Below are 226996 nucleotides of genomic sequence, written 5' to 3' on the forward strand. Positions count from 1 at the left end.
GGAGATGCAGTTAATTTGTGTTTATGATAAACACTAGAGGCCTGATGCAGGAAATTCGTGCAAGGGGCTCAGCCCTTGCAGCCCTGCCCACTGGTCGTTCCAGAAGGTTGTTCTGCAGTCTGGTCTAATTAGCATATTAGCTCTTTATTATATAGGATAGTTGCTGTGCTCCAAGGTCCTCTCCATGTTATCCTTTACCCTATACCCTTCGTCATCTATTTACTTTCATATCCTAGTCCAGTGATGGCGAACCTTTTGAGCTCTGCATGTCAGCATTTTGAAAAACCCTAACTTAACTCTGGTGCTGTGTCACATATAGAAATTTTTTGATATTTGTAACCATAGTAAAAGATTTATATTTTTGATATTTATTTTATATATTTAAATGCCATTTAACAAAGAAAAATCAACCAAAAAAATGAGTACGCGTGTCATAGGTTCCACATCACTGTCCTATTCTTTGATATTTAACAAACTGATAACATTCCATAATCTCCTAATTTCTTGTGTCAACACTTCAAATACATATTGTTTGGTTTGATGATTATAATTGTAAGGTGTTTAAGAAATGGATGAAATGATAAATCGAGAATTTGTTTTGAAGTATTTTAGGTGGGATTGGGGTAGGTATTGAATAGCATTTTAGGTGAAACAAGTTATTTCCAAGTTGATAATTTGTTGAAGCTAGATGCGGCTTCATTATAATATCCCTACTTATATAAAGTTTTGAAATTTTTCATAATGTAGAAATGAAACAAAAATCCCTGTATATTTTGCCTGGATGGGTGTAATAGACTTTTTTAAAATATATTTTTACTGATTTCAGGGAGGAAGGGAGAGAAACATCAATGAGAGAATCATTGATTGGCTGCCTCCTGCATGCCCTCTACTGGGGATGGAGGCCACAACCCGGGTATGTACCCTTGACTGGAAAGGGACCTGGGACTCTTTGCAGGCTGACTCTCTATCCACTGAGCCATACTGGCTAGGGCTGTAATAGTCTTTTAACTGGTTACTTTTGTTCCTCCATGTTTTCAGCAGCAGCCAGAATGCCTTTTTTTTTTTAATCCTCACTCAAGGATAATTTTCCGTTAATTTTTAGAGTGAGCAGAAGAGAGGGAAAGACAGAAATATCTATGGCCCAGGCCGGGGAGGACCCTGCAACCGAGATATGTGCCCTTGACCAGAATCGTGCCCTTTGGCGAATGCTCCATCCACTGAGCCAGACTGGCTAGGGCCAGAATGCTTTTTTAAACTGAACCTACCCTTACTTTTACACTGACTGAACTGACCTTTCTATTCAGTATTGCCGCTCCTAAGGCTTCAAGTTATCTTTCCCTTTGGAAGTTGTCTTTGGACTCACTAATGACCTCAAATTTTACTAAAGCCCACCTTGACCACCCTCCTGTGCTCACTCCTCACCCCCAACCTAGCATACCCTTACTCTGTTTCAATGTAATATTTGTAGTTTACTTTGTCGTGTGTTAATTGTATGTTTTCTTGATGCTAAATTTAACCTTCACAGAGGGGTGGGTTTCTATAGGGATATTTTAAGTACCTGGAACAGTGTTTGGAACATAACTGTTTGCCAAGTGAATGGTACCCAGATTGCCAAGGAGGTTCAGTTTATAAAGATTTAAGACGGTAATAGCAGTGGAAATGTAAAGGAGATGTTTTGACAGGATTACAGAGCTGGATGTGAGGAAGAAATTTTCAAGTGGCAATATCACAGATATTAATATTGAGTGTCGGTATTGACCATAGTAGCAACTCTGAGAGTAAGTGTGATTTCTCCAAGAGTGAAGTGGATTGTCATGCAGGGTGAGACCTTCACTGGAGGTTGGTTGTATCCAAGGAGTGATCTCCATTTCGTTACTTGGGTGTGGTAAATGAAAGTTTAGTTCTCCCCAAGGAAGTCTTTCATATCCTCTGGGTCTTCTATGGATAAGCACTGTATTGCCCCAACTTTGAGGTGGAGGAGTACATATTTTATAATGAGAAGTTAATCTGGTTGGCACATAGCTTGAGAGGATGGGGGAGGCAGTGTTGGTACAACACCCAGTTAACATCAAACCCATTCATATTTCACAATTCTTACATTTGACCTAATTGTTAACAATTAATTTAAATTACATTGAAAATTAAGTCACAATAAACTGACCTCATTTTCCAGCTCTTTAAACCATAATTATGTTGTGATATTTCCATATACATATATCAAAGACTTGTTAGTGAAAGATGGTTATATTGCATATGCAACCATAAGTTAGATTTTTAAGATTTTCCCCCCCAACAAATCTCAAAAACTTACTCTAAAGATCTTACTCTGTCAAATGTTGTTAACCATTTCTAATTGACCCTTTATGATTTTTAAATGAGTTTAGCTAAACCTAAATAGTAAATATAATTGGTCATGAGCCACATTGAATACTTACCTACAGATAACTAAGATAAATTGTATTTTAATGCAATACTTTTTAAAATATATTTTTATTGATTTCAGTGTAGAAGGGAGGAGAGAGAAACATGAATGATGAGATAGTCATTGGCTGCCTCCTCCATGCCCCATGCTGTGTATTGAGCCTGCAACCGGGCATGTGCCCTGACCGGAATTAAACTGACCTGTTCATAGGTCGAACCCCAACCACTGAGCCATGCTGGCCAGGCTACCTAAGGATTCTTTTTTTTTTTTTAATTTTTAATTAAATCTTTATTGTTCAGATTATTACATTTGTTCCTCTTTTTTTCCCCCCCATAACTCCCCTCCTCCCAGTTCCCGCCCCACCCTCCGCCCTCACTCCCCACCCACTGTCCTCATCCATAGGTGCATGATTTTTGTCCAGTCTCTTCCCACATCTCCCACACCCCTTTCCCCCCCAAGAATAGTCAGTCCATTCCCTTTCTATGTCCCTGATTCTATTATAATCAACAGTTCATTCTGTTCATCAGATTATTTATTCACTTGATTCTTAGATTCACTTGTTGATAGATGCATATTTGTTGTTCATAATTTGTATCTTTACCTTTCTCTTCTTCTTCCTCTTCTTAAAGGATACCTTTCAGCATTTCATATAATCCTGGTTTGGTGGTGATGAACTCCTTTAGCTTTTCCTTATCTGTGAAGCTCTTTATCTGACCTTCAATTCTGAATGATAGCTTTGCTGGATAAAGTAATCTTGGTTGTAGGTTCTTGGTATTCATCACTTTGAATATTTCTTGCCACTCCCTTCTGGCCTGCAAAGTTTCTGTTGAGAAATCAGCTGACAGTCGTATGGGTATTCCCTTGTAGGTAACTGAGTTTCTTTCTCTTGCTGTTTTTAAGATTCTCTCTTTATCTTTTGCTCTTGGCATTTTAATGATGATGTGTCTTGGTGTGGTCCTCTTTGGATTCCTTTTGTTTGGGGTTCTCCGTGCTTCTTGGACCTGTAAGTCCATTTCTTTCACCAGGTGGGGGAAGTTTTCTGTCATTATTTCTTCAAATAGGTTTTCAATATCTTGCTCTCTCTCATCTTCTGGCACCCCTATAATTCTGATGTTGGTACGCTTGAAGCTGTCCCAGAGGCTCCTTACACTATCCTCGCATTTTTGGATTCTTTTTTCATTTTGCTTTTCCGGTTGGATGTTTTTTGCTTCCTCGCATTTCAAATCATTGACTTGATTCTTGCGCTCCTCTGGTCTGCTGTCGGGCGTCTGTATAATATTCGTTATTTCAGTCCGTGTGTGCTTAATTTCTAGTTGGTTCCCCAATATAAGATCGAGGGTCTTATTAGTTTTCGTGTAGATCTCATTAAGTTTATCGGCAGCTTCTAAACAGTTCTTGAGAGACCTTAAAAGTGTGGTTCTGAACTCTATATCTTCCTTTGACAATTTTGTCCTGTTTCTTTGTCTCCGCATTTTGTTATGCTTCCTTGGTGCACCCCCTAGTGGTCTTTGTTCGCAGTCTTATAGTTAAATCTTGATTGTTGTAGCTAATTCCAGGGAGGGTTTGACCTCCAGGCCAAGTGGCTATGAGAATCAGCTGTGTCAGCAGTGAGAGAACTTCTGTCCTCTAGGGAGGTGCTAATCTAGCCTTTGCCTGAGGCTATCCGGCAAATGCCTCTGTGCAGGGCTTGGGCAGGGCGGGTCGCACAGAATCAACAGGGTGGGCCGGAGAGAGCAGTTATGGCGGCTCTCAGTCCTGTCCCCAGGGGCTCTGCCTCTCTGAGTCCCAGCACCCTGCTGCAAAGCTCGGAGAGAAAGCTGCACTCGCTCTGACGGAAGCCAGACAGTCCCGCTTCTCCCGTTTGAGTCTGGGTCCCTAAAGACTCACCTGTATCTGGTGCTCAGAGTCTGCGACTCCCTCCCGATTGAAAACGCCAACCGCGCCCTCCGCCGCCAGCCCGCTCCGCGCACTCCGCACCTCAGAATTTGACTTCAGCACTGCGCCTCCTCTGAGTGTCCGTATGCGTTTCTCTTTCCTCCTAGTTGTAGGACTTCCACTCAGCCAGCGTTCCTGGGGTTCTGGGTGATGTCCGTTCCGTGTTTTAGTTTCACTTTTGAAGTAGTTGTTCAAAGCAGCAAACTCCGGCGTTAACCTATGCCGCCATCTTGGTTCTCCTACCTAAGGATTCTTAAATGGTGTTGAAATACTTCCCAAGTGGCAGAAAGGGAGGACTGTAAGCATTGGGTTTGGAATTTGCGTATTTGGAAGAGTTTATGGCAAGGCAACAAGTTTGAAAAAGGACAATACATTTTTAAGCTCTAAATGTAAAGACATTTGAAAAATAGTGAGTTTGATTAATGGAATTGTAAAACCATGAATACAAGATACAAAGTAGAGACCAAAAAAGCAAAACCTAAACTTAGCTCCATTGTTATTCTTATGACTTAAATATGCATTTTTCAAAACCTTGTGTGTTACTGGTTAAAAAGTTGGGTCAAGTTTCACCCTGGGTGATATGCTCAGTGGTTAGAGGGTTGGCCTGCACACTGAAGGGTCTCAGGATTAATGCCTGGGTTGCAGGTTCAATCCCCGGCTCCGGTGGGGTGGGGGCACATGTGGGAGGCAACCAGTGGATTTGTCTCTCACATCGATGTTTCTTCACCCCTCCTTCCCTTCCATTCCATAGAAAAATCAATGGAAAAAAGAAAAATTGATAAGAGATTCTTAACTGGTACTTCCTATAAGACTATTTACAGGAGCTCTGGGGTCAGAATGAATCTGTGGCACAAAATAAAAACCTGAGCCAAGTGATGAATTTAAATGCCTCTTTAAAAAAAAAAAAAGTTGACTATGTGTATACCTTCAGGCCCACTTAGTGCTCATAAGAAAATATCAAAAATCTAAAAACAGCCATGGTTGGAGGAGTGAGTGCACTGGGGGTAAGATGAATAGACAAAAAGCAATAGCCAAAATTTGCTATTTGAATTTGGCCAACCAAAGCAAACTGATTTCTCATTCCTTTTGCATTTACTTGATCAATTGTGTTACCTCTTTATAGTATCTTTGAAACTTATTTATTTCACTTAGAATCTCGTATATGTAATTTGGCTTCTGGTAGAGGTGGCCTTGGAAAACAATTACAATTGCCTTAGTTTAGATTATTTTCCTACCAGGCCTTTTTGAACTGAAGAGCTTTCCTTTGACTTAAGAAAATCTGAATTTCTGGAGAGGATGGCTAGTGACTAGCTGCTGTGGTTGTTTAAATGTTGATTAACCTAAAGAAAGAAAATGGGCATAATTGGGTTTACATGCAAGATTTATTCCTCCAACAATTAGAATACACTCAACAAATCATAAGAAAGAATTAAGAAAGTTAAAACTCCAAGTTTAGACTTAAGAATTCACTAAATCTCAGCTGCAGTGTAAAAAGTTGGAACTCATTCAGACTCCTCATTCTGAATTGCATCCAAAGTCATAGTTGCTAGGTCCAGATGTGGCTGCATTCTACACCTTGAGAGGCCCATGTATGCATGTGGTGTCTGAAGAGTGAAGCTCCTCAGGGGAGAGCTAGTCTTGGGAATGATATGGTCCTTGGTCTGATAACTTGATAAATACAACATTTCCTAAGTATGCTAGATACGATTTTGTCACCTCACAAAACTCATGTGAGGAAGAATGTCAGTTTGTCTAAAGAGAGTTGCTTGGGTGACTTCCTATCTTCACAGGCATTTGGGTCTTGCTGTCCTTAATCTTAGTATTCTGATCTTTACATGAGATGAGTTAATGGAGGTTAACATGTTATTTTTTAAAAAATCACTTAATAAAGGAGAGACCTCACAAAATTAGATGATAATTTGTATTTCTATTGAGGAAAACTAAGGGATGTGCTTGAGTATGCTGTAACTGGCTACAGACAGCACTCTACCCTATTGTGTTTTTTCTTTCCATTTGAGAACCACCCTGCCATAAAGGGCAAAGCACCTTGTTAGAAGTGACAGAATATATCACTGATCATCCAGTGTTGAGTTTTAAATCTCGGCTATGGAGTCTAACAAAACAAAGTTGCACTTTTTCAAAGTAATTTTTTTTATGACAAGTAGCTTGGTATTTATAAAAGAAGAATGATGGAAAACATCATTGAAGCAATGTATCAGATACTCTTCATAGCTTATTGTCTAGGTCAGTGATTTTTAACTGGTGTGCTGCAAGGATTTTTAAAACATGCAATACCTATTTAGGGGCACTGACCTCTTTTCCCTTAGATTGTCAAAAAAAATGACAACAGCTAACACAATAGCTATCCAGTGTGAATGAATTAGAATTACACTTTTTTTGTCAGATCAGCAAAAATAAATTTTTTGGTGTGCTACAGAATGTTAATAATTGGTTTATGTGTGCCATGAGATGAAAAAGGTTGATAATTGCTGGTCTAGGTAAAGCCTTTATCTTCATATCCAAGAACTGAATTCACTGACATGAAGAGACCTACAGGAAAATTCATCTGAAACACAGAAGTAAGATCGATTGTCATCATCTTGGCTACCACTAATATCTCAAATTTTCTTTGTTACAATATAGGTATATCTTCTGTAAGTTATGAGTACATGGAACTGGAGTGAATTTTTAAGATTTCTATCATGCAGGCAGAAGTAGGATCAGTTTAGCTAAGAACTTTATTGTGGCCTTTCTTTAATGGTATGTGTTGAAAGTCCTTTGCTTTCCAAAATTTTCTCCTCTTTCGCTTATGAAAAAAGGTGATTGATAAAAGTAGAACCAGGGTGGAGAAGAAGCAACAACCAAAGAATATCAGTGGCTTCTTCTGCACAAGAAACAAGCAGACAGCGCACTCTGTGTTTCTTTGAGTCTGACTGCATCTAGGACTATTGTTCTCAGAAGGGAAGCCACCGTTGCTGATCAGTTTGTTGTAAAACTGAATTGAGGATTTAGCTTTTAAGTCAGATGTGAAGAATCCAAATCTGGGTTTAAATTTTTCTTCAGTCAGTTTGAATGCATAATAGCCTTTGATTTTGACTTTATCAACCAGGTATGCTGAAAAAGAAAAATATCAGAAATGAACATTATTAACCATAAATGGATTATAACACACCTTTGAATAAGAATTTAGTTTTCATTGAAACAAGGTAAACCCATGCCCATAAAAAAGGGTGATTTTTCATTAAAGGTCTTTTTAAAAAATGGTTTTTTAGAGAGGAAGGGAGCGGGATAGAGAGAAACATTGATTAAAGAGGAGCATCATTGATTGGCTGCCTCCTGCACACCCCCTTCTGGGGATCAAGCTAGCAACCTGGGCCTGTGCCCTGACTGGAAATAGAACCAGTGACCTTTTGGTTCCTGGGTTGACCCTCAACCACTGAATCACATGGGCCATGCTAAAGGGATGTTATATTCTTTTTTTAAAAAATATATTTTATTGATTTTTTAGAGAGAGGAAGGGAGAAGGATAGTTAGGAACATCGATGAGAGAGAGACATCGATTCAGCTGCCTCCTGCACACTCCCCACTGGGGATGTGCCCACAACCAAGGTACATGCCCTTGACTGGAGTCGAACCTGGGACCCTTCAGTTTGCAGGCGGACGCTCTCTCCACTGAGCCAAACCAGTTAGGGCTGTTAAATTCTTTTGTAATTGATACAAAGGTGGTGAAAATACATAGTTAAGTTTAAAAAAGAAATTGGAAGTAAAACTTTGATTTATAAATGACACAAACACAGCTGGAGGGAAAAGCAAATTTGAGAGTTGATGCCAGGAAGGACTTATTGTCACTTGTTCATAGGGAAAAATCTTACCTATTTGGCCTGATTCCAAACCTCAAATGTGCCCTTAGTGTTGCCCTATAGCCACACTTGGTTTCCCCTAGTCACTCACTCTGTCTTTTTTTTTTTTTATGGTTTTATGGGGGAGTTATCTTATTGTTGCTAATTTCCACTTGAGGATATTTTTCCATTGAGTTTTAGAGTGGAAGGGAAGGGGAAAGATATATTGACTGGTTGCCTCACACACGTGCCCTGACTGGATTGCGCCTGCAACGTAGGTATGTGCCCTTGACTGGAATCAAACCTGGGATCCTCAGTCCTCAGGTCAACATTCTATCTGAGCCTAACTGGCTAGGGGTCCTCTGTCATTCTTGCTTTGAAGTAATGACCTTCCTACTTCACTGAAAAACTGAAGTGCTCAGGGAACTTCCTCAATCTTCCACAAATACCTACCTACCTGCTGGCATCTGCACACATATATTCTGCCTTCTTATTACTCTGATTGATTTGTCTGTGCTCTTGGAGGAGGCTGATTCCTCCACTTACAAACGAAGGTTATTTTCTCTTGCCTACTCAAGGACATTGCTCCATCTGTTCTCTCATGTATCTTCCCTTACTACTGGATCATCTATATATTCTATATATATAAAAAGCCAGTGACCGAATGACCAGTTGCTATGACGCCCACTGCGGCCAGCGAACTGGCCCGATCTTGGGTGGGGCCGGCTGGCCAACCTCCCAGGGCCCCTCCCCATGGCTGGCCCTACCCTCAATCAGCCCCCACCAGATGGGCCTCCACCACCCTGATCAGGGGCAGGGCTGGCCAGCCAACCACCCATGGCCTCTCCCCCAGGCTGCTGGCCCCCTATTGGCCCCCCCACTCGGGGGTAGGGCTGGCCGGCCCACAGCCCCTCCCCATGGCCAACCCCATCAGCCCCCACCACCCTAATTGGCCTGCGTCCCCACCCCCAGCCAGCTCCACCCCCCCATCAGTTACCCCCCCACACACACCAATTGGGGGTGGGGCCCACCAGCCAATTGCCTGCAGCCCTTCCCCCCAGCTGGCCCTGATCGGGGTGGGCTGGCTGGCCAACCTCCCGCCACCTCCTCCCCCTGAAAGTCCCAGCCCCAATTTGCTGATTGGGGCCAGGCTGGCTGGACCCCACTTGTGCATGAATTCATGCACTGGACTGCTAGTTTCCATATAAACAGGCTGTTGGTTATCTTTTACAGCAGTGGGTCCTAGTCAGTGATTTTTGCTGATTTCTCATTTCTGACTTCTGAATACTGAAGTGTCCTAGAACTCAGACCCCCCCTTTTCTATCCTTGCTCCCTTAGTGATTTCAATAAGCCCTATTTTTAAAAAATACCATCCATTTTTTTTCTTGGCTCCCAAATATGTATCTCAGCCCAGACCTCTCCTCTGAACCTGAGACTTACACCTATTAGCTTACTTGACATCTCTAATTGGATGTCTAAGACATCTCAAACTGTGCAACATCAAACAACTCATTTCCAAAAATGTGCCTACCAGTCTCCTCTAACCTAGTAAATGGCCACTTCATCCTTCCCCCGCCCCCCAATATATTTTTATTGATTTCAGAGAGGTAGGGAGAAGGAGGGAGAATCATTGATCGGCTGCCTCCTGCATGCCCCACACTGGGGATCGAGCCTGCAACAACCTGGGCGTGTGCCCTGACTGGGAATTGAACGGTGACCTCCTGGTTCATAGGTCGACACAACCCCTGAGCCATGCCGGCTGGGCTACTTCATTCTTTTAATTACTCAAGCCAAAACTTTGGAATCACTTTTTACTCTTTTCTCACATGCAATCCTGTTGACTTTACCTTAAAAATATACCCACTTTGCCCAGCCAGTGTGGCTCAGTGGTTGAATGTCAATCCATGAACCAGGAGGTCACAGTTCAGGGCGCATGCCTGGATTGTGGGCTCAATCCCCCCAGTAAGGGGTGTGCAGGAGGCATCCCAATCGATGATTCTCTCATCATTGATATTTCTGTCTCCCTTTCTCTCTCTGAAATCAATAAAAACATTAAAATATTTTTAAAAATATATATCCACTTATTACCATCTCCACCTTTTTTTTTGTTTATTGGCTAGTGTCTCAGGAATTTGACCATAACACTAATTTTCTCATGTATGCCCCAGAAAAATAATGCAACTTTTTCCTTAAAAAGAAAAAATTAGCCCTGACCGGTTTGGCTCAGTGGATAAAGCGTCTGGCCTGTGGACTCAAAGGTCCCAGGTTCGATTCCGGTCAAGGGCACGTACCTTGGTTGCAGGCACATCCCCAGTAGGAGGTGTGCAGGAGGCAGCTGAATTGATGTTTCTCTCTCATCGATGTTTCTAACTCTCTATCCCTCTCCTTTCCTCTCTGTAAAAAATCAATAAAATATATTTAAAAAAAAAAGAAAAAATTAAAATACCCAGTACTGTAAATAAAGTTTATTTTCTCTTATTCTGGATCTCCTGACTTTTTGCTTTCAAATGCAGTAACAATCCTAATATTGCTTTAGGCTAGAGGGTGAGGGTCTGCTTCCATATTTTGTACTAAATTAGGTCTAAAATTGGTAATGGGGATGGGGATATATTCCTTCATGGGCCAAGACTTAAGCCCTCAGGGCTGGGTACCCATTTCTCCTCTACATGAGCCGTTAAGATAATGTTAACAAGGAACACATTTATAATGTGATATTAAGAAAAAGTTGGGTACAAGATTGCATTACAGCATGAGCTCAGTTGTATTAAAAATGTCTAGCAAGCACAAGTCTAGGTGCTTGTTTTGGAGAATGGGATTTCAGGTGATTATTTAAAAAAAATACTTTTCTATACTTGCCAAATTTTCCATAATGAGTTAACACTGTCTCTAAGGGGCCTACTCTCCTCTTTTAGTTTTGGTAATCATCACCAGAGGATATTTATTTTTCCCATTGTTTTTCAGAGAGAGTGGGAGGGAAGGAAGAAGGAGAGAGACAAGGACTGGTTGCCTCTGGACTGATTGCCTCCCGCATGTGCCCAACAGGGAATAGAACCTGCGACCATTCCGTGCGTGGGGCTGCCCCTCTAACCATTGATCCCACCGGCCAGGGTTCCCCTCCTCCTTTGTTCCCAGTAGCTGGTGGCCCGCGAGCCTCACCTTTCCTGGCCTCCTGAATGTATTTCTCTAGGTAGTACTTTCGGAGCTCATCGTTTTCCAGAGCTGGGTCATCAATGCCATTGGCCGTGATGTAAACATCCAGGTCGCCATAGTTCCTCCGGATCCAGCTCAGCACCTTCCGCTGTCCCCAGGGCAGCACGGCCAGGCGGGACGGGGAGCTCAGGCAGGTGATGTCTTGCAGAAACTGGACGTCCCTGTCCGTGTCATAGTGGCTGCCGTTCTGGCGCGCGTGCATCACGAACCTGGTGGTGAAGTGGTTCAGGGCATAGAAGTCGGCAGTGCCCTTGACTAGCCGCCTCTCCTCCTCGGTGAACTGAGGCAGCGTGGAGCGCGAGAGCCCTTGCCTGTTCTTGAAGGCGATGTACTCCCTCATGGCCAACGGGTAGTCCCCGGTCTTGAAGAGGGGTTCGGCGAACCAGGCGATTTCGAACTGGAGGAAGCGCTCTGCCGCCTGCCGGTGCGACTCTGCGTAGGGGTTGGCGGGTTCCGCCCAATCCGAATGCAGAGACAGAGAGACCGACCCGCGCTGGGCCGGCCTGTACTGCAGGTCGTAGAGGTGCCAGGCCAGGGCGTGGGCGATCAGCAGGTTGTGGGCCGCCCTGTAGGTGTCGTTACCCGTGCGGTTGTAGATGTCACTCAGTCGGTTGGGCTCGTTGATGGTGATCCAGCGCTTCACCAGGTCCCCCAGCTCCTGGAAGCACAGCCCGGCGTAATCCCGGAAGGCCTTGGCCGTCGATGGGCTCAGCCACCCGCCGCTCTGCTGCAGCGGCGTGGGGAGGCCGAGCTGGGTGTGGGTCGGGTAGTACAAGGTGACCATTGGGGAGATGTTGAGCTTCAGGCCCTCACTGACCACACACCTGTAGTACCGCAGAGCTTGTCGGTTAACTGTGGACAGGTTGCCTGTAGGAAGGACTGAGGGCCAGTCCAGAGCAAACCGGTAGTAGGTGACCTTCATCCTTGCCAACATCTCAACCTGTCTTTTGATGCTGACAAAATCTGTGCATTGACCTGGCCGTGTTTTCAGCTTCACTCCTCCCACTTGGTGCAACAGTCTGTTGCCCGTCACATTCCACACATACAGGTGAGGATCGGTGAACTGTGGGGAGGAAGCCACCAGCTCTGGCTGTGAAAAACAAGCACATTCAGGTCAAGTACATCCAGGTGGACAGGCTGTCAGCATGCATCATCTGAGAGGGAGAAGGGCCTGCTCTTATGTTGCCTCTCACTGACAATAGAGAAGATACATGATGAGTATGTCCTTAACCTAGTATAATGACCCGTGTGTTCCAGCTGTTCTGGTGATGTCATGGAAAAGGCCTGATGGATGATCTTCTTTTCTAGCCCTTGGAATTTCCTAGGGAGACCAGAAGACCTCAGGAAGGAACCACACCCAGGAGGGCTTAGCTTGGAAAAATAAGCTGTTTTACAGAAAACCCTGAGAGGCTGTTTTCCAGTTAATTTGTCCTAGAAACCCAGGTCAGATGATGGGGTCTCATGTGATTTTATTCAAATGCATCAGGATATTGGCTTGGTACTCTCAGTTGACAAGAATCATGGAAGATGGACCCTTTAAACACTGCCACAAATTGAAGCAAAGTTAAAATTCCAGTGTAGAGGATTTCACTGAGGGCAGCACTTCGGGTTAGAGGAGGCTCGTTGATCCCAGCCAAAGTTCCTAAAAGAAGCCTGTGTGATGGGGTAGAGAATGACCCCTTGCATTTGCTGAATGCAAATCTCTAACACCCTCTTCGGTTTGAAAAGTCCAATGATATCATCACATGTGCATCATTATATTCTCCCCACCCACATGCCTGTGAGAACATAGCATTTACTCATCCACCAGGAGAATACTGAACACCCTCTTTATGCAAGGCACTTGGATACAAGCAGAAAGGACAGTAAAATACTCCCCAGAAACTCCCAAGTTGCCTCTTTGATCTGATGGTGTCTCGTTCCCTACTCCTCACCAGGAGATAGCCCTGGACTCTCTCTGAAACTCAGGCTTGGCAACCCTGTACAGTGACCGCTCAATCTCACTCACCTTACAGGTGTGCTGTGAGGAGTCAGTGACTCTGGGAAAGTGCTCTGTCAACTCTAAAGCACACTGTACAAACATAAACTAGACATGACTTGGGTTTAGTTTTCCCTGGTTGCAATAATTGCCTGCTAGCTAAATTATAACAGAAGAGGGCTTAAGAAAAAAACACTTCCAAATTCAAGATTAATAAGAAAAAGTAAAAGTTGGTTTTTTTAAAAAATGACTTGTTTTAACTTCTTGTTTTAAAGTACTTTTCTCCCCATGGCTGAATTTAAGTGCACCTGGAAAAAAATGATAATTAACCTTTGGTAAATATTTTCCCTCTAATTGTTTTCGCATGTGTCATTTTTCATAGTCTAATTATGAAACCATATCACTGCTCACTTGCCATCTGTCAACCAGTTATCTAGAACATTAAACTGAGAGAACATTGATCAGGTGAGCATGAAGTTAAATCTGTATATAATTATTTGAGTAAAATCCTTCTAGCCTAGATGGCCAGTTTCAGTGTCTTGAAACATCAGAGCATCCTGGTAATGATAGGGTGTTTACAAAGGGCAATCTTGCCATAAGGTAAGGCAATATTAAATGAAAATGTCTTACTTGTAAAAACCTCCAGAAAGCATTAGTCTTAGCAAGTGGTGTGTGACTAATCTGCTAACAGATCTAGTTAAAGATAATGCACCTTGCTCTCAACCCTAGCTCCCAGAGCTTGGTTCTAAATTATTCCCCACTAAAAGGATCCTGAGCTTTGGAGGAATATGGCTTTTTCCAGGCCTGGGGCAGGAGGAGAATGAGGTGATGCTGGTACATCTTGTGCCAGAAAAATAAGGAAGTGCTTAAGAATAGAAAAGGAAATCTCAAAATGACAGGAGCAGCTGAAAGGAGTCCCATTGGCCAAATTTGAGATAATTTGAGCATCAAAAGGAATAATGAAACAATGACAACAATGTCATTAAAAAACACACACACACACACATAATAAATGTAGATGGAATAATCTAATTAGAAATTTGCCATTTTGGCTCTGGCTAGGTAGCTCAGTTGGTTAGAGCATTGTCCCAATATGCCAAAGTTGTGGGTTCAATCTCAGGTCAGGGCACATACAAGAACCAACCAACAAATGTATAAATACGTGGAACAATAAATGTTTCTCAAAAAAAAAAAAAAATGTTTCTCTCTTTCTCTTCCTCTCTCTCTAAAAATCAATAAATAAAAACAAAAACAAACAAACAGGATAAATTCACCATTTTGCAATTTATAAAGTATAATTAAGACAAGATTCATGAATCAGTATGAAGACCATTGGGTGAAATGCTATTGGGGAATAGGATATTTATATGGTCTCAAAGTATCACCATCAGATTACTTTTTAATTACAAATGGAAAAGATACCTTTCAATGAAGAGATCTGGCAAATGCCACCTTAACTAAGAAATCTGGTGACAACTACTTCAACTAACTTCTTTAGTAATGAAACAAGCTGATGTCATGTACTTTCTGATGTGATACACATCGTCTATGTACTATTATGTCCAGAAATGGTTAACTGAGTCTAATAAAGAAACAATCAGAAATCCATGAGACATTATATAAGCAACTGGCCTGTACTCTTCAAAAAAGTCAATATTGGAGGCCCAGTGCACGAATTCGTGCACAGCTGGGTTCCGGCCGGCCCAGCCCCAATCAGGGCAGATGAGAGCTAGGCCTGTCGAGAGGAGGAGATGGTGGGAGGTTGGCTGGCTAGCCTGCTCCGATCAGGGCCGGGCTGGCTGGGGGAAGGGGCCGTAGGCAATTGGCTGGCGGGCTCCACCCCCGATTGGGGTTGGGGGACCGATTGGGGGGTGAGGCTGGCCAGGAGGAGGGGTGGTGGGCTGGCTGGCCCTGCCCCCGAATGGGATGGGGGTGCCAATCAGGGGCCAGTGGCCTGGGGGAGTGGCCTTGGGTGGTTGGCCAGCCAGCCCTGCCCCTGATCAGAGTGGGGGTCTGATCTGGGGTAGGGCCAGGTGGGGGAGGGGCTACAGGAGGTTGGCCAGCTGGCCCCACCCCCTATTGGGGTGGGGGGGGTGATCAGGGGTGGAGTGGGCTGAGGGGAGGGTCTGTGGGCCTATTGTGGTAGGGTAGGCTGATTGGGGGCGGGGCTGGCCAGGGGGAACGGAGGGGGAGTTTGGCCGCCGGCCCGCTCTTGATCAGGGTGGGAGAGTCCCATCAGGGGCCGGCCGGCAGTGGGGAGAGGCCATGAGGTTGGCTGGCCAGCCCCACCCCCTGATCGGCTAGTTCGTTGGCCACAGTGGGCATCATAGCGACCAGTCGTTATGGCCGTTATGGTCGCTGGCTTTTTATATAGATAGATAGGTTTCTCTCTCTGTTTCTTCTTGTGAGCAATCCCTTTAGCATTTCTTGTAATCCTGGCTTGGGGTGATGTACTCCTTTAGCCTTTTTTTTGTCTGGGAAGCTCTTTATTTGGCTGTCTATTTTGAATGATAGCCTTTCTGGATATAGTAATCTTTGCTTTCCATTACCTTGAGTACTTCATACCATTCCCTTCTGGCCTATAGAGTTTCTGATGAGAATCAGGTGTCAGCCTATGGGAACTCCTTTGTAGGTAACAGTTTTCTCTTGCTGCCTTTAAGATTCTCTCTTTGTCTTTAATTTTTGGCATTTAATTATGATGTGTCTGGGCATGGGTCTGTTTTGGTTCTTCTTGTGTGGGGTTCTCTGTGCCTCCTGACCTTGTGTGACTTTTTCCTCTACCAGGTTAGGGAAGTTTTCTACCATTATTTCTTCAAGCACCTCTCTATTCCTTTCTTCCTCTCTGCCTCTTCTCGAACACCTACTATTCTAATATTGTTATGTTTCACATTGTCCCACAGCTCCCTTAAGCTGTCCTCCTGTTTTTTAATTGTTTTCTAAAATAAAATAAAAAGAAAAGAAACAAAAAAGTCAATACTGTGAGGTTGGGGGATTGTTCTGAATTAAAAGAGGCTAAAGATACATGAAAGCCAATGTGTTATCCTTGTTTGTGATCAATTTTTTAAAAAATCTATAAAGGACATTTTTGGAACATTTAGGGAAATTTGAATATGGATTGTACATTAAATGATATTGAGTCAATACTAAAATACATAATATTATAATGAGAGAGAAAGTAAATGTGGCCACATGTTAACAATCAATTTGTCTTGATGAGGGGAATATGTGTGTTTATTGTACTAGTTTGAAATTTTGCAAAACAAAACGTTGGAGGAGGAAAGAATGCTAAGAGGTGGGGTGAGTGGGTATAAAGTGGGGATGTGTGAGGGTAGGCATAGTAATATATTTATTTTCATTTAGGGATATAAAGCTTTTTTAAATTAAAGTACAGTTGACACAATATTATGTTAGTTTCAGGTATACAACATAGTGATTTGATATTTACATACCTTACGAAGTGATCACCATGAAAAGTCTAGTAACCATTTGTCACCATACAAAGTTATTGTGACATTGTTTTTTTTGTTTTGTTTTGTTTTTTTGTTTTTTTTAAAATATATTTTATTGATGTTTTACAGAGAGGAAGGGAGGGAGATAGAGAGTTGGAAACATCGATGAGAGAGAAACATCGATCAGCTGCCTCCTGCACATCTCCCACTGGGGATGTGCCCGCAACCCAGGTACATGCCCTTGACCGGAATCGAACCTGGGACCTTTCAGTCCACAGGCCGACGCTCTATCCACTGAGCCAAACCGGTTTTGGCTATTGTGACATTGTTGACTGTATTCCCTATGCTGCACATTGTAGCCTTGTGACTTATTTATAACTAAGTTTGTACCTCTTAATCCCCTTCACCTTTTTGCCCATCCCTTCATCTCCCAACCCTCTGGCAATTATCAGTTTGTGCTCTCTATGGGTCTGTTTGGTTTTTGTTTGTTCATTTGTTTAGTCTTTTAGATTCCACATATAAATGAAATGATACAGTATTTGTCTTTCTCTGATTTACTTAATTTAGCATATTAATACCCTCTAGGTCAGGGGTGGGCAACCCCTGGCACACGTGCCAAACCTGGCACGCCAGTAACTTTTGCTGGCACGCGAAACCCTCTCTTATAATCTTCCACTTACAATTATTTTCTTAATATTGACTTTTTTATTTTTCAGATAAATTCAGTGTAGGTGCATCTTAGATAAATAATTTTACATAACAAGTTATCTTAAAGACCATAGACATGGATTGATGAGAGAGGGGAAGAGCAATTTCTATGCCTCTGCCTTAACTCTCCCTGCCTTCCTAGATCCAACCAATGTTTTGGTTTCATCCACATACGCTTGTGAATCTTTGTTCTCAGTGATGAATTTTGTTAAGTCTCGTAATAGGAGTCGCCTGACGGATGAAAAGTAGTAGCTCGTGCATCTCTCTGAAGGTCACGAAATATAAACCTGATGTAAAATCTCTGTCATCAGTGATGCAGCAGCAAAAGTCCCACTGATAATATCAAACGGAGTCATAAAGTTTTCTGTCGGACTATCAGTGTACATGTATACATTAAAAAATAAATATATTTTTCATCATCATATGCCGGGGTCCAACCCCAGCAGGTCCAGGGGTCCCCAAAGGTGTGGATGGAGTCGGCGAAGAAGGAATGACACAGGGACTTCTCCAGCCAGGTTTGGTCGCCATGTTCTAGTCAGGTTCTCTTGCCAATTTCTGTAGTCAGGTTCAGTCCAGGATCTATTGCCATGTTCTCTCCAGCGAAGTTCTTCTGTTTCCAGGCTCCCTGTAGGTTCTGTCTTCTGAATTCTGTCTCATGAGTTCTGTGTTCTAAGTTCTGAGTGTTTCTGTCTTGTTACAACTGTATTTATACCAGTTGATTCAATCCTATCAATCTCTATTACAAAGGTTAGGGCGTTTCTTATCTCCATTCCAGGGAGAAAAGATTATGTAGCTTAAGCATGATTGTTCATAGTTAAAGGGATTAATTACCCGCCTGGCACTTAGTTGAGGGGTTTTATTCCCTCCCTAACTTCAGGGGAAAATCCCTACCTGGGGATTCAACCTTTCTCGGAGAGGTGACTTTGGTTAAAACACAGCGCCAAGAAGGTGAGCAAACATATTAAGAACCGTATGCCATATATGCCAGGTCCCTTGAAACAGCAAGGATGGACCGGCTCCCAGCAATCATATACTATGTTTTTGTAGCTCGAATGAATTTTGTTATTTCTTCAAGGTTCTTCACATATGTACACCTTAAGAGATATCAAGTAGGCGTAACATGTTCTCAAAATTTAGGGTTGGCATGCAGAAGAATTTTGAGTCAGAGATTTTGCTGGTTTTGGCACACACTCACAAAAAGGTTGCCCACCCCTGCTCTAGGTCCATTCGTTTTGTCACAAATGGCACAATAATATTCTTAAAGTGATACTTTCATTTTGTCAGTTTTCCTATAGAGACATCTAGTTTTTGTCAGCACAGCATCTATTCATACATCCTCTGGCTGAAATGTCAGAAAGCATCCTAATTTTTCTTGGCAAATGATTCAACTTCACTCTTAGTTCAAATTCAAAGGGAGCTGACTTCTTGCTGGGTTGCGGGTGTGAGCATGAAACCCAGACCTAGTTGATTGCAGAATTACTTTCCCCTGACCTGAGTGATCAGCTCTTGAGACTAGGAATGGGGTCTTTAGAATGGGGCAGACATTCACATCACCACTCAATGTGAAACAGATGGAGGTCTTCAGATAGGGCAGGAGGAAATTGCAGGTTGGGTCATGTACAGGCAGGAACTCCTGTCTCTTTTGGATCTCTCTTTGCTAGGCCTGGAATTTTGAAAAATATAAACCCACTTGAAGTGGCAGGGAAGAGATGGCTGTCTGACTATGCTGTGTGCAGGAGGAGACAGGAACTGGGTAAGTAAGTGGCTCTGTAGGGTACACGAGCTGAAGGTGAGTCACTGTGTCTGTGTGGCTCTGTATGTTTCTCCTTTTATCACGTCTGGGCTTTTACTAAAGTCTTGTTTAAATATTGACAGGGTTTGAGATTCATAACCTGTGAACACTGCCTACTTATTACGGTTTGAGCCCTTTTGTCTGGTCCCATCTTTGTACATCTTGTTGTCTTTCTATATGCTTCTAGAATACAGGCAATAGTGTGGTACTGTGAGGTCTTATAGTGGTCAGGAGACAGATCTGGGGAACCTGGACAAATTGTGTAACTTCCCTAATCTTCAGCTTTCTTGCCTATAAAATTCGGGGTTTAAGATTAGCTAAAGACAACTTGCATACATTTAGGTAAATGCTTGGCACGTAATAAGGGCTTAAAAATAGTTGTTATTATTATTTTGGAGAAAGCACTCTGCCTCTGGGAGCTTGAGGGTGGCTTGTTACAGTTGTGCCACTATTTGTGTTACCTTGGGCAAGTCACTTAGGTATCAATTATTAATTGATATATCTCACTTTCCTCATTCATAAAATGAAGCATTTGGAACAGGGGTTCCCTAAGGTCTCACTTGGCTCTAAAAGTTGACCTTGCCCTAGCGGTTTGGCTCAGTGGATAGAGCGTCGGCCTGTGGACCAAAGGGTCCTGGGTTTGATTTCAGTCAAGGGCATTTACCTGGATTGCAGGCTCCTCCCCGGCCAGGGCCCTCATCAGGGCTCGTGCAGGAGGCAACCAATCTATGTGTTTCTCTCACATTGATGTTTCTCTCTCTTTTCCACTCTCTCTGAAAGATCAATGGAAAAATATCCTTGGGTGAGGATTAACAACAATAAAAGTTGACCTTTTTCATTCACTATGTATTGAGCCTGAGCTTCTCTAGTGAGGCATACATATAGCAGGCAGCAAAGCCTCAAACATGTCCACCCTCATGCGGAGAAAGTTTGCATTCTAGTGGGGAAGACGGGTGATAACTAAGAAGAATGTGTGAAGTGATTACCAGGGGCTGGGAGGTGGGGGAAGTGGGAAGATATTTGTCCAAGGGTACAAACTTCCAGTTATAAGATTAGCAAGTACAGCATGGTGGCTATGGTTCATAATACTGTGTTATATTCTTTTTTTAAAAAATATATTTTATTGATCTTTTACAGAGAGGAAAGGAGAGAGATAGAGAGTTAGAAACATCGATGAGAGAGAAACATCGATCAGCTGCCTCCTGCACATCTCCTACTGGGGATGTGCCCGCAACCCAGGTACATGCCCTTGACCGGAATCAAACCTGGGACCCTTCAGTCCGCAGGCCGACGCTCTATCCACTGAGCCAAACCGGTTTCGGCATGTGTTATGTTCTTGAAAGTTGCTAAGAGAGTATGATTTTTTTTAAAAGAAATGTTTTTATTGATTTTTAGAGAGAGGAAGGGAGAGGGATAGAGAAATAGAAACAATGAGAGAGCAACATCATCGATCAGCTGCCTCCTGCATGCCCCATACTGGGAATCGAGCCCGCAACCCAGGCATGTGCCCTGAGCGGGAATTGAACCAGTGACCTCTTGGTTTGTGGGTTGATGCTGAGCCATTGAGCCACACCGGCCCGGCAGGGAGTATATCTTAAGCACTCTTACCATGAAAAGAAGTGGGAATTTTGTGACGGTGTGGAGGTGGTAGTTAACGCCTCGGTGGTAATCATTTTGTGATATATAAATGTATCAAATCAACAAAAGCTGTATATCTTACACTTACACAACATTGTTATATCGCTTATATTTCAGTAAATATAACCTGGAGGAGAAAATGTGTAAAGTCCATATATGTTAGGGAGTGATGAGTGCTACATGGAAAATATAAAGAGGAAAGGGGTGAGAGGTGATAGTAATGGGGCTATGACTTTTGGGAGTGGAAGGAAGCCTTTTTGAGAACATGACATTTGAGTAAATATTTGCAGAAGGTGAGGAATGGGATGTGTGGGGAGGCCCCTCTGGGATATAGAGACCTCATAAGGCAAATTACCTAAATCTATCAAATAACAGGAATGACTTAAATAAAGGGCCACTGAGTAATTTGCTTTTGGCAAAACAAAAACCTATAAAATGTTTTCCCTATAACTTTGACACTGCTCACAAGTGCCTCTCACAAAAAGAACTCAGTTGTTTCTAGACTTGAGGGCATCCTCTCCGACTCCTTCACCAAGCTCCCCATCATGAGTCCCGGCACACGCAAGACTCTCAGGAAGCCTTCGTTCTTCTCTTCCTCATCCTTCCTCTTCCCCCAAGTCCCCTTCAGAACCTCCCAGTAACCGTGGCATTTGATATGGTCTGACGGCTCTCTCTTAGCTGCCACTGAGTAAGTGCAATAAAATTTTGAACACTATTGTCCCGCCTTAGAGTTAAGTAGCCACTTACCTTGAGGACAGACTCAGTGACGCCCCAGGAGAAATCGCAGGGAAACTCACCCCGCACGTCGGAGGTGGACTCTTTTAGAGGGAAACCATTTTCTCGTATGATCTGTTTATAGTAATGTGCTGAGGACTTGGGCTTTCTTTCCTTTTGTTTACTATTAAAATCCACATAAAATAATCCTCGACGTGTGGTGTAGCCATCCTGCCATTCAAAGCCATCCAGGAGAGACCAGGCAGTGTAACCAAACACGCGTATTTCATCAAACCTTATTGCTGCACAGAGAGAGAGAGAGAGAAAATCAGAGATGTTTGGAGGCCTAAACACACTCGTTCATGTTGATGGCTTCACCAACACCAGGCCAAGGGGACAGCGTGTTGTGAAACCAACCTTTTGCCCAATTTGTAGGCCCATTCGATCAAATAGAAAATTCATGTTTATCCTTGAAAAGCAGCGTCTATGTATTTATTTCCACCCAGGATGGTCCTCCCCCAGCAAGTGAACCACAGTCAAAGCATCCAACTGAACATTTTCCTGAGACTCGGTGTGCAGGTCTGTGTCAGAGGGCATGGTGGCTCCCAGAACTCCTTGGGACAAATGTCTGCTTAGGACCAAGAGCGTCTCATTTCAAGCTTGGGTTGGTTCCCATTTGTGGACAAACTATCTTCTATGAAACGGTCCTTCAGGGACTGAAAAACTAGCTTTGAGAATGAACATACGTGGATGTAACTATAAGGAGGGGAAAGCCGCGCAGTGATGTAAGAGAAGAAGCACTCACTGGGCGGAGGGGCAGGGAAGGGGGGTACTGTTGGGCAAGTTCCTTGACTTTAGTTTTCTCATTTGTAAACAGAAAAGATGGGAAAAGATGATCTCTCAGGGCCTTCCTAACTTTACAACGCTGATTCAACGACTTTTAGGAGTTGGGTAGACCTGAGATATGAAAATCAACAGACAGCAGCAATAAAAGCAACAAAGACTCAAAACCAATCAGGAAACTTTTTTTTTTTTTTTACTAAAAGCTTTCATTTCTCTCACAGGAATGCCTCACTTCTGCACTTTTGATTTTTGCTGTTGTTGTTAATCCTCACCCGAGCATATTTTTCCGTTGATTTTTTAGAGAGAGTGGACGGGAGGGGGAGAGACAGAGAGAGTGAGAAACATCAACGTGTCTCACATCGATTGGTTGTCACCCAGGGCCAGGGATCGAGCCTGCAACCGAGGTACGTGCCCTTGACCAGAATCGAACCCAGGACCCTTTAATCTGTGGGCCGATGCTCTATCCACTGAGCCAAACTGGCTAGGGTGCATTTTCTGGGTTTTATCATTGACACCCTTTTCCTAAAAGGTAGAAAATCCTGACCAAGAGATTTCTTTGAGATCACTGATGTTTGAAATAAATACATTTTAACAGGCCCTGGTTCTAACCCCGTTTGTATAGGGCACTGAGGAGAGGTGGAATAGTGACACCTGGGAAATGACACCCTTCTGCCCACGGGCATGGCGTTAGGCCCAGGCCCTCTGCTCCAGAGGCCCCCTGTACACATGCCTGTGGCTGGGCACGACTCTGTTCCATGCTGCTCCTTCCTGCAGGGTGGGCAGCAGGCTCTTGCTGTTCCTGAGGACGGTCCCTGAGCACTCTCTTCGGCAGAATCTGGGATTTTTCTCCAGACAGGTGGCTTTTAAAGAGAGCTACAGAATTTCAGAAGGATCTACCGAGAATTCCTTTATATTTGCGCGAAATGGAGCCCAGCTCTGACAGAGCCATCATGATTTGAGTTTGTGTTCTGCTCCATTATTTCAATCAGCCACCTGTAGATGTCACTACTTGAGTAATGGAAAAGGAATGAGGGGATAAGAAAGGGTCAGAGAAATACTCAGGATCAATAGAAATGACTCAGCTTTGAGATTCGTGGCTCATTCTGTGTCTTCGGACTTTTTCATCATTTGGACATGTAATAGAGTGAAAGCACAATTCCAAGAAAGCCGTCAGCATCTTAGAGTAAAGCTCTACTGTTAAAAAAAACTTTGGACGTATCTTTCTCAGCATTATGTCCTTTTTGATAGACTGAAACAGCATCTTGTTGCCAATTAATTATATATCTATAGTCTAAAATTATTTTGTTCTCAAGCTTTCACTAAAAAAGAACATGAGATAACATTAAAAAATTTTGTCGCCCAGCCAGCATGTCTCAGTGGTTGAGCATGGTTTGATTCCCTGTCAGGGCACATGCCTGGGTTGCGGGCTCAATCCCCAGTAGGGGGTGTGCAGGGGGCAGACGATCGATGATTCTCATCATTGATGTTTCTATCTCTCTCTCCCTTTCCCCTTCTTTCTGAAATCAATAAAAAATATTGTAAAATAATTCAACACTGGACAATAAAAAAGCTGCGATAACAATAATCATATAGTCAAAGGCAACTTTAAATCTATAGCATAAATATTCAAAAAAATCCTTTTAAGTTGAGCTAATGTGCAACCAACCTTGAAGAACCTGGTTGAGGAAATTCTTCATCATGTAGATGGCTGTGGTATCTTCTGTTTTCACATGACTGTCCGTGAACCAGCCATTCTCAGTAATCAAGATCCGGGGGTGGCCATATTCCAGCTTAATCCAGTTCAGCACTTCTCTCAAATTGAGTGACACATTTTGTCCCATTTTAGCCATGGTGCTCTGGGGCTTGAAATTGTTGGGCCCAAAGGAAAAGGCAAAGAAGTCAGCTGTGCCCCTCACCTCCTTCTTCTCCGCTTCTGAGAAAAGGGGCAGAAGGGAGAGCAGCTGCTTTTTCATCAGCTCTGGGTAGTCCCCGTCCCCGTGGATAGGGTTGGCAAACCACCCGAGCACAGAAACCACGGACTGTTGGCACTTGAGAACGTCCATCGTGTTTTCTGGTCTGCTTGGTTCAATCCAATGGGATCCCAGTGTGATCGATAACCACCCCTTCTGATGTGGGCGGAAATTTACGTTGTAGTTGTGCCAAACTTTTGAGTGAGCCTAAGAAGAAGAAAATACGATTAACTTATATTGTTCTTACAAGGGTTTGACTTGGTTGGTAGAAGGTCTTTCATGGATAAATGAATGCAGCACAGGGTGATGCAGAGGAAAGCTGCCAGGAAACCCTGATGGCCTCAAATGCGGTGCTCTGCCCACCTCCCCTTGCTTGCAACCCACGCCTCTCCTATAGGATTGCTGAGAGGCAGGCAGAGAGCCCTCGTCCAAACTCCATCTTACTTCTCTTCTCCCTGACCCCCCTCCTGGCCCTCCTGGGGCTGGTGCAGGTGAGATACTATGTGGATTAGAGGATTTCTTCCTTTAGATAAAAAGACGCAGAGCAGTGAGCTTTCATTGTCCCGCAGAATCTCCTTCTGGCCCTGACTTAGAAGTCCAGGATAATGTGGGATCCAGATTCTGTAAATGAATAATAACAGAGCCACCTCCGAGGCTTGTTGTGAGGCCTGAATGAATTAATGTGTGTACAGGGCCTCAGAACAGTGCCCGGCACAGAGTAACTTCTATAGAAGCCTTAGCTGTGATTCCTATCATTATAAAAGTGTGGCAGGCGCTGCATAAAGCAGGAAACCAGGGGACAGTGCGTGGGTCTTGAGGTCAGCACACTGGGGCTTGAAGTTCAGGTGTTTAATGTGTGGCCGTAGAGAAGTCATTTAACCTATCTGAAATCTGTTACTATCCTCATCTGTAAAATGAAGTTAGAAATAACAGTAATACCCTTTGTAAAGTTGTTGTTAGATGTAGAGCTAATGTGTGAATTAAATCTGTAGCACAGAATTAAGTCTGTAGCACTTAGGAGCTACTGCCTAAAGATGAATGTTATTGCCTTGGCTGGGTAGTTCAGTTGGTTAGAGCATCGTCTGATACGGCAAGGTTGCGGGTTCAATCCTCGGTAAGGGCACATACAAGAATCAACTAGTGAATGCATAAGTGGAACTGCAAATTGATGTTCCTCTCTCTCTCTCTCTTAAAAAAAAAGAAGAAAGGATGGATGTTATTATTATTAGTCTCCTGGAGTTTACGTTGCCAGTTGAGCTCTTATGACAGAGCCTCATGATCGGTTTCCAGTCTATTTAATAGGTACGAGTGTCACTCAGTGCCTGTCTAGCCTGCCCTGAGAGGCTGAAATAATTGGAACAGGAACTCGCCCTAGGAGCCAATCATCTTATTGGAAAAATAAGACTGAAAGGTGTGAAAGAGAAACACAAAATGGCATAAAATAAGGCCTTAAATGAAAAAATATTTAAAGCAAAAGGACAGGTTCATTAGAGCCATGAGCTCTATTAGAAGGAGGAGCAAACATTAAGGGCTCCAATTAAGGACCCCTGACCAGTCATAAAATTACCCTTTACCTGTGGCCATGTCTCTTTTCCCTCAGCATTTGACTTGCTTGCCTCTTCCCAGGTCTCCCAATTTCTCCTCTATTTGGCTGTTTCTAAAACCAGTGTGCGCACCCTTCCCTTTAACCCACAAAGTCTGCTTTCCTTTGTTCCTTGGCTTTTCTTTTGCTCGTCAGAGACGTTGTGTATTGGGTTGAATTATCCGAAAGGGCCTCTGTAAGTCAAGGACAATCAAATGTGCCCAGTGGTTCAAACCTAATAGACCCTGCGGACAGCAGCTGTGCTTCAGAAATCCTGTTAGGGTGGGGAAAGGTAGGCGAGGATTTCAAAGTTGGTGCCTTGTTGCTTGATGGAAGGAGTTCATTGAAATCATTCCCGGGGAAGATTTTCTTAGGTAGATGTCTCGAGGTATTACCTCTGTCTATCTGATCTTACTTGGTTTTCACTGCAACCATTCAGCACCCAAATGTCCCCAAGGATCTGTAAGAATGCTCTCTCGTCAGAGAAGTGTACACGCTGCCGCCTCCTCCCCTGCCTCCAGCCTGAGGTTCCAGCTTCTGGAAGGAACCACACGGGGACAGGGGACAGACACCACCTTAAGTGGTCTCAGCTGCTCTGTCTGGGCTGAAAAGCTTGGAATCCCAAAGTCTTGAGAACTGCATTTTTTTCTGATTTGAAACAAAAGCAGTCATGCATTGCTAGAATTCTTTGCTTGCTTCTAATCCGTCACTTCATGCCTTGATACTTGACCAGGGCAGTCATGCAGCTCCGATGTGTAAACTATAAAGCTCAGCACCCATGTAAGATCCTGAGCCAGAAACTCGCTGCCATGCAAATATGACGCCATCAGACACTGAAGGGAGAGTGAGATGGAGTCAGTAAGAAATTTACTAAATCAGCAATGAACCAGTCCTAATAGGAAAAAGAAAGGGAGGGAGGCGTTTCTTTATTTTTATTTTATTTTTATTTTTTTTGGCGTTTCTTTAAAATAGGTGTCTTATTGCATATTTTAGTGATTGTATGAAAGATAACCTAAGTTGTGATAAAATCTTGGTGGCCTCAGCATTTTAATGAGAAATAGAGCAGCTTAGAAGACAACGGATATGTACCTTTGCAACATCTTTCCAAACAAGTTTTCTGGATATATATATGTCTATATACACGTTTCGCCATGCCTCAAGGTGACCTTCGTGTTCCACAGCGTCTCTTTCACCTTTGCTGCTATTTGCATAGGCTATCAAGGTATCTAGGGTTATCTTTGCTCTGGGCTGAAGGCAGCCTCTCCATTCTTGTGTAGAGAATGTGGGGGAGGTTCTTTGGGCAGTGCTTATAGTTATAACTTGATCCTGTTTGCCAAGTAACAAGGTAAAAAGTATTGCTCAGAGGTAGTGAGTTTGACATAAATCTTGATGAAACAGAGATATCCACGTGTGTGCGCTGCTCTGATGCTCACAAAGGAGGGCTACTGGGAAGACTAAAATAGGGCTAGGAGGGCCGTGCAGCCTGGGCCCTGCCACCTTGCACAACAGTCTTTCTGAGCTTTCCCAAGGTTACCCTCTATCTGTACAAGGCCATCTACCTTTGGAATGATTGATTTAAGGGAGCTTCAACCTTTGTTCTTTAAATTCAGTAGCTTAAAGGGGAAGTCAGCAGCTTTTTTTCTGTTGTTGTTTGGGGTCAGCTATCAGGGCCTCATATCATTGAGAGGCAGCTGCTGGCCTAGCGTGGCAGTTCTCTTTGACGCCCCTGGAAATGCAGACTCAGATCAGTTCTGTGGGTGATAGGAAGTAAATAAGACACAACTCTAGAAGCCAAGATGAAGAAGGGGCTGGAGGTCGGGAGACATGGCGGGACACTGGTGGGAGGGAGTGCTGTGGAGGGCGTGGGTTGAAGACAGATGAGCACACCTAGCACATTACACGTGTCTGTAACTAAGTTACCGCCAATCAGTTGTCCAAGTTAAATTTCCAATTCGGTGCCTAATTTTAGTCACATTTTGGCTGAAATAGCTTCATGTGGATTTGTTTATATGTTAAAGCTATTTAACAAAGTATTAAGCAAAATCTATTAAAGAAAATTTACTTTAAACTCCACAATCACAGCAAACTGCTTTCCTGTTTCTGTGTTCCCTGCCAGCTTTTCCCAGTATACTTCCCAACTAAAATGACTGAACAAATTGCATGTTGTTTTTAGTCTTCATAACTATCGTAACAGTATAATAATTCACCAATTTTATAAAATACGATTTACTTAGTCATCTCTCTCTTTTGATAGAAATTAGCTTCTCCTCCCTCCCTCCCTCCCCCCTCCCTCCCCCCTTCCTTCCTTCCTTCCTTCCTTCCTTCCTTCCTTCCTTCCTTCCTTCCTTCCTTCCTTCCTTCCTTCCTCTCTTTCCCCTTTTCTATCATAAATAATGTTGTCATAACTAATGGTGGGCATATAGCTTTTAATTTGTTTGAATTATTTCCTTTTGTTAATCTCAGACTGACTACCTAACAAGTTTTAAAGTTGTTTTACATATCTCCAAATGGTTTTTCGGCCAGTTTGTCCTTTGGTGTGAGTGTTCTTTGACCACCTGCTTCGAAATATTGATTGCTCTTTTTTAGGGATAAATGGCCATGAAGAATGATATAAAGATGCATCTCACCTACATGGCACTCTAGGCGACAGGGCCTGGGCCTTGAAAGCAGGACACCCAGCCTCCAGTACTGGCACAGCGACTAATGAGCTTTATGATCTTGGATAACGCATTTCCCATTCAGCAGCCTCAGTTCCCTTCTCCATTATACTGAGCCAAAAATAAACACTAGAGAATTGTGGTGAAGATGGAATGAGGTAATATATGTGAAGATCCTGTGCAAACTACACAAATGTAAATTTGAAGTATTTTGAAAGAGCAAGCTGAAAATTAACTTGCTGTGGAAAACAACAGTGGGAGTCTGTGTGGGATGAAGAGTGTTAATAGAAATGATTCCTTCTTCCTTCCCTCCTCCCTCCCTTCCTTCCTTCCCCTTTTCCTGTCATAAATAATGTTGTAATAACTCTCCTTTACCCCTTGAGTTTCATGGCTAACCTGTTTGTCCTTATTTTTTTTATTTTTGAAGTTGACCGAGTTTTATTCATTGTCCATTGGGACTGAAATTAATTTCAGGTTGATTCATTTTTTCATCTATTCAGCACTTCTTTATATTTGTTTTCTACTGATTACAATTGCTGTTCCAGATTTTTTTAATCTTCAGTGATTCATTCTGCATTCTACAAATATTTATTAGGTGTTTAAGGTGTGTGAACTTTACAGAAGTTCATTGCTAAAAAATTATGACTATTATCTCCTTAAATATATCACTGTCATTTCTTTAATTTTTTTGACAATCTTGAAACTCTCTTAGAAATATCTTACCGCCGAAACCGGTTTGGCTCAGTGGATAGAGCGTCGGCCTGCGGACTGAAGGGTCCCGGGTTCGATTCCGGTCAGGGGCATGTACCTTGGTTGCGGGCACATCCCCAGTGGGAGGTGTGCAGGAGGCAGCTGATCGATGCTTCTCTCTCATCGATGTTTCTAACTCTCTATCTCTCTCTCCCTTCCTCTCTGTAAAAAATCAATAAAAAAAAAAAAAGAAATATCTTACCCTCATTGTTCTTAGGAGAGAATATTTAAATATTAAAAAAGTTACCACCTTTCATAAGGAAAATATTTACCCATCCTATTCATGTTTCCTATAGTTGAGATAACTCAGAAATAATCATATTAAGATTAATTTTAATGAATTTTCATTTTAATAAAATTCATTTTAATTAATTTTCCTCCCATTTTCTTTGTAATCATTATATTTGCAAAGTATTTTAACAAATCATTGATTGTTCTCAGTTTGTATAGTTTCAGGATTTTCCCCATTGGAATCATGTAAAAACTAAGCTCTAATATATTTGTTCCTTTAAAAAATGGTCCTATAGGTCATTTCAAAGAGAGCTTATGGGACCAAAACCAGGGGCTCTTAACTCTGTGACCTAAGATTGAAGACCTTTATAGTATGTAATAGACACTCAATAGTGTTATGTTTTCCTGAGGAGTATAAGATTTAAAAAACGGTCCTATTATTGTTATATAATTCTAATTTCCATTATAATATTACTGAATTAAATCAATGCCTGAGCCAGAGGCTAAACCTGGCAACACGAAGGGAAAAAAGCTCTAGAATAAAGTTCCTAATTAATTAAACGGAGCATCTGTGGTTTCCACAGACATTAGAAGGGAGTTTGGAAGAAATCAATATCAGTAAATTGGAGGTTTACTGGAGGCCAGGTTCCCTGCCCAGAGGTAACCTTCGCATGCCAATGTCAGCGTTCTGTTCTGACTAAATTAACAACGGTAGTCCTGTTAGTAACTTTTCTATGCAAAAGGACCATATCTCAGAGAATAACTAAAGCTAAGACAGCCTGGGTTGGGAACCTGAAGTTTTTCCTCAGGATTTAGGAATGAAGAGTTAAAGATAGTCAATACGAGTATAGCCTGGCTGGTGTGGTTCAGTTGGTTGAATATCATCCCAAGAACCAAGAAGTCACAGTTCGATTCCTGGTCAGGGCATGTGCCTGGGTTGTGGGCTCGATCCCCAGTGGGGGCTTGCAGAAAGCAGCTGATCGATATTTCTATTTCTCCCTCTCCCTTCCTCTCTCTGAAATCAATAAAAAATATTTTGAAAAATGGAATCAATATAACAGCCATTCTAGAAATCATAAATAATATAACTCTTACAATAACACAAATACCCCTAGCAGGTTTGGCTCAGTGGAGAGAGTTGTTGGCCTGCAGACCGAAGGGTCCCAGGTTCGATTCCACCCAAGGGCACATGCCCAGGTTGCAGGCTGGATCCCCAGTAGGGGGAGTGCAGGAGGCAGCCAATCAATGATTCCCTCTCATCATTGATGTTTCTATCTCTCTCTTCCCCTCTCCCATCCTCTCTGAAATTAATAAAAACATATTTTTAAAATAACAAAAATAAATGTGGAATCTAATGAACAAAATAAACTGATGAACAAAATAGATCCAGAAACATAGAGTCATGAACAGACTGATGAATTTCAGAGGAAAGGTGGGGGGAGAGAGATTAACTGGGGGGAATTTGTATGCATACTAGAGGCCCAGTGCATTAAATTCGTGCATGGGTAGGGTCCCTAGCGGCTGCTGGCTGCCAGCTGGGGCCTCCCATCCTCTGGCTGCCTACTGCTGCCACAGGCTGGGGCCTCCCTTTGCACCCGCCTTGGCCTGGCGCCGCCCGCTCACCTGCTCCACCATCCTGCCGCTGTCCTGCTCTTGTGGGGGCTCATTGGGGCTGGCAGCGTCTCCACTGCAGCCCACCGCCTGCGCCGCCCCCTGGTGGTCAGTGCACGTCTAACTCCTGGTCGGTGGAACTCCCACCCACAGGGACAATTTGCATATTAGCCTTTTATTATATAGGATATGCAGAGCCCATGGACGCAGACAGTAGTGTGGCAAAGGCTTGGGAGGGCAGGTCCAGGGAGGAGGAGGTCAGTGGGGGGAAAAACCACACAAAGCGGACATCTGTAATACTTTCAACAATAAAGATACATTTTTAAGAAATAACAAAACGAAGGCCCCATCTTGGGGTGTGCAAGAAAGGCAGATTCACCATGAGCCTCAGGAGCTGAAGCTTCAGGCCCCTGGCGTGCATGGGTCCTTGTAAAATGCTCTACGTGGGCTGTGATGAAGCACTGCTAGGTAAGGACATCTGATAAATTCCCTAAAGAGACTTCAGAAAAGAAGGAGTCAGAATCTCCGAGGCTACAACAATCTGATGTAAGATTTCTCTTATTCTAAACATTCACTTTTGTACCAACTTTTGTGTTTGTCATCTTTTATATATTTTTTTAGATAGGGCCTCCAGATTGTGTAAGTCTCAGGCCAGCGCCACACAGGTCCAAGCCTGGCCTATGAGCTTTTTGAGTGCAGGGACCCTATGTATTTTGTCATACAGTTGTGCATACACATCCCCAGGATAGAGCCTGGCATAAAATACTTGTCGAATGAATGCCCACTATGAGCCAGCTAGTATGTTGGTCACCTGACAGCTGCGAGGCAGATTTTATTTTTCTAATTTTAGAGAAGAAACTGAACTTCCCAGAGGCTGGGTAGTGGTGGAGCTAGGATTTGAACCCAGGTCTTCCCTGATCTCCTTACTAAACCATCCTGCTTTCTGTATGTGCCAGTTCTAAATTTTGAAGCTGTTGGGGAAAGAGCACTGGATATGAACCATAACATACTGTTTTAAAATTATGCTTTCTTTCCGCTGAACTTGGTTATTAAAAGAACTAAACTGTCTTGCATGCTGAGAAGAAAATGTCTATGTAGTAGTATGTCTGGAATTCAGGATCACCCAGAGAGGTTCTGGAAGACCTGCCAGCAAATTTGGGGTGTTCAGAAGACCACATAGTAGCCCAAGTGCCCAGCACAGCATGTAACATTTATGCGTATTTCCCTGTCCCAGTATTGGCATCGGATACTGTCCTCAGAGGCTAAATGAATCCCTATGCACCACTTCTACATTTCACTGTCTCAACTGAGGATGGTGATCTTTACACCACTGTCAATGTTAGACCGAGAGGGCAGGGATGCCGTGCTTGCATAGTGTTTAACACTGCATCACCTACAAACAAGTCATTAACAAATGGTCCTTAAAGATGAGTAACTTTCATGATCAGATAGAACAGAATAGTGATTAAATTACAAAACCCTAGAAAATTAATAATATAAATGGTAATAAGAACTAACATCTATGAGTGCCAAATGTGCCAAACATTGTTCTAAGTGCTTTCCATTTAATTCACATTTATCTCCTTTAATCCACACTTAAATTTCTTGAGGTAGGTACTATTATCATTCCCATTTTAGAGGAGAGTTTCATGAGTTGTCAAGCCCAAGCTGTAATGCTCCAAGTTCTGTGCTCATGCCTGCTAATTAGAGGTAGAGGAGGAACCTTATGGGTCATTTGGTCCAATAAAATTTTTAAAATATTTTAAATGAAGAAGCTGAAACTCAGAAATAAATGGCTTACCCAAAGTCCCAATTAGTGGCAAAGCTAGAATTAGAAGTAAGTACTTCAGCCTTGTAGTTCACTGTCATATCATCACGAAAATTAAATTATGTGTCTTTGAAACACACTTTTATACCTTATATTCAATGGTGATTGAACAGGCTGTGAAAATGCAAGGGGTGTACTAGTATAACAGCTATGGCCCCAAATCAAGGGCCAGTGGACCGAGAAAGCCACGTGTCAGTGTACGGGTGCCAGGAACACGCTCAGGAGAGGAGCAGTCTGGAGCAACACCTCGGTAATTAAATGGAGAATTCATCAGCATTACCTTCTGCTCTGTTCAACTTCTTTCCCTTACAGAAATTCTGTACATCATCAAAGGCAAGTTTAGGTAAATCATTTTTCTTTAAGTTCCTACAACCCACAGCTATTATTTTATCCTTCTTTACTCTTCATTCATTTACATTGATTATTTCCTTAAATTCAAGTCTACAAACACTTATTTAACAAATACAAGGCACTATGGTAGACATTTGGATAGAGATGAACAAAACAGTGCCGGTTTTATGACCTCTGACCTCTATTAGGAGAGACAAGTACAGAAATAAATAGAATAAAAACAGTGTAGTTTTATGTTTCAATTAATCAGAAACAATAACAAAAGCTTAATATGATTCAAATTTTATTAAAAATTTGACCAAATGTATGTGTTTATTTATACATAGAAAAATATTTGGACATTGAACAAGCTGCTAGCAGTTGTTACTTCCGGGTATGGAGTTAGGGAGTAAGACTTATAGAGGAGAATTCAATTTTTTTTTTGAGATTTCATTTTAACTTTATGTGTTATATATTGCTTGAACGTTTTGTGGTAAAAAGTATCATTTTTGTAATTTAAAAAGGCCAAGCCCAGCTGGCGTGGCTTAGTGGCTGAGCGTCGACCTATGAACCAGGAAGTCACAGTTTGATTCCCAGTCAGGGCACATGCCCGGGTTGTGGGCTTGCTCACCAGTGTGGGGCATACAGGAGGCAGCTGATCAATGATTCTCTCTCATCATTGATGTTTCTATCTCTCTTTTCCTCTCCCTTCCTCTCTGAAATCAATAAAAATATATTTAAAAAAATACAAAGGTCAAGAGCATTGGTTGAAACAAATAGTTTCTATCAGTGGATTTAATTGCTCTTTGCTTTCACTCTTCAGTTTCTCCAAGTTCCATAAATCTCAAAGGAAAAACCAGAAACTTAAAAAAAGTTGTTATTCTGGATTCCATTATATATTAAAGAATGTTTGTTTATTCTGTAACAATACATTGATATGTAAAGGTAAAAGGAGGAGACGTACAATGCATATGTGATTAACATGAAAGAAGCACTGATAACAGTAAAACCCCAGCCCTTTATTTAAGACTCAGTCACATAATCTCTGGTCAAGATATGATGCTATGAAGAGCGCACCAATGGACTCTCCCAGACACACTTCCAGGAAGCAGTACTAGGTCACCCAAGAACCACTTTGATTACTTAAGTGTGCACTCATTACTAGTTAGTGAAATGTTTTGATGTTTTCTCAGCATCCCTGCTACTTTTCAGCAACGAAATCATTGTTAAGGTTTAATAGTTTTGATTATACCTTTTCTTTTTTAACAAAGACTATTTTCTAATGTTGAGTTTTCTCAGTAAGCCTTTTTATATACAGTTAAATGACTTATTTTATTCTATAAACTAATGTAAAGTTTCCCTCAGTTCATAGACACATCGTATTTAGTACCGTTTCCATTACTTAACATTTTTTTCTGATCTCCAGTTGGGCCTAATTTTCCATGTATGAGAGTGTTCATATCAAATCAAGCTGTTTAAACATGATCCCAATGTTATTTTCTGGGCATTTATAATTACATTTATTTAAACGCTTGTTAATCATTCACTGAAGTATAACTTTTTCTACTTAATGATTAGAAAAAGTAAATATTGCTCTCTTGAAGGTTTTGGATACCAATTGTCATCTACAAATAGTTGTGTTTTTTTTTACATGGTTCTTGTATCTAATGGTGCTTTCTGATTATAGAAACTGTCTTTGGCAATTCTTATCTGTAAGCGGTTTTCATCTTTATTCAGATTTGGTTAGAAACATGTATAAGAATGCTAGTTTTAACTTGTTTGATCATTATTTTCTGTATTTTGTTGGAGATGTCTTAGGTCCTAATGGAGATGAGTGGGGATGACCATATAAATACTACGATCATTAGCTAATTAAATGAATAATTGTGTTAACATTTAATTAAACTTTAGATGGTATTGCCAAGGGCACACATATGTGATTTAACATCACTTTAATGGAGCATTAAAGTTTTTAAATATATATATCTATATATCTATATATCTATATATATATAGATATATATATATATATTTATTGATTTCAGAGAGGAAGAGAGAGGGAGAGAGAGATAGAAACATCAGTGATTAGAGAGAATCATCAACTGGCTGCCTCCTGCACACCCCACACTGGGGATTGAGCTCACAACCCGGGCTCAACAACTGAGCCGTGCCAGCCCAGTGAGCACTAAAGTTTTGAGCAAATAAAAATTAAAATCATGGGGACAATGAATCAGGGATAAATTGTTCAAATATTTTGCAGACAAATAAAACATGTACATAGATTGTTCTGGTCTTTCAATAGGCAAAGTCAAGTCAAATATCTGTTGAGTCAGTATCAACACTAGTGACTGCTATGGGTTTAAAGCTGAAAATTGTTATCTTTCATTGAACCTAGCTAGGTAGCTGATTCATGCCATTAAACCTGGCTAACTTGGATTCAGATGGCTAAGATTTGAATTTTGACTCTGATACTTACTATGGAGTAAAAAAACCCCACTTATCAGCTGTGTAGCCTCAGGCAAATTTCTCTGGGCTTCAGTTTCATCCTATACTAGAGGCCCAGTGCACGAAAGTTTGTGCATTGGTAGGGTCTCTAGCAGCTGTTGACCGGGGCCTCCCTCCCTTCCCCTGGCCAGCCCGCTCCCCATGGTGGAACTCCCGGAACTCGCAGTAAAGGGGACAATTTGCATACTATGCTTTTATTATCTACACTAATAAAAGACAAAGATGCTAATTGACCATACCTTTGCTACGCTCATCAGCCAATCAGAAGAGTATGCAAATTAACCCAACAAAGATGGCCATTAAATTTGCATACTGCAGGCAGATCCTGCTGTGCCGCCCTGCGGGGGCGGCAGTGCAATCCCCAGCTGCTACCCGCCCCAGCGCGGGATCCGGGCCTGCCATGTGCGGGGAGGGTTGGGGGGGGCAGGCAGCAGCGAGATCCCCAGCCACCGCCCACCCCAGCGTGGGATCCGGGCCTGCCATGTGCGGCCCAGGGCGGGAGGGGGCGGGTGCGGGCAGTAGCGAGATCCCCGGGCCTGCCGTGTGAGACTGGGGGAGACGGGGCAGGCACTGCGGGATCGGGCATGCCATCTGCCACCAGGAGAGCGGGCCTAAGCCAGCAGGTGGTTATCTCCCAAGGGGTCCCAGACTGTGAGAGGGCACAGGTTGGGCTGAGAGACCCTCCCCGCCCCCCCGCCAGTGCACAAATTTTTGTGCACCAGGCTTCTAGTATAGGATAATAAAAGCCTAATATGCAAATTACCCCTCAACTGGGAGTTCGACCAGGGGGTGGGGCCAGCCCGCCAACCACCTGTGGCCCCTCCCTCTGACTGGCCCTGCCCCTCATCATCCTTCCCCCGCTCCCCCATCAGGGACAGGCTGACCAACCTCCCATGTCCCCTCCCCCTGGCCAGCTCAGCCCAATTAGCCCCGATCGTGGCGGGCTGGCCGGACCCCAACCGTGCACAGATTTGTGCATCGGGCCTCTAGTCAACCACAAAATGGCTATAAGAATACTTACCTGGTAAGGTTGATGTGAGAATTAAACAATATATGAAAAGTACGTAGGGTAGTTTCTGAAACTACAGTAGGTATGCAATAAAATAGTCTTACTATAAAAATATTTATTAAGAATAGTAGTATAGAATGTCAAAACATTACCTGTAGTAATGTTTCAACCCTCCACTTAAGAATTAAGACCAATCTCTGTCCTTTTTTCTCCCCATTTCTGCATTCTTTTTTGGGGGGCGGGGTGGGAGGGCAAAGTGTGGAAAGTAGCAAATAACAAGTTTTGGTTTTTTTTTTTTTTTTTAAAATATATTTTATTGATATTTTACAGAGAGGAAGGGAGAGAGATAGAGAGTCAGAAACATCGATGAGAGAGAAACATCGATTAGCTGCCTCCTGCACATCTCCTACTGGAGATGTGCCCACAACCCAGGTACATGCCCTTGACCGGAATCGAACCTGGGACCTTTCAGTCCGCAAGCCGACGCTCTATCCACTGAGCCAAACCGGTTTCGGCTGGGGTTTTTTTTTTTAACCTTTTTTTCAGTCCTTCATTGACAAAAAGCTTGAGCTAGCTTTTAAAAAAAGGAGGTGGTGGGGCAGGCTGGAGGGAGTCGATGAGGGGGAAAAGGGCACATATATAATACTTTCAACAATAAAGAATTATGTATATATATATGTATATATTTCAGAGAGGAAAGGAGGGGGAGAGAGAGAGAGAGAGAGAGAGGGAGAGAGAGAGAGGGAGAGAGAGAGAGAGAAAAGAGAAATATCAATGATGAGAGAGAATCATTGACCGATTGCCTCCTGCATGGGATTGAGCCTGCAACCCAGGCATGTGCCCTGACCGGAAATAGAATTATGACATCCTGGTCCATAGGTCGACGCTCAACCACTGAACCATGCTGGCTGGGCTGGACTAGCTTTTTAGCTACAAGATTTAGCAGCCCAACTCTAACACAGGAATTTTTAAAAATTCCTTTATCTTATGGGAAAAAGTCATTTCAGATGATCTTTGAAGATTTTGGTTCTATCTAACTAAAACAAACTAAAAAAGGATTCTACTAGTATTTCCATGTCAAAATATTATACTTAGTCTTCAAGACATTGGTGGGGGGTTGGGCAGAAGAGGTTTAAAAATGACATTTAATCCATTTAAATGTGCCTGTGAAATATGCAGTCTTCTTGTTCAAGAAAGCAGTTGCAGCAGCCTCCTGGCAGAGAAAGCTTAGCTGTTAATCATGTGAATGGTGGCTTTTTCACAGCTGTTTTTGCAGTTTTCACACTAAATTTTGGTTAAGAATTTTGACAGAGCCTTCAAGAAGTGTATTATATAGAGGTGATTGTTTTATTTTAAAATATAACATTTTCTTTACTGTCTACTTTATTTTTTACTTTTAATTGTGGAAATTGTCACAGTATACAAAAATCAAAAGAATAACATAGTGAACCCCCATGAACACATCGCTCAGCTTTGAGAGTTGTCAGCATTCTGCACCTTGGTTCAAGGAGGGCTGTTAATGTAAAATTTTTCATAGAAACTGGCATACCTAATTGATTTGCATGTTCTGAAAAGACTGTATGTTTGTGCCAGAGTATGTGTTGAAGTATGTGTGTGTGTGTGTGTGTGTGTGTGTGTGTGTGTGTGTGTGTGTGTGTGTCTGAAATCAATTTCTCTTCAATTGCAATTTTAAATCCTTTCTGGGATAAGGTAGGTCTTATTTAATTATAAAATAATCAATTGAATTATTTCTTGAATATCTAACACATACCCCAGCCTGGTGTGAGCTTCACTGAAGGGATGATGGCAAGAAATGCTAAGATAGTTTCCCAAAGAAGTGAAAAAATAAGGAGAAGTAAATATCCCAGGCTGAGGAACAAGTTGGTAAGGCCTTGACCTAGATTAGTGTTTCCCAACATTTCTTGTCCTAAAAGCCTCTTTCCCAGTATTAAACAATCTCTTAAACCCCTGAGGAATTAAACATTATTTCATCATTTGTGTGTAGTATACGCAAACGTGTTGGCATATATTTACTTATATAATCTATTTTATTGCTAAAGATTATAAAGTTTACTTTAAATATTCAGAAAATAAATGAATATTTAAAATACTCATAATATACAAACATGAATGTTAGCATTTTCCCATCTTATGAACACTATTACATTATGTAAATTATTTTAATGACATAAGAAAAATTATTATCTGACACATTTTTTAAATGATCCTGTGTTTGGTTTTAGGACAGCATGTATACTAAAATGCAGAGTAAAATTTGCCCATTCTGTGGTGTTTTCCAAGTCTGGTACACCTACCTCTTTTGTATGGGAGATGACATTAGGTGTAACAAAAATGAAAATTTTTATTTTAAATGTTATATTATTTATTTTAAGGGTATTAGAAAATACTAGTGTCTCATTTATAGTAGGATATAAAGTTTCCTTTCAAAACAAACATTTTATAGGAAAATTTCTTTTTAATATATATTTTATTGATTTTTTAGAGAGAGGAAGGGAGAGGGATAGAGAGTTAGAAACATCGATGAGAGAGAAACATCGATCAGCTGCCTCCTGCACACCCTCCACCGGGGATGTGCCCGCAACCAAGGTACATGCCCTTGACCAGAATTGAACCTGGGACCCTTCAGTCCACAGGCCAACGCTCTATCCACTGAGCCAAACCGGTTAGGGCAATATAGGAAAATGTTTTAATAAATAAGACTACATGTGGTTCTTGGATACGCAAAGAAACAAAAAAGCCAGCAAAAAAGCCAACATGGAGTGATGTCCAAAAAACTACACCTTGTGAAACACAATGTTATAGCATCAAAAATGGATAAAAATTGTTTCTATAACATTTTGCTTAAATTCTTAAACTTTGCTTTTGAAAAAAGTACAAGCTTTAAAAAAGTAGGTTTAGTTTTGCTCATAAATAGCTACATATGTAAGAGCAATGATTTGGGCCAGCTCTTTCAAGTATTTCACAAATAATTAAAAGCCACTCTTAATTTCCAATATGTGAAAAGTCAAGCTAGATATAATCATCAACATTATTTTCTCATTTAATATTTCTGAAAGCTTTGTTTCTTCTCCTGAAACATCCTGATAATACTATAAATTAATTTTGAGTTTGTGTGTGCAACTTATAGATCTGGTGAAAATCTCCTTGAGGTGATTTTGTAATTTATCTTTTTCATGTCCCTCGTGCTGGTTATATTTCAATGTCCTTGCTCTTTATGCTTCATGCCTTTAACCACTTCGTCAGTTGTTTTTCAGGGACTGAAGGAAGAGGAATTTCGCTCTTCCCCCCAGGGTATATTTGGCAATGTCTGGAGACATTTCAGTTGTCACAACTCTGGACAACGGGGTACTACTGAAATCTAGTGGGTAGAGGCTGCTAAATATCCTACAGTGCACAAGATAACCCACCACAACAAAGCATTCTCTGGCTCAAAATGTGAATATTGCCGAAATTGAGAAATCCTGGCACTATATAGACAGAATATGGCTATGAAAGATAATAATTTAGAGCTGTGAAATGGTCAAGACTATCATGGAAGCTGGCAGTATTGAGTGGAGTAATCAAATGAATCAGCTACCATCTCATGAGCAAACTTACCTGCCCCAACCTCTATGCGTATTTTCTCAGAGGCTCTCAAATATTCCATTTTTAGTGGGAAAGAAATCTACAGATTTAAATTATATTATGCATGTATATTGATCTAAAAATAAAAACGGGCACAATTACTGCCTTTACTAATGTGAAACCTTGGGACTTTGCTGATCTGAGGAATGAGAGTATATAGGCCAAACAGGTTGAAATTTTAAAAACTGAACTTGGGAGAAAGAAATCTTTCCTCTACAAAGAAGAAAGATGCCAACCCTCAAGAAGAAATGGACACAAAAGACCGAGATAAAGGGCTTCTGAGAGTGTCCTGGTTACCGGCTCCATTCATTCCTGTGATTTGGTTACTGAGCCAGGAAGTTGCTCATTTTTGCTTAAGCCAACTTGAATTAAGCTTCTGTCACTTGCGACCAAAAGAGTCCACACTAATACACCACTGGATTAATACAGGTGATTTCAGGAATTAGCAATAATGCAATTAAATATTTATTTTATACTTGGGATTGGGTCTTTGATTACAAGTTTAAGAGAAATTCCTAAACCACTCATTCAATGTACCTAGCATGTATCTAATATTCTGTGTAAGGTGCTGGAAATATGAAGACAAAAAAGTAGCATCTTCTTTCAAAGAACTCTCAGTCTAGTTGGGGAAACAAAAAAGCACCATATGGTATGAATTCAATGCACATCTTACTATGTGAGCCTTCAGGAGGGGCACTGACTCTAAAGGATCAAGAATAACGTAGAGGTGGTAACTGCCTAAATTGAGTCTTGAAGGACATTATCAGCAAAGCTGGGAGTAAGGAAAGCATTTTAGTTGCACAGAGCATTAATGAAGGCTGAGCAGAGGGCAATAGTAAGGTAAAATCCAGACACTTTAGTAATGCATTACAGCCGAGTGTGGGGTTTGGCATTAGTGATGGGGGTGGGAGAATGGCCAGGAAGGAGCCTGGAATGGAGGCCGGGTTTGTGTCTTGAAGATCCTGATGAAAAGTTGGGACTTTATCCCAGAAGTTTTGGGACATCACTGATGGATTTTATGCAGGGGAGCGACATGATGCATTTTTAAGAAGTATCTGCTCTGTAAAATGGGGGTAATGACAGACACCTTGCAATATTGTTGCAAAAAGTATAGATAATCTTTAAAGCTATGTTTGCTGTGCTTAAAGATGGACAAGCCAATCAAGGTGTGCTCTTTCCGTTCTGAACATTGTTACGGATTCAGAGTGAAGCATCCATTCGCTGGTGTGATTACCACAAACTTTTATCTGAGGCTTAGACTTGCTTTAAGCCAGGTAATGACCAGATCTGTCCAGCTCCGTCTCAGGACTGGCCAGACAATTCAGGTTTCCTCCAAACCAGGACATTTCAGACTGAGATGGAGTTTTCAAGATCATCCTGGAACTTAAAACACCCGGTAGCCACTATGTAATCTCAATAGCTGAGGATTGGGATATGGAGTGATAATCACCATCCATGAATTTAGGTTTATATTAGGCTTAAAAAAACACTCAATAAATGTTCTTGGACTAAAAACTAATCCTAAAGAATGCTTCTTTTGGGTCACAAGGTGGCATAATAAGGAAGAAACGCTCCATTGCAACATAAAATATCCAATTAATCTTTGCTATGTTAAAAGAAAGGCAGAGAGGGGACAAGTGGGAAAAACAAGTTCACCTCAGGCTACCAAACCACTGCCAGCTTTCTCTCTAGTGCTATAAGTCACTGGGTTATGCAGTATATTTCACTTTTTTTTGAAAATTAAAATTATTGGGGTGACATTGATAGATAGGACTATATAGATTTCAAGTGTAACTCGCTATGAAATACATGATCTGCATTGTGTGCCCACCACCCAAGAGACCCCTTAGAAATTTTAAAGAGGTGGAAGAAATTACTTGGAAAACACAATAATTTAAAAATGTAATACCTCAGTTTAAAACAATAAAATCTCTACCAGAGTGCTAATTTTGTGGAAAAGACAGAGTTTATCTCAAATTAGAGGAAAATGAAAATTATCTGAAAATATAGCATTTTACATACTAAGTTTGGAAGCAATATCCATTTGTTAGTTACATCTTTTTTCCTGTGTATTTTTAATCAGATAGCCAATTTTAAGGCTTTAAATTAGCCACTTAAACATATTTTTAATGCAATTTCTAATTGTTAACATTTTCCCAGGTAACTGAAAACTTTTCAACAATTTAAAATTTTTAAAATAAGACATTAAATAACCATATATGTACATGCAATTGTATAGAAAAATTTTAACAGACTATATTAGAAACTATTAACAGCAGTTTTTTCAAGGTTGGAGTTGTCAGATGGAGAAGGAGAGAGGAATTTAACTTTTTCACTTTATATCCTTTGGTACAATCTGATATTTCTCAATTTACACCAGCATGTATTGTTTTAATAATTAAAAGAACTAGATAAAATAAATATTTTTTTCTAGCTTAAATATGTATATTCTTCATAGTTGACAGCTCCAAGTTTTCTCCCCTTTAATGTCTTTTTCCCAAATCACAGAATACCCATGCATTAATATGTTATACATACAACTCTATTCAAAGATATGTAAATGACCTTGAAATTATAATGCAATCTGTTTACTGCAAGGGCAGATGTGACTGAATCATAGTACAATAATCCAGAAAGTTCATGAATTTTTGTATGTGCAAATTAAGACACAGAGTGATTTTATGTTCCTATACATTTTTTCTATTTCTATATATTTAACATTTGATTATTAGAAATCAGATTACTTCTCCTATCATATGATGAAACCCCACTAATAGTTTTTTTCATTTTCAAAATGTAACAGTTATTCAGAGTAATTTATTTTTCCCAAGCAAACTAGTTGACTTAAAAAGATAAACCTGATTTTAAATATTAGCCTCAATGTGAGGCAAAATCTCTTGAAATTTTTCAAAAGATTGTTCCTTTAAAAATATCCTTAATAAAGACATTTAGTGTTTAATTATATTGTCATTTACAAAGCCCATGTTTTCAACAGGTGCATTTTACTCTGTAACCTTGGGCAAGCTATTTAATCTCACTAAGCTTCAGTTTTCTCATCTTTAAAATGGGGATAATAATAAGACATAGTTCATAAGGTTATCATGATGATTAAGTGAAATAATGCAAGTAAAATGCTTAAAGTAGTCTTTAAACATCAATGAATATTAATTTATTTTGCTTAGAGTTTCACTATTATTTAACATTTCCCAGCATAAAGTCTAGCTTTTGAACTATACAGCTTTCAAACACTTAGTAGAGCACATTCTTCCAGTTTTGATATTACTCACTTAATTTTAACTCCTAGAACAATTAATCTTTCCTGCTATGTAACAAATGAAACCAACTGTGAATTACATTTATTTCAATTCCTGCATTTAATATGTATCAGTTAGCTAACACTTATTTAGCTTACTATAGCTAAGTACCAGTAAGAATAGCGATAGTAACAACAAGTACATATTTGAAATGGTCATGCCTTAGAATAATTCTGAAATGGTTGCATATTGTCAGAAAAGGCTTTCCAACAATTACATTTATAAGGTACTGGTTTTCCACAGAATGAAAGGAAACTCATATTCTCATGCTCTAATGTATAATTGTAGATTTAAAAATAGTTAATTTTTAAAAGTGCACTTTTAAGGAAAATAATTGGATTAATACAGTAATAATAGCTTAGATAAATAAAATATACACTACTTTAAACATGAAATTTGAGGGTAGACCTTGAGGGTTAGAATAAAATTAGTTGAGTTGATTGCAATAAAGAGACTTATTTAAACAGACGATACATTTCTTAGGGTTTCTTTTGAACTCCTGCTCATTTTCGGAAGCTATAATATGAAGCCAGCGGTACAGTACCTTGATCAGGTTGTGTCCCACAGCATAGACAGCTGCTAAATTTCCTTTCTCTCCAGGGGCATGCATACCTGTCCCATACCCATGCCAAGCAACTAGATATGGGTTGTGAATTGTAATCCAGTATTTGACACGGTCCCCAAACGTCTGGAAACAGTATGTGGCATAGTCATCGAAGATATCTATTAGAACTTCATTTTTCCACCCCCCGTATTTTTCTTGCAGTGCCAAAGGCAAGTCCCAGTGGTATAAAGTTACTATAGGTTCAATGTTTCTAAGTACTAGAGCGTCCAGAAGACTGTTATAGTACTGGAGACCTTTTGCATTGGCAACTGCTGCTATTCCATCGGGGAAGAGCCTTGGCCAGGAAATTGAAAACTGATAAAAAGAAACGCCTATAAAATCCAGAGCCGATATGTCCTTTTCCAGAAAAATGTAACTGTCACTGGAACTATTCACACTGCTGACATTTTTAAGGTGCGTCTGGGTGAAATGGTCCCAGATAGAGGGACCTCTTCCATCTGCCTTCCAACTCCCTTCCACTTGAAATGCTCCAGTCCCAACGCCCCAGAAAAAGTTTTTAGGAAAAGTGTCATAGAGAAACAGCTGACTTTCATTTACCGGGCTGTAATTAGGATTTTTAGACCATACAGCTCTTCCGTCTCCGGAGAATCCAGTAACAGCTCGGAGGAGAAGAAATGTTGACAGGATGACAGATCTCTGCAGTCCCCCGGTGGACATTGTTTCCCTATAGCGTACGTTGCTTTCATCAGTCCTGAAGCAAATCCATTCATTCCCTGGAGATTCTGCCGCACAGCCTGGCTTCACTCGCCACTAACTGCGCGACTGTCTTATCAACGCTTCAGTAAAAGCTTGTGATTGTAAAGCTCTGTCAATGATTAGCTTGAAGTGTGAGGCTTGGGATGGGCCATGGAGAGCAACGTAGTCTGAGGGAGGTGGCCCTATTACAGCCACCGACACATTTCATCCTCTTATTATGGGAAAAGTTAGATGAAAATGCATCAGTGGCAATAGTCCGAATGTGTAACTAAAACATATGTAAACAATGAATAAAAATGCCATATTTTCTCTTTAGCCTTTTCTCTGTAGCCTACTGACTCAAATCTTTCCTGAATGTTTTGACCATGATTGCCTACAGTACATGCCTTTTTTATTTTTATAATTTTTGAGTGGTCATTTATTATTTCACATTTCAGGAAAAACAATCTTATATGCAAATAATAGCATTTTTACATGCCAATAATAAAGAGTTAGAAAACATAAGATATTACACTTTCACAAAAATTATAATACATCTAAGAATATTCTTAAATGTTACCCAATTTAAGAAAATTATAAAACTGTATTGCTAAATTTGAAAGAAGATGAAAAACTATATAGCACTTTTTTGGTGGAAACACTGAATACTTTCCAATTTAATTTATAAACTTAATACACTTTTAACCCAAATCCTCTAATACCAGATTTTAGTTACACAAAATTATTGTGAAAGTTCCTTTGAAGAATAAATAGGCACTAATTACAAAAAAAAAATCTGAAAAAGAAAATAGTGAAAGCATAGACTACTTTCAGATATGAAAACACTAAAAAAAGCACAAATTAAACAGCATGATTCTGGGATAAGAATAAATAGAAAGAAATATTGTACAGAACCTATACCCTCCAAATAACCTTGAAAATGTTTAATGTTTTAAATACTTGAAATATCACACACCAATGAGAGGCAGAGTGGTTAATAGTTTGGCATCTGGAGTTAGACCGCCTAAGTTTAAGTATAGCTGTGTGACTAGAAAAAGTTATTTAATTTTCTGCACCTCAGTTTCTCTTATATAAGAAAATACATTTAATAGTATCTACTGCATGGATTAATGTGAGGACTAAATATATGTAAAGCACTTACAACAGAGATGAACACAGAGTAAGTGCTCAATAAATGTTACTATTGTAATTTTTATGTGAAAACTGGGACTGAACCCTCAACCTAGGTATGCCCTCACCAGGAATCTAACCGGCCACCTTTTGGTGTATAGGATGACACGCTCCAACCAACTGAGCCACACCAGCCAGGGCCATAGCAAACACCTTTTAATAAGTTGTACACATTTTAATTACTCACACCCCTGTGCCTTGGTACATGTGCTCTCCGCATAGGATGTGTTCTACTGCATGTGAGGGTGTAAGTGATTACATTGAAAAGTTTTATTTTTGTGATAAGTTTGCAGCTTATACTTACAGCAAATCATTAGGCTGTACACCTTACATTAGTACAATGTTCCAAAATTATCAAAATTACCAAACATTATAAAAAGTACAAAATTACCAAAAGTAAACATTAGTGATGAAAACCAATGCTGATGATGCTCATGTCTACCTGTTTTTCAAAACTTCACAACTTCCTCTGGAAAGCCTTTCTGACTCCTGGTTTGAGTTTATTTATTTAAATTTTTAAAATGTGTTTACAGTTTATTAATCCTCTCGTGAAAAATCTGCACAATCACTGCAGATAAGGTCACTGCAGAATCTTTACTCCTCTGTTGTCCAATCTCCAACATTTTGCAGCATCAAACTTGGCCTTAGCAGCCCCCTGACTTTCTTCATCCTGCTCTTGTGACCCTTTCACTGCTTTCTTGAGGTCTGTTTCTTCTCATACAGGCCATGTCTTGCAAGTCTATGTGTGGGTTCATTGTGTGTGTGTGTGTGTGTGTGTGTGTGTGTGTGTGTGTAATCCAAGGAATTGTAAATCATGCTAAAGCCACCACCACAATGGGCTCTGAATCCAAATATAGAGATGATATCTGGTGTGGTCTTGTACATTTTGGCTAGTTTTTCCCCAAATTTCTGTCTTAGGGACTGTTTGCTTTCTCGGGGTGAAGGACGTCAATGACTGTTTGTTTCTGTTGAAGTAGTAGGTTGGTCATAAACTTCCTGGGCCAGACAGTTACTGTGTTGTTCATGGTGGTGGTTGGTCCACAGGCAGCCAGGAAGGAAAAGAGCCAGTTTGATTTGATTTAGATGGATCTCCTCTGTGTTCCCATGGCAGCTCATGCTTTCTCTACTGGGACAGTCATCACACAATAAATCAATAAATTACACAGTAAATTTATCTGTATCCTCTGTTCCACTGTTCTCTCTATCTTTCTTTAAAAAATAGCAATCATGACCAGTTAGTTGAATATTTAATACTAAAAATTTGTGCACTCGGGGGGGAGGGGGGGTTCCTCAGCCCGGCCTGTGCCCTCTCGCAGTCTGGGACCCCTTGGGAGATAACGACCTGCTGGCTTAGGCCTGCTCCCGGGTGGCAGAGGGCAGGCCCAATCCCTAGGTGCAGCCCCTGGTCGGGCTCAGAGCAGGGCCGATTGGGGAGTTGGGGCGCTGCCCCCTGTCATGCACAGAGCAGGGCGGATTGGGAGGTTGCGATGCCACCCTCAGTCATGCTCAGGGTAGGGCCGATTGGAGGGTTGGGGCACCGCCCCCTGTCACACTCAAGGCAGGGTTGATGGGGAGGTTGTGGTGCCACCCCCTGTCACGCACAGAGCAGGGCCCATCAGGGGGTTGGGGAGCTCCCCCCTGTCACGCACAGAGCAGGGCTGATAGGGGAGTTGGCGCACCGCCCTCTATCACCCACAGAGCAGGGCCGATCAGGGGGTTGGGGCGCCGCCACTCTCACACTCAGGGCAGGGCCGATGGGGAGGTTATGGCTCTACCCTGTCACACACAGAGCAGGGCCCGTGGGGTGAGGGGGTTTGGGCGCTGCCCCCTGTCACACTGATCCTGGTGCCGGGAGGCCTCTCAGCTCTGCTGATCCCAGTGCTGGGAGGCATATTACCCTTTAACTATATAGAATAGAGGCCTGGTGCATGGGTGGGGGCTGGCTGGTTTGCCCTGAAGGGTGTCCTGGATCAGGGTGGGGGTCCCCACCGGGGTGCCTGGCCAGTCTGGGTGAGGGGCTGAGGGCTGTTTTCAGGCTGGCGGGTGACTGAAGCTCCCAACTGCTCCTTTTTTCTTTCTTTCTTTTTTTTTTTTTATTCTGAGCCAGCTTTAGCTCTGAGGCTCCAGCTGTTAGGCCTCCGCTGCTGAAAGAAGGTATCTGGTTTGTTTCGGTTCTATTATCGAAACTCTGTATCAACTCCAGCTCTGAGATCCCAGCCGGCTGAAAGCTGGTTTCTGGGTTTTTTTTTTAGCTTCTATATTTGTTACAATGTTTGAAACTGCAGGCTCAGAGGCCGGCAAGGCAGGCGGGGAACGTTGGAGTCCTCCGTCACTGAAGCAAGCAAGCCTCATGTTAGTTTCAAGCTGCCTGGCTGCCGGGTAGCGGTCGTACGCCAATTACCATGTTTCTCTTTTATTAGATAGGATAGGGGGCCTAGTCATCACTAAAGTATATGATGAATTAATGAAGGTACCTATAGTATACTATGTATACCTCTATCACTACATTTATCACATAATCCTAGAATGGTTTGTCTCTTCCACCTGACTGTAAGACTATCTCTTATCTAAATTTTTTAATCATTGTTTATCATAGAAAATGCTTAATTATTGTCTATGGAGTAACTGGAGTTGGTACAATTAACTCACTATAAAATAAAAATGTTCCAGGTTTATTGATATGCTAGAGGTCTAGTGCACAAAATTTGTGCACAGGTAGGGTCCCTAGTGGCTCACTATACATTAACCCACTAAAAATTTAAAAGTTTTATGCACATAAATGTGCATATTAGGCTTTTATTATTATATATTTTAATATTTACTTTTATTTTCTTCCAGTTTGCTGTGGCTATATTATTTTTAATTTACCATCTTAACATTTCTGTGGCTATATATTTTTGAATTAGGTGTGTTTGTGTAAATTATTACATTTAAAAGTTTTATTTTAGTAATAATTTTGCAGTATATACATATATCAAATCATTGTGTTGTACACCTTAAATTAATACAATGTTATATGTCAATTATCCTATATAAAAAATGCCTAATATGCACATTTAGAGCTGGGTATGTGCCCTGACTGGGAATTGAACCGTGACCTCCTGGTTCCTAGGTTGACACTCAACCACTGAGCTATGCTGGCTGGCCCTATTTTTTTCTATTACAAACAATTCAGAAATTAACAGCCCTGAATTCATGACTGCATATGTAAGAGATACAAGAGATTGCTAAAACTGGAATTGCTGGGTTAGAGGGGGTGTGCATTTTCTGTTTATGGATATTTCCTGACTGCCCTTCAGAAAGGCAGTTGGTACTTTTAAGCTCTTGCCATTAGCAACTGAAAGCCAGTTTCCCCTACTCTCCTCAATACAGGGTATTTCCAGTCCTTTTACTTTTTGTCAATATGGTAAGGAAAAGATAGCATTTCATTTTTGCATTCATTCGGGCTTCTCTGATTATTGATCTTTTCATATTCTTATTGGTTCTTTCTATTTCCTCTCATGTGAGTTGCCTTTTCATCTACTTTGTTTTACTATTCTGTTTTTTTTTTTGGTCTTTTTCTAATGAATTAGAAGGAGCTCATTATATATAAAGCAGTAAATCCCTTTTGTGATATAAATGTAAATATTTTCTCTCAACAATCTGTCTTTTAACTTTTCAAAAAACAGTTTTATTGAGATATAATTTCCATGCCATACAATTCATCCACTAAAAGTATGCAATTCATCAGTTTTTAGTATATTCAGTGTATTTAGACCCGTGCAACCACTACCACAATCAATTTTAGAACAATATTTAATTTTGTTTTAATGTATTTACGTGTGCAAATGATTTGAATTTTTGTGCAACCAAATTTATTATTCATTTCCTTTAATGTTTCTGGCCTAGGAAAGCCATGCCCACTCTAAAATTATATTGATAGTCTCTTATTTCTTCTCTAGTACATTTATAGTTTTGCTTTACATGTTGTGATCTTTTTAAAATTAAAAAATTTTTAAGTTATTTACTCCCCCCAGTCTTCTTCCCCACTTTCAACTCTTACAACTGTTCTTCTAGAATTTGTACATCTCCATATTTCATTTTGTATAATCTTCAGGTAGTGGTATCTTTCAATTAATTAATTTCAGACTATCAATTTCTTGTTTTGGTAGATGAAGTTGTAGGTTTCTTCCTTTTTTAAAAATATATTTTATTGATTTTTTACAGAGAGGAAGGGAGAGGGATAGAGAGTTAGAAACATCGATGAGAAAGAAACATCGATCAGCTGTCTCCTGCACACCCCCCACTGGGGATGTGCCTGCAACCAAGGCCCATGCCCTTGACTGGAATCGAACCTGGGACCCTTTAGTCCACAGGCCGACGCCCTATCCACTGAACCAAACCGGTCAGGGCGAGTTTTAGGTTTCTTGGATCACCATTTCCTTTTGGTAAAAAAAATCCCAACACCTACTTTTTTGGTTAAATTGATATTTAGGGTTTATATTACTTTTACATAAATATTATTCATTGCTGAGTATTGTAGTATACTATGATTATGCTCTCTCTCTTTTTTTCTTATAGTTTAATTATTGCCCTTTTTTAAAAAAAAATTTTGCTCAGTTGTCCTTGTAGCTATTGCTAAGGCTTCCCACACCTGCCAATAGCTCTCTACAATTTTCCGTAAGACCATCTCTTTTATTATTAGCTTCAATCTTTCCTCTTGGAGGTAGCCCTGCTGGGGACCTTTGTTCCCCTCTATCTAGTGATGCTCTGACTATTTGCTGTCTTGGGACTCTGCCCTTTGCTACTGTCTTAGGAATTCCTTTCCCTCTCCCCTGCTTTGTATTGTTATTTGAATCTCATTCTTTCATTTTCCTTGGTTCACTCCCTCATTGTCATGGAGTGGATGCCCCAGCAGCTTGGTCCAGAGGCACAGTGATGACAGTTCTTGCTTTGCATGTCTCCTGAGCGACTGCTGCACCCAGACTGCTCTCCCGCTACCCCTGGTGCACAGCTGCCACCTGGGATGCCCCTCTTTTTTTCAGGTGCTCGGTCCCGTTTTCTGTACCCCACATCTGCCTCTTCTCTCTTCACTCCCTCATTTGGGTGGAGCATGTTTCCCAGTAGGGAATCAATTTTGGAGGCAGACTTAGGGGGGACTACATGTCTTTTTCTACCCACACGTTTGTTTGTTTGATTGAGTTTAGAATTCTAGGTTGGGGCTCGTTTTCATATAAGCTTTTGAAGGGAGACAGAGGTGATGATTCTGGTGTTGGGACAGCCTGATGGACCACCCCGGGCATCACTGGTATTTGTAGCAGCCAGAGTGACATTCCCTGGAATGTCTCCAATTTCATCAGTGAGGGAAGGGAGGCTGTGGCAGTGGCAGTGGTAGTGACAACAGCAGCAGCAGTTGCCGTTTCCAAGGGTAACCTTACACAGAAGCCTAGTGATGGCATCTGGCTTCATTTCTCCAGCTCCTGCCCCTCTAACATACTAAGTACCAAATTTTGTTAAAACAAAACAAAGCAAAATGCCCTCTTTTTGGTTGTTTCCTTCGACTCTCACTCATGGTGCTTGTACTTGGTCATCTTTGTTTTGTGGTGTGTGTGTGTGTGTGTGTGTGTGTGCATGTGTGTGTGTGTTAATCATCACCTGAGGATATTTTTTACATTGATTTTTAGAGAGAGTGGAAGGGATGGAGGGAGGGGAGAAAGAGAGAGAAACATTAATGTGAGAGAGACACATTGACCGGTTGCTTCCCGCATGCGCCCTGACCAAGTCCGGGGATCGAACCTGCAACCCAGTTATGTGCCCTTGACTGGATATTCTGAGATCCTTCGGAGTGGGGGCCGACACTCTAACCACTGAGCGGCCGGCCAGGGCGTGCTTGGTCATCTTTAATTGTGAGTGGAGACTTTGCAAGTGGTGAGAGGGTGAGCCATACAGATATCAGGGAAAAGAGCACTCCAGGTAGATAGTGTGTAGTGAGTAAAAGATCCTTGAAGTAGAAATATGTCCAGCACCTTTAAGAAATGATGAACTCCTTAGGGGCAGAGGCTGGACTTGGGGTGGTGAACACACAATACTCAGAATGATTTCTGTTTCCTACACTGAAGGCCAACAGACAGAATGTGTAAATGAGATGTTGTAGAATTGTGCACCTGACATTTGCATAGTTTTGTTAACCAGTGTCACCCAAATAAATTCAATAAAAAGGGGGGGAAAAAGAAGAAATAATGAAGCCAGTGTGGCCAGTGGAATGAGTGACAGCAGTAGGGAGTAAGTACAGAGAGGGAATGGGACCAGATGGTACAGGGGGATGGAGAGGAATCTGTCTTATACTCTTAGTGAGAAGAGGAGCACTGCAGAGTTTTTAGCAGAGTGACCTGATCTAATGCATTTGAAAGGAATCACTGTGGATGATGTGTGCAGAGTCTACTAGAAGGGTGACAAAGGCAGAATCAGGGTGATTCGTCAAGAGACAGTACCAAGTAGAGAGACGACGGTAGCTTGGACCTGCATGGTAGTGCTGGATGTGGTGAGATTTGTTGGGTTCTAGTTATATTTTGAAGAATGAGCTAACAACATTTCCTGAGGCTTGAGTGTGTGTGTGTGTGTGTGTGTGTGTGTGTGTGTGTGTGTGTGAGAGAGAGAGAGAGAGAGAGAGAGAGAGAGAGAGAGAGAGAGAGTGTCAAGGGTCAAGGATTACTTCAAAACTTTTGGCCTGAGCAAATGGAAGAATGGCAGTACTATTAGTTGGGATGCAGGTTTGTGAGGGAATATCAGGAATTTGGTTTTGGACATAATAACCTTGATATATCTATTAGATAGCCAATAACCTTGATATATCTATTAGATAGCCAAGTGGAGATGTGAAGTTGGAAAATGGACACGATTCTGAAGTTCATGGGGAAAATCAGCAGTTGATACAAATTTAAAAGTGTCAGTATTCAGCCAGTATACAAGGCTATGCGGCTGGGTGAGCTAGCTCACCAGGAAGTGAGCATAGAAATGAGCCCGCAGGCAGTCAAGTATTGAGAGGACAGGGAAATCAGCATCTGAGGAGTGGCTATAGAAGGAGGAAGAAAGCCAGGAGACTACTGATGTCCCCAAAACCAAGTGAGAAAGTACTTCATCAAGAAAACTCCTGCCCTAGCTGGTGTGGCTCAGTGGATAGAGCGACTGTCTGTGAACTGAAGGGTCTCAGGTTCTATTCCGGTCAAGGGCACATGCCCAGAATGCGGGCTCAATCCCCAGTGGGGGGTGTGCAAGAGGCAGCCAATCAATGATTCTCTCTCATCATTGATGTTTCTAGCTCTCTCCCTCTCCCTTCCTCTCTGAAATCAATAAAAATGTGTTAAAAAAAAAAGAAAAGAAAAAGAAAACTCCTCACGGAGAGATATTTTATTGAAATCACAGAGATTTAATTTACAGGTCATTAATAATTTATTAATTGTACCGTCTTAAAAATTTCATCTTTACAGCCATCTTATACATTATTTATACATAAATACAAATTTTCTGATTTCTTTGCTCAGGATTATTTCTTTCATTCCAAATCTAACAGACATTTTAGACATAAAATGTCCAGAAACAAATTCTTATTTCCTATTCCCAATCCTGTTTGTTGAATAGTACAACTATCCACCTTGGGGGTATCATTTTTTTTTTAATTAAAAAAAAGTTATACTTATAGAAAACTTACAAAAAGCAGTACAGTGTTCATGCATATCTTTCACTCAGTTTTGCTTCATGTTAACTTACATAATCACTTATAATGATCAAAATCAGAAAATAAACATGGCTATGATACTATTTACTAAAGTATGAACCAATCAAATTTTACCCATTTTCCTCCCAATGTCCTTTTTCTGTCCAGGATCCCACATTGCATCTAGTTACTGCATATTTTTAGTCCTCTCCAATCTATGACAGTTCCTCAATTGTTCCTTGTCTTTCATGACCTTGACACTGTTGATGAATCCTAGTCAGTAATTTTGTAGAATGTCTTTCAATTTTGGTTTGTCTAATATTGTCTCATGATCAGATTTAGACTATGGTGGAAGGAAGGGAAAGAGGTGGAATCTATATATATAAAAGGCTAATATGCAAAGTGTCCCCTCAGGAGTTCAACCGGCACCAAACCAGGTATAATATTTTAAAATGTGGAGTCTAACGCATTTGACCTTGTCTTTTTTTTTTTTTTTTAAATCCTCACCTGAGGATATTTTCCCATTGATTTTTAGAGAGAGTGGAAGGAAGGGGGAGAGATAGAGAGAAACATTGATGTGAGAAAGACACATTGATTAGTGCCTCATCCGTGCAGCCCGACTAGGGCTTTAGTCCATGGGCCAGGCCGACACTCTATCCACTGAGCCAAACCGGCTAGGGAGACCTTGTCTTAAAGCAAAGTTAGTTCTCTCTATAGCAGGTAGCAGCTTAAATGCATATGTTAAAAGTATTGTTTATATCCCTTTTGTGGCAATAAATCCTACTTCATCTGATAAGTTTTTTGCTGTATATTTTGTGGAAGATGTGAATTTATTGGAGTTCCTCTTTCATGTGTCTTCTATTCTGACTTGTGTTCATTTACAAGATTTTTTTCTTTAACCTCCAATATACCCTAGTCTGTATAAACAATGATTATATTCAATTTTATTTCAACTGCATATTGAGAAATATGACTGTGAAATTTCCATGGAAGTTAGATTTTTATTTTTACTGCTAACATTGTTAAAATATAAATGAGGGTTCTGGGCATACCTTATCATAGAATCTCAGATTCTCAAGAGTCTTAAAGGTCTATTATATCCAGGTATGTGGTCATTCTTCCTGTAACAGTCGTTCTCAAATAATAGCTGATGGCAATTTTCTTTATTCACCATGCCTCACATAGTTTCTATGAAACAACAATAACAACAAAATGATGGAATTACTTTGGTTTGTAGCTTTTGGGGAATGAAACATTATCCTAGTCATAAAACCTATCACTACGAAATGCTGTTGGCATTCCCATTGCTCTGTTTATACACATAGATACATTATATATAATAAAATACATTGAGATACATTATATATAATCAAATGTGTATATCAACAGTAAAGCTTTATGATTTTTAATAAATTTACTATTTTAAATGTCAATGTTTCTTCTAACCTAAGTGAAAATACTGATTTCCTTGGGAGAAACTTTCTATTATTTATACGTTATAAAAATCTTCAGGCAAATTTATATAAATTTAGATTACCCAAGCATAATCCCATTAAGAAGGTTAACTGGCTATCATCCAAGAATTAAAATAGATGACATAGTTAGTGCCTAATGTCCTAAATTAGAATATGTGCACTTTAATGGTAACAGATATGACTTAATGACTACGTTCATAAATGGATTACAAGGTCGACATCACCGGTCTGGCTCTGCAGTCATCGCAAACACAGCAGAGGACAAGCTGCCTAGCAGACTGTTTTCTATAAGGAAAATGTTCCAGTAAACCCTGACAAGGCAGGACAGGCTAATATTTATCCAGAGGGCCGAAAGTCACATTTGTTGTTGCACAGTGAAAATTCGATTGATTCCTATTGACTTATAAACGTCTATGTGAAAGACAATGCAACAATTGTGCTCCTGAAAAGGAGTTTAAAGTGACTCCAAGTGAACAGGTATTCCTATGGCACAGGTAAGTTAGATAACGCAGATAACCAGGGCGGAGGCATTGCCACTGAGGATTTATATGGACCTTTGCAGTTGTCTTTCACTGATACACAGTAGTTCCGTGAGATTATAAAGGATGACCAAATACAAATCATGCCCTTTTTAATGAATACACATCTGTCAGTCCATTCAGGAGGGCAGCGATTTAACTCTCTGTGTAAGATATGGAAAGAGAGGCAATAATATAATAAGAATAATCCCAACCATTCGCAAATTTAGAAACATACTCAGAGAGATGTTAATGTCAATATTCTAACTTTGGGAGTAAAGAGTTCTCCATGGAATGTAAACAGTTCTTCCACAGGGATCTGTCCCTAAGTGGGGCAGGAAAGAGACCCCTGATTTGCACAAAACTGGCTTTGTTGATAGAGTTTTCCCCGAAGCCTTTTCTTCATAGGACTAAGACAAGGCCAGTGAGCATCAGGTAGTCAGATCCAATGTAAACATATCCCTTAAAAATTGTCTTCTTCACTGAAACCGGTTTGGCTCAGTGGATAGAGTGTCGGCCTGCGGACTGAAAGGTCCCAGGTTCGATTCCAGTCAAGGGCATGTACCTGGGTTGCGGGCCCATCCCCAGTAGGAGATGTGCAGGAGGCAGCTGATCGATGTTTCTAACTCTCTGTCTCTCTCCCTTCCTCTCTGTAAAAAAAATCAATAAAATATATTAAAAAAATTGTCTTCTTCATGTTAGGTCTCAAATCCTTATTATAAGGACAAGAAAAAAATATTTTAGGAATTCAACAGGTGTCTTTAATTCTGGAACTTTCAGTGCTATATTATCTGTTACCAACTACACTCTACAAATGAATTGTTAGTCTTATTTATTCATCAGCTGGTTTGATATATGTTGATATTAAGAAGAGCTGAACTAATGACTAAGGAGAGTATGAAGAAAAGTTTTGATCAAAATACTTTTAATAAAACATGTATGGAATCTTTGTTAGCTAATCAACACTAATAAAAGAGAAAAATGGTAATTGGCGTACGACGATACCCTTTTCATTGGCTAATCAGGGCTATATGCAAATTAACTGCCAACTAAGATTGGCAGTTAACTGCCAACAAGATGGCGGTTAATTTGCATATGTAGGCACAATGCAGGGAGGCGAAAGGGAAAGCAGGAAGAAGCCCCCTGCCACTGACAGTGATCGGAAACCCAGGGGGGAGCTAAGAGCTGGGGGGCAGGGCAAAGGCGGCCCTGGGGCCGCCTTTGCCCTGCCCCCCAGCCATGATCAGAGAATCAGTTGCCTTTTCCGCCCTGGCCAGTGATAGCAGGAAGTAGGGGTGGAGCCAGCGATGGGAGCTGGACACGGTCGAAGCTGGCAGTCCTGGGAGCTAGGGGTCCCTTGCCTGGGCCTAAAGCGAAGCCCACGATCGCGGGGCCACTGCAGCTGCGGGTCCCCGCTGCCCGGGCCGGACGCCTAGGCCAGAGGCGTTAGGCCTGGGCAGGGGTGGAGCCTGCAACCGCGGGGAGCTGGGGGTCCCCTGCCCAGGCCTGACACCTCTGCCAGAGGCCTCAGGCCTGGTCAAGGGGCCGATCCGGTGATTGGTGGTCGGAGGGTGATGAGGGTCAACTCCTCTGGCCGAGGCATCAGGCCTGGGTGGGGGGCGGAGCTGGGGATTGGGGGGATATGATGGTCCCCTTGCCCAGGCCTGAAGCCTGGGTCAGAGGCGTCAGGCTTGGGCAGGGGGTGGAGCAAGCGATCAGAGGGAGATGGGGGTCCCCTGCCCAGGCATGATTCCTGGGCCAGAGGCCTCAGGCCTGGGCGGGGGCCAGAGCCAGTGATCGGGGGGAGATGGGGGTCCCCTGTCCAAGCTTGACACCTCTGGCGGAGGCGTCAGGCCTGGGCAAGGGGCTGATCAGGCGATCGGAGGGTGATGGGGGTCTACGCCTGAGGGCTCCCAGTATGTGAGAGGGGGCAGGCTGGGCTGAGGGACACTCCACCCCCCCCCCACACACACACCCAGTGCATGAATTTCGTGCACCAGGCCCCTAGTATTTTATATAATGAAGAACTGACTTTTCTATGCCTTTCTGAAAAACTATCTAAAAATCAGCAGCCCTGACATGGCCAGTGTGGTCAAATGATTGGAGCATCGTCCTGGGCACCAGAGGGTTTCAGGTTCAATTCTTGGTCAGGGCACATTCCCAGGTTACAGGTTCGATCCCCTTGTCAGGGCACCAATGTGTCTGTCTCTATCTATCTGTCTCTCTCCCTCTTTCTCTCTGCGCCTCTCTCTCTCTCTCTCCTCTCTCTCTCTCTCTCTCTCTCCCCCCCCCCCCCTCTCCTCTTTCTCTTAAAACAAACAAAACACGCACACACACACAACAAAAAACCCCAAACCACACTATATCCTTGGGTAAAGATTAAAAAATATCAGCAGCCTAGTTTGTTATGTCCTTTGTGTATCCCCAATTTCTTGGAATGCATTATTGCAGTCTTTCAACTAAGACCTAGAAATGGAAGTAGTTATGATGTATTATTTTATTCTCATCAAAGAAGGGCTATATAGAAATCGAAGGTGCATATAGAATGGTCTTTTGCCTGGAACAAATTCAAACTAGACATTATTAGAGAATAGTGACAAGTAAGGGTTAAAATCCAGATGCAGTTATTACGTAGAAACAAACTTAATAAGAAACTCACTCAAGAGATATATGCACCAGTCATATAATTGGCTTTCTTGCTTTTCTTTGAATATATTTAACTCATACCACATGAGGGCCTTTATACTTGCTGTCCCTTCTCAACATTCATGTCTCAATGTCCCCTTCTTAGATGTCTTTTGATCACTACTTCCCCATTCTTCTCCCCAGCTTTCCTCTATCTCACTATGTTGCTTCGTTTTCTTTTAAAAAATATTTTTTATTGATTTCAGAGAGGAAGGGAGAGGGAGAGAGAGATAAAAACAGCAATGATGAGAGAGAATCATTGATTGACTGCCTCCTTCAGGCATCCTACTGGGGACCAAGCTCACAACACAGGCATGTGCTCTGACCTGGAATACACTGTGACCTCCTGGTTCGTAGGTTGATGCTCAACCACTGAGCCACACTGGCTGGGCATGCTGCTTCATTTTCTTTACAGCACTCACACTTATCTAAAACTAAAAAAATTATTTTTCCTCAAAAATATAAACTTCAAGGAAGCCGGGACTATCTGTCTGATTTACTGTGGGTTCCCAGCATGCACACAAAAAAAGTGCTGACACAGCAGAAGCTCAATAAATATTTGTTGAATAGTACATGAGTAAAAATCACCACAGTAAAAAAAAAAAAAAAAAAAAAAGGCATCAGTGTTCTGTTCATGCTTATTTTTTTGAGCCCTTTAAAATGTTTCTATTATGGTTATCTTCACACCAACTACCTCAAAACTTAGTGCCTTAAAAGAACAATCATTTTATTATGCTCACACTACTGTCGGTCAGAGTATTTAGTCAGGCCTTGGTGAGGAGATCTTTCTGTTCTACACAGTGTTGGCTTGGGTCACAGTGGAATCCCACCAGCACCTGGGAAGATGGCTTCACTTTAAATTCTGGCACCTGATGGAGATGGCTGTGAACCTGGGCTCAGCTGGCCCCTTCTCTCGCTTTACATGGTAGCTCAGGCCGCTTGAGAGAGCAAGGTGGGAGTCGCTAGTCCTCTTAAAGCTGTCTGGACCTGGCATAGTGTTGTATTCACCGTTTATTTGGTCAGATCAGTCACAGGCCGGCCCAGGATCAGGTGAGAAGTATCAAAGCAGATGCAGTCATTTTTAATATTTCTGAGATAAAATATTTCCAAGCAGATGTTCCTAAAAAAAAAAAACCAAGACAATCCAACAAATTAAATTCAGTATCTTTCTGAAAGTTACAGGCTTCTGATTGAAATCCCACCTAGGGAAAACCAAGATGGCAGCATAGGTAAACACCGGAGTTAGCTGCCTCGAACAACCACTTCAAAAATACAACTAAAAGACGGAACGGACATCGCCCAGAACCACAGGAAGACTGGCTGAGGGGAAATTCTTCAACTAGAAGGAAAGAGAACAGCATACCAGACTCAGAGGAGGCGCAGTGCGGAAAATACAAAGGTGCGGAGGTATGCGCGGAGCGGGCTGGTGGCAGAGGGCGCGGTTGTCGTTTTCAATCGGGAGTGAGTCTCAGATTCTGAGCTCCAGTTCTGGGCGAGTCTCTAGGGACCCGGACTCAAACGGGAGAAGCGGGACTGTCTGGCATCGGTCGGAATGCGAGGGCAGCTTTCTCTCCGAGGTTTGCAGCGGTTGCTGGGACTCTGAGAGGCAGAGCCTCTGGGGATGGGACTGACAGCAGCCATAACTGCTCCCTCCACCGGCTCTGTTGATCCTGTGTGACCAGCTCTGCCCAAGCCCTGTGCAGAGCCATTTGCCAGATAGCCTCAGGCAAAGGCTAGATTAGCACCTCCCTAGAGGACAGAAGTTTTCCCACTGCAGACACTGCTGATTCTCATAGCCAGTTGGCCTGGAGGTCAAATCCCCCTAGCATTAACTACAACAATCAAGGCTTAACTACAACAAGACTGCGTACAAAGACCACTAGGGGGTGCACCAAGAAAGCATTAAAATGCGGAGACAAAGAAACAGGACAAAATTGTCAATGGAGGATATTGAGTTCAGAACCACACTTTTAAGGTCTCTCAAGAACTGTCTAGAAGCTACCGATAAAGTTATTGAGATCTACAAGAAATCTAATGAGACCCTCGATGTTATGATAAAGAACCAACTAGAAATTAAGCATACACTGACTGAAATAACGAATACTATACAGACACCCAACAGCAGACCAGAGGAGCGCAAGAATCAAGGCAAAGATTTGAAATGCGAAGAAGCAAAAAACACCCAACTGGAAAAGCAAAATGAAAAAAGAATCCGAAAATACGAAGATAGTGTAAGGAGTCTCTGGGACAGCTTCAAGCGTACCAACATCAGAATTATAGGGGTGCCAGAAGATAAGAAAGAGCAAGATATTGAAAACCTATTTCAAGAAATAATAACAGAAAACTTCCCCTACCTGGTGAAAGAAATAGACTTACAAGTCCAGGAAGCGCAGAGAACCCCAAACAAAAGGAATCCAAAGAGGACCACACCAAGACACATCATAATTAAAATGCCAAGAGCAAAAGACAAAGAGAGAATCTTAAGAGCAGCAAGAGAAAGAAACTCAGTTCCATACAAGGGAATACCCATACGACTGTCAGCTGATTTCTCAACAGAAACTTTGCAGGCCAGAAGGGAGTGGCAAGAAATATTCAAAGTGATGAATGCCAAGAACCTACAACCAAGATTACTTTATCCAGCAAAGCTATCATTCAGAACTGAAGGTCAGATAAAGAGCTTCACAGATAAGGAAAAGCTAAAGGAGTTCATCACCACCAAACCAGTATTATATGAAATGCTGAAAGGTATCCTTTAAGAAGAGGAAGAAGAAGAAAAAGGTAAAGATACTAATTATGAACAACAAATATGCATCTATCAACAAGTGAATCTAAGAATCAAGTGAATAAATAATCTGATGAACAGAATGAACTGTTGATTATAATAGAATCAGGGACATAGAAAGGGAATGGACTGACTATTCTTGGGGGGGAAAGGGATGTGGGAGATGTGGGAAGAGACTGGACAAAAATCGTGCACCTATGGATGAGGACAGTCGGGGGGTAAGGGCAGAGGGTGGGGTGGGAACTGGGTGGATGGGAGCTATGGGGGGAAAAAAAGAGGAACAAATGTAATAATCTGAACAATAAAGATTTAATAAAATAAAAAAAAACAAAAAAAATATCTTAAAAGCTAAAAAAAAAAAAAAAAGCCCACCTAAATTCAAAGGAGGCTTTAAAATGCTAATAAAGAAATAAGAAGTTAAAAGTGATACAATGGAAAAGATATGTATACTTTTTATACTATGCTGTACACCTAAAATTAATACAAAATAATATTGAACGTAAACTATAATTAAAAATAAAATAAAAACTTTTAATATACATCTTCTTTACTTATTTAAACACAATAAACACTGTAAATTGGTTTAGGTCCTCTGAACTTATAGGCAAAGATTCATATATGGACTCCAGGTAAAGGAACCAGCAAATGCAAAGTGGATAAATATTATTCTTGTGATTATGGTAGTGATAAAGGCATATGAAATTACTAGAGGCCCAGTGCACAAAATTAGTGCACTGGTAGGGTCCCTAGCGGCTGCCGCCTGGCAGCCAGGTCCTCCCTCCCTTCTCCTGGATGGTCTGCCCCCTGGTCAAACTCCTGGAAGAACTCCGGTCAAAGGGACAATTTGCATACTACACTTTTATTATATAGGATAGTTTTTATGTAATGTGGATAAATCTTGCTTTTGTAAATAGTATATGTGATTGCTATGATTAACAAAATCAATATAAGTAGTGAAATTACTAATGAGGGGCCCTAGCCAGTTTGGCTCAGTGGATAGAGCTTCGGCCTGTGGACTGAAGGGTCCCAGGTTCGATTCCGGTTAAGGGCACACGCCCATTGCCGGCTCGATCCCCAGTGGGGGGCATGCAGGAGGCAGAAGATCCGTGATACTCTCTCATCATTGAAGTTTCTATCTTTCTCTCTCCCTCTCCCTTCCTCTCTGAAATAAATAAAAATATATTTAAAAAATTACTAATGAGGGGACAAATAGGTTTATTACTTTTATTTGGAGCCCCACCAGTATTTTAGTTGCTAACACAAATGGGTAACTGCTATCCTTAAAGACTGAAAAATCCATACTATTATGCATGAAGGCATGAATTGTCAGTTTTTGCATACTTTTTTGGTAAATAACAATTTTTACTTTCTGTTATTAGAGCCACAATCTAATGATTTTATTAAGCTATATTTACATTGTGCCCTTGCTTGCTGGCTCCCTTTTATTTCAAGAGTGGGAAGTGCAACTTCCTCTCAGCCAGGCCTGGTTATTTAATTGGTGGGAGGATATTTCCACATATGGGTTCATATGCGGATTTATTATGGATTCATATAGGCAAAGATTTATGTGATGTGTCTTCTATGTACATTTTTCTGAGGAGAGGGTTCATAGTTTAAAAAAATATATTTTTATTGATTTCAGAGAGGAAGTGAGAGAGATAGAAACATCAATGGTGACAGAGAATTATTGATTGGCTGCCTCATGCTTGCCTCCTACTGGGGATCAGCCCGTAACCCGGGCATGTGCCCAGGCCAGGAATCGAACCATGACCTTTTGGTACATAGGCAGATGCTCAACCACTGAGCCACACTGGCCAGGCAGGTTCATAGTTTTTATTAATCTCTCAAAAAATCTAATGACTCCTCCCTTCCCCATTCAAGTATTTCTAAGCAAAATTCCAAAGTAGGTAAGTTCATTTTTAGAGTAATCTCCCTTCTTGTGTAATTAATAATGGTAATAATAGCGGACTTGCCCAGCCAGCATGGCTCAGTGGTTGAGCGTTGACCTATGAACCAAGAGATCATGGTTCGATTCCCAGTCAGGGCACATGACCAGGTCAGGGCACATGCTCTGGTTGTGGGCTCGATCCCCAGTGTGGGGCATGCAGGAAGCAGCCAATCAATGATTCTCGCTCATCATTGAGGTTTCTATCCCTCTCTCCCTCTCATTTCCTCTATGAAATCAATAAAAATATGTTAAAAAAAAAAGCTGACTTAAAAAATTATTGCCTGCTATGTGCCAGGAAGAGTTCTGTAACAAGCCTATGAAGTAGTACTATTACTCCTATTTTACAGATGAGGAAACTGAGGCACAGTAAATTGCCCATGGTCACCCAATAGAATGTGGTGGGGCTGGGAACCCTAGCACATTGGCTTCAAAGGGACCCATGCAAGGAGGCCCTGTTCATGAGTAATAGTTTACTCCTTTGCAAACTGGGGATAATAGTAGGCAGTGTCATCGAACCAAACTAGTGAACCAAACTAGGACAGTCCATAGTTGTAAGCCTAACACCGATTACAGTGGGCGCTTAATAAACACTAACTCTCCATGCTTAGCCATTGTTGAATTCCAGGGACCTCGCTATCTCTCATTGTAGAGACAGTGGTGTGATAAAGTGCAAGTCCTAACAGGGTGGGTGGGTTAGGACTTGAAAGTCTAGGACTGACGCTGGAGATACTGCTCTTCCCACTGAACTCCTGCAGTGGTTCTCAACCTTCCTAATGCCACGACCCTTTAATACAGTTCCTCATGTTGTGGTGACCCCCAATTTCACTGTTACAAATTGAACATAATTAAAGCATAGTGATTAATCACAAAAACAATATGTAATTATATATGTGTTCTCCCATGGTCTTAGGCGACCCCTGTGAAAGGAGTCGCGACCCACAGGTTGAGAACCACTGCCTTAGGGTCTTCCGTTTTCTCTTAAACTTGTATGCAAATGTCACATTCTATTCCACAATCCTGTCGCCTATCTATTAATATAAAACCTGTTTACTCCCAAAGCTTTGGGATCATTGTTTTTCCATGAAGATGCACCTTGGTTACGGTTATGACTGGGCTTCACCCCCCTCCCCCACCCCTGCTCTTTGGGGAACTTGGCAGGGCAGGTTTGGAGGCCTAGATGCCTAGTCTGGCTTAGTTTTGGAATAAAGCTGGACTCCTTAGCTTGGTTAGGTCTCATATTTTTCTTTTTTAAGAATATTTTAAAATTTATTTCAGAGAGGAGGGGAGAGGGAGAGAGAGAGACATCAATGATGAGAGAGAATCTTTGATCACCCGCACACGGGGGATCGGGGATCGAACCTGAATCCCGGCACATCGGGCATGAGCCCTGACCGGGAATCGAACCGTGATCTCCCGGCTCATTGGTGGACCCTCAGCTACTGAGCCACGCGGGCAGGACTAGGCCTCATATTTTTCATTTATATAATATGGAGTGGGTGGTGGTGGCTAGCTGACTTCACTAGTCCTTTCTTTTTATTTTATTTTATTGCTTAAAGTATTACAAAGAGTATTACATATGTCTCCTTCCCGCCCCCCCCCCCCCCCCAACTTGACATTCCCCCGTCCTTTCTTGCTCTAGAACTAGATAACCTAAAGATGATCCTTAGCCTGCTGGTTTTCAAACTAGGGGTCTCCACGTAATAGGTGAAAAAGACCAATCGATGGGCCAAACATGAAAAAAAACCCATCAGAGTAAATGCCGTTTGGTGAAAGCCTTGTTTAAAAACAGCGGCTTAGGTCTAACCTGTGAGAGTCCCTCCTAAACGGACTTCTCACTGCGGGTGGCGCAGCGGGAAGCCACGGCGGGCGGCGCGGCCCCGGCGGGAGGCGGGAGGGCCTGGGAGCCGCCCTCCCGGAAGCCGGGCTCGGAAGTCCCCAGCGAGCGCCCCCGCCAGAGCCCGAGGGCGCGACTCCGCGCGGGGTCCCGCCGCTCCTCGCGAGGCTGCGGCCCGCCCGCCCGCGCCGCCCGGCGTCCACGTCGCACTTCCCGCCGCGGCCCGCACCGCCGGGCGCCGCGCGCCTGTGACGTCATCGCCGGGCGCCGCGCCTCCGCCTCCCCGCCGCTGCGAGGGAGAAGTAGTTGGCGCGAATGGGTCCCGAGCTCCGGTAACGGATCCCCCAACCCGCCGGCCCGCCCGCCCGCGCTGTGTCCTGGGGCTGCGATGGTGAGCCCCCGGGGAGGCCGTGCGGCTTGGGGCGCGGGAGGCCGCTGGCTGGTGTGGACGGGGCCCTCGTGGGGCGGAGGGGCGGGGCGGGCGGGGGGACCGGGTGTGCGGCTCCGAGGGGAGCCAGGCACCGAGGGGACCACCCACCGGGCGTCGGTCGCCCCGCTTCGCTTGGCAGCCGGCGCGCCGGGCTTTTGGGGTGCGCGGCAGTGGCGCTCTTTCCCACTCTTGGGGGCAGGGTGGGAGAAAGAGTCTCGAAGGAGGTTTCGGGGTGCAGAACAGTGGTTTTCCTGCTCAGCACTGCCCCGGACCTGGGCTTAGGTCCTAGGTGAAGGGTTCAAAGCTTCTTTTTAAATTTATTTTTAAAATATATTTTATAGATTTTTTACAGAGAGGAAGGGAGAGGGATAGAGAGTTAGAAACATCGATCAGCTGACTCTTGCACACCCCCCACTGGGTGTATACCCGCAACCCAGGTACATGCCCTTGACCGGGTCGAACCCGGGACCCATCAGTCCGCAGGCCGACGCTCCATCCACTGCGCCAAACCGGTTAGGGCCGTTCAAAGCTTCTTTAGGTCTTAAGGGAAAGGAATGTAACAAACTTTTTCTTTCTTTTTTCTTATGAATAAGTTATCTCAGGCCTTCAACTTTGTTTTTAACAGTTTCAGGAGCTGCTCACGCAGGTGCTTGGAGACCTAGGGCCTGGGGAGGGTGTTTTGGTTTGTCTTGATGGGTGCACAGAAGTCAAAGGGTTAACACGACCCCCCCCCCCCCTCAGTAAAAACCAGATGTAATACATTTGACAGCTGTCATTGCTTATCACCTGATGTTAACATCTTCACAGCAACAACCCAGAAACTTCAGTGCAGGATTGTGCATAAAGCATTTAAATGAGGAGGGAGATAATTATGCAGCCGCCAAAACAGACATTCACGGTGCTAGGGCCATAGATACAGGCCTGTGTTTGAGATATTTTAACTTAAAGGACACTTTATGATGTTCATTACACCAGAATATACTGAATAATTAGACATAATTTTTCCAATCCTTCTTCAGTTTGTCACAATGCCAGCATTGTGGGGGGGGGGGAGTTTTTTTTATGCTAAATTGGGAAACCTTGTGTTTCTTTTCCAAGAGGGATAAAATAATGATTATAGCTACCTTGGAGTAAGTATCTTCTTCAGGTCAATATGTGATCTGTTTGTTTTACTACCTTTTCTCACTTAAACCTCACAGCAATCTAGTTTTACAGATGGTAAAGAAGGCTTTCAGAGTTTCAACCATTTGTCATACAACTAATACATTGTTTAATTAGAATTAGAACCCAGGGATTTCTGACCGCTAGTTTATACCGCCTCCAAAAAACGATCATACCTCAGGCACTACAGTGTTGTGGAAAGCTGATGAGATTCGGAGTCCTGAAGGTGAGAGTGAGGGGATGTTTTAGTGTTGTTGTGCCATTTGATCAGTTTGTGGTTTGGGGCTTAACTTTACACTCTTTAAGCCTCCATCTTCTTACCTATAAAAGGGGGAAATACAGCTGCCTTAAGTAATTGTCTTGAGGATTAAACAAGATTATATATATAAAGCTTCCATTTTGGTGCCTAGCATGTGGTAGGCAGTATACATTTACATTCTACTCATAATCTAATTTTCTCAGGAAGGACTTTTTAAAATTTTTTTTTTATTGATTTCAGAGAGGAAGAGAGAGAGAGAAATATCAGTGATGAGAGAGAATCATTTGTAGGCTGCCTCCTGCACGCCCCCTACTGGGGATCGAGCCCACAACTTGGGCATGTGCCCTTGACTGGAATTGAACTCAGGACCCTTCAGTCCACAGGCCAACAGTCTATCCACTGAGCCGAACCGGCAAGGGCAGGAAGGACTCTTTATGGAATGTTACATAGAGTTTAAGGGGCATCGTAGATGCCTCTGCTGTTGTCAGTTACCGTGAACAAAACTGGTATAGTCAGCTTTATTTGATCATTTTCACCTAGAGATACTTTACATTGCAGTTATTTTTTTTTCTTTAGAATTTCTTTTCACGGTGCAGATGAAAAACAAAGCCCTTGTAAGAAAAGAAGACATATTGGTCAGTTTTGCTCTTTGTTAATGGAAAACAGCAGTTAATAATGTTCAGTAAAGTAGATAAGAATTTTGGATTATATTGACACTTAATTTAGTCTTTCTGGTTGCAGGTTCAATTCCTGGTCAGGGTACATGCCCGGGTTGTAGGCTTGATCCCTGATAAGGGGCGTGCAGAAGGCAGCCTATCCATGTCTTGCTCTCACATCAGTGTTTCCCCCTCCCCTCTCCTTCCCTCTCCCCCTCCCTTCCTCTTTTTCTCAAACTCAATTTAAAAAAGTAATTTAGTTTTCCTGTCTCTAGCACAAAAAGTAGCAAAATCTTAGACATTTGTATACCAGTTCTAGTACAGTAGTCTTTAACATCTGTTTGGGTCATATGTCCCTTTGATAATTTGAATGGTATGCAAATATTCTGCCTACAGAAATGCATATTGGTACATATATATACTATTTTAGAGGGTTTACATATTTTCTGAAGCCTTTCCATATGCACCAGGTTAACATTTCTTGTCCTGGGACCTGCATTTTTTTCTCAAATATTTTTCTTTTTTTTTTAAAAAAAAAAATCTTTATTCAGATTATTACAGATGTTCCTCTCCCCCCCTTCCCCCCATAGCTCCCCTCCACCTGGTTCCCACCCCACCCCATGCCCTTACCCCCTGCCACTGTCCTCATCCATAGGTGTAAGATTTTTGTCCAATCTCTTCCCACACCCTTCACACCCTCTTCCCCCTGAGAATTGTCAGTCCACTCCCTTTCTATGCCCCTGCTTCTGTTATATTCACCAGTTTATTCTGTTCATCAGATTTTTTTTATTGACTTAATTTTTAGATTCACTTGTTGGTAGATATGTATTTGTTGACCCTTTGTTATTCATAATTTTTATCTTTACCTTTTTCTTCTTCCTCTTCTTAAAGAATACCCTTCAGCATTTCATATAATCCTGGTTTGGTGGTGATGAACTCCTTTAGCTTTTCCTTATCTGTGAAGCTCTTTATCTGACCTTCAATTCTGCATGATAACTTTGCTGGGTAGAGTAATCTTGGTTGTAGGTTCTTGCTATTCATCACTTTGAATATTTCTTGCCACTCCCTTCTGGCCTGCAAAGTTTCTGTTGAGAAATCAGCTGACAGTCGTATGGGTATTCCCTTGTAGGTAACTGACTTTCTCTTGCTGCTTTTAAGATTCTCTCTTTGTCTTTTGCTCTTGGCATTTTAATTATGATGTGTCTTGGTGTGGTCCTCTTTGGATTCCTCTTATTTGGGGTTCGCTTCCTGGACTTGTAAGTCTATTTCTTTCACCAGGTAGGGGAAGTTTTCTGTCATTATTTCTTCTAATAGGCTTTCAATATCTTGTTCTCTCTCATCTTCTGGCACCTCCATAATTTGGATGTTGGTACGCTTGAAGTTGTCCCAGAGGGCTCCTGACACTGTCTTCGTATTTTTGGATTCTTTTTTCTTTTTGCTTTTCTGGATGGGTGTTTTTGCTTCCTCGTATTTCAGATCCTTGACTTGATTCTTGGGATCCTCTAGTCTGCTGTTGGATCTCTGTATATTATTGTTTATTTCAGTCAGTGTATGCTTAATTTCTGACTGTTCCTTTTCCATTTTTTTGATATTCTCATTAAGATCCTTGAAGGTCTCACTAAGTTCCTCAGAGGTTTGTAGAAGATTCTTGAGTAACCTTATAACTGTGGTTTTGAACTCTATATCCAGTAGTTTGCTTTCCTCCTTTTCTTTCATTTGTGACCTGTTTCTTTGTGACTGCATTTTGGCTGCTTCCCTGTGTTAATAGAGTGGCTTTGTGTGGTAGGTGTCCTATAGGGCCCAGTGGCTCAGCCTCCCCAATCACCTGAGGTGGACACTCTTGGTGCACCCCTTTGTGGGCTGGGTGCACAGTCTTGTTGTAGTTAAGTCTTGACTGCTGTTGGTATCCCTGGGAGGAAATGACCTACAGGCCAATTGATTGCAAGGACCAGCTGTGTCTATAGTGGAAGAACTGCTGTGCTGGAGACACCCTTATGGGGCAGGACTTGTTTCAGTGCGGCTTTGGTGCTCACTGAGTCTGCCTCTTGAGAGTGTCACTTATGGATGTGAGGAGTTGAAATCTGGTATCTGACCACTGGGTACACTGGCTCCTGGCTCTCCAAGGACGTTACAAATTCAACCAATGTGTCAGATTTCGCCTCTTTGTTTGGGGTTTGGAACTTTTGGGGCTCTCTGACCCAGCTGCAGTTTGTTAGGTCAGGCTGCAAAAGGACAGGCGATTGCGCACAGCTTGGGTGGGTTGTAAATTGGGTAGGGCGGGGTCTCAGAAAATCACCAGGGCGGAGCAAACAGTGATGGCTGTCTATCAGCCATTTCCAGGTCTCCAGGTCTCCACATCCCGAGTCCCGCGCCCCCACAGTAACAATGATCCCTGCGAGCAGTTCTGCAAGAAAGCCACCCTCGCTTCCCGACCCGATGCCAAACAGTCCAGTTTCTCCCGTAGGAGTCTGGGTCCCTAGGGTCTCGCCAGAAACGAGTTCAGTGCAGTGAGTTCAGTGCAGTCAGGAGATACCGATTGAAAAAAATCGTGCACCCAGGTGCAGCCCGGTTCGCGCGCCTTCGTACCTCTGTTCTTGGTGCTTCCGCACCTCCTACCCAGCCTCAATGCTCTTTTTTCTTTTCTTCTAGTTGTAGAACTTCCACTCAGCCAGCTTTCCCGTGGTTCTGGATGATAGCCGTTTTGTCTTTTAGTTGTAGTTTTAATGTGGTTGTGGGGGTCGGCACGTACAGGTATATACCTTATGCCGCCATCTTGGTTGTCCTCTCAAATATTTTTCAATTAGAAGTTATCAATAAGAGAATAAAATGCTATATCTACAAACTGGAATACTATGCAGCCATTAAAAATGGAAAAACTTGCATGGCCAGTGTGGCTCAGTGCTTGAATGTAGACCCACGAACCAGGAGGTCATGGTTTGATTCCTGGTCAGGGCACAGGCCTGGCCTGGGTTGTAGGCACAATCCCCAGTGGGAGGCGTGCAGGAGGCAGCCAGTTGTTGATTCTCTGTCGTCATTGATGTTTCTAACTCTTTTTCCCTCTCCCTTCCTCTCTCTGAAATCAATAAGAACATATTAAAAAAAAAAAAAAAGGAAAAACGTTATGCCCTGCTGTGAAACAATTGCCAAGCTAATTCAGTGAAAAAAGTAAGGTTCAGGAAATATGTGAAGTATGCTACAACTTTATACAGTAAAAGAGAGAAAAGAATATATACATATTTGCTTGAAGATAAAATCTCTCAGGAAGAATACACAACTGATACATAACACTTGTTGCCTGCAAAGATGGGAAGTTTTTTTTTAAATTAAATATATATATATATATATTTTTTTTAAATATATTTTTTTACAGAGAGGAAGGGGGAGGAATAGAGAGTTAGAAACATTGATGAGAGAGAAACATCGATCAGCTGCCACCTGCACACCTCCTACTGGGGATGTGCCGGCAACCAAGGTACATGCCCTTGACTGGAATCGAACCTGGGACCTTTCAGTCCCAGGCCAACCCTCTATCCACTGTGCCAAACCAGTTTGGGCAAGATGGGAAGTTTGTGTCAAAGGAAAGGTGGGAGGGAGACTTTTTTATCCTTTTGAATTTTGAAACATATGAATGTAATGTCTATTTAAAGGAAATGAAGCAAAATTGAAAATAAAAAGAATATAGGCATAGCTAGTTTCTTTATGCTTTGCTATATTGCACTTTATAGATGTGGTGTTTTTTACAAATTGAAGGCAACATCCTCCACCAGCAAAAAGATTATGACTCGCTTTATTGTGATAATTTATTGTGGTGGTCTGGAACTGAACCCACAATATCTCTGAGGTATGCTTGTAAAATAAGAAGCCATGTAAACAATTTGGATTGCTATGAGGATTTAATTAATTGGTCAAAATGCAAATAAAACCTGAGAGATGCCATTTTTAAGAAGTCAATATATATAATTTTCATTGGCTGGTATAAGTATTTATTGAAAATATAAAAATAAGGTTTAATTAAATACACAGATTATGGGCTAGCCTTTTTGAAGAGTTGTCAGGTAAATAAAAATACATTGTAATTTGATCTGTTTCATCGCCCCACTCTAGGGGACCCCCTCACATCTTAGTTTATTATGTGAATGCTCCCCCTGGAGAAGTGCTGTGACCCTATTGTAATGTAGCTTTTGTCATATATACTGGTGCTTAGCCTGTAAGCTCCCTACCTGCCTCTGTGATCTCATCTCTCTGTTTTTTCTATATATTAAGCTGATTCTGTCTTGGTTTTTGTTCTTGCTGTTTTCTCCTTTGAATACTCTCCCCCTAGATCTTTACATATCTCTGCCTTTTTCATTCAAGTCTCAGTCATCACTTCCTTAGAGCTTTTGGTTTCATAGCTAAGAAACCATTGCCTAATCCAAGGTCATGAATATTTATGCCTATGTTTTCTTCTAAGAGTTTTATAGTTTTAGCTCTTTCTTTTAGGATTTTAATTAATTTTGAGTTAATTTTTATATATAGCATGAAGTAGTGGTCCATCCAAGTTTATTCTTTTGCATATCCATTTGCCCCAGCACCATTTGCACACTATTCTTTTCCCCTTGACTTATCTTGGCATCCTTTTAATGGTCAAAAATCAGTTGACCATTAAAGTGTGAGGGTTGTTTTTTTCTGGATTCTCAATTCTATTTCCTTGATCTGTATGTCTATCCTAATAGTAATACACTGTCTTTACTATTGTAGCTTTGTGATAAGTTTTGAAATTGGGAAATGTGAGTCTTCCAACTTTATTCCTTTTTTCAAGATTGTTTTGCCTCTTCTGGGTCCCTTGAATTTCAATATTAATTTTAGAATCAGCAGAGAACCCAGCTGGGATTTTGATACTAATTGTTTTGAATCTGTAAATCAATTTGGGGAGTATTGCCATCTTAACAATATTAAGTCTTGTGATCCATAAACATGGCATATCTTTCCATTTATTTAGATCTTTTTTAATTTGTTTAAACAATGTTTTATAGTTTTTAGAGTATATATTTTATACTTCTTTTGTTAAGTTTGTTTCTATGTTTTTTGTTCTTTTTAAAAAACATTTTAATTGATTTCAGAAAGGAAGAGAGAGAGAGAGAGACACACACACACACACCAGTGATGAGAGAATAATTGAAGAGCTGCCTTCTGCACTCCCCACACTGGGGATTGAGCCCACAATCAGGGCGTGTACCCTGACTGGGAATTGAACCATGACCTTCTGGTTCATAGGTTGATATTCAGCCACTGAGCCATGCCAGCCGGGCTGTATTTTGTTCTTTTTGATAATACTGTATATGGAATTGTTTTTATAATTTCACTTTTGAGTTGTTCATTGCAAGAGTTTAGAAATACAATTGACTTTTGTATGTTGATCTTATATCCTGCAATCTTATTGAATTTAGTAATTCTAATGGTTTTTAAAGTGGATTTCTTTATATATAAAATTATTTCATCTGCAAATAGAGATAATTTTACTTCTTGTCCAATCTAAGTGCTTTTTATTTTATTCTCTTTTTTTCTTGCCTAATTGCTTTTGCTAGAACTTCTACAGTGTTGGATAAAAGTGACAAAAGGCATGTCTTATTCCTAATGTGATGCGAAAGCATTCCAACAGCTTTTTGCTTTCAAAGTATAAGGCCTTAATATAATTTTAAATAATATAAAATTATTTCATAGTTTGTCTCTGCTTTGCTGCTAATGGTTATATCCAACAAGTATATTAGACAGATATAGTTTAGCATTTTGGTGGTTTTCAAGATAAAAAATTTTTGCATTTGGATAGATTTTATGAAATGTGTTGTTGCTAATCAGTTTCTGCTGTGGATTTGATATATTATGTAAAAATAATCAAACTTTTATAATTCTTTGTTCTCAAAATAGAAAAATAAAAACTGAAATACAATATTTTGGTAACTAGTTTTCAGAGCACTGCAGTACTTACTTTGTACAAAATCCTGTATTCTTCAAAGGTAAATGAAGACAGTGACACAATTTGCTTTATTTTTGCATTTTGGTAAGTATAATTTATTTATTGATTGAGCACATTAGCAGTCTAAAAAAGTAATTAGTTTGGTTATATGTCAGAATGAATATATATCTACATTTGTACTTTGGCCTTTTGAAATTAAAGATATTATGACAGCTTTCCTCAGTGTGGATTGAGGAGTACTTACTGCAAAATTTTTTATCTCTTACTACTGATAAATTTATAACCAATCAAGTTGGAAATGTATGGACAACAGACTTTTTTTTTAATCTTTTAAAAAAATTTAAATTCTTTATTGTTTAAAGTATTACATAAGTCTTCTGTTCCCCCCATTGACCTCTCCCCAGCCATTCCCACCCCCTAGCACATTCCCTCACCCCCCTACTGTCTGTGTCCATTGGTTATGCTTATATGCATGCATACAAGTCCTTTGGTTGATTTCTTAACCTCCTCTCCCCTGCCTTCCCTCATAAGTTGGATGGTCTGTTCGATGCTTTATGACTCTGGCTCTATTTTTGTTCATCAGTTTATGTTCTTCACTATATTCCACAAATGAGTGAGATCATGTGGTATTTATCTTTCTCTGACTGGCTTATTTCGCTTAGCATAATGCTCTCCAGGTCCATCCATGCTGTTCCAAATGGTAAGAGTTCATTCTTTTTTTTACAGCAGCATAGTATTCCATTGCATAGCTGTACCACTGCTGATGGGCACTTAGGCTCTTTCCAAATCTTAGCTATTATAAATTGGGCTGCTATGAACACAGGGGTGCATCTATCCTTTCTGATTTCTTGGGATATATTCCTAGAAATGGGATTACAGGGCCAAATGGGAGTTCCATTTTTAATTTTTGAGGAAACTCCATACTGGTTTCCACAGTGGCTGCACCAGTCTGCATTCCCACCAGCAGTGCACGAGGGTTCCTTTTTCTCCACATCCTCCCCAGCACTTGTCGTTTGTTGATTTGTTGATGATAGCCATTCTGACAGGTGTGAGATGGTATCTCATTGTCATTTTGATTTGCATCTCTCTGATGATTAGTGACTTTGAGGATCCTATATAATAAAGAGCTAATATGCTAATTAAACCGAACAGCAGAAGGACCTTCCAGACCAGTGGTTCTCAACCTTCCTAATGCCGCGACCCTTTAATACAGTTCCTCATGTGGTGACCCCCAACCATAAAATTATTTCCGTTACTACTTCATCACTGTAATTTTGCTACTGTTAGGAATCATAATGTAAATATCTTATATGCAGGATGTATTTTCATTGTTACAAATTGAACATAATTAAAGCATAGTGATTAATCACAAAAACAATATGTAATTATATATGTATTTTCTGATGGTCTTAGGCGACCCCTGTGAAAGGGTCGTTCGACCCCCAAAGGGGTCGTGACCCACAGGTTGAGAACCACTGTTCCAGACGAAGCTGGGCCAAGCTCCTTACACAAATTTCGTGCATTGGGCCTCTAGTGTTTTCACATGTCTCTTGACTTTCTGTATGTCCTCTTTTGAAAAGTGTCTATTTAGGTCCTTTGCCCATTTTTTGATTGGATTGTGTATCTTCCTTTTGTTAAGTTGTATGAGTTCCCTGTAAATGTTGGAGATTAAACCCTTATTGAAGATAACATTGGTAAATATGTTCTCCCATGCAGTGGGCTTTCTTATTGTTTTGTTGATGGTTTCTTTTGCTGTGCAGAAGCTTTTTATTTTGATGTAGTCCCATTTGTTTATTTTCTCTTTAGTTTCCATTGCCCTAGCACAGGGGTGGGCAACCCCTGGCACATGTGCCAAACATGGCACGCCAGTAACTTTTGCTGGCACGCAAAACCCTCTCTTATAATCTTCCATTTACAATTTTTTTCTTAATATCAACTTTTTTATTTTTCAGATAAATTCAGTGTAGGTGCATCTTAGATAAATAAGTAATTTTACATAACAAGTTATCTTAAAGACCATAGACATGGATTGACGAGAGAGGGGAAGAGCAATTTCTATGCCTCTGCCTTAACTCTCCCTGCCTTCCTAGATCCGACCAGTGTTTTGGTTTCATCCACATACGCTTGTGAATCTTTGTTCTCAGTGATGAATTTTGTTAAGTCTCGTAATAGGAGTAGCCTGATGGATGAAAGTAGTAGCTCGTGCATATCTCTGAAGGTCACGAAATATAAACCTGATGTAAAATCTCTGTCATCAGTGATGCAGCAGCAAAAGTCCCACTGATAATATCAAACGGAGTCATAAAGTTTTCTGTCGGACTATCAGTGTACATGTATACATTAAAAAATAAATATATTTTTCATCATCATATACTGTGTTTTTGTCGCTCGAATGAATTTTATTATTTCTTCAAGGTTCTTCACATACGTACACCTTAAGAGATATCAAGTAGGCGTAACATGTCCTCAAGAAATTAGGGTTCGCATGCAGAAGAATTTTGAGTCAGAGATTTTGCTGGTTTTGGCACGCACTCACAAAAAGGTTGCCCACCCCTGCCCTAGGAGCCATATCGGTGGAGAAATTGCTTCGACATGTCTGATATTTTGCTGCTTATGGATTTTTCTAAGATTTTTTTGGTTTCCTGTCTTACGTTTAAGTCCTTGGATAGCAGACTTTTGAAAAATAGTTTTTCTGAGTACTTGGAGAAGTCTGGTACTTTGTCTTGGCATATGTTTATTAAAATCGCACTTGGGCCACTTGATGGGCATTGTTTCTCTCTGACAGTGTTATAGAATTGTTAGTTACACCTTAGGGTAGGAAAATGCAAAAAGTCTTTTTGCTTACATTTAGGAGCAACTTAAATTTCAAAACTTTTACTAGAGAATGTACTGTTGGCATTCTTAATTTTCTCATCTGTAGATTGAGGTTAAAAAATTTCATAGGGTTGTTTTGTGAATTAAATAAGTTAATTTAAAAAATATTTTTATTGATTTCAGAGAGGAAGGGAGGAGAGATAGAAACATCAATGATGAGAGAGAATCATTGATTGGCTGCCTCCTGCATGACACCTACTGGGGATGGAGCCCACACCCTGGGCATAAGTCTTTGACCGAATTGAACCCGGGACCCTTCAGTTCAAAGGCCAATACTCTATCCACTAAGCCAGTGATGGCGAACCCTTTGAGCTCGGCGTGTAAGCATTTTGAAAAACCCTAACTTAACTCTGGTGCTGTGTCACATATAGAAATTTTTTGATATTTGCAACCATAGTAAAACAAAGACATTTTTGATATTTATTTTATATATTTAAATGCCATTTAACAAAGAAAAATCAACCAAAAAAATGAGTTCGTGTGTCACCTCTGACACGCGTGTCATAGGTTCGCCATCACTGCACTAAGCCAAACCAGCTAGGGCATAAGTTAATTTTTTTTTAAACATATGACTTAATTTTTTAAATATATTTTATTGATTTTTTTTTACAATCAATAGATATAGAGAGTTAGAAACATCGATGAGAGAGAAACATGAGAGAAACATTGACCAGCTGCCCTTGACCACAATCGAACCTGGGACCCTTTAGTCCGCAGGCCAATGCTCTATCCACTGAGCCAAACCGGTTAGGGCCATAAGTTAATTTTTTAAAGGCGCTTAAATCATTTATGTAAGGATTTGGTAAATAAATAAATACATACATACATACATACATACATACATAAATAAACAAATGAAGCCCTGAATCAGGGCAGGGGCAATGGAAATAGAAGGAAGAGGACAGCAGTATTTGGGACATAGGTTAGATAGGATTAGGCGGAGGGTCAGAGCGAGGAGGAAAAACTGCTTATTTTCCGTTTTGGATGAATGATTGTACTATGCATGAGGTTGGGAATAAGGGAAGAGAAACATGTCTTGGAGGAATATGAGCTTAGTTTGGATGTTAGGAGTTGGAGGGACCTTTGGGAATTTGGACAGAGATGTATCGAGTAGGAGTAGATGCTACATGATGGAGCTCAGAGGAGGTCCGGAATGCAGACCTCTATAAAAATGACTGGTATGGTTAGTGAAAAGACTGCCTACTTTGCCTCCTTGGCACACAGGTTGGCATATTTTTAATAGATAGGCAACCTGTTACTGACAACTTTCTATACTAGCATATAAGCTCGGCAAAGATAGGGGCCACTAGGATAGGCAATTGCTGTATAGTGCCTGGCACATGGCACATTTTCAGTAAATGAATAAGTACAAATAAACTTTGTAAGTCCCAAAAAAGAGAAATGAACTAGAATGTAAAACTCATTGGTATAAAAACACCTCTAACCCTTTCTGCATGACTTTATGTCTGAGCTGTTGAACATTTAATGACAATGAATAATTAGCCTAGAGAAATACAGTATTTACTCTATTAGGTTGTAGGTGTATTTTTGATGTGAACTTAATTTTAATGTTTAGTCCTGGCCTGTGTAGTTCAGTTGGTTCGCGGTTTCGATTTCTGGTCAGGGCACATACCCAGGTTGTGGGTTTGATCCCTGGTTGGGGCATGTATCGGAGGTAACTGTTTCATGTTTTTCTCCTTTTTCCTTCCTCTCTCTAAAAATCAATTAAAATAAATATCCTTGGGTGAGGATTGAAAAAAAAAAATCAACATTTATTTGAGTAGTTTAAATATAACTTTTTAAGATCCAGGAGTCAGTTGTAAAATTTGATGTCTTGATGAATAAAAACCGTAATCACAGTACATTATCCCTGATGAAAATTTCAAAATGTTGAAATAAACCATTAGATAGGGCATAAACAGTTTCAAATGCTTCAGTTATCCCAAGAAGGTTTGAAGAACTTATTTATTTTAAACCTAAATTAGATAAACATTTTCTGTTTAATTTTGCCAGTGTTTTATTTTTTTGATCAGGTACCTGAAAACTTTTTGTGATACAGTATTTCACTGAAAGAGTAGTTTAAGGCTCATGATGTAAATATTATAACTTCAGACTCTTACACACCTATCTTGACACACGTAAGAATGAAAATAGGTCTTTCGTTATCTTGGGACCTGCCTCTGAGGTATGCTGAATAGATGACAGAGCAAGCAGGGGAAGCAGTTTCTATGCACTGTCTCCCCCAGAATCACCCAGTCCCCATTTCCGGGCCGCTGCTGTGCTTTATTTGGTCTGTTCTTTATTTCCTATGTTCTGCCTCACTTTCTAAAGGCAGAAAGACCAAAAGCAGAAAATAGAATGAAAGCTCCATGAGAACAGAGATTTTTGCCTGTTTTGTTTATTCCAAGCACAAAGAATAGTTCTTGGCCCATAGAAGGTTCTCACTAAATATTTGGTGAATGAATAAATAAATGATTGAATGGAGGAAGTTGATGCAGGCACTTAAAATTATTTTTAGCTTGAAACTGTTATTGTTCAAAGATTATTCAAACTGCACTTCTTTTTTCACTCTCCGGTATCTTCCTTAGGTAAGTTCTTGAGGCCTGTGTTTGACTTTACTTATCATTAATAGTGATTATATAAAGAGATATTTGTGATTTTCTAAAAAAACCCAAAAACCTTCTTTGGCTAAAAACAAATTTTAAGAAGAGGAAGTAGCCTACTAAAAGTGAAAGTATTTTGGTTTTCATAGCCACAATATGGTAATATGACAAGAGTCCTTATTATAGGGATCAATTATAAGTCAACTTTAATAATTTACTTCAGAAATAATACACAATAGTGTTAGTTTAATACTTAAAATTTCTTAAAGCAATTGGTAAAATCACAGCAAAATTTAATCCTAATGAAAGATTCTTTTAATATACAATCTTTAAAAACAAATCTACCATGAGTTTTATTTTACATAATTAAGAATATCTCTGAGCCCAGGTGTGAAGGTCAGTGACCTCAGGAATAACTGCTCATGTGTTCATTGAATATTAATTAAGCGTTTAATCATCTGAGGTGCCGACCCTGTGCCTGAGATACAGTGGTGAGTAAGATAGACAAGCCTGCTTTATGGAACTTACAGCAGTGTATTTAAATTTAGATTTCGGTGACTATCAAAAGCCTCTTGTAATCATTTTAGGACCCAGGGCAAGTTCCTTGGTTCCATTTTTTAAAAAAATATATTTTTATTGATTTTAGAAAAGAAGGGAGAGGGGGAGAGAGAGAAACATCAATGATGAGAGAGAATCATTGATCCGCTGCCTCCTGCACATCCCCTACTAGGGATCAAGCCTGCAACCTAGGCATGTGCCCTTGACTGGAATCCAACCTGGGACCCTTCAGTCCGCAGGCCGACCCTCTATCCACTGAGCCAAACCAGCTAGGGCTCCTTTTTTTTTTAAATAAAAAAATTTTTTTTTTCTCTATTACAATTGGCATGCAATACTATATTGGTTTCAGGTGTGTAGCATAGTGGTTAGACATTTGTATAACTTAAATGGTTCCCCCAATAAGTCTAGTACTCACCTGAAACCATACAGTACAATATTACTGACTGTATTCCCTGTTCCCTATGCTGTACTTTACATCCCTATGACTATTTTGTATCTGCTGATTTGAACTTCTTAGTCCCCTCACCTTTTTCACGCAGCCCCCCAGTACCCCCTCCCACTTGGCAGGCATCAGTTTGTTCTCTATATCTGTGAGTTTGTTTGTTTTATTTGTTTCATTTAGCATAATCTTCTCTAGGTCCATCTGTGTTGTTGCAGTGGTAAAATTTCATTCTTTTTATAGCCAAGTAATATTTCATTTTATTTTTGTACCACATCTTTAGCCAGTTATCTATCTATGGACACTTTCATGCTTTCCATATCTTGCCTATTATAAATATAGCTGCAATGAATATAGGGGTGCATATATCTTTTTGAATTAGTGCTTTGGATTTCTTTGGATAAACACCCAGAAGTGGGATTGCCAGGTCATATGGTAGTTCTGTTTTATTTTTTGAGAAACCTCCATACTGATTTCTTGGTGATGTTTTTTTTGAGAAGCTATCCCTGAGGCACTCTGTGTCAGGTGCTTCTGGTGCTCTTAGTCTTGTGATTAGCTCTTAGGACTGTTCCATATTTAATTCTTTATATACTAATTTGTCTCCCAGGTAGCTCCATGAGTGCCATTTCCTGTTCCCATCTTAAGTCCCTGGCACAGTGCCTGTCTGTAAGCATACAGGATCAAATGTATCAGAAATAATCAGAAGGAAAGGCAATGTTCCTAATTGTAGGGGGATGGCTACTTTTGTATGGATCCTTAGAATTACAGGACAACTGTGAAGGGGCAGGCATGGTCAAGTGGAAAACTAAGAAAAAGATTTGGAATAGGAGGACCAGGTTTCATTCTGGAGGTTTTGGTGGGCCACCTTTAATTCCCATAGGGATCCACCGAGGCAGGTGGCAACAGAGGAAACAAAAGGGCAGAGAAATCAAGTAATTCATCAGTAATAAGTGGCAAAACACACGCCTGTGTGTGTTTGACTTACAGTTCCACTTACTCATCTACAAAATGGAGATGTATCATTATATTTGCCCTGTTTACTATGGATGATCATCAAAAGAGATAAATCCATGTCCAATAGCTGTAAGTAAAATCGTGAAAAACTTATTAGCTGTCTCTGCTAAAATTTGTTTTCACTTTATGTGATCTTTGCCTACATTTTTTGCATTCTTTGAACTGACCTGTTTGTTCAATTAAGAAGTAAGAAGAAAGAAGTTAATTATTAACTCTTTTGGTTTCACCAAATAAAAGTATCTTTATTTCTTTTACCATTTCTTTTAGAAATGGAATATTGAGAAAAAGGGTGTGCACATTTATAATTTTGATAATATTGCTGGATTGTCTTCTGAAAAGGCTGCACCAATTTTTACTTTTATCAGCATTTGTAGTGTGTGAGCATCTGTTTTCCCACATTCATGACAAGTTTGGGCATTATCAGTCTTTTAAAACTTAGAGAAAAATAATCCAGTTTTAACTTATCTGTTTATTATTTGTGAAGTTGAGCATCTTTTTATGTCTGTTGGATATTTACATTTCTTTTATACTAGTAATTTGCCTATTAGTAGCTTTTATTTTTTATTGGGTTATCTTTTGATTTGTAGGAACCCTTTTATTATATAGCAGTAGAGGCCTGGTGCATGAAATTCGTGCACAGGTAGGGTCCCTAGGTCTGGCCGGTGATCTGGGCTGATCGGGGCTTTCTGGCTGCTGGCCGGAGCCTCCCTTCGTTCCACGCCGCTCCTTGGTGGTCAGCAAACGTCATAGCAAGTGATCGAACTCCCGGTCTCCTGGTCAAACTCCTGAGAGGACACTTTGCATATTAGCCTTTTATATATATACTAGAGGCCGGTGCACAAAAATTTGTGCACTAGGGGGGGGTGGGGAGGGGGGTTCCCTCAGCCCGGCCTGTGCCCTCTTGCAGTCTGGGACCCCTCGGGAGATAACGACCTGCTGGCTTAGGCCTGCTCCCGGGTGGCAGAGGGCAGGCCCAATCCCTAGGTGCAGCCCCTGGTCGGGCTCAGAGCAGGGCTGATTGGGAAGTGGGGACGCCACCCCCTGTCATGCACAGAGCAGGGCGGATTGGGAGGTTGCGATACCACCCTCAGTCACGCTCAGGGTAGGGCCAATTGGGGGGTTGGGGCACCGCCCCCTGTCACACTCAAGGCAGGGTCGATGGGGAGGTTGCGGCGCCACCCCTGTAACGCACAGAGCAGGGCCAATCGGGGTTGGGGCACTGCCCCCTGTCACAGAGCAGGGCCCATCAGGGGGGTTGGGGCTCCGTACCCTGTCATGCACAGAGCAGGGTCGATCGGGGTTGGGGAGCTCTCCCCTGTCACAGAGTAGGGCCGATAGAGGAGTTGGGGCACCGCCCCCTGTCACAGAGCAGGGCAGATCAGGGGGTTGGGGCGCCACACCCCAGGGCAGGGCCGATGGCGAGGTTATGGCTTTATCCCGTCACACACAGAGCAGGGCCCGTTGGGGGCGGTTGGGGCGTCGCCCTCTATCACCCACAGAGCAGGGCCGATCAGGGGTTGGGGCACCGCACCCTGTCACACACAGAGCCGCAGGGCGATCAGGGGGTTGGGGCGCCTTCCCCTGTCACGAACAGAGCAGGGCGGATAGGGAGGTTGTGGCCCCGCCCCCTGTCACACACAGAGCCGCAGGGCGATCAGGGGGTTTGGGTGCTGCCCCCTGTCACACTGATCCCAGTGCAGGGAGGCATACCCTTTTACTGTATAGGATAGAGGCCTGGTGCACGGATGGAGGCTGGCTGGTTTGCCCTGAAGCGTGTCCTGGATCAGGGTGGGGGTCCCCACTGGGGTGCCTGGCCAGTCTGGGTGAGGGGCTGAAGGCTGTTTTCAGGCTGGCGGGTGACTGAAGCTCCCAACTGCTCCTTTTTTTCTTTTTTTTTTATTAATTCTGGGCCAGCTTTAGCTCTGAGGTTTGTCTCCAGCTCTTAGGCTTCTGCTGCTGAAAGCAGGTATCTGGTTTGTTTGGGTTCTATAATTGAAACACTGTTTCAACTCCAGCTCTGAGATCCCGGCTGGCTGAAAGCAGGTTTCTGGGGTTTTGTTTAGCTTCTATATTTGTAACAATGTTTCAAGCTGCAAGCTCAGAGGCCGGCAGCAGCAGGCGGGGAACGTTGGATTCCTCCGTCACTGAAGCAAGCAAGCCTCATGTTCGCTTCAAGCTGCCTGGCTGCCGGCCGCCATCTTGGCTGGCAGTTAATTTGCATATCGCCCTGATTAGCTAATGGGAAGGGTAGTGGAGGTATGGCTAATTACCATGTTTCTCTTTTATCAGATAGGACTAGAGGTCTGGTGCATGAAAATTCTTGCACTGGGTGGGGGGTCCCTCAGCCCAGCCTGTCCCCTCTCACAGTCCAGGAGCCCTCAGGGGATGTCCTACTGATGACTTAGGCCCACTCTGAGTGGGTCTAAGCTGCAGTCTAGCCTCCCTCTGCAGGAGGCAACTGGGCTGATCAGGGGAAGACGCCATCCCCATCACCCTGCTGCTGCTGCCACTGCTGGTTGACACGGCTGCTGGCCCTTGGCCCTTGCTTCGTAGTGCTGGCCCCGCCCCTGGTCCCCTGGTCAGGGGGGTGGCAATCTGGGGCCAGGCCAGCTGGGGGAGGGGCTGTGGGAGGTTGAGGCACTGTTGGTTGCACCCCATTCAGCCTCTGTGGAGGCTCCAGGACCGAGGTGCTGTGGCCCCTTCTGCTGCCACCTCTGTGGAAGAAGGGGCCGCAGCATGGGTGGTGGGACCGGACTGGACTCGTGCTGCAACCTCTCCCGCACCCCCCACAGCGCCTATGCGAAAGGCACCGCGCCCCCAGACCAACCCGCGCTGTTGGCCCTCAGCCCTCACAGCTGTGGCTTTGTCTGGAAGATGTCCGGTTTAATTAGCATATTACCCTTTTGTTAGTATACATAGATGTTTGTAGATATTTTCAAATTAGTTTCTTGTATTTTAACTTTGTTTATGGCATTTTTTAAAAAAATATATTTTATTGATTTTTTTACAGAGAGGAAGGGGGAAAGAGAGGGATATAGAGAGTTAGAAACATCGATGAAATAGAAATATCGATTCAGCTGCCTCCTGCACGCCCCCCACTGGGGATGTGCCCACAACCCAGGTACATGCCCTTGACCGGAATCGAACCTGGGACCCTTCAGTCCGCAGGCCGATGCTCTATCTATCTGCTGAGCCAAACCAGCTAGGGCTGTTTATGGCATCTTTTGTTTTATTTTTTATGTAGTCAAATCTGTTTTTATGGATGGTCTCTAGCCTTGATGTTTTGCTTGGAAGGCCTTCTCTGTGCCAAGATTGCAAAAGTAAATTTAAAATTTTATGCCTTTTCCTGTTTATTCTGCTGTTTAGATTCATTATTTGGGAAATGATTAGCCACTGGACTTGTTCTTCAACAGTTTTTTAAATCTTTGAAGACCTGGAATACTAAACAGAGAGTGTTAATTGAAGACTAAGGTGAAGTCACATTCTATAAAGTATAAGGCCAGATTGGTGACCTTTGTCTTTTAGATGTTTATACACAAGATGGCTGCTCACGTTAGAGGTAATACTAAAGGTATGAGTAAAATGGCTCTCATCTGATGAAAATTTTTTTCCAAAAGCTTAGATTTTTAGTTTGTGTTGCATTGGATCAGGATGCTGTGATTTCTTTAACTCTTCTGCTGCCATCAGGGATAAGGCATGGGGAGTGTGGGCCCGTAGTGTAGACTAAAGGGAAAGGAAGGGACAGGGGGTGTGAATAGAATTACTTAGGATGGAAAGGTTGTCACAATGTGGAGGCGGAGCAGTGTGGTACAGGCCGAAATCAGAGCTCAGCAGTTACTCAACCTTACCAACAATTTCATTTCCTGAATTGTTTTTTTCTCTTTGCGGTTTTAAGCATTTGTGGTTCTAAAACACTGAAAAACACCGCTATTTTAAACCTGATTATTAATCTTCAGTTCTGGTATTTCCATGGTGCATGTGCACTCTGTGTCTGTGTGTCTGTGTTTTGCACAATCACCACTGTTTGAAATGAAGAATCACTTGGTAATTTCAAAAGTGAAACTCTAATGTGAAATTCTCATTTCCTCCAGAAGCAGTAACGTAAGTAGTTGTCAGCCTCAAATTCAGTTCTGTGCAAGCTATACAGAAGACTGAGGATTTCTTTATTACCTATCTCCTCCTCCTCTTCTTCCTCCTCCTCCTCCTCCCCCTCCTCTTTTAAATAATTCTTTATTGTTGAAATAAAGAATAATAATTCTTTATTATCCTATATAATAAAACCCTAATATGCAAATTGACTGAGCAGCGGAACGACCAGTCACTGTGACACACATTGACCACCAGGGAGCAGACACTCAGTGCAGGAGCTGCCCCATAGTGGGCAATGTGCTCCCACAGGGGGAGCACCACTCAGCCAGAAGCCATGCTTGTGGCTGGCAAGCACAGTGGCAGTGGTAAGATCCTCTCCCACCTCCGCTGCAGGTGGGCAGTAAGGAGCAAGGGGTCCCACACTGCAACCAGGGGATCAGGCCAAAGCTGGCAGGAGGACATCCCCCAAGAGGTCCTGGACTGTGAGGGGGCACAGGCCGGGCTGAGGGCCCCCACCCCGGTGCATGAATTTCATGCACTAGGCCTCTAGTTGTTAAATTATTCTTTATTGTAGAGGCCCGGTGCATGAAATTCGTGCACTGGGGGGTGGGGTTACCTCAGCCCAGCCTGCCCCTCTCACAGTCCGGGAGCCCTCAGTGGATGTCCTACTGACGGCCACAGTCTGGCAGCAGAGGCTCGGAGCAGGCATCCTGTGTGTGTGTGTGTATGTGTCTGCTGGGGGCCTGCTCCCAGCCACATTGGAGGCTCAGAGCAGGCGCTGTGTGTGTGTGTGAGTGTGTGTGTGTGAGTCTGCTGGGGGCCTGCCCCCATCAACACCATGGAGGCTTGGAGCAGGTGCCCCTCTGTGTTGATCTCTCAGGCTCCTGGCCTCCACTGCGTTTTTCTCTCCCTTGAGCTGTGGCCAGGGTGGGGTGCTGCCTGCAGGCTGTGCTTTCCTGCTCATGGATCACCGGATCACTGCAGAGACCAGGGGCAGGCCCTGCTGGGTGCTGCCTGTGGGGAACTTTTCTGCTCTGGGATCACCATGGCAATCCCAGGAGCAGGCCCACCTGGGGGCCGCCTGCCCTCTGCACTTGCCTGCTCTGGGATCACCATGGGGTCCCAGCTGGCAGTGGGGCTTAGGCTGCACACGGGGGTCTTGGCTGGGGGCAGGGCTTAGGCGCATGGGGCTTAGGCAGCACCCGGGGGTCCCAGCTGGGGGGCGGGGCTTAGGCGGTACACTGGGGTCCCGGCTGGGGTGCGGCTTAGGTGATGCGATCGTGCTGCCTAAGCCCGGCCACCCAGGGCCGCACACAGGGCCCGGATGGCGTCTGGTGCTGGCCAGCCCTGCCTGCAATATGCAAATTATGGCGGCTAATTTGCATATGGTGCTGATTAGCCAATGGGAAGCGTAGTGAAGATACGGTCAATTACCCTTTTTGTCTTTTATTAGATAGGATGTCTCCTCCCTCCTCCCCCCCATTGACCCCCTGACTGCCCCCGCCGCAGGCCTTCTGCACCCTATTATTTGTGTCCATGGGTCATGCATATATGCATACAAGGTCTTTGGTTGATTACCTCCCACCCACCCATCCTCCCCTGCCTTCTCTCTGAGATTCCACACTGCTCCATGTCTCTGGATCTACTCTGTTCATCAGTTTATTTTGTTACTTAGATTCCACAAATGAGTGAAATCATGTGATACTTGTCTTTCTCTGACTGACTTATTTCATTTAGCATGATATTCCCTAGGTCCCTCCATGCTGTCTCAAAGGGTAAGAGATTCTTCCTTTTTTTTTGCTGCATAGTATTCCATGGTATAAATGTACCACAGCTTTTTTATCCACTCATCTGCTGATGGGCACTTGGGCTGTTTCCAGATCTTAGCTATTGTAAATTGTGCTGCTATGAACATAGGGGTGCGTACATTCTTTCTGATTGGTGCTTAGGGTTTCTTAGGATATATTCCTAGAAGTGGGATCACTGGGTCAAGTCATCCTTCTCTTCTTTAGCACCTGACACAAATGTCCCAGTTTCATAGCTGAGGTATCCATTCCATAAACAGTATTTTTATTTTATTTTTGTTACTCCTCACCTGAGGGTATTTTCCCATCTATTAGAGAGACTGGAAGGAAGGAAGTAGGGACACAGAGAGAGAAACATCCATGTGATAGAGACACATCGTTTGGTTGCCTCCCCTCCTGCATGAGCCCTGACCCATCCAGGACTGGGGATTAAGCCTGCAACCCTGAGGTATGTGTCCTTGACTGGAATCAAACCCAGGACTCTTCAGTCCACAGGCTGGCGCTCTATCCACTGAGTAAAACCAGCTAAGGCCATAAACAGTATTTTTTAGACTTGGATTTTATTAGGATAGATTTGTGACTTTCCTATATTGGGAAATTTACATAAGAGGGTTTAAAACCAGGGAAGCCTTCAATCTTTTTGGCAGAATTTAACATGTCCATGTACCTCTTTTATCTGCTTTGTTTATTGCTTAGCCACAAATCTCTCTCTGTGTGTGTGTGTGTGTGTGTGTGTGTGTGTGTGTACACACATGGATACATACATAAAACACTTGTTTTGGGTTTTGGACATTTTAATGACAATTATTCCCATAGCCTGTATAATAAAGAGGTAATATGCAAATTGACCATTACTCCAACACACAAGATGGCCGCCCCCATGTGGACACTAGATGGCCGGCAGAAGGGGGCAGTTGTGGGCCATCAGGCCAGCAGGGGAGGGCAGTTAGGGGCGACCAGGCTGGCAAGGGAGGGCAGTTAAGGGTGACCAGACCAGCAGGGGAGGGCAGTTGGGGGCGATCAGGCCAGCGGGGGAGGACAGTTAGGGGCGACCAGGCCGGCAGGGGAGGGCAGTTAGGGGTGACCAGGCCGGCAGGGGAGGGCAGTTAGGGGTAATTGGGCCAGCAGGGGAGCAGTTAGGTGTCGATCAGGCTGCCAGGGGAGTGGTTAGGGGGTGATCCGGCTGTCAGGCAGAAGTGGTTGGGGCAATTGGGCAGGCATGCAGGAGAGTGGTTGGGAGCCAGCAGTTCTGGATTGTGAAAGGATGTCCGACTGCCCATTTAGGCCCGATCCCACCGGGCAGTCAGACATCCCTCAAGGGGTCGCAGATTGGAGAGGGTGCAGGCTGGGCTGAGGGACATCCCCCCCCCCCCCATGCATGAATTTTGTGCACTGGGCCTCTAGTGTAGGACATAATTAACTTTCTTATACTTCACAAAATAATTTTACAGGCATTTTCCTCACTACAATAAAGATAGGTTGAAACAGGTAAAAAGGATTTGAAAATTCAAAATTATAATCACCAAGAATAAGAAGAGGGAAAAAGGTACAATTGGTTCTTGAACCTAGTTCATTGGAATTCAGATCCTAGGTTCTCATTATTTTTTGTTCCCAATACCCTTGACTATGAGTAGAGGTTTGTAAATGGAGATGTTACAGGGTATGAAGGGATAATAGTTCATAAAGGAGGGGAAGGGAAGCTTTTTACTGAGCCAAAATTGTGATAGATGCTATAATTCTCATAAAATAGGTATTATTAATTCTATTTTTACTGATGAGAAACAGACTTATAAATTAAAGTAACTTGCTCAGGGTCACACACAGATAGAAGGCAGTAAATTAAAGATTTAAACCAAGGCTTTTTGATTCAAAGCTAAAATCTAAAAGGATAGGGAAGAATATGTATGGATAAGAAAATGAAGTGATTTTAATTATAAATTACATTGTAAGTGTTTGTATGATTAAATTATACAGTGTAACACTGGGAGGGGATAGAGTATTTAAAGAGAATATTGTAATAAGCATCAAAATTTTTTTCTTCAGAACTTGGAAAACTCATATAAAGGAAAAGAATGTCAAAGTTCTTAGTTGTTAAAGTCTTAAATGATCAGGGTTGTTATGGTTATTCTTCTTTCAAACTGGATTGTAAATCCTGTGGGCAAGGATTATATTTTTCAACTCTTCATCTTCTTTGCTACTGTGCCTGGTATGGTGAGCTGAGTATGTGCATGATTGAACAATAGATACCTATTACTTGCTACTTTAGTAATTGTGCTATTGTTAACAAAAATTTCACTTGGTTTTTTTTGGCCCTATTCTTAGAATTAATACTGTTTTTCATTAGGCAAATCATTTTTAACTCAGGTAATTTTATCAGTTCACTTTTGCATATAAAAAGAATGCTGCTACACATGGAACTATGTCACCATAATGAAATTACTCACCTGGCTGGCGTGGCTCAGTGGTTGAGCATTGACCTATGAAACATTTGATTCCCAGTCAGGGCACATGCCTGGGTTGTGGGCTCGATCCCCAGTGGGGGTGTGTAGGAGGTAGTCGATCAGTTGATTCTTTCTCATCTTTGGTGTTTCTATCTCTCCCTTTCCCTGACTCTCTGAAATAAATAAAAATATATTTAACAAAAAAGAAATTACTCAAGGTAAACCAGTGTGTGTATAGAGGTGTCCCTTTTTACAATTGAAATTAGAATTTTATGTTGTTAATGTTTACTTATGAATCTTTTTTGCTTTTAGGATATTCGGAAATTCTTTGGGGTTATACCAAGTGGAAAGAAATCTGCAAGTGAAACAATAAAGAAGAATGAGAAAACAAAGTCTGCTGAAGAAACTTCAAAAGCAAAGAAAGGAATAAAGGAAATCAAGGTAAGTTTTCCAAATACAATTTAGAATTGTACAAAAGGTTAAATCAATTCAGTTCCTAGACTTGATAGGACTTGAGGGAACCTTGAGTAAATACAGATTTCAACTCATTTAGCAGTGGAAGAAGAAAAGTAATGAGCTAATATTTATTTCTAATTAATATGGCTTACTGAATTCATATGCTTTCCTGAGGTAGAGATGGAACACTTTTCAGTTGTAAAAACTTTGTTTTAAGACCAAAGTTTGCTCATAGAGAGACATGAGTCCTTATACCCAGGTGAATGGTTTTGGACTTCTGGTGAGGAAAGGGCTACGGAAAGCTTTATTTTTTTTTGCCTGTCCTCCTTGGGCAAGAGTTTTATCATTTAACTAGAGGCCCGGTGCACAAATTTGTCCATGGGTGGGGTCCTTCAGCCTGGCTGGCGATCGGGGCCATCTGGGGTGGGCCGGCCGGCTGGGGGGAGTCACCACAGGAGGTTGGCCAGCAGGGGAGGGGCTGTGGGAGGTTGGCTGTGGGAGCACACTGACAACTAGGGGCAGCTCATGTATTGAGCATCTGCCCCCTGGTGGTCAGTGCATGTCATAGTGACTGGTTGACAGGTCGTTCTGGTTGCTTAGCTTTTATATATATAGACTAGAGGCCCAGTGCATGAAATTCGTGCATGGGTGGGGTCCCTAGGCCTGGCCAGCGATCAGGACAGATCAGGTTCCCTGCCTCTCTGTCTCCCCGCCCCTCCCCCCCTTCCCTTGCTGCCACCACATGGTTCCCTGCCTTCCTGCCTCCCTGCTTCCCCCCTCTTCCCTCGCCGTCTGCGTCCACCGCCACCCACCCCCGGTTCCCCATCTCAGCCTAAGGCCTGGCCCCGATAGGGCAATCGGGGCCTGTTGCCCAGGGGGAGGGCCCAACCACCACTGTGGTAGGTGGACAGTGGGCTGATCATGGCTTGTCGGCGGGCAGGAGGGGTGGGGGAAGGGACCTAGGAGGTTGGCCACCAGCCCCAAGGAGGGAGCTGGCCCTCAGCCCCCTGGGAAAGGGGCCGCGTACACCACCACCAACCCCCTGTTCTCCATCCCAGCCCAGGGGCCTGGCCCTGGTCAGGTGATTGGGGCCTGTTGGCCAGGAGGAGGGACCAGGAGGTTGGCCAGCAGGCCCCACTGGAGATGAGGGCCTGCGGGCTGGGGGCAGCTCCTGAGTTGTGCGTCTGACCCCTGGTGGTCAGTGCATGTCATAGCGACCAGTCGTTCCAGTCATTCTGGTTGTTCCATCATAACGGTCGATTAGGCTTTTTACATATATATATATATATATATATATATATATATATATATATATATATGACACAGATCACCTTTCCTATAGTTTCCAATAACCTCATTTTTGCCTAAGACATTACTAGAATGACCTTTAATGTTTATATTTCTACTAGCATTATGTTCATGATGATACATATATTCTCTAAGATGGTAGAGGCTTTTCTATAGTTCTCACCTTTTATCCCTGACACTTTGCCAGAATCACTTTTTTAAAACAATATATTTTTATTGATTTTAGAGAGAAAGGGAGAAGGAGAGAGATACAAACATCAATGATGAGAGAGAGTCATTGATTGGCTGCCTCCAGCATGCCCTCCACTGGGGATCGAGTCCGTAACCCGGGCATGTGCCCTGACTGGGAATGGAACTGTGACCTCCTGATTCATAGGTTGATGCTCAACATTGAGCCACCCCGGTCAGACCAGAATCACTTGTAATGTCCATATTTTTACCAACAGTCCCTTCCCAGCAGTCTAGGCTTTTTTTAGCATGTACCTCAAAACTCCTCTAGCCTCTACTATTACCTAGTTCCAAAGTCACTTCCAGATTTTAGGTATTTGTTATAGCAGTACTCTATTTCTCAGTAACAAAATCGGTATTAGGGTTCTTCAGAGAAACTGAACCAGTAAGGTGTGTGTGTGTGTATTTGTAAAGAGATTTATTATAAAGAATTGACTCCCTTGATTATATGGGCTGACAGGTCCCAAGACCTACAGTTGACAAGTGGAGACTCAGTATAGCTGATGGTGAGGTTCAACTCTGAGTCCAAAGACCTGTAAATCAGGATTGCCAGTGGTGTTATCCCAGTCTGAAGGCCGGCAGGCTTGAGACCCAGGAAGAGCCTGTTTTAGTTCAGGTCTGAAAGCAGGACAAACTGATGTTTCAGCTTGAAGACAGTTATGAAAGAAGAAGAATTTTATATTTAGGAGAGGGTCAGCCTTTTGTTTTCTTCAGGCCTTCAGCTGACGGGGTGAGACCCAGCCACATTAGGGAGAGCAGTCTGCCTTACTCTATCACATTAAATGTTAAACTTATCCCAAAACTTAACTCACAAAAACACTCAGAATATCTGGGCATTTTGTGACCCAGTCAAGTTGATACATAAAATTGACAATCATTGCTACATTTCCTATTTCTTTGTGTCCTCCTGGTTTTCACCATGGACAGCGTGAATGATATAGTGTAGGTACTTTGGATTCTTTTGATTTAGCAGGCAGTTAGTTAACTTTGCCAAACTCGAACTCTAGACTCTTGTATTCCCTGTGATGGGCAACAGCTGAAATTTTTGTCCAATTCTTTTAATGTTAGTTGGACACTTGGAGTTGTTTCATGCATACATATTTTAGGAGATAGTCCCAGACTTGGGCTAAGTTTATTGAAAGGATTTGGACTTTCCTTCTGTGGCTCTCTCCCTTCTTGGATACCCTCTTCTCTTACTGTTGAGTTATAGTAATTGCTTCTGTTCTCTAGTCCAGTGGTGTATTTGGATTATAATGGTTTATTCTTCTCATTTCCTTGCAAGTTAGTGGATTATTTTTATACTTTTGATGTTTTATTATAAGGGCTAGAAATAGAATCCTACCTTATAATTGATTATAGTCAGTTTTTTCCTGTCTGCTTTTTGGGAAAATTTGAATATGTTAGAGATGTGATGTATAAGTAACATGTAAACAATACCTTTTCCCCTGGTTTTATTTAATTTTACTAATGCTTTGTAATATCTGACATCCTTTTACTCTTTATTATACACAGATTAGTGTTGAAAGTGGATCTGAAAAATAATATAGCTTTTCTATAACTTTTTCTTTTCCATCTGATGCAATTATTGTCTGGCCTATTCTTTAGCCTAATCAGGGCATTATTAACATTTTGGGCTGGATAATTCTTTTTTTTTAATTAAAAAAATATGTTTTACTGATTTTTTTACAGAGAGGAAGGGAGAGGGATAGAGAGTTAGAAACATGGATAAGAGAGAAACATCAAATATCTGCCTCCTGCACACCCCCTACTGGGGATGTGCCCACAACTAAGGTACATGCCCTTGACTGGAATCGAACCTGGGACCTTTCAGTCTGCAGGCCGACGCTCTACCCACTGGGCCAAACCCGTTAGGGCTGGATAATTCTTTTGGTGGATGACTGTCCTGTGCATTATAGGATATTTAGTAACATCTCTAGTCTATCCATTAGATGTCACTAAACCTAGCCTCCCCGCCCCTGCCGCTGCCAAGCAAAACTCTCTCCCGGGGACACAATTTCTTCTAGTTGAGAAGCACTGAGCCTAAATCTAATGAGGAAAATACTAAGTTATATAGGCTTCTTTGTGTTCTAATTATACTGTGATGTTTATAGGTAAATAGTTCTTGTAAAGATGATGACTCTAAACAGAAGCAACCAAACAGGAAAAAGAGGATCATCTATGATTCAGGTAATATTTCTTTTGAGGAGCTTTAAAGTTTTAAAATTATTTTCTATCCCTTAGAACAGAGTTTTTCAAACTGATGTTCTGAGACACACAGCTCTCTGTGATGGTAATAGGTGCTCATATGAGAAGGCTCTGTGCTTGATACAGTAAAAAACAATTTATTATAATTTATTATACTGCAGACTTGATCAGAGCCTATCTATATTAATGCATTGGAGATTTTTCTTGGAGAGGGATATATTATGTATAGTATATATAGCATGTCTCCAATTACTTTGATTATATTATTTTAAAAAATATCACCTTCTTGTCCAGCTAAGGTTCTGAGAAGCTTAACTTAAAAAATAGTGCCTTAGAATATTGCTTTAGAAACAGAACTAAAATTTAATTTTTGTGCTTTTGAGCTTGTCCTTTTTTGTTGCATTTAATATAGGACAAACACAATTGTAAAGTTTTTCTTTGAATATAATTTTAAGATAGGGAATATGAATCTTTATGCATGCCTTTTATATCTTTAAATAATGGTAGGACTCAGAAGGTGTTAGGTTTTGCTTTGTGGAGAAGATCCATCTGGTGTGAACTCTAAAATTAAAAATGTAACCTAAGGAAGCATTTATAGATTGTCCGGATTTTAACAGTGACGACAAAGAACTTGGGCTCAATTCTAAAAGTACTTGTGTGATTATTGAGTCTTACTGCTGTATATTGTAAGAAATTTTTTTAAATCCTCGCTCGAGGATATTTTTTACTGATTTTAGAGAGAGAAACATCAGTCAGTTGCCTCCTGTACATGCCTGGATGGGGAATGGAACTTGTAACCTTTTTGGTTTATGGCAGCGGTTCTCAACCTGTGGGTCACGACCCCTTTGGTGGTCGAACAACCCTTTCACAGGGGTCGCCTAAGACCATCCTGCATATCAGATATTTACATTATGATTCATAACAGTAGCAACATTACAGTTATGAAATAGCAATGAAAATAATTTTATGGTTGGGTCACAACATGAGGAACTGTATTTAAAGGGCCAGAAGGTTGAGAACCACTGGTGTATGGGATGATGCCCCAACCAACTGAGCCATCCGACCAGGGCATAAGAAATTTGAAAGAAGTACATATCCCCATTTCCCATGAGTTTCCATCTGATTTTGGAAACTGGAAGTTTAATTTTTGGATACAATATAGAGTAGTATGAGATATGATTTCTAAATGCACAATGAAGAGGAAGAACACTAACGTTCATGAAACACTTATTTAGTGCAAGGCACTATACTGGGTACTTACACTTTGTCCTGATTTATATTTAAGGGCTCTGGGTGACTAGGTGGTGGTAGACAGAATAATGGTCCCCAAAGATGTGTGCCCTAATTCGTGGAACCTAGTTTACATGGCAAAGGGAAATTAAAGTCGTAGGTTGCATTAAAGTTGTTAATCACATGGCCTTAAATTAGAGAGATTGTCTTGGATTATCTGGGTGGGCCCAATGTAGTCACAAGGAAGAGGGAAGCAGGAGAAGAGAGTTAAAGAGAGATTGACTGGAAGGTCAGAGAACCAGAGAGATGGCAGCATGAGAAGCACTTTGCCTAATGTTGCTGGCTTTGAAGGTGGAGAAGGGGGCCATGAGCCAAGGAATGCTGGCAGGCACTGGACACTGGAAAAGGCAAGGAAGTAGATTCTTCCTTAGAGTATTCAGAAAGGAATCAGTCCTGCTGACATTTGATTTTAGTCCAGTGAGGCTCAGATTTCTACAGAAAGTGTAAGATAAAAACTTTGTGTTGCCTTGAGCTACTAAGTTTGTGACAATAGCAGTAGAAAACTAATAAAAGGCTTACCACTGGGTAGAAGTAACCTGTGAGAATTACAGAAGAGATGTGCTTCAAAAGGGATGACCCTGAGAAGTTGGTTAACAATAATCACTTAAAAACACTGTATTACATTTCTTTCAAAGTTTTGTTTTATTTTCCTCTCATGTACAGATTCAGAGTCAGAGGAGACAGTACAGGTGAAAAATGCCAAAAAGCAACCAGAAAAATTGCCATTGTCTAAGCCTGGTAAAATTCTGCGGCAGGATCCTGTTACGTACATTTCAGAAACAGGTAAGGATACTGGATGTGTTTAATGATTTAGAGAGAAGCAGTGTGTGTTATGTTCTTGTGCTTCTCATTGGAATTTGCAAATAAAGGTCAAGGTTTGTAGAGGTATGAGCAACATTAAAACTTTGCTTACATGTATGGGCCATTATTTGAGAGTATGAAGGTATACATGGTAGGTAAATTGTTCAGCAAACAGGGAATGAAATAGGAAAAAACATTGTGTGTTGTAGAAGGAACCCGAGACTGGAAGGTCAGAAGCTCTGCCTGGAGAATACATCCTTGGTTCCCTTTTAACATCTGTGTGACTTTGAGCTAATGCTCAGTAAGTCTGTCTCCCTTTCTTTAAAGCAAAAACACTGATTGCATAGACTTGTTGGGAAGACTTAATGGGGTGATAGATATGAAAGGGCCAGACCTAGTGACTGACATGTAGGCAATCAAAGGAAAAAAGAAAAACAAAAACAAAAGAAGTACACAGATTAGCTTTGTAAGTTCCCTGAGACAATTTATTTGATAAAGTTCTTCAGATCAAAGACAAAATGTATGTGATGGGAATATAGTACTTGTAAAATTTTTGGTTAGCTGAGTTATTCATTATGGCAGATTAACTCTTTAACCTTTTTGTTCTATTGCTAAATATCTGCTCAGGTACATTGTGTAAATGAACTCTTGCATTAAGAGGTTCCCCCCCCCCCCCCCGCCCGCCCCGGCTACCTTGGTGAAGCTTTGAATACGTGGGAGGGATTCTAAAAACAGTATGTTGATAGGTTTATTAAGTAACTGAAGGTGGTGTGATCAAGCTTTCCAGAGACACCATGGTTAGTGAGCAGACAGCCATGGCCTTCAGCTCTGGGTCAAGGCCGTCACTATCGGGTGATGTTAGGTACACAGAAGGGTCAGACACCTTAAGCTCTCATCACAGATTTTCTTTAACATGTGATTGTTTATTTCAAACCAGGTATTTTTGAATATTATTTTCTAAAGAAATGTCCAGCATTTTATCTGAAATTTTTGTAAACATTAGGCAATGTTTACATCATTCTGCTGATTGCATGGACAGGTGAAAGTGAGCAGTGTCCCTTGCTTTAGCTAAAAATCTTGGGGTACCTTGTACCCATCTAATATGATGTTCAGTATTACATAGTATTCTGCTTTTTCTTTAAATTGAGAATTAGGAAAGAAGCTACCTCTTTTCTTGCCTGTTTTATCTTCTCATACTTTTTTATTCCTTGATATGATAGGTGAATGAGAGAAGATAAGCTCTTTTCCTTTCCTATGTAAAAGAGAATGAAACTGTTAAAAAGAAGTCTACAATATAACTAGCATAATAAAATCAGAAATATAATGAATTTCAATAACAGAGTGCAGCCTCTTGAAATTAATACACAAACTGGAATGTTCTTGACCTTAAAATAATTCTTTTATTATTCTTCACTTTTTGTTAAGCATTAGTACTGCATCATAAGTAAATATTCAGACTACCAGTATAAAGTTAAAAAATATTTGTGGTGATAATTATTTAAAAATAAAAATTCTAATTTAAAATTGTATTAGTTGGAGATTGGATCTACTTGTGGAAAAGGGTTATGTGACATGATTCAGCTTTAAAATCTGTTAATTCCCAAAGAAAGAATTTTTGCTGTTTTATTCCATATTTTACCTGTTATACACCAACTTTTGTTATTTTGGGTATTTTTCTTGCAGCATAGCAAGTGTAGTGTTTAAAAGGGCATAGCCCCTGAGTCAGACTGCCTAGGTTACATCTTTGTTCACCTTCCCTGTGTCTTAGTTTTCTCATTTGTAAAATGCTGACATTACTAGTACCCAATTCAAAGGCCTTTGTGATGATCAAGTAAGATAATGCCTTAAAATAGTGTCTGGCACATAGTAAATGCTAAATAAGTATTAATTGTTATTTTTTGTTTGATTTTATTGTATGCCTATATCTGCCCTTAAAGACTATGCTTAAGACATTTTGCTTTTGCTTAAGTACTTAGGGCTCTCTTGATTATATAATAGTGCTTTAGAAATTTAGAAATTGTATTTGACTCACGTCATTTATGTTATATGCATTGTCCAGTAAGGGGACTGCTAGTTAAATGTGGTTATTGCACACTTGAAATGTGATTAAATCAAATCGAGAGTGGTTTTAGTGTAAAATACAGATTTCAAGGACATAATATAAAAGAAAGTAAATTATCTTTTTTTTGGTATTGATTACATATTGAAGTGATAATTTGGATATATTGGGTTAAGTAAGTATATTATTAAAATTAATTTCACCCTTTTTAAAAACTTGAATGTGAAAATTCACTTTATGAAAATTTAAAATTACATTTGTGGCTTGCATTTTATATCTATTGCATAGTGTTTTATAAACAATGAGGAACATATTTAGGAAATCACCTTAATTTAGAAAATAACCTAGTTTAAGTGTTTTTGTTTATGTTATTATACAGTTCTTTAGGCTATCTTATTGTACAGATCTTTAGGCTTATCATTTAGTTCCATGACATATTTTTCACCATTTTATTTGATTAAATCTATTTTGCGCTATTTATTGATTTTTAAAGTACCTAACTATAATAATCTCCCAAATACAGGAAAAGGAAAAAACTGCTGATAAATATCTTCATAGCTAACCATCGACTCTAGTGAAAAGGTTTTGTGGGTTGGTAAAAACCGAATACTGTTGTACTAGGTAAATATTTTTACTTTTAGCTGTTTAATGAAGTGAGAGACCTTGAGTTTTGTTTGGCAAAGATGACCTTTTACTATCCAGTTTCATCAGGGGCTGGCATTTGGTTGAAAATGGTGGGGGTTTTCCCTGTGTTGAGAATTGTTTATGACTGGTCATCTTAATAGTATGTAATTCCAGAGGCAGTTAGTGATCTTGATGCTAAATGGGGAAAAATTAGAAATGTGTTCTCCAGGTTACTATGTAATATCAGTGACCTGTGACTTGGGGAAAATAGTAGCAGAAAATATTATTGGGGATGTGTGTGTAGCATTCTTTTTGCTAGTTTTTAGAGACATATAGTTTTGTGTACAGACAAATAGGAATGGATTCTCTATAGGGTAGAGAGTTTTTCTTAGATGTTTTCAGGGAAACCTGGAGTTATTGAGAGAAAAATTCGAAGAGGAAGCTAAGCACTGTGTATTATATTTCTTTGACTGTACTTGTTCAAAATTATTGTTGATTGTGGGCTAAAACTCTGTAGAAACTAGTTTAGCATTTTTGAGGATTGCCGGGGTCCAACCCCAGCAGGTCCAGGGGTCCCCAAAGGCGTGGACGGAGTCGGCGAAGAAGGAAGGACACAGAGACAGCATTCAGTTGATCAGCAGCCTAGTCAGGACCTCTAGCCAAGTTCTGTTCAGGATCTCCAGAGAGGTTCTGCTTCGGATCTCCAGCCAGGTTCTGTGGCCATGTTCCCTCGTTAGGTTCTCCAGCCAGGTTCTGTCTGAGATCTCCAGCCAGGTTCTGTAGCTATGTTCTCGCGCTAGGTTCTGTCTCTAGGCTGTGTGGCCAGTTTCTGTCCAGGATCTTTTGCCAGGACCTCTCCAGCGAAGTTCTTCTGTCTCTAGAGAACGTTCTGTGTAGGTTCTGTGCCTAGGCTCTGTCTCTCTTGGTCCTGTCTTCCAAGCCCTGTCTGAGTTCTGTCTCTTGCTGTCTTGTTCTGAGTTCTGTCTTCTTGATTCTGTTCTAAGTTCTGAGTCGGTTCTGTCTTCTGAATTCTGTGTTCTAAGTTCTGAGTGTTTCTGTCTTGTTACAACTGTATTTATACCAGTTGACTCAATCCTATCAATCTCTATTACAAAGGTTAGGGCGTTTCTTATCTCCATTCCAGGGAGAAAAGATTATGTAGTTTAAGCATGATTGTTCGTAGTTAAAGGGATTAATTACCCGCCTGGCACTTAGTTGAGGGGTTTTATTCCCTCCCTAACTTCAGGGGAAAATCCCTACCTGGGGATTCAACCTTTCTTGGAGAGGTGACCTTGGTTAAAACATAGTGCCAAGAAGGTGAGCAAACATATTAAGAACCGTATGCCATATATGCCAGGTCCCTTGAAACAGCAAGGATGGACCGGCTCCCGGCAGAGGATGAGTAAAGTCTTTAGATTAATATTATTTTAAAGTACCTAAGTCACACATTACTAGAGTAAAAAAAGCAATTTTGAGTTTAAGATTGTACAAAGCTTCCCCGTGGAAGAACCCAGTAGTTCTTTCAGTGTCTCTCATCCACTTATTTTTTTTTATATCATGTGACTTCATATCGTCTACAAATTTGCTAAAGCTGTTTTTGTGTTTCTTTCTGAATCATTAGTAAATTGTTTAATATTAAGGGACAAATAAACTTTTTACAAAGTTGACAAAATTGCCATAATCCATTATCAGTACCTAGGGTCTAGCTGTCCAATTTGTTATGAATAGCTGTTCAATTACTACTTATAAGTCTTGGTAGCTATTGTTACTTATCTTGTATTTCTTCATCTTGTCATAAATCAGTGCCTCTCAATCAAGGATGATGTTGCCTCCTAGGGGACCTTTAGCAGTATATCTGGAAACATTTTTGTTCATCACAACTGTTGGGTACTGTGGCATCTAGTAGGTGAGATGAATATTAGAACAAGGGATGTCTGGACATCCACCAAATTCTCTTCTGATAGGCTATGGCAGGGTTTCTAACCTCTGCATTATTGACTTATTGAGCCAAATCCAAATAATTATCCGTTGTGGGGAGCTTTCCTGCATACTGAAGTATGTATAGGATATCTCCGTGGTCCGCAAACTGCGGCTCGCGAGCTACATGTGGCTCTTTGGCCCCTTGAGTGTGGCTCTTCCTAAGCCTTAGGAGTACCCTAATTAAGTTAATAACAATGTACCTACCTATATAGTTTAAGTTTAAAAAATTTGGCTCTCAAAAGAAATTTCAATCGTTGTACTATTGATATTTGGCTCTGTTGACTAATGAGTTTGCCGACCACTGGGATATCTGATTCATTACAGAAATGGTGAAGAGATGGTATGTTTCGTTTCGCTTCCATCCACTTAATTAACAGATATATATTATTATTTTTTTAAAATATATTTTTATTGATTTCAGAGAGAAAGGGAGAGGGAGAGAGATAGAAACATCAATGAGAAAGAATCATTGATCAGCTGCTGCCTGCATGTCCCCTACTGGGGATTGAGCCTGAAACCAGGGCATGTGCCCTTGATTGGAATTGAACCTAGGACCTTTCAGTCTGCAGGCTGATGCTCTATCCGCTGAGCCAAACCGGCGCTAGGACCAGATATATATTTTTTTTCTTCTTTTTTTTTTAAAAATTAAATCTTTATTGTTCAGATTATTACAATTGTTCCTCTTTTTTCCCCCATAGCTCCCTTCCACCCGGTTCCCACCTCACCCTTACACCCCCCACTGTCCTCATCCATAGATGTACGATTTTTGTCCAGTCTCTTCCCACACCCCTGACACCCCCGACACCCCATTTCTTTAGCATGGTCTCTCTTAATTTGTTTTTTGTGTGTTCCAGACTGAAGGAAAGAAAATCAGAATCCCAAGCTCTTAGCAGTATGAATTCCAAGATTAGACTCCCCCCCCCGCTTTGGCTTGTAAATAGATTTTTATATGGATCTGCACATTATTTTCTCTCTTTTATTTGTTATCCTTTTATATATATTACTATTTTTTTTGTAAGAGAACATTTATTGGGTAAATTACAGAGGTAGGAAAAGTAATTCCTAGAAGAAATGGGCTTAGGAAACAAGTTTGAGAGGTAAAGGAAGGGCCCTTGGAGTTTGGGAGTGAGGAAGGTAAGGGTAATGTGCCTGGGGGGTGGTGCAGGGTAGGGTGGGGGAAGGGAAAAGCATGGGCGTGGTCCTGGGAGGGAGATTGCCATCTGTTACCCTTTTAAATGAATGAATGCATCTAACTCAGAGTGGCAAAGCAATCTTCTCTCCCAGCCAGTTCCTCTGCTGTTTGTTGGATAATACTCCTTTATTTGGTGATTGTTACTACATTTGCAGTTATGTTGTATATAAATAAAAATAAATGGCGTTTTTATAAGGAGACAGATTGCCTAGAGGGAGATTCTGAGTTCAATTGCCCATGATTTTCAACTAGATGTCAGAAATTTGACTTAGATTTATTTTTCATTGCTTTATTACAAGTTTCTGGGAAGAAGAGAACACATTTTGCCTTTGGCTTCTGACAAGGAAGGAACAGATTTAGGCTTATTAGAAAAGAAGAACAAATGTTGAAGGACAATCATAACTTTATTTGGAACATTAATCTTTACACGTTGTGTAGGTTCGTAAAATATTTATTTTACATGAGGGTGGTCACAGAAACGCCTGCTAAATGACTGCCTTTTGCAGGCAGCTAATTGCATTGTTCTAATCCTTGGCCTCTTTTGCCTTCTTTCTCCATAATGTATTAATGTAGCCTTTTCAAGGCTATGAAGGGCGACAGTTTTTTTTTAACATGTTTTTATTGATTTTTTTAGAGAGAGAGGAAAGGAGGGAGAGAGAGAAACATCAAATGGCTGTCTCCAGCATGCCCTCACTGGGAATTGAGCCCGCAACCCAGGAATGTGCCCTGACTGGAAATCGAGTAGGCGACCTCTCCATGTAGGGGTAACGCTCAACCAACTGAGCAACATGGGCCAGGGCCTAAAGTAGTTCAGAAGCCATACTATAGCGACAGCAGAATGCTGCTTTTTTTCAGGTTTTCTAGTTTTATCAAGGCAAGATGACAGAATGCTTTCAGTTATGTCTGTGATTTTTAGTGAGCACCATATTTCTTTTTCAATAGTCACCTTAATGAGATCCTTTATGTTTATAAGAAATATCTATGCTTAGGATCATGAATTGACTTTTTTCCTGTTAGTCCCATAAGTGTAAGGAGTATAGGGAAATGCACAAATCACAGGGCACTAAGTAAGTGTCAAATCAAGCAAGTCAGTCTTTTTTCTCTTTTCATAACTATTTCAGTAGAATTGTGCCTTCTTTCCAAGCAGCCTGGAGAGCTATTTATTTTGTGGTTATCAGGGAAGAGAGGGCCATATCTGCAATTTTTGCTTAGTACATGCTTGAATTTCATGCAGAACACGGCCATATTTTTTCCTTGAAAATCCATGTATAATTATATTTTCACTCAGAAATTATGAAAATGTTTATAAAATTATGTCTGTGTTTAGGTATCATTGTCTGGGTATATAGCTTGAAGACATCATTAAGTTTGAATTCATGTATTCTAAGCCAGGAATTTAGAGAATGGCTCTGTTACCCTCCACTACTGTAAAGAGAAGCTCATGAAGAGAAGTTTCCTTGTAGGGGTGACATTTATATCTATAGTGTTAAGGCTAACCTAAAAGAACAAAGCTATGCGTTTTGGGTTTCTTTGCCAGCTTAATTTTGCTGTTTTCATAAGGTTGTTTTTTTTGAGCTTCGAAATTTGGGTTTAGTTTTGAATGACTGCATGAGTCCTTTATATGGCTACACCACAATTTATGTAGCATTTTCCTGGTTTTGATTATTTCAGTTGCTTACTTTTCATGTTCTTAGTAGTGTGATGAATATATTTGTATATATTTGTTAGCACCTCCAAGAATTACTATGCTAAAGGTTATGAACTTCTTTAAAGAAAGTGAAAAACGGGGGCGCATGTATTGACATGAGGTAGAACTAGTGACTAAAGCAGCAGTCGCCAACCTTCGGACCTCATGGACCACCAGTGTTGGCGACTGCTGCTCCAAAGGTTTCCTTAAACCAGTGGTCCACGGACCACTGGTCGGTGACCACTGGGCTAAAGGTATGCATTATAAAGAAGGTGGCATGTAGCTTAATGCTCACTAATGATAACTGTTATTAATAGTAATTAGATTAAAAAGGTACCATGCAGTCCCAGTCTCTGATTTTAGTGACAGAATAATCAGAGATGCTGATAAATAATGAAAGAAGTAAGCAAGTAAAAGTGAAGAGGAGGGAGAAACCAATGGGGCTAGAGAGTTTCTAGGAGAGAGTCAATTTGTTGTAAAATATTGATGGGGGTTAAAAAGAAAAAGAAAAGTGTAATATATAGATTAAAAAAGATAGGAAGAAAAAAATGAAAGCTTACTCATAATCCCGTATCCAGTGATAAAAATTAACACTTTATTTTCTCAAATCTTTGAATGTTAATTTAAAAGTATATATAAATGGATAAATAGATGGATTATAAATATATCATTTAACATCCCATTATGTTACCTGCTTTTGAAACTTAAACATATAAATTATTTTAATGTTAGTAAATGTGACTATGCATTATAATTTTCTGTTGCTGCCTAGAATTCCATTATATGCTTGAACATATTAACAGATATTTAGGTTGTTTGTTTTCCCATTTTATAAACAATATAAACTTATCTCTATCTCCAGTGACCCTGTTATATTTGAGGCTGTCTTTTTTTAAAAATCTAAACTGTTTTTTTTTTTTTTTTAATTAAATCTTTATTGTTCATATTATTACATTTGTTCCTTTTTTTTCCCCCCCATAACTCCCCTCCTCCCAGTTCCCGCCCTACCCTCCGCCCTCACTCCCCACCCACTGTCCTCATCCATAGGTGCACGATTTTTGTCCAGTCTCTTCCCACATCTCCCACACCCCTTTCCCCCCCAAGAATAGTCAGTCCATTCCCTTTCTATGTCCCTGATTCTATTATAATCAACAGTTCATTCTGTTCATCAGATTATTTATTCACTTGATTCTTAGATTCACTTGTTGATAGATGCATATTTGTTGTTCATAATTTGTATCTTTACCTTTTTCTTCCTCTTCCTCTTCTTAAAGGATACCTTTCAGCATTTCATATAATCCTGGTTTGGTGGTGATGAACTCCTTTAGCTTTTCCTTATCTGTGAAGCTCTTTATCTGACCTTCAATTCTGACTGATAGCTTTGCTGGATAAAGTAATCTTGGTTGTAGGTTCTTGGTATTCATCACTTTGAATATTTCTTGCCACTCCCTTCTGGCCTGCAAAGTTTCTGTTGAGAAATCAGCTGACAGTCGTATGGGTATTCCCTTGTAGGTAACTGAGTTTCTTTCTCTTGCTGTTTTTAAGATTCTCTCTTTATCTTTTGCTCTTGGCATTTTAATTATGATGTGTCTTGGTGTGGTCCTCTTTGGATTCCTTTTGTTTGGGGTTCTCCGCGCTTCTTGGACCTGTAAGTCCATTTCTTTCACCAGGTGGGGGAAGTTTTCTGTCATTATTTCTTCAAATAGGTTTTCAATATCTTGCTCTCTCTCATCTTCTGGCACCCCTATAATTCTGATGTTGGTACGCTTGAAGCTGTCCCAGAGGCTCCTTACACTATCCTCGCATTTTTGGATTCTTTTTTCATTTTGCTTTTCCGGTTGGATGTTTTTTGCTTCCTCGCATTTCAAATCATTGACTTGATTCTTGCGCTCCTCTGGTCTGCTGTCGGGCGTCTGTATAATATTCGTTATTTCAGTCCGTGTGTGCTTAATTTCTAGTTGGTTCCCCAATATAAGATCGAGGGTCTTATTAGTTTTCGTGTAGAGCTCATTAAGTTTATCAGCAGCTTCTAAACAGTTCTTGAGAGACCTTAAAAGTGTGGTTCTGAACTCTATTTCTTCCATTGACAATTTTGTCCTGTTTCTTTGTCTCCGCATTTTGTTGTGCTTCCTTGGTGCACCCCCTAGTGGTCTTTGTTCGCAGTCTTATAGATAAATCTTGATTGCTGTAGCTAATTCCAGGGAGGGTTTGACCTCCAGGCCAAGTGGCTATGAGAATCAGCTGTGTCAGCGGTGAGAGAACTTCTGTCCTCTAGGGAGGTGCTAATCTAGCCTTTGCCTGAGGCTATCCGGCAAATGCCTCTGTGCAGGGCTTGGGCAGGGCGGGTCGAACAGGATCAACAGGGTGGGCCGGAGAGAGCAGTTATGGCGGCTCTCAGTCCTGTCCCAAGGGGCTCTGCCTCTCTGAGTCCCAGCACCCGCTGCAAAGCTCGGAGAGAAAGCTGCACTCGCTCTGACCGAAGCCAGACAGTCCCGCTTCTTCCGCCTGAGTCTGGGTCCCTAAAGACTCGCCCGGATCTGGAGCTCAGAGTCTGCGACTCCCTCCCGATTGAAAACAACAACCGCGCCCTCCGCCGCCAGCCCGCTCCGCGCACTCCGCACCTCAGAATTTGACTTCAGCACTGCGCCTCCTCTGAGTGTCCGTATGCGTTTCTCTTTCCTCCTAGTTGTAGGACTTCCACTCAGCCAGCGCCCCGGTGGTTCTGGGTGATGTCCCTTCCGTTTTTTGGTTTCACTTTTGAAGTAGTTGTTCAAAGCAGCAAACGCCGGCGTTAACCTATGCCGCCATCTTGGTTCTCCAAAAATCTAAACTGTTAGTCCTTTAGTTTTTTCTTCATCTTTTCCTGCCCTATTGCAGTCTGTTGTCTTTACATTTGAATGAACCAATGCTGTGGTAAGCATTTTGTACACATATCTTTGTGTACTTGTTTGTTTGTTTATTTATTTTTACTAAATCTTAGAAATGGAACTGCTGGATCCAGTTAATAGGTATGCATGTGTAAGGTTTTGGTACATGCAGGGTGGGGCAAAAATAGGTTTACAGTTGTTAGTATAGAAAAGAATACAATAATTAAATAATAATACAAGAATAAACTGTGTTTTGCATATTCACAACTGTAAACCTACTTTTTCCACACCCTGTATTGCAAAATTGTCCTCGTAAAGATTTTTACAAATTTACTGTCATTATCACATATGTGTTGGTCCCATATCCTTACACATTTGCCAACAATCTTTTAAATCTGATATTCTTAGAAACTCCTGATCTCACTAAATTTCATGCTAGTCTATTACCTGCAAATATTTATAAGACTGCTGGAGAAAGGGTTAAGCTAGGGATTGCAAATATCTATAATACTATTGTTTCCCTTTCTGAGGCTGTATCAAATAGGTAATTGACACTGCCTGAATTAAGTTCTTAGGAACAGATATAATGTTTTATTTTTTTATTTCAGAGAAGAGGGGAGAGGGAGAGAGAGATAAAAACATCAATGATGAGAGAGAATCATTGAATGGCTGCCTCCTGCACATCCTACACTGGGGATTGAGCCCGCAACCTGGGCATGTGCCCTGACTGGGAATCGAACAGTGACCTCCTGGTTCTTAGGTCGATGCTCAACCACTAAGCCACACAGGCCAGGCAGGACAGATAAAGAATTTTAGATTGCAAGGAAGTTCTTGAGGAAAACTTATAACAGGAAAACACAGTAGTTGTTGGGTCAACTCAGGTCTGGAGTTTTCTGTCATACTGCTTATGACTAGGAGTAGTGGAAATAGAATGTTAGTACTTTTGACATTTCTAAAGTGGGGGAAAAACTAGTCAAGGGCTATCATTTTGTAGAGACAGAGTTATTTTGTTCTGCATTAAGGGATTCCCTCCTTTCCAGAAGTACAGATATGGAACTGAATGTAAACATAGTAAAAATTATAAAATTTAATAAGCTCTCAGATAAGATTAGAAGCTTTATATACACTAAATATACTTTTAATTTTGCACTTACTCCCTAAGGAGATGTATTGGTTGTCTATACTTACCAGATCCCAGTCTTGTGGTTTTTCTTATTTTATTTTTTTATTAAAGCCAGAGTATCAGCAGTGTTGTTTTGAATCTTCTTTTAAGGGCAATTTACATAATTTGTTTTGACTGCTAAGTAGAAAAGTTGGTTGTTGAATGTTAACTGGTTTGGTTATGCTACAGCTTAACCAAGTCTAGGGGTTTCAAATAGACCAGCCATAAATTTTAAGGTTTCCATAACATGATAATTCATTATGGTGTTATTTTTGAGAAAAGGAAAAGTTTCAGATTATGTTCTAAATGGCATCATTACGGGTGATTCATGTGGCTGTTGTACTGATCTGAATCAGACATCTTTCCACTTCTGGCACAGGTGGAGAAGGACGGATTTGTTAGGTAGGGAGAACAGATATATGAGTGACTGAACCTAGTCTCCCAACTCTTGTTAACAGGGTTGAACTGAAATCTGGAAGTATATCAAGCCATGGATGTGCTTGGAAAGATTTGTGAATGAATCCTTCCTCTTTCCCCCTGAGCTCCTGCTTTTCCAGAATAAGCTGGAATTCTGGATTTTTGAGTTTTCCAATTAAAAAAATTTTTTTCATATTCCCATCACCCTTCCCTTTGGCAATCATCAACTGGTTCTCTATATCTATGGGTATGGATACAGTTTTAATTAAGCTTAAAGGTAGACTGACTATAGTTGAAGTTAAGTAAAACAATGCTTTAATTAAAGCCTTCTGGTTACAGGTTAAGAATGTTTATTGAAAGCCTTTGGAGGGTAGGGTGGGATGGGATGTAAGTTTTAGGAAAAATGGGCTTGTAGGGGACAATGTGCATTTTCAAGAGACATCTAGTAAGAACACTCTTGCTTTTTTTGTTGTTGTTAATAGTCAGCCGAGGATATTTTTCCATTGATTTTTTTTTTTTAAGAGACAGTAGAAGGGAGGGAGAGACAGAGAGAGAAACATCGATGTGAGAGAGACACATCTATTGGTTGCCTCCCTCATGGCTGCAATCTGGGGCTGGGGTTGGAGCCTGCAACTGAGGTTCGTACCCTGGACTGGAATTGAACCCAAAACCCTTCAGTCCAAGAGCCTACGCTCTATCCACTGAGGCAAAATGGTTGGGGCCACTCTTTTTAAATGGTGGATTCCTTTTTTACATTTAGTAATCAGAAACCTGTAAGAGTTTTACTTTGTAAAGTTCGTTGTTTCATTTTAATATAAATATAAAAATTAGAAAGCAAGGCTAAATCCTTTTTGATTTTTTTTACATTATCTTAGGTACTTTCATGTTTGAAGTGGCATTCACCTAGAAATAGCAGATCTATTCTATAGACCCCCATCACCCTCCAATCGCAGGATCGGCCCCTTGCCCAGGCCTGACACCTCTGACAGAGGTGTCAGGCTTGGGCAGGGGACCCTCATTTCCCCCCATCACTGGTTCTGCCCCCAGCCCAGGCCTGATGCCTCTGGCGCAGGCGTCAGGCCTGGGCAGGGAATCCCCAGACCCCTCCGATTGCTGGCTCTGCCCCTTGCCCAGGCCTGATGCCTCAGCCAGAGGCGTAGACCCCCATCACCCTCTGATCGCCTGATCAGCCCCTTGCCCAGGCCTGACGCCTCTGCCAGAAGTGTCAGGCTTGGACAGGGGACCCCCATCTCCCCTCGATCACTGGCTCTGGCCCCCGCCCAGGCCTGAGGCCTCTGGCCCAGGAATCATGCCTGGGCAGGGGACCCCCATCTCCCTCTGATCGCTTGCTCCACCCGCCGCCCAAGCCTGAGGCCTCTGACCCAGGCTTCAGGCCTGGGCAAGGGGACCATCATATTCCTCCAATCCCCAGCTCCACCCCCTGCCCAAGCCTGACGCCTCTGACCCAGGCTTCAGGCCTGGGCAAGGGGACCATCATATCCCCCCCAATCCCCGGCTCAGCCCCCCACCCAGGCCTGATGCCTCGGCCAGAGGAGTTGACCCTCATCACCCTCCGATCACCAATCACCGGATCGGCCCCTTGACCAGGCCTGAGGCCTCCGGCAGAGGTGTCAGGCCTGGGCAGGGGACCCCCAGCTCCCCGCTAGGCCCGGGCAGCGGGGACCCGCAGCTGCAGCGGCCCTGCGATCGTGGGCTCCGCTTTAGGCCCAGGCAAGGGACCCCTAGCTCCCGGGACTGCCAGCTTCGACTGTGCCCAGCTCCCATCGCTGGCTCCACCCCTACTTCCTGCTATCACTGGCCAGGGCGGCAAAGGCGCCTGATTCTCCGATCATGGCTGGGAGGCAGGGCAAAGGTGGCCCCAGGGCCGCCTTTGCCCTGCCCCCCAGCTCTTAGCTCCCCCCTGGGTTTCCGATCACTGTCAGTGGCAGGGGGCTTCTTCCTGCTTTCCCTTTTGCCTCCCTGCATTGTGCCTACATATGCAAATTAACCGCCATCTTGTTGGCAGTTAAATGCCAATCTTAGTTAGCAGTTAACTGCCAATCATAGTTGGCAGTTAATTTGCATATAGCCCTGATTAGCCAATGAAAAGGGTATCGTCGTATGCCAATTACCATTTTTCTCTTTTATTAGTGTGTGTGTGTGTGTGTGTGTGTGTATATATATATATATCTATAAAAGCCTAAGCTACTGTTACTACCAAATGACCAGAACGACCGGTCGACCAGTTGCTATGACACGCCCTGACCACCAGGGGGCATACACTCAATGCAGGAGCTGCCCCCTGGTGGTCAGTGTGCTCGCACAGCCAACCTCCTGCACCGGCCAACCACCCATGGTCCCTCCCCCTGTCTAAGGCTCTGCACACCGGAGAATCTGGGCCCAGGAAGCCTATAGGAGGAGAGTGACCTTGACGCTGATCGAGACAGAGTAGCAGCTTGGAGGGGGCAGAAGGGGCAAGGCGTAACTTTGCCTAACTGCAAAGACGTAAAGTTAGCACCACTGCCATCTTACCTCTGCCACTGCACTGTGCGCCACTTGCCCTTCTGCCTTCCCCCGCTACCCCCTGCCCCCATCAACCACTTCTAGCTTTGCTGAAGCCTTTCCAGAAGGTAGAGGCAAGCAAAAATCTACACAACTAGATTGGGCCTGTGGCCAACCTCCTGCACCCCCCCGCCCCCCCGCATGAATTCGTGCACCAGGCCTCTAATCTGGTAAATAAAACCCTTAGCAGATGCTCCTGGTTGAGTAAGGGAGTGAGCAAGGTGTGAGTAAAAGCTAGATTTTTTTACATCCGTGGTCTTTGCTTGCCTATACCTCTGTCTTGAGAGGAAGACAAGACCCATTCATCTGTAGCTTTACACACCAACTTGTGAAGTGACCTAGTCTTCATGATTACCTTTTAGATTTTTCTTTTTTTTTGGATTTGTTATTAGGCCAAAGCAAAGGTTGTTTTCTCTTGTGAATTACTGAACCAAAGAAAAAAAGCTGGTTGAAGTGATTCCTTGATATAATTGGAGTTGATGTTTTATCAAACAATATTTGGTTATATTCCATTTAAGATGAAGAAGATGACTTTATGTGTAAGAAGGCAGCCTCTAAATCAAAAGAGAATGGAAGATCTGCAAATAGTTATCTTGGAGCATCAAACATGAAAAAGAATGAAGAAAACACTAAGACCAAGAATAAGCCTTTATCGCCAATAAAACTTACCCACACATCAGTGCTTGATTATTTTGGAACTGCTAGTGTCCAAAGATCAGATAAGAAGATGGTGGCAAGCAAAAGAAAAGAGGTGAGTGTTCTACATGCAAGCAAGAATGTTCAGTAATGTTAATTCGCTGTTATTAATAAGAGGAGAAATTTGGATGTCATAATAGAACAACATATTTTATTGATAAAAAATTTTCCTATGATTATGGACAAAATTTATTGCCATCATTTTAGAGGATGAGGAAGTTAGACTATTTAATTTTTTATATTTGAAAGTGGAAAAAGATCATTTAAATTGTATGAAAAAATTATGATTTTTAGAATTTAAATACTTAGAATGCAAACTCATTTTACTGTTCACCTCAAGTAGACAAAATTGGACAATAAATTTGTTCCCAAATGAGGTTCTAAGTACATAACTTATGTGCCAATGTTACACTTTTGACATTTTCTACTTTGGTTGATGTTGGATTTACATTTTTCTGGAAATTTATGAAACAGGAATACAGATAAATTATAGTGAAAGTAGTCCCCTGAGTCAAAGCCTGCCAAATGCTGTGTGTTTGTTGATTTCGTTAGTGCCTCCATCGGACAGTGTAATCCTTATCACTATTATGTCATACCATGAAGAAAACTACAAGTGGTGGTGGTTGTGTGTTTTTTTGGCCGGGGGAGAGCTGGGGGGTTACTTTTCTTGAACATTTCAATAGAATTAAGTGAGAACCATCTCTGCAGAATATTTGCTCATTAGGAAAATGGATGTGGTCACTGAGTAGTCATGAACATGACTTTCTGGCTGGTGTGCATTGAGACTGACTATTTCATTACTGATACACTTAACTCTCACTGGTGTATTTAATCAGCTACAGTCAAGAAAAAACACCTTATTTTTAACTTAAGTTTTATGCTGATCTTGCTTGATTTTCTTTGAAATACAGCCTTCAAAAAATGCAAATGATTCCAGATTAAATGATGAAGCCATTGCCAAACAATTGCAACTTGATGAAGATGCAGAGGTATTGCCATTTTGTTTAGCTATCATTAACAACTTGATGTTCTGACTTTAGTTAGTCTATCCAGACAAACAATCAAGATTATTCTAGGCCAGCGGTTCTCAACTTGTGGGTCGTAACCCTTTGGGGGTCGAACGACCCTTTCACAGGGGTTGCCTAAGACCATCGGAAAACACATATATAATTACATATTGTTTTTGTGATTAATCACTATGCTTTAATTATGTTCAATTTGTAACAATGAAAATACATCCTGCATATCAGATATTTACATTACGATTCATAACTAGCAAAATTGCAGTTATAAAGTAGCAAGGGGAAATAATTTTATGGTTGGGGATCACCACATGAGGAACTGTATTAAAGGGTCGCAGCATTAGGAAGGTTGAGAACCATTGTTCTAGGCTAATTATGGATTGAGCCTCATTATGAGTTATTTGTAACATAAGTTAAAATTTAGCATATAAACATCTAAATTTATATAAAATGATAAGAGCAGGGGATAATTATTTAGAGATTTATTAAATTTATTTTTTTAAAATGTTTTTATTGATTTCAGAGAGGAAGGGAGAGGGAGAGAGAGTTAGAAACATCAATGATGAGAAAATAATTGATTTGCTTCCTCCTATACGCCCCCTACTGGGAAGTGAGCCTGAAACCCAGGCATGTGCCCTTGACTGGAACGAACCCGGGACCCTTCAGTCCGCAGGCCGATGCTCTATCCCAGTGGTTGGCAAACCACGGCTCACGAGCCATGTGCAGCTCTTTGGCCCCTTGACTGGCTCTTCCACAAAATACCACGTGCGGGTGCACACGTACAGTGTGATTGAAACTTCATTGCCCATGTGCAGAAGTCGGTTTTCGGCCTGGGCGAGTCTATTTTGAAGAAGTGGCATTAGAAGAAGTGGGGGTACGTTCACTGAGGTCAACCCCTCAGATTGAGGACGTTTTTAGCAAAGGCCAGCTTAGGAGTACTGTAATTAAGTTAATAACAATGTACCTACCTATATAGTTTAAGTTTAAAAAATTTGGCTCTCAAAAGAAATGTTAATCGTTGTACTGTTGATATTTGACTCTGTTGACTAATGAGTTTGCCGACCACTGCTCTATCCACTGAGCCAAACCAGCTAGGACTTAAATTTCTTTGAATGGAAGCCTCCTTTTTTTTTTTTTTTTTTAAATGGAAGCCTCCTTGAGTATAGTTAAAAACAATTTAATTTGGTCATATCTCTTTTCTTTTCACTGTGGGTGATCTCATCCACCCCTTTGGCTCTAATTGTGTGGATACCGTGATGATCCCTAAATCTGTTTCTAATTTATAGTGCTCTCTTGAGCTATAAACCATATATGCATTCATTAAGCATTTGTTGAGCAGTTATTGAGTGCATGGCACAGTTCCAGGTTTAAAATAATTATCTCATGCTCTTAAGAGAACTAAAGGGATAGTTTTGGGTTTCTTTTTTAGTAAAGCACTATTATTACATGAGCTAAGTTGGGAGGGAAGAGGATTTATTTGCATTTCCGGGCCTTGATTTTCCTCAGCTAGGACTCCAGCTCCTTGCCCTCTAGCACATAGTCATCTGCTTGGCCACTTTGGCCTGGTACTGAAGGATGGATGCAAAAAGCTTGCCTATTGGAACTGCTCTTCTAGAAGACTGCTGATTTTGGCATTCTTTTTCCTTTCATCGTATTTCTTCTGAATTTTTTTTTTTTTTATCATTTTTTGTTTAAAATCTCCTCCTCAGGAGTCAGCTTGGCCCCCTTCTTGTGGCCCAGGGGCAGTGCAGAGTGGGACTTGTACCAGTCTGTAGGGTGTGCTTGCTGTCAATGAGCACGATGAAGTTCTGTAACAGGGTCTTGGTACGGACCAGTTTGTTGTTGGATGCATTGTAGGCAACATCAGTAATCCTTTGTTTGCATGGACAACACTCGGGGCCCCAGGAGAAGTTGCCATGCCCAGCCTCAAGGCTTGGTACTTATTGCTGCCTCCCCGCACGTGGACCCCGTGTATGTGGCGAGGGCCAATCTTAGTGTTGGCAGCAGGGCGTCCCAGCTCATATTTTTACTTCTTGTGGCAAAGTTTTCTTTTGCCCCAGATCTTGTGGTGCTTCTGCCAGTTGTCCTGAGAGATGCCCATGACTTGGCGCCAGCTGGAAAGAGCATGAGTATTCTATTTTAAGTAGAGGGGTCAGGACAGCCCTTCTGAGGAAGCAATATTGGGGCACAAAATGAAGTGATAATGGCAAGCCATGGGGCTGGCTACCGAAGGCAGATTTCCTCTAAACAGAACAGCAAGTGCAAGCATCCTGAGGTAGGAGAGTTTGAGTTTGATGAGTTCGAGAAATGGCCAGCAGCAAATACTGTAAGCCACGACAGGTCTTTAGTACCTACCCAAAAGACTTGGATGGTGAGGACTTTGGATTTTAGTCTCTGTGTTGAGTAGATGTGACATGAATTTACAGATCTTAAAAGAAAATCATTCTGGCTGCTATGAGGCTAATAAACCATGGTGGGGCAGGACCAAAAGCAGATCAGTTTGGACACTGTTCTGGTGGAGTAGGTAGGTGAGAGTTGATGTTGGCTTGTACCAGGGTGGTAATGGAAGAGATAGTGAGAAGTGGTTATAATCTGTGCTTTGAACGTGTAAACTTCAAGTTGTTGCTGATAGATTGGATATAAGGTATGAGGGAAAAAGAAGATTCAAAGATAGACTGTGTGTTTTTGGGCTTGAGCAACTGAATATTCATTTATTAAGAGGAACACACTGGTACAGAGAAATCAAGAATTCTGTTTTGGACGTGTTAAGTTTGAGGCTTCCAAATGGATGTGCAGAGTGGGTGGTTGGGTAGTGGAATGTGGAGCTCAGGGATGAGGTCTAAACTGAAGATGTATATTTGGGAATCACTAGCATTTGAATGGTACTTAATTAAACCTGTGTAACTGAATGAGATCATGGGGAGAGAAAGTTAATAGAGAAGAAACTTTAGGATTGAGCGCTGTTAATATTTAGAGATCAGGTAGAGGAGGATGATCCAGCAAAGGAGATTTAAGAAAGAGTGGCTAGCCCAGCTGGCTAGGCTCAGTGGCTAAGCCTCTACCTATGAACCAGGAAGTCACAGTTCAATTCTCGGTCAGGGCACATGCCTGGGTGGTGGGCTTGGTCCCTGGTCTGGGGTATGCAGTAGGCAGCCGATCAATGATTCCCTCTCATCATTGAAGTTTCTATCTCTCTCTCCCTCTCTGTCTTAAAAATCAATAAAAATATTAAAAACAAAACAAATAAAAAGAGTGGCTAGTGAAATAGGGAAAGAGGAGAGTTTGGTATTTCAGGGTAGCCAAGTAAGTATTCATCTCAGAGGTGTCAGACCTTGGTACCTACTGTTTGAACCCTCTTCCTGTTTATTAGCTTAAGTGTCACTTTCTCATATTCCCTAAGCTATATTAGAAACCCATCCTATATACTCAGTCGTGCTCCATTGTAGCTACTATTGATTTTGTTATAATTGCTAACTAAATGTCTTCCTATATGTGGGCTATAAACTACCTACCGGGGCTGTTTATGGCCTCATTTAACTATTGTGCCATCACTGATTATGTGCTTGGCGTGTTGTTGTGAGAGAATAGTATTCTGATCATTTGGAATATATCTGATTTATCCAGATTTTATTAATTTGACAGTTCACAGTGCTTTCAAAATCTTTTTCCATCTTATTTGATTACACTGGATTACACAAACTACAAACCAGGTATCCATACAACTCAAGACAGCACAAATGGCATAGGTAGAATTGTGGAGTTAATTTTTAGGGACCTAACTTCTTATCTGTCTCAAATACTGGAGGCTTACCCCATTCTTTCCAAATCAGGTGTGGTACTCTGTCACCATTCCCTATTTTCTCATTGCTATCACACTTTTTCAGAATCTTGTTTGGGTAATTTATTAGTCTGTTGAAGAGTTTTTAGGGTGTTAGTGACTGATGGTATCTTTCCTGATTATCCCTCTTAAGTTCATTTTTTCTCTCCCTTTCACCTTTTTGTTTATTCCTTTAGTTAAGTGTGCGTCCAATAACTAAATCAGTAAGTCAGTATGTAGACAGTATGTTAAACACCATCTGCTGTGCTAAACATTGTATTAAAATATAGGGTTTTTCATCACATATCTCAAAATATTGTCATATTTAATCTAGGAAATTAACCCTCTTCAAAACAAATATATGTTATTGAATAGCTCTGTTAGAGACGACGTAAATAAAGGTATTAAAAAAATAAAATAAATTAAAATGTAGGGCTTTTGATCATATGATGCCATAATCACCAATTATGAATTTTGGATGAAAGTATTTAAATTTCTTCTGTCATCTAAATAATCTAGAATTCTCATCTACATAATCTAGAAGTGTACTACATAGTGTGAAATTTTGGAAAAACGGTATGGGTTCAAATATAAATTTTTGCAGGGCCACTGGAGGCTTAGAGTTTGAAGGACCTTTTTATGGTGAAGGTTTTCATATTCATTTAGCAATTAGATGTGTAGTGCAGTTATGGTAAAGAAATACTAGACAACAGAGTATATTGATGTGCACCTCTGGCTTATAGTTCTGCATAGTTGGATTTAGTTCATTTATTAACAAGAAAAGACTTGGTTACTGTGTTCTCATCAGACTTATGCCATTTTCCAAGCCTTTTTAGGATTGGGTAGATTTTGAGTTTTTTTTCATATGTTTGAATAATATAGGTATGCCTTTGTTCGATGTTACATTAGGCCATTTTATCAAGGGACATAAAACTATTTAGTTTCTAATGAGAAATGTATTCCACTGCTACACATTCTTTTCTGGAAGAGCTCCATTTTGCTGAAAGTGAGAATGTTTGTGTACTAACATTAGCGTGTTAGGAAAACTTCTGATATGATGACTTAAATTTTCAAAAGTCAGATACATTTGGATTAGTAATTGATAGTTATATTTGTGTATGACTTATGTTTGTAAAGAAAATGTATAATTTTCTTGATTTCTTTTTATATTTATATTTTATTTATTTTTTGTTAATCCTCACCTGAGGATATGACCAGGGCTGGGGATTGAGCCTGCAACCAAGGTGCATGCCCTTGACTGGAATCGAACTTGGGACCCTTCAGTCCTTGGGCTGATGCTCTATTCACTGAGCCAAACCACCTAGAGCTTGATTTCTTGATTCACTCTTTTTTGTGCCCTCCAGACTATTGTTTTTCTATTAGGATGAGATTATTTTCAGAGCTTTTCTAGAGTTTAAATAGAAATAAGAGATCTATAAGATTGCATTAGGACCATAAAGAAAAAATTGTAGATTTCAAACTTTACAAGTAAGAAATATGGCTTTAAAAATATGTTCAATTTATCTGTCTGCCTGCAAAACTAGATATATTTGTTCTGAAATCTAATATGGCTTAGTGAAACAAACCTGTGATACTGTTAATATTAAATGGAAAAATTTCATAGTTACTTTCTGGAAAATGTTTTCCAGTTTCTTCTGTGTATCATGAATCAAACATTTAAAAACTTTCATTTACAAAAAGAAAAAAAAAATGACTCACTCTGTTGACACTTTTTTACAGCTGGAGAGACAACTGCATGAAGATGAAGAGTTTGCCAGAACGTTAGCCATGTTGGATGAAGAACCTAAGAACAAAAAGGTGGCGTTTTTACTGGGCTGTTTGCACGCTGAGTGTACAACATAGATCAGTGTTCCCTTTCATACCTGTGTAGTGTAAGCTCTGAAGATACAGGCATGACTAACTTCTAAAAAGAAGCTAAATTGTTTTAATTTATAAAAATGCTTTTGGGGAAGCTCATTGAGGAACTTATTCTTCCCGTCGGAAGTTTGATAGAGCCAAAGCCAACCAGAACCTTGCTTCACAAAACAATGAATTGCAACCTTTGCTTACTATCTGTCACAAAGGGGTTTTATATACTTGTTCAGAGAATAATGCTTATAAAGATTCCTGTGGAACCTAACGTTTAATAATTGTAATATTTATTACCATTTTGGGAAGCATAATTTTGCCATTTTAAATTAACTTTAAGGTCTGTATTAGGACAGTCTCAAAAGATGAGTATTTGGGGCAATTTTTAAAAGCATCAAAATTCTTTTTAAGTACTTGATCATCAAAAAATTAGACTTAATTTATTTTGAATCCCATTCTGATAATTGTCATTAGCAACATCTTACTATTTAAAAAGATTTTTTAGCAGTCAGATGTATGACCTAGTGGGTCATGAGGACTTTGTCATTTGAGAAGCCTTACTCAGTACATGTAAAGACATTCAAATTATAACTATTAAAAAAAATAACCGGGTTACACACCCCAATTTGTGATCTCTTTGTAAAAGGAAGTTCTGAGGAAGCAGTGGAAAGAGAATGGATATTTTTTTCTCTTTTGAGCTGTATATTGTTTTTCATGTAGTCTTTTGGGTTTAGATTTTAGTTTTTAACCTCATAATGCTAACAATTCGAGAATTGAGGTGAAAGAAGCAGAAATAAGGCTTTCATTTCCAGGCTTACAAATTTGGAAGAATTGGGATAATTTTTTATAGAATATGTTTTTTATATCCTTTTCATCTGGTTTCTCGTCTGTAAAATTAAAAGAAGTAAAACATGCTTCATTTGCTCCAGAAATTTCGTGGATGAATGAATGAAAATTTATTGTATTGTCCTTCTACATTGGAAGATGGCCCTTAATCTTAAAATTAAAATTTAAATTAAAAACTGGTCAATTTTAACAACATATTTTGTGGTAATAGTTTTCTTACCATTTGTCACATTTGCCACTTTTAAAATTTTCTTAGGCTTTAAAGGACCCAGAAGAGAGAGAAACGTTTTCATCTGTCCACGGCAATTTAAACAAAGCAGAAAAACATAAATGTCCTTATAAAGGTAATACTAGCAGAAAGAAATAAGCTGGAATATTTATCTTTATAGAAGAAAATTTATGGTAACCTTGTTTAAACATTCTATCAATAACTGTTAAGCAGACATTATTTCATAGGAATATTGGAGCATGTTCTACTTAGATACTTTGAAAGTATTTAGGTATTAGTTGGTCAGAGTACCTGTCTGCTCTGTGATCGTTTTGAGAAAAGTTCACAGCTCTTGGCTGCATGTTAATCTCCATGTGTAGTGCAGCCTCTGGACTTCAGCGTGTGAAGACAGAGAGCTAGATGCTTCCAGCTCAGAGCTGACTGGTCGTTGTCAGGTCATCTGAAGCTCCTGCTGACTGCCCAGAAGTTTTACTTTTTAGTGGTTCTGATATGTAACCATCTGCTAGGATAGATGGTCTTAATCCTATAAGTAAATCTGTTCATATAGTAACTTTTAGTCTTGAAATCTCTAGGATTTGTGGCTTTCAGACCATATTACAGAAATTTTATGTGCCATATTTTAGTAAGTTTTCTCAAGGCAAATTTCAGACCACTGAAGATTATCTGTGGAATAAAATCCATGTTCTTAGATGTAGTTTATCATATTTCAGTTAATTAGTAATTTGTATTTAAAAACAGATTCCTTAATTCGAACTGGTTATACAAAGAAATAAGATACAGATGTTTAATTTTTACTAAGTGTGCTGTATGAAGAACTAAAATCATAATGTAAACATTATGAACTCACCTATGACATTGTGCACTACTAAGATTACTCAGTAGAAAAATGAAAAAATAATCTTGTTATTGGGTATCATTTTCCAAAAAACAACAATCACAGTCTTTTCTGTTTCCCTAGTAAAAACAGATCAATTCTTGGATGAAAGAAAGAACTTCAGTCCTAAGAAGCAAATTAAATGTGAAAGTTCAAAAGAATCTCAGCAACATTCCAAGTCTTCAGCTCACAAAAGAGGAGAAACTTCTTCTCCTACAGCTAGTTCCAAGCTGACGCTTTTGAAAAAAAAGGAAGAGAGTTCTTCTAAAGAAACAGAGCCTATGTCCTTGAAAAGAAAAGAATATGCCATTGAAATGAAAGGAGAGGCAAAAAGTCCTAAGAAAATCAAAAGTTCTCCTGCTAAAAAAGAGGTAGAATTTTCAAAAAGTGTATCATGTTGGGGCTGTGTGCTGATCTGGGTCTGATTATTTTAAAGTTTTCTAACTTTATAAGTCATTATGGCACTTTTAAGATACCATCTTATTTAGATGCTGTTGCAGGTCATAGGTTACTAATATAGCTAAATTAGCTGATATTTACTGAATGTTACTGTGTATCAGATATGGTGCTAAAACATATGTAATCTTAACAACAACGTTGTGAGATATTTTTTTTTATTCAGCTTTTAAAAAAATTGACTTTTAGAAGAAAGGATGGGAGAGAGAGAGAGATTGATGTGAGAAAAATACATCGATTGGTTGCCTCCTGTACGTGCCCTTACCTGGAATTGAACCTGTGACCTTCTGGTGCATGTGACAATGCTTAAGCCACTGAGCCACACTGGCCAAGGCTTTATTTTTATTATTCAATCTAAAGACGAGTAAACAAGATGACAGCATTTAAGTAACTTTTACAGGATTATCCTGCTGGTGGGTTATAGAGCCAGTTTGAACTTGGGACTTTGGAGGCCAAACAATGCAGTATAACATGGTGGCTCTGACATGGAGACGGAGCCAGTTTCAGATCATAGCACTGCCACTAAGCAGATGTGTGATCTTGGTCTGGCTACTTGGCCTTTGTCTGCTTGGATTCCTCATTTGTCAAATAGGGATAATAATGAATTGATATGTAAAACCATTTAGAACAATGCCTGGCACATAATAAGTGCTATATAAGCTTTTGCTATTATTAAAATAATTATTATTTGTACTTGTCCTGAATGTACTCCTCTTTGCTCTTGTATAACAATGTTGAGATACTGAAATCATTTTCAAAGGAAAGAAACAGTGAAATAATGCAAAATGGTTTTTAAAAGTTTTCTGTGTTTTCATCTCCAATTTGGAACGCCCTTTGATTCATAATGAGAAACCACATTCCTTCAAGCCTTCTAGGCACTTAGAATGAAAAGTAGAATATTGCCTATTTTAACTGCTCGTTACCATTTTTTAGTGCAGAACAGTGAAACGGTGATGATTTCAAGATGCTTTTTTTTGTTTGTGGTCAGGGCTCATAAATACGCTTAAGGGAACAATGAACTTTTGGTCTCAGATTTTTCTTCACTAAATGCTTATCTGGTGGGTGAATGTTTTTCTTCAGGCACTCTAAACATGTTCAATTTACAGAGGCTTGTGTGTTTTTATTAAAGGAGAAGAAATCTTCAAGTGATATTTTCCTCTTTACTGTATTTTTCAAAGTTGGAATAGAAGTGACTTAGAGAACTTAAGCAGTTTTGAGAACATCTATTTAATAAATTCAGTCTAGCCTGGCCAGTGTGGCTCAGTGGTTGAGTGTTGACCTATGTACCAGGAGTTCGCCGGTTCGATTCCCAGTCAGGGCACATGCCCAAGTGTGGGCTTGATCCCTGGTGGGGGGGGTGTAGGAGGCAGCAGATCAATGTTGATGTTTCTCTCTCATCGATGTTTCTATCTCTCTCTGGGCAGGTGTATTTTAATACGCTTCTCATATGTATGCATACCAACATTTGAGAACCACTGTGAAAATGTAGAGTTAGGGTCTAGGACCAATCTATAATGGCTTACTTATTTTATAACCAAAGCAGCTTACTTATTTTGTTGGTTAAATCGCTTATTTGTATGGAAGTAATATTTTTGTTTACTCTCAGAGGTATTTGAGGTAGCTTACAAGTTAAAAATAATGTAAAACAGGGATTGGAAAAACAAGTGACCTATTTGTAGTGGTTTTTAAATCAGAATTATCTAGGATGTTTTTCCTACAAATACACATGCTGACGCCATACTCCATATCTCTGAATTAGAAACTTAGTGTGAGTCTAGGGATATAGTTTGAAAAGTTTCCCCATGATTTTCTGAGACAGACATACTCAGCGTAAGATCTCCTGAAATAGAATAGGAGAGATTAAACCTAGAAGGAAGAGTGATGGTGTGTAGAATATGTCTGCTTTTTGGAGTAAAGTTTGCCCCTTGTTTGAGCCATCTGTTTCTATGAAGCCATTAATTCTCAAGACTGTAGTGTTTATATCCCCAGGGGTTATAGAGCCATTTAGGCTGTTTTAGGGGAGTGCAAAGCATTAGGATAAACATAGGATGTCTTCTTGTGTAACCAGTTTATACGGATATATTGTGAAATAGAATTGTAAAATTCACATGCATCTTTGAAATAAAATACACTCCTTTGATTTTTTTGCTTGGGGCTGGCTTATGCACCTAACCTGCCCTGAGATGTGTGCCTTTAGAGAAAGTGGAAAGGTTTGACAGAGACTGGTGCAGAGATGTTTACAATCTAGGTATGTGTAAATTGGGGAGTACCTGTGTAGCTAAAAGTGTAAATTTCAGGACTAATGCTTATTTATTAATATGTATTTTTATTTATTTATTTATTAATATATTTTATTGATTTTTTACAGAGAGGAAGGGAGAGGGATAGAGAGTTAGAAACGCCAATGAGAGAAAAGCATCGATCAGCTGCCTCCTGCACACCTCCCACTGGGGATGTGCCCACAACCAAGGCACATGCCCTTGACTGGAATTGAACCTGGGACCTTTCAGTCCGCAGGCTGACGCTCTACCCACTGAGCCAAACCGGTTAGGGCTTAATATGTATTTTTAATGTTACATAAATTTTGTATGACTTTTTTCTTTCTTTTCTCTATCCTTAAAGTCTGTAAGTCCTGAAGATTCTGAAAAGAGACGCACTAATTATCAAGCTTATCGAAGTTACTTAAATCGAGAAGGTCCCAAAGCTCTGGGCTCCAAAGAAATACCGAAGGTGAGAACACTGCGAAGGCATGGCTTCCTGTCAGGGCCTCTGGCCGGTGGGCCAGTGTGTGTGTTCACTATGTTTTTACAGCAGCATAGAATTGAGAATTTAAATGAACAGAAAAGCCACAGTCACCATAGTTACTAAATAGAGGTGTTTATCCCCATTATGAGTCACTGCTTGATACTTAGAAAAATTTCAGTGAGCTACAAGTAGCCCCAGGGGCTGGGCTTTGAGGCATCCAGCAATTACAGGACTGCCTTCCTGGTACTCATGGTCTAACTCAGGAAAGAGACTGTTAGTAAATTATTATTTACCTACTAGAGGCCCGGTGCACTAAATTTGTGCATGGGTAGGGTCCCTAGGCCTGGCCGGTGATCAGGGCCGATCATGCCTTCCCTCCCTGGCTGCCGGCTGAGGCCTTCCTTTGTTCCACACCACCCCCTGGTTGTCAGCACACGTCATAGCGAGTGGTCGAACTTCTGATTGGTTGAACTCCTGAGGGGACAGTTTGCATATTAGCCTTTTATTATATAGGATAGTTGTGATATATGTGTCAGTCTTGCCTCTTGTATGAAGTGTGTGAAAGCCTCTGCTTGAGAGGACTTTAGGCAAAGTGGTGTCCTTAGGGGTTGGGATAGTCAGGTTTCAGGGAAGATAAGCCTGTGGGGGCAAAGTTGGAGAAGAGTTGAGGATATTGGTGGTTTGCTGGTCCTGCAGTGAGAGCTCTAGAGTGGAAGAGTTTGGCAGCGAGGCTAGAAGTGCTGGGGTTAGACAGGCAAAAAGATACCCAGAGCCACAATGAGTGATAGATAGTTCAGGAGATATAGAAGATTGAGATGTGGGAGAGGGGCTTGCATGTCGAATTTTATAAGGTTATTTTGAAATTGTTGAAAGGTGTTTAAGTACTTGTAGTGTTCACAAGATAATTTTAATCGTAGAATCATAGGGCTTGAAGGGATCTTGAGATGATATTAGTTAAACCTTTTCTCTCCCAGTCGTTTCAGATCTATTCTTTTCCCCTCGAAAAAGATTCTTTACCTGGATGGTGAAGGATTGAACTTGTATTGTGCTAGTCTTTGAATTTTGTTTAGCTTCTTTTCAAACCTATTTTAAGACTGTGTTTAATTCTCTATTCAAAGAGATTGGTTTACATAATTTTCATTTTGCATGGTTATATCTTTTTATTGTAAAAATAAAAAAATGTCTATTACTATATACAGTTCCAGTTAAGATTAAATGTCTCCTCCATCCAGCTTGCTTTGGCCAGTGTCTTTTATATTATTAAGTTATCTTTCCAGCCAAGAGATACCTTGCCGTTAAGTTATATATAGGTTGTTAGATTTACTCTCATAAACAGCCAGAGGGAAGTGCAGGAGCTCAAACTTGTTTAGCTTTCAGAACTGAAGCTTTTCTTTCTTCACAACAGCAAGAGTTTCTGTGGATGTTGCATCTAGATGTTTACTTACAGTTATACTAGTTCATAGTGGGGGGATGAGGACACATTTGTAATACCTTAACCAATAAAGAAATTAAAAAAGTTATAGTTCACTAGTAGCTTAAATATTAAACATAATGAAAATAGTATGACTGTGTAATTTTAATATGCTCTGCTAACTGTATTGAATGTGTTTTTTCATTGTTGGTTTTATAAGTTTGTTAAGTATTAGCCTACATAAGAATTTCTCAGGATTTAATTTCAGTTTCTGCTTGTTTGCTGTAAATTTCCAGGAAATTTTTCCATGCTGAGATTATTTATGATGTCAAATGAGAAAAATCAACTTCCTGCAGTTTTGATGCCAAATATTTCTTTGGAAAGCTACCATGTAATTTCCTCTCTGCTTGAACATTTTGGTTTTTAGGGAGCTGAAAATTGCTTGGAAGGCCTTATATTTGTAATCACAGGAGTGCTGGAGTCCATTGAAAGAGATGAGGCCAAGTCTCTAATTGAACGTTATGGAGGAAAAGTAACTGGGAACGTCAGCAAGAAAACAAACTACCTTGTCATGGGCCGTGATAGCGGGCAGTCCAAGAGTGACAAGGTGGGTGCTGCTGTGTTCTCAGCACAGTGAGACAGTCTGCACACTTTGGCATTTGTAGTAATGCTCTTTATACAGAGTTAAGAGGAGAAAAAACGGAGAAGCAATTTCTTCCCTGTTATTTCTTCTCCATGGAAGAGTTGGCTTTGATCCCAGGATTTTTGTCTTCCAATTGAAGCCACAGTTCGTGTTTGTTTGACTTTTTAAGTGTAGTATTCCAATTTAAATCTTATTTGAAGATAGAAGCAAATGCAGTTTTCTTTTTCTTTTTTTTTTTTTTTAGTCCTAAGTATTTTTATATATGCCACTTACATTTTTTATTGGAACTCTGAAAGTGGGATTGTCTTTAGCTCCCAAGTCACAGACTACTCTACCTACCTTTGTTCAAACAAATAGCTTATTTCCTTATGTAACAAGAAGTCCAGAGGTAGGCAGTTGCTGGGATGGTTCAGCAGCTCAGTAATGTAGCCAGGCTATTTCCATTTTCCACCTCTTTTATTCTTATTTTGTTAACTTTAAACATTATGCATGTTGCCTTGTGTTGCAAGATGGCTACAGCTCTAGGCATCCAAGTCCACATTCAAGGCAGAAAGAAGGGAGCGGTGGCAAGATGTCATTCCAGCTGTGACTGGCCTTACAAGAGTTTCCCCAGAAATGACTTTTGTAAAAGCCCACTTAAATCTCATTGGCCAGAGCTGTCACATGGTCATTCAGTACTATAAAGAAGGTTGGAGGGCAAGCACTTTCCTGATGGCCTTAGACCAGCCGTGGGCAAACTACGGCCCACGGGCCGGATTCGGCCCGTTTGAAATGAATAAAATTAAAAAAAAAAGGACCGTATCCTTTTATGTAATAATGTGTACTTTGAATTTATATTAGTTCACACAGACACTCCATCCATGCTTTTGTTCCAGTTTAAGAACCCATTGTGGCCCTCGAGTCAGAAAGTTTGCCCACCCCTGCCTTAGACCGATCATAATTTATCACTTGGGGATGGACACACTGGAGTTGTGTTGGTAGGGGAGACAGGGGGGGGAAGTGTCTGCCAGCCAAGCCAGTCCGGGGAGAGGGGATGGAGAGCTGGACTTAGGCCCTCGTGCCGTCGCCTTTCTAGGGTAGAGCAGTGGTGCTGTACACTTCAGGCACCAACTTAGTCTTAGGGATGTATCTGTCGTTTTCTTTCTTTTTAATGGTTCTTTTCCATGAATATGGTTTTAAAAAAATAATTCCAGTGTTATCTAATTTACAAATGTGGCTTTTCACCAATTAAGAGGCCCCGATCTCTCTCTCTTTTTTCTTTTTAGCAGAAAGTAATGGTTAGAATACAGGTTTTTAATGGTTTGCATTTTTAATCACTAGGCAGCAGCTTTGGGGACAAAAATTATCGATGAGGATGGCCTATTGGATCTGATTCGAACTATGCCAGGCAAGAAATCTAAATATGAAATAGCAGTTGAAGCTGAGGTTTGTATAAAACGAACTTAATTTAAGTTGACTTGTAGCAACTTTCCTGTTTCATAGACATTTCTTGGGTGGCTACAGGTCTGTTGGCTGAAAGATTAACTTCTCCTTCTACTGCAAATGATTCTACCTTAATTCCTTTTGAGCAGGTGGACTCTGCTTCAGGATATCTTCTTTGGTGCATTTCCTTAACTTTGTTGTTGTTGTTAATCCTCACCCAAAGACATTTTTCCATTGTTTTTTATAGAGAGTGTGGAAAGGAGGGGGAGAGACAGAGGGAGAGAAACATCAATGTGAGAGAGACACATACGTTGGTTGCTTTCCGCATATGTCCGGGGATCGAGCAACCAATGTAGGTCCCCTTGACAAGAATCGAACCCGAGACCCTGCAGTCCTCAGGCTGACACTATCCACTGAGCAAAACTGGCTAGGGCTTCCTTATCTTTAAGGGAATATGAGGAGAGAGAGAGAGAACAGTGTTTTGCACTTAACCATATCTACTTATTAAACTTTCCATGTTTTCCATATTCTTGCAATGACTTTGTGCAGAGGGTATTGCTTAAGAGTTCTACAAAAGATACGATATAGTTATCAATATGATAAATTAAATTTTAATTAGAACTTTTTCAGTTGTGATAGAAACCCAGCCCTCATTAGCTTTAGCAAAAAGGGAAAAGTGTTGGCCTACACACCTAAACTATGGGCAGGTGGGTCTGGTGTAGGGTTACTGGTGGAGACTGTAGTGCTCTCAGGGCCCTTTCAGTTTCTGTCTCTGCTTCTCCTGGTGTTAGCCTCGTTCATTCCCATGTGTACAGGCCTTTTCCAAGTGTGGGACACAGGGGTGCCAGTAGGCCAAGTTTAATGTCCCAGCTCTGTAACTCAAGTGCAGGGTGATCTGCCATTTGTTCCAGTTAGAAAAATCTTAGGGAATGATTTGTATTGGCCCTTCACCCAGTGTTCCCTAATATCAACAACTTACATAACCATAGCAGTTATCAAAACCAGGAAATTAACATTGATACCATGCCGCTAACTAAACCACACATGTTTTCCAAACGTCACATTTCCTCCTGTTGTCTTTTTTTCTGTTCCAGGAATTCCACACTGAGTTTAGTTGTTGTGTCTTAGTCTCCTCCAGTCTAAGACAGTTCTTTTGTCTTTCCTGGAGGAGCCATTCTTCAAAAAATTTGCATTTCTTTGATGTTTTCTTATGATTAGCTTGAGGTTATGCATTTTTGGCAGGAACACTACAGAAGTGATATTGTGTCCTTCACAGTGCATCATATCACGTCATGTGATATCTCTTATACTTGGTGGTGATAATCTTTTTTGTTATTTTTTTGGTGATGATAATCTTGATTACTTGGTTAAGTCAGTGTCTGCTGGGTTTCTCCACTAGTAAAGTGACTGTTTCCCCTCTGTAACTGATAAATGTATTGGGGAGATACTTTAAGACTATGCTAATATCTTGTTTCTCCTCAAACATTCACCCACTAATTTTAGTATCCACTCACTGGTAAAGAGGCACTAATTTTTTCCTTCTTTATTATTCACACCACAGAATTTATTATTTGGACATCATTCACACACCACACAATTCACCCCTTTTAAAGTATATAAATGAGTGGATCTTAGTATATTCGCAAGGTTATGCAACCATCACTACAGTCTAATTCCAGAGCATTTCATCAGTCCCTGAAGAAACCCTGTACCCATTCGCAGTTGATTCTCATGTCCACCCCCTGGCCACCACCACTCTACTTTTTGTGTCTATGAATTTGCCTATTCTGGACATTTCATTGAAAGGAATCATACAATATGTAGCCCTTTGTGTCTCGTTTCTTTCACTTAGCATAATATTTCCAAGGTTCACCAACGCTGAAACATGTACCATTACTTCACTCCTTTTCATTGGTGATTAATAATCCATTGTGTGGCTACACCACATTTTGTTTATCCATTCATCGGTGAACATTTGGGTTATTTCCATTTTTTGGTATAATATAAAATAATATATGTGTATATAATATAATAATGCTGCTGTGAACATATTGTGTATAGGTTTTTGTGGAGGTATTAACTGTTTAAAAATTTTGTTTTTCAATTACAGTTGACATTCTAATATAATATTAGTTTCAGGTGTATGTTATAATGGTTAGACATTTATATAACTTAGAAAGTGATCTCCCAATAAGTCTTGCACCCACCTGACACCAGATACAGTTATTTGGAGGCATTAGCTTAAAAATTTTTATTTTTTTTATTAATCCTCACCCGAGGACATGCTTTCATTGTTTTCCAGAGAGAGAGGAAGGGGGCGGGGGGAGAGAAACATCAATTGGTTGCCTCCTGTACGTGTCCCGACACGGTATTGTACCGTCAACCTAGGGATGTGCCCTGACCGGGAATCGAACCTGAAACTTTTGGTGAATGGGACAATGCTCCAACCAACTGAGCCACCCGACCAGGGCTTTTTTTTTTTTTTTATTGTATTTTTTGAGGTGACATTGGTTAATAAAATTATATAGGTTCAGGTATATTGTGTAAGACATCATCTGTATATTGTATTGTGTGTTTACCACCCAAGTCAAGTCTCCTTCCATCATCATTTATCTCCCCTATACCTCTTTACTTCCACCTCCCCATCCCCCCCTCCCCCTCAGGGAATCACTATGCTGTTGTCTGTGTCTGTGAGGTTTTTCTTTAATTAATCCTTTCACCTTTTTCACTTAGCCTTGCAACCTTCCTCCCCTCTGACAGTTGTTAGTCTGTTCTCTATCCACGAGTCTGTTTCTGTTTTGTTTGTTGGTTTATTTTGTTCATTAGATTCCACATATGAGTGAAATTATATGGTGTTTGATTTCTCTGATTGGCATATTTCACTTTGCATAATGCTTGGAGACATTAACTTTTAACTAGTTAGGAAACTGAAACAAAAAGATCTTAATCCTTTACCTTGTTTTTTTTCAAACTGATATTGGGTTATTAAAAAAAATGTTCTCACTTTTAAAAATTGCATTTGGGTACTTTTCAGGGTGTTACTAATTTTTATAAAGTTTGGAAGTAATGATTGTCATAAACAGCAGGGTCCACTGTGAAGACAGACCCAGCTTGGATAGTTTATTTGGATATATCAGATTGTCCTCTGGAGTACATGGAGCAGGATAGAAATTCTTTATCTCACCAGGTTTCTTTTTCCCTCACTTTTCCAATTTTTTTTTTTTTTTACTTTTCCAATTTTTAAGATGAATAAAGAAAAGTCCAAATTACAGAGAACACCCCAAAAAAACTACCAAGGAAAAAGAAAAATTAGTCCAAATAAGAAGGAATCAGAATCCAGAAAGAGCCAACGGACTCCCAAAAAGGACAGCCCTATGACGTCAGTGAAACAGGAAACCAGTGTGTTTCAGAGAGGCCTGGACTTCAAGGAGCAGGTGGCCGAGGAAACAAGTGGTGACAGCTGGGCTAGGAATTTGGCTGATGACAGCAGTGAAAATAAGGTGGCAAATTTGCTCTGGGTGGATAAATATAAGCCAACCTCGCTCAAGACCATAATTGGACAGCAAGGTGACCAGAGCTGTGCCAACAAACTCCTCCGCTGGCTCCAAAACTGGCACAAGAGTCCATCCGAAGATAGGAAACACGGTGATTTACAGCTTCATTCATTTTTGTGTGTCTGTCACCATGTCATTGCTCAGCTGCACATATGTGAGGGAGTATAATAGTCGGTTCATTCATCTCTCGGCAAGCCTTTATTGAGCACCTGCTCTGAGCCCAGGTGCTGCACTAGTCTCCAGAGGTGCTGTTGTGAACAAAGCACAGCCCTCAAGGAGCTCAGCCAGTGGGGGAGAGACATATGAACCAGCAATTAAAGTGTAATGTGCTGAGTGTTGTTATGGGGGTAAGTATAGGGTGTGAAGGGGATGGAGGTGTGTAGTCAGGGATGGGGATGTGTGCTCTCATCCCTGGAGGAAGGGGTATCTAAGCTAAGACTTGGAAACTAAGTAGGAGTTACTTAGGTGAAGGTGGGTGTTGGGTGGGAAAGGGTGCATGTACCAAGATCTGAAGGTTATACGAACAGGACTGCGAAGAGTGCCAGGAGATTGGGGGAAAGGTGCAAATAGAGGCACAGTTAGAGGTTAGGCAGCCTAAAAATCTTGCTTTTGGTAGGCCTGATAGTCCTAGCTTCTCTAGGTTCTGTGCTTGTTCACCATGTATTTGTCATGGACTATGAACACCACAATATACATTTAATGCCTAAAATGTTATTGGAGCAGAGAGGTTTCAGATCACAAACATTGGTAGTGTTTTCTTGAGCTTCAACCACAGCCCTGGAGGATATTGTGTAAGAAATAAGAAGCAAAGTTTAGTGAGCATCACAGTAAAGTCATCGTCAAAGTGGTGACTGCGTTATCAATGTGTGTGGTCACTAGACATTGGCCGAGGATGCCAATTGTTTTATTTGTATCAGATAATATAATTGTAATGATACAAGGTTAAATTTAAGTTGGCTCTCTCTTTCCAAAACCACATACAATCTACCCTAAAGTGGGGAGATAAGTGCTTTGTGTGCCTAGAGAAGATTAAGGCTTCAGGTTAACTATAGTCCCTTTTCCCAAGCCTGCAGGAGATTCAAGTCTCTCTTAGTCATTGTGAGTGTATGTATGAGCACCCTGTATGTGTCAGGCACTGTGTCATAAGGGGAGGAAGAATTCTATGGAACTGTGCAAGATAGTTGAAGGCACAGCATCTGCGGTTCATGCCAGGCTCTGCTTGGGCACATTCATGCCCTCAGCACCCACCCAGGCACATTACTGTTGTCATCCTCATTTTCTAAAGGAGGCAACAGGCCGGAGAGATACTTCCCAAGTTCTCCCCGCTGGTGAGTGGTGGAGTTAAGGGTAGTTGGGGTTAGGATTGGAGACTGGTAGTCTGCTCCATGACCTGTGCTTTTTAGCAAAGGGAATCATAAAAGTATTGTTTCAAATCAGAGTTTTCAAGTTAATGAGTTTTAGTGTTTTTTTTTTGGGTGGAGGTGATGTAGGGAGTAGAACTTTTTCTAAGTGCTATGGAACCTATTGTATATACTTTGTAGAAAATATTCTGCAAATTTAGAATTAAACTGGAGGACAGCTCTCTATTCTAAGTTCATGCACAATTAATCCTGAATTCTATTAGCTAATATAGCTAACACTCTGAAACTTCTTTCTTTCTAACAGCAAAGTTTGGTAAATTTGCCGGCAAAGATGATGGCTCTAGTTTTAAAGCGGCATTGCTCTCAGGCCCTCCAGGTGTTGGCAAAACAACCACGGCCTCTTTGGTTTGTCAGGTGGGTGTTCTCTTGTAGTTCAGTTGGAGAGTACCATCTGAGTGGGCATGTGTAGGGGATATGTGCGCTTGTGTGTGAGTATGTATGTGGTGTGTATATATTTTAACAGGTTGTGTATATACTTTCCTGAAATTAAACCTTTAGAATTTGCTTTGGTTTTGGGGATATTTGTTATTTTCATATTTTAAAAGTATTTGTCATTATAATTATAGGTGATACTGTAATATTTTATAGATAACTAGAGGCCCGGTGCACAAAAATTTGTGCATGCGGGGAGGGGGGGGTCCCTCAGCTCGGCCTGTGCCCTCTTGCAGTCTGGGACCCCTCAGGGGATGACCACCTGCTGGCTTAGGCCCGTTCCCCAGGGGATTGGGCCTAAGATGGCAATCAGACATCCCTCTGGCAGCCCGGCAGCCCTTGGGGGATGTCCACTTGCCAGCAGGGAGCAGGCCTAAACTGCAGTCGGACATCCTTAGCACTGCTGAGGAGGCAGGAGAGGCTCCCACCACCACCGCTGTACTGGCAGCCATCTGCCTGGCTTGTGGCTGAGCAGAGCTCCTCCCATGTGAGAGTGCCCTGACCACCAGAGGGCAGCTCCTGCATTGAGCATCTGCCCCCTGGTGGTCAGTGTGTGTCATAGTGACCAGTCATTCCCAGTCTTTCTGCTGTTAGGGTCAGTTTGCATATTACCCTTTTACTATATAGGATAGAGGCCTGGTGCATGGGTGGGGGCCGGCTGGTTTCCCCTGAAGGATGTCCCGGATCAGGGTGGGGTCCCCACTTGGGTGCCTGGCCAGCCTGGATGAGGGAATGATGGCTGTTTGCAGTTGGTCACACCCCCTTCAGGGTGGGGCTTCCTGCTTGGGTGCCTGGCAAGCCTGGATGAGGGGATGATGGCTGTTTGCAGCTGGTCACACCCCCTTCAGGGTGGGGGTCCCCACTGGGTACCTGGACAGTCTGGGTGAGGGGCTGAGGGCTGTTTTCAGGCTGGCGGATGACTGAAGCTCCCAACCTCTCCTTTTTTTCTTTTTTCTTTTTATTCTGGGATTTATTTACCTTTTATGGCTGTCACTGGAGCTGAGAGCTGGCTTTAGCTCTGAGGCTCGGCTCCAGCTCTGAGGCCTCGGCTGCTGAAAGCAGGTATCTGGTTTGTTTGACTTCTGTAATTGAAACACTGTTGCAACTCCAGCTGGCCTGCTGGTTGAAAGCATGGGGATTGTTTAGCTTCTATAATTGCAACATAGTTGCTTAGAGTGCAAGCTTAGAGGCCGGCAGCGGCAGGCAGGGAACCTTGGCTTCCTCCTTCACTGGAGCAAGCAAGCCTCCTGTTCGCTTCAGCTGCCTGGCTGCTGGCCGCCATCTTGGTTGGCAGTTAATTTGCATATCACCCTGATTAGCCAATGGAAAGGTAGCGAATTTACAGTTAATTACCATGTTTCTCTATTATTAGATAGGATAAGTCTTATAGACACAAATATCTTATAAACCCTCCTAAGAATTTTGTGCACTGTTACCATTTTCATGTGACAAATGAAATGGGCTTATTAGAGAGGAGGGCGGTGGCCCAGTGTGAACCCAGGTATGTAGGACCCTGCCTTTGCTGTTGTGTGTCTCTGGCTGCTATATCTAGACAATGAGAAGACAAGGCAGTAGAGCAAACCACAGTTTATGTGTATCAGAATTCTATGAAACGATACATGAAATGGTATCAGAATGATAGAATGAAGGACTTTAAACTTACTTTAAATTTATTGCTGGATTTCCCCGCTCTCTCCCATAGCTGGTGGTTTCTTTTGATCTTTATTGTAGGGACCAGAGCATACATTTTTTAACAGGTATAATAACTATGTATTTTCTACTCTATAAACATTGAAAACCAAAGAAATATATTTTCCCCCTAGTGTCTCCAGTAGCAAACATGACTCTTTTTCTCCCTTTATTATTGTCATTACCTTTTTGGGAATTCTGTTAGGCATTTTTTAAGGCTTTATGATCAAGATAATGATCAGTTTTGGGAAATGAACCATAATAACTTGATTTTTCTTCAGAGGACAATTATAATGATTTAACTTTTATCTTGAAGTCAAGAATTAATTTTTGGCATCTTATAATAGATTAATTGTATATCTGATATTGAAATCTTGGGATGGTTATATTTAATTCTTTTCAGGACTTTAAGAAACAAACAGTAAAATTGCTTATTCGAATATATTTTCCCAGGTTAGTGATTTGTCAGCAGAGGTTTTAAAAGTAAATGTGTTTATATGTGTGTGGTATGTATGAATATGATGTTTTAAAGTCATGATTGTGAGGTGTATTATAGTTAACCTCATTGTCTGTTATTATCAGACTTTATTTTTTTTACTCCTCGTTCCTTATGTGATTTTTTTTCTTTTTTTTAAAAAAAATATATTTTATTGATTTTTTTTTACAGACAGGAAGGGAGAGGGATAGAGAGTTAGAAACATCAATGGGAGAGAAACATCGATCAGCTGCCTCTTGCACACTCCCCACTGGGGATGTGCCCGCAACCAAGGTACATGCCCTTCACTGGAATCGAACCTGGGACCTTGCAGTCCACAGGCCGACGCTCTATCCACTGAGCCAAACCAGCTAGGGCGTGACTTTTTCTTCCCTCTTTCTTCCTTAACTCTTATTTTTTCAGGGAGGGGGGGAATGTTAATTCGTCTTGTGATAGTAATGGTTTCCAATGTTTTGATTAGGAATTGGGATATAGCTACGTGGAGCTGAATGCAAGTGATACTCGCAGTAAGAACAGTTTAAAGGATGTTGTTGCTGAGTCACTGAATAACACCAGCATCAAAGGCTTTTATTCAAGTATGTGGCTTTTTGAACTGTTTTCTTGGGTGAAGCAAGAAAAACAAGTTTATTTCAATGTGTAGTAACCGCTACTATGTACTAGGCACCCTGCTAAGTCCTGGGGCTAATGAGAATTAAGAAAAGCCTCTGCTGTAACTCCAATAGGACAATAGTTACCTTTTATTTTAGGTCTTAGACATTTCTGAGAATGTGATAAAAATGCATACATGGACATGTTTATGTATTTTGCATATGACTTTAGCGGATTCACAGGTGAATCCTGTGAAGAGGACAAGAAAATAAATTGAGTGAGGTGACAGAGGCCTTTAGATGAAGAAGTGATTCTATTTGAGGCTTTGGGGGAGACTACCAGTAAAAGGGGAACATTTGTTTGCAGGGCCTTGAAGAATGAGAGACTTATCTGTGGGTGCAAGGGGTTATTTCAGACAAGAGGAGTAGGGGAGGGGGAGACAGTGTGAAAGTGTGGCTGTGTTCTAGTACGGCCAGAGCTTTTGGGGACAGTGAGATGCCCAGCTAGGACTGCACAGTGCATGTTTACAACCTGTGGTCTATTACAGGTCACTGGATTTCTTGGTACTTGCAATGGTAAAAAGTCATTGTTAAAAAGAACTTGCTTGGGAAATGTCACTCTTAGACATTGCTGGAGGTAGTGTAAATTGGTACTGCTTAGCAGAGCAATCTGGCAGTATTTCTCAGAATTAAATTACACATTGCCTTTAACCCAGAAATCCTAATTTTTCGGTTCACTGTTAATATTGGTATATATGCAAAATGACATACACATGGATCTTCATTAGTGTGATTTATAACAGCAAAAGATTGAAAGCAACTTCACATTTTATTAATAGATAAGTAAATTATGATAGATGTGTAAAATGGAACATTATTAAACAGCCTTGAAAAGTGTGGTGTTCTATATCTACAGGTAAGAACAGATCACAAAAACATATCGGATGATCAAACCAAGGTGTATATTTTTCTGCATACATTTTTAACATGTACAGCATATCTCTGAAAGGATATAAAGAGTCTGTTCATACTGTTTGCCCTGGAGAGGGAATTTGGGTGCCCTTGGTGGCCAGGGTGGGAGGGAGGATCTCTGCTCACTGCATTCTCTGGTTCTGTTTGAATTTTGTACCATGTGTTGTTATCAGTTTCAAATGTGCGATATAATTGCTTATAAAGCAGCAGTGTTTGAACAACTATTACTTTGTTCCTGACCCTTCCCACTGCTTCTCAACGTGGGCCAGGTGGAGCAGCCCCTTCAGTAAGCATGAAACACGCCCTCATCATGGATGAAGTAGACGGCATGGCAGGCAATGAGGACAGGGGAGGAATTCAGGTAATTGAAAGCATTGTATTCTTGGTTTTTATTTATTTATTTATTTCAAATATATTTTTATTGACTTCAGAGAGGAAGGGAGAGAGACAGAGATAGAAACATCAGTGATGAGAGAGAATCATTGATCGGCTGCCTGCTGTAGGCTCCACACTGGGCATCTAGCCTACAACCCGGGCATGTGCCCTGACCGGAAATTGAACCTTGACCTCCTGGTTCATAGGTCCACACTCAACCACTGAGCCATGCTGGCTGGGCTTTACTCTTGGATTTTAGTGTGTGTTTTTTTCACAAAAAATATAAAGAACTAATTGTTATGTGGTATCTGTGGCAATTAAAGCTTGTTGCTGAGTTGGTTTTTAAAACTGAAAATGCATATATTGTGTGGTATTTGTTTTTTTAAAAATAATTATTTTTGTGTTGCAAATTTGCCTTTTAGGAACTAATTGGCCTGATAAAACATACAAAAATTCCCATTATTTGTATGTGCAATGATAGAAATCATCCTAAGATTCGCTCTTTGGTCCATTATTGTTTTGATCTTCGTTTTCAAAGACCTCGGGTTGAACAGATTAAGGTATGATGTTTGGAATTTTTTTCCCCATCACACTATCCTATTTATTTAAAGGTCAACTTTGAAAGTACCTGATAAATATTTTTAAAATATCTGATTATATAAGTTTAAAAAAGAAATCATTGAAGATTCTCCTTTGTCAATTTTAGGGCGCTATGATGTCAATTGCATTTAAAGAGGGTTTGAAGATTCCCCCTCCAGCTATGAATGAAATAATTTTGGGATCCAATCAAGATATCAGACAGGTAAATTAAATATATATTACATGAGAATTGATAATTCTTTTGAATTAATGCCTTAAAGCTGTTTGAGGAGAGGGAGTGGAATATATTTTTATTGATTTTAGAGAGGAAGGGGGAAGGGAGAGATAGAAACATTAATGAAGAATCATTGATTGGCTGCCTCCTGCACACCCCCTCCTGGGGATCGGGCCTGCAACCCGGGCATGTGCCCTGACCAGGAATCGAACCGTGACCTCCTAGTTCATAGGTCAATGCTCAACCACTGAGCCACACTGGCTGGGCAGGAGTGGCAGTTTTCTCCCACCTTGACAGTATCTTATGTGCAATTCTCTTAGGTTTTACACAACCTGAGCATGTGGTGTGCACGAAGCAAGGCACTAACCTATGACCAGGCCAAGGCTGACTCTCAGAGAGCCAAAAAGGACATCAAACTGGTAAAGTAAATTTCCACTTCTTACTTAATTCTGGTTGGGCTTAGTTCCTTGACACACATATAGAACCTCTGGATATTTATAAGAGATATAGACAGCTGTTAAAAGTGTTTCTAATTCAAATGAAATGCTTTTCAAGGACTAGCAATGTATATTGTAGATTTTGAAAACGGGAAGTTTTACATTATAATTATGCATCATAATTATAAAGTGGCTTTTTCACAGTCCTTGATGTATGGATTTCATTTGTGTTTTTAATGGGTCTGGAACTGTTTTTAATGGTTTAATAACCTCCCTGAAATTAGAAGTCTTATCGATGATCTCTGTGTTCTATTTCACCTAGTCACTGCTTAGAATTTATTAGTTAGAGCAGGGGTCCTCAAACTATGGCCCGCGGGCCACATGCGGCCTGCCGAAAACATTTATCCGGCCCGCCGGGTGTTTTTGCCGCCGCTGTGTGCATAGGAATTTGTTCATGGGTTTTTTATAATATATTTTTTTTAAAATATATTTTATTGATTTTTTACAGAGAGGAAGGGAGAGAGATAGAGAGTCAGAAACATCGATGGGAGAGAAACATCGATGGGAGAGAAACATCGATCAGCCGCCTCCTGCACACCCCCCACTGGGGATGTGCCCGCAACCCAGGTACATGCCCTTGACCGGAACCGAACCTGGGACCCCTCAGTCCGCAGGCCGACGCTCTATCCACTGAGCCAAACCGGTTTCGGCTGTTCATAGTTTTTTTTTAAACTATAGTCCGGCCCTCCAACGGTCTGAGGGACAGTGAACTGGCCCCCTGTTTAAAAAGTTTGAGGACCCCTGAGTTAGAGCAATGATTAAGCAGTATTTTCCCCCCTCCCTTTAAAAATATTAATAAAAAAAATTACAGCAATTTTAGGCTCACATCCAAATTGAACAGAAAGTACAGAGATTTTCCATATACCTACTGTCCCCAAATACTACACCCTCCTCCACTGTCAACACCCCCATCAGAGTGGTACATTTGTTTAACTGATGAACCTACACTGACACATCTTTATTACCCAAAGTCCAGACTTCACATTTAGTGTTGTACATTTTGTGGGTTTTGACAAATGTCTAATAACGTGTATCTGCCATGGTAGCATACTGAAAATCCTCTGTTCTGTATATTCATCCTCCCGTCCCCCTGGAAGTCACCAATCTTTTCACTATCTCCATAGTTTCACCTTTTTGGAAATATTACGTAGTTGGAATCATACTGTGTAGCCTTTTCATACTGGCTTTTTACTCGGTAGTATGCATTTAAGGTTCCTCCATGTCTTTTCATGGCTTGATAGCTCATTTCTTTTTAGTGCTAAATAATATTCCATTGTCTGGATGTACCACAGTTTGTTTATTCACCTACTAAAGCAACTTCCAAGTTTTGGCAGTTATGAATAAAACTGCTCTAAACATTCATGTGCAAGTTTTTGTGTGATAGAACTTTTTAATTCATTTGAGTAAATACCAAGGAGTACAACTACTGGATAGTATGATTAAGAGTATGTTTAGTTTTGTAATAAACCACCCAACTGTCTTTCAAAGTGAAGCCATGCATGAGAGTTCCTGCTGCTCCACATCTTTGCCACCATTTTGTCTTGTCAGCATTTGGATGTTGGCCCTTTCTTTTTAGGGCCCATTTGATGTTGCCCGGAAGGTGTTTGCAGCTGGAGAGGAGACTGCTCATATGTCGCTTGTGGACAAATCCGATCTCTTTTTTCATGATTATTCAATAGCGCCCCTCTTTGTCCAGGAGAACTACGTACACGTGAAGCCTGTAGCTGCGGGGTGAGTGCTCAGAGCTAGTGAGGGTTAGAGTTGGTACCCTCCCTAACCCTGCGAAGGCCAGACAGCCGAGCGGGAGGGGCGTGGAGTATACACAGTGGTGTAACCCAGACTGGTTTCTGTCCTGCAGGGGGGACATAAAAAAGCACTTGGTGCTTTTAAGCAGAGCAGCAGATAGCATCTGTGATGGTGACCTCGTGGACCGGCAGATCCGGAGTAAACAAAACTGGAATCTCCTGCCCACCCAGGTACTGCTCTCCTTAAAGCGCACGCAGGCTCTGCTTTAGTTCAGGAGAACAAAACAGCTGTCAGCTCCTGTAGTCATTTGAAATACCAGAAAAACATTATGGCTCTTATGGCAAAAATGCCATCTGGTAGAGACCAAAACTCTGTGGTCACTATTATCTATTTCTTTTTTCTTTTTTTTTAAATATATATTATTGATATTCTACAGAGAGGAAGGGAGAGGGATAGAGAGTTAGGAACATCGATGAGAGAGGAACATCAATCAGCTGCCTTCTGCACACTCCCCACTGGGGATGTGCCCGCAACCAAGGTACATGCCCTTGACCAGAATCGAACCCGGGACCCTTTGGTCTGCAGGCCGATGCTCTATCCACTGAGCCAAACCAGTCAGGGCAATTGTCTATTTCTTAATCTGGCCTTATTTTTCAGTGATTCAGAATGGTTTTATGTAAATGGACATATGGAAATTAGGAATGTTAGATTTTGGTCATAACTAAGATATGAGTCAAAAGTTTTATTTGCTCGCCCTGGCTGGTTTGGCTCAGTGGATAGAGCATCGGCCTGTGGACTGAAGGGTCCCGGGTTCGATTCAGTTCAAGGGCACATGCCCAGGTTGTGGGCTCGATCCCCAATAGGGCGCGTGCAGGAGGCAGCTGATCAATGAGTCTCTCTCATCATTGATGTTTCTGTGTCTCTCTCCCTCTCCCTTCCTGTCTGAAATCAATACAAATATTTTTTAAAAAGTTTCATTTGCTCTGTTTTATCTTAAGAACATTTCTTTCTTTTGCCATTCTTGGCTCTCACAGATGGTTACTAGTGGCTTTTTCCTGAACTGCAGCCAGGGGAGGTCAGTAGCCACTTTCTAATATGTGGATTCTCATTTTCTTCTTGCTAAAGAGGCAGCTGTGTATTGGTACTTTACTTTGGTTGATATTTTTTACTCAAAATAGAATTTGGTCAAAATTCATAATTAAGGGTACTTGTTTTGCATATTTATACAGTATTATTATTATTTATACAGTAATAAACAAGGGACTTCCAGCGTCTACTCTTCTCTGAACCCTACCACACATTGTTTGAAAACAAAAAAACAAGGACTCATTCTGTATATAAAGAATTCTTTCTCATGTTTTAAAAGTGTTCATTTTTTTTTACCTAATACTTGTGCTTTTGAGAATTTATCTTAAAGAAATAATTTTAAACACAGAAAAAGCTTAATGTACAAAAATATTCCCGAAAGCATTAGTTCCGAAAGCAAAAAATTGGACAGACTCTCCCATGTTCAGTAACAGGAGAATGATGAATTATGATAAAATCTCTTGACTAGAATATTATGCCGCCTTTGAAATTATTTGTAAAGATGAACTAATGTGAAAAAATTAGTTAATTATTAGAATAAAGCAGCATACAAAATGTATGTATAATTCCAGCGTTTAACAAGTGAAACCCTGGCTATGGAAGATATTCAAGGACGCCCCTTTTCACTTTCTCAGTTTGTTTGACTCCATAACGGTTAGGTTTTCATGCTCTGGTCCACCTGTGCTATCAGTGCTTGTGTTAAAGGCAAGCATCGGCCTCTCTGACATTGGCATCTACAAGGTAACTGGTGTCATGAGATCAGTTGGTTGAGGAGGCTGAGTTGGCAAGATGATCTCTCTTAGGCCATGTGTGTTTTGGAACAAGGCATTTACCATAATCAGTTGTTTTCTCTGGAATAAGTTTTCCACACCCACAGATCGGAGACAGAGGGAAAGGGCCTGACTGCCCTGGAATTAGGTATGTGCGACATTGATGCTTCATTTCCAAAGACTGCTTGGAAGCTAAGGAAGCAACTTTGTACTGAATTTAAATTGTGGCCTGCACTTGATTTTCCCCAGGCCATTTATGCCAGTGTTCTTCCCGGAGAGTTAATGAGGGGGCACATGACTCAGTTTCCCACCTTCCCCAGCTGGTTGGGTAAGCACTCCTCTACGGGCAGACACGATCGTCTTGTGCAGGATCTGGCATTGCACATGAGTCTCAGGTAAGTGGTAAAACTCCATTTCTGGTATTTTATCCGTGTAATGTATTTAGCGTTTATCTAGTAAGGATAGCTTTAGTCAAGAGATTTATATTTTAGTTTTGATTTTATTGCCAAGTAGATAAATACTCCTGAATAAGTGTGTGTATGTGCGCACGCGCGCGAGCTTGAGTTTTATTATCCATAATCATTGTAACACTTATTTTATCACTAAAAGGATACTTTGGAAGAATAAAGCCAGGTGGTAGAAATATTATAACTTTAAGATACATTTAAAACTGTATTCCTCTGAGATAGTGCTATGATTATAATGCCTATTACTAGTAGTCATATACAATATCTCTGCTTCAAAATAATTTAATTGGAAAAAGGGAACCATATAGATAAATGAACTAGTTTTTACCTATCCCAGTAATAAAGTGATCTGGTCATTTGGGATGGAGATACAGTTTACCTTTACAGGAAGTCAATACTCAGATGATTGAGAACCAGTATGTTTGGAGAAGTTTAAGGACGTTCAAAATTCTTACTTGGTACAATTTTGTTAATGTTTAAAAACTTAGAAAATGTGCATGCATACACATATTAAGTGAACTTTAGGGGTTTACTTTTAACCATGAAAAACTACTTGAGCAGTCTTATTTATCTTTCTGGTCTGGGGAGAGGATATTAGTATTTGGTTCACCCTTGGCTTTTGGTTAAAGCTGAACTGAGTTCTACTTCCTGCTCCATTCCCTCTTCTTAGCTTGTAGCATGAGCCTTTTATTGCCATCATGGTGTTAGTTTTCTGTTGCTGCTATGACATATGACCAAAATTTAATGGCTTAAAACACAAATTCATTCCCATCTTCAGATGGGAAGACTATCCTGGATTATTTGGGTGAGCCCAGTGTAATTGCAAGGGTCTTTAAAAAAAGGGGGGGGGGTTGCAGTGCCAGAGAGAGATTGAAAATGCTCACTGCCACTTTGAAGATCGGAAAAGGGACCGTGAGCCAAGGGATGCAGGCAGCCTGTGGAGCTGGAAACGGCTGCTTTCCCCTGCTGTCCTCACTGGTCCAGTTGTGGCCTCTCAGCTTTCTCCCTGTCCACTGCTTGTTAATATCAGGACCCCAGTGCCCTAGGGTGTCCCCTGTGGTGCCCGTACTGTGCTCATGTGGATTGTGAGCACTGGACTTTCAGTGTTTCATGGCTGTCCTTTTGGATGTCTGCCCCCTTCTCCCGTTCGACACAACATTTCTGGGGGTAGGAACTGAGGCTCACTCCCTAGCACATAGAATTGCTGAGCAAGTGTTTCTTAAGGAATCCTATATAGGCCACTATGATCATCAAGCACATCTGTATTGAGCCTCTCAACTTGTGAAGTAAATTAAAATGTTCCTGCTTAACTTTTATAGCCTAGGTTTCTCTTTTTTAAAAATGGAAAAGTGTGATTTTATTACTCTTAATCTATTTTGGGTCATAGATGCCTTTGAGAAGCCGAAGCCTTGGTATTTATTCCCCCCCAAATGCACTAATGCACAAATACAATTTCAAGGGAAGTAATAGATTTTTGAGGATAGGACCCTTGATTTAGACCAGTGATGGCGAATCTATGACATTTGTGTCAGAGGTGACAACGCGAACTCTTTTTTTTGGTTGATTTTTCTTTGTTAAATGGCATTTAAATATATAAAATGAATATTGAAAATATAAGTCTTTGTCTTACTATGGTTGCAAATATAAAAAAATTTCTGTATGTGACACGGCACCAGAGTTAAGTTAGGGTTTTTCAAAATGCTGACACGCTGAGCTCAAAAGGTTCGCCATCACTGATTTAGACGATGCTTTTAGACTTACTAGATTTAATGTTATGTGATCCTACTAGAAGGTAACAGTGATGTAACAAATTACAAGACTAATTTTGGAAAAGGTTTGATGATTGTCTTGGGCACTGGGCTTACGGCTCATACTTGTCTTCAAGTGTGCTGGATTATAGGAGACAGACTCAGAGGAAACGGGTGAATTAAAATGGGAGCAGTTTGAACTCTTTGCCTAGTTAATAAAACAGTTGTGGGCCAGGTTCTAGATTTCTGATGGGGGAACTGTGTGGGGTCTTGTGATTCAGACATTCAGTTGCCTGAAGGGAGGAGCATGACCCATAGGTAACTTTTATTATTATTATTTTTTTAAATATATTTTTATTGATTTCAGAGAGGAAGGGAGAGGGAGAGAGAGAAACATCAATGATAAGAGAGAATCATTGATCGGCTACCTCTTGCACACCCCCGACTGGGGATCGAGCTCACAACCTGGGCATGTGCCCTTGGCTGGAATTGAACCTGGGACCCTTCAGTCCTCAGGCTGACGCTCTATCCACTGAGCCAAACCAGCTTAGGACACTGGTAATTTTTAAAAGGATTTTCATTTCCTTTCTGATTTTAGTGTGGGTCCTGGAGTCAACAGCTTTTGAGGTCTCTTGTTTGAAGGGTATATAGATATTTAGTTGACTGGTTTGAGGATGGTGGCAGCTGGGTTGGAAGATTTAGGTTGGCGACATTGGAAATATTGTTTCGTTCATCTATTTTCTGTCTTTAAGCGACAGTGTTTAAATAGAAAGGAAAACAGCCTTTTTGTGATACCATTCTAGTTCTCAGCAAGTTAGAGACTGCTTTTCTGTCTTTCCCTGGCCAGAATGCAGGAACATTCTTGGCAGTTTATTAGATTTGGTGAAAACCCTGCTCTAGAATTAAAAATTTCAGAGTAACAGTGTTAGGAAATGCGAGGGAAGCTTTCATATGTAATTTTGTGTGTTACAATCCAGAGAGCAGAAAGTTTTTCAGACCCTTCTTAGGAAGTGGTAGTGGCACTGCAGGTAGGCAAGCTGACTGACTTTTAGGGGATGCTTTTCACATTTGGAACTGGGAACAAGTAACCGTTGGCTGGGAGAAGTATGAGCACATGGAAGCACTGTTGTTGCCTGGGCCTTAAAGAGTAGGGTGGAAGCAGAACCTCCATTTGTGGTTTGCATGCTCTGATGCAGGTAAGTAAAAAATTCCCTTGGAGTGTGTTGGTGTCTATACATGACCCTGCTGGGGTAGCACCAGGCTTTCCCTACACCAACTGTGAAATAGTAGGCATTCCATTGTGCATTATTAAAAGTGGGTTGAACTCCCATCTGATACGCACACTGTGACTTGAATTGGTGGTAGTTCGCTATTGACTACAGCTGTGTCTCTTTTGTTTTGGTTTAAGAACTTACTCCAGCAAAAGGACTATAAATATGGATTATCTATCACATATAAGGGATGCACTTGTACAGCCCTTGACCTCACAAGGGGTCGAAGGAGTACAGGACGTTGTTGCCCTTATGGATGCCTATTATTTGATGAAAGAAGACTTTGAGAATATCATGGAGATTAGCAGCTGGGGAGGCAAGCCTAGTCCCTTCTCCAAGCTGGATCCCAAGGTAAATTGTGTCACCCAGTGGCTCTCCATCACTGTAATTACCGGGTTTGTATTGGGAATACTTCAGAGGTGTTTTATGTGCTTTAAAAGGTTTAGCTTTTTCAGTGCTTTTTGCTTCTATGGCCCGTGCTTTCCAAATATACTATGTGAGTATGATATTAAGAAAAGACTTCTGGATTTAACTTTACAATTTGTATGTTTATCTTTGCTTTATGCTGAGTGGAAAAGCAAGATGTGAAAGTTGAGGAACAAATATAAATATATTCCTTATAAGGAAGGGTGGGCAGCTGAGCCAGGCGAAGGAACCGAGGAAAAGAAGTGCTAACTGGCTGAGGAGTGTTACACTTAGTCTGCCTGTTCGGTGGATTCAGTATTCCAGTTGGATAATCTGTTGTGTAGTAATGTACCCCCTACTTCACCTAATGAGCATGAAAAACCTAAAGTGACATAACATGAATATGTACTAGCTAATACCTCACTTTGTGCCTGTTTGTTTGGTGATGTTTTAGAAGACGTTCTCTGTGGCTTGCTTCTCTGGAATTCCGACCTGGCTCAATGGTTGTGGGTACAGGAGACATCTACAGTTAGCATTCATGGACTAACTCTGCAATGATTAGAAGCTCAATGTTAAGGCTTTTCAAGTTATTTAGTATATTGAACTAGCCACTATTAGTAAAAGTATTTTGTAAATAAAGGCCAACTTTAACTTGTACCTTATTGTGAGCCTTTTTTGACTTACTGATTACTGACTAACTTTATCACTTGTAGAATTGCAGAGAGCACTGAATTAGGTAAAAATGATGACTTAAAAGTCATTTTTGGGGTCTGCCTTAAAGTTTCCAAATACTGATTATCTTTTTGAGTCATGGGCTCTATTAAGAATATGAAAAATATGGACCTTCTCCATAGAAAAATGCATATATATAATATACACACACATGTGTATAAATATTTTGCAAATCATTTTAAGGGGCTTCCAGGGTCTTTCAAAGCCGTTAGGCCTACAGAGTTCAAAAGGATTATCTGGCACTTAGATTTGAGAAGTCCCCTCCTTTTCCTTTCTTTAGGTGAAGGCAGCCTTTACGAGAGCTTACAATAGGGAAGCCCACCTGACTCCGTACTCGCTCCAGGCAGTGAAGGCCCCCAGGCACAGCACCGGCCCAGCGCTGGATCCTGAGCACAGTGAGGAGTTCCAGGAGGAAGACTCTCAGTCTGATGAGAAAGAGCAAGACGCTGTGGAAACGGATGCTATGATCAAGGTAGTATTTCAAGCTACAGAGAGAAGCTCTGATACTCCCGCAAACTAGTTTATTTTTTCTTGCGTAATTTACCTTCAGAAATTATTCAGGGCCGGTTTAGCAAGTAGCAGAGTAAGCTCTGAAAATACTTCTAAGTTTTTTTGTTCATCACAGTTGAAGGTGGAGAAGGTATAGATTTCACTTTTTAAAACATCCTCACCTGAGGATATGTTTATTGATATTTTTTGGGGGGGCGGGGGGAAAAGAGAGAGAGACATCGATGTGAGAGAAACATTGATTGGTTGCCTCCTGTATGCGCTCTGACAGGGGATTGAACCTGAAACTTAGGTATGTGCCTTGGCCAGGAATCAAATCCACAACCTTTTTGCTGTATGGGATGACCCTTCAACCAACTGAGCCACCCACTCAGGGCTAGATTTCACTTTTATAAACAGCTTCTAATAATAGTGGAAGAGCCAAAAAGCAAAATATAGGCCATCATATTGATGGTCATATGCTCTGTTAGAAAAAGTAAGATTTTCACTTTTTTGATCATTGGTTTGTGCTTAACCCACACACACAACCAAGAAAATCATTTTCAATGAAACCATTTCTCCCGTCTGTTATTTCTGTTTTGCTGTAGCCACTGAATTGCCTATAGAAGTTTTTCAGAGCAAACATCCTTGTCTTTTGCTGGAATAGGTTAGAATCATTTCTGGTATCAGCCCGCTGTTTGCTATAGCAAAGGAATGTAGTCTGTGTCCTGTATCGTGTGCGTATCCTTCTCGCCCTCTCTGGCTTTGTATGTGCAGCGGTCGGAATAGTGGCCGTCACCAGTGGAGCTCCTCCTCCTGTCTAGTCTTGTGTAGACATAAGAGGTTGTCTCCTCCCTTCTCCTCAAACTGGGCATGTTTAGACTCTCGAATCTGAAACTGAAAGAAAAGTAGCTTTTTACCCTGTTTGTAAATTACGTCTTACTTATTTTCTCTTTCCTAAATATATCTATGTTCTAAATCCAAGAAACTGCATTCATGAGGAACATATGTTGGTTCTAGATTTTAAATAGCTTTTTAGTTTTATGGCTATCTTGTAAAGGCTACAAGTAGTTTATTGAAATTAAGCTCATTGGGGGTAGCAGTAGTTAAAGATACATACATATTTACAACCTTTCTTCTTTACTAATTAAGTTGCAGGTAAAGATTTTTATAGAGATGAACTTCATTTCCTCATAACACAGTTATTAACTATTTTCTGCATCTTTCCCTCCCAACAGAAAAAGACAAAATCTTCAAAGCCTTCAAAATCAGAAAAAGATAAGGAGTCCAGAAAAGGAAAAGGAAAAGGTTCAAAGAAATGAAACTGTTTTTTACTACTGACAGTCACTTTTTACTCACCCTGTTGACCAGTCTAGCTGGTCTAGAGGATGCCTTATTTTTTCCAAAGGAACCATAATAGGGCGACTGAGTGGTCCCATTATCAGTAAATGGTGGTACAGCTAGCAGGATGCAACCGGCAGGCTGATGTACACCTCTTATAGAGGGTGATAGGACCGTGTGGGTCCTCCACTGTCCCCTGTCCATCTAATTCGGTTGTGCTTCAAAATGACTGAGTATAATCAGAATTAGAAACTACATGTGGGCTTTGGAATGAGATTGTATTTAACAATAATGTGCCTGAGAACAGTGGTACTAAGGCAGCTTTTGTAAGCTTAACAATTTATTCTAATGTCCTGAACTTTTTTTAAAGATAGTTACTATTATGTGGTGAAATTTTGTAAATAAATCATAATACAAAATAGTCACCACCTAGAACTGGGTATTCTTTTTGTACATTGTCAAGTATCTTGCAGAATGTAAATTAGGAATAAAAATGTCCCATATGGTACATGTATAAATTCTTAAGTCTGTCATCTTGTATAGTAAAATACTATGTTGGTATATGACTTTCCTTACTAATTTGCAAATGATTGGATAAAAGAAGTTAATTTTACTACTAACCCGTTATGTGAATCATAACTTAGGCAATTGAGGAGTTAGCACTCTGATTTCCAACTTCATTACGGCTGTGAATGCTGTGACTAGAATTTCATGGCGAGGCCTTTTAGTAATATACTAGAGGGTGTGGCTGCAAAATGATGGCTGGTCATTCCTATCCTTCCTGAGTCTCAACCCATCAGTAAGCCTCAGGCTTACTCTGGCGTGGGACAAAGTGAACACTGGCTTTGGTTTACTTTGTCCCTGGGAGATGGTTCTGTTCAGTGATGGAGCCCACAAACCCTACTGGAACTTTGGGTTGTCACTGCCCTTGCTGAGTGGCCCCGAGGCTGTGGAACTGGCCTGGAGTTTAGGTGTCCAGTTGCTTTTAATCTTGTCAGTAAATGCTAAGAGGTATGTGAGGAAAGGAATGTAAAATCAGGATCAGGAGACTGATTCCTGTTTCTAAGGAATGGAGAGACTTGTTTGGACGGTTAGACATACATTGAAAGTGTATTTACCATGTGAAAAATGTCTTCCGTGGAGATTAAGTTCATTATGGGAACAAAACATTGCCTATTGAACCGCGCCCCTCTCTGTTCAAGCCTGGCTTGAAACTTCTGCTTCAGTGAAAATTCCCTTGATTGATGACTGCCTCCCCTAACCAGGTGGCTGAGCTTGAGTTTCTTACGCATGCTCTTCTATTTCTGCTGCTTTTGGATATGCAGGTCATATCTGCCTAAGTGCTCTATGCTCCCCAGCAAAGGACTAATATCCTTGCAGTCAGAACAACGAACAGTGTCCTTTACTTGCTCATGACTTTAATTATAAATGCTCTACCCATGATTGGCATAATTTTTGTAGTAAGATGAATAATTTTGCTTTTAGAATTAGAGATTATAAATGTGCTTTTCAAAATAGGAGAATGACAAGATGTTAGACTCCTGGCAGAAGCCCTCATGACTCTGAGGTGTGTGGCTGAGGTAAATGCAAGGTAGGAGCTGGGTTCCACAGCAGTATGAATGTGAATCTCAGGGGTCTGTATCCTTATTGGAGCCAGTAGAGGCCACACTTTATCTTTGCAGCATAAAACTGCGTACTTGCTTTTTTTGGAGATGCATTGGATGGATGTTGGCCATTTTGTTATCTATAACAAACTACTATATCCTCCATCTTTTAAAATCTGGCAGTTTATGAATAAGGAGTGTCTTCCTAAGTGAGAAGGACAATTATGCACGTGAATGAGTGTCTAAGGCCTGAAACTCCCAGAATATAATGTACTTCACCTCACAGATCCCAAGTTCCAGCGGCTCTTATTCCGATACTCTTATACTACCCCCATAGTGGGTGGGTTTATTGGTAATGACTTGTGTTGTAGCACTTAGGGGGGGAAGAAGAGGTCATAGAGCTGGAGACATCATGCATGTGGATACTTGGCTTGTCCCCTAGGCTTGCAGGCACCTCTAGTGCTCAGAATGCTGGTAGCCATACTGCAAAGACATCATCTGACACATTCAAAGTTAGGCTACACTATTCATTTCTGTTAGCTGCTTAGCCTGTGGTTACATTGGCTTTGGAGGGCAAGGAAGCTTGTAGGAAGAGTGTGGTATGTGATATGGGGAAGGAATGCTCTAAGCACCTTGGGGAAGATGCTGAATAATTTTGTCTTCAGGGGAAATCAAATGATTTAATTTTTGTGACAAGAATTCCATAGTACACAGTGTAACAACTCAGGACTATATATATAATGACTATAAGCTTCTAGTTTCATTCTCTCAAATATTTGATTTTAGTGGTTTTGGGTGTTTTTATTTCAGGGCTAAATAGTCTTGATTTGTGTAAACTTCTTATTTCAAACTTTTAACAGTGTTAATATCTGAGCTGCACAATGTACTTCAAGCTGCCTTCTTTTGTCTCCAAATCCAGAGAAACATTACAAATATCTAGTTAGCAATTTTATTTTAAAGGACATACTTCAAAAAAGCTGAATATTTACAATTATGTCATAGGTGACTATTAACAATGCAGAACATATAATCTGTAAGACTTTGAAGAGGAAATATACGAAGTGTAATAAACAGCAGTGTTATATGTTACTGTTTTGTCACTCTGTAGAAGTTGAAAGGGGCAACCTGGAAAGGTCACCTTGGTTTTTGTCTTCTGTGCCCGGGAAGGTCCATCGAGGGCATAAACACAGCCTCCTAGGAAAATGCTGTCTTCCCAGCCACGTGCCTTTAGCAGGGTTTCAGGAAACTGGCATTTAGTGATAAAGCCATGCACACTGAAGTTTTCTTGCTTGTTTATGGAACGTGGAGCAGGATCTCTACATTCCCACGTTAGAAATCTTCAGTCTGTCATCAGCAGTGTGTTTCAGTTGTGGCCTTGCAACTGACTAAAAAGGTGTGAGGAACCCTCGTGCACTGCTGGTGGGAATGCAGTCTGGTGCAGCCACTGTGGAGAACAGTATGGAGTTTCCTCAAAAAACTAAAAATGGAACTCCCATTTGACCCAGTAATCCCACTTCTAGGAATATATCCCAAGAAAGCAGAAACACCAATCAGAAAGGATATATGCACCCCTATGTTCATAGCAGCACAATTTATTATAGCTAAGATTTGGAAACAGCCTAAGTACCCATCAGCAGATGAGCGGATTAAAAAATTGTGGCACATCTACACAATGGAATACTATGCTGCTGTAAAAACAAGAACACTATCATTTGCAACAGCATGGATGGACCTGGAGAGCATCATGTTAAGTGAAATAAGCCAGTTTGAGAAAGATAAATATCACATGATCTCATTTGTGGAATATAATGGACAACTTAAAATGATTAAAATAGATCCACAAGCATGGAACAACTGTTGAGCTTGGGGGGGGGGGGGGTAAGAGATCAACCAAAGGACTTGTATGCATGCATATAAGCATAACCGAAGGACACAGTAGGGAGGCGGCTGGGGAGAGGTCAGTGGCGAAAAAAAGGAGACATATGTAATACTTTCAACAATAAAGAATTTAAATTAAAAAATAAAAGATTAAAATATAGGAAGATCCCCCCACCCTCCCCCCAAAGAAAAATAAACCCCCAAAACTCCAAACCCCAAAACAAAACAAAACGGTGTGGACAAGCTGTTGAACCTCTGTTATAAAGTGAGGATGATAATGGACCATCTTACTGGGAAGAATGAGAAAAAACTTCTGAAATGAAATGGTTGTTAAGAATTCCTTGTCTAAAAGGAGTCAGTGAACAATAGCTTCAACCAGTACTCATCCTATACAATAAAAGCCTAATATGCTAAGTCTCTGACGATTCGCTTCTGAGGCACACTGACCACCAGGGGGCAGATGCTCTGACCTGTAGATTAGCTTGCTGCTGGGGTCCGGCCAATTGGGACTGGGCGAGATGGGCCGGACATGCCCTCCCGTGGTCCCTCCCCCGCCCCGATGTGCACTGGTGGAATCCCTTGGCCTGGCCTACGTCCTCTTGCAATCTGGGACCCCTCAGGGTATGTTGGAGAGCCGGTTTTGACCCGATCCCTGCAGGCCAGGCCAAGGGGCCCCACCAGTGCACAAATCTGTGCACTGGGCCCTCTAGTTGTATAATAAAATATTTATAGTGACTTTTGCAAAAGGTCATGCATAATCATGCACTGAGCATATCTGTGAGTAGCAGTGATACCACAGTCTAAGACTCTACAGAGGATGATTAAAAACAGTGTTCTACTTTGGGAAGTGGCAGAGTTGCAAATGAATCCTTCCACAGGTAACACTATATTTTATCTTCAGTTTATAACTAACTAGAGCAACCACTGTTCGATTCCTGATCAGGGCACATGCCCCAACTTGATTCTCGGTGGGGAGCTTGCAGAAGGCAGCCGATCAATAATTCTCTCTCATCATTGATGTTTCTATCTCCCTCTCCCTCTTTGAAATAAATTTGAAAAAAAAAAAAAAATTCTGCCAACAAACAGGTTGGATGAAGACTGAACCTCAGGTGAGATTACAGCTCTAACCAACAGTAGCCTTGTGAGGCCTTGAACAGAAGACCAGCTAAACCATGCTTCCACTCCTGACCCACAGATGGCAACACAGGGGGCTTCTGAACTACTTTCTCCTACGGCAAATCTACAGTGACATACTGAATAGTTCCCTCTGAGTGAAATCCAGGATCTAGCCAAGTGACACTTACACAGCAAGTGAATGAGAAAACCCACATTGAAATGAGAGACAGACAGAATCTTGCTATAAACCACACAACTTCCAGCTTCTTCCTGAGGAAGGAACGGTTTGGACTCCGCAGCTGGCACCCTGCATTTTAAGACTCCCACCTAAGAGACCCCCAAAACATCTAGCTTTGAAAGCCAATGGGCCCTGAATCCATAAGACCTACAACTAAGGAATAGTTCCAAATGGGATTGCATGAACTCATGTGGCCAGCACAGGCAGCAGACTGAAATGCATCCAGTCTTTCTGTGAAAGAGGTCTATTTGCTTATCTTGAGAGCTACAGCCCAAGAGCAGGCTTGGAGTGTAACATATATCTGGGGCAAGTACAGTACTCCCCAGAGACTTGTAGGCGTCATCTTCGTACTCTCCCTCTGCCCTGACTACCGTCTCTGGTGTCTCCCAGAAAGGACCTTGGGTACAAATTTAGTGCTCTGGTGTTCGCTGCTGCTTTCCAAGGGACACCCTTTAATTGTAGAGCTTACTTTCATGGGTCCCCAGGACTGTCCCAGGGAGTGTTTTTAACCTGCCACCGAGGCTCAACACAGGCAGCTGATAGAAATGCTTAACCTTTCCAGAAGGAGGCCCATTTGCTTAATAGCTGTGGGCTTTCACTCAGCCTGAATCGAGGTGCTGACTGAGATCCTCCCATTTGGAACACAGATCTTGGCATTCCCTCAACCACTGGGGCCACAAGAACTAAGAAGGCTACTTGGACAATCACAAAGGTTTGAGAGATAACCAAGGGTTAGGGCAGGTTGAATAAGGTTCATTCCCCACACAAAAGCACTCCATGACTGGGAGAGGTGGCTTTTTTTATCTAAAACAGACACCAACAAGGAATATGTTAAATGAAAGAACAAGATAAAACCTCAGAAAAGTAGCTTAACAAAATGGAGATAAGTAATTTACCTGGTAAAAACTCCAAATTAATGGCCATAAAGATGCTCATCAAAGTCAGGAGAACAATGCATGAACCAAGAGAATTTCAACAAGGAGACAGAAAATATAAGAAAGTACCACACAAATCAGAGCTAAAGATATAATAACTGACCTGAAAAATACAATAGACAGGCTCCGTAGCAGACTAGATGCAGAAGAAAGGACCAGCAAACTAAGGGCAGCAGAACGCATCCAATCAAAGCAACAACAGAAAAAAGGTAACACTAAGCAGACCAACATGTGCATTACAGGAGGACCCAGAGGAGATGGGAGAGAGAAAGGGGCATAGAACTTCTCTGAAGAAATAATGGCTAAAAGCTTCCCTAACCTGGAGAAGGGAACAGAGACATCCAGATCCGGGAAGAGTTCCAATAAGAGGAACTGAAAGAGGCCCACACCAAGACATGTTACAATTAAACTGCCAAAAGTTATAGAAAAGGAGAGGATCTTAAAAGCAAAAGGAAAGCAACTTGTTAAATAAAAGGAATTCCACATAAGACTTTGCAGATATTTCAGCAGAAACTTTGCAGGCTGGAAAGTGACATGATATATTTAAAGTGCTGAAAGGGGAAAAAACTGCCAACAAAGAATTACCTACCTGGAAATGCTGCCCTTCAGAATCGAAGAGGAAAAGAGTTTTCCAGACAAGGAAAAGCTAAAGAAAGAAGTTCACCACCATTAGACCAACCTTACAAGAAATGTTAGGATTTCTTTAAGTAGAAACGACAGGGAGCTAATTAATAAAGGAAACTATGAGAGTAAATTTCATTGGTAAAGGTAAATACATAAATTCAGAATAACCTAATGTAATGATGGTGGGTTAATCACATAAATCTATGAAGGTTAAAAGATAAAAGTAGTAAAAATACTTTACAATGATGTCTTAAAAGATACACCACAAGATGAAAAGATGCAAATTATAAAAGAGAACTCATGGACAACAGTGTGGGGATTGCAGGGGTGTAGGGAATGGGTAGAGATGGAAGAGGGTATAGGAGGGATAAATGGTGATGGGAAATACAGTAAACCGATGACTTAACGGACAAAATTTCTGGTCTGTATGTCATATGTGAAAATTAACACCCTGTTAATTTTGAAATGCTTTGAACTAAGAGTTGCTTATAATTAAATTAACAGGTATTTTTTTTCTTTTTGTTATTCGCTGTTATTTTTAACAAATTTTAGTGAATAGGCCATATGTTGGAAAAAGCACTAGTAATTTTGCCTACATAAATAAATACTACATATCTGCTACTACAGTCTACATTTAAATCCAAGAGTCACTGCTCGCAAATGATGTTCAGCGAATGATTAGCGCATGATCACACCGCATTGTGCGCAGTAATCGGTTCTGTTGTCCCATTGTGACTTTCTGCAGCACTTTTAATGTGAGCCAGCTGATGTTCAACATGCGCTATTGTGTTCACACTGAGAAAAAAACCGTGTGCATTTATTTATACACAGTGACTGGTGTAGGCACACATTTATTAGACCTATTTAGTATAAATTTAAAGTTGTAGTAATACATGTAGGAAACTTTTTTGTGAAATTAAACTTTTCATACATTCTTAATTTTTATTACACAAATGTGTCCACACAAGTGAAAATAGGTGAAGTAACTAATTTGCCAATTTTTAACACATTCGGAAAACTTTATTATACAACAGACTTTCGGCTCTAATGGACACCCCCTTGCCCAAATTAGTCCTCATTATATCGAGGTTTTACTGTAAAGAAAAAAAAAATAGAATGTGTGTGGGTGGATGGAGAGAGTAAAAATGTAGAGCTTTAGAATGCATTTGAACTTAAGTTCTCATTAACTTTAAATAGACTTATATGATGTTTCATGTAAACCTCATGGTATCCACAAAGCAAAATCGTATAGTAGAAAACACGAAAGATAAAGAATTCTAAGGCTGCCACTACAAAAAATCAGATTACAGAGGGAGAGTGCAAAAGAAGAAAGGCGCAAAGCATTGACAAAACAGCCAGAAAACAATTAGGAAAATAGCAGTAAGTCCATACCTAATGATTACTTTAAATGGACTAAATTCTCTGATCAAAAGACAGAGTGGCTGGATGTACAATTGGAAAATTCACAAATATGACTCAACAGCATGCCACTGAACAAACTGGGTCAAAAGTAGAAAAAAAGCCAAACGATAAATAAGAATATACCTTGAGATAAATGAAAAAGGAACTACAACATATCAGAACTTACGATATATAGAAAAAGCAGTTCTAAAGGGAAGATCTGTGCTAAATGCTTACAGTTAGAAACAAAATCTCAAACGACCCAACTTCACAGCTCCAGGAACTAGAGAAAGAAGAAAAAGCTATGCTGAAAGGCAGTGGAAGGAAATAATGGTCAGAGCAGAAATAATGAGACTAAAAAAGATCAATGAAATCAAGAGCTGCTTTTTTCAAGACAAAATACCTTTAGCTAGACTCACCAAGAAAAAGATCACTCAATCAGAAGTGAGAGACTACAACTGATACCACAGAAATGCAAAAAAAAGATCGTAAGAGACTACTATGAACAATTACATACCAACAAATTAGAATTAGAAGAAATTAATTCTAGAAACAACCTACTGAGACCGAAGCATGAAAAAGTAGAAAATCTGACTAGACCAATTACTACTAAAGAGAGTGAATCGGTAATTGAAAACCTCCTGGCAAACACTTAGTGATACCTTATGGCCCAGTTGGAATTCATGAGGCGGCTTGCCCCAACAATCTTTGTTATTGTAGAGACTACAGCCTGCATGTTAGCATTAAGAAAACGAATCAGAGGTTTTGTTGTTGTGCTCAAATCTGACAAACGACATGAGTCACGAAAAGGAGCCAATGGTAATACAAACTACAGCTGTGGATGCTTCCCAGGAAGGGGAGGTGCCTGGCACTGACCTGCACATGCCACTCACGGCTCCACCTCTGTCTGCAGGTACTGGGTGCAGTCCGAGAGCTTCTCCAGTTGAGCAAAGTTCAATCTTTCTGAACACATGGGACATGTGCTTTCCGTGTTCAGTATGCTGTGTGGAGATGAAAGGCAGAATAGATTAAATATATTTCTTTTCCTTTGGGTTATTCTGTGAAAAAACGATTATTCCTATCCACATCTCTTAGTATATGTTCATTATGCAATTTAAGAATTAGAGAAATTATATATTTACGAGAGGCCCAGTGCACGAATTCTTGCATGGGTGAGGTCTGGCCAGCTCACCCTGATTGGGGCCGATTGGGCCAGGCTGGCCGGGGGAGGGGCTGTGGGCAGTTGGCCAGCCAGCCCTGCCCCCTGGTCAAACTCCTGGCCAAACTCCCGGTCAAGGGGACAATTTGCACATTAGGCTTTTATTATATAGGATATGCACAGCCCATAGATACAAGCAACAGGGCAGTGAAGTCCCGGGGGGGGGGGGGGTAGGGGCTGGGAGGAAGGGGAAAGGGGGAGGGAATGGGAGATATCTGTAATACTATCAACAATAAAAATATATTTTTAAAAAAAGAATATTCAGTGTCATGCAAGATCCCCTTTAAGGATAATGTTTTCAAAGGTCACAGTAGTTCTTTTAAGAAGACAATTTGAATCTTTAGAGATCTTTAGGAAAATGAACAAATAAGGAGGTTTCAGATCAAGAGTGGCCGAATGACAGGCCTATTTCTGGACAAACCCGAGAGCTAGTGAAACGATGCACACTTACATCTTAAATTCTGAGTACAGAGCAGGGAAGTCGCAATGTGGACACACTGTCCAATCATCCCTCAGCATATGTCGACCCTAAAACAGTGCATTTAAGAGTAAAATTCATCTTCAGTTTTAAAGCTCCACCATTATTCAATTATAATAATTGGATTGCAGTTAAAGCTAGCACTCTAAGTTAGGAAATTACTGATAATTCACACAGGTGGAAACTGACTAGAAAGAGATGGCATCAAAAGGACTAAGTTGCAAGGTAAGCCAAACTGCAGGTTACAGAGCCGAGAAGTGGCGGAAAAAGGATGTAAGCGCAGGCCCATCTGATCCCTCGTGTGTGCTGCACTGCCCCCCAGTGCCTTCTAGATATTCACTTAAACAATTATATGCTTTGTGGTTGTTTTTTAAAATTACTATATCCTTTGAATATAACTTCCAGCTTTGTTGACCATAAAATTATATGCTAAAAATTGCAGGAAATTTGAGGGACTGCAATTTCAGAAGTGAAAAATCTGTTGATACATCACATATTCAAATGGGTTATAAATAGATATGCAAAGAAAGGGAAATTATTATAAAGAAGCTTACTGTTGCAATGCAATATGGGATGTTGTTTTTACAACCAGGACAGAGGAGTTCACATTCTGGGAGAAGAAATTTACAAAACGGACACGGGGTAGTGACCTCTTCTGTCTCGGAGGTATCTGGTCTCCTGTGAGGAAGAATCACGTGTCATTTAAAAACACTTCATTTTCCATGTGATATGGACGGCAGAGAAAAGGCGTATTTGGAAAACGAGGAACGTGACACATACCTATTTCCTCCCAGACTCTGAGGCGCAGGGAGGAGGAGGAGGGTTGGGAGTGGTCAGGTTGTAGCATTACGTGGGCCATTCTGGGAGTGGAGTTGAGGGCACGTTAAATGGCAGAGAACATGGGTGGGTTTGCTGTCCTCTTCCTTTGTCACTGGCGTGGTGAGCTTACTACCCCTTCTGTCCAGCAAAACTGACAGTGGCAATGTCTCCTGTGCTGTCTGTCCCACACGAGCGCCGAGCTCTTGGAATGTGGGTAGTGTGGCGAACTAAGTTCTAAGTTTAGTTTAAATTTAGTGACCTGTGGCTGCCAGGAACCGCACTGGACCACACAGCCACAGAGCACCCTTGCATGGGGGAATAGCCTCTGTTCGAAGGAGCGCCTAGGACAGCAAGGTGCTGGGCTGCGGGGATAAGCGTGCGCTAGCATGGCCTCCTCCTCGCTCCGTGCTGGCAGGCAGGCTGGGGTGGTCTGATCGGTGTGAAGCTGCCGAGGGCTTATCACCTTTTAAAGAGGGCGTGTTCATGTGGCCCTAGGCTTAGCGTTCTCTGCCAGCTAACAAAGGGGAACGTTCCAGCTGCCATTCGTTGCAGTGCAGCTGGGGTGGTCAACGTTCAGGTACACTGGGTGCTGGTCATAATGGACCTAACGGATACCCCAATGCCATCTCTACTTTGAACAAGCGTAGCGTGGAATCGCTGTGTGGTTGGAACGACTCTTTCCTTCTGTAAACACTAGTGCTTTTTCCTCTGGGGAACCAGGCCGCTGCAGCTCTGTGAAGCTGTGCTTAGGTGCCTGGGGGCCTCCAAGGGTGTGGAGGTGCACTCTTCTGGCAATAGGGTGTGTAATTACCAAGTCTCTTACACTGGGAAGTGTTTACTCTTTGCCCCTCTGGGAGACACTGAGGCCTCCAGATAGCCCCCTCCTCGCCAGCCCACGTGGCCTTTCCTCAGCAGGACGCTTTGCAGCGAGAGGTAGGGTACTGGCCAGCGAGATGTCAATGGATTCCTGGGGGTGGGTCCTTTCTAAAAGGCAAAGACCTCGCCACCTTTTAATTTCCCTCTGCTTCCTGCCTTGAATGGGGCTGTGATGTTGAGTGGCGGCAGACAGCCACGTCCGGACAGCAAAGCTGGACGACAGAGGGACCGGAACCCAGCGGCACCAGCCCTGGGCTCCAACGCCTCGTCCGTGAGTCAAATCCCGACCTGTTCAGCCACGTGGGGTTTCTGCTGCTGGTGGCTGAGTGCGGTCCTCACTGCCCCCCACCCCACCCCCTCATGCAGTTCCTGCTGCCACCAGCGGCTGCATCCTGAAAGAGGCGCCGGTGAAGCATGACAGACGGTGGGCACCGCCGCCGCGTACCTGACCATGGCCTCAATCTTCTTCTTGTACTTGGCATCGATTTTGTTGCGGTGCTCGGGTCTCATCAGCATGGCGGCGAATCGGAACGCCGAGTGCCTCAGGCCGGCTCGGTGACACTCGATGACGGTGGACGTCAGGATCGGCACCACGTCTGCAATAGGAACAGAACGGGGAGAAAGCAGTGTCCCTGTGGCTGGAGGAAGGCGGGGCCACACCTCTGAACCTGCCTTTCCTGGCAGAGAACGGAGACGTTTAACGAGGGGCAGTCAGGCTAACTGCTCATCGACTCTCCCCGGATGGTGCCGCTCTGCCTTGTCACCCAGGGCCTGCACTCCCTGGGGTCACGTGTGTCCTTACACACCGCGGACACGCTCGCGTTTGACAGGACTGCTGCTGAACGTAGGAGAGATCAGTCCTTTCATGCACTAATCTCTGCATGCACCTTTTCTTCAGGACAGATACCCAGACGTCGGATTACTGGCTCAAAGAACATGACCTTTTAAAAAATGCTGTTGGCACAAACTGCTTTCCAGAAAGGCCATGCCAGTATCCACCCAGCAGCAGTTACAAGTGCCTCAATTACGGCGGCCTTTGCCAACTTGGTATATAATTTTTCATGTAACAAAAAAGAACATTTAGAGAATAGGTGTTGGTGAATTACGGCCTGTGAGCTAAGAATGGCTTTTACATTTTTAAGTGGTTGGAAAAAAAATCAAAAGAATATTTTGTGAAATTTAAAATGTTTTGTGAAAAATATGAGATTCAAATTTCAGCGTCCAAATAAAAGTAAAGCTCTGTTGGAACACAGCCATGCTCATTTGTTCATGTATGTTTCAAGCGGAATAGCAGCTGGGTATTGTGACACCACGTGGCCCCAAGGCCCCAAACATTTGACACCTGACCCTGTACGGAAAAAGCTTGTTGACGCCATCACAAGAGGTGACAATCTCTTCCCTGAAGAGCGTGCCGACATGTCCTTTAGAAAGGGCCTTTCTCAGAGGCAAGGGCCAACGGGCTTGTTGACTGACAGTGACCTTGGGCAAGTGTTAGTTCACTTTTGCCCCCGTTTGCTTATCTATAAAACAGGGATGATAGTACCCACGTGTGCAGTCTTGAGACTGTTGTCATTTGAAAGACCTGCGTGAAAGGCTGGGCCCTGGCTGGCATCTGGGAACTGGGGTTTTGGAGGAGTTCCTGCTGTTTCCAGAACTGATCGAGTGGCTCCCTGCGCCTGAACTCTTCATACAAGCAGTGGTTTATGCTGAGGACGGTGTCTGGGAGTCTGGAAATTTGGTACGTGCTAAGCAGGGGGTACCTGGGCATCAGGTGTCACACAGCTCACTCCAGCAGGAGCTAAGCGTGGCCCTGGAGGGGCTCCTGGAGGCTGGCCCCTGTTCCCCAGACGCAGCCAAGCGCCTTTTCCCTTCGTATCTTCTTGCTGTGATAAACCCTAGGCCAGGGGTGGGCAAACTTTTTGACTCGAGGGCCACAATGGGTTCTTAAACTGGACCGGAGGGCCGGAACAAAAGCATGGATGGAGTGTGTGTGTGAACTAATATACATTCAAAGTAAACATCATTACATAAAAGGGTACGGTCTTTTTTTTTTTTTTTTTTTAGTTTTATTCATTTCAAACGGGCCGGATCCGGCCCACGGGCCGTAGTTTGCCCACGGCTGCCCTAGGCTGTAGCACCCCTCTATGTTGAATTACCAACTTGTCATAGGGCCTTACGGGGTTGTGAGGACTAGTGGGTTAACATGCAGAGACCAGTGGCTGGCAGCATCAGAGAGTGGAGGTCTTACAGTGCCACAGGAATGCAGACATGTGGCTCACACAGGCTCTTCTCAGTACTTACGTGACGGAAATTTGCTAATGTTCTTGGCCACTCGAATAAGCAAACGTGCCCCTTTCATATGATCTCCTTTTTTAACATGAATCTGAAATAAATGACATATTGAACTCCTTTTAGAGACTTTGATTAGCCCTAATTCATGCTGTTCCTCCAAATACACAATCCTTGATGGTGACCCTGAACAGAGCCAGGAGATCCTTGCAGACGTATCTGGCGAATGCCACTGGGACTCCCGCTCCTCCAGCAGCGGCTGCCGGCCCCGCGGCCTCCCCAGCTCACCCCTCCTCTACACTGTGTCCTCTAGACCACCTGACGTGAGTTCGAAGCCCGGATCCAGCTCGTACTGGCCGGTATTCAGGGACTAATAATGCCAACGTTACCAGGCTGTTGAGACCTGGAGGCTGTGTAGGTGATGCAGGAAGAGGCGCTGAGTTGTTAAAGGGGGGCCCTGGCTGTCCTAAGGCAACGATGGCCGGAGGGGCCGAGATCAGGCCAGTACCCGTGGGGTCTGCGATGCCGGGAGGGTGCACTGAGGGTGATGAGCTGGAGAACTGACAGGCCCCCGGCGTCACTGCTGTCGTTGGGTGAGAGGTTACCCACAAAGGTGGGCAGTGGGGGTGGAGGCAGTGGACAGACGGAGTCAGAACTGATGATGTCTGGTCAGAATGTGAAGGGTGAGCATAGTGCGACTCAGGCATCGGGTCTGAGCGAACGGTGTATAATTTACTGAGCGCTGCAATGTCATCACACACACGCACGCCCTGCAGCAGGGACGGGGAGCCCTGGCCGCTGGTCCTCCCTGACCCCTGCTCACTCTGTGGGCCTCACTGCCCAGCTCAGCCGCCCACATCCAGAAGTCCAGGCTGTCCTTCAGCCAAACCCCGGCCCCAGCTCTGGGGAGGAAGCGTCTGCCAGAGCTGAGGCCCCATTTCCCCTGAAATGTGGACGACTCCTCAGTCCTTTGGGTCAAAGATGCCTGTGACATTTTCACATCAATTTGTTCTTACTTAATAGGTCTGTTCGTTTCCTTTTTAATAGCACAAGCAGTTAAAAGTCCTAGCAAACCGTGAAAGTGTTCGGGGCTTGCATAAGCGACCAGAGCAGAGGGTGCTCTTCTGTGGGAGGGCAGGAGGGGACAGGCCAGCTCTTGGGGCCAGAGGGAAAGTAAAAGGTTTGAGCACCATCTTGATGGCTGTGATGGTGAAGCACTGGTCCTATAGGGTTTCTTACAGGAATCCCTAGTTTTTGTGTGTGTGTGTGTGGTGGTGGTGATGGTGGGTGGTGGTGGTGGTGGTGGTTGTTGGTGGGTGGTGGTAGGTGGTGGTGGGTGGTGGTGGTGGTGGTGGTGGGTGGTGGTGGGTGGTGGTTGTGGTTGGTGTTGGTGGTGGTTGTTGGTGGTGGTTGGTGGTGGTGGTGGGTGGTGGTGGGTTGGTGGGTGGTGGTGGGTGGTGGGTGGTGGTGGTGGTGGGTGGTGGGTGGTGGTGGTGGTGGGTGGTGGTGGTGGTTGGTGTTGGTGGTGGTGGGTGGTGGTTGGTGGTGGTGGTGGGTGGTGGTGGTGGTTGTGGTTGGTGGTGGTGGTGGGTGGTGGTGGGTGGTGGTGGTGGTGGTGGTGGGTGGTGGTGGTGGTGGGTGGTGGTGGTGGTGGGTGGTGGTTGTGGTTGGTGGTGGTGGTGGGTGGTGGTGGGTTGGTGGGTGGTGGTGGGTGGTGGGTGGTGGTGGTGGTGGGTGGTGGGTGGTGGTGGTGGTGGGTGGTGGTGGTGGTTGGTGTTGGTGGTGGTGGGTGGTGGTTGGTGGTGGTGGTGGGTGGTGGTGGTGGTTGTGGTTGGTGGTGGTGGTGGGTGGTGGTGGGTGGTGGTGGTGGTGGTGGTGGGTGGTGGTGGTGGTGGGTGGTGGTGGTGGTGGGTGGTGGTTGTGGTTGGTGGTGGTGGTGGTGGTGGGGGGTGGTGGTTGTTGGTGGTTGTGGTTGGTGGTGGTGGTTGTGGTTGGTGGTGGTGGTGGGTGGTGGGTGGTGGTGGTGGTGGGTGGTGGTGGTGGTGGTTGGTGGTGGTGGTGGGTGGTGGGTGGTGGTGGTGGTGGGTGGTGGTGGTGGTGGGTGGTGGTTGTGGTTGTTGGTGGTGGTGGTGGTGGGGGGTGGTGGTTGTTGGTGGTTGTGGTTGGTGGTGGTGGTTGTGGTTGGTGGTGGTGGTGGGTGGTGGGTGGTGGTGGTTGTGGTTGGTGGTGGTGGTGGGTGGTGGGTGGTGGTGGTGGTGGGTGGTGGTGGTGGTGGTGGTGGGAGGGTGGTGGTGGTGGTGGGTGGTGGTTGGTGGTAGTGGTGGTGGTTGTTGTTGGTGGGTGGTGGCTGGTGGTGATGGGTGGTGGTTGGTGGTGGTGGTGGGAGGGTGGTGGTGGTAGGAATCCCTGTTTTTGCTTCTATCTTCCACCGACTTGTTTCTATCCTCCCCCCTTGACCTCTAAAGTCTCCCATTTTGCTGGACCGTGTGCTCCTAGGACCCTGGCGGCACCGCTCCTGTCTGAAGCTGAGAACGATCTCCCTCCCCTTTCTGCTCCTTTCTGTGTGAGAGACGGGTCCTCCTGTTGCTCTGAAGGGAAATGCACTCCTGGGGTGGCCAGTGAGAGTTCAGAATGTTCCCTTAAGATTGGTGGTATGGATCTGTGAGGTCTGATATGGAAGCCACTCGCCACATGTGGCTATTTAAGATTAAAAATTAAAATTACTTAAAATTAAAAAATGGTGTTTATCAGGTGCACTCGCTGTAGCCCGTGCTCTGCAGCCAGGCCAGGGGCCGCCACGCAGGCAGATGGAGCATCGCCCTCCAGCACAGCGGGACGTCCTGCGGGACAGGGCCCCGGAGAGGACACCTACAGCCCAAGTCACTCGTTAAATGGCTGCTCCGTGCTGGGTGCCTCCACGTCAAACAAACGTCAAACAAGCTCTTGTGCCCTGGCCTGACAGCCTCGGTAGCATTAGAGGGGGAAGGTGTACTTTGACGTGAGTGAACATTTGGAAAAGTCGGTAAGTTGGAGCCTGTATAGTATGGGGACCAAATGGTACTGTGAGCATACTCGAAAGTTGCCAAGAAAGTAAATCCTGAAAGTTAACTTTGGTGACGGATGGAACTGGACTTCAGTGGTGGTCATCTCACAATGTGTACCAATATTGAATCATTACGGCATATACCTAAAATCAATACAATGCTGTATGTCAATTATACCTCAAACCATTTTTATTTATTATTTTTTTACAAATAAACTAGTGGAATTGTAGAAAATCCACTATCTTATAATTAATAAACTGGCAAGCTCTGAAAACTAACAACCATTTTTAAAACAAATCTTCTTTTTGGTTCAGGTAACACATTTATATGCTTCAAAGTCAAAACAATATAAAAAGACACAGAAACCTGCTGTCCCTCAGACCCCTCCACCTGGTGGCCTTGGTGCCCCACCTCCTCTGCTCCTCGCCTTGTTTCCTTTAGGAAACCACTTCTGCTAGTTTTAAAAAATATATATTTCTAATTTTATTTGAAATATATATTCATTCCTATTTTTTGCATTTTTGTACACAAAAGGCGGATCTTGTATAATTACGCCGCATCTTGCTTTTTTCACTCAACAATATGGAGAATGAGGGGGTCGCTGAAATCCAGTGGAGAGGCGCCCAGCGCAAAGCCCCGCAGTGCCCAGCGCCCAGCGCCCGGCAGGTTCTGCCCCACGCGCCCGAAGGCCTCACCTTGACTAGGATGTAGCTGTGCAGGATCATGAGGTTGGTGGCCATCTCCGAGGGAATCTTGATCTTCTGGGATTTCAGTTCTGCATACATACTGAAGAGAAGGTCGTGTGCATTCCGATAGTTGCCTGGGAAACAGGGTGGTGAAATGACGTTACTGCAAAGGATGAATTCTGAGGACTTCCTAGGGGCCCTCATTTTACAAATGACTTAATCATGTTAGTAGTAATATCCTAATAATTTCTTACGTAAAGTAACTCAGTAGTTTTTCCCACTGGAATTACGGTCCTAACGTCCAGCCAGCCCCTCAGGAAGAGAACGGTGGTGACATCCTAGACGTCTCCCTTCCCCCGGCTCCCACCGGCCCCGAAGCTCAATGGGTCATCAAGTTCCGAGTCTCCCGATTCAGCCTCTTCCTGGCCTCTGCCAGCGCTTCTTGTCATCTCTCAGCATCCTCTGCCTCCGTTCTGAGGTCAGTGTTCTCGGAAAAGCCTCAAGTCTCACTCCACATCCCCAAACCTCAGGTCACACCCCTACAAAAATCCTCCCCCGGGCCTCAGGGACCAAGTGCACTTCCTCAAAGACTTCGGCCCTTCGGCCCTCCAGGATCTGCCTCCGCCAGCCTTTCCTGCCTCCTCTTTGCCCTCCCCGCCCGCTCAGTCATGGCCAGGGCCGCAGTGTCCCTCACTCCTTCGAGCACGTGTGTTCTCATGTGCTCAGGCCCCAAAGGAGTAGAGGAAACAGCATGTGACCAGAGCAGGCTTTAGTGGAGATATTCAATAGCCCCCTGTGGTGATGAGGTCCGTCACTTCTCTGGAAACTTAAAAATGGTGTTTCCCCCCAGTCTTCTTGGTTCAAAGCAATCCTCGATTAGAATCGGGCTCCTCGTCCCTGGTGGAGGAGGGTCTGGGGAGAGGGACCTACCTGCAGACTGCTCTTCCCTGGCGATGATAATGGCAGTCCGGGCGGCTTCCCGGTACTGCTTCAGGGCCATGTACAAGCGGAACAGGTACTTGGCGTCCTGACATAGAAACCATGAGAGAAACATCACTTTCTTCAGTAGCTAAGGGGAGAAACACCTAAAATTTCGCATTTCAGTTAGAATCACATTCGCTTTCCAGTAACTGAGGGTTGACACTGTTTTAAAAAACCGAATAAATAATTAGCATATCAAATATTTATCTAGAGTTTAATATGTGCCAGGTAATCGTCTAAGTACTTGAGAAATACTAGCTCGTTTGAATCTTCATGCCCTGCCTGGGAGGGAGGCACAGTTACAGAACTCACTGATCCTCCACGGGGACCTGGCTTCACTCTGTTCCTCACCCGCTCCACCAAGTTCCCTCTCACACGCCGAAAACAAAATGTGTTCTTATACAATGTACCAACTTGGCAAAATTTCAAAGAATTTTAAAGAAACTATATACGTTTCTCAGGCCGATAGACTTTTGTTTGGCCTTTGAGCAGTTTCCATTCCTAGTCTCAACCCTGGACAATTTCACGTACTTGGTGCTGGCTCCCGATGACTATAAGTGGGTGGAAGGAGAGGTGGTTTACAACAGTTTAAGGGCCTGTGCCCTTTTGGCAGGTTAACTTGGCCTCCCTGAACCTCAAGGTTTTTATCTGTAAGGAACAGATCGTGGGTTTGGAGGTCAGGACTGTTACAATCCTCTCCAGGGGCGACATTCTAGTGCCTTCTCTCCAAACCCGTGACCCGAGTTCCTTCACAAGCAGATCCCCTTGGGCCCAAAGCAAAAGGGGAGGGAGGATTGGGGGATTCTCTCAGGATGAGTCTGTCCTCACTGGGACTGAGAGAAGACCAGTTTCTGTGCAAACTCCAAGAGAGTTACACACTTTAAAAATAGCTTCTTAATGATTTATTTCTATTTTATATTTCTTGTGAGTTACTTTTATGCTAAATATGATTTTTATTAATTCCCAATATTTTTGAAGTACAAATAAAGTACACTAATTTTCAGGAGTGAGTGCTAACTCAGTTCTAATAATCATTTTTCATCGTTCTAGAATAACTAAAGCTCTATAACATTTGAGAAAAATTGTGGGTGGTGAGGATTGCTATTAGAGCGCTGTGGCCGTTTCATAGGCGGCGATGCTTATTTCAAAGAGAGAATGTACACAGTGTCCTCTAAGGAGCAGGGTCTGTCGAGATGGCCCGAGGCTACATGCAGAGAGAGAATTTTACGTCTGTGGTGCAAAAGCCACAATATGTAAAAACAGGACAGAGGGAGGAAAGTCTAACTGAGACGCTTAGGGATTGAGTGAAGAAAGCATTCCAGGACCTTCGGCATGCCATCGCTCTCCCCCATCAGGTGGTCGATCAGTTGACTGGTCAGCAGTTCATCTTTGGCCTGACCAACCTGTTTCGGAAGACAGAGAACCTGTAAATTCAAATCTTAAAACTAAAAAGAGGTGGGGAGAAAACAGATAATCTGCTAAGAAAATGGGATTTAAAAACATGTAAAAATTCCTATTGTCAAGTGCCTGAAACAGAAGCGCAGGTCTTTTCTTCTTTCATTCGTAGAATTGCCATTAATAAAAACCTACCTTAGAAACTGTAGCCCTGGCCGGTTTGGCTCAGTGGATAGAGCGTCGGCCTGCGGACTCAAGGGTCCCAGGTTTGATTCTGGTCAAGGGCATGTGCCTTGGTTGCGGGCACATCCCCAGTAGGGGGTGTGCAGGAGGCAGCTGATCGATGTTTCTCTCTCATTGATGTTTCTAACTCTCTAACCCTCTACCTTCCTCTCTGTAAAAAATCAATAACGCCGAAACTGGTTTGGCTCCGTGGATAGAGCGTCGGCCTGCGGACTGAAGGGTCCCAGGTTCGATTCCGGTCAAGGGCATGTACCTGGGTTGCGGGCACATCCCCGGTGGGGGATGTGCAGGAGGCGGCTGGTCGATGTTTCTCTCTCATCGATGTTTCTGACTCTCTATCTCTCTCCCTTCCTCTCTGTGAAAAATCAATAAAATATATTTTAAAAAATCAATAAAATATATATATTTATTTATTTATATATTTTTTAATAAAATATATTTTTTAAAAAAGAAACTGTAGCTTTTTAAAGTGGCTATATCAAAACCTACTTTTAAAAAAAATATACACAGAGAGGACATACTTCTTGGATGTTTCAATAAAAACTTTCTTAAGGGAAGTGATTGTTAGCATCTAGAGAATAACATCTGTGATTTTACTTTAAAATGATGTAGGGAAGGAGGGTGGGGTATGAACAAAGACCGGCTATGTGTTCATAGCTGTTGATGTTAGATAATGGGTTTAATGAGAGTGTGTTACAACACTTGTATATATGTTTGGAAATGTCTTCAAAGGGTTTAAAAACATGAAAGTTTCATTATAGAGCTTACTTACAGTTTCAATTGCCATTTCTATTGCTGCATTATTTTCCGAGCTCGGACATTTTAGGAAGTGTTTAAGTGCCTGAAATGAGAATTGTATAACAATTAAAATTCTTTGGACTGCTTTCACATTGAGAAAAACAAAGCTCTGACACACACAAAAGGAATTATAGTCTGTAAAAGTGTCATCTTGCTCAGAGTTGGATCTTAAAATATATATTTAACGGGCTGAGTTTAGTTTTAAAAAAATGGAAGGATCCAGTGAACCCTCTGAAGAATATAGCTCATTTCTGATGAAATGACAATAAAAAGTGTGCCCTCTTTCAGCAGGATTTATTTTCATTCATTTACTCATTCAACAAATATTTATGGACAACCTGTTACTATGTATATGAGACTGCTAGATGCTACGGAGACCAGGAGGGTATGCTATGGTACCTTTTTGTACTATGTACAATCTAATTGGGGTGATCTGTGTGATGTGCTGATAAGGAACCATTTGGGCCATAACTGTCTAATTCCTGAACATCATACCACCACATCTATGAGGAAATGTAAGGTTATAACAGCTTAAAAGACTGGTAAGTGGGGAAGAGGGCAGAGAGGAATCTCACTGGAAAACAAGGATGGGGAAAGGCGAGTGTAGGATTCTTCAGTGGAAATAGCTGGGTGCCAGATTGGGAAGCTCAGGCTGGTTGGTCCCATTGGGGAAGGGCTTGGACTTAGTATCGAAGAGGTAGAAATGGCAAATGGGTGGCCTGAAGGCAGATTCACACACACAAATGTTTCTCTGACCAGCAAGGTAGTCTATGAATATCTGTGCCCGTATTTTAAAACTGGGAGACTCAGACTTCCATTTCTTATTAAAAATCATACGATCTGGCACAACTGGGCCCACGCTCCTGGCTGGCAGCAACCTTGTGGAGGGAGCAGCAGCTGTTCCCTCAGACGCCACCCAGCAGTCCCCGTCCTGTCGCACATGAGCCAGCTTTCCCCACAGCTTCCGTATTTATGTCCCTCGCTTGCACACAGTAACCCTACGTTAGGGGCTTCTTAGCACTGAAAGTACCATTTGGGGAACAAAGGGAAGGATAAATGATAGGGAGAGAAACTAAACACGGAAAATAGGAGGAAACTATTGCAATAACCTAAGGGGAAGCTATCTGGGCTTGGATTAAATTGATGGTATTTAGATTGAAAAGATGCGAGAGACATTACGAAGGAAGAATGGGACTGGCTGTGGCAGAGAGAAGAATTTAGAGCTGAATTAAAAACATAGTATATTTTAAATTATTTCCTGTAACCATTCCTGTAGAGTCCAATGTATGTTTCCTTGGCACATACTAACTCGTGAATATTGGCCACACAGCAAGAAGAATTTTCCAGCCTGAAAATGCCTTTTTTCTCCTTCAAAATATAAGGCAATGCTTTGATAGTCTTCATTAGTAGTGTTTTCAGAACCTACAATAGAAGTTCATTGAGTAAAATATTTGAGCAAAAATTTACTTTTATTGTTACCTAAAAATAAGATCTAAAAACAGGCTGATTAAAAACTTCACAAGCAAATAATGTTATTATCAGTGTCTGCTTTCATCACAAAACACATTCATCATAATTACTCCACATATCAACTTTGTTCCATCTTTTCCCTCTACACAGGAATCAGGAGAGGAAGTTGTGAGTCTGAGAGAATCCAGGCTATGGTTTGACATTACCCCTAGCAACTTTTACCATTCTTTAAGCGTCTCAATCTCATTTCCTAAAACAGGAATAACTATGGCTATAATCTCAACCATGACTTGCCTAGAGTTTCAGAACAATCAGAAGCCATGTTAACTGTAATGCAAATGTAACCCATCTCCCTTTCTCAGCAATGCCTGGTCTAAACAATAGTCTGTATGCATTTGTCAGGTAAGGAAGGAAGATGACATTCAAGTGGCCAAATAGATGCCATTTAAAGAAAATTACTGTTACTCTTTTGGTTTGAGGCTTAACTATATTAAGCACAGAGGAAGAAAGCTGGAGTTCTAATTCATTGTTTACATTTACTCATGGGAGTTGGAGACCCAGTAGGATACTTGTGCCTCCACCCCAAGGCAGATATGGAGTTTATAAGAGAAGGGGATAAAGAAAGGTGGGAATGCTGAAACCAGTTTGGCTCAGTGGATGGAGCATCGGCCTGCGGACTGAAAGGTCCCAGGTTCGATTCCGGTCAAGGGCATGTACCTGGGTTGCGGGCACATCCCCGGTGGGAGATGTGCAGGAGGCAGCTGATTGATGTTTCTAACTCTCTCTCTCCCTTCCTCTCTGTAAAAAATCAATAAAATATATTTAAAAAAAAAAAGAAAGGTGGGGAAAAGTGTTGGGTTGTTTTTTTTATGGGGGGGAGGGGGAATGGAAGGGAATGTGTATGATCCTATATAATAAAACCCTAATATGCAAATTGACCAAACGGTGAAATGACCAGTGGAACGACTGGTTGCTATGACATGCACTGACCACCAGGGGGTAGACGCTCAACGCAGGAGTGTCTGCTTCCCCCCTGCCCCCCAAGAGGAAGGTGATTGGCTGGGGCAAAAGGGGGGCGCCAGGCCACCAGCCAAGGCAGGTGCCAGCAAGAGCCCCCCGATTGCCCCGCCCACCAGTCACTCCTCAGATGGCCCTGACAGCCGGCCAGGCCTAGGGACCCTACCCTATATATTGGGAACAGTCTCTTAGATTTAAAAATTAAAACCTGGCAAGGCTACTCTAACACTGAAAAAATAGGATGATGCCATGATGACATGCATGGACTCTGGCTTGCACATTTTGTGGTCAGCCCTGATTCTGACACTTATAACTGTGTGACAAAGCCAATTACTTAACTTCTCTCTGCTTCAGTTTTTTCCCACCCATAATATGGGGGGAATAGTACTACTGCCTCAGAAGGATCATGTTACATACTACTTTTTATAATCAGGGCAAAAAAATGTAGCTGCCCATACAACAGCAAGATGCCTTTCACCTGTATGAAAAGTATGGTCACTGGTGCATGCAGCGTCCCAGATTGTGAGAGGGATGTCTGACTGCCGATTTAGGCCTGACATCCCCCGAGGGGTCCCGGATTGCGAGAGGATGCAGGCCAGGCTGAGGGACCCCCTCACACCTGTGCACGGATTTCATGCACTGGGCCTCTAGTATAGCATAATCCACATCCTTATGAAATTAGAGAAATTTAAATAATTTAGTGCAATGATGATTTTAAAAAATTGATTTCAGAGAGGAAGGGAGAGGGAGATAAAAACATCATTGGAGAATCATTGACTGACTGCCATCTGCATGCCCTCTACTGGGGATCAAGCCTGCAACCCAGACATGTGCCCTGACCTGGAATTGAATCACGACCTGGTTCATAGGTTGATGCTCAACCACTGAGCAACACTGGCTGGGCAATGGTGATTTTTAATGTTAGAACAGAAATATCATCTGTCAAGTTGGGCATTAATAATGCTAATGTTGCTTTTATATATACATCCTTTTTTTCAATAACTATTTTCTCCAATTATCTGAATGACTTCCTAAGATATCAGAAGATGCATTTAACTATTTCTTCCCTTGAAGACTTAAAAATATTTCTTATGAATCCTATCATCAATTCTTTTTTAAAAAAATATATTTTATTTATTTTTTACAGAGAGGAAGGGAGAGGGATAGAGTTAGAAACATCGATGAGAGAGAAACATCGATCAGCTGCCTCCTGCACACCCCCTACTGGGGATGTGCCTGCAACCAAGGTACATGCCCTTGACCAGAATCGAACCTGGACCCTTCAGTCCGCAGGCCGGCGCTCTATCCACTGAGCCAAACCGGTTAGGGCCTATCATCAATTCTTAAGTAACAAGAAAGGACAAATATTTTATGATTCCACTTATATGAGGTGTCACGAACAGTCAAATTTAGAGACAGAAAGTCGAACAGTGGTTACCAGGGGCTGGAGGAAGGGGAGTGGGGAGAGTTACTGTTTAATGGATACGAAGTTTTAGTTTAGGATGGTGAAAAGGTTCTGGAGATGATGGTGGCAATGGTTGCACAGCAGTGTGAATGCACTTAATGTCACACTTAAAAATGGTGAAAATGGTAAATTTACGTTACTTATATTTTACCACCCCCCAAAACAAACAAACAAACAAACAAACTCCAAAGCAAAACAACATGACAATGTTATGTATGGTCCATACAATGAAAACCTGAAAGTTATTTCAGTAGTTTCTAAGAATAATCGCAAATGTGGGAAGGAAAACCTGTAAGCAGGTGTTCTCAGAATATAAAATTCTCTTTTGATCTTTCAAAATCTTTAAAAGCCACATCTTTTGTATATCATTCTTCATCAAAAGTAACCATATATTCTTAATTTATAATTCAATTTTTTAAAATTTATAAAACATTCACTTTTTCAAAACTCATTCTGCATTTATGGTTTATCACCTTCATTTGGGAACCCTGCTTTCCCACTGGCTGATCCATAGCAGGATTTGGGAAATCTGGCTTCTCTGCTCTTGGGATTTACCCCCAAATCCATAAGTTTTGAAAATGGTCTTATAATTGCATGTCACCTTTAAGTTGAGAGTAGGGATCTTGAAATCCAAGAAGTACCATAGATATTTGTGTGTTTTTATGTAAAGACGGTGGGTATGCCTGTGCTTGTGCTTATACCAACCTGATCATTAGATTGTGAGAATCAAAATGTTTATATGGTAAAAATCCTTAAGAAAAATCAGGGGAAACAATGATACTTACCAATAATATCTGCATAGATTTCCATCTTGTTGTGTTGCTGAGCCAGTGTGAAAGCTTCATTGTTACATTTGGACATGACAAGAAACTGGATGGCAGATCCGTAGTCACCAAGTTGTAGGAAAAACCTAAAACAAAGTACTAAATGAGCTTGACTCGTTTCAAATAAGTTTGTCATTTACAAAATAAAATATTTCCCAACCATGAGAAACCATCTACACTAATAAAAGAGAAAAATGGTAATTGGCGTACGACGATACCCTTTTCATTGGCTAATCAGGGCTATATGCAAATTAACCGCCAACTAAGATTGGCAGTTAACTGCCAACAAGATGGCGGTTAATTTGCATATGTAGGCACAATGCAGGGAGGCGAAAGGGAAAGCAGGAAGAAGCCCCCTGCCACTGACTGTGATCGGAAACCCAGGGGGGAGCTAAGAGCTGGGGGGCAGGGCAAAGGCGGCCCTGGGGCCGCCTTTGCCCTGCCCCCCAGCCATGATCGGAGAATCAGGTGCCTTTTCCGCCCTGGCCAGTGATAGCAGGAAGTAGGGGTGGAGCCAGCGATGGGAGCTGGGCCCGGTCAAAGCTGGCAGTCCCAGGAGCTAGGGGTCCCTTGCCTGGGCCTAAAGCGAAGCCCACGATCCCGGGGCCGCTGCAGCTGTGGGTCCCCGCTGCCCGGGCCGGACGCCTCAGCCAGAGGCTTCCTGCAGGGGCAGGGGCGGAGCCTGCAACCGCGGGGAGCTGGGGGTCCCCTGCCCAGGCCTGACACCTCTGCCGGAGGCCTCAGGCCTGGGCAAGGGGCCGATCAGGCGATCGGAGGGTGATGGGGGGCTACGCCTCTGGCTGAGGCATCAGGCCTGGGCTGGGGGCAGAACCAGTGATGGGAGAAATGAGGGTCCCCTGCCCAGGCCTGACGACTCTGTCAGAGGCGTCAGGCCTGAGCAAGGCGCCGATCCTGCGATTGGAGGGTGATGGGGGTCAACGCCTGAGGGCTCCCAGTATGTGAGAGGGGGCAGGCTGGGCTGAGGGACACTCCCCCCCGCCCCACACCCAGTGCACGAATTTCATGCACCGGGCCCCTAGTTTAACAATAAAAATGTATGAGGTGAGCTGCAGTTCTATAGTCTATGATGCTTATATTGGAAAAACACCCTCTCATACACTCATACAGTGACCACAACAGTGTTTTTAAATACTTAGGCCTAAAAAACAAAACAAAACAAAACAAAAAAAAACAAAGAAAGAAAGAAAATAATAAACATTCCACTTGAATTTTTTGCTAAAGGGAAGCAGGGGCTTTCCTCTGGCTAGTTTTATGCCTTATGCTACCTGGCTACCATTTTGGCTCCATCCAGAGACTGGGTCTCTCTGACGACACTGACAGCCTTTTCCGGATTGTTGAGGTGATCCAGATAGATTCGGATGACACTGTTCCACTGCTTTGCGTTCTCATAAGCCACCACAGCTTCTTTGTATCTATAAGAAATTCTTAGTTCAGACAAACTTTCTTCCAGTGTCACATTTGGGGGGAAATGTCAATAAATGGTTGGGGCATTTTTCTCTTTTATGGTGATAACTGATTATTTTTCTGGAACTTCTTTTTCAGAAGGAATACTAAGAACCATCTCACTAAAATATGTTCTTTTTAGGTTTAATAAACTATCAGTAAAATACCAATACTGAATTTTGTATTCTCATCTGAATCATCTCTCTATATAAAGTGGTAATATGCAAATTAGCCGGGCGTCACCACCGGCTCAGGAGGCGGCTGCATCAGGACCCCTCAGGAGGAGCTGCGTGCGCAGATGGGCGGGAGGGGACTGCGCGCTGCCCCCAGCCTCAGAGGACACACACCAGGGGTGGGGGCGTGCTCCGAGTGGCTGTGACGCACCCCTGGGGGGTGGCAGTGGTGGCTGGAGTGAAGCAGCCCGGGTCCTGGGTGCCGGAAGGAAGCCGGGTGCCCGCAGCCAGGGGAAGGCAGGCCTATTCTGGTACGAATCTTCATGCAACAGGCCTCTAGTATCTCCGTAATATTTTATATTTTACTATTTTTCAAAGTTGAAATATTACAAATTAATATAGGCTTATTTTAGAAAACAAAATATAGATTTTTACAGTTATAAAGCTTAACAGTGATACAGAAAATCTTTGTGTTGACCTCTAGATGGCGCTCAACTTCTCCAGTACACTAGCTCTCCAGCTCATTTATTTAGTGTATCTCTATTTCCTAAGGTTACTTTTCTAAAAGTGGAGGGTATTAACCTTTAAAAATCTCTTAATACATATTGTTCAATAACTTTTTAAAGGCTTTAGAAATTTATACTACCATCAATAAGGTATAAAAAGTGCATTTGGACAGTACGGTCATTGATTTAATATAATCTCTCCCAATATGGTAGGTTAAAATGATACACTGTTGCTTTAATGTAGTTACTATTAGTAAAGTAGAGATTTTTCATAGTTACATGACATGCAATTTCATAATTGTATTTCCTCCTGAGGGTCTCCTTTTCTTTTTCCTCCTAGCATCTTTGAATTTCCTGTATGAAGTTGCAGGAGACCTTTGTGCATTCAGGATATTAATTATCAATTGCTACATTTTAATACTGTTTTGAAGCTTAAAAAGTGCAACCACAGCTGTGGAATTCATGTTTCTTCACTTTTTCTCTCTCTGCATCAGTAAGTTATCCTCCTTAAGAAAAATGACTATTACCAACTTTCTTTTCATGCCATATTAACTCAAAATTTCCACTCTTAGGATTTAACACTGAAATAAAAAGAGTTAATACTCTGCATCTGAATACATGCAGGCTCGACTGAGGTATATAAAGTCTGAGAGAACTTAACAGCCTGGCACTTCAGGCCAGGCAGGGCAGAGTTGTTTGCTGTTTCTCTGCGTTGCCTTTCTCAGAGGGCTGCAAATATCACTGTTAATGTATAAAACGTTACTTTACATTGATGAAAATTTGAGAGATTGTACAAACCTCCCATCCGCTTCTTTGGCTTTGGCATACTGCAGGTAAATCTTTGGGGAAGAGACATGAGGCAGAAGCTCACCGACTTTTGCCCTAGAAAGGTGGGCGTAGGAGAAAAGTATCACCACGACGTTCATTCTAAAAGTAGCTTCCTACAATCAAATGTTACAGTTATCATGAGCTTTCAAAAATCTTGGCTCCTATAGTTTAAAGATTTAATTGTTTTTTCTCTTGACCACCCCTCTCTGCACCCCGGTAGGAAAATGGTGGTTAGTTCCTTAACTCTTTGGGGTAACCCCTATTTCTTTCTTCTAGTAACTTACCTGATCAGGGATTTCCCCAGACCAAGTCAACAGAATGTGCTGTTCTTTGAAAAAAGTATTATTAACATGAATTCATATAAAAAGGAAAAAAAAAAGGAGATGGAGGGAAGGCCCAGGTAGCAGGAACAGGATGTGTAGGTAGGAGGAGCGACAAGGAAACAGATGGGAAGACCACTGGGACGCATTCATTTCCATACCTGCTCAGAACAAATTTCAGCAAATTCTTACCAATTCTTATAGCGTATGTAAACAGATGCTGCTTTGTCATAGTAGAGGCCTTTTTCATAGAGTTGGGCTGCTTCTGAATATTGCTAAAAGGATATGAGATTATTAAAATACTAAACTTATCCTATATAATATGCTAATTAGCTGTTACGCCCTGAGGCATAACGACCAAGCGCATCTCGACCAGATCATGGATCAGCAGGAGGGTGTGCCCGTGAGGTACAAGCGGGCTGTAGGGAGCTACAGGAAGGGGCAGGGCAGCAAGCTATGGGGTGGGGGAGGGAAGGGGGAAACTATAGAAGGGAGGGGCAGCAGGTGGAGAGCTACAGGAGGGTGGCAGTGACCTACTGGCACACCGATTCGTGCGCAGGGCTACTAGTTATGTATAAGATCACATGAATCTGTAAGCACAGAAAAGCAAACCTTCATATTCTCCAGGATGGCCCCGCAGTCTCTCTTAAGGACCCTGCTGGGATGCTTGAGGGCTTGGTTAACCCCTCGCCGTATGTCTCCCATTCTTATGGACATCTGGGCCACTCCAGCCAGACACAACTCATCATGTTCCTGTAATTAAAAGGCAAGTAACTAACAAATCAGATCCTAACTTAAAATGCTGTATTTTAGGCAAAGGATGAATTTAAATCTAAAATGAGCCCAAAGTTACGGTTAACTTTCATTAATCCTTTCAGGAGTATCTTGAGATTTGGGGGGAAATTTTTTTTCTTAAGAAGTCTACATCTTTTGTGCATAAGACCAAATTTTTATTGCCCTTCGTCCTAATACCTTTGCATTACTCTGTATATCTTCTTGCTGTTAAATTTTATGTAAGAAGAAATGTACTGGATATGTAAGCATATATGCTATGGATAAAATTAAGAGGAAACCCATTTATAAAATTGAAGATTTCTCTACTAGGCATGATTAAACATAAAAACTTTATTTAAAGTTGGTTACTTTTTTGAAGATAACTAAATAATTTTTCAAATAACTAACCTGAACTGGTAAAATGTAATGTCAGATTTCATTTTATGTAAATCAGCGTGTCCAGTAGAATGGTCTGTGATGATGTTTGCCTTATAACAGCCACAAGTGGCTACTGAGCACTTAAAAAACGGCTAGTGTGACAGGGAAACTGAATGTTAAATTTTATTTAATTTAAAATAACTTAAATAGCCACATGTGGCTAGAGGTGACTATTTGATAACAGAAATAAAGAATGAACTAGATAGATGTAGCCTAACAAAGAAAACATCAAAAAGCCAAGAGACCAATGAGCCAAGGATATGATTGGACAATTCATAAAAAATACAATTGACCAATAAAAAAAAGCTCAACTTCACTAATAATCAAATGCATAAAATAAAGTGAAACACTTTTTCTTGCTGATCAAATTGGCAGAAATAAAAACAATTGATAACATTGATTGTGTTAAGAATGTGGGGGGAAATGGACCCTTTCATGCATGACGGACAGCTGGATGGATTACTGCCATTTCCTTTAGCGGTACAAAAATTAAAAGCACACATGTATGATCTAGAAATCTCACCTGTAAGAATATATCCTTCAGAAATACCATCTTAGTAGCTAAAGATACATGTACTAGGCAGAATATTCATTACAGTGTTTTTGATAGAAACAGAAGCAAAAACAACTATAATTCAATAAGGGCATAGATGAAAAAACCATGGTACAGTGTTCCCCTCTTATTCACGGTTGTTAGTTATTGTTGTTAATCTCTTATTGTGCCTAATTTATAAACTTTATCATAGGTATATGTGTAGAGGAAAAAACATAGTATATTTAGTGTTTGGTATGATCCATGGTTTCAGGCTTCCACTGGGGGTCTTGGAACGTATCCCCCACAGATAAAAGGGGATTACTGTCCCTCCAAACAATGGAATTGCTCTAAAATCAAAACAAAATCAGGGCTAGAAGAGGTCAACGGAGGTGGGGGAGGAGACACATATAAACTTTCAAAGTTTAAAAAACACACAAAATTATATGCATTGTCTTGGAAAGACCATGAAGACAGCAAAATGCTGCTTGTCATGGAATGAATTCTCAGTTGATCTTTGCTTAGTGAATGGAAATAATTTCATTTTCAGTAAGAACCCATATTACATGTATATTTCTATGCTGAGAAGAGAGTCTGCATGGACCTATATGAAATCATTAACAGTGGTTACCATGAAGGGGCGTGGATGGAGGAGAGAATGTTGGACTCTCACTTCTCATGTTTACATATTTTGGTGACTTTTAAAAATGGACTCTAATAAAATTATATTACTTTTATAATAAAAATGCTAGATATAAAATAAAAAAATTTCCATCTTTGTAAGACATTACCCAACTTAAAATCAATTTTTATTGCAAAGTTTAGCTTCTTGAGCTAAAATTGTGGGGTGGGCGGATGGGTCGGAGTAGGGGGTAAAGTTCATCATAAAAGGCCAAGCCTGAGAGATGGAACGGCAGAGCTTTTGTGGCCTGAGAATTCACTTTCAAAGTAGTTATTGAAAGTTTTTAAGACTAAAAGGAAAGGCCTTATGAAAATCATAGCCTGTAAGTGGGAAGGGATACAAATCTTACTCCCAACCTTAATAAGGAGCTCATGTTGAGAATGCAATGAAAAACATCTTTTTCAAACAACTAAAAATATTGTCATCTTCAGTTTATAAAAGTTTAAAATGCTCTATATACCCTTGCAAAATTGTTAATAAACTGAGAAAAGGCTTACCTGCTAAGTATTGAATAAATGCAATGCAAATAAGATATATTTAAATTAATAACAAGCCCAAAGATAATTATGTATATCTTATCTTTATTCAAGATTACCTTATTTTCACCTGTTATTCCTTTCTCATAATGAGCCAAAGCATTTACATAATCACCCCTGAAAGAAAAATCAGAGTGGATTTTAATACATATTTAAGTATCTTATTTACATGTATGAGATTTAGAAGTTAATCTTTGTCACTGAGTGGTTTCAGCTCACAATAGACGTGATACACAACAATACACTAGCATTCTTTCAAACGCAGTGTGTTATTATGTTGCTACTTTAAAAACAACTGCTTAACTGGATTATGGCAGACTGTAAAGTACTAACTGTCTAGCATTCTAGGCGTCCCTTTGAGATCTACGTAAAATCTTATGGGCCACTTTTGGTTAATTATCTCCTTCGGTACAGTAAATGACAATCATGTGACCACAAAAATCAATGTTTTCCCCCCAAACACCCAATATTTTTAAGTACAATATGTACTGAGAAAATCTGAGTAGAAATGGAACAAAACACTGGGTTACAGTATTGAGGGCACTGGTTCTTTCTGATAAAAAGTATTATTCAAAATATAAATGATATTACTCCCTAATCCCACGACTGATGCTAACACGGACCTGCAGACCCAGAGGACAGAATGGACAGTGATTTTTTGAGGTCCATTTGGAGACCCACCTTCTGAGAAAACATCTCCTCCAGAATAAATTAATCGGCTCTGAGGATCGTGTTATTTGAGATCCACCTGAGTTCCACCCCGTCAGCTTAGGCAGGTCATTCAACCTCTCTAAGCCTCACTCAGTTTCCTCATCTGTTGGTGGATGGGGAATTTTTTTTGAAGATAAGCTGTTCTGCTGATTGAGAACTTCGTTTTGGACACACAGCCAGAAATGTTACTAAGTGGAAATTTCTAATATTTGGACCCAATTATGTCACAACACAGCTAGGAATGTCTCCTGACAACAGGAACAACAGATCCTCCCTTCAGGAGCCTGAGGCTTTCCCTGGGCAAGCCCAATTAGGAGATGCTAAATCAACATTTTTAGCCGACCCCGTCTGGTTCAGTGGTTGAGTGGCGACTCATGAACCAGTAGGTCATGGTTCGATTCCCAGTCAAGGCACATGCCTGGGATGTACGCTCGATCCCCAGTAGGGGGCGTGCAGGAGGCAGCCGGTCAATGATTCTCTCATCATTGATTTTTTTCTATCTCTCTCCATCTTCCTTCCTCTCTGAAATCAATAAAAATATATTAAAAAAAGATATTTGGAACTCTCACTTTATTTTCAGGTTATTTTAGCTCACTCACTTTATTATTTTATTATGGAACTCTCTTATGGATCTAGCTCATGAGTCTAATCCTAGACTAGAAAGCTAAATCCCTCCCACAGCTGGCAGACTGGTCCTGCTTTGACCTAATCAAGGTCTTGGATTAGAAGCAAACTGTTGGAACTGAGCATAGCCCTAGGCCTTAGGTGTCAAAATCGGAACCTGGAGGCTCCTGGGATACTTGATGATGATGAGATAGACCTAACTTACTACTATTATCACAAAGGAACTCTCCTGACCAGCTGGGGACCAGCATACAAGTAGCAGTGAAAGTTTTGGGAATTGGTGGCTTCATGGTCAAATATTGAGCAGAAAGGGTTAGAATATACCAACAACAAAGCACAGGCTTCCACTTGACTCAGCTCATCTGACTGCAGTGAGACAACGTGAGAGTTTGCTACAAAAGCTTTGATTCCCCTGAAGGAGAGCATCCGCGTCTTTGGATGGTCTGAGGGCCTACTGGGTGTGTGTGCTCTGCCAGGACACGGTGAGTCACCAATGTAGCCCCTTTCTCTTCAGCACAGAAGCTTTGTACTCTAAGACCCATCACCCTCAGGAGAGAGATGGAGGGCCAGGGCCCTGGGGCCTGTCCCTGTCTTATGCACTAAAATTCCAATTTGTTCTTTTTAATAAATGAGTTCACTTTGTAAGGGGCAGAGATGTGGCAAATTTAAATCCCCGTGGATTAAGAAGAAATATAGTCTTCAAAAAGTTTTTTATTTGCAAAATTTAAAATAAGGACTCTTGGTTAGAAATGAAACAGTACTTTTTGATGAGAATTATTTCTACAATAATCTGTGTGTCAATATTCTCAATGAATCCAAAGTCTATATGAAAATAAAATTATATAAATCTTTAAAAAATCGCCGAAACCGGTTTGGCTCAGTGGATAGAGCGTCGGCCTGCGGACCGAAGGGTCCCGGGTTCGATTCCAGTCAAGGGCATGTACCTGGGTTGCGGGCACATCCCCAATGGGAGATGTGCAGGAGGCAGCTGATCGATGTTTCTCTCTCATCGATGTTTCTAACTCTCTATCTCTCTCCCTTCCTCTCTGTAAAAAATCAATAAAATATATTTTTAAAAAAATCTTTAAAAAATAAAATGTTAGAATCATATTTCCTTTGTTCAAAGAATAATATTTTGCCACATTTATTATTTTTGAAATTGAAATGTATCATAAAAATGTTAGTAAAGCCCTAGCTGGCTCAGTGGACAGAGCATCGGCTTGCGGACTGAAGGGTCCTGGGTTCTATTCCAGTCAAGGGGACGTAGCTCAATTGCAAGCTTGGTCCCCAGTACGGGGCATGCAGGAGGCAGCCGATCAATGATTCCCTCTCATCATTGAAGTTTCTATCTCTCTCTCCCTCTCCCTTCCTCTCTGAAATCAATAAAAATATATTTTAAAAACAGTCAGAAAAAATTGTCCAGTTGTGATGTAATTAACTCTGCACATACACATGGGAACTTATATTTGCAAATGAATTATTCATTTATTGCCTCTGCGGGTATTTGCATTAGTAGCATTAAGCATGGCTGAATGTGAATTACAAGTGGATCTTGAATGCTTCTAAAATTACACGTTTATGCAGCATTGAAATAAAAATCTATAGTCTGTCAGCTAAGCCTATTGATAATTAAGACTATCTAGCGACTAAGTGCACTGGAAAATCCTAAATCTCTCAGAACAGAAGATGGCATTTCCAAAGGAAGGAAAGATTTGTGAAACCTGTCCATGCATCACTCAGGCACTGAATATCAGCCCGTGAGAGGTTCTGGCTTCATCTTCAACATTAACTGTTGAATTTTTGTCCATATGCAATTCAATTTAAAAAAGAAAAACTACAAAATAAAGCAAATAGAAGTTGTAGACCAATGTATTTTTCACTCTGCCTTGAAATTACACTATAAATCCTCAAAGTGTACAAAGAAGTCAAGATCATGAGCTTAGGTCCTGGAAAGCAGTATGTCACCCTGATGGTCAAATGTGACTCAAAACAATGTTTAGGCTCTAAATGTAGAAAAGGCTTATCTAAGACCCACACTTGATGCTAAAAATGAAAGTGGATAAATGCATGGATAAGGCAACATTAGTTAGAAAAAATTTATTTTGTTTGTATTATTACAGTAATCTCTTTTCCCCTGAAAAAGAAATTATTAAATCTATGGAGGGCCTTATAAGAATGGCAGTTTAGAACTTAAGATATTCAATAATTATTTCAACAGTCAGTAGTCAGTAATTCAGCAATTAGGTACCAACTGAATCATATAAAGATGAGGACTTACGTGAATTCAAGCTGAATAGCATATTCTTTGGAGATAAGTGGTATTTGGTCCGGTGCTAAACGCTTGGCCAGCTGTAGAGCGCTGTCCCAGTGCTGCAAATCCCTTCTCATCTATTAGGGGCAAATGAGCAAGTTATTTTGCACAGTCACCACATAGTGCTACTTTTAATAAAGTGATTACAAAACTCTTTGTTTAAAAATGAAACTTGATCTTTGCAAAGATAACACGTTACTATAGTATATTTCCTCAGTGGAGGTGACAGAGCTCCCACGGGGGTAAAGATTGATTTGGGGAGCAAAAACATCTTAGCTATGATTACAAAGGCTTGTGGCCCTCCAAAATGCAATTCTATAGAGTGAAGAACATAAACTGATGAACAAAAAGAGATCCAGAGACAGAGAAGCATTGAACTGTCAAACCTCAGACGGAAGGCGGGGGTGGGGGGTGGGGGTAAGAGATCAACCAAAGGACTTGTATGCATACATATAAGCATTACCAGCACGTACACCTGAAACTAATACAGAATAATACTGAATGTGAACTGTAACTGAAAAAAAAAGATAGAAAATTGAATGTTATATGTTTTTCATCACAATAAAAAATAAATAAATGACACTTTAAGTAATAAAAAGCCAAAACAGCTCTAGCTGGTTTAGCTCAGAGGATAGAGTGTCAGCCTGTGGACTGAAGGGTCCCGGGTTCGATTCTGGTCAAGGGCACATGCCCAGGTTGTAGATTTGATCCCCAATTGGTGGGTGTCTAGGAGGCAGCGATTGGGTGATTCTCTCTCATCACTGATGTTTCTATCTCTCTCCTTCTCCCTTCCTCTCTGAAACCAATAAAAATTAAAAACAAAACACTCAATTCTACCCAACAAAATCTTATTCTTTAGTACTCAAAACTAATAAAAATTAATCCAACCAAGCAATTAAATTATTCATTTTCCTTCTTAAAAAGTTGAGAAGTACTTTACTCCAGGAGTTGAGGTTATTTTCTGAGAAACTCTAAAGCTGTATCACAACACGAATAACAGCAAACGTAAATAAAACGTGAATCTGTCTTCCTCCCTGGCTCCTGAGGTCTTTTATTTGTGTCTGGTATACAGTCCCAAATATAACCAACCAAGAATCTTTTAGAGTTCATTCCTCACTTTATTCACATTTTGTAAAGAATTAATAAGAGCTCACATTTCCCAAGTGTTATTTTCTGACAGGTAATGCTCTAGGACATTAGCTTATTTGCTTATCACAACGAGGCCTTTTGCAATTAATCGTCGGTAAGGCAAAAGAGGCTAGCTGCTTCGAAATACCTCCTCTTTGTACAGAGTCGGGCTGTCAGCATGTGGCCAAGCTGGGCAGGAGGGCTTTGCCTCTCACTTCCTTTCCCTGGCTAACCTGTCAACCACGTTTGTCCTTTCTATTGATCAGGCACATTCCAAAGTGAGGTGAAGTGAACGGCAGGGTGCAATCTCCCCTCTCCACGGGGAAGCCATCCATCACCTCCAACGATTTACAGATCGTTAGCACATGACATGCGTCCATAGCTAAACATGGAAGAGCTAAGGTGACGTCTTTGCCCTCACTTCTAGCAACCAGTCTCCTACTTCAGTGCATACCTATCCAAGTTCTGAAAATTTCTCAGGGTGTCCCAATTATCTCAAATAATATTATAAAACTATCTAAATATTTTCTTGAAACAAAAGTTACTTGGTTCATTTAAAATTTAAAAAGAAAATTTGCTACAGAACAATTTGAAAAAGGGTTAAGTTGTGAAATTAGCAGCAAATGTTTTCAAAATACCTCCTCTCTGTAGCTGTGGACAAACTGATTTGAGGTGAATGACAGTAATGACAGCAGCTACCACTTTTGTCTTTTCTATCGATCAGGCACAGTTCCAAGAGATCTAATCTCATTTTTAAATCTTTACAATAACCAAGTGGGCTAGATACTGTTATCCCTACGTTAAAGAGATGAAATCCAGGGCACGGAAAGATGAAATAACTTGTCCAGGGTTGCACAGAGCTGGGATTTAAGCCCAGACATGTCTGACTCTAAAGTCCAATTCTTTTTTTCTTTTAAAAAATATTTTTATTCCTTTCAGAGAGGAAGGGAGAGGGAGAGAGAGATAGAAACATCGACGATGAGAGAGAATCATTGATCGGCTGCCTCCTGCACGCTCCCTACCGGGAATTGAGCCCACAACCTGAGCATATGCCCTGACTGGGAATGGAATCGTGTCCTCCTGGTTCATAGGTCGACGCTCAACCACTGAGCCATGCTGGCCAGGCTCAAGTCCACATTCTTTTTTAAAAATATATATATTTTATTGATTTTTTACAGAGAGGAAGGGAGAGGGATAGAGAGCTAGAAACAACGATGAGAGAGAAACATCGATCAGCTGCCTCCTGCACACCCCCTACTGGGGATGTGCCCGCAACCAAGGTACATGCCCCTGACTGGAATCGAACCTGGGACCCTTCAGTCCGCAGGCCGACGCTCTATCCACTGAGCCAAACCGGTTAGGGCTAAAGTCCACATTCTTAATCCCTGTTCCCTATGGCCACTTCTCTCTTCCTCCTTGTGTTGAACTAGGTAGTTTACTCTGTTCTGGTCCTTCCGCTGCAATGCTCATCTCTGGGAAACTAGTGATGGTACGCTAGTCCTCAGCCCACCTTTTCTTTTATTTGGTTAATCTTCACCCGAGGATGTTTTTCCCATTGATTTTTAGAGAGTGGAAGGGAGGGTGGGGAGGGAGAGAGAGAAACATCAATGTGAGAGACACATCGATCGGTTGCCTCCCACATGTGCCAGGGCCAGGGATCGCACCTGCGACCCTTTGGTGTGCTGGCTGATGTTCTAACCACTGAACACACCACCCAGGGCTCCTTAGCCCACCTTTTAACGCACAGGAGAAGTCCATACAAGAAATAAGATAAATGCGTCCCAGTTTTCCCATTTGGACAACAGAGCCTGTAACAGTACTATCTCACAGGATTGCTGTGCGGGTTAAATGAAAAACAGTATGTCTTAGGAATAAACCTGGCACATGTCAACACTCAATACACGGTGGCTGTTTTTATTTGCATGTGCCTTTGTAAGTTATAAAGTCTGTTCTCTTTGGGCGCATTTACATGGAAATTATTTGGTAATGTGACCATGCCATGCCTTTTATGGCTCCGCAGAATGCAGAATGAAAGTATTTTTGAAGATAATGAGTAGTACTCAGGGGTCCTTAAAGCTGAGTCTGAATTCTAGAGGGGCAAGGCCTGTGGGGCCCGGTGCCGAGGACTGTCAGCCATGTCCAAGGTGAGGTCCCCCTTTGCGTGGCCTTCCCCCCCCCCCCCCCCCCCCCGATTTGCCGCCATACCTCCAGCGCAGCAACGGGGCAGCTGGACGCGAGGTACAGGTCCTGGGCCAGGTTGAAATCATTAGTAAACATGGCAAGATGCCCTGCCAAAAGGTTGTTGTCCTCGATCCCCTGAAAATAAAAGCAGCTTTAATGAGAATACAAATTTTGTGTTTTTGTTTTGCTTTTACTGATTTGAGAGAGAGACGGGGAGGGAGAAGGAGACATCGATTTGTTGTTCCCTTATTTATGCATTCCTTGCTTGATACTTGTATGTGCCCTGACGGGCCATAAGGTTTCACTACAAACAAAAGGAAAAGCTTTGCTCAGTAAGAAGTGGTAATGTTCTAGCAATTAACTCGTTGGTGAGTTAGGCAGGATTAACCACAGAATGCAAAATGTATGAACAAATACCATTTAAATCCTAACCTGATGATTCTCATAAGATGCTGTTTACCTTTATTTGTTCCAAGGACATCACCATGCCGACATTTCCCACAGCCCGGTAGACGCGGATTGCGAACTCCATGTCCATGTGATGGAGGCACTCCCTGCCCAACTCATTCCAGGCGTCGTGATCATTCAGAATGGTGCACAGTTCCCAAGCATCAGAGAACCTAGGGTTTGAGTAGAAGCTGAGTCAGGGGGCTCTTTTTGCTCCCTACTAGGCAGCTGTCAGATTGTATATTCTTTCGTGTCATGCCCTAGGTAAGTTTTGTAAAACACTTCTTAGTCTGCAATCATTATTTACAAGTTATGAAAAATTACATAAACTTTTCTTCCCTTTTTGTACAGATGACTTTTCTTAAATTTCTTTTATTAATCCAAATTTACTCTGGGTAACCACCTTCCCCCATTAACGATTAATTCTACTTATTTTTGGTTTACTTCATGCAGAGATGAAAATTAGTTTTGTTCTCACATAAGTCTAATAAAATTAGCACTCTATTCCTGTCCAGTCCACTGCCTGGTTTTTAAAGTAAAGTTTGAGCATCAACCTATGAACCAGGAGGTCAGGGTTTGATTCCTGGCCAGGGCACATGCCCAGGTTGTGGGCTGCATGAGGCAGTTGATCAATGATTCTCTCTCATCATTCTATCTCTGTCTCCCTCTCCCTTCCTCTCTGAAATCAATAAAAATATGTATTTTTTTAAAAAAGGTAAAGTTTGAGTGGAATACAGTTACATCAGCCATGCCTTATGGATTGTCTCAGCTGCTCTCGTGCTACAACAGCCGAATTGAGCAGAGACAGAGGCCCTATGGCCCCTTAACACGTGAAATACATACCATTTGGCCCGTAACAGAAAGAGTTGGCTGACTTCTGGTTTAAAACATGACCATAAGTGCCAATTAAATGTTTTGTAGGACCTTTACATTAATGAATATATTACATCTACCCATCTATTTGCCTCTGCATTTTCCTGTCTCACACACATTTACTGAGCACCTATTATACGCCAGGACCTGTGCTTGGAACCAAGATACAAAGATCAAACCCAGTCATTGTCCTTCAGGTGTCATAAGTGGGAAAGGTGGAAGACAGATGAGTATGACAGAGTACAATGGAAGTAATCGAGTGCTTACAGTATGGGGGTCTTCGTGCTACGTACTCTGTATGAATTCTCTCACTGGGTTCCTCTGTATTATTATTACTTCTCCTTTATAGATGAGAAAGTGAGGATTCTTGGCCTTAACACACTAGCCCTAGTCTCACAGTGGTGAATGGGAAAGTGCTCTAAACTACTATGTATATTGTATGTACCCTGGCTCCGAGGCAACACACTAGAAAGCGTTTTGTTTTGTTTTTGTGGGAGGCAGGGGGCTTCAGGGAAGGCTTCCTGGACTAGGTGAGGGTTCCACTGAACAGTGAGGACTAAGGAGTTACTATGTACAGCAGCAGCAAGAGATGGTGGGAAGCATTAGAACCACAGAGGAACTCACAGTGGCCCTAAGCTGTAAGAGGAAATCTCAGGCAAGGCCAAACCAAACTTCATTGGGACGAAATTAAGATGTTGTTGAAATAACAATAACTGCACTATTTTGGTGATTAGAAACGTTTTTGTTCCGAAGGGACTAAAGCACCGATATTTCACCGTGACTTTCTTTAGAATTCTACACATGCTCATATCTGTGCTCTTACCTGAGCCTCACGATAATCCTGTGAAGGAAACGAGGTTAATGCTATCATCGCCTTTACAATCCCCAAAGCAAGCGAGCTCCGTGGGGAAGTATTTGAAACCCTACCTTTTCAGCACTAAGGTCTGTGTCAGCATCTGCCTCAGCTCATTAGGCCCCACGTCTTTTAAATTGTTGAGGAAGCTGTGAGTGTCCAGGTAGACATTGTTGATTTGTCCACTCTGTGTCTGGCAGGTCAGCTCTCCATTATACAACAGCAAAGGTTTATGAGAGAAGGGAATTTTGGTGCTGTCAGCCAAAATGACCTTGGATCCTACATTATAAAACAGACATCTGAATGCTGAAAGGTAATACTCAGCACAAACATCAGAGAGGAATGTTTTCATTTCATTGCAATGGAAATTGACTTATCAACAAATGTACAAAAAGGTGATTAAGTACCTTGTATAGTGTTCCTGTGAAAGACATAGGTGTACGCCTTATCATCATCATAAGCAATAAAAACACCTTTATCCAATGGCCAGTTTTCCCAAAGTACACCTTTAATGGTTGGTGAAAAATCTGGAATCTCATACGTAGCATCATTTACCTACAAAATAGGATTTAAAGTTTTGCCCCTAGTCTATACATAAATCATTATCATTTGCAGTGGCAGGAGCCTGTCTGTAGCCTTAGTTGGCATAGCTTACAGACCTACACTCAACCCAACAACACGCCAACTGTTCCAATATTAGGTCTGGCTTGAAAAACAACAACAACTATAGTCACATGGAAAATCAAGGGTTTTATCTAAAATCTGGTGAATTTGCAGGCAAAACTACAAGTCTGGACATAAAGCTTCACGTTAAGAAAAAAAAAGCTGAAGGTGCTCAAGATGACAGAAACGTAAACTATGAACACTTGCGTTTAGAAAATTTTCAATACTGGGCACAGAAATGCTCCAACTAGGGAGGAAATAGAAATTGATTCATGTATGATTTAAAATTTAGCCGAAACCAGTTGGCTCAGTGGATAGAGCGTCGGCCTGCGGACTAAAAGGTCCCAGGTTCGATTCCGGTCAAGGGCATGTACCTTGGTTGCGGGCACATTCCCAGTGGGAGATGTGCAGGAGGCAGCTAATCGATGTTTCTCTCTCATCGATGTTTCTAACTCTCTATCTCTCTCCCTTCCTCTCTGTAAAAAATCAATAAAATATATTTTTTTAAAAAAAGGGAAAAAACAAACAAAAACACAATACCTTATCAATGTGAAAACAATACAAAATATATTTTAAAAAAATAAAATAAAATAAAATTTAGATAAATTCCACTCTGTTTCACTTCAAAAACTTCTCTACAATATACTCTAACAAACATAAAATGTACTGCTATAATAACATAACCTATTAAAAAAGCAATCCAGCCCGGCTGGTGTGGCTCAATGGTTGAGCATCAACCTATGAACCAGTAGATAACGGTTTGATTCCTAGTCAGGGCACATGCCCAGGTTGCAGGCTCAATCTCCAGTAGGGGGCGTGCAGGAGATGGCCAATCAGTGATTCTCTCTCATCAATGATGTTTCTATCTCTCTTTTCCTTTCTGAAATCAATTAAATATATATATATATATTTAAAAAAGCAATCACCTATTCCTGTGAACTCAGGCCAGTAGGCTAATACATATGCTGAATGTGGAGCTGAGAAGTACCTGCTTTCTCCCTAATCTGTCTTCCTCTAAAAATAAGAATGAAATATAAAATTCTTACAAATAAAAACTAATACTATAGAGCTGTGCTGTCCAGCACAGTAGCCACCACTTACTAACCACATGTGGCGATTGCGCACTGAAATGTGTCTCATCTGAATTAAGGTGTGTGCAAGTGTGAACTATACATGGGATCTCAAGAAGTTACCCATGTGTATCTAACTAAGAGTGTGAAACAGCAATAATTTTTTATATTGATTACATACTAAAATGATAATACTGAAGTTAATTTCACCTATTTCTTTCTACCTTTCTAAAAACGTGCTTTAAAAATTAAAAATTACATATGTGGTTAAAATTACATCTCCATTGGATAGTGCTACTTACCAGATATTGTACTAATTATTTATGTATGTAACTTCATTTAATTCTAACCTCATAGTTCATAAGACAGATCCTATTATTATACCCATTTGCAGATGAAGAAACCGAGGCACAGAGAAATTTACACCGAGTCCCGTGGCTCATAAGTTGAAGAGCCAGGACTTGAAGCCAAGCAGCGCGGCTCCCGTCTATGCTTCTAACCACCATGCACACTGACCTGCGGTTTGTAAGGATGGGCACACCGTCCAATGGACAGGTGGCAGCGCTTTCTTAAAGGGCCGCCATCTGCTGAGTGCTTAGTATGTGGCAGACACAGTACTAAAAACGTTTAATTGTTATAAACCACCTATAACATAGGTGCCAGAATGGAATTCACTTTATAACTGGGGAACAGGAACTCCAATGAGAGGGAGAGCTCTGGAGGGAGCTCCTCTGGGCTCATACCAATGCACTTGCTGGCTGTGTGAGCTGGGACAAGTTACTGATCTTCTCTAGGCCTTAGTTTCTCCACCTGTAAAGTGGCAATAATGTGAGTATTTATCTCTGGGCTGTGATAAGGACAGAAAGAGATCCCTGATGTATGTAAAGAGTACTCAGCACTGAAATACTGGTTATTATTACTGATTGTAAATTCAGGTCTGTCCGTCAGTCTTTAAAGTCCATGCACTTAACTACTACACCTGATGGGCAACGTGTTTATAAACTTTCCAGAAGATCACAAGCCATCCTTCATGGGCATACAGGGAGTGTGTGTGTGTGTCTGTGTGTGTGTGTGTGTGTGGGGGGGGGATATAGGTTTTATTGGGGCGTATGTAAGAAAAAGTAATCTCTAAATTCTAATGTACAACATGAGTGAGTCCCTTACTATCCACATAGTGAAGAAAAATAGGTTGAATAAATATACATATGAAGGAAAATTGCGAGTACGTTTAAAAATTTTAAAGAATTGTAGTCTGAACATTTGCATGTATGAACATCACAGGAGCAATGCCTCTCTCAAATTATTTGAAGCACTGGAAAATTAGGCTGCAATACCAGTACAGGACGACGGGGCTGGGGGGCTGGGAGGGGTGTTGTTAAAATCAAATGAAGTGCGGAGCACTCTGGTCAAGAGTCCAAGGGCCTTAGTGCCTTAGTGCAGCCTCCTGCTGGGTCAGAGGCCGGGAAGGCTCTGCCCCACAAGCCTCCTTCAAGGGCCCTTCCCTTCCAAGCTGGCCCTACTCAGAGAAAAAAGACTGGGTATTATTTAAAAGAGGAATTTACTCCTGTGGGCACAACACTCCCTTCTGGGATCTGGTCCATCCACTTAAAATTCGAGCCTACCAAAGAAATCTTAATTTGAATAAAAGCAAACACCCACCCACATGTTGGGGGAGGGAGAGCACATGCACCCATGGAGTCATTCTTTGTGTGGATTTTGTTTGACAAGGTTGTTTTTTATTTTTTAAATAAATCTTTATTGTTGAAAGTATTACATATGTCCCCTTCCCCCTACCCCGCATTGTCCTCTCCCCCGCAAGGTTTTTTCTTAATACCTGAGTTGCAGGTTAGAGCTGGAAAAGGGAGTGGGGATGAGCAGCAATAAGAGAGAGAATTCCGGATTTGAGGGGTTGAAGGGTGGTAAAGAGGGCAGGGCGTTAACTAACACTCGCTAACTAGCTCCTGTGCCTGATCACATGGAAAGATGAACTCACTGATACCTCAGTCCAACTCTATGAATGAGGTCATACTGGCCTCAAACAGAAATTACCAAGGAACGGGAAAGTGTAAAAAGAAAGATGTAGCAACGTGTTTAGGCAGGTCTTGCTCTTTGCCCTTTCCCTGCAGTCAGGCCCAGTTCTGACTAACTCCTGTCAGACCCGATGTCCCTGGACCCGTCTGTGTCCCCTCAGCAGCAGTTCCCACCTGTGGCGAACCCACGCGGGAAGCAAGGCAGCTCCGCTTCCTTAGGCCTGTCACAGAAACGGAATCTGCCAGACTGGATTTCCTTATTGCGTAGAGGGAACTCAAGGTTATCTTTATAATTATGTCATTTTCCCTCATTGGTTTGTGACCAGGAGAGAAATGGGTTGAGTAAGAACCAGCATATTAGAGATTTTGCATAAATAATCCAGTCACTCCTGTGGTAACTTGTTATATTTGTCAAAGAAAAAAATGAAGGGAAGAGAAAGCAAGAAAGAAAGGAAGGGAAGAGAGAGAGGAAAGTGCACAGTGAGGGGAAAGCTGCCTTCATTGGAATGTGTCTTCTCTAAGGTAAACCAGGTGCCTGGGAACAGCTACTAAAGATGGGCCAAGAGCAGCTATAGGCTTATGTAAACTGTGAACAAATTAAAGCATTAGCTGGATATAAAGAAATAAATGAAAACTCCAAGTACACCTTACCTAATAATAGACAAAGATGCTAATTGACTGTACCTTCACTATGCCCATCAGCCAATCAGAAGAGTATGCAAATTAAACAAACAAAGATGGCCCTTAATCCTACCAGACCTGAGGCCCTGAACCTAACTGTCCCCTATACCTGGGCTCCTGAGCATTAAAGAGAAAAAGCCAACATGATATAGAAAAATGTTAGTTACATGCAAACAAGTGGTTAGAATAAGATGGAACTTGGAGACATTGTAGAAAATAGGTCTACCTTTCATCTACCTTTCATCTAGCACCAATATTCCACCTTTGTGTGGAAATTACCGAAAAATCAGTACAGCAGTCTGGTAGGGTTAAATTTGCATGCTGCAGGCGGGGCAGGGCAGCGCCATCCGCCGCCCGCCCCTCCACCATCCGGGCCTGCCATGGGCAACCCGGAGTGGCAGGGCGGAGTGGCGGCGGGATCGGGCCGGCCCTGGGTGACCCGGGGCGCCCGGTGCTGTGGGGCAGGACAGTGACCTCCACCGCCCACCCCACCGCGGGATGGGGCCTGCCATCTACCACCCGGGGAGCGGGCCTAAGCCAGCAGGTGGTTATCCCCCGAGGGGTCCCAGACTGTGAGAGGGCACAGGTTGGGCTGAGGGACACCCTCTCCCCTCGCCAGTGCACAAATTTTTGTGCACCGGGCCTCTAGTATATATATAAAAGCCTAAGCGACCATTATGACCTAACGACCGGTTGGCCAGTCACTATGATGCGCACTGACCACCAGGGGGCAGATGCTCAATGCAGGAGCTATCCCCTAGTGGTCAGTGCGCTCCCTCAGCCAATCTCCCATGGCCAGCCAACCTCTCCCCCTCCCTCCCCCTGGCCGGCAAACCTCCCACGGTCCCTATCCCCATCTGGCAGGCCTTGTCCGGCAGCCAGCAGGCCCCGTCTGGCAGCCAGCCTGGCCTGGCCCCGATCGGGATTGGGCGGCCAGGCCTAGGGACTCCACCTGTGCATGAATTTCGTGCACTGGGCCTCTAGTAGTAAATAATGTAAAAACACATTTTCTTTTTTCTAAATCTATTTTCAAAAAAGTTAAGGATGTGCAAAAATATGAGTTAACTGAAAATGGTCTGTTTTTAATCATCTAATACAAAAATACATTTTCTTTGTATTCAGGACCTTAAGGGAAGAGAAAAATCACCTGAGGTGGAGGAAGGACAGGGTCTAGTCCCAGCCCTCTGGGGCTTATTGCATATCTGGAGAGAAAGTCATGTACATGCTGATACACTATAATATTGCACAGTAAAGAAGGTTACAAGTGGTACAGAATATAATAATGATTTCCCCCCTAAAATATCTCTCTGAGACTGACATGAAAAATTGCAGAATAATGGAAAAAGATTCCTTGATGTGAACAGTCATGAAATGGATCACAGACATGATAACAAAGTACTATAATCCTTGGCTCTGCTTACGAGAAAATGATTTTATATATAAAATATATTTAAAAAATACTTTTCTTCACGTGTTGTATAATTTTAAAAACAAGCATTCAAAGCTTTTCTAGACTTACTGGACAGTAGACAAATCCATCACTTTTTTCATCAATGAAAACTAATGTGGTCCCATTGGGGTCAGGGAAAATCCTTTTCACACTGACAGGATGTCGATAATCATTAACAAATTGCCAGTTTTCAATGTAGAAATACTGGATGACACCAGTCTACCAAAAAAAAAAAAAAAAAAGAAAAGAAAATCCAGTCAATAAAATACTTTCAGCATTTATGTTAAACATACCTTCGAATACGAAGAGAAAAAATGTCATATTTCTGATGATGAAAGAGTCTCAGAATATTTACAATATTTGCAATGTACAGGCAGAAGAAAATATAACAAATTGTCTTTTCATTCTCTTAACAGTGTCTTCCAAAGACACTGTTTTGTTTTATTTTTAATTTTGACAAAGTCCAATTTATCAACTTATTCTTTTATAGATTGTGCTTTTGGTATTATGTCTAAAAAATCTTTGCCTAACCCAAGGTTAGAAAGCTTTACTCCTGTTTTCTTCTAGAAAATTTAAAGTTTTATGTTTTACATTTGGGTCTGTGACCCACTTTATAGAATGTATAAAGAATTCTCAAAACTCAGTAATAAGAAAATAAATAAGCCAATTAAGAAATAATAAAAAAATATGAACAGACACTTCACTAAAGAGAAACAGATAGCAAATAAGCATATGAAAAGATGCCTCTACATCATTAGTCCATTAGTGAAATGCAAATTAAAATCACAATGAAGTACCACTGCACACTCATTAGAGTGGCTAAAAGTAAAGAGTGACAGTATCAGGTGTTTGTGAGGATGTAGAGCAGGGGGAAGGAACCTCCAGCCCTCGGGTTATATAAGACCCATGAAATAATTTGGTCTGGTCCTGCCAAGGCATGAGGGGTGAGTTCATTAAGTGACCAAATATAGCAGGCTAATTTTTAAGTTGATAATTTTGTACGGCCCTCAAATGATGCTATAAATATCCAAATGCACCTTGGCAGAAAAAAGGTTCCCCACCCCTGATGGAGAGGAACTGGAACACATATATACTGATGATGGGAGTATAAAATGGTACAACCAAGTTAGAAAACAGTTTGTCAATTTCTCAAAAGATTAAACATACACATGCCATATGATGTAGCCATTCCACTTCTAGGTGTTTTTATCTAAGATAAAAGAAAGCATATGTCCATACAAAGGCTTGAACACAAATAATTATAGCAGCTTAATTTGTAAATACCCCAAACAGGAAACAACATCAATATCCATCCATAGGTTCATGGATGAGCGAATTATGATATATGCTGACTATGTACTATTACTCAGCAAGAAAAAGGATGGAACTATTGACACAAACATCAAAATGGATGATCTCAAAATAATTATACTAAAGCCAGACAAGAAGGAGTACCTACTATGTGATTCCATTTACATAAAGCTCTAGAAAATACAAATTAATTTATCGTGACAAAGCACTAAGTGGGGAGGGATGGGAAGGAGGGATTGAGAAAACTTTTAAAGGTGATAAATATGTCCATTATACTGATTGAGTTGATAGTGTTTCACAGGTGTATACATATGTCAAAACTTAACTTTAACTTGTATAGTTTATTACCAATTATACTTCAGTAAAGCTGCTAAAAAGCCCCAATATTTTCAGAATCACAAGAAACAAAATTTTGTCACTATGTATGGTGATGGATGTTAACTAGACTTACTGTGGAGATCATTTTGTAATATATATGAATATCAAATCATTATGTTGTGCATATGAAACTAATATAATGTTATATGTCAATTACACTTCAGTTACAAAAAAAAAAACAAAACAAAAAAAAAACACGAGACAGATAAATACTGCCTTTCTGACAGGCGACTACATTTTGAGTTCTTACTTCAAAGTGCCTGTGGCATAGTGGAAGGAGTACGTTTTCCATCAGGAAATCTTGCTTGTCCAAGTTCCACCTCTGTCACAAACTTAGTGACCTCTCAATCTTCAGTGTCCTCATCTCTAAAACATCCCTGCTTATTTTATATAGTTAATGAGATGAGTGAGATCAGGCTTTATAATGTTAGGTGTCATGTAAACGAATTTAATGTTATTTACCACATCACTCACTACTTCACCTGATACATGAGACCTATCCTACTGATGTAAATTAGCACAAAGACTGATTCTTTTCAACTTATAAAGTCTCTCTATGGCAATAAGCATGCTTTAAGACCTGCTCTTTTTAATAAACAATTTAATGAGAGAAAATACAAAGAGTGAATCATTGTTCTTCTCATGTGGAAAACAATACCTTTCTACCAACTTTACTGAATGTAGAGACTGAACAAGATAACAGGTATGAAATGCTTTGAAAACGTTTTGACAAATATTAGATGCTATTACTGTAACTATGCTTTATGTTCATGTGGCTAACGTAATACTTAGAGGTACAGGGTATTGGTGGTTCAAAGGACCAAAAGACTGAAGGGAGATTCTCAATATTTCGTTAATTTTAATATTTAGTAAGTGCCTTCTAAATGTACGCACTGGAAATCTAAAGTTGAATGAAGTGTCTTATATTTGTCATTAAGTCCTTAAAGCACCTAGATAAGGAAATGAGGCTTGGAGGGGTTAAACAGCAGCCAGTGAAAGAACTGATGTTTCCATCCAGATTTTCTACACTCCATAGTTTCCCCTTTCCACCGTGCCGTCAAAATTGCTTATAGTCACAAAAGCACTCAATACTGGCAAATCATGCCACCTCTGTGCTCTACATATACTTATTTATGTCTATATTATAGTAGTTATATATTTTTATATATTACATAATATATACAGGGTGTCCCAAAAATACGTGTATGTACTTTAACAGCTGATAACTCAATTGTGAAAATAAAATGTATTTTAATAAACACTACCTTTATAATTATTCAAAGTGTGTGTATAGCCCTCGCTGGTTTGGCTGAGTGGATAGTGTCAGCCTGTGGACTGAAGGGTCCCTGGTTCAATTCCGGTCAAGGGCACATGCGGCTCGATCCCCAGTAGGGGGCTTGCAGGAGGCAGCTGATCAATGAATCTCTCACATCATTGATGTTTCTATCTCTCCCTCTCCCTTCCTCTCTGAAATCAATAAAAATACATTAAAAAAAAAAGTGTGTGTATACATTTTTTGGGACATCCTATATGTATATACATATATATGATAAGTATATTATATTACAAAGTAAAAACTAGAAATTGCCCTGTGCTCTATATTAAAGAAGACAGTACGTACATCTGTGCCGTAGATGAGGAAGTCACCAGTTAAGGCATGACATAAAATCCGGCACTTATCATCCACTGCTGGGAAAAGTCGAGTCTCACGCTCTTCTTGAGTATCCAAGAGTTCACTTTCTATCTAAAACAAAGAATAGCAGTGGCTCGTAGTGGAGGATCTTTTCCTTAGGTTTAGTTAAACATTCAGACTCAGCAGACTGCATAGGCCAGTTTACTCAGAAAGGCGTCAGGCAGGAAGCAGGGCTTATGAGCAGGGCAGCATTAGACCCCCCTCTTTAGCGGGAACACAGGCTCTGAAGTTGTCTGGTGGCTAAGCCCTGGCTTCCCAGAAGCAAAGAGCCAAGAACAGATGTGGCAGATGCCCTGGTTTGGAAGCCCCACATTCCAGGGCCAGTATCTCTTGGACAGCTCAAGAGGCCTAGTTTCAAGGACCCCCACAAGCAACGTGCCTAACTGTACGAGTCAGTGCACTCCAGGGGGCCCAGATGTGTGGCATTCCCATCAGCGTTTATAGTTCATTTACGGTTTCTCCATGCAGTTACCAACAGGGTCATTTTTACCATGAGCACTGTTGGAAGCAGCACAGTTGATAAACTGGCGGTTTCTTGCCAGAGCTAGAAAACTAACTGACCATCTCCTGCAGAAGGGTAAAGGTTTTTGTCAATCCTTTATCCACACCTGGCTTTCTAGCTAGTCTGTACAAGGTTGCTTCCTGAACGAAGTTTTTAATAAGACACTAAGTTAACTGAGCAGGCCTCCAGGACCTCAAAGTTATACTTACCAAGTGTAACTGGACTTTGCCTTCAAAAAGAGCAGCAGCGTAGTCTGAATGAAGGCAAACACTGGCTACTGTCCCCAGATACTCCACATCTTTCAATTTTTTCACACCTGTAGCAATTAAAACACATTAAAATATGAATAAAGTAAATAAAGATTTGCAAATAATGTTAACCTTTGCAAGGATGTTCTGAGCCTAAAATTTTTATTTTGGCCATGCTAAAGGAAATAGTTGCCATATAAATTTGCCTTCCAGAATTCTATAATGGTTCCCATGAAACAGAGTAATCGAAAATAAAATCACATGCAAAACAAATATTAAACCTTAGTGACAATAAGCTTAATGGTGTCTTCTATCTGAGAATAATTCTCAGGCTTGTTCTATTGCTGAGGGATATCTGACCTCCAGTGAGGGAAGGGACTGGATAGGGTGGGGAAAGAAGGAAGGGAAAGCAAGACTCCCTTCAGATGCTAATGGTCATTATCCAAACAATAAAATCAGGGAGGAAACCAGCTTTTTTTAAGTACCTACCAGAGCAAGGAGTACTTAAGAAAGTCATTGTGCAAAGGTAGATACCACTTATTTATTTATTGTGAATCCTCATCTGAGGATATTTTTCCCATTAATTTTTAGAGAGAGTGGAAGGAAGGGAGGGAGGGAGGGAGAGAGGGAGAGAGAGAAGGAGAGAGAGAGGGAGAGAGAGAAGGAGAGAGAGAGAGAGAGAGAGAGAGAGAGAGAGACATCAATGTGAGAGACATGAGCAGTTGCCTCCTGCACTCCCAGACAAGGCCGGAGATCGAGCCTTCGTGCCCTTGACCAGAATCAAGCCCGAAACCCTTCAGTACATGGGTAGAGGCTCTATCCACTGAGCCAAACTAGCTAGGTTACACTTTTTATTTAATTTTCCACATGACCCCTTATAAGGAGAGGAATTCTCATTCTCCAGATGAGTAACTCAAGGCTCAGAGGGGTCAAGAACTTTGTCTGCAGTCATTTAGTTAAAAGAGGCAGAAGGGGAAGTTAAATCCAGAGCCTAATTCTAAAGGTCATATTCTATCCCTTATACCATGCTATCTTCACTACAAAGGTAAAGAGTAAAACCTTTCCCAAAATTATGCAAAATTTTTAGAGGATTCACAAAACCTTTCAAACTAAGAAATAGATGTCTGAAGAAAAAGAAAAGAGAAAAACTTGATCTTTAAGGAAACTTTTTATTTTATTTTATTTATTTTTTACAGACAGGAAGGGAGAGGGATAGAGAGTTAGAAACATCAATGAGAGAGAAACATCGATCAGCTGCCTCCTGCACACCCACTACTGGGGATGTGCCCACAACCAAGGTACATGCCCTTGACCAGAATTGAACCTGGGACCCTTCAGTCCGCAGGCCAACGCTCTATCCACTGAGCCAAACCTGTCAGGGCTTTAAGGAAACTTTTGATGCGTAATTATACCCCACACACCAGGCTGTCTGCTCATCTCCACAAGTTAGATCTTCTGCTTTTCCCTTAACAAAGCTATATTAACCAATAAAGCTATGTTAATATATCAGTTTCCTTGTAGTCATAGGATGCTTAAGGTTTAGACCGGTGGTTGGCAAAAGTCAACAGAGCCAAATATCAACAGTACGATTGAAATTTTTTTTGAGAACCAAATTTTTTAAACTTAAACTATATAGGTAGGTACATTGTTATTAACTTAGTTAGGGTACTCCTAAGGCTTAGGAAGAGCCACATTTAAGGGGCCAAAGAGCCGCCGCATGTGGCTCATGAGCTGCAGTTTGCCGACCACGGGTTTAGACTGTGGGACTCAGGGAGACTGCCATGGTTCCTGGGTCAAACAACATTTTGGGAAAACTATAGATAACATCTTAATTCAATGTATATGATGCTTCATAGAAAGTAATGGTCACAGGACAATAATTTATAAGCTCACTTTGCAAAAAACAAGACCACCCCTGAGGCATGTGACCTTCTGATAGTGCCTTAGAATCTACTCGGAGATGTTATCAAGAGACCAGAAGATCTAAGGAATTTTCCTTAACTCTAGCACCGCCCCCCCCCCCCCCCCCCCCCGCCAACTCCCCTTCTCCAGCTTAAAAATCTTTAATCTAGTCCAGCAGGTAAGATAGAGTTGAGGCATTGATAAGTCTCCCATCTTCTTGATTGGCACCTTCTCGATCAATAAATCATGCCTTACACCAAACTGACATTTTGATTTTGGCCTTTCGAAGTGTAGGGCACATGACCCAGAGTTTGATAACAAATACTTTCCAAATCAGATCAGAAACTATATGGTAGGTAAGAAAACAACTGGATTTAGACTTGCCATTCTCTCCAAGGACATAAAACCAGGCTCGATTATTCATTCCCACAGCCAGATGATAAAGTCCTACTGCTACAAAATTGGGTTCCACATCCACAGAAACTGTGATCGGTAGCTCCTATAATATAGAAAAGTAACTAGTAAATGAGCTGCTATAACTGATTTGATTTTATTTACAAAATAAAAATAACAGAATTTTCATACTCCTTCAACAGGGTTGGCTACAGTGACTTCAAGGAGGGAGGTGAGATATGCAATCCTTGTGCTGCAGGCATCCCCAAGTATGGGAAGCTTGGTCAGGAAAACATGGAGTGAGCCCCTTTGGGTAGACAATGCCAGCAACTGGCCATCATCAGTCCAGGACAAGGTACTCAACCCTGAAATAATTGATAAAACAAAGAATTATTAAAAAACAAATATACTGTTATAGGCAAAAAAGCAAATATTATCACTTAAGCTTCCAGAGGCATAAAAATCTCCAAATGTTTTCTTTAAAAGTTTAAGGTCTTTATTTAGACGTGTGGATTGACATATGAACACGAGCACTAACTCATTCAATACTGGCTTAAAGGAAAAATATATAATAATTTAGATTTTACAATTGGAATTGGGATAAAATGCACTATATATCTTTGGATCAAAGTGGACTTACATCATTCCAGTAAAGGAGTATGACTCAATGTAATTACTAAAATAAGGAGGCTATTTTAGGGAACTCTAGTGAAGGGTGCTAATTGTATTCCTCTTACAAAAACAAACACAATACACTATAACTGGAATGATAAAATGTCCATCTGCTTCAAAAGAATTAATACCTTTAATTTCATCATCCAGGTTGATTATAGCATACATGTCTTTTAATTCTGCCAAGCCATGGATTTTAATGCTGAAAAATAAAAAAGTTTAAACACAAGCTCTAAGTTAAATGGTTTTTGTTCATGAACAATTAACAAGCTATACATGTTTATTATAGTCTATTTATAATCAACATTTAGACCACTTCAAGCAGAATGCAGAAATCTTATCACATATAGGAACTTACTTTTCCCCTTTATATTGTAGTTGTCATATGTATTGCATCTTCATGCAATGAACACATGATCAGACAATATTGTAATACTTGCTTTCTGTAGCCACATATACATTCAAGATTTCAAAATTTAAAAATAGCCCATTATATCTACCCAGCTATTTACTATTTCTCTTGCTCTTCCTTCATTCTTGATGTCCCAAATTTCCTTCAGTCATCTGTTCTCTCCTACCTGAAGAACTTCTTAAGCAATTCTTTTTTTAAAAAAATATTTTTTATTGATTTCAGAGAGAGGAAGGGAGAAGAGAGAGATAGAAACATCAATGATGAGAGAGAATCATTGATCGGCCACCTCCTGCATGGCCCTACTGGGGATCGAGCTTGCAACCCGAGCATGTGCCCGGGACCTTCCAGTCCTCAGGCCGATGCTCTATCCACTGAGCCAAACCAGCTAGGGCCACCTGAGAATGTTTTTATTTCTCCTTTCCTACTGATGGATATTTTCACTGGATATAGAATTTCAGTTGATAGTTCTTTTCTTTCAGCACTTTAATAATGTTGTGATGCTTCCTTCTGTCATCTATGGTTTATGATGAAAAATCCACCGTCATTCAAAATGTTGTTCACTGGCAGCTTTCAAGATTTTTTTCTTCATCTTGGTTTTTAGCAGTTTGTTTATGATGTATCTGGGACTAGATTTCTTTGGATTTATCCTTTTGGGGATTTGCTGAGCTTCTATAATACATAGGTTTATGTCTTTTGCGAAATAGAGAAATTTCCAGCCATTATTTCTAAGACTTTTATGGCACAAATGTTAGACCTTTTGGTACTATTTCACAGGTCTCTGAGCTCGGTTCATTTTTTCCAACCTATTTTTCCTCTGTGTTGGGATTAGGTATTTCTATTGGTCTATCCTCGAGTTCACTGACTCTTTACTCTGTGATTTCCATCTCCTTTTAAGTACACTGCATTAATTATATCTTTCAGTTCTTAACTTTCCATTTGGGTCTTCTTTTTTAAAAAATATTTTATTGATTTTTTACAGAGAGAAAGGGAGAGGGTTAGAGAGTTAGAAACATGGATGAGAGAGAAACATCAATCAGCTGCCTCCTGCACACCCCTAACTGGGGATGTGCCCGCAACCAAGGTACATGCCCTTGACCGGAATCAAACCGGGGACCCTTCAGTCCAAAGGCCGACGCTCTCTCCACTGAGCCAAACCGGTCAGGGCTGGGTCTTCTTTATAGGTTCTATTTCTTTTCTGAAACCATTTCCATTTGTTTTGCAAATGCTAGCCCTTACCTCTTAAGACATTTTTATAACAGCTGTTATCTTCATCCTCTTGGCCCTGGCTTCTTTGGATTGCCTTTTCACAAGTGAGTTGAAATTTTCCTGATTCTTCATTATGTCAAGTAATTGTGGGTTATATTCTGGACATTTTGAATGTTATGAGATTCTATGATTGTTTAAATCCCATGGAGAGGGTTAACCACCCCCCTACCCCCGCCTTTTTTTTTTAAAGCAGGCAATTAACCCAAATGGGTTAAGGCCCCAAGTTTAAATGAGCCTTCTGGGTTATGGTTTCAATGTCAGTTCCATTTTCAAAGCCTTTGCAGTGGTATTTGGATATGTCCCTATATGGCCCATTCAGTGGCCACTATAGGACTTGGGCTATGATTTTTCCCTAGTTCAGTTCTCAAAGTCTTTGGTATATTTAGGGTGAGAGACATATACACTGCTCAGGGTAAATCTGGGAGTTCATAAATAACTTTATAGGGTTATTTTCTAGAACTCCTCCCTCTCCGGAATCTACCTGGTATTTTTCCAGCTTCATGAAGGCTCCCCTTTTTGGTCCTCCAGCTGGAAGCTGGGGCTCTAGTTACCATATTCTGCCTTGTATTTCCCACAATTGCACCTGCACCTGTGGCCAAGCAAGGGGAGGACAGAAAGAAAATTAAGCAACATGGGTCTGCCCCACCTTCTTGGCACCATAGCTCCCCCAATTGGAGAGGAAGGTTACCCTCTCAGTTGCTGCCACTGCCATGGTGAGATTGCTTGATTGCTGGGCATGTGCCGGGGTCCAACCCCAGCAGGTCCAGGGGTCCCCAAAGGTGTGGACAGAGTCGGCGAAGAAGGAATGACACGGAGACAGTGTTCAGTTGATCAGCAGCCTAGCCAGGATCTCCAGCCAAGTTCTGTTCAGGATCTCTAGCCAAGTTCTGGTCTGGATCTCCAGAGAGGTTCTGCTTCGGATCTCCAGCCAGGTTCTGTGTCCATGTTCTCTTGCTAGGTTCTCCAGGTTCTCCAGCCAGGTTCTGTAGCCATGTTCCCTCGCTAGGTTCTCCAGCCAAGTTCTGGTCTGGATCTCCAGCGAAGTTCTGGTTAGGATCTCCAGCCAGGTTCTGTGTCCATGTTCTCTTGCTAGGTTCTCCAGGTTCTCCAGCCAGGTTCTGTAGCCATGTTCCCTTGCTAGGTTCTTCAGCCAGGTTCTGTCCAGGTTCTCCAGCCAGGTTTAGTCACCAGGTTCTAGTCAGGTTCTCTTGCCAATTTCTGTAGTCAGGTTCAGTCCAGGATCTTTTGCCATGTTCTCTCCAGCGAAGTTCTTCTGTCTGTAGGTTCTGTGTAGGTTCTGTCTGTAGGTTCTCTCTTCTAAGTTCTGTCTCTTGTTGTCTTGTTGCATCTGTATTTATACCAGTTGATTCCAATCCTATCAATCTCTATTCCAAAGGTTAGGGCGTTTCTTATCTCCATTCCAGGGATTAAAGATTATGTAGCTTAAGTATGATTGTTCCTAGTTAAAATGATTAATTACCCGCCTGGCACTTAGTTAAGAGGTTTTATTCCCTCCCTAACTTCAGGGGAAAATCCCTACCTGGGGATTCAACCTTTCTCGGAGAGGTGACCTTGGTTAAAACACAGCGCCAAGAAGGTGAGCAAACATATTAAGAACCGTATGCCATATATGCCAGGTCCCTTGAAACAGCAAGCATGGACCGGCTCCTGGCAGGCATGAGAAAACAAAGAACAAGAAAGAAAACTGGGGGATTTCCCCACCTCTCTCTGAGTGTTAGGAGTTCTCTTTCCTGCAACTTGAGCCAGCACTAGAGAGCTTCTCTCAGAGCTCCTCTGTCTATGCCAGGGGTGGGCAAACTTTTTGACTCGAGGGCCACAATGGGTTCTTAAACTGGACCGGAGGACCGGAACAAAAGCATGGATGGAGTGTTTGTGTGAACTAATAGAAATTCAAAGTAAACATCATTACATAAAAGGGTACGTAGTTTGCCCACGGCTGGTCTATGCTCTGTGCCTACTTCTGAGTTTCAGGCTGCCTTGAAGCCTGAGACTGGGAGACAAATGGGAGACTCATCACTGGTTCAGCTGTACTTCAAATTCTGGTATTCTTCGTCAATCTGCCTGCTACCATTTACTTTCAGAGTCCTTAAATAGCTGTTCTCTGCATTCTGTTGAGGTTTTATAGCCGTATTCAGTGAGAGAGATGGGGTGGAGCTTATTCCATGTTACCTAGAACTTCCTATTTTATTTTTAAGACTGATTTTCAAGCATACTCCATTTTAGGTTTTATATTTAGTATATTATTAGTATTTTAGGTTTTGCTGTGAATGTTAAAGATAGAGGTAAAGGAGTCTTAGAAATTTCCATCGCAAACATGTCCTAAGAGTGAAAAACAGTATGGTTGACAGATTCATTTTGGCTACCAAAGTCTTGCTGAGTCTCTTGAATATTTCCTATATAAGCTTTCCTGGGAACTTGTAAATATAACTTACCAGTTATCACCACATGTAGCAGCTTTGTTAAGGGTCTGTGATATTGCAATACTGGTTAGATTATCTTTATAATCATAAGCTTGAAATACCTCTAGACCAATCTCTTGAACATGAGTGGAAATGACCACAAAAATTCCATATGAAAAACCAACCATGATGTAGCCATCACCATACCTATAGCAACAAAGGCAATAAATCAGTAAAAAGGGAGATTAACTATCATTGAAAATACAATGCAAAAACAAGTACCTTAAAACAAAAGAATTAGAGAATATAATTTATCAAAGGCCTATGTGCCAGATAATATATGCTAGGTAGTTTCACATACTAAATCACAGTCTATAATCTAGAAAATGTTATATTAAGAAGTGAAATTTAGCCGTAACCAGTTTGGCTCAGTGGATAGAGCATCGGCCTGCGGACTGAAAGGTCCCAGGTTCGATTCCGGTCAAGGGCATGTACCTTAGTTGCGGACACATCCCCAGTAGGGGGTGTGCAGGAGGCAGCTGATAGATGTTTTTAACTCTCTATCCCTCTCCCTCCCTCTCTGTAAAAAATCAATAAAATATATTTAAAAAAGAAGAAAAAAAGAAGTGAAATTTATATAACCAAAATTTAAATATAATAAAGAAAAACATAAATTTCTATGATGAACTTTCTGTACATACCAACTATAGCAGACAATGTTGCCATAGCTCTGCTTAAATTCCAGATCAATTGAGTTATATGGTTGATTCAAATTAAAAAGAAACAAAGTTCTCTTGCCAAGCACCACACTTATCTGCCAGAGAAGATTAAGAGATTGTGAAATGAATTACTCAGTACTTGATGAAAAGACCAATAAGCAAATTCAAACAGATGAACATAATTTATGAAAACAAGCCAAATTTAGATGTGTTAAATATTGTAATTAGTAAGTGAACAATGTAACTAAAAAAATAAATGTTATTAATATACAGTCCAGGAAGAATCCTTGGCTTTATACATATCTAATATACCCTTTGAAGTATAATAAATAGCTAGTTAGAGTAATTTTTAAAATTCTCTATACCTCTCATTAGGATACCATGCAATACAGGAGTGTAAGTCTGATATAGTTCCATTGAAATGGAATTCATATTCAGAATATAGAATCTTCCATCATAAAATGTCATTCTTATTTTGAGTCATCTGGAATGATAGGTCCACACCCATGTGAATATTCTAGATTGGCTTTTGCTACCATCACTCTTTCCATCGCCTGTAGGTCACTGGTCAATGTGGCTAGACTAGTGTCCCTGTTACAGAAGTCCATACTTAACTGCAATTCTCAGTGGAGGGTATAATTGTGTTGGGCAGGTAAAGAGTATATTATTTAATTGGGCTCATTAAGGGTGATTAACATCTTTACATATATATATGTATATATATAAAATGAGAGACACATTTTTATATATTTTTTTGATTCTACAATGTAATCAATTATAAGTCACTACCAATTTAATAATAGCTTTTAAAGAAATGGAAACATTACTTCATTTAAATATAGACATATTGATTGTAAAAACTGTCTAGATTTCAGGATATTAAAATGTTACAGGAAGGCTGCGACAGCCCCTGCAAGGCTGCGACAGCCCTTGTGAGGCTGTGTGAGAGGCTGTGTGAGGCTACGACAGCCCCTGCGAGGCTGCGACGGCTCCTGGGAAGCTGGCGGAACCACGCGAGCCGCACAGACGGCTTCGTCAACAGCCCGCGAACCAGCTCGCAGACCCACGCACAACGATCACCCGAAGGGCGAGAGGGGCGAGAGCAGCTATAGTGTTGCTTTCTTCTCAGTTTTGGTAGCGAAATCCGCATTTTAAACATAAGAGGATACATTACAGTGGGGCCTTGACTTAAGAGTTTAATTCGTTCCGTGACGGAGCTCATAACTCAAAATACTCGTTTGTCAAATCTTAAAGTGAACGAGTGAGACATGTGATGCTGGGCTGATGTTGTGGCGTTCACTGTGACGTTCGCTGCGCCAACTAGCGGTGGGGTATCTGAAGCTGGCTCGTAACCCGAATTTTAGCTCGCAACTCAGAGACGGCTCGTAGCTCGAAAAACTCGTAAGTCGGGACAGTCGTAAGTCAAGGCCCCGCTGTGTTTTAAAAAGCCATTTCGTGGCTCCGCACCCTTTCTGAGTAGAGCGTGAACAGGTCGTGAGAGGCCTTTCCGAGCACAGGGACACGTTGCGGATGGAAACAGCTACATTTTCCATGTGTATGACCTTTGACCCGGCGATAAAAAGCGTACACCTATGGATGAGGAGAGTAGGGGGGTAAGGACAGAGGGTGGGGTGGGAACTGGGTGGAGGGGAGCTATTAGGGGAAAAAAGGGGAACAACTGTAATAATCTGAACAATAAAGATTTATTTTATTTTATTATTTATTTATTTATTATTTATTTTTTTTTTCTTGGGTGTGAGTGTGGTTGCCCAGGTCTCCATGACGCCACAGGTAGGAATGGAGAAACGCACCCACCCCCTGCTTCTCTCCCCCCCGCCCCAGTCCTGCTCAATAAAGATTTATTTTAAAAAAATGTTACAGGAAAATAAATCTCTAAGATATTTAAAAAAAGCAACTACAATTTCCAGAGCTCTGGTCACATCTGGTAGTAAAAATAAAAAATCATATAGAAATCAATACATCAATTTATAAAAGTACCCCCACTTTTTTTTTGTTACCATACCAACTGTAATAGGAAGATGGCTTCATTTGCTGTAATGTGAGGTGGTCAGCAGCAGAAAAACAACTTTTAGGTCTGGGAAACCGGGGCCTACCATTGGTTTCATATGTGACAGACCATAATTTATTTATCATGATAGGTTCTGAGCCATCCTAGAAAAGGAGAGAGTATATTCTACAAAATTACTAGCAAAATTTGGGCATGCATTTGATTTAAAATTCTTACTGTGGTTTCAGCAGAAGTTCGGTCATCGTTCCTCGTTGTGGAAAACTGCATGTTGCTAGGCTCTGATTTCAATGGTGACTGCAGGGATGAAAATATTATCACTAAAAATGAACCCAACACTCAAAGTCACTCTGAATTATAATAAGACAGGTTCCTTGCTTTAATTTCTGTTATATGTTGGACTGATAACCTTAAATTCCCACTGCTACAAACATCTACAAATCCTAGATAAAATAGCTATCTCATTAAATGTATAGAGAAGCCTGAAAGAAGGTAAGGAAAATTTCCAAGGGCCGTAAGTAAAGAGCAACTGAAAACCAAAGCGTGTGTAGAAACTGAGGCTGCAGCTACCAGAGCAGCTGGTACAAGGAGACAATAAGGAAGTGCATTTGACTTGGGCTGTGCTTTGGGTTTGAAAAAAAGTTGAAAAAGTTCTATTCTAACCAAAGACTTTACCTCCTATCCTCATTCTGGTCTGAGATTCAAATTTATACTTGAGTGGTCTAGAAACTCTCTGCAGTGTTATGGCAAAAACTAATCTGAAGCCTCTTCCAATGCTGCAAAAATTTTCCACAGAAAATCACTGAGAATATGAGCTCACAATTCAAAATGAGGAAAGATGTACTATTCACAAAGAAACAATTAAGAGCAAGAGTAAGCAGATCTAAAAATAATAGAATTATCAGAGAGAGAGATCCTAAAGTAAATACTTTAAGATTAACTAAAGACATAAAATGACTCCTAAGTATGAGAAAAAAACTTTAAAAAAAATCGACAGATTTTTACAAGAACCACAAAGTACTTTCCAAAAATAAAAAGGATAGAGTCATTTAAATAAAAACTCAATGGGATAGACAGAGATCAAACAAATTTGAAGAAATAATAAGTAAGCTGATTTGAAGTATTATCCAGATTACACAAAATGACAAAAGAAACTATAAAAGCAAAATTAAGGGATATGAGAAGGTCCAACATACGTCTAACAGACACTCCAGAAGGACAGAACAGAAAGGGCAAGAGGTAATGTTCAGAGAGATAATGATAATGACTAGGAATCTTCCAGAGTTGATGAAAAAAAGCAATCTTCAGATCCAGGAAGCAAGACAGTACTCAACAGGATAAATAAAAATAAATCCACACAGACCCGGAGTGATCTGCAGAATAGTCAAAAGTCAAAACCATTCAGAAACCATACCAAATAAAGCGATGCCTTTGATGTATGTTTTGCTTACCACAGGACAACTTAAGTAGTATGTCTAATTCTGGAAGCATACTTCTTAGCAATTAGAAATGGGAAGTTATCATCTTATATGTAAACTAGAGGCCCAGCCAGTGCACAAATTCGTGCACCAGGGGTGTTCCTCTGCCTGGCCTGTGGGATGGGGCTGAAACCGGCTCTCCAACATCCCCCAAGGGGTCCTGGATTGCGAGAGGGCGCAGGTCAGGCTGAGGGACCCCACTGGTGCGTGATCGGAGCCAGGGAGAGACGTAGGAGGTTGGTCAGCCGGGAAGGGACCACAGGAGGGCTCCAGGGCGTGTCCAGCCCGTCTCTCTCAGTCCCCGCTGGCCCGAATGGCAGGACCCCAGCAGCAAGCGACTGGTCGACCGGTTGACTGTCTGCCCCCTGGTGGTCAGTGCATGTCATAGCTAGTGGTTGAGTGGCCTTAGCATATCATTAGCATGTTATGCTTTGACTGGTTGAATGGACAACTAACTGGACAACCAGACACTTAGCATATTAGGCTTTTAATATATAGGATAACAGCTAACTGGCAATGTCTTCCTGGGATGTTCTATGGAAAAATATTGTAAGGCCATGTCTTGATTCAGTGAGGAGTGGGGAAGCCAGAGTCTACTGATGATGTCTAACATGAATATCAGGATGGGGAGCTCAAGTACTTGTACTATGTACCTACTATTCTAGCTAGCTGAAAGGAGAATTATCAGAACCACTTGAATCATACTATGGTTCTGCCCAACATGGTTGAGTTACTTACTTCAGTCTAACTTTCAAAACTTTCCAGATATGGGAATTCAACTTCTTCAAACTTATTTTCTGTAAATTTTCAATCTAAGTCTATACCTTCAGCCCAGCCAATTTTGAACAAGCCATAAATAAGCTATAAGTTTTTTCTCTCATCTTTGTCCATTCTATTTTGCTTGGGTTGAAAGACACACATTGCTAAATATCTTATGGTATCAACTAAAACAAGGTTTAGCAGGACTCTGAGGTCGCATTATGAACAACTATATTATAAGTATACATTTATAAAAGTTATTTCACAAATATACTGTCCTACTAACCACAGAGCTGACCTCCCATGCTAATACTAAACAACGTTAAAAAAAAGTCCTAATACGTAAAAACAAAAGTTTCTGATGTTAAGAATATGAAGTTACTATATGCATATCTCATATAGAGATTTAAACATTTTATAGATTAGTTTGATAGACAAACATTATTTTAGGTAAGAACTTGAATATATCAGACCAAAGAGATGTTACAGTATTACCTGTTTTATTGTGTCACCTTCCTGATTACTAACTGTGATAAGTTTATCTTCGCCGCCTAAAGCAAGCAGATTTTCTGAACTCCAACATCCACATGTGATTCTCTTAGTATGTTTTCCTGGAAAAGAGATGGTTTTTATACAAACACATGGATTTCTCAAGAAAAAAAAAATTAAAAACAACTGTAATGTCAATCTGAAAGCTTAGGTAATGTCCCAAGGAATTTGAAACCTCATCAAATCAGTTGTATCTAACAAATCTTTTTTAAAACAGTTTATTACCAAGTTATAAATCAAGATAATGGTATATAAGGGCAATAGCGTTCTCCAACATTTTCTGTGAATATGAGCTGAGGCCCTAAAATAAAAAGATATTCTACCCTTTGACAAGTTTATTTATTATATCACCGAACCTGAACAATAATGCCTTACGATAAGTAAATCCCAAAGCACTGAAGTTACCATTAAGATATCTAGCTTCATGGTGTGGCAGACCCTTGGCATTCAACATTCACAGCGTGGACTATTCATATATAACCACAGAACACATAGTGATTTGTGATAATACTGAGGTGCAAATATGAATGCACCTTAGGGAGACTTGTGTTAAGAGCTGAGTCACTTAGCTAGAGAGTGATATTAGATAACTACTAATGGCGGGATGCTTTTTTATTGAGCCTTCTAGCAGTGCAAAAATCACATGCTTGACACTGTGGGCACTTATCGAAGGTCCTGGAATAAATACTCAAGAGCAGCAAGGTTAATTAAGTATACAGATTCTGAAGGCAGACGGCCTATATTTGAATAAGTGGCTCACCACCTACTGTGAAATCGTGGGTAAGTTACCTCACCTTTCTCTATTCCTTAGTAACACCATCCACAATCTGGGGATGATGGGAGGAGCTATCTCATAGGGCTGAGGATCAAACAAGTTACAGCACTTAGAAGAGTGTCAGGCATGTAAGAAGTGCTATAGAAGTGTTAGCTGTTACTGAGAAGAGACCATGTTCCTTTTATTCTTTGTACCCCTTAGAGAACCTAATTCAGAACCTATGCAGACAGCAGATTGTAAATAAACAGTTCCAGAGCAGACCTTGAGCAGGAGGGTGCCTGGTGTGTTAGAGGGAGGGAGGAGAAAAGAGCATGAAATGAAGGCAGACACTGCAGAAACCAGGCCATGCAGGGTTTAGCTGGCCTTGTGAGGACTGTGGCTTTGACTCTGGGTGAGATGCAGAATGACTGGAGAGGTCTGAGCGGAAGGCTCACTCTGGACCCTTGGCTGAGAATAGTCTATAGCGGGGTAAGGGGTGAAGCAGAGAGACCAATGAAGAGATTGCAGAAATTCCAGTGGGAGATGTTCCAGGCCCTCACCACGATGTGGTAAGAGGAGGCTTCATTCTGGAGATATGTGAAAGTGGATTGTATAATTTTCTGGCAGGTTAGATATGGAGAGTATGAGAGAGAAGTCAAGGATAAGGCTAAGATTTGGCTTAAAGATCTAAAAGGAGGAAATAACCTTAATGATGAGAGGAAAAGCTGCGGGTCAAAATGATTTTGGAGATATTAAATGTGAAGTGTTTATTAGACCTCTTATCACAGATGTTGAGTAAGCAGTGGATGTATGAGTATAGAGTGTGGAAGAGATAAATAGGGGAGTTGTCAGGGGCAGACAGTATTCAAATCAGGAGACCAGAGCCCAAAAGTAAACATTCAGAGAAGAGACTGAGATATAGGATACGCTGCTGATCATAGATTAAGGGACTTGGGCGGGACACCAGAACTGGATAGCCAAAGAGGTGGGCATTAGGAAGGGAAAAAGGAGGACCTGAAGAGAAAGCTGCCAAAGACAACTTCTTTATACCCAAGAAAGGGTGAAGGAAATCTCTTCTTGGTCCTTCCTTTTGCTTCCAGGACTCAGAATTTAGGTTAGCCTTAACATCTACAATAATAGTTAACACATTAACTAAGTTCTGGTATTTTACATGTATTAAACTCATTTAATTAACATTAGCTCATAGTTAATACCAACTCTGAAAGAGGCTATAGATTTAACCTAAGATATGTAATTATCCTGAATCTTTTTTTTTATTAATTAATTAATTTTTTATTGATTTTAGAGAGAAAGGGATAAAGAGACATCGATAGAAACATCAATTATGAGATAGAGTTATTGCTAGGCTGCCTCCAGCACATCCCACACTGGGTATCGAGCCCACAACCCAGGCATGTGACTCTACTGGGAATCGAACCTTAACCTCCTGGTTCCTAGGTCAATGCTCAACCACTGAGCCACGCAGGCCTGGTGCCTTGCTCATTTTTGACCTCCAGTAACAGTGAAGTATATTTATTTATTTATTTATTTATTTATTTATTTATTTATTTATTTATTTTTCTCTGTGAACATTTTTTTTTTATTAGTTAAGGTATTACAAATGTGTCCTCATCTCCCCCATTAACCCCCAACCTCTCCCCCCTGTCCCCCGCCCCGCACACTCATGCTCCCATCCCCCTGTTGGCCATGTCCATTGGTTTGGCTTATATACATGTATACAAGTCCTTAGGTTGATCTCTTCCCCTTACCCTCGCCCTCCCCTACTTTCCTTCTGGGGATTGATAGCCTGATCACTGTTTCTCAGTCTTTGGATCTGTCCCTTTTCATCAGTCTATGTTGTTCTCTATAATCCACAAATGAGTGAGATCATGTGGTATTTATCTTTCTCTGACTGGCTTATTTCACTTAGCATAATGCTCTCCAGCTCCATCCATGCTGCTGCAAATGGCAAGAGTTCCTTTTTTTTTTTTACCGCAGCATAGTATTCCATTATGTATATGTACCACAGTTTTCTAATCCATTCATCTGCTGATGGGCACTTAGGCTGTTTCCAAATCTTAGCTATGGTGAATTATGCTGCTATGAACATAGGGGTGCATATATCCTTTCTGATTGGCGTTTCTGGTTTCTTGGGATATATTCCTAGAAGTGGGGTCACTGGGTCAAATGGGAGTTCCATTTTTAGTTTTTTGAGGTAGCTCCATACTGTTCTCCACAGTGGCTGCACCAGTCTGCATTCCCACCAGCAGTGCAGAAGGGTACCTTTTTCTCCACATCCTCTCCAACACTTGTTGATTTGTTGATGATAGCCATTCTGACAGGTGTCAGATGATAACGCATTGTCGTTTTGATTTGCATCTCTCGTATAATTAGTGACTTTGAGCAGGTTTTCATATGTCTTTTGGCCTTCTGTATGTCCTCTTTCGAAAAGTGTCTATCTAGGTCCATTGCCCAGTTTTTTATTAGATTGTTTATCTTCCTTTTGTTAAGTTTCATGAGATGTCTGTAAATGTTGGAAATTAAACCCTTATCGGTGGTATCATTGGCAAATATGTTCTCCCATGTAGTGGGTCTTCTTGTTGTTTTGTTGATGGTTTCCTTTGCTGTGCAAAAGCTTTTTATTTTGATGTAGTCCCATTTGTTTATTTTCTCTTTAGTTTCCATTGCCCTAGGAGCATTATCAGAGAAGAAATTCCTTCAGCATATGTTTGCGATTTCGCTGCCTGTGGATTCCTCTAGTATTTTTATGGTTTCCCGTCTTACGTTTAAGTCTTTTATCCATTTTGAGTTTATTTTTGTGTATGGTGTGAGTTGGTGGTCTAGTTTCATCTTTTTGCATGTATCTGTCCAATTTTCCCAACACCATTTATTGAAGAGACTGTCTTGACTCCATTGTATGCTCTTGCCTCCTTTGTCGAATATTAATTGGGCATAGTGGTTTGGGTCGATTTCTGGGGTCTCTATTCTATTCCATTGATCTATATGTCTGTTCTTGTGCCAGTACCAAGCTGTTTTAAGAACAGTGGCTTTGTAATACAGTTTGATATCTGGCATTGAGATCCCACCTACTTTGTTCTTTCTTAGGATTGCTGCAGCTATTCGGGGTCTTTTTTTATTCCAGATGAATTTTTGGAATGTTCGTTCTAGATTTGTGAAATATGCCGTTGGTAATTTAATGGGGATTGCATTGAATCTATAAATTGCTTTGGGTAGTATGGACATTTTGATGATGTTGATTCTACCAATCCATGAACACGGTATATTCTTTCATCTGTTTATGTCTTCCTCTATCTCTTTTTTCAGCGTCCTGTAGTTTTTGGCATATAAGTCTTTTACCACCTTAGTTAAGTTTATTCCTAGGTATTTTAATTTTTTTGGTGCAATGGTAAATGGGATTGCTTCTGTAAGTTCACTATTGGTGTAAAGAAATGCCATGGATTTCTTAGCATTAATTTTGTATCCTGCTACATTGCCGAATTCATTTATTAAGTTTAATAAATTTTTGATGGAGTCTTTAGGGTTCTGTATGTACAGTATCATGTCATCTGCAAATAAGGACAGTTTTACTTCTTCTTTTCCAATCTGGATGCCTTTTATTTCTTCTTCTTGTCTGATCGCAACGGCTAGTACTTCCAGTACTATGTTGAACAGGAATGGTGAGAGGGGGCATCCCTGTCTTGTTCCTGTTTTTAGGGGGAATGGTTTTAGTTTTTGCCCATTGAGTATGATGTTGGCTGTGGGTTTGTCATATATGGCTTTTATTATGTTGAGGTATGATCCCTCAATTCCTATCTTGCTGAGAGTTTTTATCAAGAAAGGGTGTTGGATTTTGTCAAATGCTTTTTCCGCATCGATTGATATGACTATGTGGTTTTTTTCTCTCAATTTGTTTATGTGATGCATCACGTTTATTGATTTGCGGATATTGTACCATCCTTGCATCCCTGGGATAAATCCTACTTGGTCATGGTGTATGATCTTTTTGATGTACTGCTGGATCCGATTTGCTAGGATTTTGTTGAGGATTTTGGCATCTATGTTCATGAGGGATATTGGCCTATAATTCTCTTTCATTGTATTGTCTTTATCTGGTTTTGGGATTAGGGTGATGTTGGCTTCATAGAATGAGCTGGGAAGTGTTCCTTCCTCTTGGATCTTTTGACATAGTCTGAGGAGGATAGGTTTTAGGTCTTCCTTGAATGTTTGGTATAACTCCCCTGTGAAGCCATCTGGCCCCGGGCTTTTGTTTGCTGGAAGCTTTTTGAATACTGCTTCGATTTCCTCCATAGTTATTGGCCTATTGAGATTTTTAGATTCTTCCTGGTTAAGTTTTGGAAGGTTGTATTTTTCTATCCTGAATCTTTTCAGGCCCATTTAACATAGTTAATAAACAAGACAGAGAGCAGAATCTGTATTCATCTTAAATACTAAGATCACATATAGAATCATGTGTATATGACAAATACCTGACACAAAATAAACATCTTTGACAAATTATTTTCTTAACTTCAAATGACAAAATAAGAAGTAGTATATACCTGCAGATGAAGTGAGATACAGAAAATGCCTAACTGAAGTATACTCGACTAATTTAAGAGTTATAAAAATTGATTTTTATAACTCAAAATTTTAGTTTAATTTTCAAATGGATCAATGGCATTACTGCTTAATTGCAGCACTAAAAATATTAGTATTAGTATACATTCATGTGAAAATAATTTAAAATGGTTAAGTGCCCTTGGTTGAAAGGGACTTTTTCAATAGTAAGCACTCTATGTCCAGAGCTTAATTTCTTCATTAGCAGTAAGTTATACTTTTTCTGGCTATTTGGATGTAATTAAGCCCACTGGTTTCACCATTTACCAGCATGTTACAATAATTGAAAAGAATGGATACTGTTTCCTCTTGTGTATTCAGAGGGCAGATGCTGAGTGACCAGGGGTTTAGAGAATCAGAGACCGAGCCAAAAGGGCCAAAGAACAAACACTCTCAGGCCATACACCAGTGATGGTGAACCTTTTGAGCTCGGCGTGTCAGCATTTTGAAAAACCCTAACTTAACTCTGGTGTCGTGTCACATATAGAAATTTTTTGATATTTGCAACCATAGTAAAAAAAGACATATTTTTGATATCTATTTTATATATTTAAATGCCATTTAACAAAGAAAAATCAACCAAAAAAAATGAGTTTGCGTGTCACCTCTGACACGCGTGTCAAAGGTTCGCCATCACTGCCATACACCCTGAGGCAAATATAACTCATAGTCCACACCTGGGTTAAACTGGTGTTTGCAGAGAACGAGGGGTCAGAATTAGGAATCTGGATTATCCCCGGTCCAAGCAGTCACCAAAGGTTTTAGTCCATCTACTAATGTGTTCATACCCATGTCCAGAGGTACAAAGTGGGAGAGAAAGGGACAGATGGAAGCCATGTCATTAATGTGCTGGTGCCCAAAGACACAGGCTGACCTTGACCTTAGAGCAGTGGTTCTCAGCCTTCCTAATGCCTCGACCCTTTAATACAGTTCCTCATGTTGTGGTGACCCCCAACCATAAAAATTATTTTCGTTGCTACTTCATAATTGTAATTTGGCTACTGTTATGAATCGTAATGTAAATATCTGATATGCAGGATGTATTTTCATGGTTACAAATTGAACATAATTAAAGCATAGTGATTAATCACAAAAACAATATGTAATTATATATGTGTTTCCCGATGGCCTTAGGCGACCCCTCTGAAAGGGTCGTTCAACCCCCAAAGGGGTCGTGACCCACAGGTTGAGAACCGCTGCCTTAGAGCCACCTGTTCTATGTGGCCTGGGACACGTTTAGTGGTCAGTGAAGAAGGATCTTCTAGTTTAGCTATATGTGAAGTTTGACAGGGGAGTCTTTTTTTTTTTTTTTTAAATATATTTTATTGATTTTTTACAGAGAGAGGAAGGGAGAGAGATAGAGAGCTAGAAACATCGATGAGAGAGAAACATCGATCAGCTGCCTCCTGTACATCTCCCACTGGGGATGTGCCCGCAACCCAGACACATGCCCTTGACCGGAATCGAACCCGGGACCCTCCAGTCCGCAGGCCGACGCTCTATCCACTGAGCCAAACTGGTTTCAGCGACAGGGGAGTCTTAATACTACAAAACATCCCTTGCAATATCAGGAAAATCAGAGGCAGTAAAATTTACACTTATGTAAAGCATCTCTAATATTTAACCGTGTTTCCAAATGTAACCTACCAATGATAGGAATCTTTCGAGATGTCTGACGATTATAAATAAGCAAATTTCCTTTAACAGTTCCAACAGCCAGGAAACTTCCAATTTTTGACCAAAGAAGGAAAGACATTTGATCCCTGTAACATTAAGATATAAATTACTAAACAATTCACAGACATAACCCCTAAGTAGTCCTTTTAAAATGTGTTCAGGTTAGAAGAGGTCAGTGGGGAGGGAGGGGGCGGGGGAAGGAGGGGAGGGAAGGGAGGGTATTTGTAATACTTTTTACAATAGATATACACCCAAATGTAAGAGGACAGAGTAAGGAATGAGGGTTCTTAGACCCAGCAAGACTTTACATGGGCAGGTGGTACCACCTGAAGATGCATGACTTGTGGATCCCTTTGCGGGGCGTCAAGGGGAACTGCTAAGGTTGTGTTTGGTCCTGTTCTGCATGGCCACCTTGCTTTCTTTGAGTTGTTATTCCTTGGAAAATAAACTGGGAATGTGTCGATTTATATTATGGTATATGGGCAATCTCTTCCTGCCCACCTGTGGGCCATATGATGCCACAAGGCATAAATGACTTTTATACCCATTACACATAGATGAAGAAATTGAGGCTTACAGAGTGGCTAAGAACTTATCCAAGGTCAAAATTGCAAAGTTTAAGTTGTAAATATTGACAAATTTTTCTTTTCCAATGAGAAAATGGTTTCTATTTTAGCAGAGATCTTGTAATTTATTCTGTCTGCCTAGGATTTTTTCCACTTGAGAACTGTCCACACCCTCACCCTATTCTTCATTTAGTGGAACTATCAATCCGATGGCCCTGCCTACTCCACTCAGAGACCTTTTGAGAAACTGAGTGGACACGGGTGAATTGATGGGAACATGCTCTTTCCTCTGGTGTAACTTGTTGCAAAGAATGATATAAGCCAATAGCTGCCAGTTGCTATAGACAGTGTCTGACTTAGACTGAACAAAATATAGAGCAAGGAAGAGCCAAGAGATAGTCTTGAGCTCTGCCTGGGTAGCTCAGTTGGAGCATCATCCCATGTACCAACCAGAAAGATTGCGGGTTCCATTCCTGGTACAGGAGGCAACCGGTTGATGTTTCTCTCTTACATTGATGTTTCTCTCTTTCTCTCTCTCTCCTGAAACCAATAAAGACATATCCTTGGGTGAGGGTTAAAAAAAGAAAGAAAGAGTCTTGATTGCATCATCAGAACCCGTAGGTCCAGCCATGCCTGCAGCCAATTCCATTTCCCCAAAAACACTTTAGTCTCATCTTTCAACTTCTTAGTCTGTTTCATTAGAAACAACTTAAGGAGCTATTTATATTTCACAATGTAACTATTATATTCTAGTTAATGGGCAAAATCAATAGGACTACATATATAAAAAAAAAAGAAATGAACTTTTTTCTTTTATAAAAAAACTAGAGGCCCAACACACGAAATCGCACGGGACCCCAGACCCGCCACGCTGTGGGACCCATCATTGCGTCTCCTGGTGACCAGTCATTTGGTCGTTACGGCATTATGGTAACTGGCTTTTTATAATATAGATAACTCCTTGATACATCTCTAATGAAAGCAGTAAGTAATGTTAGATCAAACCTACAAGTAATCATATTTTTAAGTGAAGTTTTAAAAAAACCAAAGATTTGTCCTTACCTCATGCCACTTTCTAACTGGCTGGTTTTATTTGTGTTGGCATCCCATAGATAAATGCAATTAGATTTCTCAGCAACCACTGCTAGGATATCTCCGTCTTTATCCCAATCCATAGCAACACAATTACTTTGAAAAAAGAGAGCAAAACATCACTGTCCATATTTTTAAAGTAGAGGAAAGACATTTAAATACTCACCTATTGTGATTTTTGTCTACAATAAGACCATTCAAGCTATTTTAAATAGGTCATAAAATTTCTAGTGAGAAATACAACTCACTATTCACTGCTTGGATAAGACTAACTTAAATTTTTTGTTTGATAGGATGGAAAAATTTTAATTCTGTTTTAAATACCATTTTCATATGCCATATTAAATATAATTATACATAATAAGTTAACAGATTTCCTTGAATCCTCTAAAGAATCCGGCCCTTTGGTAAAACACACCCTACAAATGAATTCCAACTGGAATCAAGTGGTCATCTGAAAGGTTACTTTAGACTTACAGAGAGAAAAAGAAGGTACTTCATATGTAATGAAGTCATATTTAGATAAACTGCATGTAAAATAGTTGAAGGCCAGGTAGATGTAGTATTGCAAACAGTGGAAAGACTGAATTCTGAAGTGATGGTTAAGAAATTTATTTTCATTTTATATCTTAATGGAATGAGAAGAGTGATTCAATTGAGATGACAAAATAGCTCTAAATAGGAAATGCTCTGTTTAACAGGTTTCTTACTATTCAAAATTATTCCCAATGTTTATTATAATTTAAACACTTCCTTGGGGATGGACCTTTCTTTCTTGATGCCGAATTTTTCATTTTGATATTCTTTGTTCTTGCACAGATTTACATTTAAGATAGCTGGGAATTACGTCAGTTATTCTTCAAACTGTTAAAATGTTCTGGGACCTAAATGTTCTGTAGTAGTTTTAGAGATTTTGGAATATGAAAAGGGGAAAGCTTTAAAATTGCTGTTAAACTCATCTATCAATTAAAGACAAATATAAAGGCATTTTATTTATCTGGAGATCCTTTGTCAGTCAAACTCAATTATAATTAATATAGCAAAAAAATATTCAGAGGTAAAAAAATAAGGTCATTGTGTAACCAATATAGATGTTGCAGAGTTTATGTAATAAAGATCATACAATTTACTCAAAAGTTTTTTACTAAGTGCCTCCTTATTGTATTTTAGACATAACAATAACTACCTTGACCTCTTTCCCAGAATATAGAAACCAGAGGCCACAATGGAGAGCAACAGGAAATGCCAAAATGGTGGCCTCAGGTGGGTGGTGGCAGAGCAGGAATTGGAAAAGGCTGTTACGAGATTTGCAAAGGTGGTGGCAATCAACTACAGAAAGCAGCCGTGAACTGTAAAAGCATGGCAGCATAAGAACATTTAGGTGAGAGCGACTACACACTTAATAACCACTGAGACTATTAGTAAAAATAACACAGGTAATGATTACACTGAATCATTAAAAATGCTTCAATCGTGATTAGTGTGATCTAGAATTATTTCCTGAATCTATAATAAAAGTATAATATGCTAATTAGACCAGACAGCCAAACGACCTTCCGGACGTCATTCCAGACCTCCTTCCAGATGAAGCCACGGCGGTGGGGGCTGAGACAGAGGCAGTTAGGGGTGATCAGGCAGGCAGCAGAGTGGTTAGGGGCGATCAGGCAGGCGAATGGTTAGGGGTGATCAGGCAGGCAGGTGAGTGGTTACAGGGTGATCAGGAAGGCAGGCAGAGTGGTTAGGGGCGATCAGGCAGGCAGGCGAGCAGTTAGGAACCAGCAGTCCCGGATTGTGAGAAGGTGCAGGCTGGGCTGAGGGACACCCCCCCCCCCACCTCTGCATGGATTTCGTGCACTGAGCCTCTAGTAGAATCAAAGGCTAATATGCAAATCGACCAAACAGTGGAACGACCAGTTGCTATGACGTGCATTGACCACCAGGGGGCAGAAGCTCAATGCAGGAGCTGCCCCCTGGTGGTCAGTGCACTCCCACAGGGGGAGTGCTGCTCAACCAGAAGCTGGGCTCACGGCTGGCAAGCGCAGTGGCAGTGGCAGGAGCCTCTCCTGCCTCCGTGGCAGCGCTAAGGATGTCCGACTGCTGGCAGTATAGATATAAGAAAGTCTTTGTCCTTTAAAAAGTATGTGAAAGTAACTATTTTTATTAGGCAGGAGATACTATAGTGATACAGGCACTTCTAAGGCATGTTTATAATTACATAAGAATTCTTTCATATGAAATCATTTCTAATCCTGCCTTTAAGCTTCTCTATTGAATATATGGGTGTTTCTAAACTCTAACTCATATGCTATTTATCTACATATTTCATTAACTACTTACGATATTAAAAAAATACTTTGCAAATGGAGAAAGCAAAAGAGGAGATAGAGGTTATATATCTTATAAAATTCTATTTGATTGTGGCTTTAAGACAATACCTTTTTATCTTTTTAAGCAACAAAGCTTGAAAAAGTTTTTGATCCAACTCTGTACTTACCCAGATAAGTTAATTTCACTTCTTTTTTGACCATGGCGATCAAAGATTCTTACAATATGGTCAGCTCTAAAAGCAATTAGAACACAAAAATATGACTTAAGTGTTTCTTTATCTCTCTATGCATATAAAAGTTTAGGTGCCATAAAGTGCTTTCAATGTTCTCTCATCATAATTTCATAATTTGAATCTATAAAGTTATTACTGGGGAAAATGTTCCATGAACTCCGATGTTAATGGAGATGAAGATAGTACTCTTCCCACCATATAAACATCTCACAATAACTTCTACTGAATAGATGGGTGGTTATGTGGGCATACAACCTTTTGGAGTCAGGATGATTTTATAAATTCACTGATTTCTTACCCTGTTACTGCAAGGTAGTTTCCTGATGTTTTTTGCCAGGTAAACTGTATCGGTGCACCAAGCCAATTCTTTTCTAGCAACGAGAAAACACGCTAGGAAAAACACACACAAAACATATGATTAAGGGTTAGTCAGAAGACATGTCAAAATATGATCATGAAAACAGTAGGATTCAGGATGGTGAAGGCTTACGTTAGAGCTTATCCAAAAGAAGTCAATAGTAGAACAAACAAAACGATTAATCGACAAAACAAAAAAGCTCACAATCTGGTTAAGTATGGACCTCAATATATAGGGGAGCCCAGCAGGTGTGGCTCAGAGGTTGAGTGGCCACCCAGGAACTAAGAGGTCATGGGTTTGATTCCCTGGGTTGTGGGTTCATCCCCAGTAGGGGGCGTGCAGGAGGCAGCCAATCTATAATGTTTCTCTCTCACTGCTGTTTCTATCTCTCTATCCCTCTCCTTTCCTCTCTATCAAAATCAATAAAAACATATTTAAAAAACATATAGGGGAGAGTTTATTGTAAAACTTCTTTGCTTTGGAAAGTTTTGAATATTAACTTTATAAAAATGTATGTTTCATGTTTTATAGATGTTTAAGATTAGAAGAATGATATATTTTGTTCAAAATTATTTTCTTCCTTTACCCATCAGTTATATTTACTTCATCATTGTGTTTAGTTTGGCCATTGGATGGACAATGTATAAGTTGAAAAATAATTCTTTTTTTTTCACTTAGACAATCTAGAACTGTGGTTATGGAAGCCACAAACCACACGTGGACTTGAAATTTTATTGAGGAGTTGAAATGTGGGTAGACCAAATGTAATGTGCTGTAAATATAAAATGCATATTGGATTTTAAAGATTATGAAAAAGAATACAAACAATTTCATTGATAATATTTGTATTGATTACATGTTGAAATAATATTTTGGATCTACTGGATAAAATATATCATTACAATTAATTTTATCTGTTTTAAAAATATTTTAATGTAGCTATTAAAATTTTTAAAGTATATTGGCTCACACATTTATATCAAACAGTGCCCATCAGAACATCTAGGAACAGAGAACATGAATGAAAACATTTAGATTTTAACATTAGGTTAAATTACAGACTAAACAATGATGCCCATGTGTAGGCATATGCAGTTTACATACTATAGGTGGCTTAATATTCACAGTGATGATGCTTCCAATGCTCAAAATTAACCAGTTATCAATAGGTATTTTGTATGTTAAAGAGATGAAATCCATCTCAACTGAAAACAGAGGTGGGAAAAATCACAGGTATATCCAATTTTGTGGAGCATGAAGACATCTTTAAAGAAAAAAAAAAGAGTATAAAAGCATCTTTCTTTTGCAATTTTGTGACTACATTTCCCTGGAACACCTTCCTGCTAGTGAACTTGAATTTCATTAGTTTCATTGGTAGACTTCCATGGGGTCGTACATACTTTTTTTCAACGGATCTATACAGATGCTCCGCATACAGTGCAGTGGAAACGGTGCGCACTTCACAACCGGAAAACCGAAACTTAAATGTTGCTTTTTACATTAGCTGTAGGGCTTAAAGTCGCTTAAACTGCCTCAAACAGAATTCTCAACTTTAAACCAGGAATAATATCTCCTCCCTTCAGATTCTTCATAACTGTGAAGAGCTTTAGAAATGTGAGTTATGATGACCGGTCTGTCAATTCCAATTTGCACACTAATAGTCACGAGGAAGCACACGGACGTATAAAATAACTTTTTAAGTGAGCTCTTCATCTCTTTGCCGGATGGGGCGGGAAAGCGGAAAGGCGCAGGAGCTGCGGCCAGGGACCCAGGAGTGGGGTCACCAGAAGCCCAAGCCGGGACACCGTGCCTGCAGAGAATGACGCTCTTGAGCGTCTACACCTGCGTGTACAGATTTCTCCGTGAATTCTGTATTCTCGCCACCAGGTGATGTATCAATAGGACCAAATCACAGGCAATACGCTTAGAGATTACTCCTTCGGGGGCTCTTCACTCTGGTCAGTTGCACAGCTTGGCAGGGGTTTCGCTCCAAGAGATGAGGCAGCTCGTGACACGCGAACGAGTCCCTTTCATCACGACCCTGCAAACACAGTCCCACGACTCGTTCCTTCCGCGCAGCGAAGTTTGGGCTCTTCTGATCCAGCTGCTCATTTCCGGCCGGACCGGGACTCCCCTTCCCGCACCGCTTCAACTCCGGTAGCGACCCCAGAGATGAGAGGCCTCCCTCTCTGCTTTCTCCTCTATTTTCTTCCCTTTCCCCTCGCTTCTTCAACTGCGCCCCCATTCTCTCCCTCCCTGCCCGCCCTCTTCCCCACCCCACGCACTCGGAAGAGGGGGTGTCCCTATTCTCAAAGTCGCGCTCCTCAGGCTGAGGGAAGGTCCGCTCTTCCCGCCCCCAGGGTTTGTAAGTTACTTACCTTCATCTCCAGACTGGCGCGGCCACGCGATTGCGCAGGCGCCCCTGGTCTCCTCCAGGAAGCTACCGCGTTCCCGTCACCCTGGAGACCAGGCGAGCAGTGACCAATCAGCGAGCACCAACTGAAGGGCGGTGCTCCGCGGAGGAGAGCGGGAGACGTGGATGGGATCACGTGATGCCAGGGTTGCAGGGCCCGGAGGAGTTGAGCGTCGCGAGACCTTTCAGCGCCGCGGTTTCCGGGTTGGGAGCTGATTGGGTGGGATCTGGAGACTCGCCCGGGGGAGGCGGGCTCTGTGAGCCCTGAGTAGATTTCGGCCGCCGACTCACAAGAAGCCTGGGGCACCGCGAACGGCGCGGAATGCTGGGTGGCAGGAGTTGGGGGTTGGCTCCGGGGGCAGGCACCCTACACAGTCCATGTAAAGAGGGCTTGGGTGAGCGAGCCTACGTGTCCCTCCCACCCCCCATGTTTCTGGGCTAGAAAGGATAAGATGGGAGAGGTAGTTTATTCCAAGGCCTTAATGGGCCAACTGAATGCGCCAGCGAAAGTGGGCGGGCAGAATGAGCTCTTAAGAAACAGTTTAAGTGGCACAGAAAACCGGATTTAAAAATACACGATCACATTGCCCGGCTCATAGGTGTGGCTCAGTGGTTGAGCGCCGACCTATGAACCAGGAGGGCACAGTTCATTCTGGTCGGGGCCCGTGCTGGGTTGCGGCTCCACCCCTAGTAGGGGGCGTGCAGGAGGCAGCCGATAGATGGTTCTCATGATGTTTCTCTCCCTCTCCCTTCCTCTCTGAAAGAAATGAAAATATGTTTTTTAAAAAATACATGATCACGTGACAAAATTCCATACCCTTAAAAAGTCAACACACATTCATGATAAAACTAAACTAGGAGTGGAAAGTAACCTCTTTAAAGTGAGGAAGATCATCTGCAAAAAAAATACCGCTAACATCGTACTTCATAGACTGAATGCCTTCCCCTAAGCCTGTGGGGGAAAAGTTCCCTGATCCATGAATGTGATCTATCTTCACATTGATTTTCTTTTTTTAATTTCTTTAAACAATTTTGTAATTTTCAGTGTCCAAAAATTTTCTTTATTTTGTTAAATTTATTCTTAATGTATTTTATTTTTGATGATATTATACATAGAATTTTTTAAAATTTCACTTTTAGATTGTTTATTTCTAGTGTAGAAAAATGGAATTGATTTTTGTATATTGATCTTGTACCCTGAAAACTTGCTCAACTCATTGATTTTTTTTTTTTTTAGTGGATTTCTTAGAATTTTCTATGGTCAATTTTACTGGTTTCACTTATTCCTCTCCAATCTGGATGGTCTTGTTTCCTTTTCTTGGCTAGTGTGGACATCCTTTTAGGAATGCTAGAACCTATTGATAGGTTGTACGCATTGTTTCTTTTATTGTATATAAAATTGCGCTGTTATCTTTTTATTTTTTAAAATTCATTTTTACCTCAACTGTGATGAAAATTACAAAATAGGGTCAATTTAATGTGTATTCAAGAAATTGGCTGAGAAACTTTTCAGATGTGGGAACATAACTTTTCTCAATAACCTAATAATTAAACAAAGGTGGCAGGTAATGGCCATTGCATATTTAACATTTAAATATGAGTATTGAGCATCACATTTGGATTTTTCAAATGATTTTACTTTTGTGCATTGCTTCATGTGTTTATATACTTATTGTGAAATATTACTCTCTTAAGTACTGCCTGGTGTAATAGCGAATTAAACTCCCAGTTTACACCCAGTTCATGGCATTCACTAGTTCTTTAACCTTTAGCCAATTTCCTCTGAATTTGTGTACCCAGATCTAAAGTGGGAATAATAGCCCTAGCTGGTTTAGGGAGAGCCTATTATAGATGCAACAGTGAATAAAATGTTAATTGCTCAGGGGATACAAAAATATATCCAAGTATGGGCCCTTAAGGAACTAACATTCTTTGCCCATCTTTGTTTTATAGTCTATTATCATGTAAGATTTTAGTCTCCACACTGTTTTGCTCGGTGCCTTATTGATCAGAAAGTTTGAGGCAAATTAATTCTCAGTTGGATTAACTCACTTCCCCAGTCCTTGTCTGCAGTTTTGCTCCCGAGTCTCTGATACAGAATCAGACAGATAAGTAGGTCGGCTTTTGCCAG

At 41.3% G+C, this 226996-nt stretch overlaps 3 protein-coding genes and 1 non-coding gene across 12 annotated transcripts; 2 read left to right on the forward strand and 2 right to left on the reverse strand.

Moving 5' to 3' along the window:
- Positions 1–6692: 6692 nt before the first annotated feature.
- On the reverse strand, positions 6693–45498 carry KLB (klotho beta). The gene is made up of 5 exons (XM_059673175.1): positions 44505–45498; positions 24195–24705; positions 21719–21987; positions 11353–12496; positions 6693–7471 (listed from the first exon to the last, which is right to left on the reverse strand). The coding sequence occupies exons 1-5, from the start codon at positions 45240–45242 to the stop codon at positions 7083–7085; spliced, it is 3051 nt and encodes a 1016-aa protein (XP_059529158.1). The 5' UTR covers positions 45243–45498; the 3' UTR covers positions 6693–7082.
- LOC132224767 (small nucleolar RNA SNORA25) lies at positions 30013–30138 on the forward strand. The gene has a single exon (XR_009450727.1). It is a non-coding gene; the product is annotated as a small nucleolar RNA SNORA25 (small nucleolar RNA).
- Positions 45499–65383: 19885 nt separating the features above from the next.
- Positions 65384–147958, forward strand: RFC1 (replication factor C subunit 1). 6 transcript variants are annotated; one of them, XM_059673222.1, is made up of 25 exons: positions 65384–65777; positions 89981–90109; positions 93772–93847; positions 95819–95938; positions 111025–111257; positions 112114–112191; positions 117782–117859; positions 119013–119100; positions 119944–120230; positions 122938–123045; positions 124899–125078; positions 126435–126539; positions 129782–130181; positions 131756–131865; positions 134589–134703; positions 135957–136048; positions 136485–136622; positions 136769–136864; positions 137197–137295; positions 138950–139104; positions 139232–139349; positions 141225–141370; positions 144599–144812; positions 145879–146070; positions 147323–147958. In XM_059673222.1, the coding sequence occupies exons 1-25, from the start codon at positions 65775–65777 to the stop codon at positions 147404–147406; spliced, it is 3444 nt and encodes a 1147-aa protein (XP_059529205.1). In that variant the 5' UTR covers positions 65384–65774; the 3' UTR covers positions 147407–147958. The 6 variants fall into 6 exon arrangements, 5 of the variants coding, with proteins under 5 accessions (XP_059529205.1, XP_059529216.1, XP_059529243.1 ...); XR_009449757.1 differs by lacking the exons at positions 141225–141370; positions 147323–147958 and having other exon boundaries at positions 65534–65777; XM_059673233.1 differs by lacking the exons at positions 138950–139104; positions 139232–139349 and having other exon boundaries at positions 65535–65777.
- Positions 146300–224952, reverse strand: WDR19 (WD repeat domain 19). Of its 4 annotated transcripts, none has more exons than XM_059673203.1 (37): positions 224831–224952; positions 222393–222484; positions 222029–222094; positions 219505–219630; positions 217847–217962; positions 210775–210890; positions 208262–208339; positions 205999–206111; positions 205331–205504; positions 201331–201401; positions 200720–200892; positions 200519–200633; positions 198194–198300; positions 197411–197533; positions 194170–194319; positions 188614–188761; positions 188281–188485; positions 186494–186653; positions 186058–186168; positions 182692–182801; positions 179138–179195; positions 176729–176869; positions 176309–176391; positions 175767–175850; positions 174112–174258; positions 172787–172911; positions 169359–169471; positions 168024–168092; positions 166939–167016; positions 165563–165659; positions 164642–164766; positions 160915–160996; positions 159059–159209; positions 157473–157596; positions 156892–156968; positions 156098–156222; positions 146300–146981 (listed from the first exon to the last, which is right to left on the reverse strand). In XM_059673203.1, exons 1-36 carry the CDS (start codon positions 224834–224836, stop codon positions 156111–156113), a joined length of 4026 nt encoding a protein of 1341 aa, XP_059529186.1. In that variant the 5' UTR covers positions 224837–224952; the 3' UTR covers positions 146300–146981; positions 156098–156110. The 4 variants fall into 4 exon arrangements, with proteins under 4 accessions (XP_059529186.1, XP_059529168.1, XP_059529178.1 ...); XM_059673185.1 differs by lacking the exon at positions 146300–146981 and adding an exon at positions 149965–150254; XM_059673195.1 differs by lacking the exon at positions 146300–146981 and adding an exon at positions 149965–150236 and having other exon boundaries at positions 156078–156222.
- Positions 224953–226996: the final 2044 nt, after the last annotated feature.

Source organism: Myotis daubentonii, chromosome 1, assembly GCF_963259705.1.
Source record: "Myotis daubentonii chromosome 1, mMyoDau2.1, whole genome shotgun sequence".
Taxonomy (NCBI): domain Eukaryota; kingdom Metazoa; phylum Chordata; class Mammalia; order Chiroptera; family Vespertilionidae; genus Myotis; species Myotis daubentonii.

Bases quoted from the DNA above. Each gene is read 5' to 3' on its own strand.
- KLB (XM_059673175.1), bottom strand. From the start codon at position 45,242: ATGTCCACCGGGGGACTGCAGAGATCTGTCATCCTGTCAACATTTCTT. The intron at 21,988-24,194 runs GTTGGTTGCACA...CTCTCTGTGCAG, and splicing joins CCTCAACCAGGTTCTTCAAG to CAATAAGGTTTGATGAAATA. The intron at 12,497-21,718 runs GTAAGTGGCTAC...TGTTTTTCACAG, and splicing joins TCACTGAGTCTGTCCTCAAG to CCAGAGCTGGTGGCTTCCTC.
- RFC1 (XM_059673222.1), top strand. The intron at 125,079-126,434 runs GTGGGTGCTGCT...TTTAATCACTAG, and splicing joins GGCAGTCCAAGAGTGACAAG to GCAGCAGCTTTGGGGACAAA. The intron at 136,865-137,196 runs GTAAATTAAATA...CAATTCTCTTAG, and splicing joins CCAATCAAGATATCAGACAG to GTTTTACACAACCTGAGCAT.
- WDR19 (XM_059673203.1), bottom strand. The intron at 200,893-201,330 runs GTATTAATTCTT...CAATTATTTCAG, and splicing joins CCTGGATGATGAAATTAAAG to GGTTGAGTACCTTGTCCTGG. The intron at 182,802-186,057 runs GTATGGCGGCAA...TGCCCCTAATAG, and splicing joins GCCCCGTTGCTGCGCTGGAG to ATGAGAAGGGATTTGCAGCA.